Raw genomic sequence first — 288358 nt, forward strand, 5'->3', positions numbered from 1 at the left:
GTCACTGATCAGAGATCAGGGTCAGTGATTGTGGGTCAGAGTCAGTGGTTGTGGGTCAGTGTCAGTGATTGTGGGTCAGGGTCTGTGATTGTGTGTCAGGGTCAGTGATTGTGGGTCAGAGTCAGTAATTGAGGGTCAGGGTCTGTGACTCTGGGTCAAGGTCAGTGTTCAGAAATCAGAGTCGGTGCTTGTGGCTCAGGGTCTGTGATTGTGGGTCAGGGTTTATGACTGTGGTTCAGGGTCAGTGATCAGAGATCAGGGTCAGTGATTGTGCATCAGAGTCAGTGATTGTGGGTCAGGGTCTGTGACTCTGGGTCAGGGTCTGTGATTGTGGGTCAAAATCTGTGATTCTGAGTCAGGGTCTGTGATTGTTGGTCGGGGTCAGTGATCAGAGATCATGGTCAGTGATTGTTGGTCAGAGTCAGTGATTGTGGGTCAAGGTCTGTGACTCTGGGTGTAGGGTCACTGATCAGAGATAAGTGTCAGTGATTGTTGGTCAGGGTCTGTGATTGTGAGTCAGAGTTTGTGACTGTGGGTCAGGGACAATGATTGTGGGTCTGGATCAGTGATTGTGGGTCAGAGTCAGTGATTGTGGGTCAAGGTCTGTGATTGTGGGTCAGGGTCAGTGATCAGAGATCAGGGTCAGTGATTGTGGGTCAGACTCAGTGATTGTGGGTCTGGATCAGTGATTGTGGGTCAGAGTCAGTGATTGTGGGTCAAGGTCTGTGATTGTGGGTCAGGGTCTGTAATTGTTGATCAGAGTCAGTAATTGTGGGTCAGGGTCTGTGACTCTGGATCAGGGTCAGTGATCAGAGATCGGGGTCAGTGATTGTGGTTCAGAGTCAATGATTGTGTTTCAGCGTCTGTGATTGTGGGTCAGGGTCAGTGATTGTGGGTCAGAGCCAGTGATTGTGGGTCAGGATCTGTGATTGTGGGTCAGGGTCAGTGATTGTGGGTCAGAGCCAGTGATTGTGGGTCAGGGTTTGTGATTGTGGGTCAGGGTCAGTAATTGTGGGTCAGGGTCTATGATTGTGGGTCAGTGAGCAGAGATCAGGGTCTGTGTTTGTGGGTCAGAGTCAGGGTGTGTGAGTCTGGGTCAAGGTCAGTGTTCAGAAATCAGGGTCAGTGCTTGTGGGTCACGGTCTGTGATTGTGGGTCAGGGTCAGTGATTGTGGGTCAGTGTTTGTGATTGTGGGTTAGCGTCAGTGATCGGAGGTCAGGGTCTGTTATTGTGGGTCAGGGTCTGAGATTCTGGGTCAGGGTCTGTGATTGTGGGTCAGGGTCAGTGATCAGAGATCAGTGTCAGTGGTTGTGGGTCAGGGTCAGTGATTGGGGGTCAGCGTCAGTGATCAGAGATCAGGGTCAGTGATTGTGGGTCAAGGTCAGTGCTTGTGGTTCAGGGTCAGTGATTGTGGGTCAGACTCAGTGATTGTTGGTCAGGGTCTGTGATTGTGAGTCAGAGTTTGTGTCTGTGGGTCAGAGTCAGTGATTGTTGATCAGGGTCAATGATTGTGGGTCAGGGTCAGTGATTTTGGGTCTGGATCAGTGATTATGGTCAGAGTAAGTGATTGTGGGTCAAGGTCTGTGATTGTGGGTCAGAGTCAGTGATTGTGGGTCAGGGTCCGTAATTGTGGGTCAGAGTCAGTAATTGTGGGTCAGGGTCTGTGACTCTGGGTCAGGGTCAGTGATCAGAAATCAGGGTCAGTGATTGAGGGTCAGAGTCAGTGATTGTGGGTCAGAGTCAGTGATTGTGGGTCAAGGTCTGTGATTGTAGGTCAGGGTCTGTGATTCTGGGTCAGGATCAGTGATAAGAAATCAGGGTCAGGGATTGTTGGTCAGGGTCTGTGATTGTGGGTCAGGGTTTGTGCCTGTGGGTCAGGGTCAGTGATTGTGGGTCAGGGTTTGTGCCTGTGGGTCAGGGTCAGTGATTGTGGGTCAGGGTTTGTGACTGTGGGTCAGTGTCACTGATCGGAGGTCAGGACTGGGGACTGGGTGTCACGGCTGATAAACATGGTGAGGGTCAGAAATCAGGGGCCTATATCAGGGGTGGGGTTTCAAGGCAGTGAATCGAGGGTAGGGGAGTAAAGACTGCATTCCCCAATTTCCAGGCACCATCTTTCTTTGTGACACATGGAGGGCACATGTGGAGTCCTGAGTGATGAGCACCGAGTGCTTTATTCCGAGTGAGTGATGTGGGCGCGAACACATATGGTTCATTTTTCTCATCCATTGCTTTGCTTCTGTCACATTCACCCTTTTCCATATGCTATAAGTTTCTTTGAATAAATTAACTTTAATAAAATGCAGCAAGCTGTCATTCCACAATAATTGCTTTAATATAAATGCTTTAGTATTAAATAGTAGCAGATTCCCACCCCTGTTTTAGCATCATAATTTTTGTGTGTGTCTCTCAACCAATTCCGTTTGAAATCATTTCTCTCCCAATTCTGCACTTTGGTCTCTCCCTTCCTGTTTCCTTGTAAGTTGTTTAGGTGTCAGTCTTCCTCAGGAACATGTCCAACTGATTATTATGATAGCATTTGTGATGTTTTGTAGGGTACTGAACTTCAGAAGGCAACACTAACATCCTGACCATGTCTTCACCCATTGGTCACCAAATGGCGATCAAGCAAATTTACTGCCTATCTTCCCCTTCCCAATGCCGGGGGATAAAAACCAGCTAGGAGATCAAAGTTGCTCACTGCAGACGGGAGATAGTCGGTCCTGGTCCAGCAAAGCTTCAACTTCTAAATTCTCATTGTTGTGTTCAAATATCTCCAGATCTTCACCCTTCCTCAGCTTCATAACTTCCTCCAGCACCACGCACCTCCAAGCTATCTGAGCTCCTCCAATTCTTTGTAAACATTACTGCACCTTTGGTTTCAGTTGCCTCTGTTTAAGCTAAAAATTCAAACCCTAAACCCCTTTGACCCCTTCACTTCTCATTTCCTTGTCCTACATGTTTGATTGGTGATGAACATCTGCCCAGCACAAAGATATCACAAGAACCATAAGTCCAACAGGAAGAAGATCAATGTGTCAATCTAAAGCTGCTCAGACAAAGGGAGGAACTCTAAAAGCAGTAAAGAGAAAACCTGGCAAACCTTCACGCATCCAACTCCATTTCTAAACAGTGGGATCAAATAAAATCAGCTGGGCTAGCCACCTATATCCAGATCACTGGGTTCCAGAATCACCAGTGCTGTACCAACTCATAGTGCATTCTTGAAAGAAGAAGTTGAAAAACATCTCTCATCCAGACTGATGTCTTTTCTCCCATGGTGCTCACAGTCTGAGATAATTCCCAGAAAATTACAATATATTTTGTAGTGCTTTTCTCCCTTTTTAGGTCTGTCTCTTTTCAGCTCCTTTGACATCTCATCAGGTTTGACACTCCAGGCTCTCTCTCCTTCCAGACAGTCACTTGTTTGGCTGTAGCAATTCTCTTTTCAATAAAACGCATGTTGTATTCAAATATTGGATATACCTGTGGGTTATCCAGGATTATGATCCACGGCCATAATATGACAGAGAAGGAAACAAAACGAGAGCTAATTCTACACCTCGGTTCCCAAGCATCCAAAGGTTTGTGCACCTAAAATTGGCTTGTTTGGTCACACAAATTCACTGAAGAAACTTGTAACCCTGAGGTGACTTCATTCTTAAATAGAAGAGCAACTGATAACATATCATCTATCGCCCTAACAAAGTTTTTAGTCAACTTTCCTAATGTCTCCTACTTTCTGGCTTGGCGTCAAATTCTGTGACTGATGATGCTCCTGTGATGCACTTAGGGGCTTTATTCTACATTCAGCCACTAAACAAAGGCAACTTATTTTTACTATTTGATGTTGTGCAGGAATTGCATGACTGACTGACATGCTGCCTTCCCCTCACTGTTCACAAACTCTCTATGATGGCTTGATCAAGACAATTAACTCTCTGCATGAGGAACTATAGGTATGAATTGCAACGTTACCTTCCTGCACACAGCACAATGGAGTTTAAATGCTGTAGAAGAATGTCTGACTATTGTAATTCTAATATTACCACACACAAGTAAACAGAGGGCAGCTTGCTGCATTATAAGCAGATGCGAGAATAAAATGGTGAGAATGGCCTTCATTATTAATCTCAAGATATTGAATATTAAAATGTTATTTTAAAGGTCAATTCTAATTGTCAATTCATCAAAGTGTTCGAAATGAAAAGGCAGGAGCTGTAATTATAAGACACAGCTGGATCCAAACACCATGCAGTGCGGGTATAGTAAGCATTCACAAGTATATGTGGAGTGACTGAATGCCCAAACACTCAGTATCTTTTGATGCCTGTAACATTACTTAGCATTAGGAGAGTGGAACATTTCCTGTGTCGGCTGTTGAGAGGTAACAGCTGTTTCCTACCTCTCTGAGGGGGTCATTGTGTTGGCTGCTATTTGTGAGGAGGCTTTTAGTTCTGTTCCCAAAGCTAATTCACGTTAGAAAAATGAAAAGAAGTAACAAACTATTTTTTTTTAAGTTCAATATTACAGCAATGTCAAAACCCTTCAACTTTATGGGGTGTCTTCTAGAACTTACACGTTAGAAGAATATTCTGAGCCATGCAGTGTTTATGATTGATTTAAACAGTGGTTGAAAAAAATACCATTTCATGAAGGGCTGATGTTGCTAAGAGTTAAATAGTTGTGTTTCTTTTTTTTTCAGAATTCAAAAATAACCCCCCTCTCCACCCATACAAGTTTGCTGAGTAAGTATTGTGACAAATTTTCCTGGAATAGAATTTCTGATATTACTTAGAATCATTCTTACATTTTTACCATTTTAAGTTTTCTGTTTGGCAAGTTGCTGAACATTTGAGCCAGTAATCTGAATCAGTGGCACAAGTAACTGTGTGCATTTTTAATGAGTTTGAAGGATTCAGATATGAAGAATGATTGGACGGAGAACTCAGTGTAAATTTGAGTACATGAATTCAAAAATAAATTAGATAAAGAAAAAGAATAAGGAAGGGGGAAGGACAGTTAGATGAAGAGACAGAGAATAAAGGGAAATAAAATGTAACGTTAGGATCTCCACTAATAATTAAAATCTGAAGGAATGAGATTCTGTAATTTTTTTAATTTTCAGTGCCAGAGCGGATGGTAGGCAGAAATGAAAATCATGGTGTTAAAAGAGTACTTAGGCTGATATAGAACTCAGCTTTCTGAAGTGAATTTGGATGGACACAAGAACAACTTCATGCATTCAATGTACTTCATTGATAAGCCAAACACTGAGATACTATTTGTACAAAGTTTATGCAGAGTGTCACATCTGAGTTAACTGCATAGTTGCTTGAAAGTGTACCATTTGCACATACGCAACAGATGTGAGTACCATTAATCACACCCTTAGCATCTGCCCAACATCTGACTCATTGTTTCGAAAGCAAAAATCTGGATTGTAGGATTTGAATGTTGGTCAGCAGATAGATTGGTCTTTTACTGACATTCAATAAAATCCTAAGTGAAGGTCAATAATATGTAAAGACAATTACCAATGCTGAAATGGGCTGCAAACTTATTGTAACTTAAGTTGCAAATATAGCCAGTTGTATTGAAAGCACTGTGGGCGGCACGGTGGCACAGTGGTTAGCACTGCTGCCTCACAGCGGCAGAGACCCAGGTTCAATTCCTGACTCAGGCGACTGACTGTGTGGAGTTTGCACATTCTCCCCGTGTCTGTGTGGGTTTCCTCCGGGTGCTCCGGTTTCCTCCCACAATCACAAAGATGTGCAGGTCAGGTGAATTGGCCATGCTAAATTGCCCGTAGTGTTAGGTAAAAGGGATAAACATAGGGGAATGGGTGGGTTGCGCTTTGGCTGGTCAGTGTGGACTTGTTGGGCCGAAGGGCCTGTTTCCGCACTGTAAGTAATCTAATCTAAAAAAAATCAAAAGTATTCATCAGTACGTTCTGCATCATGGGGAGATTTTGGAAAAGTGACACAATATTTGAAAACACCTAATAATAGTTAAATAATAAGAATATTTTATTCAAAACCATGTTCACGGCTTATAGGCTGAAATCACATGTCATCTCATGGCACTCCCACTTGCCTTTGCTCTTCACCAGCTCACCCAGCCTACACCATAATCAGACTGAAGGACCCTTGCTAATATTAAGGTAAGTTCCCAATTCCAAAAAAATCTAATTTAATGAAAATTCATTTACTCTATTTCATTTCTTTTATTTCCTTAGAAAACACGCAGAGCTTAGTTGTCCCAGGAGTCTAGAACCACTTGGAGCTGTCAATCAAACCACAAACGGGGAAAAGGTTGTTAAATCACTCATGCAGCACTAACCCTGGAATGGTAGCCCCAGATTTATGTCAACAGGCAAAGTGAAATAGCTGGAATGATTTTTAAAAAAATAATGCTGACTGCTTTGTTTTCATATATTTAGATGCCATGTTCTGTTGACAGTTCCAATGAGTTTGATAGTTCTAATGAGTTTTTTTGCAGTTTTACACACGTTCATGTCTATTTTTAACAATGCCAAAGGACACCTTACCTACCCGAAAGTGCACTTTACTTCTCCAAGTATCCCACAGGATACTTGATTACTCCTGAAGGGCATCTAACCTCCCCTAAAGGGTCCCAGAATCATACCCCTTCATAGAGGGGCTTTGAACTAATTAGAGGGGGGAGGGGGATTCAGGAAGGGAGGTATGTCGCCTTGCAAAACAGAATGACATCATGTGCAATGCAATTATTTTAATAATGATAGTCAGGACAGAGTGTACATACATTTAAAACGCAACAATTAGGGCAATGGGGAAAATATTGTAAACAGGCAAAATTAACGGTCTTTATTTAAATGCTCATAGTATTCAGAATACAATAAACAACTTAACAAGCCAAATAGAGGTTAATGGGTATGATCTTATAGCCATTACAGAGTCAGAAGTCAAATGACACCAAGTTATAGTCCACCAGGTTTATTTAAAATTACAAGCTTTCAGAGTGCTGCACCTTCGAAGGAGCAGAGCCCCAAAGGCTTGTGATTTTAAATAAACCTGTTGGACTAAAACCTGGTGTTGTGTGACTTCTGGCTCTGCCCGCCCCAGTGCAATACCAGTACCTCCACATCATAGTCATTACAGAGACATGGCTATCAGGAGGTCAAAGCTGAGAACTAAGTACTCAGGGATATTTGTATTTTCAAAAGCATAGGGAGGAACAGAAAGGTGGTGGGATAGATTAACTTTGAGGTGGATGGAGTACAATAACAAGAAATGACTTAGAACATTACCGGGGGCGGCATGGTGGCTCAGTAGTTAGCACTGCTGCCTCACAGCACCAGGGACTCGGACTTGATCCTAGCCTCAGGGACTGTCTGTGTGGAGTTTGCACATTCTTCCTGTGTCTGTGTGGGTTTCCTCCCACAATCCAAAGATGTGCAGGTTAGTTGAATTGGCCATGTTGAGATTGCCCATAGTGTTCAGGGATGTGTAGGTTAGGTACATTTGTCTGGGGTAAATGTAGAACAGTAGGGGAATGGGTCTGGGTGGGTTACTCTTGGGAGGGTCAGTGTGGACTTGCTGGGCCGAATGGCCTGTTTCCACACTGTAGGGATTCTATATCTATATCTAACATAGAACTGTGCAGCATAGGAATGGGTCCTTTGGCCCACCATGTTGTACAGTGGAATTCATATGATTGGAGGTAAGGAATAACAGGGGGAATAATCTGAGGGCTCCCTAACTGTGATTGTTTTGAAGGACAGTGAATAAATCAGGTGATAATGAGGACATGTAAAAAAGGTGGTACATTATTCATGGGTGACCTCAATCTTTATGTTGATTTTGAAAGCCAAATTGGAAGAGATATCCATGGTGAAGAATTCATACAGTGTATCTGCGACAGTTTTGTACAACAGTACTTTGTATATCCAACCAGGAGTCAGGGTATTTTGTATTTGGTAATGTGTAATGAGACAGATTTAATAAATGATTTTGGAATAAAAGATCCCCTGGTGAACAGTAACATGCTGGAATTTAGCATTCAGCGTGACAGTGAGAAACTTCAGTCAGCAGCAATTATTCTGAACTTAATTACATAAGGTTAAGGACACAATGGGTGAAGTGGACTAGGAAAGGAGTTCAATAGAAAAAAGGATTGAGGAACAACAACAAATGTTTATGAAAATAGTTAATGACTCACAACAAATATATATGACAGTGAAAGAGAAAGGTAAGTTGCCTATGGTTAACCAGGGCAGTTAAGGATAGCATATCAATTAGATCACCCTTCTCAATTTCAGGGAATACGACTACGGATAATTTAATCACGTTAGTCCCAATAAACAAGCACAAGATCTGTGTGCTGGCTTCCTAATGTGGATAGTTTTCATGAATACAACTAGCCCCTCAGCTCACTTCCCTGCCAGTGGATACACTTGGCACCGTTGTCTAAAACAGCAACTAGCCAATGAAATCATTAGAATCATCTCTTCACATAACTTGTTCACAATACAAATGATGTATTGGTCCTCTTCAATAAACACAGGACCTTGGAGATTTTAATTAACCCCACGCCTGCACTGGCAAAGTTCCACCAGTGTGAACACTTTCATGTTAATGTAATATCGTGTAGTGAAAACCTCACAGTTTCAGAGGTAGCCAGTCAGTATATCATGTCCATGTTGGCTATTTGAAGGATCTCACCAATTTGTCAAACCACACTATTTTTCTATGGTCCTGCAAGTTTTTTTATTCATTTATTCATTCATTCATCACTGGCTAGGCCATCATTTATTGCCCATCCCTAATAGCCCACAGAGCAGTTAACAGTCATCCACATCACTGTTGGTCAGAAGACACATGTAGTCCAGATGAAGTAAGAATGGCAATTTCCTTCCCTAAAGGGCATTAGTGAACCACATGGGATTTTCCAACAATTTGTGGCCATCGTTAGACTCTTAACTAAAGATTTCTTTTATTGAATTCAAATCCCACTATCTGCCATGGCAGGATTTGAATCCAGTTCCCCAGAGCATTAGTTAGGTCTCTGAGTTAACAGTCTGGCGATAATACTTCTAGGCCTTCTCTTTTAAAGTATATCTCCAACTCCTGTCCGTGAATTACTACTAAACCTACTTCCATTACCCTTTCAAGAAGCATGTCCCATATCATAACTACTTCCTTCATTAAAAAAAACTCTGTTCATTTCCTCCTGGCATTATTGCCAATTACCTTATTGTGTGGTATGTTTTGGTGAGTTAGGGAGGGATGGAAGATTGTGCATGGTGGAATGATTTATACATATGGAGCCACACTTCAACTTCCATGCAATGGTTTTTGCATTTCGCTTTGCAGACCCTCATGGCTAAACATTTATGTCGCCATAGTAACCAAATTGAAAATTGATTCCTTTCTGTTAAGAAGTGTTTTGGAGGTGGAATTGGGACTTAAGGTGTTAATGGATTTCTAGGAGAAATCATAGCAAACAGTTTGCAGGTAGTTCTGCTATAACATGATTGATGGATTGGGGACATTGTTTCTAAAGCACAAACTTTTAAAGTGTGCATTGGTTAGAATGCCATTCTGGCCCCATTAGTTTAAATGATGCTGCTGTTACATGATTTTCTTATAACACAGGTTTGCACGAGAAAGGAACTGCAGTTTTATAGCAGAACCGACTATATTTCAAAGCAAGCAAAGTCTAGTTACTGGGCAAACAGGTCTTAAACAATGTGCTGCATCAAACAGTCTGCAGAGTCTGTTCAAACAGCGCCTCTATGAACTACAGCAAAGAAAATACTTGGCTGAAACTATCCAAAAATCATCCAATGAAAGCAAGATTTCTCCAGCAAAATGACTGAACAGAGGAGGGTTACAACAAGAATAATAACAATTTTAATTTACAAAGTATTAACTCCTGCCATTGATTTTGATTTTATTTTGATTTTGATTTTATTGCCATGTATACTCAAGTACAAAAACACAGGAGTACAGTGAAAAGTATATAGTTTTGCCACACAAGGCATCATGTCAGGTACAAATACCTAGGTACAGAATCTTAAAAAGAACAAGATAGAAAGAAAGAACAAAGTTAAACATTGCAGTAGGAGCTTTTTAAAACAAATCATGCCTTGAGCTAAATAAGGAGACAGTGTGTCAGATGATCAAAATCTTAATCAAAATATTGGCCTTAAGGTGTGTCTTAGAGGAGTTAAACTAGGTAGAGGGAGAGGAGGTGCATTCTGTATAACACAGTCGATACCTGTAGGGGGTAACTGACATTGCATGATAAGCTCTGCCCATCGGGACTGATTCTGGGAGAACTAATCAGAGTGTCTAACCAGTGTGTTTCAGGTGCAAGTGCTAAAACCAATGTAGCTAATAGGAGAATGTATCCATCCAACTCCATTTTGATTTAACACCCTCACCGTCACCGTTTGATGGTCTACACTGCCCTTTGCATGTAAGTTATTCAGTTGGATATCAGGGGTGATTTGCTGGTGATGTTAGTTGATGAGAGAAACAATGGCTGATTTGGTGATGGAAGACAAAACATTCAATGTACGTCAGATAACTCCTGGATAAAAGATGCAGAAAAAAAAAACATCAATGAGAAGACTCTAGTAGTGCAGTGTTAGTATCCCTACCTCTGAGTCTGGAAACTAGGGTTTAAGTTCCACCTCACTCCTGTGGTGTGTAGTAACATCTCTGAAAAAATTGATAAGAAAATTTAGAAAGAAAGCCTAATAGTGATGATTAAGGTGGCTCAGTGGCAAGCACTGCTGCCTCATAGTGAAAGGGACCAGGGTTTGATTCCAGCCTTGGGTGAGTCTCTGAGTGGACTTTGCATGTTATCCCCATACCTGTGTGGGTTTCCTGCAAAGATGTGCAGGTTACGCAAATTGGCCATGCTAAATTGCCCACAGTGTTCAGGGATGTGTGGGTTAGATGGATTCGCCACGGGAAAGTGCTACATAATAAACTTACTCCGTTCATCAAAGTTCAGACTATTTTCTGCTGAAGACTTCATTGGTATGTGGTATCGGTAACTTGGACTAATGGTAATAAGAGACATAAGCAGCAAAAGCCAAAAAAAATGAGAATTTAAAAATCAAGGCATTCCTGGGAAATCAGTATACATCACAGTGAGCACAGGGGCAATAGGTGAATAGGACTTGCTGTGAGTTAAGACACAGAGAGCAGAGTTTCAGATGACTTCAAGCTGGAGAATGAAAGGTGGAAGACCAACCAGGAACGCTTTGAAATGGTCACGGTGAGATGTAACAAAGGCATGGCTGAAAGTTTCAGCAGCAGGTGAGCTGAAGATGGGGTGAAGCCAGGCAAAAATAGCCGACCTTAGTGATAGCGTGTATAAGAGGTCAGAACCTCAATGTGTGCTACATTTACAAACCAACTGGCTTAATCTCAGACTCTTGCCAGGAAGAAGAATGGAGGCAGTAGCTCAGGAATGGAGTTATATACAATGTATATATACAAAATCAATCCCATTCACTTCCAGGGGAGAGGACTCTCAGCCTGGCTGTGAGGGGAAATTACTCACTCACCTCATGCAGCCCACAAGAAACACATCTTAACAGAGCGTGAAAGCCAGCCAGAGGCTGCCCTGTCATTAGACAGAGAGAGACACCCGAGTGTCTCCAAACCTTCAGTGAGGTTGAGCCTTCAGATGGGACAGGCATTGAACCCACACTTCACTATAACTTAACATTGTAATCCAGCTATCCAGCCAACTGAACTAACCAACTCCCAGTGTATAAGCAGCTGGCTCAACAGCCCAAACTATTTGGAGTGTTTAATCCAATCTAAGTTCTTTCCAGTGACACTCTGTGTTTCCTTGGTTTTTTTTTCTCCTGCCTGCTCTCCCTTTTTCTCATCTTAAGCCTGTCCATCTCTCATTCTTCAGTGCAGGTGAAGAGTGATCCAATATAACGACTGCTTTTTCTCTCTCGGGAGGCTGACTGGCTCGCTGTGTGTCTGTGTCCTGCTTTCTCTATTTTTGATGTGAATTCTACCTCAGCATTGCATATTGTGTAGAATATTCAAGCGTTTTACAGCATAGATCAGGACACTTTCACCCAACAGGTCTACACCAGTTTTCATGCATATCTATTTCTGAATATCTCCACAACACACCCTTCCTGAGGTATGGGGCCCAAAATTGCTCACAATACTCTAAATGTAGTCTGACCAGAGCCTTACAAAAGCCTTAAAAGTATATCTCCGCTTTTATATTCTCGTCCTCTTGAGATGAATGACAACATTGCGTTTGCCTTCCGAACTACCGACTCAACCTGCAAGTTTAGATTCCCGACAGTGTCGAAACACATCCTTTGGCCCAACAAGTCCATACCGATCCTCTGAAGAATAACCCACCCTACATTTACCTTGAATATTGCACCTAATGCCATGGGCAATTTAGTATGGCCAATTCACTCTGACCTGCACATCTTTGGACTGTGGGAGGAAACCAGAGCACCCGGAGAAAACCCACGCAGACATGGGGAGAATGTGCAAACTCCACACAGACAATCGCCTGAGACAGGAATTAAACCCAAGTCCCTGGCTCTGTGAGGCAGCAGTGCTAACCACTGAACCACCATGCCCGCCCCCCACTTATGGGGTATGACTCCCAAGTACCTTTGCGCTTCAGATTTCTGAATGTTCTCCCCGTTTAGAAAATAATCCATGCCTCTACTCTTCCTACCAAAGTGCCTTCACCTCACTCTATCAATTATCTTTCCAATCCTTTTACTGTGTGCATTTATCTAGTTTCCCCTAAGCGTGTTACTCATCTAAACCCCTCCAAGTGCTAACAAGTGGGTAAACCCACAGCAAATGGACTGCAGTGGTTCAAGAGTCTAAAGGGCAAGCAGGGATGCGCAATAAATGCTGGCCGGCCAGCGATGCCCAGGTCCCACAAATGAATTTTAAAAAATGACTTATATATGACTGACATTTTGTGAGGTTTGCAACTGAATTCAGAATTTTTACGTGGCCAAACTTGTGTTTTCATGAAGCGAATTCCCCCTGAGAGATGTGTGTTGGTTAATGCTGGCCAATCTATCAAGGCCAGTCAGAGTCATTGAGAAGGCGATAAGAAATCGAGAGGGCTCAGTTAACAACGACTGTTTTTCTAGGCATATGTTCAGCCTTGTGCAACCCTATCTACACTTACCTTGCAAAAATGAATATTCTGCATTTATAATTATAGCTGTACTTTAGTGCAATACAATACAACACAGGAACAGATCCTTTCTTACTTAGATTCCCTACTTATGGCCCATAACTTACGTATCCCTCTGTTCACCTCACATTCATGGGTCAAGCTTTGAATGTGAAAATGGAGGATATTTACAGTTCCCTACTTTTCACAGGAGATCCACCAGATAAAATGCACATTTTAGTAGCTTTTCTGGTTCATATGACGCAATGCTATGTGTTCATCATTAGAATTTTAAATTTAACGTTTTGTCCCTTCAATTTAGCAAAAATGAATGCAAACACATTCAGGGCAATGTTGTGTGTGCTTTCATGATCTATTGATGAGGTGAATGGTCCAACAGGTCTTGAGTCATTGAACAAATAACGTATGTTTGCAAAAACACAATATTTTTCACATATCTCAATGATTCATTCACAATTTGAATGAATAATTGAAAATTAATTTAAATAAAGTAGTTTTATAAGATTTATGCACAAATTACATAATCAGCAATGGTTACAATAGTGTGGTCTTGATTAAGTTGTGTTCTTTGATATTATTATAAGGGTTCACAGATTATGAGAATATGAGTTTGCGAAACTATTGCACAAACAGAATAAGGAATATGTTATGAGACGTTGGGAAAGACAGCATTGTGAATACATGTAAATTTGTATGTCAGTAAATGCAAAAGTATGTATTGTGATTTTCATTGCCCCTGCTGAATCCTGTGGTTTAATTCTGTGACTAGTTAATCCAGTTATTTTACTGCTGCTAAATTTTGCACCTTTTTGTCTGGAAAATGCTCATTTTGGAGTGCTGTTCCTGGATACTTATTGACGGTTCATGGAACTTTGCTTTGGATGCAAGCCATGTCTTACGTAGATCTATGGTTAGAGGGCATATCTTGCAGTGATGCTTGGCTTGAGGTTGTAGCCACAGGAGGACAGCCAACTGGAGGGGTCTCAGTGCTGATGGCGAGCTGAATGAGGTGCTTGCTCTCACACTGTCTTCATCTGGCATCCATTTCTGAATGCAAAAGCAGCATCTTGGAGTTGACTGCTGCTGTATCATTATGACTGAGCGAAGTTGACCACAGCCATTGTGAAACTATTTTAAATCAGCAGGGAGAATTTCAGAGATTTTTGCTGGGAATCGCAAAAGAGGCAGGAGATGCAAACTTCCATTAAACAGACCGACTAGTTACCATCCAGATAGAGTCATAGAGATATACAGCCCGGAAACAGACCCTTCAGTCCTTGCTGACTAGATACCCTAACCTAATCTAGTCCCATTTGGCAGCACTTGGATCACATCCCTCTAAACTCTTCCTATTCATGTACCCATCCAAATGCCTTTTAAATGCTGTAATTGTACCAGCCTCCACCACTTCCTCTGGCAGCTCATTCCATACGTGCACCACCTTCTGTATGAAAAAGTTGCCCCTTAGGTTCATTTTATATCTTTCCCCTCTCACCATGGTAAACTAATGGAGAAAGTGAAGTCACATGGTGTGCAGGGTGTTCTAGCTCGGTGGATAACGAACTGGTTGAGCAACAGGAGACAGAGAGTAGTAGTTGAAGGGAGTGTCTCAAAATGGAGAAAGGTGACCAGTGGTGTTCCACAGGGGTCAGGGTTGGGGCCAATGTTGGTTGTAATATACCTAAATGATCTGAAAGAGGGCATTGTTGGTTTGATCAGCAAGTTTGCAGATGACACAAAGATTGGTGGAGTAGCAGAAAGCACAGGGGACTGTCAAAGAATTCAGGAGAATATAGATAGACTGGAGAATTGGGTGGAAAAGTGGTAGGTGGCTTTCAATCCAGACAAATGTGAGGTGATGCATTTTGGGAAGTTTAATTCTGGAGCGAGTTATACAGCAAATGGAAGAGCGTTGGGAAAAGTTGATGAGCAGAGAGATCTGGGAGTTCAGGTCCATTGTACCCTGAAAGTAACTGCACAGGTGGATAGAGTGGTCAAGAAGGCATATAGTATGCTTGCCTTCATCAGACAGGGTATTGAGTATAAGAGATGGCAGGACATGTTAAACTTGTACAAGACATTGGTTCAGCCACATTTAGAGTACTGTGTACAGCTCTGGTTGCCACATTACCAGAAGGATGTGGACACTTTGGAGAGGGTAAAAACAATGACTGCAGATGCTGAAAACCAAATACTGGATTAGTGGTGCTGGAAAAGCACAGCAGTTCAGGCAGCATCCAACGAGCAGCGAAATCGACGTTTCGGGCAAAAGCCCTTCAGAGGGTGCAGAGAGGGTTTACGAGGATGTTGCCTGGTATGGAAGGTGCTAGCTATGAAGAGAGTTTGAGTAGGTTAGGATTGTTTTCATTCGAAAAAAGGAGATTGAGGGGGGACCTGATTGAGGTCTACAAAATCATGAAGGGTATAGACAGGGTAGATAGAGATAAGCTTTTTCCAAGGGTGAAGGATTCAATAATGAGAGGTCATGTTTTCAAAGTAAGAGGTGAAAAGTTTAAGGGGGATACATGCAGCAAGTACTTTACACAGAGGGTGGTAGGTGCCTGGAATGCGTTGCCAGCAGAGGTAGTAGAGGCAAGTATTTTAGATTCATTTAAGATGTGTCTGGACAGATGCACGAGTAGGTGGGGAGCAGAGAGATACAGATGCTTAGGAATTAGGTGATAGTTTAGACAGTGGATTTGGATCGGCTCAAGCTTGGAGGGCTGAAGGGCCTGTTCCTGGGCTGTAAATTTTCTTTGTTCTTTGTTCTTCACCCTAAACCTATGCCCTCTAATTCTGGACTCCCCCACCCCAGGGAAAAGACTTTTGTCTATTTACCCTATCCATGCCCCTCATGATTTTATAAATCTCTACAAAGTCACCCCTTAGCCTCCAACACTCCAGAGAAAACAGCCCAGCTTATTCAGCCTCTCCCTATAACTCAAATCCTCCAACCCTGGCAAAATCCATGTAATTTTTTCTGAACTCTTTCAAGCTTCACAACATCCTTCAGACAGGAGGGAGACCAGAATTGCACGCAGTATTCCCAAAGTAGCCTAACCAATGTCCTGTACAGCCACAACATGACCTCCCAACTCTTATATTCTATGTTCTGACTAATAAAGGGGAGCATACCAGATTCCTTCTTCACTATCCTATCTATCTGCAACTCTACTTTCAAGGAATTATGAACCTGCACTCCAAGGTCTCTTTGTTCAGCAACGCTCCCTAGAACCTCACGATTAAGTGTATAAGTGTGCTCTGATTTGCCTTTACAAAATGCAGCACCTCACGTTTATCTAAATTAAACTCCATCTGCCACTTCTCAGTCCGTTAGGCCATCTGATAAAGATCCTGTTGTAATCTGAGGTGACCCTCTTCGCTGTCCACTACACCTCCAATTTTGGTGTCATCTGCAAACTTACTAACTGTACCTCTTACGTTTATGTCCAAATCATTTATATAAATGATGAAAAGTAGTGGACCCAACACCGATCCTTGTGGCACTCCACTGGTCACAGGCCTACAGTCTGAAAAACAACCCTCCACCACCACCCTCTGTCTTCTTCCTTCAAGTCAGTTCTGTATCCAAATGAATAGTTCTCTCTCTATTCTATGAGATCTAACCTTGTTAACCAGTTTTCCATGAGTAACATTGTCGAATTCCTTACTGAAGTCCATATAGATCATGTCTACCACTCTGCTCTTATTACTCGTCTTTGTTACTTCTTAAAAAACTCAATCAAGTTTGTGAGACATGATTTCCCACGCACAAAGCCATGTTGACTGTCTCTAATCAGTCCTTGCCTTTCGAAATACATGTAAATTCTATCCCTTAGGATTCCCTCCAACAATTTGCCCACCACTGATGTCAGGCTCACTGGTCTATAGTTCCCTGGCTTGTCCTTACCACTTTTCTTAAATACTGGTACCACGTTTGCCAACCTCCAGTCTTCCGGCACCTCACCTGTGACTATCGATGATACAAATATCTCTGCAAGGGCCCAGCAATTACTTCCCTAGCTTCCCACAGAGTTCTCGGGTACACCTGATCAGGTCCTGGGGATTTATCCACTTTTATGTGTTTCAAGGCATTCAGCACTTCCTTCTCCGTAATATGGGTATTTCTCCTAGATTCATCTTCCTGCCTTCACCTTGTCCAGGAACTTTACCTTCGCCTCTCTCCCACTCCTTCTGCTGATGTTTGAAGCCCAGTTTTTGAAGTTAAGGTTACTGCAGCTCAGGTTGTCTGTGAGGAGATGCTATGGGCAGCAAAGGATTGGCCAAATGGGAAAGCAGGAAATTTGGTACAGATTCCTCACTTGCTAATTTATTTCAGTTCATTCAAATTGTTGACTCAGACAGCACACAAGGTGAAAAATGGTTCATCATGGCTGTGATGGCTCCTTGAAGCATTTATCTGAATAATGTCCATCCACCGCTTCTACCTGTTCAAAATACAGGAGACAATGGCAACCTGGATACTGTCCTTCAGAAGCTCATTGCACAAACGCCACTTGAACTGATGTCAACTTGGTATAGACTGAGTTCATGGAATCCCTACAGTTTAGAAAGTTGCCATTTGGCCCATCAAATCTACACCAACCCCTTGAAGAGCATCCCGCCTAGTCTCGTTTTCTCCCCGCCAACTCCACTTACCATAGCTAACCACCTAGCCTGTACTCGCTGGGCACAATGGGTAATTTGGCATGGCCAATCCATCTAAACAATACATCTTTGGACTGTGGAAGGCAACCCTTGCAGAAACGGGGAACATGTTGAAAGTCCATCTTTCAACAATCAAACCTAGGTCCCTGGTGTTGGGAGGCAGCTGTGCTAACCACTGAGCCACCATTCTTAATTTCTTGAAGACCAGGTGTCATTTGTTTTGCCATTATCCTTCCAACATTCTTGGGGGACATGCGCGTGCCATTGTAAACAGTTTCTACTCCTTTGATGTCCTAACAATAACCATTGTCCCACTGCACCAGTCCAGGATGCAATATCCTGCTGTGCCAGTCAGATCAGACTTGTTGTAAAAGAAGGAAGATGGGACGTGGGTCTGAGATTCATCCCTAGTGTGCCAATCCCAATATCACAATGATTTGCATGTGCAGGGATCACAGAGGGGTGCAAGGCGGAACAGCAGGCATGATCTCGGCAGTGTAATTAACAAGTTGCCTCTGAGGGGGGCACTCTCTAACAAGGGCTGGCATGAGAGTCTGAGCACCTGAAATGAATGGTGGGATGTGAGACCCACACTAAATGCTGCTAAATGGTGAATGGAGAAGGACAGGGGACGAGGCACCAGACTGACGCGAGGACCAGCAACCATTCACGTGAGGCCCTACTCAGTCTGATGGCTCTGTCTTCGAATGGAAAGCATTTACCATCATATCTCCTGAAGATTAACAAATTGTTCCTTTAAAGACTAACCCTGTACATAGCAACTCAGAGCTCCCTGACCTCCTGCTGTGTCTCGTGACCTATGAGGAGATGGACTACAGAGACAGCAGTGGAGAGAGGTTTAAACAAGATGGGCACTGGCTAAAATATATATTTTACATGATTGATTTACGTGTTAGACATTGTGGAAAGCAGTGACTTAGCAAGGCATTTCAGTGATGGCCCTAGACCACATAAACTGGTTATTGATTTTCCTAAAGGTTTGAAAGTGTAACTGTTGGATAGATGTTTATAGATGGCTCAGTGGTTGCACTATTGTGAGTTCAAGTGCCACCGCTAAAACTGAATGTCTGCACTGACACTGAAGTTGTGTTTTGGTGATTATATTCAATTGAGGCCTGTTTTCTTAATCCTTTTGACCCTGTCAATGGAGGTGAAAGATCCCATGGCTCTATTTCAAAGACAAACTGAAGTATTATTCCCATGGCCTGGTCAATATATAAAAGGTTAAAGTTGCCATAGTCACAGCAGGCCATAGGACGACTCTGTTATTGGGGAGACGGCTGGTGGCAGTTTAACCTGAGAGTAACCACACCTCAGGCAGGGGGTAGAGAGGTTGAGAAAGATGGTGATAGCATCAGCCAGTGCAGACATTGAACCCTTGTTATTGGCATTACTCTGCACTGCAAACCAGCTGCTCTGACAACTGAGCTACACAATACCCTCTGGCTGATTAGGGATCCCTTGACCAACAGATTAAATGGACATTATCACCTTGCCATTTATGGGCAATTGCTGTACACACATTGGCTGCTGTGTTTTATATGCTGGGACAGCAAATACATTTCATAAGTATTCACTTTATTGCATAGTGCTTTGGAGAATTTTGAAGTCATGGAAAGTGCTGTGTAAACTCAAAATTTCTTTATCACTATTTAGTCATCATTCTGCTGTTTTAATCTCAATTTGTTAATTTGTTTCTGCAGACATCTGCTTCATGTCAAATAAAATTAAGTGATTCAAGATAAGTGACCTACAAGATTCACATTGCAAGGTTGGCTTTGATTTTATACTGAAATGAGGGAATATTTTGTATACAATATTAAACAATAAAACAATCAAGATATCCACACAGTCATAAATGGGAGGTTTGATAGATTTATGAATCCTACCTGTTCCACGGATTTATTATAGAATTTCCATTACTTGCAGCTACAGATTATCACAGATAAGCAAAAAGTTATTACGAAGAAAGTTTCATGCAGTTTTAATAAAGTGTTGATTCACTAGCATCTCCCAATGCCTCAACTGACAACATTGTTAAGAAATAAATAGATCCGGAGAGATTGGTGAAGAGAGTTCGACAATAGGGGGAGGCAAACACAGAAATCCTAAGATCTAGGAGGTGCTGCTGAACATGACTAAAGGATTTCACATCCGAGCTAGCAAAACAGTAGGAAAGTTAGCTACACAAGGCTTCAGCTGTGGGACAGTCCCAAGTAACTGGGTGAGATTCCAGCTTTGTAAGGAGTGAGGAGGGAATGAAAGCGAGGAGGTGGAAGGATCGAGGCTCGAAGGCAGAGAGGGCCGCGTAGAGCAGGTGAGTGCTTGGTACAGGGAGACATGGGGCATCTAGTTGATCAGCTGAGGCAGGGCTGACTGTAGAGAGGTTAGGTGCCAGCGCATTGCTGCAAGCGTGGAGCAGAGGATCTTTAAGGAGAACTGTTGCTGGTGTTTTTGAATCTGTAGATCAGGTTGGATTAGGAGCCTCAACAGCTACATCTTGCTTGAGGGGGTAATGTTTGGCAGGTGTTGTGGAGATGATGTCAGGTTTAACTTGGTGGATATTCGTATTCCTCTTGTCCCACAAGGAGTGCTTTATAAAATGTTTAGCCTGCTAAACCTGGCAGCTCCTTGCTCTATTCACTGCTAAATATGATGAGGATAGAACTGTTCGCTGGGCCAGACGGGATATACTCAAGGTTACTACGGGAAACGAGGGAAGAGATTACTGTGCCTTTGGCGATGATCTTTGCATCTTCACTATCCACTGGAGTAGTACCAGATGATTGGGGGGTGGTAAATGTTATTCCCTTTTACAAGAAAGGGAATAGGGATAATCCTGGGAATTACAGACCAGTCAGACTTATGTCAATGGTGGGGGAATTATTGGACAGGATTCTGAGAGACGGGATCTATGATTATTTGGAAAAACTTAGCTTGATTAGAGGTAGTCAGTCAGTATGGCTTTGTGAGGGGCTGGTCATGGCTCACATGCCTTATTGAATTCTTTGAGGATGTGATAAAACACATTGATGAAGGTAGAGCGGTGGATGTGGTGTATATGGATTTTAGCAAGGCGTTTGATAAGGTTCCCCCTAGTAGGCTCATTCAGAATGTAAGGAGGCATGGGATACAGGGAAATTTGGCTGTCTGGATATGGACTTGGCTGGCAAGGGTGGTAGTAGGTGGAGAGTGTTCAGCCTGGAGCTTGATGGCCAGTGGTGTTCTGCAAGGATCTGTTCTGGGATCTCTGCTTTTAGTGATTTTTACAAATGACTTGGATGAAGAAGTGGAAGGGTGGGTTAGTAATTTTGCTGATGACACGAGGGTTGGTGGAGTTGTGGATAGTGTGGAGGACTGTTGTAGGTTGCAACGGGACATTGACAGGATGTAGAGCTGGGCTAAGAAGTGGCAGATGGAGCTCATCCTGGAAAAGTGTGAAGTGATTCATTTTGGAAGGTTGAATTTGAATGCAGATTACAGGGTTAAAGGCAGGATTCTTGGCAGTGTGGAGAAACAGAGGGATCTTGGGGTCTATGTCCATAGATCCCTCAAAGTTGCCACCCAAGTTGATAGGCTTGTGAAGAAGGCATATGGTGTGTTGGCTCTCACTAGCAAGGGGATTGAGTTTAAGAGCTGCGAGGTTATGCTGCAGCTGTACAAAGCCCTGGTTTGACCAAACTTGGAAAATTGCATTCAGTTCTCGTCGTCTCATTACAGGAAGGATGTGGAAGCTTTAGAGAGGGTGCAGAGGAGATTTACCAGGATGCTGCCTGGACTGGAGGGTGTGTCTTATAAAGAAAGGTTGAGGGAGCTAGGGGTTTTCTCATTGGAGTGAAGAAGGGTGAAAAGTGACTTGATAGACGTGTACAAGATGATGAAAGACATAGAGCAAAAAGCCAGAGACCTTTTCCCAGAGCGGAAATTAGGGGGCATAATGTTAAGGTGATTGCAGGAAGGTTTAGGGGAGATGTCAGAGGTAGATTCTTTACAAAGGGACTGGTGGGTGCATGGAATGCACTGCCAGCAATTGTAGTAGAGTCAGATACATTAGGGACATTTAAGCGACTCTTGGATAGGCACATGGATGATAGTAAACTGAAGGTTATGTAGGTTAGTTTGATCTTAGAGTAGGATAAAAGGTTGGCGTGTCTTCAAGGGCCAAAGGGCCTGTACTGTGCTGTACTGTTCTGCGTTCTATGTTCTATGTTTCTGAAAGACAATTATATGTAAGCCTCATGACACAGTACCCAAAAGATAGCAGCAGTCCCATATTCAGTATGCATTCCTTAATGTTTCTATATTTACTCCTGCTGCTAATTTCCCATCTATGATTGGGCATTAATATTGGCCCCAAACACTGCCAAGTCCAGGGTATGCTTTCCGGAGTATGCTGCCATTTTATGTTATTCTGGGTGGCCACAGAATGACCACAAGTAGCTTTGCCTTCCCAGTCCCTCCTAACCGGGTCACTGATCCCAACCCAGGAATTTTTCTTATTTACTTCGTTCGCCAGGAAGTGAGAATGGGGCCCTGCAACGGTGGAGAGAAACAACTGATACTCTCTGCCCCAACTTCCTCAAGTGGCTACTAACAAGAGAGAAGAGAACTCACTTAATGAGAGGTGCCGTCTTTCTCCTTAGACCAAACTGCCTTCCCAATGGGTTTGATCATCAGCGGTCTTCCTAAGCAGGAAGGCAACGGAATTAGACGAACTCAGTCTGTTATTAAAGTTTGGGATCTGAATGGAAATCTTTGGCAACAAAGAATTCCTGGGTCCCTTAACCATTTAGGAGAAAGTTAGCAACCATTGTTTAAACATATCTTATCTCAGGGTAGGGGTGGGGAAATTAAATGCAGAAGGCAGCTGTTTAGCACACTTTACTGGTTCTTTGGAAGAATTATGTTATTGATAGTTCGTCCCTCATTTTCTACAGCCCTGCATATCAACTCCATTCAGAAATATTTGTCCAATTCCCTTTTAAAAGTTAACACTCAACCTCATTTCACCACCTTTTCAGGCTTTGTAATCCAGATTGCAACTGTTGTGATGTGCATGTACCTTTTGGAGAGCGTGTGTTAAATTGCTAAAACCCCATAAGAACTGTAGATGCTGTAAATCAGAAACAAAAACAGAAATTGCTGGAAAAGCTCAGCGGGTCTGGCGAGTCAACTAAAGAAGGGTCACTCAACCTGAAATTTTAACTCTGATTTCTCTCTCCACCGATGCTGACAGACCTGCTGAACTTTTCCAGCAACTTCTGTTTTTGTTTGTTAAACTGCTGTCCGTCACAAGACAGGAAGTGATGTATAATCACATGACTTTGTAAACTGAACAAAGTTGCAGGTCTATGGGTGAAATGTGCTGGCATAACCTTCCAGTTACCATGTCTACGGTCCTACTTTCAACGAAAGAACCCATTTTATTCTTTACCAATCCTTGTTGTGTGATTGGTAAGTTTGCAAAAAAATAGAACATGATAAAATCCAATGCATGTATTAAAAATATTATTCTTAGATTACTTCTGCTCCTTGCATCAGATGTATTATATCAGTGTTCTCTAGTTACTGACTCTTCAGCTCCAGAAAACGGTTTCTCCTTGTTCACTTCATCAAAATCCTTGATGATTTTGAACACCTCTGTTAATGATACTTGTCCTCAGAGCGTGGGGGAGTGTCTCCCATTGAGACAGAGTGGGAGTGCCTTTGACTGCCACGGAATGAATGCTGACCAGGAGCACGTGGAAGATTCAGGATAAGACCATCGAAAGCAGGGAATCAAAAAGAAATGCCAGGAATGCTTAGCCTGTCAGGGAAAAGATCTTTGAGGAGACAGCAGTGAACTGAGCCTTCCCCGGGGCTGACTCAATGTATAACCGCAGTGAAATGGAAGAATACAGACACATCTTCTGGCAGGAAGGTGTCCTTCATGGTCGAGAGGCTTGGCCCCAGGGATGCCTGACATTCTGACGGCTCCTGATATACTTTTCATCAGCTTAGGAACTGATAGCCTCGACACGACAGGCCTTTCCACTTTGATCAGCTGCCGTTATCCATCTCGGGCTGAGTCTTTCATCAGTCTGGCCCATGGAGCACTGGCGACAGCTGTCACCAGAGACTTGTCAGTCGGGCAGGCTCCTCAAAGAGGTCAGGCCCATCCAACAGGCACACACCAGGTTGCCAAGCCTCTGGGATGACCCTGGAGTCACCAGGAATTAAAGGCACTGCTTTCAGCAATCCAAGAGAGAAAACAGATCACCAAGGGATACACAGGCAGATGTGAGCTTTTCCTTTCCATTTTCTATGTATTTTCATAGAATAGAATCCCTACAGTATGGAAACATGCCATTCGGCCTAACAAGTCACACCGACCCTCCGAAGAGTATCCCACCCAGACCCATTCCTCCTACCATATTACTCTACGTTTACCCCTGACTAATGCATCTAACCTACATATCCCTGAACACTATGGACAACATAGCACGGCTAATCCACCTAACCTTCATATCTTTGGATTGTGGGAGGAAACTAGAGCACTCTGAGCAAACCCACGCAGACATGGGGAGAATATGCAAACTCCACACAGAGAGTCACCCGAGGCAGGAATCGAACCCGGGTTCCTGAGGCTGTGAGGGCCATCTTATTTCTTATGGGAGATTAAGAAACAGGTTAAAAACCGAAAGAACTGTGGATGCCCTAAGTCAGAAACAAAAACAGAAATTGCTGGAAAATCTCAGCAGGTCTAGCAGCATCTGTGGAGAGAAATCAGAGTTAACCTTTCAGTTCGAGTGACCCTTCCGTATAGCAGGTTGTTGGATGATGGTAGTGAGAGGTGAGAGTTCATAGGATAAAATCTCTAAGAATACATCTGACTGGAGTTGGCACCTCGAGATACACGTGACTGAAAAGCCTTGTTGGAAATCTCCATTTTACTATCCAATGATTTCTTCCCACACAACCCATACACAATGCCACTCCTGGCCCATGCAGTCACTAGTACAACACCCCATTCCTGCCAACCATCACCAACACCTCGTTCTACAGTTTATCTACTTGGAATATTAAGGCCCTGTCACTTGGATGTAAAAGTTCTTAATGATGGATTTAGATCCTAAACTGGAATCTCCAAGCAGGAAGCAGAAAACAGATATACAGAGAGGACACAGAAGTCAACAGGAAGTGCTTTTATATATTAGATTACCTCTACAGTGTGGAACTAGGCCCTTCGGCCCAACAAGTCCACACCAACCCTCCGAAGAGTAATCACCCAGACCCACTTTCCCTCTGACTAAAGCACCTAACACTATGGGCAATTTAGCATGGCCAATTCACCCTGACCTGCACATCTTTGGACTGTGGGAGGAAACTAGAGGAAACCCACACAGACATGGGGAGAATGTGCAAACTCCACACAGACAGGCTGGAATCAAACCTGGTGCTGAGAGGCAGCAGTGTTAATCACTGAGTCACCATACAACTTGGATAGTTGTAACATATTAATCTGTAGGTAAATGTGCAAATGCTGTAAAGCAGTCCAGTACCTTGCAGAATACAGCCTTTGTAGTGCTTCCTCAACCAGCTGATAAAGGAACATTTATCATATTTATATTACAAGCATTTGCATAGCACCTTCACTGTTTGAACAGGACTCCGTGTCATGTGCTGTGATTATCAAAATGAGAAATTACTGTGATATTCTGTCAGATGACAGATATGTGGAAATGACAAAAGTGAGGTTTAAACAAGGAATTCTATGCTTTGGGCGAGAGCAGCTGAAAACGTGGCCACCAATAGTGGAGCGATGAGAATTTGAGGAGTTCAATCAGACCTGAGGAAGTTTCAGAGATAGGGAGAGGGAAAAGGAAACAGGCATTAGAATTGTAAAATGGAGGCGTTGCACAGACAGGAGCCAAAACACGTCAACAAACCTCATGGTGCTGGGTTAATGGCAAATGGGAAGGGAACTAGTTCTTGGACAGCAAAGATTTGAACACACTTAATCTTAGGGAGGGTAGCAACTGTGAGGAGCTGACGAGAATAATGATGTCTGGATAGTAGAGGCAAGGATGAGGATTGTAGTACCAGCTGAGGTGAGGCAGAGATGGAGACAGGCAATACAATGGAGGAGATAAAGGGTAGGTTATGGTTGGAAGTTCACCTTGAGGTTAAGTAGGACACTACAGTAGACGATTGTGTGGTCAGGTCCAGACTGTTCCCAGGACGACGCCTTCAGGTCTACGTGAAACCAGAGGTGCCAATCCTAAAACAAGAAGCTGAGAAAACAATCACAGCCGGGTCACTTCTTCCCAGCTGTACTACAGAGGCAGAGGTGAAAATGTCGAGGCCTCACGTCTTTTCCAAGATGGATAGCAATGTGTGTTGGAGGGCGAGGGATTCGATGGAGCAAGGTGAAAAATTGGAGCACAGCCATAAAAGCCATTGGATAGCAGAGTGGGCTCAATGGCCACTGGCTGTGCTATCCACTTCATCTCATTTGTCATCCTGCTATTGAAAATATATCTGCTGTTAGTAACTGGAACTGTGCGGTAGTGAAAAGCTCGAGAGAGAGAGAGAGTAGTAGGAATATACCAGAATACATATCTCTCCAACATCTACAAATATGAGCCCACAGTTCCACAACCATCAGCTTAATATTCCCTGGTTTAGTGCATTTACCTCACATCACTCCATTTTTAAAGCATCCACCAGCTTTATCAAATTAATGCTGGCAATCGCTGTGTGACTATACTCCTGGAATTTTTACCTAATTGCATCAAGTGGAAATTAATTACCTGAGACATGTAGGATCAATTTCTCCCCAGCTTTGCTGCTTAATAAAAGCATTGCAGAATTCAAACTCACACCGATCAAATGTTTTTTTTTAATATTCAGTTTATTGATGAATAAAGTATAAAAATCTGAGTTACTAAAATGCTTCAAAAGGAACATTTTGTAAAACTCTGAAGTATCAATTAAAAAGTTCCACATAAGTGAGTTTTATACACTATCAGTGTTTCCCCTTACACACGCAAGATTAAATGTTTATACACACAGAATCAAAACATGACCCCCTCCCGACCCCCGACAGCTCATTTACAAAATGTTTTGATGCTTTTCTTTTTAAATTTCCAAAATAATTTTTTTAAACCCCTTTTAACTATTGTTTTTTTTTAAAACTGTTTTACACATAACAGAACACACTGACTGTTAATGGAAGTCCATGGAACAAGGTCTCAAGGTGGACCAGCCTCCTGCCCTGCTCTTTGTTTTTCTATTTTCATGGTAATCAAAATTACAAAAAATCTTTAATCTTCCACTAGCAGCTACTTTACAGAATCCAGTCAGTCAACAGTATTGCACTTTTACAACTGAGGAGGTTTTGTTTTTGAAAGGGGATAGCGGTACATTTGTGTAAAATCATATTGTTACAATGCTCCTTTCTTCAAATAAAATCAGTGGCTCGTTACAATATTGGTACAATCCTCCACATTAAAGCAGGAGCTGGTTATAGCATGGATTTAAAGTGTCATTTTAAACGATTTCCTATTCAAATCCATACACAATGCCAGAAATCACTGGTGGTAAGAGGTGACAGTTGCATTTGGATAGCTCATCATGTGTTACCTTGGGAAAAAAAAACTGTGTGCGGACATCACAAGTTTTGCATTCGGCTAAGGTCATTATTTTCCCTTTAATGCCCAGCATGTACCTCTCAGGTTGAAGTGGGCCAGATCCAATGGGGAAACGCCTGCTTATTTTACCCTGCCACAGCACCAGCTCGAAATCATTTAGAAACCCTTATTTTTGCAAAATCCTGGATTTCTCTGGTGGCTTTCACTCACCTCCCAAAGTGCCTGAGAGCCAGTGAAATATCGTGGAAGACGTTGTCACTTGTCTCAGAGAAACTGCTACATGACACCCATCAGCCCAAAACTGTACAGTTATCTTGATCAGTTGAAAGAAACGAGGAAATACAAATCTTTCTGTTTAACCTCAGTGAAATGATCTCAGAACTTGTGATGCCATTGCAAAACAAAATACATAGCTTATTCTTCATTCTTAGCATATTCCTAAAGAATAGTGTTTTTATTTAAACAAGGTGGCAGATTATAAATTGACCCTTTTTTGGGCCATCTGTAGCCAGCTTCCCTAGACATTAATCTGCAGTGTCCTTATTGCAGTAAGAGTCAGTTATGGAACATACACTTGTGACTGAACAGCAGGGCTCTGAAGCAATGTTAGAAACAATGGTGGTTTAAATTGAAATACTCCAGTTGACAAGTGTGGGTAGTGTTTAGAATGAAGTTGTGTTCAACACCAGTGGGTAGTACTGCTGGAATGGTTGCCCGCTCTCGGTTTAGCAGCTGCCTACAGCTGTTAAGGTGCCAGCTTCCTGATGCGTAAGTCTGCCACTCGCATGGAAGCCAAAAGTTCCAACAGTTGTTGGCCCGGTGCCTAAGTGGGACATGTCTCTGCCTGTACTGAGATGAGTCTTGGTGTCAACTTTGTGAAGTAAACTTTGCTGGGTTCTCCCCGATACTTACAGGAAACAACATCTGGGCAAGCGGCCACAAGGAAGCACATATATAAATACAAGAGCTTCAAAATCAAAGATTTACTCATAATGCCTCAATTTTATCAATAGATTGTGGATTCCTTATTCTATTATGAGCTCTATTCTAAGCTTCCATTTATTTTCAACAGGAGCTGTATAAAGAAGTGTGGCAAAGGGTATTGTGCGAAACTTCCACATACTGTGTGATCTGTTGCGACAGACTTGAGGGATACAATGCCAGGAGTGAAGTGATAATATTATCAGAATGGCCAATCCCTTAGCTTTTCGTTATTTGTCATCCTGACGAATTTGGAATGGACAAATTTATGAGTTCGAGTCTATCTTAAGAAGGAAGTGTTGGTTGTCAAAGTAAAAACTCCAGTATGATTGGGTGAAGCAGGCAATAGAGAGATAACAAAAAAAACCAGTAAATGCTGGAGGTTCAGCAACTGATGAAGAGATTACATCCTAAATTATGACCTGTGGTTTTGTTCAGCCACAGTCTGAGTGCAATCTGCATTTTTCCCAGACTTCTGATAACTACAGTTGAACATGCACAAATATTTGGGTCAATTTTTTCCTAATCCATTGGACGGGATTCCTGCAGGATCTAGGGTGACTTGAGTTTTCATTCAATCCAATATCACTTGCTGGTGATATCAGACAGCAGAAATCAAGCAGGCTGGAAACCAGCTGATCTTGTCAGTTTCTCTTAAGGTTAGGCTAAAACTGACTCCTCCCCTGCCCCATCCCAGTCCTCTTAAATATTATTAGACAAGACTGCTCACATGCCCACAACTAATAGTGTGGGGCAAGGGCACTAGACCAGTGTTACACAACACTAGTCAGATACCCAACTATAACATACAAAACAACCCAATTTCATAGACCAGCAACCGTGCGCTTTAAAGTTTAAACAGAGTCATTCCAAAATGACTTTCAGAACATTCAATTCTTCAAAAGCTTGTCTTGCTGGCCACATGACAGATTCAATAATTTTAGCACTCTGCCTTACAACAGATTTATCCTCAGCACTGAGGGACTTCAATTTAAACCTGGTAGTTATCTAACAATGAAGCAGATTACCACAATGGATAACAAATGTATTGTGAACCTTAGTAAGCACTGAGGTAAATTCAAATTGAGAGAGGGAACAAAACAGGCAGTACATAAAGGTTGGGTCCTCCTATCCAATGTTCCATCATTGCCTGTGGCATCGTAGCTCTGGCTAAAATGTACTCCTACCCAGCCCTTCTTGCCTTCCTTTATTTTGGAAATACGCCCGAAAATAATTTCATTAATTATTTCACCAATTCAAAATTCAAAATTCTGAAAAAAGTTTGTTTTATTTCTACTACTTGACACGCTTTTCGTTTACAAAACCCCACTGGAGATGCAAAACACTGATGAATTCAAATTAAAAAAAAGATACACAGGCGATCAGAAGAGCTGCAATAAATTAGCAAACACCAGCCACATAAAACTAGACTGTCTTTCTCAGTGTTAATTAAAATTGTATTTGCAATTCCTTGGGAATCTACAGGTTAATTAAAAGGTGATGAAACAAAATGATAGCTGTACCGTAAGAACTGGTTGCTATAGTGACAAGTGTGCGTTACATTTTAAGAAAGCAGTCTGTCTAATAATGTGACTGAAAACTCATGTTCCGAAAGCTCAGAGAGTTTGGGTTTTTTTGTGTCAGGTGAAAATAAGTTTTGCCTTTTTACAGACCTATCATCAAGCCCACTGCTGTTTCCAACACCTTGTGTATCGTTAAAAAGATCAAATCATTCAGCTTTTGGAGTAAGATAACATGACAATGAAAATCAAAATGTTTCAGGGTGAATCGTTTCAGAGCAGCTTACTGTGGCATGGAGAAGAATGGCAAAATAATTTGATTTCTATTTTCAATTAAGGACTGGTCAAAAGTGACAAGTGTCAAAAATCCTTGCCACATTTTGCTTTTGCTGCTAAAACAATCTTAGCTGTGCATCCCACTGAAAATCAAGGCATTGCCTGAATTTTGCAACTGCAAAAGATTAAATGACTTTGATTAATGATCTGAGGCACCAGTGAGCATCTTATGGTAATATCTGAACGGCTTTAAAAAGACCAACTTGTTCAACAGAGATACCTTCTGATGCATTACAATTTTGTTCATGTTATTCAACATAAGCTCCTGCAATATTTAGTTTTAGACATGTTCTAAATTCCAATCGATTCTGAGCCACAGATAATCCTTTTAGTGGGGGATTTGATGTAGTTTGAATACTTCTGGGCACAAAGGTCAGCTGTCTCCACTGAGGATGCTCAGTGGTGCAGTGCATTGTGAGAACATGTCTAGCGAGATGCTCAAGGAGGACACATTCCCAGAGTGCACTAGGCTCCCAATACATGAAGTATACTGTAGCTCCACTGACGTGGATTCAAGTGCAAGTGGTCGCATATTTTCCCTGCAAAAGAGGCTTTACGTGAATCTCTGCAGTTAATACCAATATGGAGTGAACTGCGAGTGGCATTCAAAGGTTAGTTGTAATTGTCTGTACAACACATATAAGTATCTATGTACACAAATACAATGTGAAAATCTCTCTCTTCACTCTCGATTGTCGGTGATCACCTCTCCTTAGAAGGCATTCGGCAGTGAAATAAGTGCTCTCCATCAACGCTATGGTTTCCTTGCTTAGTCGTCACCTTGGCAAAATACTGTTCGAGTTCACTGTGAATTTACAACTGTCCATCCCTGGAAGAGTTCATTGATCTCACGAGCTATAAATAGAGCTTAACTCTCTCATATTTCTGATAGGTCATATTTCACAGTCATTAGAAAAGACTCCATTCAGCTATTTGATACAGGACATGAGTAGACCGTTTTGACAACTGTACATAAAAGTGCTTCCCTGGCCCCAGTTGAAGCAAGTGAGGCTGAGAAGGAAGTAATCGATCTGTGCTGTAGAAAAATACAATAATATAGTATCTGTTCTAAAACTTCTGTTTCTCTCTTGTCAACAGGCTCGAAAAAACACAGGCGACGTTCTTCAACCTTAAGTGGAACGGAGGCCTTTGACCTTCTTGCATTCAAACGTGACGTCAATTAGCAGGCAGTGGCCACCCACCCTGGGAGCATAGTCCGAGTGACCCAAAAACGGTCCGAGCAGACAGGAAAATGACGTCATCCTATTTGCTCTTATTAAGTGCATAAACCGTTCCAGTCTGTGCCTGCGGGGAGTCTTGCTGGTTATGAACACAGGTCAGCGAACTTTCCCTGCACTGCTGAAGGCCCGCTCTGGCAAGAGAAACAAAACTCTGGACCGGAAGAGGGAAAGCCATGGTCGCCTCTCCTGGGAAGTTCCAATGCTTCGTTCCCTCCTTACTTAATTTTCCCTGGAAGGCCTCGGATTGTTGTTGCCACTCAATCCTTCTTGTGTACTTTAACAGATGATGGGCACACCGTCCGTGTTGAAGATCATACCTGTGGTTGGCTCATAGGTTCCAGCCAAGTGGTACAAGTCCTCGCTGTCCTGGTATTTCTTGGTCTTGGCCATCAACTCATACTGGTCAAGGTTGACCACCTGACACTTGTGGGAGATGGTCTGGACATCGTTTTCGTCTATGTGCGAAGATTGGTACAAAGCACGCTGAGGGGGCAAGAGAAGGAACAATATCACAGACTCATACCGGGCGGATGGCAGCCATTTGACACTCCCCCCATTGTATCCATGTTGGTTATGAATACACTATTCCACAAACGTAGACAACCCATCGGTATTTTGCTTTTACACTAGATATGGACAATGACTGTGTGCAAAGGAGCTTGGTGACTCTTGTATACACTAAAACAACTGAAAAAGAAATCAAAACCTGTCTCGACATCAGGTGCAACCATTTTAAATTGCACCACTTTTATGTGATGCACAGCAGCTTGCACCTGAAGAGGGCAGCACGGTGGCTCAGTGGTTAGCACTGCCGCCTCACAGCGTCAGGGACTCGGGTTCGATTCCAGCCTTAGGCGACTGTCTGTGTGGAGTTTGCACATTCTCCCTGTGCCTGTGTGGGTTTCGTCTGGGTGCTCCAGTTTCCTCTCACAGACCAAGGCGGATTCGCTATGCTAATCTGTCCACAGCGTTCAAGGATATGTAGGTTAGGTACATTAGTCAGGGGTAAATGTAGTGTAATAGAGTAGGGGAATGGATATGGGTGCGTTACTCTTCGGATGTTTGGTGTGGACTTGTTGGGCCGAAGGACCTGTTTCCACATTGTAGGGGTTCTATGATTTTATGAATAATCCATCAAAATGGATCCTACCACATTCCGGACTGTGACATGAAATGGCCCAGGGATTTGGGAATGCCAGTTTTGAGAGGAGAAACGGTCAGTGCCCTGTGAGGCTCATGGGATATGGGGCCTTGGAGCTTAGTTCCCCAGGGGTGGCACTGTGGTCAGCACCGCTGCCTCACAACACCAGCCTCGGGTGACTGTTCGTGTGGCATTTGCACATTCTCCCTCTTTCTGCGTGGGTTTCTTCTGGGTGCTCCGGTTTCCTCCCACAGTCCAAAGATGTGCAGGTGATGTGAATTAGCCATGGGATATGCAGGATTACAGGGATGGGAGGATAGGTGTGGACTCAATGGGATGAATGGCCTGCTCCCACACTATTGGGATTCTGTTCTATGAAATAGCTCAAAGTCAAGATACAGAAAAGGCAAACACATCGAGCTGCCACTCTGCTCTTTGCAAGGTGGTTTTGTCAGTCTCCTTTTGTACACATATAAAGAAGTATTGGAAAGTATCTTATTTGTCTGCCCCCAATATGGCTGTTGGTATATTTCCTGTGTGGCATTTTGGGGCTCTTGTAGAGAACTCTGCTTAGAGTCTGAAAAAGGAGGGTAAACATGAGGCTGTCCCAGTGGCCCAGGAGGTTAACATCCAGTGAACAGGTGAAGTGTGTGTGTGTGTGTGTGTGTGCGCGCGCGCGCGCGTGTGGTATGTGTGAGAGAGAAGCCCAACTGGTGCCAATCCTGAGACAATAAGGACACTAGAGTTGGCATGAGCACTTTCAGGTCAGGTACGGTAAGAATTGCTATGCAGTGTTCTGTGGCGGAGATGGATGTCTGGATGTTGGAGGAAGATCAGATTTATCTTGCTTGTCATGGCTTCTGACACCAAAAGCGAAGAGCAACACTCATTACCATTGATCATTAATGAATAACAAGTAGTGGCCAATTATGCAAGATGCTGGAATACAACTGAGATCAAGTGGTTTCACAAAGAACCGCAGCCTAGTACAGTAGCTGCTATGAGGAGGAGTGACAGGCAGAACCCTGTAAAGCAGGACTAAATAAGTTGGTAGGGAGGAAAAAACATCTTCAGCCTTTTATAACTGGTTAAATGGGAGCTACACAGTTGCTTGATAATAGGTTCCAAAAAGGAATGAGGTTTGACAAGCTAAACCAAAAGATGAGTAAAAATAGTACAAGTAACAGTCAGATAACAACACCTGCCCTGCTAATCTGAACTCTGGAGTCAGAATATAATCAGGAAAAAGAAATGACTTGCTTGTTATTTGTAATATTCATTCCAACTTTGGACTCTGTTCATTAGCTAGGAGAGCACAAGACAATATCTGAGCTACACTCAGATGTATGAATGGGTTAAAGGTCCATGTCTGAAATAGACCAAAGATTGATTTCCAAACTTACCTTGCCATTGTTGAGTTTTTTGGCCAGGTTGGTCTCTTCTGGGTGGTAGAACCATTTGACCCGGACCACCATGTTGTTACCCCAGGACTCCCACATGCTTTGAATCCTGCCAATGTATGGAAGGTTGGGGCGGCCAGCAGAGAGGAAGACGGCGCAGTCCCCCAGGCGAATGATTTCTTTGCCTCTGACAATCGCTTTGTAGAAGAGCTTCTTTGCTTTTCCCTTCATTCCTCTCCTCTGTAGAAAGAATGAAGGATGTTAATCATTGCCCACAAACGGTAGATGGTGCAGCAACAACACATAGTCATCGACCGAAGATGCACAGATATGAAATGTAAGGATACTTAAGTGGGCTAGTTTCTTGAGTTCATTAAGGTGTAGGCGGGGTTACTAGTGAGTTTTGACTGCACTGTACTCAAATTTTGTAAATGCAAATACAACAAAGTCTTTCTTTTCAGACTTTGTTATTAATGGCAACAAATGCTTGTCGCAGAGTGATCTATGAATACTGGACTGGGTGAAAAGATCTCCATTAATAAGTAACTCCATGTATCATCACCAGAACAAAAGCAGGTACTCAACAGACAGTGCAGATAGATAGACTGAGATTCTCTGAGCAGCTGCCAGTCCAATTCAAGTTTTACAAAAATAAACTAGAATCCTTTTTAAAAATAAAGTCAATTTGCTCTGTAAACTAGGGTTGAGTCCTTTTCCCTCCCAAGTTTTTCTGAAGTTGTCTAGAAAAATGCTGCGATGTAGTAAGCAGTTGCTGTTAATCCCCTGAGTGTGACAAACTTGCCGTGAGGCTACAGGCGAATCACAGAAAAAGGAACAGTTAATCTGAACTCAGAATTCGGATGGAGCAAGTCTGATCCTGTCTGTTAAATTCCTTATGTTTGTCACAACGAACTACAACCTGCTGACCCAAAACCAGTGCTTTGTGTATTAAATAAAACTGAAAGAATTGCAGATGCTGTAAACCAGAAACAAGAACAGAAATTGCTGGAAAAGCTCCAGCAGGTCCAGCAGCATCTGTGAAGAGAAATCAAGAGTTGACGTTTCGGGTCCAATGATCTTTCCTCAAAACTTTGGGTCACTCAACCTGTTAACTCTGATTTCTCTCCACAGATGCTGCCAGACCTGCTGAGCTTTTCCAGCAATTTTCTGTTTTTGTTTCGTAGATTATATGTGGCTAATTAACTAAAGTGGAATTTCGCTGAGACCAGAACTGTTCAAGCTGCAGTCCTGTTTAGGAAGATCCAGCCCACAAACTACAACAAAACACTCTCGGAGGATTAAGTAAAGTTCTTTTCAATTTGTGCTTACATTTTGTACTCATGGTTTGATCTGCTTTGCAGTTTGTGGGCCTGGAGATTTGCAAAGGCCAACTTTTAGCACTGTTGCTTTATTGGTGGAACCCTGAAAAGCAGGTCATCTCATACTTCAAAATTTAAATGCACTCAGATTTCACAGGAACATGGATGCCACAACTTTGTGGGCCCCCTCCTCACCCTGTACCACTTGTGGGGGAGGGCACAATCCCAGACCATGGATAAAAGGTGACGGCCAGGAAATCCCATAGCAACACAGAGCGAACAACTTGATCCTGACAGTGAGGAAAGTGTGGATCTCACTTTCACAGAGAGTAGGTGAAACAAACTAGATAACTATATTTAAGTGGAAACTAGAAAAGCCTTTGAAAGAAATAGAGGTAAATGCTGAGAGTTAAACATAGAATACAAACTAGGAACAGGAGGAGGCCATTTGGCCCTTCAAACCTCCTCCAGAGTTCAATATAAACATGGCTGACCATTCAACTCAGTAACCTGCTCTTGTCTTTTCCTCATACTCTTTAATCCCTTTAGCCCTAAGAACTATAATCTATCTCCTTCTCAAAAACATTTCAATGATTTGGCCTCAACTGCTTTCTGTGGCAGAGAATTCCACAGGCTCACCACTCTCTGGGTGAAGCCATTACTCCTCATCTCAGTCCTAAATGACCTTATCTCTTAGACATTGCCCTCTGTCCTGGACTCCCCAGTCATTGGGAACATCCCTGACTATTCCTGTCAGAATCTGAAACAAATGCTGAAACTGCTAGCAAAACTCAGCAGGGCTGGCAGCACCTGTGGGAAGAAAGCAGACTTAACGCTTCCGAGTCCTGTGACTCTTCATCAGAACTGCTGGACTCAGAAGTGTTAACTCTGCTCTCTTCCCACGGATGCTGCCAAACCTGCTGAGTTTCGCCAGCAATTTCTGGTGATAAAGATATAGCACGTCTCACAACCTCAGGATATGTCAAAGTACAACACAGTCAGTACTTCTTACAGTCAATACCTCTTACAGTGCAGTGTAGGGCACAGTGGCCACATTTATGCACAGCAAGCTTCCACAAAAAATAACAGGAACAAGCAGATCAATCATTTTACTGACATTGGTTGAAGGTTAAAAATTGGTTAAATATTGCCCTGAATCATTTTTGAAAAGTAATATGACATCGCCCCATAAGGAGGACCTCAATTTGAAGAGTCATCCAGAGTGTCAGGATTTCAGTGCTTGAGACACTGGGGCCCCTGAGACCTGAACCCATCACCCCCTAGCTCAGAGGTGAGAGTCTACCCATTGTTCCACAACTGATACTTATCAGGTCCTTAACCTTAACCTCACCACAGGCACTAAAATAGCCAGGAGGAAAGAAAAGAGTCAAATGAGATTTTTTTTCAATTCTGAGGATGTGATTCAGTTTAAGATGAATCCACTTTCCTGCAAATAGCTACCCTATTCCAGTCGATCCTCAGTGAGGTAATTGCTTACAAAGCAGCCAAAGTGAGAACCTGAATGGATATTTCTATTGTCTAGCCGGAAGGTTCCGAGGTTATAGTTAACCTGGTGGGAACAGATTATTTAGCTCAAATCTGGAGTTGAAACTGAAGACTTTTCTAGTCAGGGAGAGGCTGTCTGGAACTTGTCAGTTTGCTTATACACTGACCTCCTTCAGCAACAACTGTCGTTGGCTACAAAGTAGGCGGCACAGTGACACAGTGATTAGCACTGCTGCCTCACAGCGCCTGAGACCCGTGTTCAATTCCCGCCTCAGGCGACTGACTGTGTGGAGTTTGCACGTTCTCCCCGTGTCTGCGTGGGTTTCCTCCCACAGTCCAAAGATGTGCAGGTCAGGTGAATTGGCCATGCTAAATTGCCCGTAGTGTTAGGTTAGGGGCATGAGTGGGTTGCGCTTCAGCGGGTCGGTGTGGGCCTGTTGGGCCAAAGGGCCTGTTTCCACGCTGTAATGTAATCTAAATCTAATCTAAAGTGTACAGTGTATCCACATGGATATTCCCATATAGGGACAACTCAACACACATCTCAGAAACCTTGCAGCTTCTGGGCTGTTGGAAGCTAAAAGGACAGCATGAGGCCAATCAGTCTCACCTGTGTGGACTCTTTGAAATATCCAGTTATTTGCCCATGCTCTGTTTGGTTCCCAGAACCATGTCCTCCCTGGATATTTATCAGGTTCCCCTTTCTAATGTTAACAATAAATCTGCTTCCAGTTCACAATAACACACTGTTTATAAAAAAAACATACAAAATTGACTTCTGGTTCTTTTGCCAATTGTTGTAAACCTGTGTTAAATATTAAATTGTTCTGAATTAGTTACATTTTCTGGGATAGATTATAGCCAACGTGAACCCAAAGCTTTAACAATACTGTGAGGAAACCTGGAGTTGTCTGTCCCCTGGGTTTGTACCTGGGTATAATGTATCCTGGGCAGAGGCACCACCATCTTTGGACTGTGCCTGTAAACTGCAGATATGTACAACCTTGTGGCAATTGCTGTACTCACATGATTTTCCTAGACAGGATTCAAGTCTTCCCTGCTGCACCTGTCAACCATGCAGTGGCCAACACATAAGAGTTCTGCCAGGATTGACTACAATGCTGCTTCTGGGATGTGACATTTTCAGTCATTTGCAGTCGGATGAAAGCTATGTGTGATTCCTTCAAATTCTGCATTCGATCTGACTTCTAATTCCTTCAAATCCTCACCACTCCAGCACCCCACCTCCATTCCTATACCGGAGCCTCCCGTGCCTCCTTAAATCCACCAGGATCCCCCAGTCCCTAATCCAGGGGGTTTGTAACCCTCAGCTCCAATACCTCACCAGATTCATTCGTTAACATTGCATTTGCAGCTCTGAGCTCTGCAAAAGCCTTAAGGAAAAGCTAAGACCAAGAAAATTACTATGGCAATTAGTGGCTTTTAGTGTATTAGGTTTTTTAATTCATTCATGGGATGAGGGCGTCACCAGCGAGTCCAGCGTTTATTGCCCATCCCTAATTTGCCCAGAGGGCACTTAACAGTCAACCACATTACTGTGGGTCTGAAGTCCCATATAATCCACACCAGATAAGGATTAAAGTTTCCTTCCTTAAGAGACATTAGTGAACCAGATGGGTCTTTCCCAACAACTGACAATGGATTCATGGTCATCATTTGACTCTTAATTCCAAACTTTTATTGAATTCAAATTTCACCATATGCCTTGGCTGGATTCGAACCTGGGACCCCAGAACACGACCTGGATGTCTGGATTAACCTGTTCAGTGATAATACTACTACTAGGCCATCGCCTTTCCAATATTGCAGTTTCAAATTATGATTTTAACAAAAAAAAAATCACTGATATTTGAATAAATTTGTTTCAATAGTGTAGCTCCACATAGTTGTCGATAAATGCCTTGGTTTGTGGAACAGCTTTAGATGGTTTTGATTTTCATTGTTTCTAATATTGCCGCAATGATAAATTATTCTACACGTGGTATTCAAGGTTATGTTTTTAATTACAAGAATTGAAAGCTGAAAAAAAGCTGTCTTAATTCTATGCAAATTAAAGGCTGTTTTAAAGATGATTGTACTGACAAAAGTCAAGTTTGAAAAAGGAGAAAACATGATTATTCAAAGGCAGTTCTATTTTAGCTTTGATTCGGAGATGCTGGTGTTGGACTGGGATGTACAAAGTTAAAAATCACACAACACCATCTGATGAAGGAGCAGCGCTCCGAAAGCTAGTGCTTCCAATTAAACCTGTTGGACTATAACCTGGTGTTGTGTGATTTTTAACTATTTTAGCTTTGATTTTGTTTTCTGTTCATACATACAAGATTATGCATTAGGAAGAGAATTAGAACTAGTGGCTCCTGTCGCTTGCTCTGCCATTGAGAAAGGTCATGGCCAATTTGTGTTCTCATTTCACATTCCCATCCACTCCGATAATGCGACTTGTTCTTCAAGAATCTATCTCCATCAGCTGTAAGTGTATTCTATGATTGCTGCAACCCCACCACCAAAGATCCACGACCCTCAGCAAAAATTAAATCTTCTTTACCTCCAAATTAAATGGAAAACCTTTAACTGCAGTCGATGATATACATTTATCAGCAAATTATCCATCTGGTTTAAAAATGCAGAATTGTTGTCTTGCTGCTCCTAACATTAGACAATTCTTTTTCTAGAAGGTTCTTCAGCTAAAAAATGGTTGCTGAGTCCTGTCCTAATCCATCCAACTTGGATGCATTCTGAACAACATGGGTCTGCAATCAGTTTATTGATGAATTAAGTTATCTATTATTCTGTTAAGTTTTCCCACAAAGTTAATTATTCCAATTTCTTTTGCTGTCTTTTAACTATTGTGTATGAATAAAGCGTGCTTTAAAATATTAGCACTACCACAGTTAGGCGGTAGTGTGGCGGTAAAAAGAAAAAAAAGCATGCTGTGTTTCAAAAGGACAGCAAGGATAAATTGGGCTGAACGGCCTGTTTTCAGGCTGTAAACCTCTATGAGTCCATGAGTCTAACCTCTTGAACAAAAACTCTGAGGGTACTGAAAAAACTTTGCTTTTTTTTAACTTCTTAGCTTTGAGCTGGAGATGCATAGGTTCTGGTATTTTAACTTCGTTTTCTAATATCTATGGATAGGGTGGAATCTGCTATGGGAAAGATGTTATCAAATTGGAGAGGGTTCAGAAAGGATTTACCAGGATGTTGCCAGGTCTGGAAGGTTTGAGTCAGAGGGAGAGGCTGGATGGGCTGGGACTTCTTTCACTGGAGGTTTTGGGAGGGGGGGGGCACCTTATACAGGTTTATAAAATCTTGAGGGGCATAGATAAGGTGAATAGGAAAGTTCTTTTCTCTCCGGTAGTGGAGCTCAAAACTAGGGGGCATAATTTTAAGGTGAGAGGAGGAAGATTTAAAAGGGTTTTGAGAGGCAACGTTTTCACACAGAAGGTGGTTCGTGTCTGGAATGAACTGCCAGAGGAAGTGGTAGATGCAGGTGCAGTTACAACATTTAAAAGACATTTTGGACAGATATGTGAATAGGAAAGGTTTAGAGGGATATGAGCCAGACACAGGCTGGTTTAGATTGGGACTGGTTTAGATTGGGAAAGCAGGTAAGCATTAACAAGTTGGCCGAAAGGGTCTGTTTCTGTGCTGTATGCCTCTATTTACCTGCGTGGGCTTCCCGAACCATTTCCAAAGTTGTCTGGCAGGAAGGAAGGCGGCGATTTTAGGCCGGTTCTCCACCGATGGCAGCCGCTGCCGTTTGGCTAGCTCCTTGGTGGTCGGTAAGTGGATACCTTCTCTTTTCTTGGGTTTGCTCTTGCTATTGCTGGGCTGCTGCTTCAGCTTCTGCCGTCGGGCCTGCTGCTGGGGCCGGGGCTCAGGGGGTAGGCGCGCCTGTTGCCCTGACGACGGGCCAGGCGGAGCGGCAGACTGGAAGCTGGCCTCCTCGTCGGAGCTGCAGGAAGAGTCTTCATCAGTGGTTGAGGACGAAGAGGAGGAGCTGGACGAGGAAGAGGACGAGGATGAGGAGCTGGAGGACGAAGACTGGGATGACGACGATGACAATGACACGGGCGATGAGGCCCTGGAGCTCGTGGCGCTGCTGTTCCGCGGAGCCTCTCCCTCGTCGTTCTGCTGATCTTCCTCACCCTCAGACTCGGGACTGCTGCTGCTGCTCACGCTACTATTGCCGTCTTCCTTCTCTTTGTTCTTCATCTTGCTTTTGGACTCCGTGTTGCTGCCAAAAGTCCCCCCAGAGTATGCGGCGCCCACATTAGGTTCCTTCTTGGCAGCCTTATTTTTTGACGGTTTCTGCTTCACCTCACAGCTCCCAGCTGCTGCAGGGTAGTTCACACTGAGTATGACCTTGCTGTCGACCTTGCCTGTCAAGCTTTGATCTTCCATCATCATGGCTTTGGTCTTCTTTGTTTTGGGTGACATCACCCCTTCGTGGTCCAACTTGACCAGAATCTCCGCCTCCAGTTGCTTCCTCAGGCCCTTCCCGCCATTCCCAAACTCCTGGGCCTCTTCCTCCGATTTCTTGCCCTTCTTCACTTTTACGCTGGCTCCGGCGCTCTCGGAGATGGCGAACGGGTCCGGCAGCTCACCGTATGTTTCCAGGCCGAGGACGTTCCCGAAGACGGGAGCAGGGAAGGTGGCCGGCTGCTGCGCGCTTTGTTTCGGGAGCAGCTTCACCTTCGCCGCCTTTTTCTTCCTCTCGCCGGTGGCCTTGGCTGGAGCTCCCACCCCACTCCTTTTCTGGAGGCACTTCCTCGTCGTTTTCGCGACTTGCTTCCCCTGGCCCTCCGCGTCTGTCTGACCCTCTGCCGGTCTGGGAATCTCCGCCTGCTCTGAGACCGAGTCCGTTCCTAAATTAACGTGAAAAGGGGGAGGAGAAAGGGACTCTTGATTATTTTACAGTCTCTTCCAATAGTTTCCTCAAGGCCGACTCTCTCAGATAATTCATGGTTCCAAGCAAGTTCCTCGTGACGTGGCCAATATTTATGCTTAGTGGCATCACGCGCAAAAAAACCCCGATAATTATCGCCTCACTATTTGTTGGCTTTTGCTGTGCACAAATTGTGGTTTCCACCTCACAAAAGCAGGTAACCTTTGAACACGCCCCCACCCACCCCCAACCTCCTCCCCCCCCACCAACCCCCCACCACAACCCGGCAGATTTCAGTGGCAGAGTGAGTGCCTGCAATCGGCACAGAGAAGGGTTAGGAACACAGGAATGGGAGTAGGCCATTTGGCCCCTCCAGCCTGCTGCCTGCACTCATTTCAATGGCCGTGGTTCTGTATCACAGACTCATCTTAGCTCCCCTTGGCTCAGTAACCAATGTCACAGAGAGCTATCAAACTCAGCGCTGAAGCTTTTCAGCTGTACCCCTTGCCTCCTGAGAAAACAGAAGATTTTCCACAAATCTCCGTTTGAGGAAGTCCTCCATCGCTCCCTGCACACTGGCCAACTTGCACTGTGAGGGAAGTCTCACTGATGATCGACCTACCAGCTTTCCCTTTGGCGGTGGATGTCTTCCTCCCGCGGCCTTTATTTTTTGCTGCGCTGCTGTCAGTGCTCTGAGCGCCGGCCTCCTTGCTGTCCACAGCATCCTTGCTGGACTTCCTGCTTTGCCGCTTGGTATTGGGCACGAGCAGAGCTGGGGATGGCTCTGCACCTGTTAAGAAGAAGCCAGTCTCTGAATCAGACACTGACAGACATAGGCCACTTTTAACTTTTGTGCTACACGGATCAGCAAAAGACTTTAACGACTGGAGGAAATTTAAAGATGTACACTGGGACGGGGGCTCCTGCCTGGAATGGGCGCCCCAGGGGACTGCGTTCCAGTCTCGGGGATATCTACTGCTCAAACCTAAACAACACGGGCTGCAAACCAGGAGTTCCATTGTCAGCCAAGGTCTCTCCCATTGGCAGTGAGGAACACAGTATGGTCATAAGCAGAAGGGAATAACCTCAGCCATGTATTGGGTTCCTCCACCCTTTCAAAGAGTCTGACTGACCTGAGGAACGGAGGGGAGAAGACGGAGAAGGTCAAAAAAAGGTTCTGGTGAGAGAAAAACAATCCACCAACAAAGCTGTAGATCTGCTTCACAGCCCCAGCAGAGGTCATTTTGATGTTTCAAGTCAAATTGAGCCCACCTACTTGGGGTTTATAATAATGGCCTTTGACTCCAGTTCCTTTTTGTAACTTTACCCAAACCCCACGCTGGTTTACCTCATTGAGAAGTTGGGAAACCACTTCTTAAACCCCCTTCCTGGCCACTTTACAAACGTAGCTGTCAAATGTCTCAATCATCCCTCCAGACTTTGGGTTTACGTACATTGAATCTTATAATCTGGAGGCAGAAGGCGTATGTGTGAAAGAGGAATGCGTCCAGTATCACCGTCATCAAACTCCACTGTGATGAGGTCCTCATCTTCATCAGGGTCCGGGCTCCCTAAAGCCAGGGGAGAAGCAGAAGGGGAAAGAGGGTTAGGAGCAAAGCTAAGGGAAGGACTGGAGATTTGGGATATGGCTGGAGGGGAATACGTGGGCAATTGGATATAATGTGTTAATGTCATTGTAGAAAACAAGCCAGAAAATATACTGTATCAATTGGAGGATAGTTTCACTCAAAATATAACTAGGGTTACTTGAAAGGATGCAACAACATGCTCCCAGTGGCATATCTGACAAACTGACTTGAACACATAACCTTGGACAATGCTGCAGTGCAGTACTAAGGGACTGCTGCACTGCCGATAGTACTGTCTTTTGAACAAGACACAAAATCAAGACATTACATGCTCTCTTAAGTAAGTAAAAGATCCCAAAGCAGTACTTTTTTTTAGAAAAGGGAGCTCTGCTTTTTTAGAGTCCTGGTTGATATTTATTCCTCACCCAACACTGAAAAATACACCCTCTGGTCATTATCGCAGAACAGTTGATGGGAATCTGTTGTCTATAAATTGGCTGCCATTCTCCTTGTGCGCCACAGCAACTGCACTGCAGCAGCAATACATTGTCTGCAAAACACATGGGGACACATTGAAGGGTGCTATGTGAATGCAAGTCTTCCTTTCTGGATCATTAGTTGGCTGATAAATATTTGTTTAAGAAAGATGAAAATAAAATCAAACTTTTGGACACACGTGCACTAGTTGGCTCAATGCAATGAGCATCTGTGGATACTTGGCTAACACCAAGTATCTGGCAACAACATTGGAACAGTCAACCGAATACAACTACAGTGGCATGAGTCTGCAGGATGGAGGTTTGTAAGGGCTGGGAAGCCAGGAGCTGGGTGAGTGAAGGGATCTTAAGGGCTAACTGCTTTCTGAATTAATTTTTTTTTTGTTTACATTTAGCAACTGACCACAAATTACTGTTTAAAAAGGGTTATACAAACTCTCTGGTAGCAGTGGCAGCTAGGTAATAAGTTACCTATCTTAAGTTGCTTTCTCTGCTTTAACAATCCAGGTCTTTTTCAATACATCATTTCAGTTACATCACACTGGAAACATTTGCTGTAAATTCTGTGCCTTGCGATGTTATACTCCACAACCACCTGATGAAGGAGCAGCACTCCGAAAGCTAGTGTTTCCAAATAAACCTGTTGGATTATAACCTGGTGTTGTTCGACTTTTAACTTTGTACACCCCAGTCCAACACTGGATATATATATATAGTTCTGCCATAACATGCGTCTCGTCAGCGTGAATTGGCTATAACGCAATTGACGAATTGTGGACCTTGGTTGGATAACGCAAACTTTCTACTGCATGGATATAATGATTTTCTATTAGGGATCTTCTATTATGTGAGGTTACAGAGGAAAACAACTGTCGCGTTATAGCAGAACGACCGGTATACTCTTTGGAAAACAGGGATTCTCAGTGCTGGTTGAGTAAGGATAGTTAGGCGAGGAGGAGTACTGTGTAAATTAATTGAAAATAAAAACTAATTAATAAAAAAAATGACAGAATAAGTGATGTGTCACGACTGCAGTATGTGGGAGCTCCTGGATTTTTCAGCAGCCCATGGCAAGCACATCTGTTTTTAAGAGTCAGCCACTTGGGGAGTTCCAGCTCAGGCAGTCATGTGCCTTTGGCTGGCTTTGTCCGATTTGTTCGGTGATCAGGGTCAGGAGAGTGTGACTGCGAGTTGAAACAGGTAAGGGAATCGAGAAGGTGGCAGTGGAGGAGCTGCACTTGCCTGTCACTTGCGATTCTCCAAATGGTTAGAGGCTCGCATAGTTTATAAGGACGAGAGTGAGGGCTGTGGTGTGAAGGGGCTGATTGACCGTAACAATATGGTACAGGAAACTGTTGAAGTGGGAGGGTTAACAGAAAAGTATGATTTGGCGGCATAATCAGGGACCCTGACACTGTCCTCTGTAGTCGAGCACAAGTATCTGCATACCAGAGTTTAGGATACCTGCTCAGAACTGGAGAGGAACTTGAGTGGGAGGGGAAGGATATAGTTCTCAGGAGTCCAATTCATTTCCAACAACAAGGGTAAGACGAGGAAAGAGGTTTTGCACAGTCAGCATGCAGAGCTAGGCACTAAAGTAAGAAGCAGAACTTCAAAGATAATAAACTATGGATTCTTATCTTAGGCACATTCAAGTTAGGAGAGAACAAATCAGATCAGAGAGATGGACATGTGGCTCAAAGACTGTGTGGGACAACTGGATTCCATTTTGTAGGGCAATGGCACCAGTCCCTGAAGAAGTGGGGGCTGTACCTTTGTGATGAAGATCACCTAAACTGTCCTGGGGTCAGTGTTCTAGCAAACTCAAGGGGACTTTAAACTGAATAGGAAAAGTAAGGCAATAGGTCAAGGTAACAATAAAGACTCTGATAATGGCAGAAGATGGCAGAGAGGGGCAGTATACAGTGACAGTTGTCTCTGCAACAGGGCTAGAGTTTACAAAAGCATCAAATTCTGCGCTCTGTATCTGAATGCCTGCAGCATTCACAATGAAACAGGTGAATTGGCAGCTCCAATAGAAACTGATATGCATGACCATCGCAGAGACAACTCAAAACTGGGGCCTGAATATCCAAGGGTATGTGATATTTACAAAGGAGAGGCAGCTGAGAAAAAGGAGGTGATATGGCTCGGTTAATTAGAGAGCGTGTTAGTATTGTACTGAGAGATGATCTTAGCTTTAAAGTTCAAGCTGTAGAATCCGCGTGGCTGGAACTAAATAGTAGCAAATGTCAGAAAATTTTGGTGCGGGTTGTTTATCACCAGCATTTGGTTTCCTATGATACAAATCAAAGTTTAAAGCAGGTTCTTGTAAAAAAGGTAACAAAGTCATCATGGAGGATCTCAATCTACAAACAGCTTAATTAGTACTAATGTTATGGAGGATGAATGTATGCAAGATGGATTTCTAGAACATGAGTGTCAAAGGGAGCAATTAGGTAATGCCCTATTTTAGATCTAGTACTGTCCTATAAAAGAGGGCTAACTAGTAATTTTGTTGAGAAATAATGGCAATGATCGCATTTATAATGTAAAGTGATGTAGTTCAGTCAGAAATTAGGCTCTTCAATTTAAACAGAGAAACAATAAAGCTATGAGGGATTAGAAAATATGGCGGATTGGAAAGCTACATTAAAAGTTTTGATGGTAGATAGACAAAGCGAATATTTAAAGAATGAATGCATTGTTTGCAACAAAACGACACTCCTTTAAAGCACAAAATCCCAGTCAGGGAAGAGTTCTGCCTGTGTCTCACAGAAGGAATCAAGAATTTCATTAGTTCAAAGGAAAAGGCTTATAAAGTCACCAAAAGGAAAAATGTTGAGCCTAAAGATTGGGTTGAGCTTAGACTTTTGCAAAATCAGGACCATTAAAAATAGAAAAGTTAAATAGTAAATGAGAATAAATTAGCAAGAAACATGAAAGCAGAGTATAAAAGCTGCTATACATACATAAAAAGGAAAAAAACCCAGCAAAAGCAAATGTGGATCCAATACAAGCAACGGCAGGATATTAAAAATGGGGAAAAAGGAAATGGCACAACTGAAAAGGAAACAAATGCATTGGACTGAATCTTATGTTTTTGTGGCTAAGTGAGAGCATTTTTTTGCTGAAGGTGCAGTGGGATCTTACCATATCTGACCAAACCCACCCCATGAATGACCTACCCCACCCCTATATTGCCCCTCTCATTTCAATCTAGCCCAGTCTTATGATGGGCCATTTACAGACAACTTGCCATTGTCCGGTGTACTTTAGCTGACTGGTACCCCCAGCATTGGTGCCATCTGCACATGCTGTACACCCGCAGATGCTCTGTCATCCCGGAGCTGCCCTCCATGGATCCCAACGTCTGATTTCCTGCTCTGAGGGCGTGGATCCCGAGCTCCAGCTGAACAGGGCTGGTGCAGAGGCAGAACATCCTCTCTCCCCAAGACCACAAGACGAGACCATGCCAGCCTACTCTAAGGTTGCCACCTGGGGCTCTGTGTCTGGAAGAATGCCCAGCAATGCAGGAAGAGGGTCAATGTTCTTCTCCACTCTGCCAGAATGCCCACATCTTCTCTCTGCTACTTCACACTCACTCTACCGCTGCTGCTATGCCCCTCTCCCACAAAGGCTCATGTCCTACCCCTCTCACTATCTCTCACTCCCTGCCCTCTGCCCACTCATTTGCTTGCAACACCTTCCCACCCTTACCAACAATAACAGCTGTGCCACCCACTTCCACCTCCCATAATACATGCCACTCTCTCTCATTTCAGGAATCAAACAACCCCCTAAAAGTGCAGAAAGAGCCAGGAGGGTGGTGTGCAGTCTGACATTCTCATCCCCATCGCTCAGGTGGACAGGATCCTGTCTCTGACCGTGCCAAGGGCTGACTGACCATGTCCAAGGCCCTGGATTGGTATTGGAGGCTGCCCTGGACCTACTGTGCCAGGAGCCCTGGCTGGAGACTGTTACCCTTCGCTCAACTGAAGCCTGCCCCCAGTCACGTCAGGCTTTGCGGCTGTGGTTACTGGTAACACAAGCCAGCAGCGCTGTGAGCCTGGCATTTTGGGCTGAAATGGCAAAGTGCAAAAAGGTCAGACAAGGAGGCTAGAGCGAGTGAGCGTGATGGCAGGAAGTGGACAGCGAGAGATGAAGCCAAGCGTCCAGCCCATGAGCTGGGTGTGTGTTCTTGAACACACAGTGTCCTTGCTGCAGCATCCTGTAAGTGGATCACAGATGTGCCATGAGGGCTCTTGGAGGCTGACACACATCAAATGCCAATGTCTGGTGTGAGAAGCTGGTGCCATGGAGTGTGCACTGGTGCTGAGTATCCAACGTGGTGAGCTGAATCTGCCTGTTCTGATTGCCACGCTGAGAATTCTCAGTGTCTAGTGTGTTGGGCGTGTTTGGTATGATAGGAAGTTGAATATTATTACGGTGGGTTGGGGCGTTATTAAGCCATTTAGCAAGTGATAATCCCCATTGATTGGCAATTCGCCTGGCTGCCCAGCAAATGCACAAAAGATGCAGCGATTTGTTCTTGATGTTGAGATAGGCCTCGCTGGATTTTCTCACGCGATTATTCCACAGATCTTGCCATGTCCCTCAGGCCACGCCCATTGTTTCTACCGTCATGGAGGCAAACCCTAAAATTCCTCCCAAATATAATGGAGAATCCAGGAACTAGTGTAAATGAAGAAGTACAAGATATTAAGATGAATCGAAGAAACTAGTACTACAGGAATTAATGAAACCTAAGGTAGATAAACCCCCTGGGCTCAATGATTTACCTGAAAATGTGTTGCTGGAAAAGTGCAGCAGGTCAGGTAGCATCCAAGGAGCAGGAGAATCGACATTTTGGGTCCGAAACGTCGATTCTCCTGCTCCTTGGATGCTGCCTGACCTGCTGCGCTTTTCCAGCAACACATTTTCAGCTCTGATCTCCAGCATTTGCAGTCCTCACTTTCTCCTCAATGATTTACCTCTCAGGTGCAGAAGGAGGAGCTTTAGAAGGACAGATGGTTCGGTGGCCACCTTTCAAAATTGCTTTGATTCTGCAATGATCCTAGCACATCGGAAGATTGAAAAATGTATGCCTACTGTTTAAGAAAATTGGGATAGAGTAAACAAGGAAGCTACACAGCAGGAGAGGCAATGGCTTAATGGTATTATCACTAGACCATTATTTCAGAAACTCAGCTAATGTTCTGGGAACCTGGGCTTGAATCCTGTCTTGGCAGATGGTAGGATTTGAATTTGATAACAATCTAGAATTGATCTACTGATGACCATGAAAACATTGTTGATTGTTGAAAAACCTATCTGGCTCACTGATATCCTTCAGGGAAGGAAATCTGCCGTCCTCACTTGGTCTGGACTACATGTGACTCCAGGCCCACAGCAACATAGTTGATTCTCAACTGCCCTCTGAAATGGCCTAGCAAGCCAAAGGCAACTAGGGACAGGCAATAAATACTGGCCAGCCATTGACACCCATACCCCATGAGTGAATAAAGGGAAAAAAACATTAGCTTCATATCAGTTGTAGGGAAATTGCCAGAAACTCTAAGGATGGGATAACAGGACACTTTGATCCTGTCCAACGCTTCTATGATTTTCAAAATGGATTTATGACTAGGAATTATTTTTTTAAAATATGTTGGAGCTTTTGCAGACAGAATAACAGAACAAATAACATAGAACTGGTAGATACAATATATTGAGAGTTTTATTTAAGAGGGCTCTCAATCAAAGTCCCCACAAGAGATTAGAGAACATGGGATTACATCCTGGCATGGATTGTAAACTAATGAACAGAGAGGAAACAGGACAGGAACAAACAGGTAATTGTTAGGGTTGCAGGCTAACTAGTGGGTTACCTCAAGGTTCAGTACCTGGTAGGAACAACAGGAAGTGAGGAGTGTTTCTTAAATGGTGAGAGGCTGGCAAGCATTGGACCTGGGTGTCCTTGTCCATCAAATCAGTGAAAGATAATATGCAGTAAGTAACTATAAAGTCATAGAGCTGTACAGCATAGAAACAGACTCTTCTGTCCAATTTCTGGATTGGTACTGGAAGAGCACAGCAGTTCAGGCAGCATCCAAGTAGCTTCGAAATCGACGTTTCGGGCAAAAGCCCTTCATCAGGAATAAAGACAGTGAGCCTGAAGCGTGGAGAGATAAGCTAGAGGAGGGTGGGGACTTCAACAGTTTCCTCATTTCCCCTTCCCCCACCTCACCCTAGTTCTAAACTTCCAGCTCAGTAACTGTCCCCTTGACTTGTCCGGACTTGTCCTACCTGCCTATCTTCTTTTCCACCTATCCACTCCACCCTCTCCTCCTTGACCTATCACCTTCATCCCCTCCCCCACTCACCCATTGTACTCTATGCTACTTTCTCCCCACCCCCACCCTCCTCTAGCTTATCTCTCCACGCTTCAGGCTCACTGCCTTTATTCCTGATGAAGGGCTTTTGCCCGAAACATCGATTTCGAAGCTACTTGGATGCTGCCTAAACTGCTGTGCTCTTCCAGCACCTGGTTTCCAGAACCTGGTTTCCAGCATCTGCAGTCATTGTTTTTACCTCTTCTGTCCAATTTGTCCATACCGACCAGATATCCTAAACTAATCTAGTTCCATTTGCCAGCACTTGGTCCACATCCCTCTAAACCCTTCCTATTCATATACCCATCCAGATGCCTGTTAAATGCTGTAATTGTACCACCCTCTACGTGAACAAGTTACCCCTTAGGCTCCTTTTAGATCTTTCCCCTCTCAGTTTAAGCCCATGTCCTCTAGTTTTAGACTCTCTAAATCTGGGGAAGAGACTTTGTCTATTTACCCTATCTATGCCCCTCATGATTTTATAAACCTCTATAAGGTCATCCCTTAGCCTCCAATGCTCCATGGAAAGCAGCCCCAGCTTATTCAGCCTCTATAGGTCACACCCTCCAATCCTGGCAATCCCTTTGCAAATATTTTCTGAACCCTTTTAAGCTTAATAACATCTTTCATATAGCAAGAAGACCAGAATTGAAAGCCGTATTCCAAAAGTGGCCTAACCGATGTTCTATACAGACGCAACATGACTTCCCAACTCCGACATTCAATGCTCTGATCAATAAAGGCAAGCATACCAAATGCCTTCTTCGCTATCCTGTCTACCTGGGATTCCATTTTCAGGGAAGTATGAACCTGCACTCCAAGGTCCCTTTGTTTGGCAACACTCGCAAGGACCTCACCATTAAGTGTATAAGTCCTGCCCTGATCTGCCCTATCAAAATGTAGTCCCTCACATTTATCCAAATTAAACTCCTCGGCCCATCTGACCAAGATCCCTTTGCACTCTGAGGTAACCTATTTCGCTACCCACTACATATTCCATCCAAATCACTTATAAATGACAAAAAACAGTGGACCCAGCACCGATCCTTGTGGCACACCACTGGTCACAGGCCTCCAGTCCCAAAAGCAACCCTCCACCACCACCACCTCTGTCTCCTACTTTTTGGGGAAGCCAAATGTATGTTTAGCATTATTACAAGAGAATATTAGCACAGAGTAAAAATACCTTCCAACATTTATATAGAGCTTGATGTATGAGACCACATCTGGAGCATTGTGCACAGTCATAGACATTTTAACCTGAGAAAGGATTTACTTCCCTTGAGGGAATATAAATGAAGGTTCATTGGACTAACTCCTTGGTTGGATGGGTTTTCCAGTGAGGAAAGGCTGGGCACATACTCTCTGGAGTTGAGAAGAATGAGGGATTTCTTTAGTCAGAGAGCGGTGAACCTTTGGAATTCAGTGCCCAGAGTGCTGCAGAAGTTCCAGTTGTTGAGTTTGGTCAAGATGGAGATCAACAGATTTCCACAAATTAACCACATCAAGGATAATGCAGATCATGCTGGAAAATGGTGGCAATGTTGAAGGTCAGCCATGACTCAACATGAACGACTAAATAACCTATTTCTATTTCCTATATTCAGAAGCTGGCAAGAGCTGCTGCTATTTTGCACAGTTCATTATAACAATCCTCCACACCTCAAGTCTTGCAAAGTGAGCATCACTGAAAATGAATGGACAGAAAATATAGCAAATACAACAGCACTGACATAGCACCATGCATGTGGTAAAACATTCAAAGCCTCTTCACGAGGAGGGTTATGAAAATACTTTGAGACTGAACCACAAAGGCAGCTATGAGGAGAAGGGACCAAGAGCTTGGCCAAAAAATGTAACTTTTGAATAGAGAAGGTATGAATGAAACAAGGGGAACTGAAGTGATGGTCTCAGGAGTACACTGGCAGTGAGAATGGCCATAGGGTCATGCAGACACAGCCAAAATGCTCAGTTAAGAGCTTCAAGTTGAGGAACAGTTTTAAAAATCAGCAAAAGGAGCAGAAGGGGGAAACAATTAAAGACAAGACAGAGGCTGGGCAGAAAACGTTCAGTGTAATGTGGTATTTATTGATTGTGCAAAATTGAACCATCTCCGGTGGAATTATGTTCAAGCATTAATAAGTTGCACATTCAATTCTGGATCGTTACTGAATTAAAAAAAATCTTCAAAATGAAAATCAGATGGGAGTCAAGATCAGATGCTATGACTAAATAGGGATTTACAGGTCAATTTTTGTTTTTAAGAAACCCAAACGTTCTCCCAGTTAAATCAGGGAAACATGCCATCAACAACGAATCATTCAAAGACAAAGGAAATACATGAAGAAAGCATTAGTTGCCAATTTTTGCTGTCAAGTTCGAGTTTACACCTTGGCTCTCGAAAAGTGAAAAATGCAATTTCTGATTTTGCCTCTGCTCTGGTCATACTAATAGCATTTCACACCGATAAAAACGAAAACCGTTACTACACACAAGTGAAAACGTTAACTATTGGTTGCTTTCTGGAACCACTTAAAACTGCAGCTCAACCCAGTGTTTTACTGAGTTACACAGAATATAAAGGGCATGGCTTGATCCCAGTTGTGGTGTGTTAGTCATTCCCTGTGGGAGGGTTTAGGCACAGTGGCCACCATACAATTGGAATTCAGTATCAATAGTGCGGGAGGAGTTCTGCCTCCTGATTGCTAACCATCATCTTCAGTTTGCATTGGACATGAGGGTGGAAAGTGAAGAACATCTTCAAGCTCATCTGTGTTGGCCTCTGAAGTCAAACAGTGTGTTGACACACTCTGCCTAAGCTTACACCAAAGAATAGCCCATAAGTTCCTGACTTTATTCTCAAAACCTCAGTGCCCCTCTTCCTCTCCTTGCAACACTTCTCAAAACCTATCTCTTTGGACCCCCAACTAATATTCTCTCATGCTTAGTAATGCTCTCAAGAGGTGTACGGGGATGGTTTGCTACTTTGAAGCCCCAAGTTAAATGCAAGTTATCATTCTAGATCTGATGGTGATAGTGGCTGGAAACCAACATCACCAGTGGGAAAGATGGGGATAGGGGGTTGGGTGGGGGAACATCAAGTTGAGCAACTGATGTGTGACAGCAACCCAACTTACTGTCCTGTGAGAAAAATACAAGATCCAAACACCCGAATAACAATGTTGGATTCGCCCTCTGAAGGCCAGATCATTGTCCTGTGTGAAAACTCCCCCTGGGATTGACGTTTTTTTCCCTGCAAGATCTCATGCCACCCCGTGAAATTCTACAGCAGGTTCAATCAGCTGGAATGCTGGAAGCTGCAAGTTATGAGGAATTCTGCAGGACAACAGTGACCTTAACATTCTGCCCTGTACTATCATCCTTGGGGTCACTTGGGAAAGTTGGGAAGACTCCTGGAGGCGGAGAGGCCAGACATTCATTAGTCTTTTGGAAAAGCTGGGCCTCGGCTTGATTGCCAGCACTGGCTCTCTCAGTTCTGCTGTGAAGCTTCTAGAGAAATGTCAAGGTGAATTTAGACAAGGTTCAGGCTTCAAATGCTTTCCATTTCAGCTATTTAAGGGGTCTCGAAGATTGACATTTTATTCTCCAACAGTACAAAGGAGCTCCTTTAACAAATCAGATGAAGCAATGAATTACTTTTAAGACATCTTTTTTTGTTTTACACACCTTACTGTCACTATAGTGGGTGAACTAAAGTAACATAGCCTGGTATCAGGGTGTGACTGGAAGGCATAGCCTGGCATGAGAATGTCAATGTGTTCTGTCAGACAGACCACAGCCCATCACACCCTGAGGTACTGCAACCATATCCCATGAAAAATCACAAAGGACTAGGTCATGACTATCTCCAAAATGGGGTTGACCCGGTGACCACAGGTCACAATCTGTTCCAACCTGCACCCTCAGAAGCGAAATGAGAAACCCAAGGAATAGACCCAGGAATCCTGGGATTAGGACCAACCCACCATTTTTAAAGGGTTCCCAGTCCTGACAAGAATCCAGACCAATACCCATTTCTTCTTGAAGCGGTTGTGGGGATAATCCTCTTTGAAAATCAAAGCTCAGCTGGAGTTTTATTCTTTCTGCCTTGTTAACGGATTAATAATAATAGCATAATTCTGACTGGGGTTTAAATATTTGATGTATTATGTTGCCTTGGATACCACCCACCTCTCTCCAGATGTGATTAGGCCCATCTTGAGAAATCCCCAAGTTGGAATGAAGGATGAGATCTGAGGGTATTTTGTTTACAGCCTAGAAACCTACTTTCATCACATTCCTAATCCCTCCATTGAACAGAGGAAAGTTGCCAAAAATGCTTTTGGCAGCCGTGAGGTTAAACAAAAAAGTGTTTTCACCCCAGTTCCATTCTGTGCTGTGAGCTGCTAATGTTGGTGTTCTCACTATAAAAGGAGCCGAGAGTAGCAGATTTATGGCAATAATTAGAGAATAGCAGTTATCACAATGTCAGCGCACCATGATAAATTTCGGTCTCACATACAAGAGCACGGTGATAAATTTGCCCTGAAAGCAAATACTTGAAAAAGTTACAAGCTTCGAAGACCTTCCTGTCAGTTTTAGAGATCACTTAACGATATTGGTTATTCTACTTAAGAGCAAGTTCCTTAATACTGATTTATTCCAATCAATAGATTGGAGCAAAGGATTATACAGCGACTAAGGGGGAAAAAGAAATGAAGGGTGAACTCCTTAAAAGAGGATCATTTCTGGTGGGATTTGTCATAACCCACATCAAGGATCTGACAGGTTCAGTGAGTGTTGAACACAGTGGGATTAAATTGAATGCTAATTTTTGCAGAATCTCAATGGATCCTTTTTAAAAAAAATAATTCTTGGGACGTGGGCATTGTTGATGAGGCCAGGGTTTATTGTCCATTTCTAATTGCTCTTGAGAAGCTGTTTTACCTTGATGAAGTGTTGCAGCCTATGTATTTAAAGGAAGTAGCTACAGAGATATTGGATACACTGGTCGTAACCTTCTCAAGAGTCTTTTGATTCTGGAAATAGGATCCCAGAGGATTGTAAAAATGCCAGTACAACACCCTTATTCAAAAAGGGAGGTGACGAAAAAGGAAACTATAGGCCATCTAGCATTGGGAAAGTTCCAAAATACATAATAGAATCAACAGAGACAACATGGCTTCATGAAGGGAAATCAGGACTGAGAATGTGATTAGTTATTTGAGGAGGTAACAAGCAGGTGAGATAAAAGGGAATAGGTAGATGGAATATATTTGGATTTCCAGAAGGGATTTGATGAAGTATTACACATCAGCTATTTAATAAGAGGAGAGTGTTGGAGGTGGTATGTTAGCATGGATAGAGGATTGGCTAACTAATAGAAGACAAAGAATTTGCATAAAGGGGGCATTTTCAGGATGGCAACCTGTAACCAGTGGAGTGCCTCAGGGATCAGTGCTGGGGCCATAATTATTTACAATATATATTCCTGACCTTGGCGATGGAAGTCCGTGCATGCCACGTTTGCAGGTGACATAAAGTAAGTAGGAAGGCATGTAGTGACAATGATACAAAGACTTTACATTGGGATACACACAGGTTAAATGAGGGGTAAAAATTTTGAAGGTGGAATATAACACAGGAAAATGTAAGGTTATACACTTTGGCAGGAAGAACAGAAGAATGAAATATAATGTAAAAGGAGAATGACTGCAGAAGGCTGCAGCTCAGAGATTTCAGGACCCTCATGCATGAATAACAGAAAGCTTGCTTTCAAATTCAATAGGTAATAGGGATGGCAAATGGACTATTGCCTTCATTTTAAAGGGAATGGAGTATAAAAAGAGGGAGGTCTTGCTAAACCTATCGAAAGAACTAGACAGACCATAGCTGGAATAGTGTGAACAATTTTGGCCTCTTCACCTAAAGAAAGATGTAAAGGCATTGAAGGAAGTCTACAGAATGTTAACTCGGCTGATCCCAGGTATGGAGGAACTATCTCATGAGGAGCGTTTGAGTTGGTTAAGCCTGTACTTACTGGAGTTCAGAAGGACGACAGGAGACCTTTTTGAAATATACAAGATTCTTACAGGACTTGACAGAGGAGATGGTAGAAAGGCTGCTTCTCCTTGTGGGAGAATCTCAGACTAGAGGACATCATCTCAGAGTAAGGGGCTGCCCATGTAAAACACAGATGAGTCGGAATTTCAGTCTGTGAAATTCTTTGCTGCAAATGGTGATGGATGCTGGGTCATGAGCATATTCAAGGCAGAGTTATACAGATTATTAATCAGTAAGGTGTAAGGGGAAAAGGCAGGAAAGTGAAGTTGAGGACCATGAGATCAGCCATGATCTCACTGAATGGAAAAGCTGACTTGATGGACTGAATAGCCTATTTCTGGTTCTCCATCTTCTGGTCTTCTGGCAGTAGGGCATATGCTCAGTGCTGGTAAGGAGGGAGTTCCAGGATTTTGTCTGAGTGACAGTGAAGGAACAGCCACATCATTCCAAGCCAGGATGGTGGGTGACTCTAGTGTTACCTGTAGATGGTGATGTTCATGTGGGCCTACTGCCCCTGTTTTTCTCGGTGGTAGAGGTCACGGGATGGAAGATGATGTCAAGGGAGCCTTGGTAAACTGTTTCAGGGCATCTTGTACACACTTCTGCTCCTGAGCTTGGGTGGTGAAGGGAGTGGATGTTTGTGGATGTGGTGCCAATCAAGCGGGCCGCTTTATCCTGGATGGTGTCAAGCTTCTTGAGTGCTGTTGGCACTTACCCATCCAGGCAAGTGGGGGGTATTCCATCACACTGCTGACTTGTGCTTTGTAGATGGTGGACAGGCTTTGGGGAGATTGGGGGAGGGTTACTTGCCACAGAAGTCCCAGGTTCTGACCTGCTCTTAGAGCCACAGATTTGTGTGGTCAGTCCAGTAGAGAGTGTCTGGTTAATGGTGACTTCTAAGATGTTGACTGGCAGGGTGGGGAGGTGGTGTGCATGGGGATGGGGCTTGTGTGTGGTCCCAATGACAGATATTGGATGTGTGCAAGCCTGGCTGCTTCATCAAACCAGGTTGATCTGATATCTCACTCAAGTAGCCATTTCTGAATGAAAGCCTGGGCTGTTAGCATTGGTCATTCAGTGATCAAAACAACATATGAGTTGCCTTTCAGATTAAATGTTGAACAGAACCTCAATTGGTCATCTTGCTTGGCCATAAAACCATCTGCTATTTCAACCAGCAAGGAGGTTCTCTCTGTTACCTTTGCCAATACCTAACTCACAAGCAAGATCATGAAGAAATCACGATTTTATTTTCTTCCACCATGATCCCATTGTATTGTGGGATGATGCTGTGTGAAAATTGCCTGCCAATATACAACAGTGACCACACTTCCAAGTCCTGAGGTTGTGCAAGTCACTATATAAATGTAGTTTCTTGCTTCACTAATTGTCACATGCTTATACTTTATAATATCCTGTGATCAAGGCTCAAACTGATCCCCACTTAGCCTGACAGGTCCAGGAGTGCTGACATTGACTGTACTGACTAAATAGATATTAGGGGAACGAGCATAGAAGGGGTCTATATCTGGAACCTAGCCTGGGTCAGATACTCCTGGATAAGCTCACAACTGACCAAACCCAGACCTGTTTACTGGATTGGCCCCAACAGCACAACATTTCCCAATCCAGTCTTTTTCATGTTCCACTGTTGACCTTTTCTCCCTCATACACCCGCTCCCCTCCTCTCCCCTCATTTCCTCTATCCTTCATCTTCCTTCTTCTGCCTCCCCATCCACATTTCCCCCGTATCTCTTCTCTCCTTTACTTCCCCACTCCTCGACCTTCCCACCTTCTACCTCTCCCCTCTGAACCCTCTTTCCAGCTTTTCTCCCCTCCTTCCCTCCTGTCTCCTCCACATCTTATCCCCTTTACCTCCCCTGTCCTCCACCTTCCGTCCCCTCTGGCACACTTCACCCTCAGGTTTCTTCTCGTCTCCCTCCTCACCCTCCACCTCCCCTCCCCTCCTCACCCTCCACCTCCTCCTCCTCACCCTCCACCTCCTCTCCTCTCCTTCCACCTTCATTCCTCGCCCTCCACATCCCCACTTCACCCTCCACCTCGCCTCCTCTCCCACCACCTCCCCTCCTCACCCTCCACCTCGCCTCCTCTCCCACCACCTCCCCTCCTCACCTTCCACCTCCCCTCCTCACCCTCCACCTTCCTTCCTCTCCCACCACCCCTCCTCCTCTCCCTCCTCCTCCCCTCGCTCCACCTCCCCCTCACACTCCTCCTCCCCTCCTCACATTCCACCTCCCCTCCTCTCCCTCCACCTCCCCTCCCCTCCTCTCCCTCCACCTCCCCTCCTCTCCCTCCACCTCCCCTCCTCACCCTCCACCTCCACTCCTCTCCCTCCACCTCCCCTCCTCACCCTCCACCTCCACTCCTCACCCTCCATCTCCCTATCTCACCCTCCATCTCCCCTCCCCTCATCACCCTCCACCTCCTCTCCCTCCACCTCCCCTCCTCTCTCTCCACCTCCCCTCCTCTCCCTCCACCTCCCCTCCTCACCCTCCACCTCGCCTCCTCATTCTCCACCTCCCCTCCTCACCCTCCACCTCCCCTCCACATCCTCCACCTTCCATCCTCCCCCTCCACCTCCCCTCCTCTCCCTCCACCTCCCCTCCTCACCCTCCACCTCGCCTCCTCATTCTCCACCTCCCCTCCTCACCCTCCACCTCCCCTCCCCTCCTCTCCCTCCACCTCCCCTCCCCTCCTCTCCCTCCACCTCCCCTCCTCACCCTCCACCTCCACTCCTCTCCCTCCACCTCCCCTCCTCACCCTCCACCTCCACTCCTCACCCTCCATCTCCCTATCTCACCCTCCATCTCCCCTCCCCTCATCACCCTCCACCTCCTCTCCCTCCACCTCCCCTCCTCTCTCTCCACCTCTCCTCCTCTCCCTCCACCTCCCCTCCTCACCCTCCACCTCGCCTCCTCATTCTCCACCTCGCCTCCTCACCCTCCACCTCCCCTCCACATCCTCCACCTTCCATCCTCCCCCTCCACCTCCCCTCCTCTCCCTCCACCTCCCCTCCTCACCCTCCACCTCGCCTCCTCATTCTCCACCTCCCCTCCTCACCCTCCACCTCCCCTCCACATCCTCCACCTTCCATCCTCCCCCTCCACCTCCCCTCCTCTCCCTCCACCTCCCCTCCTCTCCCTCCACCTCCCCTCCTCTCCCTCCACCTCGCCTCCTCACCCTCCACCTCCCCTCTTCACCCTCCACCCCCTCCTCACCCTCCAGCTCCCTTCCTCCCCCTCCCCCTCCCCTCCTCACCCTCCACCTCCCTTCCTCTCCTCCATCTCCCCTCCCCTCCTTCTCAGAAGATGTCACTTCAAATGCTTGCAAAAATAAAAATCCTTTGGGATTAAAACATTCTGTTCATTATAAATGTAAGAAGTAACTGGAGAGATCTTTGTTTCGTGCTTGAAAGGGATGATCAGTCTGCTTTCTGCGCACAGTTAACACTATGATCAACACATTCCATGGCTAACCCTTTCGAGAGCTAAATCAGCACTAAGCTCTCAATGTCACACTTTCTACTCAGGAAGTCACCGAGTTAGACATTTATAGAATGAGAACTCGTCAAGAAAGGGTTCCTGGATTACAGAATCAGAGAGAGAGTGAGAGAGAGAGAGAGAGACAGACAGACAGACAGATACCTCTGACAACAGTTCCAGGGTACAGGCAGCGATACTGCTGGCTCCAGTAGGCAGCAATTCGGGTTCCTTCAGGCAACAACCTCACACAGGAAGGCTTAACATCAATGATCTGCTTCAAAAGGACATTAGGAGAGAGCGAGATCTAAAATTAAAGCCACGTCTGAATTTCAGATCAAATCAATCCTGACAAACTAAATGCTGAGCTCAACAGGAAGGCAATATCCCTGGGCCATCGCTGGTTTATTTATTGAAAAGGTTGCGCTGGAGAAGAACAGCGACAGAGGCAGTGCCGGGGTGGGGGATGTTGTCAAATTGAGGAGAATCAGATTGACTTGGCTTCACGTCCAACTCCTGCCCTGATCTGAGACATTTATCAACAGCAGGATAGCAATCAAACAGACCCCTCACACCCCCCAGGGGGCAGGCAACCAATTGAAATACATTGGGGCCTTATTAAGAGCTATTTCATCATCGACCAAAAGCAGCAATTTAATCCCCATGTAACCAGGTCCTGAGAGAAACGTCGAGACGGCCACTTGGTGGCTACCCAGGGTTTTAATAGGTGGGTAGGTGGGGGTAGTGTTGGCAGTGGTGGGTCAGTGGTTAGCACTGCTGCCTCACAGTGCCAGGGACCTGGGTTCAATTCCTGCCTCGGGTAACTGTCTGTGTGGAGTTTGCACATTCTCTCCGTGTCTGTGTGGGTTTCCTCCGGGTGCTCCGGTTTCCTCCCACAATCCAAAGATGTGCAGGTCAGGTGGATTGGCCATGCTAAATTGCCCGTAGTGTCCAGGGATGTGTAGGTTAGGTGCATTATTCAGGGGTAAATCTAGAGTAATAGGGGAATGGATTTGGGTGAGATACTCTTCGGAAGGTCGGTGTGGAATTGTTGGGCCGAACGACCTGTTTCCACACTGTAGGGATTCTATAAAAAAAGGGGGGACCACAGCTATGGGCAGCCCTTTCGATACCCTTGGAGGGGGTCTCAGCCCCATTCTCCTTTTGGAAATGTCGTTCTTTTCTGAATTGCTACAGGCCGCAGGGTTCCTGCCTTCACAGCAATGGTGGCTGCTCTTGCTGGGCACATGTTGTTGAGGCTGCTCTCTCTCTGCGCTTAATCCAGCTGATCCTTTTTGGGGTGGGAGTGGGGTTTGGGTTGGGGAGAGGAGTGGGGGTGGAGTTAGCTGGGTCAGTGACATGAACTATGTAAATAAAGGGTGATTTGGTGACAGATACTGGTCTCTGTGCAGTGACCCTCCACAACAGGAAATCACCTGGTAAGATGTCCCTGGCAACAGGAGCTCAGACTCCTTGATGTTGCAAAGCTTCAGCTGGTGAACAGAGTGTCTGAAATAAGACCTAATTTCTGAAATCAAATGTACCACTTTTTTTTACAGATCTGTATCAAAAGGCAGGGTGAGGGGGAAAAGTCATCAACAGATAATATCACAGGAAAAACATTTTCAATGGAAAAATCACGTTCATTTCTTGCAAGACCAAAGTAATTCATGCTTTATTCTCAAGTGCACGGGGAAATAATTTAAAGTTTTGTCTAGGAGATCAGGCATGACGAGGAGTTTAGGGCCATTTTAATCCAGCTGCTTGTCTCCTGCCTACTTTACAATGAGTGCTTTCATTTCACTACCTAAACACCCCAGACTGAAGGAAAGCTCACACGATGTTGTAATAGTGAAAAGTGAACTTTATTGCCAATCTGTAACGATTACTAAGCCTCTCACCGCTTCCTGTAGGAGCTGCTCCAAGGAGTAGATGTGCGGACGGTTTCCTCTCTCTCCCTCCACAACCACACGATATCTGGAAGAGAGATGTTTATACTTGAGGAGGGGTCAGAGTGTTTACACACAGTAACCTTCTCTGTCTTGTTGAATTTGATTTCTTAAAGTCAGTCCATATGCAGCTTTGTCACAGCAATTTGAAAACCTCTTTAACGAGACAAATCATGGTGCATCTAAGAATCACAGAAATCCTACAGTGTAGAAAGAGACCTTCAGTTAGAGTCTACATCAATTCCACCCAGTCCCAGCCCCCTACCTTATCCCTGTAACCATGTATTTCCCCTGGCTAATCCATCTTGCCTGCACATCCCTGGACACGATGGGGAATTTAGCATGGACCATCCATCTAAACTGCACCTCTTTGGACTGTGGGAGGAAACCAGAGAGCCAATAATGAAGAACAAGGAGACTGGCCGAAATCAAACACCAGGACTTGTCACTGTCATCTCATTAGGAAGCTCCTTGTTACTCTCACTGCAAAATAAATGCAATCTTGTATTTCCCTTTTTTTTTAATCCAATGAAGTCACATTTTCTGTGTACAGACAATATGAAAGATATTTTGTACACGGCCCCCCTGACGTGTTATTGTCTGACTCTGTGACTTTACTGCTCTCTTGGTAAATGTCAGGAGCATGGTGAGGATCATGGATAGGGTAAATAAACAAGGGTTTTTCCCCTGGAGGAGATGAAACTCCAAACGAGGGGAGTTTAGGGTGAGAGGGGGAAGATTTAAAAGGGACCTAAATGGCAACTTTTTCACGCAGAGAGTGGTGTGTGTATGGAAGGAGTTTTTTGGGGGGATGGGGGGAGGGGAGGGATGGAAGAGATGGCCCAATTATCCTTCCTTTCCGTGTACAACCTTCCCGCTGCTTCTTGGGAGTTGCAAATTCCACCCTCTAGCTCAAACATTGTAAAGTCCGCATTTATATAGTGCCATTCATAATCTCAGGTTATCCCAAAGCGCTCTGCAGCCAACAGAATGTTTGTTGAAATATTACCACTGTTGCATGTTATATTAAAAAAAATCAATAGGCAGTTTAGACAGAGCAAAGTCCCACAATCTGCAATGTAACGGTGATGTTGGTTGAGAGGTAAATATTGACTGGGGCTCCCCTGCCCATTTACAGAGAGCACTGTGGGATTTTTAATGTCTGTCCAAGATTTCAGCCAGGCTTCGGTTCAGCAGTTAACGTGGGAGAGATCACCTCTGCCAGTGCGGAGAACCTCCGTTCTGAGGAAGGGTCACCAGACCCGAAACATTACCTCTGATTTCTCGGCACACATGCTGCCAGATCTGCTGAGCTTTTCCAGCAACATTCTGTTTTGGTTACTGTAGCATCAGCCTTGGTAGCATAATAAGACATCAGCTTGTGACTCAGAGGAGAAGAGTCCTACCCAGAGGGGCGGCCAACACCTTCATCTGAATAAAGTGCTGCTTTTCTGGCACAGGGTCAGAAGCCACACGACACCAGGTTATAGTCCAACAGGTTTACTTGAAACCACAAACTTTTGCAGCGCTGTCCCTTTGTCAGGTGGCACAGACCAGCTCTGCTCTGAACAGGCCCACACTCCTCAAACCCACTAAAAAAAAACTGTTGAAATTAAGCCATGAGGTTGGAAGTTAATCATTTGAATTGAGAGGAACACGAGCAATATTAATTTGTTTTGGATCTATTACAGAACATGCATTGCCTGTCCTGAGTTCACGCCTAATGCATATCAGGTACATGGTCACAACACAGTTCCACAGTTCGGTATAATGCAGCTATTCAAATTAGAGAGATACAATACACAGCAAATATGTGCCTCCCAACCTCAATAGGGACATAGAATCCCTCCAGTGCGACGAGAGACTATTCAGCTCATCGAGTCTGCACTGACCCTATGAAGAGTATCCCAGCCAGACCCACCCGAACCCCACATTTCCTATGGCCAATCCGCCTAACCTGCACATCTTTGGACTGTGGGTGGAAACCAAAGCACCACTGAGATGTGGCCAATATCTTCACCTTCAAAGTGCTGCTTTTCCTGCCACAGGTTTGAATTTGCACAAGACGTGCAAATTCCACACAGACAGTCACCCCGAGGCTGGAGTCAAACCCAGATTCCTGGCACTGTGAGGCAGCAGTGCTAACCACTGAGCCACATCGCTTAATTTTTTTGCATTGCTCAGCTGTGGCTGTTCAATAGGTGAAAATACAAATAGCTCCTCTCAGTGAAAACAGAGAGAGGATTTACTTGTTAACCTCAGACACCAGGAACTGACACAGCTTGTGAAAGATGTAAGGACCCCCTTCCCTTACTCCCCTGGAGGACCATTTTAGCACAATTCTAGACAGTCGAGGGGTCAAGCTCCGGTCTCTGGAACCTGAGTGTATAATGTGTGATGCTGAGGGAGTGCTACACTGTCATCGTGCCAGCTATTGATGAGATGTCAAACCGAGGTGAGGCTGTTTTCAGCTCACTAACCCACCTCCAGGGGAGGGAACGAATTAAACTGAAGATTTTGATGTGGATACAGGAGCCATTAGTTGGCACAGAATGGGCTTCCTGTCCAACAGTGGATACTCATGCCCTCAAATCTAGAGGATCAACCCCTCCAGCTCCAGAGAACAGCCCAGTTTGCAGCGCACGATGGGACTCAACAAGAAGAATCCCTCCCTAGTCTCCTAAGCATGTTAATGACAAACACAACCAAACAACTACTCCATGTCCCAAGAGGGAAGGGAGAACCATCTTCTCTGGGTAGCTGTCGCCTGGACCCCTAATCCTCACCTACAACTTGGCACCTCTCCCCACATTGTTAATCTTTCCCATCAATGCAGGAAGCCAACTGGGAAACTCCAGGTGCAAAAATCAAATCATGAAAGTAAACTTGAGCGGGGCGGGGTTGGGGGTGGGGTAGGGGGCACAGAGGACTGGACACAGAGGCCTGCAGTGGACACTCCCTCTCTGGGGACGCCCAGTCATTAGAAGTACGTTTTTTGTTTTGAAACATCCCCTCAGCAAATCGCCCACTTCACCAATTAATAACACTGCCCCACCAGGGACACACCAAAACCAATAAACACGAAGAAACAGAGACAGAGAGAAAGAATCTGAATTAAAATTGAATTGAAAGAGGAAATAATGTGCCCTAGCCTGTGTAGTGGCCATCTACCATGTCAGTCCTCATATATATCCCTAATCATTCCCAAAAGTTTTCGGCTCTAAATGATAACTACAGCGTGCACCTATACACACTTAACATTACAGCATTTGTAACATCAACCTTCTGTTTCAGCTGAGTGCTCTCTCAGCCTCTACAGCATTTATTCTGTGCCTGAACTGAATGGATTTGAAACCATAAAGAACATCAGAACATGGGAAACGAATAATTTTCCGACTGGAAGCCAGCACCCTGAAATGCATTCAAGCCACTGTCTTTAATCAGGGGGCTACACATTTGTTTAGCTGGTTGCAAGCATGCCAGAAGCCAGGGAATTTGACAAAATTGTCTCAGGCAGATGTCGGGTGCTGAAGGGGGTGGCTTCAAGGAGGCATTGTGCCACATTACCAACTAAACTCTGACACTTCAAGGTCAGACTCTGACTTCCAGGTGACAATCAGGGGCAGCTGGGAAATTATGCATGATGTTTCAATTAGATTAGATTAGATTGTCTTTAAGTAATGAGCATGTCAATCGTCCCCTCTCACTGACAACTTACATATCCGGAGAGTGAACAGTTTTCACATATCCAGCATACAGTAGCTTGTCATCCATTGGAATCAGCACCCGAAGGCCATCCTTCAGCTCATCTTTGTCAATCACACACGAGCGAAGAGCTGCGGAAAATGATAGTAATCTCTCAGTAATGCCTGAGCAGCAAAGCTCTGCACCCGTCCCCAGTGGAATATAATCCTGTCTCCAACCAAAACCACAAGCTGCAATTACAGAGCAGCATTCCCCAATCGGAACACCCCAAGCAGCTTCACAGGAGCATTATCGAATGCAATTTACACTCAGCAAATGCAAGGAGACATTTAAAAATATGGTCAGGGAGCAAGTTTTAAAGAGCATTGTAAATGAGGAGGGGAATGATGGACAGATGAAGGAGGTCAGGGAGGGAATTTCTGAGCTCGGGGTGTAGATCACTGAAGGAACAATAATGCAGTGATGACAACTGAGCTGGTGCAAGAGCGCAGAATTAAACGAGATAGGGAAGGGTGAGGCTTGCAGTTTGGATCAGATATCTGCAATTTTTTCTTTGATTCATTCACGGAATGCCAGCACTATTGGCACCGTTTGTCCATTTAGGATTGTATTGGAGAAGGTGATACCAAACTGCCCTCATGGACCACTGCAGTCCCTGGGCTGTAGGAACACCCAGGAGTGCTCTTCAGAGCCCGAGGATTTTGACCCATCGACAGTGAAGCGATATAATTCCAAGTCAGGATGGTGTGTGGCTTGGAGGGGAACTTGCAGGTGGTGGTTTCCCCTTGTCCTTCCAGAAGGCAGAGGTTGAGAGTTTAGAAGATTCTGCCAAAGGCGCCCAGGTGAGTTATTCACTGCATCTCACAGATTGTACACACTGCTGACAATGTGTACTGGTGGTGAAGGGGGTCAATGTAAAAGGTTGTGTTGGGGTGCCAAGCAAACAAACTGCTTTGTCCCAGATGGTGTTGATCTTCTGAGTGTTGTGGAGTTAAACTCACCTAGACAAGTGGAGATGATTCCAACATACTCCTGACTTGATGATAGGGAAGGAGAGTGGGAATTCAGTGATGTTTATGCTACTGAAAGTCAAGAGGGGTGATGGTTAGATTCTCTCTTAATGGAGATGGTCATTGCCTGGCAATTGTGTGGTTTGACTGTTTGTTGCTATTTATCTAGGTAAGTCCCAATTGGTGTTTTTCTTTGTGGGAACAATCAGATGGAAGTGCGGAAAACTGATGGGATAATAATTGCTAACAATTTTGCTGACTCAGGCAAAGCTACAGACCCAGTGAATCAGAATAAAGGAAAACACAAACACATTTAAGGGGAAGTTTGAGAAATAAAGGAGGGGGGAATGAACAGAAGGAGTGGATGAGATGAAGGAAGATAGAAGGGTTCCTGTGCGGAACACAAACACTGGCAGAAACCAGTTGGTCCAAATTAGCTATTTCTCTGCTGGGAAATTCGATGGCAACCAATTGAAGAAAACACAGGCTCTTGTTTGAGTCAGTTGTTCTAAGCAAAGGGGATTTTAAGCATCGTCACTTTCCTGTGAGGTCGTTTGCAAATTTAAAAATGAATCTTTTAATGAAGTGGCAATAATTCAGCTTGTCAGGTACCAGGAAAAAAAAGTGAAGAAAAGATCAACGTTATCATTTAATATTCTGAGGACGAATCAGTCCATTATGTAAAGTAGTTTTCAAGCATAAAGGACTTGTTCACAACTGGATGTCACCACCTGTCAAGGTGCAAGCGTACAGGAAGAACTAGGGAGGGACAGCAGATATGGGACAGGCTGAAGCTACATAAAGGGGCAGAGAGCAGACTCACTCAATAGCAGAGAAATCACTTTTCTCGATAGCTGAACAAGGTCACGGAGCGAACAAAATCATTTGTTAATGAGGACGATAATGTGTTAAACTACCCAATTCGTTTGGGCAGTAAAGTTAGACAATGGTAACTGTCTCTACCACCTGGAGTTACGATGCAGTGTAATAACTGGCTGTCATTCATTCCCTGAACGTGAAGTTTGCACAATAAGTCTTAGCTTCAATTTTAAAACAGTGGATCTTCAAAAGCAGTTAGCAGACATCCTGTTAGTAGGACTTGTTCATTTCAACACAGATATCTATCGAATGAATCACTTGATAGATATTTAGATCCGTGTAAGTAATGGAGTATGAACAGCAGCCGATTTTCTCAGCACTGCTTTCTCAGGCTTGTCATCCTTTTGACAAGTCCCAAATCAGACACGGCGCAGGGTTGGCTGATGGTAGGAATTCCATCTTAAATTCCCTATCTTATCTAATCCACCTACAAAATAAGGAAAGTCATCAGATTTTTAAAAAAAAAAGTCAGTCTTCTACCATTTTAACAGCTTCCGCACACTCCTGTCTAACACAACGGTCTGGTGTGAAAGCAGATCCCTGGCAATTCCACCAATGGCTGAACCTCAGCTGGTGCCTCGTGGATATGAGGAGTGGGGAGTGCAGCTGGGATCCGCGATGCTCAGCATTTTATACCGAAGGCGCAACTAACCTGGGGTGGAGGGCCGCTCAATGAGCATGCTCAAAGGGAGGTTCTCATCTTCAGAGAAGCTGCTGTCTTGGTTCTGTTCAAAATCCTCATCGGCCGCCATGCTTTCCATGAGTTTACTGACAGCACCGCCTTTGGAGCGTGCCTGCTGGAGAAACGAGGCAAGTACCGCTGTAAAAATCAAGGGCTTTCTTCACCAGCTAGTTGTGATTTCTTTGAACGGATCTAAATCGACATTTTTCACCATTCTGAAGGCACTGCTAGAGTGATGTTCCAGAATTTCTGGGTAGGGATGGATATCACCTCTAAGCTCTGGCTCCCAACTCTACCTTGGTCCTGAGCCAACTACCCCTCGGTCCAGAGTCCCCTGTCTTTTTTTTATTCATTCATGGGATGAGGCCAGCGCTGGCCAGGCCAGCATTTATTACCCATCCCTAGTTGCCCAGAGGGCAGTTAAGAATCAACCACATTGCGTAGGTCTGGAGTCACATGTAGGCCAGAGCAGGGAGGGCCAGCAACTTCCTTCCTAAAGGGCATCAGTGAACCAGATGGGCTTTTCCAACAAACGACACCAGATTCTTGGTCGTCATTAGACTCTTACTTAAAATATCAGCTGAGTTTCTGGATGAACAGTCCAGTGATGATACCACTAGTCCATTGCTTCCCACAGAGTTTTTGTTTATTTCTGTGTGCGACTGTCTACCTGCAGTTGGGGCGCTCTAGTTTTTCTTTTCGGTTTTATAACGGAATTTCACCGCAGTGTGTGTTTCTGATTACCAAGCAAATATCGACAAGCAGCAATGATATCAAAAATAGCAGAGAATCAGCTTTACTAAGGTGGGATAAACATTGGCCAGGAAAGACTGCCACTGACTGGTTTACGTCCAACTAAGGAGAACAATAGGGTCCCTATTCAATGGTCTCATATAAAAAAAGTGCTCTGTCACTGTACAGCACTCGCTCAAAGCAGCACTGAAGTCAAGGCTCGAGTCTCTGAGTGGAGTTTGAACCTTTGACCTGTGGGCTCAGAGGTAACAATGCTTCCCATAAAGTCCCAGCTAATATTTGAATGTAGGCAATATACACAAATATTTGTTGGTCAGGAACCAGAATAGAGAATATGATATTCCTGCCGCTCGAGTGAGGAGGCAGCCTTCTCTCGCACTGTACCGTTGTTGTAATTTGCATGAATCCTGTAGCTAATCACATTTTGATTATCAGAATTTGTGTTAACATCAGATGCTGACCAGAACAATGGAGATCGAAACTATAGGAGACATATTGGATGACATCCGTGTGAGGTGAGAGCCTCAGGTATTGGTCAGGACAATGGAAATACCTAAGCAGTATGACTGAACCTTTCGATATGGTCTTGGACACTCCTACCTTTTACAATATTAACTAACAGTGAAACCATCAGGGCAGACATTGGGTCAAGTCTGGAGGGTGGGTGAGGAGGAACCTACTTCAGTACACCTTCTGGGTATCACGTGAAGGGACTCACAAACAAAGGGTGGACATTATACCCAGGGCAGGCTTGCCAAAGGACAGATTTTGGTAGGGTAACACAGACAGAGGCCAAGTTTGATCATTTTAACTGTGTACAAAACCATGAATCGATTGTAACCATTATTAAGTCCTTGGAGATTTGAGTAATAATTTTGCATTTGGACAAGAAGTTCATGAGGAATCATTGAACTACCATTTAAAATATTTCTGAACCAAGTTAAAGAACCATCGCTTTGACATAGGGTCAGTTAGACTCGAAACGTCAGCTGGTTTCTCTCCTCACAGATGCTGCCAGACCTGCTGAGATTTCCCAGCATTTTCTCTTTTGGTTAAAGAACTGCTTCGATAAGCAGTTGAATTCTCCCCTGTGTCTTGATCAATATTTATCCCTCAACCAAAACCAAAAACGCCTACTTTCTGGTTGGTGCCACATTGCTGATGGGTGAAATTTAGCTGCTGTGATTCCCCCTTTTCATCTCTACAGTGTGGAAACAGGCCATTCAGCCCACACTGACCCTGCCAAGAGCATCCCACCCAGACCCACCCCTCTGCTCTACCCCTGTAACCCTGCATTTCCCAGGGCTAACCCACCTCACCTACACATCCCTGGACACTATGTGGCAATTTAACATGACCAATCGACCTAACCTGCACATCTTTGGTCTGTGGAAAGAAACCAGAGTGTCTGCAGGAAACCCACGCAGACCCAGGGTGAAGGTGCAAACGCCACACAGACAGTCACACCGAATTGAACTCGGGTCCCTGGCGCTGTGAGGCAGCAGTGCTAACCACTGAGCAACTATACCTTACAGCTACATTAACAAAAAGGAAAAGAATGAACTGGAGTACAAGAAATAAGCCAAGCACTTATTTTGGGTGCTACTTTAAAACTGCAACGGAATCTGTAAGTGTCCTGCTATGATCTGGAGGAAGTCTACTATACAAAAGTGAGCAGGCATGTTGTTAGTGTGGGGAGTGCATTGATTTCCCTGACACGTAGGTGACAGCCAGAACCTTCCACACTCTAAGTTGACATTTGTGAATCCAAGGACTTGAGCACAGTGGTCAGGGGTGAGCACTGAGGGGATATTGCACTATCTTTCGAATTACTACTTCAAGCAAGATTACCCATTTCCCCCTCTCTGATAAGATCCATGGCAGTATGTCAAAAAAGAGCATGTTTGTTCTCCCCATGCCCTGGGCCAATCTTGCTCCCTCAATCAACATCACAAAAAAAAACAGGCTTTTTCATTATAATCATATAACTGTTGGTGGGAGCTTGCTTGCTGTGCATAGTTGCCTGCCACCTGTCCCTATTGCAACTCCAATCTGTAAATTTGCTGTCAAACAGGTTGAGACATCTGGTGGACCTGCAAGTGTTTTATAGATAATAGTCTTTCCTTAAGAAAGCACTTTTTATAAGCTGAATAATTCCACACCATAATTGGAACCGTACAATGCTGCATATTCTCATGGATCAAGTCATTCCTTGCACTTGTTTGATTTTAAACAAACACAGGCCTATCTCTCATTAGCTGAAAATGTGTTGCTGGAAAAGCGCAGCAGGTCAGGCAGCATCCAAGCAGCAGGAGAATCGATGCTGCCTGACCTGCTGCACTTTTCCAGCAACACATTTTCAGCTCTGATCTCCAGCATCTGCAGTCCTCACTTTCCCCAACTCTCATTACACAACATATAGAATACGTTGAATGAAAACCTGCATAAACACATGAGGAAGAAAGGAACAGAATGTTACACAGACTGGGTGAGAGCTGGGAGCAGATAGCATTGGCAAGTTGGGCTGAATAGCCATTACATTCTGTGTATTATCCTACAGCACATAAAAGCATTACATGTTCCTCCATAAAGTTCCAACCATCAGAAAACTCATCCAGATGTTTTTAGCTTCCAGCACTCTCCAATGCTGGCAAGCTAGAAATGTTTTTGGATGAGTCTCCTCATGGTGGGTCTTCATGCAGGAACATACAATGCTAAAAGCTGTGAACGTTCAAATAAAAGTAAAACGCTGCGGATGCTGGAAATCTGAAATTAAAAGAGAAACTGCCGGAGGAGTTCAGCATTTGTGGGGGGGAGGGGAGAGAGAGAGAGACAGAGACACAGAGTCAACGTATCAACATAAGTCCCTAATGCATAGCTGCAGAAATAGGCCATTCAACCCATCAGCTCTGCCATTCAATGAGATCACGGCTGATCTGATGATCCACGACTCCACTTTCCTGTCTTTCCCCAGAACCCTCGATTCCCTTCCTGCACAAAACTCTGTCCATCTCAGTCTTGAATATACTTAACAACCCAGCCTCGGCACCCCTTTGTAGTAAAGAATTCCACAGACTCATTACCCTCAGAGAGGAAATTTCCTCTCATCTCTGTGTCAGATGTGTGAGCCCTTCCTTTCGAGATGATACCCTCCGGTCCTAGACTCTCCCACAAAAGGGGCAACTATCTCTTTCCATTTACACTGACAAGTCGCTTAAAAATCTTGTCTGTTTCAACAAGGTTCAATGTGCCTCATTGTCAGAACCAATAATGCGTGCTTGATACAATCCACCATATCCTTAAGGGCAGCATGGTGGCTCAGTGGTTAGCACTGCTGCCTCACAGCACTAGGGAGCAGGGTTCGATTCCAGCCTCAGTGACTGTCTGTGTGGAGTTTGCACATCCTCCCAGTGTCTGCATGGGTTTCCTCTGACAGTCCAAAGATGTGCAGGTTAGGTGAATTGGCCATGCTAAATTGCCCGTCATGTTCAGGAATGTGTAGATTAAATGCATTTGTTAGGGGTAAATGTAGGGGAGTGGGTTAATCTTTGGAGGGTCGGTGTGGACTTGTTGGGCCAAAGGGCTTGTCTCCACACTGTAGGGATTCTATGATTGTATAACAGTGTTACCTCCTTTTTTCCATCCTTTGCTTTCACTTTCACTTTGTTCTTTTTGCAGGGGCTCGTGCTGCGCAGGAGGCTGGCCCTCGGTTCAGATGGGTTACTCGGCATCGGGGCTGAAGGAAAGCCAGGGGACAGTGGCTCCTTCCCTTTCTTTCTCTGTAAGTTGAAAACACAGCAGTGAATCAATGAGCCCCCCCCACCACCACCACCAGGCTGACTTCAAAATCGCAGCATGTACTGAATCTTACTTTAACTTCTCATCGTCTCAGCACAACTCCATCCAAAGTGGGGAGGGCAACTAAAACCCATATCCAGGTCCTTGTTATTTACAATGTAACAGATCTGTTCTAACTAAGAGGACATCTTATGTGTCGATGTGCCTGAGATGGGTAAAGTGCATGCTGCTCTCTGTCCCTTGTTTCTCCTGGAATGGGTCTTTAGCTTGAGGGGGAGGGGTAACACTCCTGACCAGGCGTCTCTCCCCCTAGCTACCTGCCACAAAGATACCACCTCCCCAGCCGGGAAGTAGAACCCAACCCCAGAGCTTCCAGCTCCGAGGTAGGGTCATTACCCACTGTGCCAAGGAACTTACTAACTTCAGCGTAGCTTGCTGAGGGGGCTGGAAAATCAATGGGAGTTGGTGTGGCACCTCGGCCTCACTGCATCCTGACCTGGGTAGGCCCAATGCCTGCCAGACTCATTACCAAATTCCACAAGGGATTCTTTGAAATATACTTAAGTGCCAAATTTAGAGAACCAGGCAGCCTACGGTCTGTTTGAGGTGTCCGCTCTAGAAAGTAGGTCGATACCTCAGCCGTGGGGACCCTCCCCCAGCCCATCTGCAAATGTTTCCTACGTGAGAGAAGCAGGTCTAATGAAGCAAATGTCTGCCTCGGAATCTTTTTGAAAGCGCTGAGTTATTAAGCTGACCTATGGGCTGCATCTTTACCACACCTGGGCTGTGGATCTTTTGGGGGGGAAGTGGTGGGAAGGCCGATTCCCCACTTCCCATACCAGCCTGAGGCCTTTTCCCTGGGACTTAGGATGAGGAGGGGTCGGGGTGTGTGGCAGGGCTATGTAATCCACAGGAAGCTGGCAGCCAGTTGTTTGAAATGAAGGTGTTGGCCCTGGTTACAACAGCTATTCCTAACTGCAAAAGCTGGAAAGAAGAGAACTAACATTTTGGGGGTCACATCCCTGATATAGGCACCCAACAGCAACCGTTGAACTGAAAGGCCACTGCATAGCCCACCAGTTAGACATCCCATCCCCTCCTTATTGGAGCAGCGGACTGCCATAGAAACATTGAGGTGTAGAGTACGGAAACAGACCCTTTGGTCCAACCCGTCCATGTTGACCAAATATCCCAACCCAATTCAGTCCCATTTGCCAGCACCCGGCCATATCCCTCCAAACCTTTCCTATTTATTTACCCATCCAGATGCCTTTTAAATGTTGCAATTGTACCAGCCCCACCACTTCCTCTGGCAACTCATTCCATACATTCATCACCTTCTGCGTGAAAAAGTTGTCCCTTAGTTCTCTTTTATATCTTTCCCCTCTCACCCTAAACCTATGCTCTCTAGTTCTGCATTTCTCCACCCCAGGGAAAAGACTTTGTCTATTCATCCTACCCTTGCCCCTCATGATTTTATAAACCTCCATAAGGTCACCCCATAGCCTCTAACGCTCCAGGGAAAACAGCCCCAGCATGTTCAGCCTCTCCCAATAGCTCAAATCCTCCAATCCTGGCAACATCCTTGTAAATCTTTTCTGAACTCTTCTAAGTTTCACAACATTCTTTGGATAGGATGGTGACTAGAATTGTTTACAATATTCTAAAAGTGGCCTAACCAAGGTCCTGTTCAGCCACAACATGACCTCCCAACTCCTGTACTCAATACTCTTACCAATAAAGGAAAGCAGACCAAACTTCTTCTTCACTATCTTATCTATCTGTGATTCTACTTTCAAGGAGCTATGAACTTGCACTCTAAGGTCTCTGTTCAGCAACACTTCCTAGTACCTTACCATTATGTGTATAAGTCCTGCTAAGATTTGCTTTCCCAAAATGCAGCACCTCATATTTATCTGAATTAAACTCCATCTGCCACTTCTCAGCCCATTGGCCCATTCGCCCATCTGGTCCAGATTCTGTTGTAATCTGAGGTAACCTTCTTCGCTGTCCACTACACATCCAATTTTGGTGTCATCTGCAAACTTACTAACTGTACCTCTTATGCTCACATCCAAATCATTTATATAAATGATGAAAAGACGTGGACCAAGCACCAATCTTTGTGGCACTCCACTGGTCACATGCCTCCAGTCTTTCGGGTCAGTTCTGTATCCAAATGGCTAGTTCTCCCTGTATTCCATGAGATCTAACCTTGCTAACCATGGGGAATCTTGTCAAATGCCTTACTGAAGTCCATATAGATCACATCTACTGCTCTGTCCTCATCAATCCTCTTTGTTACTTCTTCAAAAAACTCAGTCAAGTTTGTGAGACATGGTTTCCCATGCACAAAGCCATGTTGACTATTCCATATCAGTCCTTGCCTTTCCAAATACATGTACATCCTGTCCCTCAGCATTCCCTCCAACAACTTGCCCACCACCGAGGTCAGGCTCACTGGTCTATAGTTCCCTGGCTTGTCCTTACCACCTTTCTTAAACAGTGGCACCATCTTGTCATCAGCGAGAATCCCTTGAAAAGAACCTTTCCCACCCTGCAAGCTTCCGACTCCCAATTCGCTCAACAACATTACCCAGTGTTCATTTTATTTCTGAACAGCGTGCGGGCTTTCAAAAGGAGAGGTCCTGAACTGCCGATACCAGGCCCTGCACCTTACCACACGCCAAACCACGCTGCCACCCTGTTCACTGCACCTTCTGCGCTCACTAACTTCTGGGAGGGGCGGGGGGAAGAGATGGGGGAGGGGTGGGGGATGCTGGAAGGGGGAAAACCTGAGCTGAGGCATTCCCTGGGAATGGAGAGACCTCAACATACCTTGTCCTTTGCCCTACTCGTCTCTTTCTTCGGGCTGACCGCTCTGGTCTTGAGGCAGCGGCTGGTTTTGGTAGCCGAGGCCGCGGTGGGAGCAGCCGCTGGGGTCAGCGCAGCAGAGGTGCTGGCATCATTGAGGAAAATCCTCTCGCTCCTCCGCCGGTTCCACAGGTCATCGTCGCTGGCTTCGGGGCCAAGGTCGAAGGTGAACTCTCGGGGAGACTTCTCCTTCGGCTTCTTGGCCTTTCTCCCCTTGTCAGCTCCCCTCAGCTTGTCCTGGCTTTGCTGCTCATTAACAAGGCTCGTGCTGCTCCCTGGCTCTGGCAGTGACTTCTTCGGTCGGGGTAATGCAGCTGGTTTCTGCTTGATTTTAACATCACTCTCCGAGTCTGTGTACTCAAATTCCGTGCCTAAGTGTTAATAAAGAAACATGCCAGGATTACAGAATCTGAGTGAATAACAACAGGAAATACTGCAAGCCCTCAAAGGGCCCAGCTGCATCACAGACCCTTCCAAAAATGATTTGACCCATCGAAAAACTTAAAAATTATAAATTGGGGTGTACCACTTTCAAAATCACATTTATGTTAAAGTTTACCTTTCACTCGTTACAGAACGCAAGGTAAACTGTAGCACAGAGAAAGGCCATTCAGCCCATAGTGTCTTTACTCGCTGAGTAAACTAACCGTCCATTCTAATCTTGATTCCCAGCACCTAGACTGGAGCCTTGCAGGTTACAGCATTTCAGCTACAAATCCAGGTAATTGCTTTGATGGTTTCCACCTCATTCAGTAAACTGGGTAGTAACTTCCAAACATCCAGCACCCTCTGGGTGAAAAAGATTTGTTTTCAGTTCCAACAATCACCTTGGAAACTGGCTTCTGTCAGGGCAAACTGGTTTTGCCTGTGCACTCTATCCAAGCACCTCATTATTTTGTACAGCTCAATGAACAAACCCTTCTGTTCAAACGAAATGATGCGACCCTATTCAATCTTTCCTGAGAGTGGCAATTTTCAAGCCTTGGTAATACTCCCATAAATCTTCTCTGAACTGTTTCTAGAACAATTCTGCCCTCCCCGTACTGTAGTCACCATAACTGTACACAAAACTCTCGCTGTGGGTCTGTTCTGTGTCTTATATCCTTCCGGCATTACATCTCTGCTATTGAATTCAGTCCCTCATCCACTAAATGGAAGTATCCCATATACTCTGACAAGATTCCCTTTAGGTTGTCTCGATTAGTGAGTTTCAAGCAGCCTTTGTTATGGGCAGCTTTTACATTCAGCCAGTTAGTCGTTTGACCTGGAAAAGCTTGACATTCTTAATGTGGGAAAGCTGAATATAGCTGCTTCCCAATGTTACCTGTAGAGAGGTGGTGTGCATTTGCTGGGGATTCACTCCTGATCCTATTCATATAGAAGCAGAGTGAGACCTGATCATCTGCAGAGTTGCGGACATTCCAGGGACCTTTATATATGGCAGCTCAGACCAAGCTCCAGATGCCCCACCCACATTTATGACAATAACTCAAGCAGGTTCGATCAAGGGACTTAATCTGCAGTGTGACAGTTACCAGTCTTTAGAGCAGTTGTAAATTCTTTTAAAGAGTGGGTAAGATCTACAGAACTGTCAAAGTTGTAAAATTAGCTCAACACCCAGCCCCTTTAAAATTAAACAAAAATAGGCTGCCTAAGTCAGTTGATTTGAAAACATCTGAATTAGCAGTTAAAATGTCTGCTTGTTGTCTTTGCCTGAGGTCATTATGTTATTATTAATGCTTGGCTGCTTTCCACATTCTCCCATTATCTGAGTAAGGAATCTTCAATTCACACTTTGTTCATAGCTCAAAGAGGTTATTAAAGGATTGGCTGTCTTTGATTTGGGATTATGAGTAGAAGCTTATTTGTTGATATCTGATTAAGAACTGATGGTCTCTCAAAGATTTCAATATGCTTTCATGAATTTTTTTTAATTCTAGTGACAGTTGGAATAGATAGCTAGATGTTAACTTTATTTTGTCAATAGCTCTACTGAGGTCTTCCCATGGTGGACTGGGTGAGTTGGTACAAAGGGTGGAAGGACAATGTATGATGAGTGGGTGGGCATGAGTTGGTATTAAGTTGGCTCAGAGGCTATCGGGAAACACGGGCTGATTATTAGGTTGGCATGGAGGCTATGAGAGGTCATGGGTTGGGGCATGGACTGGCATGGGTGATCATTGCAATGGCTGGGGGAGGGGGTAAGCATACACTAGAGTGGGTGAGGTATGATGAGTGGGTGACGGTGCCAGGGGTAGGGAGTAGAGAAGTGAAGACTGTAGATGCTGGAGACCACAGTCAAACCATGTGTTGCTGGAAAAGCACAGCCAGTCAGGCAGTCTCCGGAGAGCAGGAGAGTCGACATTTTGAGCATGAGCTCTTCATCAGAAAAGGGTGAGGAGGATGTACAGGTTTAGGGTTAGGGTTAGAGGAGAGGGCCTTGTATTTAACAAAACAACAGAGAAAAAACATCTAAGAGAACTGAGGCAGGCTTTTGAATAGCTCAGCCCTCGGCAGTCATTGTGGCTGCCTCCAATTTGCATCCAGATTCAGTGAGCCAATCTCCATCCCTTACGCCCCCCCCCCCCCCACCATGGGACAAGGAGCCCATCTTTTGGTGAAAGGTTTCCCTCAGTGGCTGTGGCGAACTGTGAAATTTTCTTACACTCACTAGGGAACAAAAACCAAGCCTGAAAGTCCAAGTGTTGGAAGTGGATGTTTCCAAAACACGTCTCTGTAAATAAATGCTCATCAATGTGCCAAGGCTCTGTTTCTATCCACCACTAGCTTTCCAGACTAGAAACACCGAACAGCCCTTGGCACATCCACAAATAGGGTCAAAGTTCATTGATTCATCACGCACATAGAACAGACTGCTGCAAAGAAGGAGGCTGCCCTACTATACCACATCTCACATGGAGTACCATGGATAAACTCATGTTCTCTTAACCTTTCATAGAACATAGAACAATACAGCGCAGAGCAGGCCCTTCGGCCCTCAATGTTGTGAACTAATCTAAGCCCATCACCCTAAACTATCCCCACCCTACACTATCGCATCATCATCCATATGCTCATTCAAGGATTGTTTAAATCTCCCTAATGCAGCTGAGTTAGCTACATTGGCAGGTAGGGCATTCCACGTCCTGACCATTCCCTGACTGAGGAACCTGCCTCTTAAATCTATCACCCCTCAATCTGAAGCTATGCCCCCTCGTACAAGCTGACGTTATCATCCTAGGAAAAAGTCTTTCACTGTCTAACCTATCTAATCCTCTGATCATCTTGTATGCCTCTATTAAATCCCGTCTTAGCCTTCTTCTCTCCAATGAGAACAGACCCAAGTCTCTCAGCCATTCCTGATAAGATCGTCCCTCCAGACCAGGTAACATCTTGGTAAATCTCCTCTGTGCCTTTTCCAATGCTTCCACATCCTTCCTGTAATGGGGCGAGCAGAACTGTACACAATATTCGAAGTGTGGCCACACTAGCAGTTTGTATAGTTGCAGCATGATATTACAGCTCCAGAACTCAATCCCTCTACCAATAAAACCTAATACACTGCATGCCTTCTTAACAGCACTATCAACCTGGGTGGCAACTTTCAGGGATCTATGTCCATGCACACCATGATCCCTCTGCACATCCACACTACCAAGAATCTTTCCATTGACTCAATATTCTGCTTTCCTGTTATTCTTCCTAAAGTGAATCACCTCACATTTATCTGCATTAAACTCCATTTGCCACCTCTCAGCCCAATTCTGTAGTTTATCTAAGACCCCCTGCAACATTCTTCCACAGTGTCCACTACCCTACCGACTTTAGTGCCATCTGCAAATGTACTAACTCATCCACCTATGCCTGCATATTAGTCATTTATAAGAATGACAAACAGCAGTCGTCCCAAAACAGATCCTTGTGGCACACCACTAGTAACTGGACTCCAGGCTGAATATTTTTCATCAACCACCACTCGCTGCCTTCCTTCAGAAAGCCAGGTTCTAATCCAAACTGCTAAATCACCCTCAATCCCATGCCTCTGCATTTTCTCCAACAGCCTGTCATATGGAACCTTATCAAAGGCTTTACAGAAGTCCACGTATACCATGTTAACTGCCCTATCCTCATCTACATGCTTGGTCACCTTCTCAAAAAATTCAATGAGGTTTGTGAGACATGACCTGCCCTTGACAAAGCCTTGTTGACTATCTGCAGTCAAATTGTTGCTTGTTAGATGATTATAAATCCTATCTCTTATAATCCTCTCCAAAACTTTTCCTACAACAGACATAAGGTTCACTGGCCTATAATTACCTTGGTCATGTCTACTGCCCTTCTTGAACAAGGGCATAAAAACCCTCCAGTCCTCTGGTACTAAACCTGTAGACAATGACGACTCAAAGATCAAGGCCAAAGGCACCAACATCTCCTCCCTAGCTTCTCAGAGAATCCTCAGATAAATCCCATCTGGCCCAGGGGTCTTGTTTACTTTCACTCCTAGAATTGATAACACCTCCTCCTTACTAATCTTGATCCTTTCTAGTCTAATATCCTGTATCTGGATTAGTGATGCTGGAAGAGCACAGCAGTTCAGGCAGCATCCAAGTAGCTTCGAAATCCAGGCAGCATATCCCATTCTTCTCCTCTGCAATACTCTCCTTTTTCTGAGTGAAACAGATGAGGAATATTCACTGAGCACCTCTCTGATCTCCACAGGGTCCACACTCAACTTCCCACTTCTGCCTTTGACTGGCCCTATTCCTACCCTAGCCATCCTGTTATTCTTCACATACCCATAGAAAGTTTTACGGTTCTCTTTTATTCTACCTGCTAAAGACTACATATGTCCTCTCCTTGGTCTTCTTAACTGTCTCTTTAAATCCTTCCTAGCCAATCTGTAATTCTCTATCACCTCACCTGAACCAGTTTGTCTCATCGTCACATAAGCCTCCTTCTTCCACTTAACAAGAGATGCAATTTCTTTAGTAAACCACGTTCCCTTACCTTATCACTTCCTTCCTGCCTGACAGGGATAGACCTATCAAGGACATGCAATATCCTGGTCCATAAACCAGCTCCACATTTCGATTGTCCCCATCCCCTTCATTTTGCTGCCCCATTCTATGCCTCCTAAGTCTTGCCAAATCGCACTATAATTGCCCTTCCTCCATCTAGAACTCTTGCCCTGCAGCATGTACTTATCCCTTTCCATCGCTAAACTAAACATAACCGAATTAAGGTCATTCTCTCCAAAGTGCTCATCTACCACTAAATCAAACACCTGGCCTGATTCATTACCAAGTACTTCATCCAGTGTGGCCTCCCCTCTTGTTGGCCCTTCGACATACTGTGTCAGGAAACCCTCTTGCACACATTGGACAAAAATTGATCCATCCGACGTACTAGAGTTATAGCATTTCTTTCTCTGAGTTGTTTCAATGTTTTATCTTTCTAAAACAGTCACAGAACTGTTGAAGCAAATCCAGTTGAGTTGAGTTTCTGAACAGTGATTCATATTCCTCACAAACAAACAGAAAGCTTCACTTTGGATTTGATCTGCCATACTGGTTTGTGAGCAAGTTGGCATTATGACCAGAATTCATATCACTTACACTAACCAAAGAAAGTAGAGTTAACTCGTCAGCCTTATTTTACAACACGGCAAAGCTAAATCCAACTCTTGCTCTCAAGTGACTAGATGGTCAGTCAATTTACAACAAATAAGATCCACTCACCCATCAAGTTCTGCCTTTCTTCTTTCTTCTTGGCTTTCTGCTTGGCCTCAAGCTGAACAAGCGATAATAGTGGAGTCATAACCGGACTTGGCAGGGCACTGGCTGCAAACCTGGCTAGTAGGCCGAGACCACTCTCATCCAGGACTGGTGAGGAAAGAGCATCACTGCAATCATTCCTATAATCCTCTTCTTCAGAGGTGTAATCTACATTGAAAAAAGTAGCAAGTTACTGACAATAAAAACAACCTGCGCATTAAGAGTCTGGGTTGAAAACACTGGAGAATGACCCACATTTGTGCTTTGATCTCTGTTCGGTTTTATAATTGGTTATAAATCCTTGAAAGACCAGAGTACAAACTGTTTGGCCCTACAACATTAAGAAAGGGGTGATAAATTTGAAGCTCTTCAGATTATTCAAGAGCAAGAAATTTGAATTTCTGATCCATTTTGCACATTAACAGGTAACTTGATTCACAATTAAAAATGGATGGGGATACTGAGAGCAACGAGATGTTGAGTGTGTGAAAAGATGAACCATTCCTCACTCAGAGATGATTGAAACTGGTGTTCAGAGTGTATGGTAACTTCCTTTCAACCTCAGCACTTTTCATCACTGTGGAGACCTCATAAAACAAATCCATTTGCATATATTAGCCAACATTCTCCACTCCTCCAACCCACATTTCTAACAAACAAGCTGCACAGTTCATCATTACAAATAAATAAATGCTCTAAAATAACTGAGTGTAAAGAAATTTCCATCCTGTATATCATATTTAACCCTTTGACTGTTAGAAGCCAGAAGATGGACTAGAAGTCCAAGGGTTAAATTTACAAATACTTTACATTCAAATGTACTGTCAAGCAGATACACCGATTTTTTTTTTTCTGTTTTTATGCAATAGGTTAAACTATTTGCACCAGTCTCAATCAGAATTTACTTGTTAACTTTTTTTTTGTTTTGATGGCTTTGCGCCAGAATGTTACAAACAGTGTGCACCTCTACTGAACAGTGCAAGATTGGTTAGGGATAAGTAAAGTGAGAAAGCCGATTGTTAGCAGCACCTTTTGTTATTCGAGGAGGCATTGAGCAATGTAAGTATGTTAAAGAAAGATTGCATCTGAGTAATGAGCACTCAGAAAATCAATTCACAGCTTATTTGTAGAAGCAAGCGAGCCTACTGTGTACAAAGCAGGCTGTGTGTAGGCAGACTTCGAACAGTTTTGGGTCCTTTGTTGTCATGGTAACAATTTTACCTATTTTATCACATAACAACATCTTTAATTGCAACAGCATAATGGGATTTTTTTTTCTCCCCAAAACATTTAAATTTAACTACGTCACAGGTACAATTTATTTTAAAAAAAGAAACAACAAATATGGCAAGGACAGTGGTCAAGAGTTCAAAAGTTACATGAAGAAAAGTGGTGTTCCTACCTACATAACAATGCAAGGTTCTGCTGCCATGGAAAGTGACCCCACTGCGTGGTGTCTGCCCTACTCCCAGCCAATCACTTTGCTTCTTAGTGCAGCATGAGAGCAATGCAAGATACCGATAGACATTCAAGCATCATGGATAGGGGTCAAAGGTGAAGGGGTGTCAAGCAGCTGCAAGGAGAAAGCGAGCATTCTAGAAAAGCCAGGTTATTGTTTTAGTACTGGACATTAGGGGACAGCCATAAAGAACCCTATTACCCAAATATCCCTTAAGGCAATTAGTAACAGATCTTGCCCGTTATCAACAATACCAGGGCAAACCTTTGCTGACCTTTTGTAGGCAACATATCAAAAATTCCAAGAAAAAGCAACTTCACTTTCAATATACCATTGCCAATTATATAAGAATCCAGTGGACCTACTCATTTATTTCCTGTGCTCACAAGTTAGCAAACATCCTGTCTTATTCAAACAGAATTCTTTAAATTGATCCACTGACTTGAACCCCCCCATACCTCACCTCCAAGTATAGTGGACTGTTCTCCTAAGACAGAACCACCAGAAACCATCAATTCCTTTGCCACAGCAAGGACACTTTCTAGTAAAGAGCCTATTGATTTTGTTGGCAGATGCAAGATGTAGCAATACAACCAGGTGTTAATGGATTTCGATGTACCCTGGGCTGCAACCGGGAGCAGGGATGAAGTTAAGACCACTGGATTATTTATAATTGGCACTGCTTCCCCCATGAAGATCCATCAATAGTTTATATTCCAAATATTATATCAAAAAGATAACAAAAAGATTCAGGATCTGTCAACCTCACAGAACTGGATGAGCAAAAGATATGACTCGGGCCTTTAAAAAATGTTTTTTTTTAACCTTTTAACATTTCCTGATAACCATAATTTTAAAATAGCCCCACCTTGACCTCAGAGTGATACTCCCAGTATTGTTATGATTATTATTTTGATTACTGAACGATAACCTGTTGCCTTTCACCACGGGAAAGCAACACAATACCGATCCCTAACTTTTGCTCAGCCTTGTTCAGATGTCTAGCCATTACCGCTGACCATTGCCATTTCAAAAAAAAACAGAACTGCTTCTGGCAATGAGAACTACCCTTCTACAGGTTTCATGTGATTGCTTGCTGTTATGTCTCCACCTAGTCCTAATGCAAGTCCAATTCTGCGAAAGTGGGTATTTCCAACAACTGACCTGATACAAAAAGTGTATCTTGTTGAATATCCCATTGTTCACAGTAAATTGGATTTGCCCTGTGACATATAAGGGACTTGTCTCTGAAAACAAAAGAAAATGTTTCAACAATCTCCTTCCTGTATCAAACAGTTGGAATGTCTGTGTTCTGAAACAGACTCGTGATGGGAGGCACAATATGTTGGTACAAAGTGGGCAATAATTATTTTACACCTACCATTTGAGTTTAATTTTAAAAAAAGAGGAATTCCACCCCGAGTTTTTATAGCACAACACTATTAAAAAAAAACATAATAGAACTTTAAGGTATTCATACAGTTTATAGAAGTTCATTTCTTTAAATTGTTTTGTACAAATTTTTTTTGTTGAAAAAAAACAGTACATATAAACTTTCACCCTGTCCAGACGGGATAAGGCAGTCATCAAGCTTTCAAACAATTACATAGTTTTACAACTGGTGAGACAGTTGCACTAAATTTTACCAACGCCCCAAGAATAAATCTGAACCATTAAATTATGAACAACATTTGGAAATTCCAATTTGCTTCTGAATGTTAGTAACAGGCTTGCATTTAAATAGGATTGAACATGCTTAAGGAAGCAGTATTAAGCAGCACATTTTTTGGTATTCAGACACCAGTCTGCTATGTCAGTCGTTTGAAAGTATCTGGGAAACCAGCGTTTGAAAACGTTGGTGTCTCCAGAGGTTCAAGCAGAATGGACGGTGACAATTTGCAACAGGATTTTATTTCAACAATTGGAAAAATTGTACTACACTCACTCTCACATATTCTTAACACATAACCAATATTAAAATGCTCTTTATGCTTCATACTGGCTCTATAAACCTCGATGCCAATTACATTTTGATACTAATTAGATCCTTCACTGGATATCAACCATTGCCAAACCAATGAGTACTCCTGCATATGATTCCCTTCCCACTATCACATATTATTCTGCGTCTCATTTTAAGTTTGCTGAGTGCTTCAGTCAATGAAGTAGAAAATGCCAATCAACTCCTGAGGACAATATTCAAGCTGTGATTATTCCACACATTTCTTTTGTGGGTTTGGAAACAGTTTGAACTCGAAAACAGAAAATCTAGAAACGAACACAAAAAAAGGATGGTGAAATTATTGGACATTCAAGGACATATTAGAGACTAGAGGAGGCAATACCAGCAAGCTTCTAAGAAATAAAGACAGATAACCAACATCACTGCACTTCCTATAAACATGAAAGGGATATCTGAATAATAGAGAGTTCTATTGCAAGTGGGGATGAAGTGAAATGCCCTTTCATCTATTAGAAGAAGACTATATATTTAAAAAAAAATTAAAAGCAAATGCAAAGCAAGAGAGACAAAGCACGCTCATTTAGTTAAAAAAGAAATGAACATGTTTAATTAAGCTTCGGCAGCACATTGCAATACAAACATTGGGAAAACACACACACACACACATAGTATTCAATTTACAATTCCAGTGGTTCATTGAAGCCTCTCAAGAGGCCAATCCCAAGGGGTGGGGGAATGGGGGGGTAGGAAGGAAGGACTTAGGAATTAGCCAATTAGACACAGGCTCCAAAAGAGCCAATATTTAATACAACAGTTAGAAAAGGGCAGCCTACACCTGCCAAATCCTAGATGGTCACTACTTTGCACCATCATTTGCTCTCAACACCCTGAGGTTTACTCCTATTAACCTTGATTGAATGAGTCCTCCGAACTGTCACTGAAGGAAGATCCACCCTCGGCTTCCTCCAAGAGCAAGGCAAAGTGCTTCAGATTTTTCTTGTCGGTTGCTCGTTGTGATCTGATAGTCCCAGTGGCAGACGCTAGTCTTTTGGCCTGCTTTGTGCCCAGTGAAGCCTTGCTTTTCTTTGATATTATGCCATAGAGAGCAGGTGCCTTCAGTTTGGAGCCTAGTCGCTCGGACATACTTGAGGTGGACTGCAACGGCCATTCATCCTTTACCAGTTCCTCCTCATCCTCTGTGTCAGTATCTGCAGTGGTAAAAGGTAGCACTCAGTGTCACTCCTCAAAGAGTCTGCACACCACAGTACCGTGTAAAGAAACATAAAAATCAAGCAACCAGGCTTCCTCAATTTGCCAAATACTCAAAAAAGGAATTGCAGATAGTCAGGTGACTGATACCCTCCAAGTGACAATACATTATTGTCTACAATCTCTATTTGAAAATTCTCATTCATTTTCAAATCACCCCGATGTCTTACTCACCCCCCATCTCTGTGATCTCCTCGAGAACCTCAGAGCTGCTTACACTCCTCTCATTATGGTCTTTCATGCATCACCAATTTTCAATAATCACTTCTTAACAGCTGTGCCTTCTCAGCTCAGTGTTTTAGAGCTCCCTCAGAAAATCTATTTGTTTCTTGAACTCTCTCTGCCCCCAGCAAGCTCTCCTCTGAAACTCACCCGACTGACCAAGCTTTTGACCACTTCTCTTGATATTTCCTTATGCAGGTGAGTGCCAAATTCCATTTGATAGTGCTTCCGTGAGGCATCTTGGGAAATTTCACTACATTCAAGATACGATCTAAATGTAAGTTGTTGTAGTGTGATGGGCAGAAGCTGACTGAATCAGTAAATCTAATGTTATCATCATTTTTTAAAATATGAAATCTACGCCTTTTTGTCTGCTAACCTGTTGTGTAAAAACTAGGAATTACAAATAACAATTGTATGTCCATAACTAAAGGTAAAGTTGCCAACCTCAGGCAAGGGGAGACGTTGAGAAGGAGAGCCCTTCATATTAATCTCAGTCAGAATGAAAATTGAACCCAGGCTGCTGGCTTCACTTGCATTGCAAACCAGCTGTCAGTCAAATAAGCAAAACCGATTCCCAAACTGCTTACTACAGGCTAAATTTACCAGCTCAGCACAGGCAACTTGCTCCTTTTGTCTCACTCTGTGTTCTCTCCTTCCCAGTGCGGGCAGGGTCATGTTTCGATAATACCTGACACCACCCCACGCCTCCCCAAAATCTTCAACAAACTCGGAACACACAACTATTCCACTGTGAGGTGCATGTTACCTGTGACCCGTCCACTCTGCGCGTCTACATGTGCACGACCCTAGGTGGGCCTCACCAGGGAACCATTGGGACCTGAGTTCGGTTAACCTGCCCTCCTCTCCAACACTGGGAAACTGAAGCCAAATGTTAAGCCACGCTCCTGTGACCCCACTGCGATCAACATAAGCCAAACAGGAGTGATCACAGCAACCAGCCTGTCTGGTCCACATCCACACTGAACAATGCATTCACTCACTAAAGGCAATCAAACTTTCCCAACCTGGACAACAATGCACTATATCGTGAGAACTTACTCTAACCAGTTTCGTCAAGCTAAAATCCCACACTGAGCCCTTCTCAAGTAATACAGACGAGGCAATAAGAGATGGTTCAAAATTCATGACATATTAGACTGCAGCAGATTTACCGTTCTGATAATGTCCGTGGGATTTACGTAAGTTACTTTTTCGCGATTTAAATTTAAACTTTGGATCATTCGATTGTAACGTTCAAGAGAAAAGCTCCAGCAAATGTTCCAAAAGAGCGAAGCAGGAAACGGGCTCCCATCTTGTCAGTACTAAGACAAAGGAATAATGTAACGGGCTGTTGAGATGCCCCGGGAGTGTTGGGTGGATTTCTAACCTGTTCTTCAGCAATAATGGAAAGCACCCAGTTTTCCCAACCTGATTTTCGAGGAAATGGAACTGAGACAGTGCCCTTAACAGATGGTTGATCTGCAATAGTAGCTTCACTGCCTGAGTGAGTTGCTTCAGACTGGCCCCATTGCTGTGCCAAGGTTGGGATGAGGGGAAATCTTTAACTGTATCTGGACCCACAAGTCAGATGGAACCTTGAGATGCCAGCACTGGGTGCCAGAAGTGGAGAACATTTCATCTTCCAGCATCAACAGTTATCAGCTTGAAAAAACATACACAAGGTGAGTCCCCGAAACCATTAATCAACTAAATAAACTGCTTTAAGTATTGACTAAAGGCGGTGGCCATTCCATCCTATCGCAAGTTATATTTTAACCAAACGTTCTCACCATCTCACTTCACCTGAGACCCAGCAAACATGGTCTAGTGGGAAACGTGATTGCGGACTTCAGCTGAACACACAGGCTACCTTCCTCACAATTAGTGAGACTTTGAATGTTCCGACTGTGTGTCATCTAATCCATCCCAGATAATAACAGACCTCATTTTGAATCGTTTTTACTTGCTTCGCTGAAGTTGAAAAAGTGCAACTTACTGTAGGAGTAACTGCTGACCTCTGATCTTGCCGGAGAATGGGACGTCTTCAGCCTACCCTTCAACTTTGAACTTGACTCCAACTTCCTGCCCTTGGCTGCCACTTTGCTTTTGCTTTCTTTGGAAGGGAGCATGCTCGGTGAGCTGCCGATGACTTTGTGCAGCGCCTTCCTTCCGTCTTTCCCCAGAAAGTCCTTATGGGAGCCCAGGTGCCTGCAGTTGTCCATGACACCACATTTCCGCTTCCCTGTTGAACCATCTGCAAACTTAAAGGGTGACTTTAATTTAGTTAGCGAGAGGGTTTGGTGCAGCTTGGTTGCCAGCTGGTCCTGTTCACTGACCTTCCTCCTCTTCTTGAACTTAATCTGGCCGTGGCTCTGTTGGGTTCAAAGTAACAGGAGATCTGAAGTTAGTGTCACTCCAGCACAAAATGGCATCCTCAGCATCACTGGGAGAGGAGATGTACTTGCAAAAGAAGCAGAGCTTCAGTGAATTGATCCCTTAGTCACTGAGGAACTTGGAACGGCAACGAGTGGCTTTCTAGAGGGGTGGGGGGGCTTGGAGCTTTGTGCTCATAAAGCTGGGTTTTCACTACTAAGGAGCGTAGCTTGAATCAACAAATTTCCCAAATTGGCATATCCCACCTTCATAAGGTGAGGAGGTAGGGACTGGGATAGAGTCATGCTCATCAAACTGAAAGGAAGTGATCATGGGAACAGTAATTGCCAAGGTGGACTATTTAAAAGGGACAACCTGCGTTTTCTAGGGACTTGCATATAGTTCAGGCCTCCTAGCCCTGAACTCTTATATTCCCCCACCCACCCCCCCCCCCCATGCCAACTCATCCTCCAAGATTCCAGCAACTCTTCATCCCTTTTATAACAATTCATTGCAGTCCTGCCTGTACATCCAGTGCAGAACCAACAAATACAACTATAAAAACAGCATATGTAGAACTGCTTAAAAGAAAACCCATTTTTTAAAATTGACTGCATCAGAAGCAAAGGTTGTAGCGACATTCCTTTGGAAAGCTGAATATATTACATCTACTGCTCCATCTGCAATACAAGTTACAGTCTAAGAAATCTTCATTAATTAATCAGATGGGTTTTCCGTTTAGGTTCTGAGATTCGTTTGTTTGCTTTTAGTCCCCTGAGTTTCTCTGTTACATTTTCTCTGTTAATGTAAATTACCCTAATTTAATCCATTTTAGTAGCCCCTCGATTTCTGGTGCCTATCTTTCGTGCGTAGGGTCTGTGTATTTTTATTTTTATGTTTATAAAAGTTGTGGACTGAAGTGAGTTGGGACTGCTTTAAACAAGTATGTTTAATGAGTGGGTGCATGTTTTCAAAGGAAAGTTACCAAAGCATCTTGCACAAGCAGTAACTCAGTTCGCTTCAGATGAACTGCAGCTGTATATTTGTGTACTGATATACCTGGATGGTGAAAAGAATTGATTGGTCTATGCACTGGTGATTAGTTGAAAAGGGCTTTTTGCCAACCAGTAGGTGTGATTGGCTGTCAGGAAACTGGGAACAAGATACAGAGAAGGGTTTGAGTCTGCACCAGATACTCAGAAGTGAGCCAAACCCACTTTAAACCTGAGGCAAACCAATTAATCTTTCCTTCAGCAGTTACTGTGAACTATGACATTTAATCAATTAATCAGAGACATTTTCCAAGGGAACCAGTCACCCTGTGCCTTTTGCAAACCAGTGGAAGCATTTGGGAAAGGGAAGCCAGAAAGAAACTTATAGATTAGTAAGAACCAACTCAACATAATCCATGGGCAAATACAACTGAACAGTCTGTCCATATTATTTACCTTTGTCCTTGTACATTTTCTGTGTGTGTGTGCATGTGTGTGTGAGAGAGAGAGAGAGCATAGTGTGTGTGTGTGTGTGTGTGTGAGAGAGAGAGAGAGAGAGAAAATGGTCTGTGTGTGTGTATGTGTGTGTGAAAGAGAGAGCGTGGTGTGTGTGTGAAAGAGAGAGAGTAAGAAGTCTGTGTGTGTGTATGTGCGTGTGAGAGAGAGAGAGTGGTGTGTGTGTGTGTGTGAGAGAGAGAGAGAGTGGTCTGTGTGTGTGTGGTGTATGTGTATGAGGTTGGTGCGGGTGAGAGAAAGTGAGTGGTGCTCGTGCGCAAAGAGGAGTTTGTAAGGAGACTAAAGTTTTAACTTGTGGAGTGATATGCTGACAATTTTAACTGTTTATCTGCAGCTAAAGTCTATTAATTTTAATAAATAGTAATTTTAATTAATTCTCGAAACCTGGTCTGCAGTTTCCATCGACCTGGGTCTGCAAATCGGGTAAACCAAGGAATTTTGTGTACTTATATAAAAACATTACCTTTTGTGGTGAACGAGATGTAGCAGGGCTTGATTTCTAGCTTGATTTCACACTGGAGTGTGACATTTGTCATTTTGAATTGTCTGCTGTGAAAATGTCCACTTTGTCTTATAAATGGATCCAATCAGAATAATGGCAAGTATTCTGTACCTTTTTTTTTCTGCACCAGCCCACTGACCGTCTATAATTGCACATTCTGAAAGACAACCACTACTCTTAAACCTTTTCACTTAGAAGGAGCTGTGGTTATGAATGTTTAATTTAGTAAATGGAAGAACTGACTAAAACAAGGCAAGACCACTACATTGCTCCTGTGAACCAAAGCATAAATGTACTCTTTTTACTAGCACTCACTATTTTACAAACAGTAATCATTGGAAATGCGTTAAAGAGTATTTTCAGATTGGAGGAGCTCTCGTGTTGCAGTGGTAGTGTCCCTACCTCTGACACAGGAGGCCTGGGTTCAACTCCAAGCTGCTTCAGAGGTGTGTAATAACATCTCTGCACAGGTTGATTACAAAAACATCTATTTGCATACATAGAAGTCACTTGATTTCAAATGGTATGGCAAACAACAACAGGAAAATGGGAACGTTCAAGCAATATTCAAACAGTTCCATTAACATGACCTCCATCACATGGCCCTCCAATTTCAGAAAGTCATATAGGCGAGAAGATGCACAAAGCACCGATAATCCTAAATGTGATTACATAAATTGTCTGATCAATTATTTTGCTCTTGGTTTTATTTGGGGGAACTGCTGGCTCGGGATAATCTGAGGGCAGACATTTTGAGGGCCGTTTTACCACTGAGTAATGGCAAAAGATGGCCGCTATCGAATTAGCTGCTCATTAGGACAGTTGCCCGGTGAATGACTACTTTGATGGTGTCTATTCTTCCAGTTACCACATGTTATGTTGACTCCCACCTATTTTGAGGGGAAATGTATCTTTTGAGTTGAAGGAGTTAAGGTCACTGAATACACTTGATGCATAATGGTGGGGTTGGTAATGTAGGTGGGGGACAGCTTCAGACAACAATGTCAGTTTGAGTCCAAGGTTATGTTTTGGGTAGATTCTTGATCTGATGTTCTTAAAAATATTTATTTCTGAAAATAAATGATTGATAAGATTTCTTGTCTGGGTGCCAATTCCATTTCATACTCCCACCTAGTTCCTATGAGTGTGGTACAGATAATTTAGTCATTTTAATAGCTTATTAATTTATTCGTAATTTTAGCTCAGCCATTAGAAGAGTTTTAGTATTGAGTTATGATCATGATAGATGGTTGACAAGATGGAGAAACATCCTAACAATGAAGGGCACGTAGAAGAGCCCTTCTGAAGGAGCTTTGTTGCAACTGGCTCACCTCGTGCGAAAAGCTCGAAGACGCATCTTGCTCCCACATGCGACTCCGCCCTTTTGCTTTCACGCCCACGCTTTCCGCCTCATCGTCATCATCCTGGGCTGCCGACCTCACCTTCTTCCTGGAGCCGTCGGCCGTCTCCATCTCGTCGGAGAGCGAGAAGCCTTTCCCATGCCTGGAGATTGAAACGCAGGGGTCAAAGCCGAGCCCAGCGCACGCCACAAGGGTGCGGGAGCGAGAGAGAGAGAGAGAGAGAGAGAGAGAGAGAGAGAGAGAGAGAAAGAGAGAGAGAGAGAGAGAGAGAGAGAGAGAGAGCCCTCTTGCAGCTGGCACGTTAGTCCATTGAAATGAAACAAACCTGTGCGGAGAGGCGGGACCCTTTCACAGACTGCTCCTGAAGTCCCTAAGACTCAATCATTTGAATGTTTGGCCTCCAACCTGCTTCCCTACCTTGTGTGGCCTCTCCCCCTACACCAGGCTGATCATTCCTTTGATTTTTACAGAGATAGCTAGGAGTGACCGGCTGCCAGGAAATGGAAGTTAGGTGCTCATGTATATCTGGGCCGGGGTGGGGGGGGATTAATGGAAATACTGAACCCCACCCCCCCAGCCTGTAGAGGTTGCCTGGCGCTCGTTCAGATAACACTGGCCAAGTCACAGCTAACCAACGATGAACCATGTCTCTCCACGCATTAACTTACTTCCCACTCTTGCTGTCACTTCGCCCTCTATCAACATGCGGTGACGGAGCACTTGAGCCATGCTTTCTCTTTCTCGGCCTTCCAGGTCCTCTCCGCGACAAACTCCTACTTTTCTCATCCCGTTTTTCTCTACGGAGATACAATACGGATTATTTTAAATGTGATTGAGCAACTAAACTTGTTAGTAGTAGAGAACGTTTGAGCAGCCTGGCCTTGATTAAGTGAGTCAACGTGAATCCCTATCCCCATCTATGGAACGTAAAGTAACTTGCCTAATGATGTCCCTGTTGGGATGTTCGCCTGGAGCAGTAGACTGGGCCAACTACTGGTGATTTTTGAGAGTGTTAAACTGCATAGTCTTTCAGAAATGATGGCTCAAGTTTGGGGTATGGCCTGCCCTGCTAGACTTTTGCCGATATGCAGCTGTTTTTGTTATGACTGAAGTGTAGTAGCTAACGTCCAGAATTATCTAAAAGCTGTGAAGATTTGAGTCACTGAGCAGTATGGCTGCACCAGCTTGCCTTTGATTTGCAGACCATTCAACGGGCTGCCTTTGAAGCTAAATCACTTACTCCGAGTCTCTCCTCTTCTGGAGCTTGGCCAGTTCCCTTTGTTTCTCCTTGTATCTCCTCTGTAGTTCTGCCAGCTTCATCCTGTAATCCAACTCCATGGCATCCATCCCCTCAATGGCAGATTTAGTGGAGAACATCTAAGTTTGAAAGCACAGAGCTTCAGAGACAGTCTTGAAAGCAGCCAGCAGGGTACAACTGTTTGATGTGGAATTCATTTTCATTGCCTCCATCGATTTAAAACGACACGGTCCTGAAGGACACCTTTAACCTTCTCTCTCCATTCAATAACTTTATGGTGTAATTAGGTCAGTGATTCACATTCACGTTTGCAATGCATACATTGCAATATAAAAATATTTAGCTAGTTGCTTAAATTAAAGGAGGACTCCTTGGTCTACCTCCTGCAATTACTGTTAACATCAAGTAAATGTTACAAATGCTACTAATATATCATTCAATCCTTTTTCAAAAATAGGGAAGTAAGTTCTTTGCTTATGCACACTTTTTGCTGTTCCATCTGATTTAACAAATATAAACCCACTTTTGATTTACCAGTACAGACATAAATATGGAATAAATGAACTAGCCATTTTCCATTATTAAACTGGAGTATTTAAATAGAATGGGAGGCCGGTTAGCTGAGGTGGTTAGATGGTAAACATATGGCCAAGCGTATGGGTTCATTTCCTGTTCTGTCTGACAAAGACTTGGGACCTGCCTCTTTCTCCTGGCCTAGGTACTGGGAAGTAACAGCAAACTAGCACTGACAAAAACTCTGGGGTCACAGCTCAGTAAGTGCATCAGCAGACAGTGAGCCAAGGACTCGCTTTCAGGTGGAGTGCACATGGAATGGGACATGATTTCAATCAGACATTTTAATGGTTCTAGGCTCTGTGCTCTTGTCTATAACTAGAGAAGGCAGCTGTGGCTCAGTGGCAGCATTTTCATCTTGAAGTAAGAAGTCTGTAGGTTCAAGCCCCACTTTGGGTACTTGACCACAAAATCCAGACTGGCGCTGTCACAAGTGCCACCTTTCAGGTAACATGTAGATAATACCTACCTGCTCCAACTGAAGAACTCACATTTCTATTTCTAAGAGAATTTGTGCTGGTAAGTACCGATCACTTGACCAATAAACAAAATGGATCATCTAATCATGATCACAATGCTATTTATGGGAGCAAACTGGTTCCAAGTTAGAAGCCTTTACTACGATACAAGTCTATCATTGGCTGTATTACGATAAGTGGTACATAAACGCATAAATCTTTCCATGACCTAGGTTGGGCAGTATTGATGTTTCTCTTAATGATAAGTAACCCAAGGCAACTCTTCTTTTTAATTCAAATATACTCACAGGCTCGTCCTTCTTCTGCATCCAGCTGTACCTCTTGTTGGGATTGAGCTCACGAGGAAGCCTTATCATCACCGGGCCATTCTTTGTATCTTCAAACATTTCAGTGCTCATCGAAGGCATGGAGTCCATCATGAGAGCCTGGGTGCTAGCAACAAGGAGGCTTTCCAAATCCAAGTGACTCCCTCCACCTTCCAGCCCTTCAAACAAAATATAAGTTTAAAAAGTCACTTCTTCCCTGGCTAGGGATACTGTCATCAAAAATTGACACAGAATACATGATTCTCTCCTAGGTCTTTCCCGGTCAGTATGGTTGTGTTACAAACGTGGATGATCGATAGGCTTGGGCCGACCAAGACTGAGAGTTGAAGTTCTGCCAGGGCACTTTGTGAATTTGGATCAAGGTTTAATTTTTTTTATTCATTCACAGGATGAGGGTGTCGTTGGCTATGCCAGCATTTATTGCCTGTCCCTAATTTCCCAGAGGCCAGTTTTGTCTTGCTGTAGGTCTGGAGTCATACATAGGCCAGACCAGGTAAAGATGGCAGGTTCCTTCTCTGAAGGACATCAGTGAACCAGATGGGTTTTCCAAACAATCGACAATAGTTTCATGGTCATCATCAGGTGATGGCCTTAAGAGTCATCAGGCTTCTAATTCCATATTTTTATTGAATTCAAATTCCATCATCTGCCATGGTGGGATTTGAACCTGGATTCCCAGAACATTACCTACGTCTCTGGATTGACAGTCCAGTGATATCACCACTAAGCCATTGCCGCTTCCCCCCGCCCATTAAATTAACAGCTGGATCACAGAAACTAAAAGAAAAGCTGATTCATTGATGAACTTTAGGGTAGAAAATTTGCGCTCCCTTCCTTGTTGGACCTCTGTGGACTCCACAGTAATGTGGTTGCCTCTTAACTTACTCCCTCCCCCCCCCACCCCCCCCGGCCAACTGAAGTGTAATAGCTAGCTCCTAAAGTTCAGGGCAATCTATGACTGGCAATGGTAATAAATATCAACCACACCCAGTGAAGCCTACAGGCCAAAAATAAGTTAAATAAACTTTAAGTTAACGGGAAATAGTACCATAATGAACTTACTGTAAGGATCTAAAACAGGACATAGTTTATATCAAGTTTATAACTCAGCATGTTTTTCAGAGTAACAGCGAGTTTCTTTTTGGCTTCAATGCTCCAATCAAATCTTTCTCCATGAACTGGTCACTAAAGTGTAACTTCAGACTGTCTGAACTCTGTTAAAGCTAAATTCTGTCAACAGATGATGATACTCGAATGTTCATACCTTCATTGTCATTCAAATGTTTGGCGACATCACACAGTTGAAATGCAGCCAACTTTTCTGAACTCTCCCTGGCTGTTCTAAAGAAATGTCAACTGCACACTTGACAAAAACAAACAGGCCTATGACCCACCAGGCACCATTTTACTAATGGGTCACTGTATGTCAACTGTCAAGAGATTTATGTGAAAGAGCTTCTAATTTATTCAAAATCCGGTCTCCTGTCACCATCTGAGAAATCCAACCAGTGCAAAAGGACACTTCGAGAGATGACAAAAATGTTCACTTGGAGTAAGTTTTTTTCATTCACTAATGGTCTCCTCATAAGGGGTTGGTTAGCTCCTATCAACCAACAATGGTTGACCTCAAATGGAATCCTTTGTGTTCTTATTGCAACCAGCTAGATAACTGGTTGGCAATACAGACTGATGCCAACAACGCAGCTTCAACTGTTCTATTCCAACCATCACCATGAAGGTCCTGCTTCTCAGTCTCACCCCAGACCTTAAGTGTAGTGGCCTTCACTCTCTAATGAGAGGGCAGCCCCATGGTCCTCTGGGATTACGGTGACTATATTAGTCTCCTCGTGATGGTATTTACAAAGGGGATATGGGGGAAAAAATTACAGAAATGGGAGAGGACAAAATAAATTATCCTTTCCTGCTCATCAAGATATGATTTTTAAAAGCACGTGTTGACTTCTTGACAAGACCTTTGAATATCTCACAGGCATGGCTATAAGCTTCATAGAGTCATAGTCATTGTCATAGAATCACATAGCACCGAAACAAATCCTCCAGTCCAACCAGTCCATGCCGAACATAATCCCAAACTAAACTAGTCGCACTGGCCTGCTCCTGACCCATATCCCTCCAAACCTTTCCTTTTCACATACATACTCAAATGCCTGCTAAACGTTGTAATTGTGCCTGCATCCCCCATTTCCTCTGGAATGTCATTCCACACATGAACCTCTGTTTAAAAAATTTGCCCCTCATGTCTTTTTTAATCTCTCTCCTCTCACCTTCAAAATGTGACCCCTAGTCTTGAAATCGCTCCCCCCCCCCCAACTAGGGAAAACACAACTATCATTAACTCTATGTATACTCCTTATTATTTTATAAACTTCTAACAGATCCCCTCTCAATCTGCTATGCTCCAGTGAAAAAAGTCTCAGCCTGTCCAGCCTTTCTTTATAACTCAAACCTTCCGGCAACAGGCTGGTACATCTCTTCTGAACCCCCTTTAGCTTCATAATGCCCTTCTGAGTAGCGGTTCAGGATGGTGGGTTATTTTCCAAAATACAATTCACACGCAAGGTAAGGTTAATGCATCATTGAGCCTGAGCAAAGCAATGAGAAAAGGCTGCTGTGTACATTAGGCAGTAAGAATCCATTCACAGGAAGCCACACAGTCCTCAAATCATTTATTTCCTTTGTAAAAATGTCACAAAAAATTTCCATGAAAGAACATATGGTTTAGGAGGTTTCATTTTGAAGATCCCCAGAAGGGCCATAATTGGCTTCAAATTTTGCAACAACAACTTGGTGGCCAAACTAGTGTGGATTTGGATGGATGCATGGAAAAGAAGAAGGTTCTATTTATATTTCTCTTGGCATATCTTCATGCTAATTAATTCTGGCTGCGGATACTTTTTCCGACTCCTGGCACTCTGTGACCGAGTCAAGGAGCCCTTGGATCAGGCAGAACATTAGCCAGATGCAAAGCTACACTCCCTGGTTGGGAATACTGGGCTTTCATCTCCAACCCAATGGCGCCTCTCCTCAGTGTAACTGTTTTGAGTTCCCAGTTTGGCCAACCTTGTGGTTTCTCTCCCAGTGCCAATCAAAGCAGGGGGACACAGCAATTGGTTTTGTTCAGGAGTTGAAGACTGACCTCTCTCATTTTCCCTCACCAGTTTCTAGTCAGCAGAAAGAGCAGAAGCCTTCCAATCTCGAATGCAATCATTCTAACTAGATTTTCATTCTCTATCATTCCATTCCATTGAAATCTGATCAAATGTAAACATTTCTATCAGAATTAATTATATCACATATCAGAACGGATTCTTGTGTGCAGAGTATTTATGATTGCAGGATCTTTTGATCCATACAATGGTTGACCTCAAATGGCACCCTTTGTGTTCTTATTGCAAGATTCTGTACTGTTTCCTTAATCTTATTTTCAGTTGGAATTCCATCAAAAAGGATTTTTAAAGCTTTTTGACAGTTTGCTGCAGGTTTACAGTGTAAATCTGTACACAAGTGATTTTTAAGAATCTTGCCGCTATGGTGACTGTAGTGGACTGAGTGGAAAGCAAGCAGTTCCCAAAGTTTGCATTATGCTGCCTATCACACTTAGAGAAAGATTCAGCAGGGCTGGCATGAGGGATGAGAATGGTCACAATACTGCAGAAGTGGGGGGTGGGAAAGGAGGGGTATCTACTGAGATCAGAGCTAAGATGCAAATGAGGCTGGGGGGGAGGATCTCAAAGTAATCTATAAAGTTCTTACAGAAGTTATAAGATAAATGCCGGAAGGATGTTCCTGATGGAGTCTAGAACCAGGATCACAATCTAATGTCATGGGATAGACCACTCAGGAGGAGAAATGTCTTCACCAGAGAGTGGAGTGAGCCTGTTGGATGCTCTACCACAGAAAGAGGCTGAGACAAAACATTGAATGTTTTCAAGACAGAGTTAAGATCTAGTTCTTTAGGCAAAAGGAAGCAAATTAGGGAGAAAGCGGGAACAGGGGACTGAGTTGGATTGTCAGCCATGGTCGTACTGAATGGCAGAGCATGCTCGAAGGGCCGAATGGCCTGCTGCTACTCCTAGTTTTTATGTTGTTGAGACAGAGTAGAGAGATACTTAAACTCTACTTAGTTGGTCTGGACCTGACCTGAGCGTTCTCACTTCATTTTCTGTTACTCTGCATTGGCATTCCTGGACAAGCAGAAATTCCCTGGAGTCAGGGACGGAAGAAGCAGGAAAGGAAAGGTCACTTACGTTTATTGACGCCACTTGACCTGCGGCGTTCGAGTTCGAGTTCAGCAATCTCGCTCAGCAGCGCAATGCCAATGAGGGAGGAGCTGTCCGCTGTGCTGAAGTCCGAAGGCATGGCTGTCTCAACAGGTAAGGAGCAGGTTTGGGGAAGCTCGACAGCAGCTACCAGAGCATTCATGCCAGCCATTGGATCATCCAGCTTTATCTCCGGTGTGTGCTCCTCAGGTATCTGGAAATGCAGCTCAAACTGCTCCGTCATATTCAAAGGTGAGGTGTGTAATGTCTCTTCAATGTTGCTCTCAGTGTCCACTTGCTCAGTTTTAAAATAGTGATCATTGTGCTCTGGCAATTCCTCTGGTTTTGAACTGTCCACCTCCGAATGTGTCATCGCAGTTTGATAGTCACCGAGAGGAGAGCTGGCCTGCACTTGTTGCAGTTCCCCTTTGGCCTCCTCCTCAGGAGTGCAAGCTACTGTCTGGTAAGGTGACTGACAGTTCTGATGGTCTTCCTGGCTCTCTATGGTTGGTGAAGCCTTGTGTTCTGTGGTCAGGTCAGTTGGCTCGTCAGTCATTTCTCCACCAAATGGCCCGGGTTTACTCTGCCCCTCGAGGTGTCGGTCGCAAAGGCCCTTGCTGCCCTCCAGCTCAATCAGATCTTCACACTGCACCTTGATCTCCATTGGCTCCGCAGCCATGTCCTCTTGCACTGCTGGGGGGTGCAAGTGTATCGGCTTGACATCGGGCGAGGATGGGGCGATAGAGCAGGGCCTGGGCTCGGAGGCCTCTGGCAGTGGTACGTCAGGTGCCAAGTCATCAGCATCAGATGCAGCAGTAGGCTGCAGGAGGTAGGGGTAATGGCTGCCAAAAGAAGTTGGGAGGGAGCGGTAAGAATATCCTTGAGGAATCTCTGTCAAATACGGAAAGAAACAACAGTTAGCTCACAAGTGAAACTAATTGCCAAATCAGATAAATCCTGGCTTCTCTGATAGAAGCTGTTAGACCACATCCTATACATGAAGCACACTTTATACGTGAATACCAAGATGTCAGTGGTCTTAGAAATGAAGTCATGTGCTAAAATTCTGCAAACAACACAGAGATCCCCAGAACGACCTTAAAAGCACTTTCCCCCCGTTTTGTAACTTATATCATTTATCATGTCAAACAGGACCAAGTGTTAGCTGTGATCACATCTGGCTTTCATGATGACTGATCAGGGGACCTAATGTAGCAATACAAATCAAAATCCTTAACAAATAAGAAACGGAACAACCATTTATTCAAACAGACACCCACCCGCCCCGGCTCCTCTGAACTGAAGAACATAGACTGAGACACGCACTGGTCAATGTCAACTGAACCAGAGAATTTCAGAAACAATGTTCACATTTACTTGGCTCGGGGCTGCTTCAGGCTATCCAGGTATTCCATCACCAGCTTATGATGGCAACCCATCGGAACAAAGAGTCGGGGACTTGACACTCGAGAGAAGGAGGTAGGCTCAACGTGAGGGAGAGAAAGGCCTCAAGCAGAAACAAGACTAGGTCTCGTCCAGATCACTGGGAACCTTAGAAATTTGTAGAAAGCATGCAATACTTATTGCAGCGGGCGGCCTAACTGATATCATGTCTGCAGTAACCCGGTTCAGTCTCTCATTTCCTCACTGCCATTTTGAACTGCAGTGATTTCACTGCCATTGTCTGCGACTGTAAATCTCACTGCTGCAGTGCAACTCCTTACCAGGAAACAGGGCTTGAAAAGGAGCAGAAGCATCTTTCTCCAAGCTTTTCTTCTCAGACTCTTCGGATGCTTCCACTTTCTGGGGTAGGGCTGGGGCTGGAGGTGGAGAGCCATGTGGAGGGCTTGGTGGATGGGAGGCTGGAGATGGCGAGTGATAAGGCTGGGGGGGTGATGGATCCTCCATCTCCACTCTCACATCAGATTTCAGCTTCAGTCTGGGCGACGCGGTATGTGCTGAGGGAGGGGGCGTGCTCGTCTTGTGGTAGGAGGTGGACGGCACTGGCGAATGCGATGAGTGCCGTTTCTGTAATATCCCCGTCGAGGAGGTCACCAGGCCGTGCTTGCCTCCCTCAGAGCTTCTCTTACACACTTTATCTTCCATCTCGTTTCTCTGCTCGTTCGCTTTCAGTCTTTCCTGTTAGAAACATAAAGGGGCAGCACATGGTGAACACATTCCCTCCCCATTTGCATTCGGCCATTTTTACTCAGAATGAAACAGCGTTGGGGATTGTACAAGTGTTCTGGTCACCAGTGTCAGCCATTTTGGATCAGGGCCGGCAACAGGCACCAGATTATCAAACTAAGTTCTACAAAAACATCTTTTACAAAAGTACAGCAATATCTGTACTCTACATGGCAAACTCTACAGGGGAGACTTTCCTGGCTAGTAGAGCTTATAAACGTATGTGCAAATATTTCAGGTTTGTACCAGAAAATGGTGTCCGACCATACTACCCACCCCCTGTATGTATAGCATTTATCACATCCAGATAATCTACCGTGTCCCCTTTTGAAGAGAAAAGGAGTTGGGAGGTCACATTGCAGCTGTACAGAACATTGGTTAGGCCATTATTGGAGTACGACATGCAATTCTGGTCACCTTCCTATTGGAAGGATGTTGTGAAACTTGAAAGGATTCAGAAAAGATTTATAAGGATGTTGCCAGGGTTGGAGGGTTTAAGCTACAGGGAGAGGCTGAACAGGCTGGGGCTATATTCCCTGGAGTGTCAGAGGCTGAGGGGTGACCTCATAGAGGTTTATAAAATCATGAGGGGCAAGGGTAGGGTAAAGAGACAAGGTCTTTTCCCTCAGGTAGGAGAGGCCAAAACTAGAGAGCTTAGGTTTAAGATTTAAAAGGGACCTAAGGAGTACCTTTTTCATGCAAAGGGTGGTGAGTGTATGGAATGAGCTGCCAGAGGAAATGGTGGAGGCTGGGACAATTACAACATTTAAAAGGCATCTGGATGGGTATATGAATAGGAAGCGTTTAGAGGGATATGGGCTAAGTGCTGGCAAATGGGACTAGGTTTTAGAATATTTGGTCAGCATGGATGAGTTGAACCAAAGGGTCTGTTTCCGCGCTGTTTGTCTCTATGACTCTAAGTGCAGCATATCAACACCTGCAATTAGCAATATATGCCAGTTGGCAGGGCATTAGCACCAACATTCTCAGCAAATTCCAATCAGCATTACTTTAATCCAACCGCTCAAATGGCACAGGGGAAATGGAACAGTCCAAAATTATTAATAGCGAAAGCTGCACCAATATATGTTAACTATATCCTAATGATCTTTTGGCGCTGTCAATTTTGCAGCGAAGGCTGAGGAGGATGACATAAAGACGTGTGTGTGTGTGTACAGCCGCTGGAGGTGACAGCTTTAGCTCACTCAACATGTAGCACGTTCGCCTCACAAACTGAAAGTCAGGGGTTCACTTTGTAACCCAGGAACTTCAGTACAAATTCCGGTGTGAAATTGAGGGAGTGTTTCCACAACGTTACTCCAGGGACAACCCGGATGTCTTGCTGTTATCATGGTCCCTAGTGATCATTCAATTCAAACAGATGAAGTGATTATTATCACATTCCTATTTGGGAGACTCTGCTGGGCTTGAATGATCTCATACCTTTCCACAAAAACACTTTAAAAAATGAGTTATAAAGTGTTTGAAACATCCGGAGGTTGTGAAATATGAAGCGCATGCATTTGTTTAATAAACCTTTGGTGTTAGTGCAGCAATTTTGTCGACATAGATGAATTTTCAATCAGGAAGGGAATCGAGAAGATAACATTACAGTGTGGAAACAGGCACTTCGGCCCAACAAGTCCACACCAACCCGTCAAAGCGCAACCCACCCATACCCCTACATTTACCCCTTACCTAACACTACGGGCAATTTAGCACGGCCAATTCACCTGACCTGCACATCTTTGGACTATGGGAGGAAACCAGAGCACCCGGAGGAAACTCACGCAGACACGTGGGGAACATGCAAACTCCACACAGTCAGTCGCCTGAGGCAGGAATTGAACCCGGGTCTCAGGCGCTGTGAGGCAGCAGTGCTAATTGCTGTGCCACCATGCCGCCCACAATCGAGGGCGAATGTGAAAAGGCAGGAAAATGGGTTTGAGGATCGTCAGATCAGTCGTGATCTCACTGAATGACAGAACAGTCTCAGTGGGCTGAATGGCCAACTTCTGCACCCCTGTCTTATTCCCTTCAGAATTTCGGATGCTGTGTGCAACGATTTCAAACTCGAGTCAGGGCCTGAATTTCACAAATATGAGTGGATGGATCGATCAGAAGATAAACCAGTTTTCCCACAAGCCCCCTCCATCACTGTTGCCCTCTTTCACCTTCTGTTGGTCTTGATGCCTCACTTTCATAAAGCAATGAACCGAGGAGGGCCTGCCATCATAAATCCAACAACTTTCCCATTCCCATTCCTTCGCCAGATAATGGCATTGGTCTGTGCCAGCTGCTTCTGCCACCTTCCTGACAGGCAACCAGCAGAACCCCCGCAGGGCTAACACAGCCCAGGCCACAACCAAGTAGAAATAATCGCCAGGAATGGGTTCTTCTGGTAGCATGCTGGATACTATATCAGTGGCTCAGTCTGAATTTCAACAAGAACAACGTACAGTTTAAAGCATCTTTCACGCAGTTAGAAATATGCTCTTCACCAGTATTTGGCACTGAAGGTGATGACAAAGAAGGTAGACAGAGATGTGGAGAGGTTTAGGGGGGGATGGATTTCAGGTGCTTCGGCACTCAGATTCCAACTGCCTGCCTTGGGTCACTCTTACAACTCCTGGAGCTGAAAACAGCTTCTTAAATCAGCTCACAAGATTGACCAGCTGACTCCCCAGCTCTGCTAACCTTGTTCGTTATTAGGGAGCTTTTGGAGGGAACTCTGAATCCGACAACCTCTCCGATTTCTCATCATTTCAATGTGGACTGAGAATCATGTGACCTATGTGTGGGTTGTGTGTGCCTGTGTGCTTGTGCCTCTGTATGTATCTGTGTGCCTGTGTGTTGTCTGTCTGTCTGTGTGCATTTGTGTATGCACTCGTGTTTATGTGTATGTCTACCTGTATGTGTGTTTGTATATATGTGTGTATATATTTGTCTATATGTATTTGTGTATGCACTCGTGTTTATGTGTATGTCTACCTGTATGTGTGTTTGTATAGATTTGTCTGTATGTGCGTGTGAGCATCTGTTTATACGTGTGCATGTCTATGTGTATATATATATATATATATATATATATCTGTCTGTATTTATGTCTGTGTGTGCGTGTGTTTCTGTGTCTGTATGTATGCCTGTGCTTGTGTGTGTGTGCGCGTTTAGGACACAGGTAGCAGCGATAAATGCTCAGATGCTCCTGCAATTGAAGAAACTGTGAACCAGGGCTCAGTGGCTGAGTGGGTCAGTGAAGGAGTGAGGAAGTGGAGGGGTTCGAGGTTACTGAGTGAACTCACCACAAGCTGTGCATTGCGTTGGATCTCCATGGCATGGGCTGCCTGTTGCTGCAGCATGTAGAGCTCATGCTGCCGTAGGAGTTGCTGCTGAGACAGTAACTGGAGTTGGTGAGCGTGTTGGAGGGAGCTCCCTGTCGGCGGGTACATCGAAGGCCACAGTGGTCGCTCCATTAACTCTGCTGCAGAAATACACACAGCCATCACCATCAGCAGCAGAACTAAACACTGTACACACTCTGTACACAGAGACAGCTTCTTCAATGAAAGATAGTCATGTTATTGGGGGGGGGGAACACACACAGTTTATCTTCTCAAACGCATACAGCAGAGGGGAGCAATTAAATACTCAAACAGTCAGCAGAGTGCTGGCGTACTCTGAAAATCTGCTCCCAGACTCAGGACCAGACATCAGCCCAACATCTCACTGATACGTTTTCTAGTTCAGAACACAGTGCCTACAGAGCCCTGTGGGAAAAGCCCCGATCCCACAGGCACATCAGAACGCTCCAGGTCTCAATGGTGAGCCAAGCTGTGGTCTCTCTGGGATTCCGACCGACCTGGCCAGCTGCAGGATTTTCCTGTTTGGCGGCAGAGAGTTTGCTTTTGTTCTGAATCTCCAAACCCAGCCACGCCATTTCAAACCAAAATCAGAAACCTCGGGAGAAACTTGGCAGGTCTTGCAGGATCTGATGGGGGGAAAAAGCAGAGACAACATTCCCAGAGTCTCCTTCCTCACAATGCTGAACACAGTTCTGAAGAAGGGTCACCCGACTCGAACGGTTAACCCTGCTTTCTCTCCACAGGTGCTGCCAGACCTGCTGAGCTTCTCCAGCAATTTTATATTATTGTCTCAAATTTCCAGCATTTGCAGTTCTTTGTTATGTTTTAGAACCGACTCAATCCCAAAGATACCATTCTAACAGTCAGTCCCCACTCTCCTCCCAAGCTGGATAGTGGCTAGTTGGCCTATCGATAACGGAGACAGACAAAGCCCCCACCCCCACAATGTTGACAAATCACCTTAAGCTCTTACATAGGCAAAGGGATTGCCATATGGATTCATCATCACCATCCTCCACTGAATAGCACTCTCACTGCTCGGCTCTCTCCAACCCAACAGTAGTGGACACTGAGCTAATGTGTGTCCTTAACCCTGGCCTTCAGATAGCACAGTCCAACAGCTACACTCCAATACTCAGTGCTTCCCTAGCAACTGCAGCAAGGCCATAAGACCATAAGACATAGGAGTGGAAGTAAGGCCATTCGGCCCATTGAGTCCACTCCACCATTCAATCATGGCTGATGGGCATTTCAACTCCACTTACCCGCATTCTCCCCGTAGCCCTTAATTTCTGCTTTGAGCTAGATTTGTACCTTCATACCCAAGCTGCCCATTTCAGATGCTGCATACCCATCTGAGTCCTGCAGTAAGTCGTCACTGTCTGAACTGGCCAATATCAACAGTTACTGCATCAATCAGCCATCACTTCAGATCATTTCTGACCTTGTCCAACAACAGGGAGCTAGAGCATCGTAGGTTGATATACACACAATGTCTGGCCCTTTCCCTTCTCACATACCAAAGTGTGGTAAATGTTCTGTCGGGATCACCACCAGCTGGCCAGACTGCGGATCTCTTGCAAACTGGTACGTTGAGGGGATTGAGCCGGGAATACTGGGGTGAAAGCCAGGAGGCATTCCTTGGTGTAAAGATGGATGAGTCAGACCTGCAGGAAGCAAAAGAACAGCACGGCCGTGAAGACGGTCTGAAATAATCATATCTCATTCCATTTACTAAAGTGTCACTAATGATGAAGTAATGCTTATTAAAGTGCAATCAAATGGAATAACAGTGAGAAAGACAACGCTCCCGTTCACTGAGCTGAAAACAGGCTCAACAGGAATGAGGCCAGGGATCATTGTGAGATAGGATTGGCTGGGGAAGGTAGGATTGGCTGGGGAGGGTGTCATGTATTCGCATTGGAGTTGTACACAGCTCCTCTTACCAATGAACATCAGCAAGTTCAGTTCAACTGTCAGTGGAAAACTAGCCCCCTATGAAAGGTGATGTTTTTACGGCCATTCGACCGAACAGCTCAGGTGTGGTAAGTTTTAATTCCTTCATTCATGGGATGCGGCTGTCAATGTGGGCATGTGGCTGAGCCAGTATTTCTAATCCATCCCTACTTACCTTTACTGGTCTGTGGTTTTACCTGGGACAGCTTTATGTGGGTGAACATTGCAGCTTTAACCTTCAGATCCAGCCGGATGGATATTTTCTAATCAACCAGCTTGGAAATGTTAATAAACACCTTTGGAGCAGGATGGACGTGAACCTAGACCTCGTGGCTTAGAGGTAAGGACATTATCACATCAGATAACTGCCATTTTCAGCAAACTGAGCCCAAAACAGCACATAGCCATGGGACTTGAACCCTGGGCCCTCAGCTTAGAAGTCTGAATTACTACTGACTGAGCTACTCAGGCTCCAAGGGTCTAGGCTATTAGCTCCAGCAGTGCCCAGACCATGAATCAACCACATGTGAGTGAGTGAGGGAAGTCAAGAAGCATCATCATAGTGACTGAGAGTTAAAACTTCTGCTTGAGGTCTCACTGGCAACATCTGGAGAGTTTATGAGTTTCAGTTGTTTTAGGTCTGTACGTAAAAATGGGACTCTTGTGCAGCAGTGGTAGTGTCCCTGCCTCTGAGCCAGGAGGCTCAGGTTCAAATCCTACCTGCTTAGAATTGTGTAGTGGCTTCTTTGAACAGGTTGGTTGGAACGTTTGGGAAAGGGGGTGATCGGTGTGTATGCTTGTGCGATTGTTCTACTATACGCTTTTTTCATATTCAAGTGCCGTTTCCAACCTGCACATTCGCAGCAAGTTACTGATCGTGGATACAATATTTGGAGGTCAATCTTAACTTTGTAGGATAATATAAAATGGGTGATTCTAGCCAGATCGCTTCCACTGAAAAGAAAGATGGGATATGGAGCTTCCAACTTGCTGTCCGCCATTTCACACTGTTCACACAGAGTGACTAAAGACAGAACAGACTGGAACCCTCTCATCGACAAAGCAGCCTTTCACATTACGAATGGCTTCAAGGGAATAGGCATTGAGGTGTTTCTGCTTGTGGGTGACTGACAATGAGGGGGGTCATGAATATCTGATCATCACAAATATATCCTCTAACAAATGGAGGAGGAACATCTTTACCCAGGGAGTGATGGGAAAGTGAACGTTGGACAATCTGAGGCACCTATCAGAGACGCCTTCAACGAGAAGCAATTAAAGGACTGAAAGTGTTGTGGATAGCTTTAGATAATGAACGATGCCCTTGCAGAGTGTAAGTGCTGACACATGGACCAGTTGGGCTGAATGGCCTGTTCCTGTGCTGCACATTCTAGGTTAAGTCCTATTCCAATTTCTCAACCAGCAACAAAATTCATGAGACAGTTCCATTTCCACAGCTGTACTGACCGTACGGATGACCTGTTAGCCACATGGAGGGACTCCCAGTCCGAGGAAGCCACGGATGAGATGCTAAGTGTGAGGTGGGGTCAGTAGACCAGCGACCAGCTCCAGCCAGAGCTGGCCCTCCCATAACCATCAGGTTCGAGTTCAGACTACCAGCGCTGCAGCCTGGAGGATGTAACCGGGCAAAATCCGCCAACTCCTTACTCTCTCTGCGTTTGGAGAAGAAAATAGCCAATTTAGGATTAAACAGGTTGACTCAAAGAAATAAGCTGCTGCATTCCGTTAGAACACCTACGTACGTGTAAAAGTCCCCGTAAAAACAAGATGCACAGAGGTTGTAAAATGGCAATGCTTTGTATCGTGCCTTTAATTACCGAGAGAGGCTGATAGCATAAATTTACAGCTGACAAGGCGAAGGATGAGTTATGATCAAAAATCCCAGAGGAAATTTAGTGAAATCCATCCGTCGCAAAACAATCGTGACGTATTCTGCTTATAATCCTTGCGCTTTCATTTGGAAAATGCATATACGTTTTACTGCTGAGGTGGTTTTCTGTAGCCAAGGGGAAAGAAAGCAGAGGGAGCTGCTTATGGACATTAATGTCATCCAGGAGATCTGTGAACCTGTCATGGCTATTGCAAAGCTGACTGCAGGGCATGTCAGATATTAGTGCAACATTGACTTGTTGCTCTGGTATATATTAGAGGAATTTGAATACCTTTCATTCAAGCACAACCAGAATAAAAGCTATAATTGAGTCATATCTCAAGGAGAATATTTTCTCAGTGGTCTGGGAGGAGAGGAAGGGAGATAGGTAAAGAACCTGAAGCACTGTATACTGCAACACGTAGATCGGAATGGATAGGTAAGACCTTCTGATTTTCTTTATCTTTCTGAGGCTCTTTAAAGACAACCATTGGCAGCTCAAGGAGGGGTGAGGCATGTTGCTTCCTCACTGTGTGTCCACTTGCCTCATTTGAAATGAAGACTAAAAACGCAAAGATTACATTTGGAGGCAGCAAGGCATGTCAGGGAAGCTCCCATAACCAAATACGCCCGAGTGCCTTCGCTGTTCAGTACAAGAAATAGCGGGAGAGTAAACAGGATGCCGAGGGACAGATTTCGAAAATGTCCTGACCTTTGCGGCAACTCACACACTTGTCCGGTTTAAAATGGAAACACTCAGGTTCACAGGCCTTGCCATGTTATCTTTTCAGTACATGCATCGGAGTTTTTATTTTCTAAAGTATTGTAAGGGAGCTGGGAGAGTGGAATTTGAAAGCACTTTGTAGAACAAACATCTTTAGCTTTCATCTGCAACTTATCTGTGGAAGCAGAAAAGCATAAATCACTTAACAGTGTAACAGTCCTGCACCTCAGTGGAAAGCAGTGAATAGGCCCTGTCTCCCTGCACATACACACTCTGGGCTACACACTAACAAAAGGCAAACAAATAACTTCACAGGAGATCAGCCAATACCAGGGTCTTTAGTTAGCTGTTTCAGAAACCTTTCAACACAGACAAATGAAAAGAAGGCCATAAAAAGATATCTTCTTTTCAAAAAAAAGATTCTTTCCTCTCTAAAGGCAAATCCCCCGACATACCCACTGCCATTGTTCTGTGTTTCTAAGTGAAAGCTAAAAGCTTTTTTTTTCCAAAAGATGGAACAGGCACAACAGAGTGAACCAGAGCTGCAGGATTCAGTTTCCATCAGCTACAAGGTCAAGTTTGGAATGTTATCAATTAACCAGCAGAATGGAGCACAGCCAGTTGCCAGTGCTGGTACCGTCTCTATCCCCCTTGACTTTAAGCTACATAGATGCATGCTGGGGAGGGGCAGCAAGCAGAAGCTAAATATCGGAAACAGAGGTACACTGAAGTCACGAGGGAGGAACAGAAAGACTCTTCCACCCCAAGCAGTCCTCCATTGGTGTACCTGATGCCTGAGCTTGCTGATTGCAATTGGGAACACGTTTCTTGAGAGCTTGGTTGCTCTAGTAGATGTGCAAACACAAACACACACACACAGAGACACACCACACACCCACAACCACACACGTGTGCAGACACACACACACACGCAGAGACACACTACACACACACACAACCACACACGCAGACACACCCACACACGCGCGCAGACACACACACACGCAGACACACTACACACACAACCACACACACGCGCAGAGACACACATACGCAGAGACACACACATATGGGTGGCACGGTGGCACAGTGGTTAGCACTGCTGCCTCACCGCGCCAAAGACCCGGGTTCAATTCCCGCCTCAGGCGACTCTCTGTGTGGAGTTTGCACATTCTCCCCGTGTCTGCGTGGGTTTCCTCCGGGTGCTCTGGTTTCTTCCCACAATCCAAAAATGTGCAGGTTAGGTGAATTGGCCATGCTAAATTGCCTGTAGTGTTAGGTGAAGGGGTAAATGTAAGAGTCTGAGTGGTAAGCGGGTCGTTGTGGACTTGTTGGGCCAAAGGGCCTGTTTCCACACTGTAAGTAATCTAAACATACACATCACGCACACACCATACACCCACACACACGCGGAGACACACCCATACACACCCACACACATGCAGACATGCACGCAGAGACACACACACACATGCAGAGATGCACACACACACACACACACACACACACACACACACACACACACATGCAGAGATGGACACAAACACACATTCAATGAAATGCACACAGATATGTGTGTGGAGACCCATGCACATGTACAGAGATGCAAACAGAAAGGCACAGTCAGGGACGCACACACAGGCACAGACGCATGCACACAAACACACATGCACATCTGCATGTACACACAGACTCAGACACTATTAGGGAGCTGCCTTCTCTATTGCAAGGGATAGTGATTTCCACTTGATCCAAATCCTGAAGTGGCATTGCCTGCAAACTCATGTGGTAGGAGAGCTTTCACTAGCATCGCAAAGCAGTCTCTCTACAATTTGTCACTTCAAAAGGAGTTGGCAAAATTTCCAAAATATAGAAGCAATTTTCGCTTGTGTACTCGATGCCACGGAACGCAATTGCTGCTCATATTTAATATAAACATTCATCAGTCGTTGGTTCAAAAACTTCCAAATAAACAATTCCAATAATTGCACAGGGTGGGAAGTTGCTGACAGATTAATGGTCACTGTGGAGTGGATTCAATGTTCAAAACTTTTTTGAATGCTTGCCATTGTTCAATGTCACAGAGAGAGAGATAATCTGTATCCTATCAGCATTCCTCATTCATCCTATTCATACTCTCCAGCTGCTGGGCTGCAACAGATAACGTAATCCAACACGCCTGTTCTGACAAGACTTCCACAATGCACGGTGCCCAGTTGTGATTGCCCTGGTGTGCAATGTCATGAATTCACTGACAGCAGGAGAGCACCATCAAGTGCCCATTCCCAAGCGGGCTCCAGTCAACCATGCCATGACCCAAGACTGGGTGACAACACGTGACCAATTCAAAAACATTCATAATATGCAGGTTTACCCGTTTAAAGTGCCAGGTTTGGCCCAAGTTTGGACTGTAGTCTCACCTCTGATTGAGAAAGATTTGGGTTCAAGTCCCACCCCAGTAACTTGTGTACAAAAGCTGACATTTCAGTGCAGTACTGATGGAGTGCTACTCTGCCTGTCTTGAAAGTGAGGCATTGAAACTGACATTTTCTCTGCCCCCTCAGAAAGATCTGAAGGATTCAAGGAAGAACTGTGTTCACCAATCCAAATCTACTCCTCAACCAACATCAGGAGCACAGGAATACCTGATTACTATCACACCTGATCACTGTTGGTGAGAGTCTGTTGGGAGCAAATTGGCTGTCATTCTTCCTTTGTTACACCAATCACTGCACTTCAAACGTTACTTCATTGGAATGCCCTAAGGTTTGGAAAGATGCTATATAAATGCAAGTCCTTACCTCATACGCTTAAACATTAAACTGGAAAGGAATAATTGGAACAGAAGGACAGCAATAGAACTGAGCAATTCAGCACCAGACTATTGACCTGGCTATACTTATAAGCAAGCCCTACCCTTTTTATATTGGAAAATACTAGAGGATTCTGCAACTTTTCATACCATATCAGACAATGCTTTTAATAAAGGCAACTTAAAAGGGGAAGTTAATGTAAAAGGATATCTAAAAACATAAGTTCCAAACTGTAATTCAGCTGACAGACCGGGGGAGAAGAAATAACAACTACGCTAAGTCAGGATTAAATAAAGAAAATCCGATAAAGGGACCCTTTGTGTTCCTGCAGCAGCTCTGCCATCTTGAACCTGTGCCAGCTTCAGATAGTGCAGCTGTATCCTTGCCATTCTGCTCAACCCCAGCCTGTCTCATGGACTGCGGCTGGTGCAGAGCAAGACATTGTTGTGTCTCGTCCCTGTCCCCGGAGTCTTTAAGGGAGCAGACTCATGCAGGACGGACAACAGGCAGAAAAATGACCAAGGCGAAACATTCCCTCCAGGGAGCCAGTGGGAAGTGTAATAAGAATAATCCCTCCAGTGTACATATCGTTGCTTTTTCAAACTGTTTGTCTTGGATCATTTAAACATAATAACACTTGTAGAACTTCGGGTAACAGAATTAATGAGAGCACTTTTCGTTTAGCACAACATTTTTCCAAGGCAGTGAAAGGGCCTGATTGTTACTTGAAAGGAAAAAAAGAACTTGTTACTTTAGACTGAGGTCATTATTGTGCTGGTCACTCTATAATCCCTACAAGACATTACATCAACTCAACCAATTTGTGACATTTACTTTTCTGAAGTCACTTCCTTTTATGTAAAGTGTGATGAGCTGATACTCCATGACATTAACTGGAGATGAACGAGAGACAGTGCTCACACTAACACAGCGTTTAAACACGGTGCTTCCCAATCAATGAGGCTTTTCTAAAGCAAACTCAATCTTCTGGACAGAAAGATCCCACAAGGGAAAGGAAGATAAGTGATTTGGTGACGCTGGTCGAGAATGAACCCTTGGCCAGGGCACCTTCTGCTGCTCAGCAGGACCACCCAGGCAGACATTAAGCCCTGGGTTTAATGTCTCATCTGAAAAATAACCTCCCCCAACAGTGCACGGCTCCCTCAGCACAAGATTACTACTGGATTATGTGCCTAAGTCTTGATGAAGGGACTTTTCGCCATGAACGTCTGATTCAGGCTGACAGTAATGCCACAGAACCGAACAGAGTTGGAGGCTACATAATAGGGGCATTGTCAACTAAATGAGATGGGATATGTGTAATGGAGAGGTATCACATTTTAGATGAACTACATGCTATAAAAGAACCTGTACTCTGTTCATGTCACAATATGAGCCAACAAATACATGGGGAACATTATTCCCTTGAGACGTTTGTGGTGAATCTTCTATTTGGCAATGGCCTGGTTCCCCCCCCCACTCCCCATCCCCTGACTCTGTTATGTCTATGTTGTACTCAAACATGTAGGGTCCCATTTCAAGGGAAAGTGCTGGCACTGGGAATGCCTGCCATATTTCTGGCCAACTCACCTCAGAAGCTTCTCCTGCTCGCGGGCGATGAGACGCTCCTCGCGATGGCGGTGGCGATCATCACTTCGCTCTTCGTCAGTGCGCCCAGGTCCTGAAAGCAAGAACAGACGCCAAACATTGGACCTCAAAAGAATGCCATAATCTCAGTGACGTGCCACAGACATTTTCAAACATCTTCCAAGAGTGTTGAAAAAGAACTTTCCTCCAATTAAATCGATGATAGGCATATTTTATCCTCACACTAACCTCTTAGAGTCATAGAGTGATAGAGATGTGCAGCATGGAAACAGACCCTTCGGTCCAACCCAATGCCGACCAGATATCCCAACCCAATCTAGTCCCACCTGCCAGCACCCGGTCCATATCCCTCCAAACTCTTCCTATTCATATACCCAACCAATTGCCTCTAAAGTTCAACCAAAATCACAGCTACCACAGAACACTCTTGATACATAATTCCTGTCAAAGGGCAATGCCAGTCCTGAACTGTGTGCCCAGTCCACCACGTGTAAAAGATGGCAGTGAAAATAAGCAGATTCCAGTCAAAGATCCAGTTACCCAACTGATCAACACCACATTACTGCTAAGTCTCAGTAACACACCAGAACACCATCAAAAGCAAGCCCATCCAAGAATCTCTGATGTTTCCTCATTAAACCAATTTTAATTAAGTAAATGTGAGGTGAAGCATGTGCACAATGTGTTAAATGTCTTAAGCCACAATGCAGAATCCTGGAACATTACAACCCTGTAACAGGCTCATTGTGAGCTACCTGCACTGCCCCATTCAATTCTTCACTCTCTCACTACAAACTGATTCCTTTTAAATCCCACAACCACAGAATGATTAGAGCACAAAACAGAGCTCATTCAGCCCCCATTGTGACCAGGCCAATTCACCACAAGGGCATGTGTTGGGGCAGCACAGTGGCTCAGTGGTTAGAACTGCTGCTCACAGTGGCAGGGTTCGATTCCAGCCTCGGGCGATTATCTGTGTAAAGTTTGCACATTCTCTTCGTAGCTGCGTAGGGGTGCCCCAGAGATGTGCAGGTTAGGTCAATTGGTCATGTTAAATTGCCTGCAGCATCCAAGGATGTGTGGGTTAGGTGGATTAGCCATGGGAAATGCAGGGTTACAGAGATAGGATAGGGGGTGAGTCACTCTTCAGAGAGGCAGTGTGGACTTGTTGGGCCAAATGGCCTGTTTCCAGGGATTCAATGGATCATGATTTAAGCTCAACCTCATGCCTTTACCCCATTGTCCTGCAAATTTATTCTCTTCACACAATGATACAATTTGATTGAGAGAAGTTTTCCAACTGATGAGAAATCTGGACAGTGTAGATAGGGAGAAACTGTTCCCATGGGTGGAAGGATAAAGAACTACAGGACGCAGATTTAAGGCAATTGGTAAAAGATAGCAACATCAATGCACAGGGGAGCATTTTCACATGTGCAGTGGTTGGCAGCTGGAATGTAGTGCATGAGACTGCAGTGAAGCAAGTTCAATCAAGACTTTAGAGAAGGAATTGGATTACAGGGATTACAGAGAGAATGTGGATAATGGCATTCAGTGAACTGAGCCCTCAGAGGGTTAGCACAATAACAGTGAGTGAATGGTCTTCTTCAGTGCTGTGACCATTCTACAGTCATGGTTTCCTGCTATGGGCATTGTGTAGGGGCAGGTGACTAACTGACCACCTTTACCAGCAACAGAGTTCACCCAATCAAGCATCAATTCAATGCTTAAGGAACGTCCTGAAAGCTTTTCATCCAATAAGGAGTCTCAGCACTGAAGCTCCGCTCTGCTGGCCAATCCAAGGTTGCCAGTCCCAGGGAGATTGAGGGGCATCGATGAAGGTTCACTCTGAGGAGCCGTGAAGACCTGTGCTATTGAGCCACTTTGGATGTTTTGGGTGGGGTAGGCCACGAGTTGGGAAGAGGGGCACCTTGGGTGTTGCCGATGCAAATATAGATTAGATTATCTACTGTGTGGAAACAGGCCATTCGGCCCAACAAGTCCACACCAACACTCTGAAAAGTAACCCACCCAAACCCATTTCCCTCTGACTAATACACCTAACACTATGGGCAATGTGGCATTACCAATTCACCTAACCTGCACATCTTTGGACTGTGGGAGGAAACCGGAGCACTCGGAGGAAGCCCATGTAGACACGGGGAGAATGCACAAGCTCCACACAGACAGTCACTCGGGGCGGGAATTGAATCCATGTCCCTGGCACTGTGAGGCAGCAGTGCTAATCCACTGAGCCACCATGCCGCCCCCATAGTGGGGATGGCTTTCAGTGGCCACCCCATTACCCCCTCAGTGTCCCCAAATTGGGGCAAATGGAGACCCCCACCCTTCCTCCTTTCCCTCGACTCACCAACCCAGCAGGCAGGCTAGCACAATGCTCAGGTTTGGGAAAAGTCACGGTTCCCACTGTCTGAGGCAGCCATTGTTGGATTGAGGCCTTTAACTGGTCGTTAATTTAGGATCTTCATTGGCAGCAGGTTGAGGAGGTCTCTGAACTCAATCACTGAAGTGATGTGGCACCACTACCCCTCTACAGAAAACCTGCTCAATTATTAGCCTTCTCACCACGTTCAGGGACAGAAAAAAGTCATACCCCTTGATTCGGTGAAGTCCCTTTTTGAAAACTATGGTTAAAAACAGTTTTGCTCAAAATACCTTTGAGGAGCATTTGCAGACTCTGCCTGAACAATAGCATTCCAAGTGTAAGGCCTGTTTCCCTTAAATTCGCCAACGTCTCTTTTGTTACTGTCTTACACTTATGCCCGAGTGTCACACATTCAGTGCCTGGTGGAAACAATCTTGTGGCAGATTATTTTCTTCCCAAACTCTTAGACTTGAGAAACCTCTGGAATAGCTCCACAGAGGGCTACAGGTCTCTCGTCAGGTGCTCCCTTATTGAGCGATACATTTTCTTGTGTTTCAGCCTTTTGGCAAGTTACACAACAGGAGTCTCTTGACCTCAATGCCCACTGGTAATTGCCCTTTGAAAACTATCTTTCTTCCATTATTTTCATGCACTCACTCAGTATCGGTCAGCTTTCTAACAAAACCATTGAGAGATTTCTCACTACACCCTAAGTGTACTTTATCATTTAGCGTTCAATTTAATCTGAATTTGAATCATAAAGGCCCATTGCCCATCCCTGCAGATATTCAGACAAGTTGTTATGTCTTACACTTATGCCCGAGTGCTGCATATTCAGCCTCAGACAAGGTGGGTTAAGAAGGCTCTTTTTTCGGTGGGGTGGGGGTACCTTTTACATAAGCTGCTCTGCTCACCTCCCTATGTCAGCTATGTCCTCCCCGCAGGCTGGCAGAGGGTTACACTGGCTGAGGCTGGGATTATTGCTACTCAATAAGAGCAAGTCCTGCCCTCAAGAGCAACGGGCAAAAATATAATTTGATTAGTGGGGGGGGGGACAGGTGCTGCTGATTTCCAAATAAGGGGGTGGGCTGGGCTATTCTACACAACCGTGCTGAAAATGTGCCAAGCCGCTCTACGTGTGTACGATGGAGCCCAGTGATTCTGATATGGCCACCCCTTATACTGGGACTGCCCTGTCCACTACAGCCTTACTGCTTCAGTCAAAAAACATGGAACAGTCTTTGTTGATGAAGTTATTTCAAGTGACCAAAACATCCCCATTGCCCTTCTTATTAGGATGCACTTGGGTCTGCTCTGCTATCCTGCCAACCAGCTCTTCGCCTTGACAAGGTGAAAGAAAATGAGGGGGATTTTGCGCGTGGTCAGGGTGCAGTGACAGAGCCGAACGTCATCCTGTCCTCAGTCAGTGTCGGATAACCGACAGGCCTCACTGATTCCAGCCAGGATAGAAATACCTGACCCACCCTCACTGCCTCACCCATGGCTGCATTGTGACTGACTGTAGGTTCAGTGCAAACCCCATGCCTCCAGTCAGCTCACTCACCAGCAAGATCACAGGCTGAACGGAAGGCGTTTCTGCTCTGACTGGCTCAGTGTTGCCTTTGGTCCATAATCTCTGTGCAGATGGACCAAGATCATTAAAAAGCTTTTCCTTCAAACCACTGTTCAGAGGCTAACTCTCCACTGCACTGGCTCTGCTCCTCTGTCTAATCGACTGCCTGCTTCCTCGGGATCATTACATCCACTGAATATAAAAATCATATATCACAGCACAGGAGAATAATCATTCCTAACTAATTCTGAAGCATCCCTATTTCTCACCATCTCCTAACCTTACAGCTTTCTCTTTACCTAGTTGTCCTCAGTTTCACTCCCTCTATGGCCATAGGGATCGTACCCGAGATCTGCAAACTGCTTCAGTCTTACCGCATTGCGGGCGGTACAGTGAGGGTTCACTGCAGGAGTCCCTGTCTGGTGATGTGAGACTGGGTAAACGATATTCCCTACAGGTTGAAAGGCAATCTCATTGAGATGCACATGTTACTGAAAGTGCTTGACAGATACTGAGAGATTGTCTCTGCTGGTCAGGAAGTTTAAAACACAGGGATGCAGTTTCAGGATAAGGGGACAATCGCTTTGGATGGAGATGAGGGGAAATTGCCTCGCTCAAAGGGCTGTGAATCTTTGGAATCCTCCCCCTGTGAAGCTTGTAAGCACTCCTCCGTTGACTATTTTAGAATGAGTCAGACAGATTTTTGGTCTCTCAGAGAAGCAAGGGATAGAGGAAGCGAGAAAGTGGAGTTGTGACTGAAGACCAAATGTTGGAACAGGCTTGGCAAGTTATATGTCGACTCCAATTTACTGTGTTCACCCTACTCACTCCCTCTGTGCTGCCAAAGAACCTGCCCAGTGCACACAATCTCCTTCATTGTTAGTGGACAACCTCCCATGGTCACAAAAAAAAACGCCAAAAATCACAGCAGGTCAGGAAGCATCTGTGGAGGGAGAGAGCAGACAAACGTTTCTGATGAAGATGAAACTCTGATGAAGAGTCACCTAGATGCGAAACATTAGCTTGCTTGCTCTCTCTCTCTTCATAGATGCTGAGTGACCCGCTGTGATTTCCAACTTGGTTGCTGGCAGGACAGATTCCAGCATCTGCAGTAAATCGCTCCTAATCTTCCCTAGTCATCCTTATACCCGGCTAATCTCCATTCTACGCGAGATTCCTCTTCCTCTTCAAAAGGTTCCTTAAAACCTACTGCTCTGATTGTACGTGAATGATTCACTGCATTAAAGTAGCCACATAAATGCAAGGTGTTGGTATCGTTAAAAGGTGAGTGCACTTGCCTGTTACAGTAACAATCTCTTTGATGCTTGGCCCCATAATATTTAAAATCATTAACTCAACTCCTGGAAGAGTCTTTCTTGACGATGCTAAATTAGGTTTTGATGGATAGGTTGGCACTTGGAGGGAATTAATGTTGAGAATTACTTCAGGGTTAATCAGTTGGCTACTGCAGCATTGTTTCAGTGGGTCAGAGGTAACACAAGGTGCAGAAAAGACATAGAAGTATTCCATATAAAATAAAGACTTGAGACCAGCCAAGTGAAAGAAAAATATTTCTGCTGCTTAAGCACAACAGCAGTTCAAATAAACTCCAAAGTTAACGTTGCAGAGAGCCTGAAAAATAATTAAGGTGCCTTACAGTCTCTGCTGCTTTTTTTAAAAAGATGGCTGATTTCCATAGTCTATGTGTGATTTAACTGAGCCAAGCCTCTGTGTGGAGCTCTGCACCATAACAGTTGTGTTTATCTATACGTGTGCAATGGATAGGAAAACACAGAAAAAGAAAATTAGGAGGATTTTCACCTGCCTTTGTTGTGAACCCCACTATTAGGGTGAAACGTGGGTCTGCACCATGGGGGAAACGGTCAACTCGTTGCTTTCATCCCCCTGCCCCACCCACTACCACCACTGTCAGGACTAAAGGAGAGCCAATTAAGGAGGTGGGCGAGCTCTCAAAGCTGGGGGCCATACCTTTGCAAAAATGGCCTGGGGCAGGCTGGAGCCAGGGAATTGGTGCCCAGGTGGAGCTGCGTTATTTTTAGTGCCTGCCCACCTCAGCCTCCCAGCCCGGGAGTAGCCTAAACATTAAACCCTAGACATTTGCAAGACTGTCCAAATCCACACCAAATGGCACTAGTATTTGATTACCTGAGGAGGTCGGACAGGAATTTACCAGAATGTTACTGGCCTCAGGACTGGTCCTCCATTTTTTAGCCTCTCTCCTGAGCGATTCCACACATTGCAGGGACCAGGAAATGTTTCTCTCTCGCCATCATGAACATGATCAACCAAGATGATCTCTTCCAACCTCTCATTTTCGATGATTGCATACAGTGTGCTCATTGTACCTTCTGTCCCTTGCTTTGTGACTACAGGAGCGGGGAGGGGTGGACCATATTTCACTTGATATTAGTCATTGCCCATTCCAATACAATTAATGGCACCCCTTTTTACACTAAGGACCAACCCTCGAAGTGCTGCACTTGAAAGTTCAATTTGTGCATATAACTCAGTCAAAGTGAATGGTCACCGAGCTCCAGAACATCATCAGCAAAAGTGCGTGTTTATTCAATTTAACTTAATTTAGTGAACAATATTCTGTGGTTGTGGGCGAATTAACTGACGTTGCACAACTAACAGCAGCCGCAATTCATCAGCCTCAGAATTTCGCCTTCTTATAATGGAATAATAAGAATGTTAATAGCGCAGATATTAAAGCAGTCATAGCATCTATTAAAATAATCCATTTTAATTTCCCTCTTCCCTCCCCATTTATAGGTGGGTACAGAATGAGATAGTTCTATAATGTAGTGAAAGCTGCTGTTGTTATCCATGAATAGAAGTATTGTCTTAAAGGAAAATAGGGAAAGGGGAGTATGTAGAGGCTATGTACCTACCACGCTCAGTGGAAAGGCTTAGGTCTGTGTCTAGGCAACCAAGTCTTTAATATCAGCATTTTACTCGTACAATACTGCAGATTTGTCATCTAAACTGTGCTTTTACCTTCCTTTAAAGCTCACTAAGTCCAGAACCTTCTCTTATCACTAACAGGCTAAGATTATTACCAGGCTCTCCATTGCGCAGGATAAAAAAAATTAATACTTTTCCTCCTAAGGTTTGTCTTGTCGCCTGGCAACAGCCTGGAAGGCCGATTAGAATTCAGTTCTTGTTTGCGGCTTTTAGTTCTGCTCAGTAAATTACATTTAATGTTAGCTGCCTGTATCCTCATCATTGAAATTCTTTACAAACAGCTCCCTGTGTTGCCATTGCCTACTGTGGACTGTTGGGCCTTGGCAACAGCCAGGGCAACTACTTCACAGACAAAGATTTCAACGGCAGACCACATGATGTCTAGCCTAAAGAATTTTTATACAACGACACGCAAAAGAGAGGGAAGTGTTCTCCTTTATTCTCCCCCACTGTGTCACCAATCAATTTGTACATTAAAAACACATCATATTGTTGATGATAGACAGGAGCGGGTCATGTGACCGGCGCACAGACACACTGGGTTGAATGGCGTAGTGTTGTTTTATTCTTTTTCTCTCAGCCCGTAAATGAAAGAGAAAGAGGACTCCTATAGCTCAACACAAATGGAAAGCTACATTCCGGCCGGCTAATGAGTTCAAGGTAAACATCAAAAACACATTTTACTACAACTGAACAAGCAGCCATTTCAGAGTACAATGTACTTGGGCTTTTTGAGTTTTATATGTACCATTATACAGAGTGTTGTGATTTTATTAAACAAGCTTCGATAAGTAGACCATTTTAAAGGCGATCCTGTTCCTTCTGCCTCCGGTTCTCAGTCCTAAAGCAGCGTCATCTTGCAGCTCGACATCTTACTTTATATTTTCTGCAAGATTGAGGTGACAATGCCATTCCTGCTCACAAACACATCACACACCCGGCTGCTCTCGGCTGGGCTGCTGGAACAATTACAAACTGAAAACGGAGGTCCACGTTTAGCATTAGTTTGGTAACCAATTCTGTCAGCTCCAATGTCACATTATCATCCATCTGCTCCAAGAAGAGCACACCTAGCTTCTCCGACCTAACCTGATAGTCAAACGTCCCCCATCCCTGCTGGATATCAACTTCACAGTTTGGTATCACTGGTACATTCTGAAACTTTACCCTGCTTTCCAATATATGGATCATATTTCATTCACAAAGGCACTGATCCCTGGGAGATTCCAGTGCTCCCAACTTCGAGTTGGAGAAGCGCCCATTTACCACAGCTTGCTGCTTCCTGCCAATGTTTTATCCAAGGTGACACTGATCTTCTGATTCCATCAGCCTGAATTTCGTTAACCAGCCTTTTGTGTGGCAGCCTGTTAAAAAAATCACTCAGTGATATATAAAAATATCACTTGGTCCTCAAGTAGTTCACTGGCCTCACTTTATTGATGCCCTGCCTAACCTTCATCATTGTTATCTCATCACATTATCTTTGAGTTTGATTCTGAACCCCTTCCATTTTACTATCAGGTTTTTATGTATCAGAATGCTTATGTAACCTGTAATTTGAGCTTTCCTCCATTCCCTTCCTGGATGGGTTCTGACTACCATGGGGTGGTACAGTGGCTCAGTGGTTAGCACTGCTGCCTCACACCACCAGATTCAATTCCAGCCTTGGGAGACTGTCTGTGTGGAGTTTGTACATTCTCCCTTTGTCTGCGTGGGTTTCCTCCCACAGTCCAAAGATGTGCAGTTAAGGTGGATTGGCCATGCTAAGTTGCCTGTAGTGTTCAGGGATGTGTAGGTTAGGGGCATGAGTCTGAGTGGGTTACTCTTCGGAGGTCAATGTGGACTTGTTGGGCCGAAGGGCCTGTTTCCACACTGTAGGGATTCTCTGGTTTGGGATCTGAGCCCACCCCAATCTACTTTCATGTTAATCTTCGTCTCCCCTGGGCTACTGCAATGCTTCCTTCCACTTCTCCGGGTTCAGTTACTCTGCCTTTCCATCATGTGACTCCAACCGTTCAGGACTCGATCCTGCTCTTCCGCTGCTACGCTAGGCTAAACATCACTAGGTAAGCCCACAGCCTCCTCTGAAGGGCTCAATGGGGCATTTGCTGTGAGTTCATTACTAGCAGCAATCCCAGTTGTCTCATCCCATTGACCTGTCCATCTGGCTGCAGGCTAATCGTGCCAGTCTTCTTCCTCTCCAACTCACCTTCGCTGACCCTGCGGACTCTGCCTCCTCTCACTCCTCTCTCTGTTCACTTCCGAGCAAGGTGCTTGCCCCTGGGGATAGGCCGAATCAACATCAAGACCTGAACAGAAGCCTGGCTGCGGGGTCTCGACAACTCCGTCTTTTAATGAGACCACCCGCCCAACTGCATCATCTTTCCATCGCTGGTCAGCAAAGATCATCACGGTGACACGGACCACCTCATCACCTCTCTTTCAAATCGTCAGCCTATGTTGGTCTCCAATTAGATTAGATTAGATTACTTACAGTGTGGAAACAGGCCCTTCGGCCCAACAAGTCCACACCGCACCCGCCGAAGCGCAACCCACCCATACCCCTACATCTACCCCTTACCTAACACTACGGGCAATTTAGCATGGCCAATTCACCTGACCTGCACATCTTTGGAGTGTGGGAGGAAACCGGAGCACCCAGAGGAAACCCACGCAGACACGGGGAGAATGTGCAAACTCCACACAGTCAGTCGCCTGAGGCGGGAATTGAACCCGGGTCTCTGGCGCTGTGAGGCAGCAGTGCTAACCACTGTGCCACCGTGCCGCCCTTAAATGTACAATAAAAAATGTTATCGCTGAGATTTCTTCACTGCTTCCCTCCTTCAATCACCCCCAGTGATTGCAACCTCCATCTCATCATGTTCTCTGTCCTCTTGAGTTCACTGCCCTCCTCGCCTCCTTAAATCTGTCCTTCCACATACACACCCCAACCCATATTCACAGGTCACAACCTTGTCTCACAAGGTCTTACCAGTCCCTCTGTATCAATGTCAGACCAGGCCAGTTCCAATCACTATTCCTCCACCGACAATTCTTGCCACTGTCAGTCCTTTGTCCATCCCTGAACAACGCTATTTCTCAAATTCACTTACAACTGCACTTCAACATCCCAACTACTCAGCATTTGGCCCCTTATTTGTCAACAATATTTCTGCAGCTACTGCTTGACTCAACTGCACCCTCCTCTCCAATTCACGGCCCAGTCCCCAAGAAACCATTCCTTCTTCCTCACACTGCTCACTCCTCCAGGTCTGACACTCGACTTCCTTCCCTCAAGTTCAAAGGTCATGGACAATAAAGGGAATGGCGGACAACTGAGTTTCACCATCACTGGATCACTTAATGTGCTACTGGATTCTATCCTCATCCGCTCCAGGATTCCAGGATCACCCTGGATTGCAAAAATTACTCTGCTTAAACCCCTCCCCCTTCCATCAATTCACATGAGGAGCTTGTGAATTTATTAGTCACCAAGACCACCTGATCCATGGCCTTTGCCTTGATCTTCCTGCTTTTCCCCATCCCCCAAATCACCCCAAACCAATTAGACCCAACTTCCTTTAAAGCCCTCCTCTAAACTCATACCTTCCACTAGTCTCCCTCCTTCCCCTAGTCTGCCTCATTCCTTCCCCTGGTCTCCCTCATTCCTTCCCCTAGTCTCCCTCATTCCTTCCCCTAGTCTCCCTCATTCCTTCCCCTGGTCTCCATCATTCCTTCCCCTAGTCTCCCTCATTCCTTCCCCTAGTCTCCCTCATTCCTTCCCCTGGTCTCCCTCATTCCTTCCCCTGGTCTCCCTCCTTCCCCTGGTCTCCCTCATTCCTTCCCCTAGTCTCCCTCATTCCTTCCCCTGGTCTCCCTCATTCCTTCCCCTGGTCTGCCTCATTCCTTCCCCTATCTCCCTCATTCCTTCCCCTGGTCTCCCTCATTCCTTCCCCTTGTCTCCCACATATTTTTCAATAGTCTCCCTCATGCCTCCCCTAATGCCAACTTCAAACTCAATACCCAGTTGTTGCTGCCTTAACTGGATCCGCACTAATCTACTGGGCACTGCCCACCCACCTCCACATCAGCCGAAACTGGAAACTGCTCCCTTTCTTCAGGTGCTGTGCCTTTCACCTTTAAACATGCCACCATCAGCTCTCGCTTTGATAAGAGCAACCTTTGACCCCATTGCCCATGCAAAACATCAACCTTCCTTTCATCTCCAGATCCCTTGTTTCATTCCAAATCCAAGTCCATCATTCCCAGGACTCTGTGTTTGGATCTCTTCAGCCTACCCCCACCCCTGTCACAGCAGGGCTCTTCTCAAAATCACAAATGGCATCCCATGTAACTATGACAAAGGTAACCTTTCCTTCCTCATCCTTCTCAAGCTGCCTGCACTGATTCCAGCCTTCTCTGAAGGCCTCTCCACTGGGAAGCAGGTCATGACTGCTCTCACCTGCTCCCATTCCTATTATTCCCAACAGAATCACTTGCAATGGCTTCCCTTCATGTGCACCATTACCTCTGGTGTCCCCCAGTGATCTACCCCCTTACTGGGTCCTATCCACACCCTGGCCTCATGCTCCAGAAAGACTGTTCATATTGACATGGGTGCTGACGCCACCCAGCTCAACCTGAGCACCATCTCTCTTCGAGTCCTCTGTTGCAAAATTCTCTAACTGCTTCTCTGACGTCCAGTCCTGGACAAGATGAAATATCCTCCAATTAAGTCTCGGGGAGAATGAAGGCCTTGTTTAGGGTGCCTGCTACAAACTTTGTTTCCTTGTCACTGAGTCCATCCCTCTCCCTGGCAACGTTTGGAAGTCAACCAGTCTGTTCACAATCGTGGTGTCAATATTTGACTCCGGGATGGGTTTCTGTCCACCTATCCCATGCCGGCAGTAAGATCATTAGTTCGGTCTTTGTGATACTGCCCGACTTCACTCCTCCCTCAGCTCATCTGCTGTTGACATCTTCCTTGAATTCATTACCTCTGGTCTTGACTATTCCAAGGCATTCCTGGCTGGTTTCACACCCTTACATCCTCCAACCTCAGGTCATTCAAAACTCTGTTGCCCTCATCTTAACTCATCCTGAAACCTCTGCACCTCTGCGCTGGTTGGCTTAGGTTGACTAGGACCCAATGGATCTCTTGATTTCAAAACTGAGCATACTTCTTTCCAAATCCCTCCATGCCCTGACTCCTCCCTATTTCCAGAGTCTCATCCAAACCCAAAACCCTCTGAGATATCTGTAGTCATAGAGATGCACAGTAAAAGCCACCCTTCACTGCCACCCTCTGTCTTCTACCTTCAAGCCAACTTTGTATCCAAATGACTAGTTCTCCCGGTATTCCATGAGGATTCCAGATTCCTGAAGAAGGGCTTATGCCCGAAACGTCGATTCGCCTGTTCCTTGGATGCTGCCTGACCTGCTGCGCTTTTCCAGCAACACATTTTCAGCTTCCATGCGATCTAACCTTGCTAACCAGTCTCCCATGAGGAACAGCATCGAACACCTTACCGAAGTCCATATAGATCACGTTCACCACTCTGCCGTCATCAATCCTCTTTGTTACTTCTTCAAATAACTCAATCAAGTTTGTGATTTCCCATGCACAAAGCCATGTCCCTATCAGTCTATCCCTAATCAGTCCTTGCCTTTGCGAATATGTGTAAATCCTGTCCCTCAGGATTCCCTCCAACAACTTGCCCACCATCAATGTCAGACCCAACAGTCTATAGTTCCCTGGCTTTTCCTAACCACCTATCCTCCTCTAATGCCTACTTCTTTAATATCCCCTGTTTAATTATCCAACATTGGTGGCTGCAGCTTCCAAGTCTCTTGCCTCTTTAATACATTATCCATACTTCACCACCTCTTTGTTTCATCTTCCTCCTTTCAGTCACCCCCTAATTTCGACTCCTTGGGCAAAGCTTTCAAGCATCTACCCTGATGTCTCCTGACAAAGTTTGGTTTGTTCTGAATTGCCTTACTCTGTTAAAGGTGATACACCAAGTTGTTTGTGGTTGAATGTAAAAGATTTTCAGGAAAAAGAAATAGCAAAGTTAAGTGCTAGTGGTGTTTACTTGCATTTCTCCTACAATTACCATGAGGCAAAAAGCAAGCACTGTGCACAAGACGGGGCACCATTTATCGAAACGTGATGGAGAAATAGGAGAAGAACCTTATAAACATAAACAATATCATCCACAGTGCCATCTACACCCTCCAGTCCCTGTGGGGCCCAGTGAATGGGGATCATCTCAAATATATTAACGGATCAGGCTTTCCTTCTCTGCGCCTGGACAAGATGCTTGGAAGGGATATAGGCAATCACAAGAATTCTCATTCCCTAAGGGCCACCTCCAACTGGGACCACAAATAGTCACTTGGCCTCAATGAGACCCATGAAGAGGATTCCTCAATATGCAAGTTCTGCCCCTCCACAGCCACCGGGGTGACCCTGTAGCTCAAAAGCACTAAGGCTTTCCACAAGTTAGCACAGGATCAGACAGGCCGCCTGACTGAGTGACTATCAAAGGAAGGGTGCTCATCATCTTACCTTTCATGCTGTTCATAGAGAGCGAGCGATCCCTGTCAATCACACCAGTGCCCGGTTTGCTGCTATTGTCTTTCTGCCTGGCCACTGCCACCGCGATGCCCACAGGTGGGTGCCGGACCTCCACCTCGCCCTGCGTCGATTTGGCGCTCTCCGGCCGCTCTGGGTCTTTTTTCAGCTGCTTGCTGAGTTGTGGGAGCGGGAGGTGCTGCACCTTCAACACGCCGTGTTGCCCAGAGTCGGTCTTGACGTTGCCGAGTCCGCCGAATGGGCTCTTCTTGCCGCTGCCGGACCTGCCCGCCGCCTCCTTGGCGAAGCTGCCGCTGTACTTGATGAGGCTCTGCATGGCCGAGACCTCACTGGGCGTACCCACCCCTGCTGACCTCTGCAGGGCCACCGGCTCCAGGAAGCTCTTCTTCGGCTCTTCGTCCGCCCTGCTGCTGTGACCGTGCTGGGCCGCCAGCGCTGCCATCTGGCTGGTGGCGTAGGTGGCCATCTCGAACGGCTTCCACTTTGGCTCCGGGGTGCCCGAGCGTTTCAGCTGGGACTGCTCCGAGTGCAGCCTCGTGACATCCACCCCGTTGAATACCTTCAGGGAATCCTTCACCCCTGATCGCTGGGCCCTCTCCTGACTTCGGTGGTCGACCTCAAAGCTCGATCGCGCCGGGTCTTTCAGTGTGGCGCTGCTCGAATGCACGTCCCTCGTTTCGGATGGGCTGAGGCCCGGTTTGCTCAGGAACAGCTCAGAGGTCGTGGGCCTCTTTATTGCTAGAGAGTTGGATCTAATAACCGACCCTTCCTCCCTCACATTATCCACCCTTTTAGTATCTGCGTGCACAGGCAGGTCCTGTGTCACCATTAACCGAGAGGATTCTGCCAGCGTCCTCTCCGAGGGGCACAGCAAACTGCCTGTCCTGTCACCAGCCACTCTGCTCATATCCTTGTCTTTGCACTTGTCACTCTTATTGTCTCTGGCCTGAGAGGCGATCTGAATGGGGCCGTTCCTGTTCTCGTAAAACCCGACCGAAGGCACAAAGGTAGGTGCAATAACTTTATGTTCCTTTCCTGGCTCCCTGGCGGTGGGGTAGATGGTGTAGATGCTGGAATGGACAGGAAGAGGAGGGAATGTGCTGGAAGGTGGCATCCGCGCTGTTTGAGAGGAGTGGGGTGACGGACAGCCGCAGGAAACATGCAGAGTGCCAACCGAGGTCACCACGGTGTCACACTTGCGCGTCCGTTCTGCGTGAGCGTGCAGCAGAGGCCGCATGTTCTCGTCGTGCTTAGCAGAGTCTTTGGAGCATCTGTCCTGTTCGCTGCCGGGGAGTCTCAGTGAGGAACTGGAGCCACTGTTACAGTTGCTAAGAGACAGGGTCTGCAGAGGGTTTTTGGATTTTGGCTCTCCGTTCCCAGTTCCCCGGTTCGGAGAGTGACTGGTAAGAACTGTAGAGTGATGCTCGCTAGTCTTGGCAGCTTTGTCAAGAAGGTGGATCCTCCTGTCGTTATCTGTCCGGCCTTCTTGTGTAAGGTCCACCACACTCCTAGGCCTGGATTCTTCCCTGGACTTCTCCTTCTTAGCCACGTTTACGTTGGTTTCAGTCCTGTACACTTTCTCTTTCGAGTCTTTCGCTGGATACCTCTCAGACTCTTTCCCACTTTTCTGCGGATGACACATTTCCTTTTCGCGCAGGATTGAGCCCGACGCATGATTGGACGTCGTCCTGGAGATGGTGGTTTGCGGGTGCGCAGCACCGTGAAGGGCTGATTGTCCTGTATGGCTGTGTAGGTAATATCCTTCTGGAATGAAAACAAACAGAGACACGCATGTCAACACATCGTCAAATGGCAGCAGTGTTCCTCAGCCTTCTCTAGGTGCACAAGGAAGACTGGACAGATCAGGGGCTTTTAGCTTTCACATTGCACTTCTGACTAAACGGTCATCAATTGGAAATGTCGGGCGGATTTACCGGAACTTGCTGGTTGCTCATGATATAGGAAGGATATAGATGTTTTAGAGAGGGTGCAGAGGAGATTTACCAGGATGCTGCCTGGTTTGGAGGGCTTGTCTTATGAAGAGAGGTTGAGTGAGCTAAGGCTCTCTAGAGAAAAGAAGGAAGAGAGGTGACTTGATAGAGCTGTACAAGGTACTGAGAGACATAGGTAGAGTGGACAGCCAGAGATTTTTCCCGAGGGCAGAAATGGCTGTCATGAGGGGACGTAATTTTAAGGTGATTGGAGGAAGGTTTAGGGAAGGTCAGAGGTCAGTTCTTTGCACAGAGTGGTGGGTGCGTGGAATGTGCTGCCAGCAGTGGTAGTAGAGTCAGAGACATTGGGGACATTTAAGTGACGGCAGGACAAGCACATGGACAGCAGTAAATTGAGGGGTGTGTAGGTTAGGTTGATCTTAGATTAAGATAAATGCTCGGCACAACATTGTGGACCGAAGGGCCAGTACTGTACTGTACTGTTCTATGTTATATGGCTTTTGGGGGAAGGGTGACTAAAGTCTTGCAGGAATGACTGTGTCCAATTCCTGAGTCGGAAAACTGTACCGATTTAGCAGGAGTGACAGGGACCTGGCGAAGGTGTCAAGTGGGCGCATCAACGAGCACTATTGGTAACTCGGCAACAGGAGGAGATCATTAAAAGCGGATTTGTAAACTTGCTGCATCTGGTAACATAGGTGAGATGTAGAGGCTCCTGCCCTGAGATGGCGGGGAATGACTTGCTCCCCATTCCTGCTGCTCCCATGGATACCGCAATCATCAGTAGGGGCCTAGGGATAGGTGGCAACAGCATCTGCCTGAGTCATCCCTGTGAATATGCAAACCAGGGCCCTGTGTCATCTTAGGTCAGTCCCATTCAGCAACCCGTCCAGCTGAAAGCCCTCCTCTGGGCTTCCCCACAAAACCAACATGGCTGCTAAAAACCGGAACTCCTCATTGACATTCTGCCAGCCTGGGGAGGTTGTCGGTCAGTCTTGAGGGATATTTTTGGTATCCCACAGGATGGTAGCTGAACCCAAACTCATACTTCCTACCTGCTACCTGCTGGCTAAATGCCAATCTGACTTGACCATCGAAGCCGATCAGATCACTCAGGGAGGGGAACATGTCCAGAACAGGGATAGTGGCTCTGAGCAAAATACCACAAAGTGATGAAACATCAACTCCTGATAATGTGCACAGTGTAGCATCGATCAATATTCATTCTTTAAACACTGTTGAGTTCCAATACAGACAAAAAAGCCAGAGCAGAGACAACCTAATGGAGTCATGCACCCACAGCTAGCAATTTAAATACCTCACTCACCGAATATTCGCTCAGGGCTGTACTAATTGGGAGGAATTCTATTCATATTCAGCTGAGCTACTCAATATGATGGAGGCAATTCCATTTTGCAAATTTCACTTCTTATCACGGCTTGGCATTGACCAATGGCCATGGATCAGTCTTATAGCTCCAAATGAGTCCAGCCTCCGAGCTAAAGCATAATGAAAATACGGGATGCAGCTATCTCAGGCTGAATGTGGATCTCCTGTTAAACCCAGCTCCTGTGTTTCAGTACTGTGGCATGCAAATAGCTGGGTAGCCATTTCCCAGCTTGTCGGATTTACTGGGAAGGCTCCGATTTAGTGCAGTCCTTTATCCTGAGATAAACTGTAACAAATGACTAGCCACAGATATCTTGTGTCCTCAAGCTGCATCACCAACACTAAGTCAGTGATGGATCCAGTAGATTTGCTTTCATACTATCGGTTAGGTTTCTAATAAATCTCTTGTCAATTTTGAGGCTTTGGAAAGAGAAGTACAGTCAATTATAGAAAAGCACCAACTTTGATTGATGTCTGCAGATGTATTCCAATGTCTTGTGTTGAGATCCCAATCACTCTTCCTGCTGTTTATAGAAATTGTGATCAAGATGTAAATGATAGAAACTGATCCGCGTGCCGTGCTTGTTTATTGGGCAGAAAACTGGTTGGCAATCATTGCCAATTTGGATTAGTGTGGTCTGTTTAGGACTTAATCTCACTTAAATACATGGGGGTCCATTTATTTTCAGCACCTTAATAGATACCTAAAATGTGTCTGTTGGGCTCCTTGCATCTATAAATTAAGGTCCTAGCATTATTAAACAATCCCTTTCCTGGATTTGTTAGTAAGTTAAGATGGAGGGTCTTCCATCCATGAATGAAAAGTCAAGCTGTCTTTTTTTCAAATTCCTGAGGAGCCAAGAAGGGTATTACTAAAATCTATAGACATCACAATCCAGTTGCTCCTATTAGGCCTTATCCAAGGCCAGCTGTCAGCCTTGTAATGGCCCAGAACTGGTTACAGCTTTGCTGCCAAACTGCTTGGGGATGCACAGTAGTAATCCTCTGCCTGTTGGTCTCAGTATATTGAGGGCCAATTTTGGTCAGGCCTTAGGCCTACCCATTCCAGCACAGTGATTGCTACGTGTGCTTAGTTCCTGCTGCCAGGCATGTTCTCAACTTTGAAAGATTCATGTCTTAAATAACACAAAAAAAACCTTTTGGAATGCTTCAAATATCCATTCCTTCAATATTTGGGGAGTATAAATGATATAATTTTAAAAAACGACACCAAAGGAGAGCTGCACAGCAAACATTAACTTGGAGTGGAAACCAAAAGTGCTGGAAATCCACAGCAGATTTTATGAGGAAGATAAATTAATCTCAAGGGGGCCAGTCAAAATATTAACCAATCATTCTCTCTCTGCAACTGACCCATCTGCTTTGTCTTTAACATTTAATTATTTTTGCATGTTCATCCAATTTGTTTTTCTTGCTCCTCAGTATTATTGTTTGCAAAATGTGCATTTTGGCTAGTAACAAAATGTGAAAAGAAAACATGCTTGGTGAACGCAAACAAATTTTGGGTGCATTGGTGTTTTAAGTTGGAAAACAAAATGTAGATGAGAGGATATCTCAACGCAAGCATTTCACAGCAAAGAGAATGATACGTTTCTAGATAGATTTGCACACCATTTGTGGCCGTGTCTGCTATGAAGTCAGGTTTTATAAAGGCAAATTGAAACATTCCAGAGCAAGATCCCTTAACGGATCATGGCATATGCTCCGACTGAGAAACAATCAGAGGTCTGGTTTCCAAAACATCAAAGCTCTGTTCAATTTCTCTGACTCTTATTTCCCAAGATCAGCAAGGAAGCTCCCCAGGATATCAATCTAACATTGCAAGCCATATCATTTGACTGGTTGCTTAAATTGATAAGATTCCAAAGGTACCAAAAAAAACTGGAACATTGCAATCCATTTGATAATGTGTAAAGCTTTCAACTTCCACCTTTATGTCCTTTACTTACATTCTAAGCATACAGTTAAATAATTCCTTGTTAAAGGAATTCAATTGGCTTGATATGAATCTTCGTATATTTAGTATCTCTAAATGGAAAAGATCTTTGGGTTTACAAGTCTGGTCTTGCTGATTATAACTTGCCAGTAATTTCCTTGTCTCTTCCATTTAAATCTACAATTACAAAGATCTGCCCAACAGCAATAATCCATGATATGCAGCTTTTCAATATTAAGATTGTAGCCTCTTTCAGTCTGTCACCATAAATAAGCATTCCAGATGTCCACCATTTTATTAATCTACTGCAGTTAGTCCATTGGTAACTGCACAAAGGCTTCTTAAAATCTTGACATCGTTATAAAGGTTTACAGAATCATGAGGGGCATAGATAGGGTCAGTTAAAAAGGTCTTTTCCCTGGGGTGGAGGAATCGAAAACTCGAGGGCATAGGTTTAGGGTGAGAAGAGAAAGATATAAAAGGGATCACAGGGGCAACTTTTTCACGCAGAAGGTGGTATGTTTATGGAATGAGCTGCCAGAGGAGGCAAAGGAGGCTGGTAAAATTGCAACATTTAAAAGGCATCTGGATGGGTATATGAATAGGAAGGGTTTAGAGGGATATGTACCAAGTGCTGACACTGGATTAATTTAGGATATCTGGCCGGCATGGACAAGGTGGGCTGAAGGGTCTGTTTCTGCACTGTACATCTCGATGACTTTATTTCCCTGAGAAAGTGAGGACTGCAGATCAGAGTCGAGGGTGTGGTGCTGGAAAAGCACAGCAGGTCGGGCACCATCGAGAAGCAGGAGAGTCGACGTTTCCGGTATAAGCCCTTCATCAGGAATTCACAGCAAAGAGAATGGTACGTTTCTAGATAGATTTGCACACCATTTGTGGCAGTGTCTGCTATGAAGTCAGATTTTATAAAGGCAAATTGGAACATTCATTTCCCTGACAGTCTGCTCAACTAGATTCATCAACCAGTCTTGAAAGATACTGTTTATCCAGTGACGTAGCCAGAATGGGGCTGGTTACACATGACATTGAGTAAATGGTCGGACTCTGTTATTCTGCCATTCCTGAGCTTTAAAACGCCAAGGCTTTAGTTTCCCTATATGACAACATCTCGAAGGATGAAAGAGGGAAAAAAATGGAGTGAACAGGCTAACAGAAACAGGCACTGACCTTTCTGAGACTCGAACAGACTGTGCTGGCTGAGCTGAGCTAAAATCGGACTGCCGCTGCTTGGGTGCTCCAAGTGGCCGAGTGGAATATAAGGAGGGTAAAGACCGCTGGACAGGTGCGAGTAACCTGCAAAAGTGAAGAACAACATTTTACACTCACATCGGATGGCACACTTCCACATTATACCAGATACCTTCACAATCAGGTACAATTCCCGGTCAGAGCCTCTTTTTAATAGTAAAGGGAAGAAACTGAATTCAACTTCGGTTGTGCGTTTTCCAGTCTCAGGATATTCCAAAGTGCTTTGTAGCCTTTGAAGTGCTTGGGAAGTCCAGTGACATAGTGTGGCAGCTATTCTGCAAACACCAAACCTCCCACATACAGCGATCTGATAAATGATATCGTCATCACATTTCAAGATGTTGGGTGCAGGATAAATATTGGCTCGAACTCCCTCGGTTTACCCTTTGAACCACTGCCGAGGAGCTTCAACATCCATCCCAACAGGGTATACAGAGCCTTGATTTCACGTCTTCTTGAAAAGACAACACCTCTGGCACCGCGGCACTCCCTCAGTACTGCACCACTGGAATATGCTTACAAAGTATTTCAACTGGGGATGTTCAGAGGGGTCTTGAGGAGTGAAATATTTTCACCATCAAAATGGGTATGTGCGTCACAACAAAAGCTTTTGCTCATTAATTCAATACAAAACAATAAAATAATGTTTTTTGGGGGTGGTCACTTCTTTTTAAAACTGGGAAGTGATGAAAAGCCATGCCTGGATAAAGCAATCCGAAGCAAGAATTATAGAATCCCTACAGTATGGAGGCAGGCCATTCGGCCCATACTGACTCTCTGAAGAGCATCCCATCCAGACGCACACCCTCTAAACCCACAACCATACATTTCTCATGGCTAATCCATCTAGCCTGCACAAGCCTAGACACTGCAGGCAATTTCTTATGGTCTGTCTACCTCACCTGCACATCTTTGGACTGTGGAAGGAAACTGGAGCACCCGGAGACACAGGGAGAATATGTAGCAAGGATGGAATCGAACCCGGGTCCCTGGCGGTAGGAGGCAGCAGCACTAACCACTGAGCCACCTCTCTCAAGCTATAATTCTTCAGAATGTTCACTGTCATAGAATAATTGGATACAGTGGCTTGCAAAAGGTGCTTAACTGGAGTGGGGGGGGGTTGGAGGAAGGGGGAGACACTTGAATCAATGAAGCAGATAATTTACAAATTGTTCTCTCCATGTGCACATGGCAATCAAATTAACATGGATGCTGTTCGGTAATACAAATTAAGTGCTTTGTCAAACCTGCCAATAGACTGTGCTATCTTCAGTGGAGGCCAGATGAAGAAGGGTGGGTGGGGTACAAGCAGGTTAAAAGTTCAAAGGTCATGTCACCGGGACTAAACAAGTATTAGCAAAGGTCAGAGCAGATGTTTGACATCAACCCATTTCCAAAGCTAGGTGCCAAGGAAGACAGACTGGATAAAGATAAACTATTTCCACTGGTTGGGTATTCTAGAACTAGGTGGGGGCATAGTCTGAGAATTAGGACCAGACCGTTCCAGAGAGGTAATAGATAATATGCTACACTGCCAGAGTGGTAGATGTTTGGAACTCTCTTCCACAAATTGTTTATTTTAAATCTGAGAATAGATATATTTTTGTTAAGCAAAGGCCAGAGTATGGAGTTAGACCACATCTCAGCGAATGGTGGTACAGGTTCTGAGGGGCTGAATAGCCTACTCCTGTTCCTATGCTCAACAGAGACCCATCAGTGCATTGAAAAATCTACCTTGTCAGTTCACCAAGGTCCACCACTTACTCATAAACAAGAACTGAAGTGAGTTGGGTTTTCGCTGACCTTCTTTTGCATTTCAAGGATGAAGTCTTTCGAGTGACAGGTTAAGCAACAGCCAGCTTCACCACGCTCATTAATAACTCCACACTCGACAGGAGCTTGCCAGTGCTCACTCGAAGGCTTCCACGTGCCAAACTCGACTGACAGCCGAATCAAGCCAACTTGGAGCGGGAAGATGTAGGGAGCCTCAGGGGTTTTGGTTCGGAGAAACAGATGTTTCTGAAGAGTTTTCAGAACTTTGTAAACCTTAATGGTTAGGTCTCAACTAAAAGTACTGCATCTGATTCTGGGCATCACACCTTAGGAATGATGTCTAGAGCTTGGAGAGGGAAGGGGGAGGTTTACAAGGGCAGCACCAGACCTGAAGGGCCATGTGGGTGAGAAGGTGAAGAAGCCATTTTTCTCTGAGCTTTTTTTCTTCCTTTAGGACAGAGACAATTCAATGAAGATTTTTGGAGGGGTTCAAAATTACAAGGGGCTTTGGTCAGGGTAAATAGGAAGAAATGTCTTATACTGACAGAAGGATGGGTCCTCAGAGGTTCATCGGTTTAAAAGAACTGGCAAAAGGGGCAGAGGAAGATGAGGAGGCAATTTTGTTTTTAAACAAACCAGAAGGTGCTAGAAGCAACCTCCCACAGAACTTGCAAAGAGGTATCGGACGTGTATTTGGAAATGAGAAATGTGTGGCTCGATGTTCCGAGAGTATGGACAGCTCTTTCAAGTCACCGACACTATGGGCCAATGGCCTCCTTTGCTGCACTGTTCTTTGACTGAGCTTTAAATATCTTCGTTCAAGATTCAGAACAAATGAAACAGCAGTTGAGTTTACAGGGAGTAGGATGTCATGATCTGTATCACTTAAACACATTTTCCGATCAACAAATAAGTGAACAATCAATCCATGGACAAATGAAAGTCCAGCAGGAGTAAAGTTACGCAAATGTGAGGACTGCAGATGCTGGAGATTAGAATCGAGTGTGGTGCTGGAAAAGCACAGCAGGTCAGGCAGCATCAGAGAAGCAGGAGAATTGACAATCCGGGCAAAAGCCCTTCATCAGGAATGGGGTATAGTCAGCTATCCCACTCCTAAAAGGATGGTGCACTTTCCAGCGAACGTGACAGGATTGTATACGTTGTGCACTAGTTAAGTCCTGCACCCTGCTACCCCCTTAAAGCTCTCCTCTGTCAGCTACACACTCAAAACCACAATATCCTTCCACACACTGCACTTTCCATCCCCCGAGCTGCAACAGAACTCCGACAAGCTGAGGCTCCAAGATGAGCGCAGGCTTTTCCTTTAAGTACAAAAACAAATGTGGAAACATACAGCAAGTTTGACTTGAGGTTCCTTCGGGACCGTGTGGGTTTAACATCATGCACATACACCCAATTAAAAGCACCCCCCCCCCACTTCTTCCTATAAGTGCTCTGCTCTGTGAGGGTCTTTTCCGCTTGTGTAACTGCAACCCAGCCCCCTAGGCAAATGCGAGGCTCTCTGTATGGCAAAGTTGTAACAGGCATCAGACATGTCACATCTGCTTACTGAGATATCCCTCACAACCACTCAGGATAGTCTTATTCACTCTTCTGTTAATAAAGGAAATCTCCTTACAAATTAGCATGTGCCTGAATATTCTGCGAAAGGAGATGATGTAGCAGCCAGTGGTCACATAAAACTTCCCCGGAAAAGAAAATCCATTTCTCTCTCGACATTAGCTTGATTCCCCAAGTGCAGATTGTAAATCATAGCGTGCCAGATGTTTCACATTGTGCTATACCCTGTCACACAAATCAGCAGCACAGGAAGGCAACTACAGGGTCTGCAGTTCTACTAATGATTTTAAAGCTCCCCCGATTAAATACTAATTTACAGAGGCCTGATCATCTGGGAGAGTGCTTCGCAAATACAGGCGTTGACCAGTGTGTCATCTGTTCCTACCAATTTCTTTCTGCTCATGTATCAAATGAGGCTGCACTCATCTCCTGCTGCACAATCTCACCAGCCGTTGTTTCTTTTTGGGGTGGAACACAGCCGTCTCTTAGAAACACAGGGCGCAGCAAGAGACCATTCAGCCTATCTTGCCTGTGCCTGAGCTTCACAAATTAATCCCATTGCCCATACACTTTCTCCATCTCCCTGGCTTCTCAGTGCATGTGCTAGCACAGGGAGTGGTTGAAGCGAATAGCATTAAAGGAGAAGATGAATAAGTCAGTCAGGGAGAAAGGTATGCGATGGCATGCTGAGGGTGTTGATGAGAGGTGAGCCAGCACAAAGCAAATGGACTGAATGGTCTTTTTTTCTGTTGCAAACTCCAGGCAGCTGTACACAAGCAATCAGTCATTCAATTCACTTTTGAATCGGCCAGCATCAGGCAATACGTTACAGATCGGAATGACTTGCTGAGAAAATATAAAGAAATTCTCATCTTTCTCTGGTGCTTTTACCCAGTATTTAACTCCGCAGGTTACCAACACCAGTGGAACGAGCCGTTCTCCTTACTTGTGTTAACAAAGCCACGGCTCATCTTGCCCACCCGAATCTCCCTTTCCCTGCCCTGAGCAGTACAATTCCATCTTCTCTTGTCTTGCTGCCTAACTGGTGTTCCTCAACCCTGGTAACCATTCTGGTCTGAAGGCACAACACCAGGATGGAGACTGAGTCAGTCCACAGACTGCTATTTCACCAGTCCCACTGCATGGAACTTCAAAGTCGCCCTTCAGCTCTCTCGTGAACTCAAGGGAGACTCAATGGGAAAAAAAATAAGGGCAGGGAATCCGCAGCAGAGAAACTGCGATAAAAACCTTGTCAAAACAGTACTTGCTTTACAAAAAAAAAATCCAGAACTGAGAGTCTAATAAAAGCTGCCCCTATTATTTCATACTATAATGAACTGCTTCCTTTACTAAAAAAAATTGCCAATCACATGATCAGAATAATTGGTTATTTTTAGTTTCACACAATCGCCTGGGCTGTTTGAACAAGATACTATAACGCAATGGAGACCACAAGAGAATCTGTGACATTTTAATCCGATTGAGTTGGAGAAAAATCTAAAGAAAATAAATTACGTTCGCTCTGTCTAATTGGATTCAGTGTTCGGTTCTAACAATGAATAAAAGTTCTCTGTGGGAGAAACGTGTTCCCTCCTCTCAGGCTTATACCCTGTCACCTGTGGGTTTGCAAATGGAGCAAGAGGTAACGATGGGAGCCACATATGGCCCTAATAATGATCCTTTCCAGCAGGAATGGCTGGGTAAACTAATAGTAGATGATTTCCCACTCCACAATCTAGAGGTGACAGGGTCACATGTCACATACCAATGGTTATCCAGTCGGGAATCCGATAACGTGCACAGCTCTCAACCAAACCTGAAGTATATAGCTGTAATTTTATCCCCCTGTCCTTTCAATATTTGCATGATCACACTTTTCAAAAGTAACTCCAATTTTTTTCAAGAAACACAGTTATGTTTATACTGTCAGTAATGGTATTAGTATAAAATGTAAAACAATTGTTAAAACTCTTGTTCAGTTACTTGCTGGGAATTTCATTTCAGTAGAAACAAATCATAAAAATAGGAAGCACCTGCAATTCTTTTGTTGAAAACTGGATTTACTTTCTCACCCATTTGTTTCAATCGGAAATAGATGCTTGAATTTTATTGAAACCCTGCTGTATTTGTGCAGGGCGACTGTTTCCAGTTTTGGCTGCCATTGGTGGGAAAGGGTCAAGGGTCATAGACAACAATGTTCCGCTGGGAAGGGGTTAAAGCAGGGTTCCAACTTGCCTGATTTCCCAAAGAATCAAAGACGGCACTGATTATAAATTCAGCTCGCCTCAGATTCGTCCTCCGGTTATCTGCTTTGCTGAGCTGGAGAACAATCATTTTGGTCCCAAAGGGGTGATTTTAAACTCAGGATTAAAACCCAATTTCCTTCTCCCAGTGTTTACCTTAGGAGGAAGTGCATTTATGTCAACCTTTGTGTTTAGCGTGCCATCCGTGAAACAACCTCTCCCCAACTCAGAGTGGATTAAAGGTTCAATTGAAACTTTAATGCGGGTAGCGAAGCCTTGAAACGTCCAAGGAGGGCAGGCTATGTGTTCCTTGTAAACACCCTCTCCTTTTCTGCCCTCAGGCTGTCTCAACCTGGAGGCCAGACAGTATGGGGGGGGAAGGGAATTAAGAACTACTGCCTCTCAACACAAACCTGAAATCACTCCCCATGAGGAGGGCACTTCCTTGTTTATGGCAATGGTACCATGCTTTAACCTCACGCACATTTCAAGTTTGTCAACCATCGTTAAGACAGCCTCCTGGTTGTTGCAAGCAATTTTCAGCAATGGACTGTCAGGCTGGGGGCCTTGAGGATGAAGCAGCTGCCATTTATTGATTGCAAACAGCAGTGCTGCTATCTCAGCAATAGGGGGCACTCTTTCAGAGGTTGATGCTCTGAGAAAATTGTGACTCTGAAGTCAACATATTTATTCTGGAATCCACCTCTCATTGAAAATACCATGTTCAAAAGGTGAAAACAGTGATTTTGTTTTACCTCAGACACTGACTAGGTACAAACCCATGTTGCTGAATGTCATTAGCTTAAACAAATCCATTGGAAAGAGGCAAGTGCAGGAGCCACTGATAATTACAATTTCAATCAGCAGCTTCATTGGAATTCTTTTTCAGGGTCACACTGGGGAATCAAATTAAAAGGATTTTTTGGGGTAGACGAAGGAAATTATTCGTGAAGGTACAGAGAAAAAGGGAACATGCTTTTAAAATGGGAATTAGGCCATTCAACATTTGATGGCAGAAAACACTTCTCTACAAAAGAAAATCACAAAACTTGGAATTCTCTTCCCCAACTTCCGGGGGGGGAGGGGGGCGGACTTAACTGAGTATTTCAAAGCTGGGATTTTTCAATTGCTGTATATGAGTGTTCGGGAATATGGAATCAATGTGGAAATCAGGATCAGTCTCAGAGTTGTACAACACAGAAACAGATCCTTTGGTACAACTCATCCATACTAACTAGATATCCTAAATAAATCGAGTCCCATTTGCCAGCACGTGACCCATATCCCTCTAAACACTTCTGATTCATGTACCCACTCAGATGCCTTTTAAATGTTGTAACTGTACCAGCCTCCACCACTTCCTTTCGTAGCTCGTTCCATACATAAACCACTCTTTGCATGCAAACGTTGCCCCTCAGACCCATTTTAAATCATCACCCTCTCCTCTTAAAGCTATGCCCTCTCATTTTGGACTCCCTTACCTTGTCTATTTATCCTATCCATGCCCTTTATGCTTTTACAAATGTCAACCTCTGATGTTCCAGGGAAAAAAGCCCCAGTCTATTCAGCCTCTCCCTATTGGTCAAACCCTCCAATCCTGGTAACATCTTTGTAAGTCTTTTCCAAAACCTTTCAAGTTTAACAGCATCTTTCCTACAGCAGGGAGACCTGAACTGAATGCAGTATTCTAAACATAGCCTCGCCAGTGTCCTGTACAGCCCCAACATGACATCTCAACTCCTACAATCAATGCACTGACCAATGAAGGCAAGTGTGTCGAATGCCTTCTTCACTAGCCTATCTATCTGTGACTCCACTTACAAGGAACTATGCACCTGCACCCCTAGGTCTCTTTGTTCAGCAACACGGCCCAGAGCCGTACCATTAAGTGGATTAGACCTGCACCAATTTGCCTGACCAAAGTGCAACGGCTCACGTTTATCTAAATTAAACTCCATTTGCCACTCCACACCCCAGTGGCCCATCTGATCACGGTCCTGTTATACTCTGAGATGACCTTCCTCACAATCCACTACAATTTTGGCATCATCTGCAAACTTATCAACTGGACCTCCTACATTCACCATCCAGACCATTTGTATAAATGATGAAAAGCAGTGGACCCAGTACTGATCCCTGTGGAACATCACTGGTCACAGGCCTTCTGTCTGAAAAACAACCCTCCATCACCACCCTCTGTCTCCTACCATCAAACCAATTTTGTATTCCTCTGGATTCCATGTGACCTAACATTACTAACCAGTCAACCATGTGGAACCTTGTCGAGCACCTTGCTGAAGTCCATATAGACAATATCCACTTCTCTGCCTTCATCAATCTTCTTTGTCACCTCTTCATAAAAACTCTGTAAAGTTAGTGTGACATTTTGACTGAGGGTGGGGAGGGGGTGGGTGTTGAGGGAAGAGGCTTGAGAGATTGAATGTCACTTCTGCAACATGAGAGACCCTTTTGAAGATTCTTGGCTGTCAAGATAAAAGGCTGAAATATTGGTGCAGTGTTACAGGGAGGGGTAGGGCAGGAGAAGGTGGAATTTGCCTCAGTCCTGTGTTGTTGATATAAGGTGGTTGTGATTTGATGTGGGAGGGAGATGCCCACTGTTTTCACCATGACTGGCACTCACCAATATAAAATGAACCCATTCAGCAGCAGCAGGTTCACCTTCCCCTGGGGTTCTGCCTTGTCTTGCAAGCTAAACAAGACCTGCAGCTTGTTATGCCCTCATCGCACTCTGTCCTGCTTATAACACAAAAGTGCTGATTTTCCACTCCCCATACTGTCCCCATTACCACACTTCATTGGCAACTGAGTATGGAACATTTAAAGGGAGGCAGCAAAAAGTGTAGATAAAAGGCTGCTTCGATGTTGTTATACGTCAGTGCACTAACTGAAGGCACTGGATCAGCAGAGGAGTCAACTTACAATGAACGTCATCAGCAACTTTCTCAAAAAAGCATAGCTGGCTTTCTGCAGCCCCCTCAGCCTTGATATGTCGTGGGTCATTAACACCAGCATTCCCAGTGCACAATGGTAAAAACAATGACTGCAGATGCTGGAAACCAGAGTCCAGACTAGTGTGGTGCTGGAAAAGCACAGCAGGTCAGGCAGCATCCGAGGAGCAGGAAAATCGACATTTCGGACAAAAGCCCTTCATCAGGAATGCTCTCATTTATCTCCCCACTCTGCAGGCACCCTGCCTCTCTTCCTGATGAAGGGCTTTTGCCCGAAACGTCAATTTTCCTGCTCCTCGGATGCTGCCTGACCTGCTGTGCTTTTTCAGCACCACTCTAATCTAGACCCCCACCTCCCAATGCACAATACCCACTGTGAACCAGAACAAACCCCTCTTGGGAATATTCTCTGTGTTGGAGTCTGTCTCTCCTCCGCCTCATGTTGCTTCACAGAGCTGTAAATGAAAGGAGGTAAGAGAAACAGCAACAAATCAAGCTCCTGCTAAATGGGAAACAGAAGCCATTGACCAATCAGCCATCGGCCATGGATCAGCAACTCAATTCTGAGGCACAAGCTTATGCATTTTAAGTCCAGTATAGAGAGACACACGCAAACTGGGTTGACACACAGTTGGAAGGTAAGGCACCATTGGAGGCACCATTTTCTGATGAGCCTTCAAATCAAGTTTCTGTTGGGTTGGTATAAAGCATCCTGTTACATTCTGTGAAGAAAAGTAGAAGAATTCTCCCAGACATTGACAGTAATATTTACCTCTCCACCAACATCCCTGAAAAGAGATGATGTTGCAATTATTTCATGGCTACCTGTAGATCTTCACTGTGCTCAATCTGGTCGCTGCACATCCTACAGCTTTGCTTTTATTTGTTCATGGGCAGTGGGCATCACTCGCCAGTATTTATTGCCGATCCCTAATTGTCCTAGAAGAGGTGGTGAGAAGTGTCTTCACGAACCTCCACAGTCCTTTGGGTCCAGGTACACCCACATCGCTGTGTAGGGGAGACTTCCAATAGGATGATCAAGAAGAAGTGAAGGGATGGTGCTTTAGTTCCAAAACCCTGGGTGGCAAAGAACATGCACTTGGTGACATTCCCATGTATCCTCTGCCCTTGTCCTTCTAGGGAGTAGAGGTTTCAGGTTTGGAAGATCATGTCATTGGCTGTGAAGTATTTTGGGACATCCTGGGGTAGCAAAAGATGTTGAATGGATGCAGAGAGAGCAATGGGTGGGGTACCAGAATCTGGAGCTCTCAGAGGTTTGTGTGGCCACTGGTGAGAGAGAAAGGCTGTGGAGGGATTGGAACCCGTGCCTCTGTAAGTGTTCAAGTTGTTGCTGTGGGCTAAGAGCCAATGTAAAGAGCATTGAGCATGATGGGTGATGGGGATTTTGTGAAATATTATTAAGTGAGGAGCAGACATTTGGATGAATTGAACTTTATGAATGAAAGGCCAGCTGATGCAAGGTTGGAATGGTTGAGCATGGAATTTGTGAAGACATGGAAGAGAAGGGCGGGTCCAAGTGAGGGAAGTCCCGTGCAATTTTGAGAGGTGACATGATGCGGGCAACGTGGTCGAGATGACGCTGGAAAAGGAGGATGCGTGTCTCACAGAGGATGTGGTTTCTTGATAACTGCCCATTGATTCCTTTTGCAACAACACTCTGAAGGTCAGGCAATGATCGAATCAGGCATAGCTGGACTGTTACCACAGGTACACAGCTGAGGTCTCTGTTGCCAACGTGAAAGAGCTATTGGATAAGGGAAGCTCTTGATGAAAACATACTCCAGGATGAGTCAGCATCTCTGGGAAATGAGCTGTGCAATGGAAAAGAAGCTAGTATCCTTATAGCTTTGCATCATAGTTTTGCACTAAGTCATTAAATAAAATTCAGGTCTACTGCCAGAGCACTACTGCGTTCCTCAGATAGTTTCCACTATAAAATGCAACAGGCAGTCTTTAATATGTTCTCAGGAATATATTAGTATCAGATTGAGTGAGCCCCACTTGGTGTGCTTAGCTGAGTTTCAGCCAATGTAAAGGGAGACTGCCAAGCTAATGAAAAGCACATATGCAAGCTCTGTTTTTAGGTTTGTTCATTTGGCACCATTCTGCCTCTGGTGCCCTATAAAACAGACCCCAGGTAGCCAAAAGGCAAGTGTACGCACCGCGGTAACTGGGCTCATGGTGACTCACCGGAAACTAGTCAAAGAGCTCTGTTTTGCGAATATACGACATCATCTGATTGTATAATCGAGTACAACCCCAGAAATTCTGAGTTACAGCCCGACACCAGTCCCTCAGCAGACCTGCTCAGGTCAGTAACCCTGTTCCTTTCAAATACTCTCTCTTCAGAAGTCAGAATCCGAGTTTCAGAATCAATGGAGGTCTAATTATCCAAAAGTATAATTAAGCAACCACCTACTAAAGTTAAAATCACTGGTATAAACCATAATTTGTTTTATAGTGTTATTAATAGTAATCCACCAAAAATCAGCATGTGTTGTGGTAACACTAACAAGATCATAAACCATGAGGATTCAGCATTCCTGCTCAGTACTTAAATGCAACAAGATTGGTGGAACCATGAACACAGCAATTCAAGTGGAATCCTGTACTCAGCAGTGCACGCTGGAAGGGGTTAATTCACAGATGGATGGCTTGTATTTGAACAGAGAAATGGGATTCGTTACAATAAGTGCATGAGTCACTGCTGAACAACAGAAAGTTTGGCCTGAGTTAAGTCTGATTCACTGTCTGCCAACCACACCTAGGTTTTATGGTAAAGTAAACTCAACAAACAAGGAAAGACCGGGCTTGGCTTGAGGACATGGATCTAATGCTGTAAAAACAAGACCTTTGCAGTTATTAAAAATGGCTTAATTAACCCTTCAGTGACTCAGCTCACCTCTTTCCTGCCCTGTCCCGTCCCTGATTGGATTGGCTGACACACTGGACTCACTTTCATACATTTTTTGGTAAAGATAAGTGATCCAATGGCACTTAAACTCAGCCTTGGCCACAAAGGGAGAGCTGACTCCCAAAGCTATGCAGATTCAGTCTGTGCACTATGAGGTATGGAAAGGTAGAAACGCTGCTTTATTGAGGGTGTTCAATGGTGGTGGTGGGAGGGTGGGGTGGGTGGAGGGGGGGGGGGGGTTGAAGGTGCGTGGGGGTGGCAGTGAGTTACCTTTTGTACCTGTGCAGTGATTTAAACAACTTTCACAAAAACAGGAAAGTTAGCCCAATAGGTCAATGCTGGCGTTTGTGAACTTCCTCTCATCTCTCTTGTCTCACTGTATCGGCATGTTCTTTGGCCTTAGTGAAATTATCTAGCTTCCTCTGAAGTGCACTATGCTATTTCCCTCAGTTACTCCATGTACTGCAAATTCCACTCTCCAGATGAAGACGTTTCTGCTGAATGCCCTAGTGGATTTATTAGTGATTAGAATCCCGAGGATTCCATTCCCAACCAGTGGAGGAATCATTTTGCCTGTGCCTATTATTTGGCAAGATCAGAAGTTGGAATTTCCACACAGTGAAAATCTCCTGACTCCCCAGTCTCTACGCCTCTGACTGACAAATCTCGAGTGTGATGGGTTTGCTTTGTCTTTCTAGACAGGTCTAGATCCAATGACCCTCAACACCATTCAGTCATTGCGTCTGGAGCAGATCGATTGCAATGAAACTCAACCCCAGAAGCAAAGTGAAGCTTTTTCCCTCAGGTCAGTTCCTTCAGTTTGCTGCTGAATCATTTAGGCCTTCAGTCTGACTGAGCGTTTGATTGGTACCCCATCCACTTGGTCAAACACCTACTCCCTCCACCACTAAGGTACCTTTGGCACTGTTGTGTGCAAAGATTTCTATGGCAATATGTTCCAAATTCAAGGCATTTGCCAACGAGAAGGATATCAAAAGGTGGGCTTTTAAGACTGAAGGCAAGAGCCACTGGACTTGAATGTGAATACAGTCTCAAATTCAAAAGCTTTGTTCCTGATCTTTAATCATCTGGTAGCAGGTGGAGAGGAGGGTGAGCTTTCTGATGGGCCTTCTCTCTTCAGTGACGTTGTCCACTGGCATCGAAGAGGTGGCAGTAATCTGAGCTCAATAGATACTTGAGCCTTCTGTGAGTGTCAGGATATATGGTGAACAATAACAGTACGGTTTTGATTTACTGTTTTTCCTTTTATTTAAACTGAACTGTGAATCTGATTTATTATACTGGATGTGCATCCACATAGATCTGTTCTCCTGCTGACACTTACCTCAGTGCTGGGCCAATCGCTGGAACTGAAGTAGGCATTAAAAAGCAGAAAAAACGGACTTCAAGCAGGGAAAGTCTGACATTTTTTGGGAGCATTCAGTCGGACTGAAAGTCTAAATGATTCAGCAGCAAACTAAAGGATTCTGGATTAGTGGTGCTGGAAGAGCACAGCAGTTCAGGCAGCATCCAAGTAGCTTCGAAATCTGCAGTGGGAGAGGGACTCCCTGAGATTCTTGTAGAGAGAGGAGGAAAACTTCTTCAAGGCAAGCATCCTTGCAAGAGGATTCGCAGTAGGGTTTTTACCGAGCAAACTAAAGGAACTGACCTGAGGGAAAAAGCTTCACTTTGCTACTGGGGTTGAGTTTTGTTGCTACTGATCTGCTCCAGACGGAATGTCCAAATTGGGTTGACCAGCCGAATACTTGGATGAGCTGACTTGTCATTTCTGAACATCCCTCTTTCTCTCTCAACCAAAATTCCTGTTACTACAACAAGTTGCATTTCTGCATGTGCCCTGACATACAAAAATGTCGCGGGTCTCTTCACTTGGGATAAAGGAAATCCATGCCGAACCCAAGGAGAAGGTGATGTTGGCACAGGCTGGCTAACAGCTTGGTCAAGGAGATAGATAAAAAACCAGATGCCTGGGTAGTGCACTGGCACAATGCAACATTGAAATTATGGAAGTATGTTGTGCCAATTACTGCAACAGGATTTTATATAGATCACAGCCAGAAGACTTTCCAGAGACTTTTACCAATCACTGCATGTACACCATATTAAAAAGTGTTCCAAAAAATGTGGTAATTTTTAGAAAATATGCATGCAGTGATGCGCATAGGTTACATCATGCAGAGCAAATCACTACTTAAATTAGCAGCTTCCTCCTCGACATTACAATGGTAGGGTTGGCTTACAGGTGTAATTGCATATTTATAACAATCCTGCCTGGGAAGTGGGATCAGGGCAAATTGGTGGATCTTTGCTAAGTCATCGACAGTAATAACAAGTTCACCAGGTCTGGCCGGAAGCATCCCTGGAGGTGTGCTCACCTGATGTCTCCCCTCCAATCACCCCACCCAGTCAGAATCATCGCCAATATTTGAACTGATAAACCACTGTGTCCAAAGGAAATTATTAAATTAAACCTCTTTCTTTTAAATGTCCCTATGTTTTTTTTCTCCTGTGTTACTCATAGCTGTGACCAGATTAATCTTGAATTCCAAGAGACTTTAGGAAAAACCTCAAGTGGCTGCAAATGCTCGATAATGGGAAAGGCAACATGAGATGACAAGTCATTGCTCTGATGTACTGTCGGCTAGCTGGGGAACAAGTCCCTTAAAAATGGCAATGATAGTAATATTGAGAAAAACGGCCAAACTGAGGTAAAGATGATGCTGACTTAGTGCCATTCTCAACCAGTCTCCATTTCTATGGATGTCCAGAATGGTAGAACTATGCACACAATTCAGATTTCAGGATGGTGAAGTATTTCCCTAGTTTGGTTTGGAAAAAAACTATTACTTCTCCTTTTAACAAGGTTTGGATTCTAATCCTGATCAGGTTATCAGATGCAGCCTCTTCCTACTGCTCTGTCTTCTCAGGCAATTGCACATTGCTGAATAAAACCATTGTGCCCAGCCCACTTTTGTTGACTCTTTGAAGGCACCATCTAATTTGTTCCACACCCTTCGCCTTACTCCACAGCTCTCCATTACCCATCCCCACCCTTCCACCCCCCCCAAACCGTTTCTGGTCTTCATCCAATTCATTTTTGAAACGGACCACTCAATCTTCTTTGCCAACCTTCTTCGTTCAGGATTGAGGGTGAACCCCAGTTCATTGGGTTCAGAGACTAGGCCACCTCAGGTCAAAACAAAAGTTGCCACAATATAATCAAATCATCTCTTCCCCCCACACTCTAACATTTTCCCCAAAGGCATTAAATTCAACTCCCAAAACCTTCCATACTTTTGAACGCTTCGGTTAAGTCACCCCTTAACATTCTCTGCTCGAAGGAGACGGATCCTCACGTCTATGGTCTCTCCTTTTAACAGCAATAGAAAGAAGGTCAGGATATAATCACAGAGATTGAACACAGTTACACTTGAGAGAAGTAGAAACATCACAATTCACTCTGGATTAGTGGTGCTGGAAGAGCACAGCAGTTCAGGCAGCATCCAAGGAGCAATAAAATCGACGTTTCGGGCAAAAGCCCTTCATTTGGAATAAAGGCAGAGATCCTGAAGGATGGAGAAGTAAATGAGAGGAGTCGGGGGTGGGGAGAAAGTAGCATAGAGTACAATAGGTGACTGGGGGAGGGGATGAAGGTGATAGGTCGGGTGGGGAGGGGGAGGGCGGAGTGGATAAAACCCTCTATGTACTCTATGCTACTTTCTCCCCACCCCCACCCTCCTCTAGCTTAACTCTCCACCCCTCAGGCTCTCTGCCTTTATTCCTGATGAAGGGCTTTTGCCCGAAGCGTCGATTGCGCTGCTCCTCGGATGCTGCCTGAACTGCTGTGCTCTTCCAGCACCACTAATCCAGAATCTGGTTTCCAGCGTCTGCAGTCATTGTTTTTACCTATCACAATTCACTGTGCAGGACCGCAGAGGAAGTGAACACACACACACACACACACACCCCTCCCTGTCCCCACCAGGATTGCTAAACCAACAACGTCACTTTATTTGCCAAGCGATGGGATAACAGTAGACAATTGTGAGCGACTGAGTAAACGGAGTTACAAACAGCCGCGGCTTGTCAGGCAACAACTGCTTCCAGATGAACTGAGTGGGAGAATTTACATCCAAGTTTCTGTGATATTACTGCTTTCCTACTTCATTCCAACAAAAAAGAAAACCTTGCAACACATGTAACGGCTGGTCCCTGAGCCTGTTGCTGATCGGAGCTGCCAGCAGACTCAGTCTTGCCCTGTAAAAACCCAAGCGGCGAGCGTGTGGAGAATGATTGGTTTGTTTGATTACCTTCAGGAGGGTGCGTGACCCAGAGCTGTGCCATCTGGATATTTGTGGGGTTGGGTCCACGGAAGGAAGGGTCAGAGGGCAAAGGAGCAGGGGTTCCATGAGGTGCAGTCGAGGTCCCTAGGCCACTGGCGACGAAACCCCCAAGAAAAGGAGTTGAGCCACCGGGGTAGGCATCACCTGATGTGGGGAGAGGGAGGGGAAGGGGGTGAGAGACAGTACAGTCAGGATCTGCTATTTTATTGTCCACAGTATTATCCACTCTACAATAAATTTAAAAAAAACAAAATCGCCCTGCTTACACTCAATTCAATTCAAAAACACAACAAAAGCAAGCAGCATAACATTTACTCTTACCATACATTATTGCAGCATTAAACCTGCCACCTTTACAATGTCTTTTCAAAACCACCGTCTGAGCTAATGGATTGAAATGAGGCTGGACTTAAAAACAGTGCCAGTTCCCATCACTGTCCTTAAATCCAACACCGACTTCACAGTGTGTGCTAGACTGTGACTTGAAAGTGTTCATGACAAGGATATGTCTGGGGGTGATGACACAGTTACAATGCCAGAGAGATCAAGGTCTGTCCCAAATATTCTAATCACCAGTGCAAGTTCTGAGAAACCCGTCACATCAGATGCTGTATTCATGGATTATGCATATATTTAAAGATCAAGGGGGACTGCAATCCATTTTAATGGGGAAATGGCAAACAACCTGCAAAAAGCTGTATTTTTAAATCTTTAAATTTTTCTTCCCCTTCATTAATGGGTGCAAATGAAGTGTCTTCTTCCTCAGCTAATTGTGATTACACAGAATTTAGAAGCACTGCCTTTTGAGTAATGGGAGTGAGTCACAAATTGACATCCTTATTCGGTTGGATTCTGGGATCTTTAAAGGAGCCTCTGCAATTCCGTCCTTTTTCCAGTGAAAACTGCAACCCTCTTGCAATGGACAAATTAGAGCCCACAACTGTCAACAGCAAAACTACATGGTGAAGCACAATGTAGTCAGAATCTAAACTTCTCCCATCATAGAACGTTACTGTAACATACAGAATACACTGATATATGGAAAGCATCAACCAGCTAAGTCCTTGCTGATCAGCTGAAAAATAAAATGTAGAACAAGCTATCTGATATAGATAGGCCACACACAAGTAGAGGCCTTGAGTCAGTGGTCGTGCCCTAGCTTTGGAGTCAGAAGTTGGTTAGAGCTCTGCTCAAGGACTTGTGTACAAAAACTAAGCAGTACAGGGAGTACTCTGCTGTGCGAGACACTATCTTCCAAATGGGATTGTAAACCATCAGCCTACAGCATTATTAGAACAGGGGGGGGGGTTTCTCTTGATGTACAGATTGGTATTTTTCATTCAACCAATATCATGTCACAAACACAGAAATTGCTGGAGAAACTCAGCAGGTCCAGCAACATCTGTGGAAAGCAGAGTTAACATTTCAGGTCCAGTGACCTTCATCGGAACTATTATAATGTTGGCGTTTGTAGGACTTTCCATCTCTTGTACAAATTGACTGCTTTTTCTCTTTTATATTACATCAGTTACAAAATTTCAAAAGTACTTTTCGGTTATGAAATTGTTGAGGATGTCCTGAGGTGTTATATAAATGGTTTTCTGATTTCTGAACCTTTACTGAACAGGTTTCCCTGCAGTAGGCAATTTACCCTGGGCGACAAATATCGGATTATGGATGACAGGTCAGTGTCAATGACTGAGATGAGCAAGCTCTTACAAAGTCAGTAATGTAGGGAAACAGGCTTTCCCCCTCAAAAGTAAAAAAAATTGCTATGCACACAACGTTCTGGAAAAGTCGAAGGTCATTGCTTCACTGCAAGAACTCAGATACAAAAAACAATGTTAAAGTCGACAGTACAAAATGTTTCACTCACAGACTGGCCGTCTCCTAAAACATTGTCGCTCTCAAACCCAGGTTCAATGTTTAATGGGAAGCTAACTTGGAAACCCCTATCACAGCACAGGGTGCATTCCAGTGTCAGTGCATTGGGACAACTTGCAGCTCTTCTTCATATGACCCTAGGTACAGGCAATCACACACCTTCCCCCCAAATATTAAACACCCTTTGAATTGTTAGGAATGCTGTATTGTCCCATAAAAAACACGGCCTTAAACTGGACCCATTTGGTACTTGACAGAATTTACACTATGATGGTCATATCCTATTGAAGTGACCAAGTATTTGTTCAAGTATTTTAAATTTTCTCCTATCTCCTCCACTGCCGTAACAACAATTTGCATTTATGTGGCGCCATAAATGGAATAAAACTTTCAAAGACTGCTTTACGGGTGTGATGTAAAGCACAACCTGACACGAAGCTGTAATAAGCCTTTATGGCAGACACACAAAAGCTTGGTTAAAGAGATCAGTTTGATGGTGATATTAAAGAAGGAAAATGAGAGATGAGGAGAGATTTAGGGAGGGATTCTAGCGCTTAAAGCCTTGGCAACTAATGGAACAGCTACCAACAGTGGAACAATTAAATCCGAAAATGCTGAAGAGGCCATAATTAGAGGAGTACAGATATCTCGGAGGATTGTGGGGCTGAAGGAGATTGCGGAGATTGGGAGGGGCAAGGTTACAGGGCAACAATGCTTAGAATGTTAACATCAAGATGTTGCTCAACTGCAGCACTGGGGAACAGGACTGGACATATCAATAACCAGCAACAAAAATGTGATTAACAATTTCAAGGAGAGTGAAACGTGGGAGGTCAACCAGGAATGCATTTGTCCAGAGATAATGAAGGAACGGATGAGGATTTCAGCAACAGATGAGTCGAGGCCAGGGACAGTCACGCAATTATCGAGTTGGAAACTGTTTCTTCAACATGAACAGCACTACGCTCCAACTAATGGGTGATTTCTATACCCACTCCCTTCCCTTTTGGAAGGGACAGTGAAGTCCCTGGTCTACCACATGAACATTGCAACCCTCAGACTGACAATTCTGCTTGTTTTACATTTAACAATTTTCAAAACAGCGATTGCAGCTTCCCCAAGCGGCTCAGTTAATAAATTCTACAAATGAGGTGTGCAAAACTGATCGATATAAACCGGGACATTTCAAGCCCTGTCTGCAGTATGAGGAGACTCCAGTCAGGAATGAGGACCTTTTCCCACAGCGTGCAGATAGTGACATCACTACTTGCAGGCAAACTTGAGATGTTTGACTAACTCTTGTCAATTACACTCAGAGATGGTGCTGCAGTCACTAGGATTGATTTTATTTACATCATATGAACTGTATAATTATCAATGTTGTTTTTTTTACTATGTGCAGCCTGTTCAATTAAATGCACAGTATCGTTTTCATTTTTTTTTGCACATGCCAGATTTACCTCCTAGATTACTACCGTGATGCACGCATGCTCATTGTAAAGGATCAGTGGTAACCATCCTCCAATTACTGTTGTGACTATGCTGTTTCTCTAAAAGGTTATTTTGTCCCTTTTTTTGAAAGAGGTTTTAAGGCAGAGGTAATGAACAGTCTGCAAGAAGATAAATAACTTGTGAAGTCTTAATCCTTTTTTTAAAAGTTGGAACAAGAGAAGCAGCCTGAAAGAGGGATTTTTAGTTTCTTAGATTTTCAGTAGCAGAAGCCGCTGGGGTTGTGTAAAGATGCCACATATCTGTTGGCTACAGCTCTCTTTCTGTTTTCGCTCTCTTTCTCGGAGCGGTCTTTTGAGTTCCTTCCTCCCGGTTTGGAGAACTGCATGCAAGACAATCTGCTTTATTGCTTTTGTTTTTGCAAAGTGTGTGCTTATGGGATATTATTATATTGGAACAGTTAATTAGTAACAGTCACTATATCTATTATTCTGTTAAGTTTTCCAGTAGAGTTAGGTTATTCCAAGTTCTTCTTTCTTTTGTTGTATTTTAACTATAATGTTTGAATAAATTGTGTTTTGCATAATGTCGAGTAGTTTGACTAATCGAATTACATCTGGAACTTCACATTTACTTTTAAAATTAGAAAAGGTTTGGGTCTACGCTACCTTCTTAATATATTCTGAAGGGGATCTTGTCTGGTCCATAATACTGTGCTTTGCTGGGCAAATCACTGTTTTCATCAGCCATGATCTCGATTTTACTAATTAGACTGTTTGCTGGCTAAATACATACTTTCTGCAAAATAGCTATGCGTGTTCAGTCATACACCCAGTTCTGCAGAAAAACTACAAATTCCTTTCTAATGACTGCAGATTAGACAATAAAGGGACAAAACAGAAAGTATCCCGGTTACCCCATTAAGTTTGAATGGGGATGCATTCACATGATGGTTGCCTACCATATCTGCTACATGACAACATGACTGCATCTCAAAAGTATTTTACTGGTTGTGAAACACCTTGGGAAATTCTGAAGTTGGGAGAGGTGCTACATAAATGCAATGTTTTTCTTTCTTTGATGTTAATAGGCAGCCATAATACACACAAAAGGCCTTCCTTTCAGCAAGGAGAATTCACAGCATTGTTATGCAGGGCTGAAAGCTAAGACATACCACTGTTTATGTAAAGACTGCAATTGTCTAGCGTTGTTTAATTAGGCCCGGTTATCACAGTTAAATATTAGGCCCGGATGGCCCTGGCTGTTTACTAAAGGACCGTGTTAGGTGATGCACAAACATAAGAAGAAAAGCTCAGAATTCATTTTATGTTAATTAGACAGGAGTTTAGAAGCAATCTGTTCTAACTATTAGAGCTGCTTAAAAACAAAGTGGGCTGTGTTTAAAAAGTACTGACGACAGCAGCAAGAAATGCGAACTCCACACGAGGAGAAGTGCCAAATAAAAACCTCATGTTTCTTTCCCCAACTGCTGCCTTCTATTAAAAAGCCATACCTTCGTATTAAGTGGCATAATCTCTTCAATCTTTACCTGAATTCCTCCTAAACAATGTGAATTCCACCGTGACCATTTTCTGACTCACTCCAAACTTAGCAGGATCTTTGAGGTTGAAATATATAAGCACGATTCTCAATATCAACATTGCCTGGTAGCAATGGAAGTGACCTTTCACTGATGATTTCTGTGTGAGGAGCCCCCAATCGGTTTGCTAATGCCCTTGAGGGAAGAAAACCCTACAGCCAGTGGGCAGGATTTACCCTACCCTCGAAGTGGTGGGAAAGGCAAACAATTGGGTGACTGGCACTCAGAAGACTAATCTTTCCTGCCACAACAGAAATTATGTTGCAGACTGGCACATTCCAAGAACCAGGACGACGTGCTGAGGGATGTACTAAAGCTCGGGCAGTTGATGCCAAGGCGCAGTAGGGAAAGACCACTGTCTGAGGTCTTTCTGCTGGGGATCTGTGCAGTTCAATATGGGACCCTCCTTGTGCCTCAAACATATGGTTCAAGTAAGAGATGCCTTTGATTTATTTGGATACAGTCAAACTCCCATGTTTTGTTTGTCTCCTTGATACACCACTGTACAGAACCAAAGTGCGTTTGTGGCTATGTATATATCTAAAGAGATATTTTATGAATATAGTTTGAAATTAAGAAAAGGAATTATATGTCCCAGGTAACCCACAGTAGAACTTTCCAACCCCCCAACAGTTACCTTAAACGAAAGGCATCAATTTGCCAGCAGCCTGATTGACGGGTGTTCCCAGGAAGAGAGAAAAGTGACAGCTCTCCCAAATGGGAAATCCTGGATCACTAAATGTCCTTTTTGAAAGGCAGCTGTTAGCTCTTTACCTGATCTGGTCAAGATGTGACTCCACACCCACAACAGCTGACTGGCCTGTAGTGGCCGGACAAATCAAACCTCAGACGAGAGATGGGTGACCAGTGCTGTTGCTGTCAGCAATACAGAGGAACCTCGATTATCCGAAGGACACAGGCAGGGAGTATTTCTGTCGGTGAATCGAATTCTGGATAATCAAATGCCAGATAACGTAGCTTAGCCAAGCATCAGGGCCTTGCGGTCTTGCCAGATGATCCGAGATTCCTCTGGATAATCAAGGTTCCTCTGTATTCACTTTCCCCAGGAACACATCTTGAAATGAAAATTGTGGTGCTGGAGATTTGTGGTACTGTCTCCAGGGACAGTATGGAGGTGAAGTCAGCTATCAATGCCACACCTAAACCCAGACAGAGTATGAATGTGTGTGTGTGTGTGTGCACGCGCGCATACGCGTGTGCGTCTGTGTTTATGTATTATCTGTATGTGTGCGTGTGTGTGTGCATCTGTACGTAGGAGGCAAAATCAAATTACATTTTCATTTGTTTGAAGTCATGATGCTTTCTTTGAGAGTTGGCTTATTCCGGGTTGAACCCGGATTAAAGAATAGAGCTGCAGGCAGAAAGCTTTCTATTTTATATAGAATGTTATAGGCATTTGCCAGAGTTGAAAGGACCAAAAATGCAAGAGTCATCCAGATTAAAAAGACGTTTCTTACATGCCTGGTTTAACTCAAACCTTGAAACATTTTAATTTTCCACCAAAAACGGGCCAATCGCAAACCCAGAGACTTTCCCAGGCCTCATGCACAAACAATATCACATAATTCACCAGCTGCCTCTGACATGTAGAGACTAACAGTGCCAACTCCTCGAGTAAAAATAGCAACCTTTCAAAATTAAATGCTTTAGTGCAGATGTTTCTCTGAGGAGAAAAGGTTTTGGAGAGACCGAGAGTTGTCTGTTTGCAGACATCTCACATATGTCTCTAAGCACGACAGGATTTCATTGGCTGATGGGGATGGAACTTGTTAATATGTTGAAATAGCAGACAGTTAGTCCTGGGTTAGAAAGTGAGAAAAGGGACACAATAACAGCTAGCTTAAAAAAAACGCACCCTTCACTTCGACTAACAGCCTTGCTGTTTATACATTGACCTCAACAGGAAGTGATTTGGGATCCAGCTGGAGCAGATCATATCTTCTGAAAGTCAATTGGCAGGACACGGCCATGCAAGATTAATGCAGGTTCTTGGGCTGCTTTGATCACTTCAGAAGGTCAGTAAGACATTTTCCAGATTGCCCACCATACCTTCTAGCCCCTCGTTTCTGGCTATGCATTTAATTTTCTGTTTATCAGCTTAACCACAAAGCTACATGGGCTTATGGCAGGAATTGGAAATAGGGTGTGTGTATGGGAAAATGAGGCTTATCAGATCTCACCGAATGGTGCAGGAGACTCGATGGGCGGCATGGTCTACCTCTATTCCTCTATCTTATGGGAGTTGAAACTGTCTGGTGGTCATGACACTCCAGGCATCATGAGTGTGGGGCAAGCTCAATGGACCGGGTTGTGATTTCCAGCTCATCATCTGAATATGTTCCTCTCTGAACATCTATGCAGCGACCCCTCTCCCATGTGTCTTACTGGCTTCTTCTTGGAGATGCTATATCACGCTGTGGTTACTGGCTGCCTCTCTTGCACAGGTAACCATTCTCCACCTCAGACATGACAAACACATTACAGATGTGGCCTTCGGCAGAGGGTCCGTGGACAGCAGGATCCCCATCATTGCATTTCCCTTTCCTGCCCAAGGTGCTGCTGGGAAGTGTAATGCACTAACTGAGACCTATGAAGGAAGCCAGGAATTAAACCTTGACTCACTCATTTGGCTAAAGGGCCCTGTGTTAACTCTTTGAAAGTGCTATCCACCTCACCCCACTCCCTACTATCCTGCAAATATTCCCTTTTCTGATTAATTCTCTTCTGTAAGTTCCTGTTAAAACTGCCTGCAGCATCCTTTTAGCAGTGAATTCAGTTCGTAACAACTCACCATATAAGACAGACCTTCTTCCCACCTTCTCCCTGTCATTTTCTTTGGTAATTGTCTGAAATTTCGGTCCTCCATTAAATGACCCACTTGTCAGGAGAAACAGTTTCTTCTTATTGTCTCTATCGAAATGCCTCAGCATTTCTGAACACCTCTAATCTTAGCTAACTTTGTTCTCAGAACAATCCCAATGTCACTAGTCTTTCGGCAGCACCAGATCCCTCAGTACTACTTGGTTAATCTCCTTTGTGGTCCTTCCTAGGCTCTGAGTCACTCCCTAAACTGTGGTGCACAGATGTGTTCACAATACTCTAGCTCAGGGCTAAGCAGGGAGCTGTAGTGGCTTAAGATAACTCCTCTGTGTTTGAATTCCTTGCCTCTATTTATTAAGCCCCCCCCCCCCCCCCCCAAGTATGTGTAAATTTCTTAGCAATTAAATCACATATTTGGCTTCATGCAAAGGAGAGCTGTTTCTATTTTGCAACAGACTGGACAGGAGAGAAAGTATTTGAGGATAGAGTTCACACGCAGATACACCAAACATTACCACACAGCAGGACTGCTCACAGTAAGAGCTCAGTGTTTTGTATATAATAACAAGGCGTTCACCTCTTTTAATGAATCCGCAAAACATGGTTTTATTAAGAGGAGCAGTTAAGGCTGTGTTAGCTTAGTTACCCTAATGCAGCCTTTTGCCTGAGGAAACATATGGGTGTTAGGGGAGGAAGTCAAGAAATATTTCCTAATTGCCAATTTTTGCTCAACTTCCCCTGCAGAAGCTGAGTAATGTCCCTTTCTTCGACTTCCTCTGCCCTACTAAACAACAGGCAGAAAGAAGTGTAATTATGTGCAGAAGACCAGTTTGACCAGTGGATATTATATGACGTCTCTTAGCTTCAATGTTGTAATTCTAAATAAACTCAGCCAGTCTTTCCCAAAGACACAGGGCAGAGAGGCATACAAATCACTCGGCAGGATTTACACGTCTGCAGTTCAGGAGCCCCAGTGCCCTGTTTGTGCATACAAAATTGTTTATTCTTGTGCTTTAATGCTTAGAATGAGCCAGGCACTGGAGCACTTATTAGAATCCTGCTCATTGGCTGGAAAGGGAAGTTTCATCCGGATATCCCTGTTCCTGACTGCTATCCTGTGTCAAAGTGCAAACGGGTTCAGAGCTCATCTGCAAAGCTCTCTCCCATCCCAAGAGCAATCAGCCTTCAGTGTGTAGTCCTAGCACCCGCCCACCTCATTTAAAACCCTCTTCACCCACCTAAACCTGATGATGAAATTCCATCCATTATGTTAAAGTCGTGACTGCCTGTTCAGATGGGTGCAGTTGAGTCTATGGGGCAGTTTGGAGATGGGAACGGAGTCCTCTTGGTGCAGCACCCCTCCCCTCCAAAAACCAGAGGAATCGGGCGGCGGGTGTGACAGCCGAATATGCTCAACTTGGCTGCTCTGTTTCCCCAAGGGACAACTCTAAAAGCAGGAAAGAGCCAAGGGAATAAATACAAGTGCGCTTTTGTTTCTTCAAATCGTTTCCCTGGTGCCGTTGCATTCAAGATAACTCCAGCTTTTGACAGGCCACATTTCTGGGTGTCACAGTGGCTCAGTGGTTAGCACTGCTGTCTCACAGCGCCTGGGTTATGGGTTCCATTCCACACTTGAGCGACTGTCTGTGCAGTTTGAAAAATCTCCCTGTGTCTGTGTGGGAAGTCCAAACCTGTGCAGGTTAGGTGTGGCCATGCTAAATTGTCCCCTAGTGTCCAGGGATGTGTAGGCTAGGTAGATTAACCAAGGGAAATGCAGGGTTACAGGTATAAGGTGGGTTTGAGTTGGATGTGTTTCGGAGGGTCAGTGTGGACTTAATGGGCCGAAAGGCCTGTTTCCACACTCTAGGGATTCTATGATACCCAGTGCTACACAACCTGGCTCCTTGATCATAAAACAAAGGCCATTCTTCAGTAATCTATGCTCATCAACCAAAAGCATATCAGAATGTTTGATACTTGAGAGATTTTCTTTCCTCTGATTGAAACAATTCAGTCGCTGCTGTTGTCATCATAATAAGAACCAAAGAATCTAGAGCTGTTTGCTGGAGGAGGACATTTTTCGATCAGCTAACCTTAGCCATGGATAGGGTAAGGTAAACCAGGGTTTGTGGTGTGGGGAAGGGTGTATGGAAGTTGATGTGGCCACCTTTGGAAAGCAAGAGAGATGATATTTGCCCAGCAGAACCTAATCACCAGCAAGCTGAGGTTCTTGGATTTTGTAAAGAATATTCTATGCATCAATTTTCGAAGTAACATTGTGCTTGACGGTTATTATGAGCCAAGTGCCCATAGTGGCAGAATCCATCCACAAACCACTTCTCATCAATTCCCAACACCTCACTACATAAAAAATATATTGAGAAGCAATACTGCGTGCCTATAAATATAGAGAATGGCCTTAAGTCTTGTGGTTATATATTAAAAATTAGGAGCATTCAGTCAGAAGTCACTTTCACTCATTGCTGCCAGTACGTAATATTCTGCAGCTGTGATTGAAACAAGTCCCACTGCAGATGCTGGATACTCAGTGCTAATCTCATATTAATATGGTTTATAACATCCTGCTTAATATCCAAACATTAAAAACTAAAAATGTCCCAATCCTTGTACATTTTCTCAATCCTAATTCTTCTATGTTATCACTGGCTTATGGTTTGAATTAGTATCGCAAACTATGCTTTAAAAGAGGCCAGATTGAAATTGCTTTAATTAGTTTGGAATGAGGAACATTGAGAAACAGATGGCTGCTTTTTGTTCTTTCCACTCCTTGCCAACATCGCCAAGGCAGTGGCATTGGGAGGGATTGTAGAAAGGAACTGGTACCCACGACATGTCTAATACTGGTCTATGTAGTGCCAGGGATGAAAAGAAAGAACCTGCATTTAACGCAGAACCTTTCACACCCTCGAGATATGCCAAGGCATTGCAAGGCATTAAAACTGTTTCTACAAATCTGATTCAAATAATTTCTTTCAAACCCAGCACTGCACTTACTTGTGGCTTGTACTTAAACCGCAATGTCACTTGGTGGCACTTCCGAGGACAATTATGAAGCAGCAGATATTCAGAACATGTCACTTTTTGTTCTGCTCTTTGCTCCCTTCACCCTTGTCAATTCAGTTTTCTGGCTGTGTTAGTCATGTTCTAGGGTTATGGTTGAAAGTATCACTGGGTATCGTTTTCGTTAAAAAATGCACTTGCTCCAGTATCATCGAGAGTCAATTCTGCAGAATGCTTACTCAATCCAAAACATTAACTCTGATTTCTCTCCACAGGTGCTGCCAGACCTGCCGAGCTTTTCCAGCAATTTCTGGGTGCATATGAATGGATAAGATTGCCTACATTTGTTGACTTACTAATGAAAATGTGGTGCCTTTATAAAGTACTTTATTGTGCTCTTCAGGAACATCCTAAAGTCTTTCATTTACAACAAGGTGATGTTTGTTCTGTGAGTAAATATAGAACCCATTTGTGGACAACAGCATCCACAATGCAGCAGTTAACAGAATGATGGATTAAATAGAGTCATAGAGATGTACAGCACAGAAACAGACCCTTCGGTCCAACTCGTCCATGCCAACCAGATATCCCAACCTAATCTAGTTCCATTTGCCAGCACTTGGCCTATGTCCTTCTAAACCTTTCCTATTCATATACCCATCCAAATGCCTTTTAAACGTTGTAATTGTACCAGCCTCCACCACTTCCTCTGGCAGCTCATTCCATACATGCACCACCCTCTGCGTGAAAATACTGCCCCTCAGGTCCTTCTTAAACTTTTCCCCTCTCACCCTAAATCTATGCCCTCTAGTTATCAGCTGTGAAGCAAATTAGGGCCAGAAAGTGCTGTAAGTACTCAGCAGGTCAGGCAGCATCTGTAGAGGAAAAACAGAGTTAATATTTCAGGTCACTGAATGATCACAGACCTGAAATATTTACTCTGTTTGCCTCCACAGATGCTGCCCAACTTGAATATTTCCAGCAGCTTCAGATGTTAATTTGAGTTTATAGTTTCTGTAGTATTTTGCTTTTGTGACTATGAATCAAAGCGTAGATTTAATAAAGAGCAGAATAGAGCAATGTAATATTTAATTTAATGCAGACAGCAATAATAGGGTTGCCTCTCAGTGCCACAAAAACCACGTGTAGACCCTGTCAGAGCTCAACTGGGCTCTGCCTACAATAACAAAGCAGGAACTCCTCGACATATTCCCAGTGGCTCCCTCTTAATTAAAAACAAACTCTATTCTCTCTTGGGGTCTCCCAGACTCTGGTGCCAGTCTCATGCCCCCCTGGGTGCAGCACATGCTCAGTAGCACACTGGAGGATCAGCTTTGGCTCTCTGCTCAAGTCTCCTGAGTGTGGCTTCGACCCAAGGGCTTACAGCTCAGAGACATGAGTGCTAGCCAAGGAGCAGGCCATTTTTGCATAAAAGAGGCTGAAGGGAACCTGGTGAAGTTAAGGCTTTTTGCATTGTTCATGAGTCTCGCTGCCCTCTGGGTTTGGAAGTGAAACGGCTGCATCACTCCCATGACATTTGCAGCTAAGTCAGGGCTAGGTTGAAGCAGACACACTGCTGTTCAGTCATTTTCTTTAACAGTTAGGACATTTCTCCAACTAGGCCATGTGACAATCACAGGAATTTCTTGGCCTCCAGGTTTGAAAAAGATGTGGGTTTTTTTTTACCCTTTACTCCCTCCCCCCCCCCCCCCCCCCCCCCAAAAAAAAAGGAAGTCCAGATGTTCCTTGTCGGTCGAGTATTGTGCAAGATTGCTAGAGGGAGGGCTGGTCTGTGTCAGGCACAGTCCGGAAACATAGCAACAAAAGTGGAAAATGCAACATCACATTATTGCCACACTAACGCCTATCACGGGGCTCTTTGTTTTATTAAAAGGCTTATTTTTTTTTATGAAGCACTACCAAGGCCCTGAAATCTTGGAAGTCGCTCTGAAATTCTATTATAAAATCAATGCCTTCACCCTTATTCGTCAGTCAAGTTAACACCTCTGAGAATCAAAAGGGGGCTCTGCCTGATTAATGAAAACCATACTTGTTCTGGGGTCACTTTTTCCCTCTCTCCCTCATTGACTGAAATTATGGTTTGCAGTGACAAGCATTATAAAGCAGAAGGCTGTTAATCTATTTGTACTAAACAGAAAGCTACACAGAGCACTACCAGTCTGACTTCCACATATTTACTCTGGTTGTATTGACACTACAGTGCTGCGACTTGACATGCAAATAGGATAGTTCAGAAGCCTGACCATTGCATACAAATTAGGAGACCTATTCAGCCCCTCAATCCCGCTGCACATTCAATATTACTGTGGCTGATTAGATCGTGCCCTCAACACTTCCCTGCCTCTTCCTGATAACCTTTGAGCCCCTTGCTAGTCAGGCATTCCATGCCTTTCATTCACGCTATATTATTGAAGTGTCGCTGATCATGCCTGTGTGGTTCCATCTCTCCTTAGACTCACTGCACGGATCTGAGCAACTTGGGAATAACTGGTGTCGAACACTGCCATTGAAAAGATTTAGCATTTGCAAAGTTGGGCTGGTCTGCACGTGGGCACTCTCAGCTGAAGTCCCATGTCCAGGTTAAAACAACCCACATACAGGAGACTTTCGCCACGACTTGAAACACCACAAAATGAGGCCTTGCAGATATCAGCCCGCTGAATCCAGCTGCTGTAGACGGAAGGTGATGGGGGCAAGGGGTTAGAGTTTGGGAAAGATTAGATCAATTGGCTTAAAGGGGCTTCTTGGTTGGAATTTATCTGGTGATGATCTTGTCATGAAGGATTCAAGGCCTGAGGGTTAACAGAGGCCTGGCTCGATCAAGATAATGGCGGAGCAATGATCTGCTGTAATAATGCCGTGTCTGGAAGGTTTTGTGATGTTTAAATGTCTATTGTGTCGGCCAATTTGCCTCCAAACAGATGTTTATGGCTTACAAGCCTGTAATAACATCGCCACTTAAGAGAGGCGTGTTTTCAGAGTGGTGCAAAGTACTAGCTCACACCTTAGATAATTTCTCTTGCTTCTTCAGCTTTACCTCATTTACATTGTGTTTTTTCACCAGTTCAAAGTGAGCAGGTGATGATTACCTGTCAAAGTCACTCTGGGATGGGAAGCAGAGGAACTGCATACATATCAGAGTCACAGTTTCCCACACTGATTTCAATGCAGAGCTGCACTGTGGTAGCAACACCGCTCCACTTTAAAAGAATGTATCTATTTTCAAAGGATTCTTCAGAAATTCTGGCTGATTTTCCTGCCATTCCCACCGCAAACCGCAAAAGACCAAAGCAAAAGGCAAAATACTGTGGCTCAGTTTCCCTTTGCAATTCGAATAAAGTGGTCAGGTCTGGGCAAAGAAACCTCCCGCTAGCAGAACCACAGCTAATGGGAATCGGGGGAGACTTGCCCTGGTTGGGGGGGGTCATACCCAGCACTAAGGAAGATGGTTGTAGCTGTTGCGGGTCAATCTTCTCAGCTCCAGAACATCACTGTGAGGAGTTTCCCAGGGTAGTGCCCTCGACTCAACCATCTTCATCAATAACTTTCCTTCCATCATAAAGTCAGAAAGGGGAACGTTTGCTGGTGATTGCAGCACTCCCAACTCCTCAGGTGCTGAAGCAGCCCATGTTCACTGACAGCAAGAGCTGGACAATATCCAGGCTTGGATTGATAAATGGCAAGTAACATACATGCCACACAAGTAGCAGGCAATAATCACCTCCAATAAGAGAGAATCTAACCATATCCCTTGACAATCAATGGTTCCATCACTGAACACCCTTTCCACCAACCCTGCAATATCCTGGAGGTTACCTTAAACCAAAGTTGAACTGGGCTAGCCTTATAAATACAGTGGCTGCGAAAGCAGGTCAGAGGCTAGGTGACTCACCTCCTGACTCCTCAAAACCTGTGCACACGGCACAAGTCAGGAGTGTGATGGGATAGTCCCCAATTGCCTGGATGGTACAACACCAACAACAGGCAGAAAGGCTCAACAGCGTCCAGGACACAGCAGCACACCTGACTAGCATCCCTGCGCTACCTTCGACAATCACTCCCTTTACCACGGACATACAAAGGCAGGCATGTACATCCTCCACAAGATGCACTGCAGGAACTCACCCATGCTCTCAACAGCATCTTCCAAACCCACAACCACTTCCACCTAGAAGGACAAGAGCAGCAGACACATGGGAACATCACCACATGCAAGTTCCCCTCCAAGCCACTTACCATCCTGACTTGAAAACATATCGCCATTCCTTCACTGTTGCTGGGTCAACATCCTGAAACATTCTCCCTGTCTGCACATCTGCACCGTGTGGGAGCCCCTCCACCTCACAGCTTACTACCACTTTCCACAGGACAATGCAGGATGGGTGGTACATTCTAGCCCAGCCAGTGAGATTCACAGTCCAGAAGTTAGAAAACAAAACATGAAGAAAGAGTATGGAGAGGTGGTCCTCCCCTTCCCTCGCCAGGACTCACCCCGCCCCTGGCTCTCCCCAGCAACGACACACCTCTCTACATGCTACTCCCGAACACAGGGGCTGGTTTGCAGCTTTGCATGGCTGTTTCCCTGGGTCTCAGGCTTGCAGACATTACGCAGGGGAAGATGGGCCTGCATTTCTGCAAAAAAGAAGATCACCTGGAGACTTGGGTGGAGGTGGTGAGAGGTCAATAGTAAAGCAGTGCACCTCCAGGCAAAGGAGATTGAAAAGGGAGGCAAGGGCTGGGTCGAGTGTTCCGGGTGACTGTTACATGTAACAGGCCTTGAGTGGGGAGTCTGTACTAGGTACCATCCTTTTTTATTTGACAGGTTCTTGTCCCGCAGTCAGAGGTGGCCACCTGCCTTCTCTGTGGGATGATTCCACTCGGCTGGACAATTGCAAAAGACCTGATGTGACAGGCAAATTGCTCTGTGAAGGTGACATCATTCGAATTCACCAGAACCCTCCCTGGGCATTAGTATTCCAGGCAGGGAGGCAGACTGCTGAAGGACAGTGTGTAATCAAATATAATTTTGTAACGCGTCCGACAAAACTGCCACACATTCAATTTCAAACTCACAAGAGATTAATCTGACCTGCTGGAGACAATAAAGTTGAGAGGGAAAACTAAGGCAGCCAATGATGGAGTCAGTAAATATAATTTTAAAAAATGAACAATGGTCTGTAAGTACAAAATTGCTGCAGCCGTGTTTATATGTTGTTCGCATGTTTATGGTGCTTGACAGGCTATGCTTAAGTAGCACTAAATGGTCCACAGGCCATGAGGAAAGGAGCAGCGTTTTCTACTCCAGGATTATAATTAAGCGACTGTACCTAATGATTTGTGAGAACATCTGCTAAAGCAAATATCAGACAGACATTTACGATATTAAATATCACAGGATACAGCAACTACTAATACCTATCGGTGCAAAATCAAGTGCAGTCTTCTCATGACATTTCGAGAACAGTAAGGAATGAGGAACAAAACTGTGGGCTTTGATTTGGTATGGGACAGTCAATGAGAACTGCTATAACCACAGTCTGAAGTTGACAAGAAAACAGCATCAAAGCAACCAACCAGCCAGTTGAAATCTACACATGTTTAAATGACTTTTTAGAGGTGGACGCTCACAGTTGTGGGAAGTTTCCACCAGCACCAACAACTCTCTGGAAATTTTTTTCAAAGTTTCCCACCATCGATTCTCAATGGGTTAATGGAGATGTTTTGCTCTTGGGCTATGCCCCTGACATGCAATGCATGTTGTAAATATGAGGAATATTGCAATTGCATTGAGGCACCAATGAGTGGAATGTGCTGTATAGAGACAAATTGAATTCAAACGCACTTTCTGTAATTACAAATCAAAAACTATCGTGAACTAATTTGAAGTTTTTTTTTTGAGGGGGAGGCTGGAATGTTAGTGGGCTTATTAATCAGGAGTGGCATCACAGCCAAGCCTGGTCTTGTCCGCAGCTGACAGCCCGAGGTTCACAGAGCAATAGTTATGACTGGGTTTGCTCCTCCCAGCTTCCTGATGTTGATAGCCAGGTCTGATGTAGTGCTAGTTCAGCACTGACCCAACTGGACCTTTCCTGATCTTTGGTATCAGTTCCGCAGTTCCTCTGCTGACTATGCGACTTGCATCTTGTGCAAACAGAGCGAGGAGCCTTAAAGAGGGGAAGTGTTCTCTCCAAGTTTGACTCTTGAAAAATATCTTTCGCGGTGACGCTCTTATGTTTATAAAAAAAAAGCTTGTGAGCATAATTGTAAAATCATCGTGTTTCACCTCAGCACTGTCTCTATTGGTTGCTTCTTATAGATTCTGTTTGGAAAATTGAGATTATTCCCTAACCAGATTTAAGAATCAACTATAAATCTCATAACTCTACACTTATCCAATTTATGACTAAAAATAATTACGTTTTAAAACATATTGCTTTCAGAATACAGAAAGCTCCCTTTCAAGTTTTAAGGAAAAAGCTGCTAAACCTTTTTTGTTTTTCTGTTGTCCACCTTTGACTTAACTTAACATGACCAAATACAGACATGTTGATGCTTAGTGTTCCTGTGTAACCAGGATGAACAGTGACAGCAAGAAAATTATTTCCCCATAACTGGCTCGGTGCATCTTACTGCATGGGTTTTATGAGAATTTTAAACTGCTGCATGATATTTTCAGTCTAATTCAGTCCAAAAAAGGCTGTTGATCTGGATTAAAGAAAACATATTTTCTTTAGGGAAATTCCTACGAGTCATCGGAGCAATGACATATATTTTGTGAGGCCTTTACTGTTCCTGCAGATTTTCTTATGCCTTGAGACCTGTGTTTATTTAATATGAATTACTTCATGGTCTAAATTTAAATTCGGTTGTTTCGCAAGAATATAATGTGAAATGTGGCTGTTGCAGCAACAGTCCTGACTCTGGGAAATCAGTGGAAATGTGATAAATCTATTGCATTTAACTGCCAAGCCATTCTGGGTCATTCCTTTTAAGTGGCGCCAAAGAGAGGAGGGAGAAATGTTTCAAACCAAACAAAAAAAACTCTTTGAGGATTTGGGTGTGCTGCACTGTCTTTGGCACAAGAATTTAAACCCAGGCCCTTCTGAGGTGGATGTCCCACATCTTTGGAACTGTGACAAGTGTCCTGGTCAGTATTAAGCCCTTGACCAGCTTGACTAAATCTGGCCAAGATCATATTGGCATTTGTAGGAGCTTGCTGTGCACAAATTGGCTGCCTCATTTCCTGCATCAGAACACAACAGTGACACCTTCAAAAGCACTTGATCAGCTGTAAAGTACTTTGAGACATCCTGAGTTTGTGAAAGGTACTATATCATAGAATCCCTACGGTGTACAGGTAGGCCATTCAGCCTAGCGAATCCATACTGACTCTCTGACAAGCATCCCACCCAGACTCACATCACCCCAGCCCTATCCCTGTAACCCTGCATTTCCCATGGCTAACCTATGTAGCCTGCATGCTCTGGGCAATTTAGCACAGCCAAATCCACCTAACCTGCACATCTCTGGACTGTGGGAGCAAACCTACGCAGACACAGGGAGAATGTGCAAAATCCACACAGATAGTCACTCGAGACTGGAATCGAAGCAGAGTCGCTAGCACTGTGAGGCAGCAGTGCTAACCACTAAGCCATTGCTTATATGAGCACGTCTTTCTTACTAATGTGACCAATGTTATACTGAGGACGCAATGGTGCTGTACCTTCAGAAAAACAGAAATTACAGGTACTGCCTCCTGCCCTGTCCAAATATAGGTTTCAATGTTAAAGGGATGCAAATAAGAAGCCAACATGTAGTAAATCTATACCATAACGTTCTGTTGAACAGTCACTGGACTTAAACATTAACTCTGCTCTTCTCTCACAGATGCTGCTAGACCTGCTAAGTTTCTCCAGGAATTTCTGCTTTGGTTTCAGATCTCCAGTATCCACAGTGCTTTGTTTTGTTTTAAAGCAGTAATCTAACCTGGAGAACAAGCCGCTAGATGCTTTGTGGAGTGCATACACAGTCAGTTGCCTTATAGCACGCATTTACATTTCAGCATTTTCTAAATAATAAGGAATTCAGAGAAGCAATAATTCTGTAAATATGAAGAAGAAACCTTAATGTAAAACTGCATTGAGCAGAGAGAGCTTTTTGCAATACGGGAGTTGAAATGCCTTGAGAAAATATGGACTGTACATGTTGACTGATTGAAATAATATCATCCATCAGCTTTGAATCTTAATTATCAAAACCGAAACATAACAGTTCATTTCAGAATTAAACCTGTGACACGGGAATAGAGGGGGGACCCTTTGAAATGGAAGTGAAATGAAAAGCTGTAATAATCTATGAAAATGCTCCTCAGTGATAACTGATAATATTGGTTCAGATCATTTTACAGAGTGTGATAGTAGGGGGGCACACATAGGCCATATACCCAGCTTTGCTGATCTCATGCAAACTGGCAGAAAAGGAAGCTCACACAGGTGTAGGGCACACACACGTGCCATATCTGGGACAATATATTTGCACCAGGCTACGATAGCACGTTATGCTACCGCATGTTGAATTACACAGCTGTGTCCCTCACTGCCACCACTCATCACAAACAATTTAAAAAGCTGCCAGCTCCACAGGGTGGGCATCATGTAAGGTAGAGTCACCATAGTCTTCCCAGACCATAGGACTGCTCCCTCATTAGACAAAGGTGACTGGTGGTAGTTTAACCTGAGGGTCACCATGCCTCAGACAAGGGGGAAGTTGAGAAGGAGAGCTCTTCATGGTAACCTCAGCCAGAGCAGGAATTGACCCCACACTGTTGGTGTACACACTGCATTGCAGACCAGCTGACTGAGCTAAACCAAACCCACATACTTGTGCTGCAGAATTAGTTGGAAATGTGCTGAATCTAGTGATTTGCATTTGGACTTTTTAAAAAAAACCAGCTTGTATTTGCATAGCACCTTTCATAACCACTGACCATTCCAGAGTACTTTGCAACCAGAAGTGAGCAACTAATCACAGTGATAACTTCACAAATCAATCTTGGTACATTCTCCAATAAAACCTTTGGACCATTTGCTGAGGTAACTGCTGCCGCTACATAGGTAGAGTTTCCATAAGTGTGTGTGTGTGTGTGTGTGTGTGTGTGTGTGTGTGTGTGTGTGTGTGTGTGTGTGTGTGTGTGTGTGTGTGTGTGTGTGTGATGCTCGCTGGTTTTTCACTCTCTTCTTTCTCCTGCTGTCCCCTACTTGTTTGCACAGTTCAGCAAGAAAAGACACTAACTGTATCATTACTGCCAGTACACTTCCAGAATGGTGAGTGTGTTCACACCCTCAGCAATAAGGGACATTGGAAGAAAGAAAAAGTCTAAATTGCAAAAAAAAATTCCGTTCACGAGTATTCACATCTTATTGCCAGGGAATCGAAACATACAGATTAAGAAACAAAATAAACAGAAATAAACATTTCTGTTGCTGATGACTAAAAAAAAACTAAAATAGGTCCTGAGCATCTACACTACACACAGCTAGTAACAGCTCCTATTTCCACCCTCAAACATTTACCTCCTTTTATTCTACGTGCCCAATTCCTCCTTGCCAAATACACTTCAATGCACTTCAGAAACGTGAAACTTACCAATCATGTCTAACAGCTACAAGGCTGGAAAATAACTGTATAGTTAAAGCCAGTCATCACCATGTGAGTGAAACAAATGGGTGGGACCACAGGTGACCAGACATCTATTGAAGATACCCCGTGTTGGCTTTGGTGCCTTCAGCACTGTAACTGAGAAAGTACTATACAACATAAAACTTGGCAATTCAGCATATGAGTGTTTACCCTCCTCAAAGTTAACAGCCCAAATTCTACAGGCTTGTTTGGTTCCAGTTCCTCTTTAAATTCCTTTCTTTCCATCATCTATCGCAACTATTCTTAACGATTGATTTGGTCTCTGATCCAATAATCTTCTGGTGCTACATTTTTCAACCTCATAAGCCTATATAGTACAAAGTTTCTCCTCTCCTCAAACACTCATAGTGAATCATAGCCATTTTGCCTTGTTTTAGATCCCTCAACTCGTCCTTATATCTACAATGTCCCAGTCCTTCATTCTTTTATCAAATAATCCCATAATATCAAGTTTCATCCAATGTTGGCAAAGTCACCACTTATTGCCCATCCTGGTTCCTCATGTTAGTGGTGATGGACTTCCTTCCAGTGCAGTTAGGGAGGGAGATCCAGGAATAACCACACGAATGAACGGCAATCCATTCCTAAACCGGGATGGCATGTGCCAGGAAGCAGCACCTGAAAGGGTTGGGAGTCCATCTGTGCCTACTGTCCTATCATTTTCAGTATTATAGATCACAGACATGGGATGTGTTGGCGAAGTCTTGATGGGTTTCTGCAGTGGATCTCTGAATATCGTACGTACCGCAGTCATGTGTTGGAGGAGGTGAGTTTTTAAGTTACTGGGTGAGGTGCTGATGACATGCAAGGCTTTGACTTGGAAAGTGCTGAGCTTCTTGAGTGATATTGGAGCTGCACCCATGCAGACAAATGGGGAGTATTCTGTCAAACTCCTGACTTATGCATCATAGAGAGTGGAACAGGCTTTGAGGAGACAGGAGATGGGGTACTTATTGCAAGATTTCTAGCCTCCAACTGGGGTGGCACAATGTCTCAGTGGTTAGCACTGCTGCCTCACAGCTGCAGGGACCTGGGTTCGATTCCAGCCTCTCTGTGTGTGGAGTTTACATGTTCTCCCTGTATCTGTGCAGGTTTCAATTGGAAGCTCCAGTTTCCTTCCACAGTGCAAAGATGTGTAGGTTTATTTGATTGGCCAATGCTAGGTTGATCATAGTGTTCAGGGATGTGTAGGCTAGGTGCGTTAGCCATGGGAAATGCAGGGTTACAGGGGTAGGTGGTCGGTCTGTGTGGGATGCTGTTTGGAGGGTCGGTGTGGACCTAAGGGGCTTCCACACTGTACGGAATCTATGACCCTGCTCTTCTCACCCCTGTCATTATATGCTGATCCCATTCATTTTCTGGTCATCGGTCCTCCATTTTCACAAAACCTGAGGGGCAACTTTTCCATGCAGAGGGTGGTACGTGTATGGAATGAGCTGCCAGAGGAAGTGGTTGACGCTGCTACAATTACAGCATTTAAAAGGCATCTGGATGATACCTGAACAGGAAGGGTTTAGAGGGATATGGGCCAAATGCTGGCAAATGGGACTATGGCGGATTGGGATGGCTGATAAGTGGGATGAGTTGGGTCGAAGGGTCTGTTTTCGTGCTGCAGGACTCTGCATCCCCGTTCATCAACTTGATGTCCAGAACTCAGGATCACAAAGGTGAGATAGTCCTCCATGAATCCATTTGGGAGTGCCGGAGAAACACCTTCATACAGAGAGTGATTAGAGTGTGAAACCACCATGGTGTAGAGTTGAAGCGAATAGTATAGATGCAGTTAAGAGAAACAAGATAAACACACAAGGGAGAAATGACTAGATGGATATATTGAGAGGGTGAGGGCATGTCGACTGTGTGGAGACTTGCATGTAACATTAACACCGGCACAGATGAATCACACTAAATAGCCTCACTCTGCACTATAAATACTTTGCATTTCTTGTTTTACATTTTACATGGCACCATCAGAAGACAGATTGGGGTTGTTGTCCTGGGCTCATGTAGTAGCCTTTTGATTAACACAATCTAATCCTGCAGATTCATTTCTGGACCAAAGAAAACGAGAATCACATTTTGTAGAATGCTATTTCCCATTCCCGTGCTCACAGAAAACAAATTAACAGATGAGTTCACTTCAGTAACTGCAGGTACACGTACATGTACACACAAGCACAAACACATATCCAAATACATGATGCTATTAAAAAACCTAGTCTCCAAGTCTCACATTCGCCTTCACTCACAGATTATCCAGCAATGTGCTGACATTGTGCATCTTGCACCTAGGCAAGTGTTGCCAGGGCTAAATTACAGCTCAAAAACAACCTTGAAAGCAAGGACATGAGGTTGTTTATAGCCACAGTTCAGAGGGAATCTAGAGAGGCTGCAGTTTGAAATATATCTGTGGTCACTTTCATCGTGATTACTCACTGCAGACACCACCTTTGCTTTCAAAATTAGATGGACTCAAATGCGTTTCGTTCCCCAATGTGCTCCACCATCTAACAACCTGCCTGAGGTAAGGCTTTGCCAAGATTCTTCCTTATTTGAAGAAAGTGCCAACATTCAAATCCAATGCTGCAGTCAGGAACATAACGTAATGCATGAGCGAGTGTGGACTTGCTTACACATTATTAAATTGTACCATATTTTAATGCACTTTGTTAATCAGAGTTATGGATGTACGTGATAGTTGAAAGAGAGATTGGTTACCTTTCAGTACAGCAGCCTGGGCTAGGCTCCCTTCTAGAACAATCTCAAAGGCAAGACTACACAATGATTCTCTTTTACTTCTTTCTTACAAGAATCAGATTAGGAATGAGTTCAATTGTTCAAGTCATTTAATTTGTTTCACGTCAATTCATCATTTAAACAACTCTACAAAAAATAGCTTCTCTTATGTTCGTTCCCATTGTTAAAAGGAGATGAAGGAACTTGCATTTATATGACACCTTTCTCAGCCTCGGAATATTACAAAGCATCTTTCAGCCAGTGAATTGCTTTTACAGTGGAAGCACAGAAGCCAATTTGTACACAGCAAGCTTCCATAAGCAGCAATGTGATAATGATCATAGGAACATGTCAAACAATTCTGGTTGAAGAGTAAATATCGGCCTGGAGTGGGGTTTGAACCCACATCCGCCTGTACTCCATAAGAAGGTGCTATTGACAGACCCACAGCAGAAGGATCAGTCTCAAGTGTGACAAAACAGCCACCTAGAACTCACTCAGTCAGATCTCACACTTTAAGACTGGCCGCTTTGTTATCAAAGAGCCAAGGATGCTCTCAGCTTCAATCAGTGATCAAGGACGGAGTTAGGTTATGTGAGCCAGAACGGACACCATCAGATATTGATGGCCCACACCCAGGACAAACTGGAGCAGAGAACATTTAAAGAGAGGAAAGCACTGCGTTGATAACCAAAAGCTGTTACTGATTAAAATAATTCACTGATTAAATTATTTTAGGTGCACTTTAAGTTCCGTGATTCTACCTGAGTGAAATGCACTTTCAATAAACATCCTGACTGATGTTATACTTTTAAGATTTCATACTGTCAACATGACTGAATTTGCCTTAAACAGTAGCTATATTGTAACCTATTACAACAACAAAGCAGCATCCAAACCTGTGCCATATATGCATATTATAGCATGGGGCCAGGGTCTATGCAAAAGCCAAACGTGAAACAGCCATTAAATCCCATTCATTAGCAGGGTCTGGGTTTTTTTTTTGTGCACCAGCATTTTTTTTGGTCCTGGTCAGTTGTTGTTTTGGAAAACACACACACATAAATCTGACTTAATTGGTGCAGCAGCGATTCCTGCAAAATCCCCTTCATAGTTCACTTCCTTGTAGTGCCCTTGCTCATTGTGCTGCACACTCGTGATTAATCAGTTTCAGAGCTGCAAATATTGCAATCGCCCGGCCTTGAACAGAACCCCTGTGTGTTACATGGTGGAGACTGCAAGCCAGTCGGTGGGTAATTCACTGACACTGGAATCCCATCCAATGCCCTCTGAGAAAGGAGGTAAGCCTCAGACGTTTATTAAAACTAAAATCTGTACAAGTGTACAGGGGTGAGGAGAGAATTGATACCCAGCTCCACCTCACTCTCATCAAGCCCCATGGATGAAATTACATCAATTGGATGCACTGACTCCTATTGATTCCCTTCTTTCCCTTTAAAATGCTCCTGAAGAACTATCTCTTTGACCAACTTAATTTCATCTGCCTTAAAAAATCCTTTTATAGCGTCAAATGTTGTTAAACTATAAAATTCCTTGGTATGTTCGGCCTGTGTTAGGGGTGGTATGTAAATGCAGGTTATTGTTGAATCGACGATTTTGTTTGCATTGTTTTATAGCCAGGGAGGGTTTAAAAAACTGCAGCCACTCTCACCCAGAAATATTTTCTGTAAACGATCCTTTACAATCTTCCTCTTGAATATACAATAAAGAGTCATCATGCAGTGCACACCTGATCATTTTTTTTAAACTATATAATTTCTTGGTCGGATTTTAACCACAAGGTTCGTTAATGTAAAAGTACATAAGCCTTTTAAAGGGAAAATAGGAGATATGTAATTTTCTGTCTTGAACTCCACAGTTCGTAGATGGCATAGTCTACACTCGTGGGAACAAGGCATCTGCGCAGAAAAGGTAAAATTTGCCAACAAAGCGACTCTCATTGTGCTTTATTCCAAATGGGTTAAAAGTGCTGAGAACACTTATTATCATAAATGAGAGCAAAAACCATCCTTTCTGCGTCAGTCCAACTCTCATTTGTTACTGTAAGCAAGATAGCTCAACTTAGTAACACTATCGCTACTCCCATACAGTGCAGACTATCAGAATAGAGGTGGACAAAAAAGAAATCAAGAACTATACATAATAAAAATGAAGAAAAAGTATTAGCTGCTGTAACATCTTCAAATATGTGTCAACGGGTGTAGAGAGACATATTTATACTGTATATGAAAGATAAAAAAAGGGCCTGATTTTAAAGACAGATGATTTGGCTCCATTCTGTCCCTAGGGTTCTGCAGGAAACAATGAGGACTATATGACTGGAATGGAAACAGATTCTGGAAAAACAACCTTTAGTCAAAACTGTATAGATCTCAAATTCCCTCGCGTGCCAGACAACAACATCAGCTGAATTTCTTTCTGGCCTCTTCCTCACCTATCCTTATTTCAATTTATGCGGTTTGTCTCAAGTTTCGTTCAACATTCACCAATTTTCAGAAACCAGGCAAGTCTCAAAAGATTGATAACCCAAAATAAAACTTGGTCTTCACAGCAAAAAAAAAAGACTTGCTTGAGGACACGAGAAAAATTCAAATTCATTCCCAAACACTCCAAATATCCATCAGTTAATCTGGGCATCATAGGGCTCATTAAGAGTATATTTCATCCATTACTGTTACTGTATTAATATTCACACTGAATTCATGCAGTACAGTGGAACTAAATGAATATATTCTAATGCATTAAACATCTGGGTGCCAAATTGCACAACATAATAAAGGTTGGTGTCTGCTTTATACGTAATTTTGTTTTCGAAAGTTTTGTTCTAATGATTCACAAATTCCTGCTGGGCATCATTAAGCCTGGAAAAAAAATGGTTAAAAGATTCCTTCAAGACCCTAATGTATTCCTGCTATTTCAATTTTAATAATAGGGTGGCTTTGGAAAAAAAACAGAATTTTAAATAAAATTTTAATATCCACATTAGGCAAGGTCACCAAACTTCCACCAATAGAAACCACAATCAATGCTGCTGAAGGGCCAGACATCATTCTTTAAATGTTGCTCTCCTTTCCCACCTCCCCAGCTTCCCACTTCTCTACCCTGTGCTCTCCACACCACCTTGGAGGTACAGCTGTCTTCTAAAGGATCTGCCATCTAGTGGCTTGGAGGAATATTGACCAGACTCAAGGCATATTAAAGTCTCAGGTGGCCCCTGGGGCTCAAGCCCATGCCCATCTGTTTCTCAAGCTGAACATGTTAATGCTAGTCTGCTCCGCAGTCAACAGGAAATGGATTCAGACACCATAAATAAGCTTTCTTTTCCTTTCACGTATTTTTTTTTGGTGGTTAAGGTGAGAGAAGATGAACATTTAAAAAGCTGTTCCGCAATATCATGATTAGCAAGTTACAGTGACACCTTTAATAAACAGTTATAATTGTAGCATGATAGGCTGTAATTACAGAGACATCCTTAGCCTTTACCATGCATCTGCATTTAACCTTTTGACTTTAATAAACAACAGATCTGCCATTTGTTGTCCAATTAACAAACTCCAACCTGTACTTTACATGCGTCTAGAGAAATGAAAAGAAGTTATGGGTTGTTCAAGAAACATTGCAATTTGTTGCGCTCTTCAGTGAAGCAATCTCAAGTCTACAGAAATCTGCGAGCTCATTTTTTCCAGCTGCTGTGTTCTGGAATGTTCTGGGGAAACAGCTCATACATTTTTCACATGCAGATCAAATAACTGCTCCAGATACCATGTAATTACATGTACAAATCATACTAGTCACTTCAGGTATAAATGCTATGTGCCTACCCTTACTGTTAGAGGGGTGTGGGCAGCCCAGTCCTGCATTTAAACTGTGAATTTGTGTGATGTGTCACATGTATATAAGCAGAAGTACTGTCCTGGGATTTGATGAATCATAATAAGACATTAACCAACATTTAGCTGGACCAATGTCTTTCTTCTTGCAGTTCTGGAATCCCAGGCAGGCATACATATTTAATAATAGGTCTTGCAGTGACAAGGAGATTCAGTCAGTTTTCAGTTTGAAGAAATTATATAAAATGAAAAACCATATCACTTTGTTCCTTCATTGGGAATGGCCCCCAGTCCCCTCGTCACTCAAGGATTTCACACATATACCTTTTGATGTTAAACTAAACTCTGTTACTGTAAGAAGCATCTGAACAGCAGAACCAATGTAAGAAATGGAAGAAGACACTGAATATGGCTAAACGTAACAGGCAGACAGAAAAAGAGTAGGTAGCCACAGCTAAACTATGGCTTTATATTTACACACTATTGATGGAGAGACAATCACATAACGCAGGCCGAGATTTTGCTGATGTGATAGGGGATGATGCTGTTATTTAGTATTCACCCTTGCATCTACTCTATATTTTCTTAATTAACGTTTTTTAAAGATTGTTCGAATGCCACCACAGAGGCCTGGTGCAACCACTAGGCAAACTATACGGTCGCCTCAAGTGGGAACATTTCACAGGGGTGGGCAGTGGCAAATGGAAACTGAATGAGCTCTTCATGAAACTGCATAAGCAAACAGCAGGCCTCAGCAGTGGGAAAGAAGGATAAAGATCCACTAGTATACATTGCCGTATACTGATATTTACATGTCGAATTAATTACATTGCAGTCCTTCCCAATATTTCACATTATATCTTCCTTATTCTGTCTATGTGACTGTTTCACAAATTTGTATATCTTCAGGTCTTTTCTAAAACTGCTAAATAGTAAATAACATCAAAGTATGCAACCTAATCCGGCCCACACTATTGTAATGATTATTGATTGTGTAAACTGCACACAAACCATCCAGTCCCTGTTGTAAGAAAAAGTAGTATTACATCATGTGAGCCATATGACACATTATGATATGCATTTCTTCCTGTTTATATTCTGCAGAACAATGAGAATTTATAATCAGTGTTACAATATTTTCCTTTTTAATGTAGAGTGAATTTGTAATTAAAATTCAGAATTTTTATTCATACTAAAGCACAATATTCGTCTATGAAAGCCAGTTTTGGAGGGGGGTCTGGAGTGGGATCTAAGGCTGAAGCTTTGTCAAGCAAGCCTCCCGTTTTTGTACAAGCCCTTGTCAGCTCGCAGTTCTTCACATCACACAACTACCCTGACATAATTGGAATGTCAATCACCTGACCAGATAGTAGATTTTGTTTGGTCGTCTTTCCTGCATTAAAACATTTCTTATATCCGCACTGTCTTGTGTCAGATTCCATAGACTGGTGAATCAGCTTGCAATGTTCCACAACTATGTCCATCTCTCTTTACCTGCCAGGTAACTGTGGGAGACTGCACCAGGTTGGCGGAGTTGGAATAGCAACATTAACTCTCAGGAGTTGATTCATGGAAATTTCCAGAATCCCCGAACTAAGCTTCCAGCCCTTATTTCCAAACAGGCTCCCAAGAGGTCTATTTTCACTCTCGCCTCTGAAAAGCTAACTAAAATCTCTACGGCTAAACTCATACATTTACTTCCAATGCTCCATTTCAACTCACACAGCATACTGCTGCCTGTATTCTACATCACACGAGGCCTACTTGTCCATACCTCCTGTCTGCACTGCCTAACACTGGCTCTCTGTCGACTAGTTTATCATATTTTAAATTTTCTTTCAATCCATTTGTATTTAATACATTTAAATCCATATGTAGTAGCATGTCTTGTCACCTCTGTAACCGTAAACTTTATCATCACCCGATATAACTTCCTCTCCCTCTAAATCTAAATTCAGCTGACTTGGTACATTACTCTCTCACTTTCCAGCATCATTGGTGGTGAGGCCTTCAACCACTGAGACCTATGCTGTGGGATTCATTCTATAGCATTTAAAGCACTGAAACAGGCCATTCGGCCCAAACGATTTGTGCGAGTGATGACACTCCTTCCCCCATTTTACTTCCTGCAACCCTATCAACATTACCTACTTCTTTCTCCTCATTCAGTTATCCAGCTTCTCTTTAATAATGTCAGTACAATTCAACCTGACAGGCTCGTTTCCCAACATCAATCCATTCCTGTGGCCTCAGTTTTCCAAATGTTAATAATTGTGTCCTTCAACCATTTCATGTAACCTCTTCAGGGAATTTCATACTCACAATGCCATCGAGTCAAAATTACACCCCTCACACCTTCCCCCACTGCTCCAAGAAATCTCTTCCATGATTAATTTGCTTTGGTGTGCCCAGCCTCAGATGCCAAGGATGCATTTGGCTCAAATGGATTCTCCAATGATCGCCTTTAGGAACATACTCCAAAACTACAATCAAAACCCCAGGGTCCACCTATAACTCATCACACATTGGTTCCAATTTTAATGTTGGGGAGTCAAGCCACCAAACCACAAGATACAATTTGGAAAAAAAATATACTTGATCATGTTAAAAGCTAGGGATTTTGACCAGACTTGGATCTCAGACAACAACGTTCCCTTACAAAAACAAAAGTATTTGGCAGAAACTGTTCAATGAGCGTGTGCCATTAGGTAACGATCCTTTCCAAGTGTGACACGCTCTGTCGTGTCTATTGTGTTAGCACACCCCCTCACTCGGATTCCTCCCCAGTGCTTAGAATATTGCGAGAGGTTAGACTATAATTCCCGGCCCACCAACCCCAATCCTGCACAGGTTTCTGCAGGAAGCTGAACAGATTGATTTGGGGGCTGTCCCTGTCCGTGGTGGCTGAGTGGTTAGCACTGCTGCCTCACAGAGCCAGGGATTTGGGTTTGATTCCAGCCTCGGGCGACTGTCTGTGTGGAGTTTGCACATTCTCCCTGTGTCTGTGTGGGTTTCCTCCCACTGTCCAAAGATGTGCAGGTTAGGTGAATTGGCCATGCTAAATTACCCATAGTGTTCAGGGATGCATTAGTCACAGGTAAATGTAGTGGAATGGGTCTGGGTAGTATACTCTTTAGAGGGTCAGTGTGGACTTGTTGGGCTGAAATGCCTGCTTCCACACTGTAGAGATTCTATGAATCTCAAAAAGCCAGCATCTAGGTTCAGCAGGTAATAGAAAAGGCAAATGGTATATTGGCCTTTATTTCAAAGGGAATGGGATATAGCATTAAAGACTGTACAAGGCACTAGTCAGACCACAGATGGTGTTCTGTTTTGGGAGTTATCTAAGGAAAAATACACTGACATTGGAGGCAGTCCAAAGAAGGTTCACTAGGCATAGTACCAGATATGGAGGGACTATCTTATGAAGAGTGGTTGTGTAGGTTGAGCGTATACTCATTGGAATATTGCAGAATCCGAGATGGCCTTATAGATTCGTATAAGATTCTTAGTAGACTAAACAGGGTAGATGAGGAAAGATTATTCCCCCTTTTGACACAATCTAGGGCTAGAGTCTCAGAATAAGAAGTTGCACATTTATGAGCAAGATAAAGAAGTATTTATTCTCTCAGAGTGCTGTGAATCTATGGAATTCTTTATTGCAGAGGCCTATAGAGACTGGGTCATTGATTATATTCAAAGCTGAGACAGACAATTTTTTTAATCAAGGGAGTCAAGGGCTTTGGGGAAAAGGCAGGAAAGTGGAGTTGAGGATGATTGGATTAGCCGTGATCTCATTGAATGTGAAGCAAACTCTATGGGGTGAATGGGCTACCTCTGCTTCCATATATTATGGTCTGATGGTCTATAGAGGAAATGAAGCCCTCTGCCTCAGAAGATGCACCAAAAAGACTAATAAGGCAGGGAGTTCCAAAATGTTGATGAAGTGACAGTGAAGGAATGGTAATATATTTCCACAAGAGAATGGCCAATGACTTGGGGAATAACTTGCGGATGGTGTCATTCCCATGGAACTGCTGCTCTTGTCCTTCATTGGAAATGAAAGAATCAGAATTCCAATTGTGCATGCTCAGGAATTGCTCAAAGTAGAAGTGTGTTCCTGGGTCATCTGGACCAAAGTGGTTTTATGGTGGAAGGTTTGCTTTGGGCTTAGGGCTCCTACTCCTGATTACCATGCAATAACTCTCAGGTTCACTGATACTCCAGACACTCATGTATAATGGGTTTGAGGCTGCTGGCTGCTGGGGCCATGTATCCAAGTACAAGTCACTGCTTTCTGGAAAAAAGGCAAATCAACTTGGAGTGGAGGGAATCTTTTCAAACCATTTGACACATACGTTTTTTAAAAACAAAATCTCTACCCTTCACCACTACCATAAAGGATATGGGGGAAAGCAGGGAACAGGTTATTGAGTTGGATAATCAGCCATGATCTTAATGAATGGCAGAAGAGGCTAGAAGGGCCGAATGGCCTGCTACTACTCTTAGTTTCTATGCTGTTGTGATGTTTAATTTTCACATGTTTTGTTAATTTCCGCAGTCCTTCTCACACAGGCTCATAATCTGAATAACAGTCAGTTGCAATAGTATTGAGGGACAGTTTATTCAGAGGTGTGTTAAACTGACACACAATTCTCTTTGACATTGCCAATGCGTTTACCTGTTTTTCATACACTACTATATGAGGAAGCCATGTCAGTGATAATTTTATTGAGATCAAATTTCCATTTACATTAACTCCTACTCACTTTGTATCATGAAGAAAAATACAGTTGAAATGTAAAACAATATAGCGTGACATGGAATGCTGCAATCTGTTTCCAGTTGACCACTATCATAGTGAATCTGCAAGTTTACAGATGGCATTTGGTTCCTTATAACTTGCTTCTATTGGTTTTAGTGCCAGAATCTGGGACAGTCCCGAAAACATGTTTCTTCAATTATGGATCAGCTATATTGTCCATGTGGCAATGAAAACATTTGCTCTGTGCAGGACATGATGTCAACACAGTGGTATGTTTCAGAATACATCAAATCAGGGAACAATATGGAACAAGATATGGCCCCTGTACCATTTCAAAGACAGAAAACGTGGACACGGTGTTTATTCTGTGCATTGGAAAACTCATTTCAAAGGTATTTTGTCATGATGTCTACAGTAACCAGTCTACACAGGGTAGTACTGATGACATTGATTATCGGATGTATATTATCCTGAGACATTTAATAAAACATTAAATTGAGCTCGTGGTCTCCTATTCACTTACAGATTAAAAAATCCCACTCAAAGAAATGCACCGTGGTCTCCATGTGTCCTCATCAATACTAACAACACCAAAGCAGATTAACTGATCTTTTAGCTCACTTACTCAAATTGGCTGAGACATTTGCTTACATGACAACAGTGACTTCAATTCAAAGCAATTCATTGGCTGTAAATCTCTTTCAGCTGTTTTGAGGATATGAAAGGTACTCTTAAACTGTATGTTCTTTCTTCCCCTCCATGTAACCAAGCTTTAGCAGTGAAGCCCTACAAGGTGACCAGTTAAGTACTTTACACCACCATCACCATCATCAGCATACATACAGCAGACATGTGGAGTCCCACAGGGATCTGCGATGCTCCTTCAAGTTTTTTACAATTTATCACTGTAGGAATTGAAATGAGAACCAGATGGATCTCATTGGATTGTCAATTGGAGTTATTAACCTGGGCCAATCAGAGAGCCCTGGCTGACAGACATGATCAGGAGATACAGAGAGGCTCCTCATTCTAGGCACTGGCTCTGAGCTGGCTGGTCAGAGCCCATGTACTGGGCATTTGTAAATAAAGGGAGACTTGGTGAGGGGATACCAACCTCTGTGCAGTTATTTCAATAACAATGACTTAAATGAGGGAACAGCAGCATGGTGGTTAACTTTGCAAACGACAGAAAGATACGTAGGAATGAAGACTGTGAAGGTAACGCAGCGAGGATGCAGAATAATACAGATAGGTTAAGTGAGTGGGCAAAATCTGACAAATGGGTTATAATATGGGCAAAGTGTTCACCGTGGCAGAAAGAATAAAAAAAGTGGTGTGCTACTTAAATTAAGACGACTGCAGAATTCCGCGATGCTGAGGGATTTAGATTTTATTTTGTGTATACGTAACAAAGGTTAGTAAATGAGAATAGTAAATAATCAGGAAGGTTAATGGGATACCAGCCTTTATAATAAGAGATATCGAAGTAAGGATACCTCAGTTGTGCAAGGTAGTGGTGAGACCACATCTCAAATACTGCACAGCTTTGGACTCTTTACTTAAGGGTCGAAGCGAATGTGTTGGAGGCAATTCAGAGGCGCTTACTAGATTGATACAGTAGTTGTTCTGTAATGTGATGGTTGTGTTCTTGTGCAATCCTGTTTTATAGAAAATTCATGCTTTAGAAACAGCGCTTAAGGTTGATGGCAATGTAATTGTGTTACAGCCAACACACTATTTGAAAGGCTCACACTGTAGAAACAGTGTCCCATATTTGTCAATCGCGTTAGTGAATTTGCGTTAACAGAATGCATGTTATAGCAGAACGACCTGTACCTGGAATGAGCAGGTCAGCCTATGACGAACGGTTGATCAGATTGGGCTTACTTTCACCAGTGTTCAGAAGGGCTTGTTTTCACCAATGTTCAGAACAGCAAGGTGTGATTTGACTGAAGATTACAAGATCCTGAATGATCTTAGTTAAAAAAAATCACACAACGCCTTGTAAGGGTAAACATGTGAAGAAGGATGTTTACTCTTGTGAGTGTGTCCAGAACAGGGGGAAATACTTTTAAAATTGGAGGTCATCCTTTTAGGACTGAAATGAGGGAATTTTCTTTTTCCTCTCGGAGGGTTGTGCAACTTTGGAAGGCAATGACGGCAATGAATTCAATGAAGTATCATTGAATTTTCTTATGGCAGGAATAGATAGATTCATGTTAGGCAAGGGAATGGATGGGAACGTGGAATTTGGAACACAAGCAGATCCACCATTCAAAGCAGGGTTAAAGGCTCAGGGCCTTAATTCTCCCCCTAATTTGTATGTTCATATGTTCACGTGTTCCTATGTTCATACTACAGCCTATCACATGCTGTGAGAGGTTAGTGGACATCCTTAATTTTTATTGCCTAAGCTTTACACCTGATGCTAAGCTCTGTAATTCTCTATCTAAATCACTCTGCCTCACTCTCTCCTCTACTCAGACACCCCTTTAAAGCTGTCTTCTGATCACCAGTCCTAGGGTGTCCTCAGAGTCGAACTTAGTTCGCTAACCCTCCTTTGAAGTCCCTGGGAATGTTTTGTGATGTTAAAGGGCACAACATAAATGCAAGTTGTTGTTGACTCAAGATTCAAACCAGGCACAGTACAATTGTCACACTTCTCTCTCTCTCTTCTCGGCATGTTTCAGCGAAGGTTCTGGTATATATTTTACATGGAAGAACATGGAGAAAATTATTGGTTCCCTTAACCTGATATATCTGCAAACACTTCTGAAGTCAGATGGGTTTTAGGCTGTCTCACTTATCTGCGATAAGCATTAATTGAAAATATTTGGCCTCATATTCAAAAAGACGAGAGAGGATAAGGGATTTAGGATCGGCAATAATTAATTCCAGGGATGATTGTAAGAATTGATATTACAACTTTGTGGAGACTCAGCAAGTTTATGATGTAAGGCAGGCGAACACAATTTAAGCCCCAGTCTGTGCTGAGCTGGCTAGTCTCAGTGAGATTGTGGAAGGTGTGTTACAATTAGCTTCAGCAGGTTTGGAACTGAGATGGTTGGTGAGGGGAGATAATATACAAGAATGCCCACTCAAGTGGGCATGCTTCCTGTGGAAATATAAGCAGCTACTTTAAGGAAAATTCATGAGGTAAATGTCAAAAGAGAAATTGACATTAAAATGAAAAAAAAAGTACTTTATATTTGATAATGGGACACAGACTTCATTGGTAGTGCCAGCATTTATTACCCACCCCTAACTTCCCGAAGTGTTGGCTGCTTTCTTTAATGCTGCAGACCATGGGAGACAGGTACAACGTAGGAAGGGAATCACACATTTTAAACCCGGTTACAAAACGGTTGAACTAATTAATATTTAATGCTCAAATTTATCTTTTGAATTGCATAGTTCTTGATATATCTTGACATATCACTAGCTCGATCATTTAAGATGTTGAAATACATGGTATTATTCACAAGCTCTTTGACCTCCTCCGTATCGGTGTCTGGAATTTGTAACCTAAATCTCTAGCCCTTCTTTCTTTTGCAGGTTGGTGTCATTTTTTCTCTTGTAATGCTCTGTGAGGCACCTTGGGACATCTTACGACACCAAAAGGTGATGTATAAATGCAAGCTGTCGTTATGTATCAAGGTAATGAGGTTGGAAACACATGAATGATCTATCGCTGAAGTGTAAACTGCAGGTAACGGTTGTAACTTCAGTTTATCTGGAGAATTGGCGGATAATGAAGAGCCGTGCCAATGCTTCACTTTACCAGAATGCAGTTACTCCTTATTTTCGACACGTTCATTGAAATTGTACAGTGTCGCTACATTTCAATGCACAGCTGAAAGGGAAATGTTTAGAACTTACAGCCTGACATGAAGAGGGGTCCACTCTGCACTTCACCTTCTACAGTGAAACTCTGCTGGAGAGAAGCTGTCCAGAACACAGTAGCTGACCAATTCAGCTGAAGACCAGCATCTTTCGCAGGTTGATCCACCCAATCACAGGTGGCCAAATCCATCAATTTGCGAACCCGATGCCCAGCCTTTTGTTTCCATTTAAACTTCACAGTTGATTCGACCGTGGAGTGGACAAATCAGCACAAAGAAAACTATGGTGAATAATATTAAATAAAACCCAACACTACATTTCAAAGAGAATGACTCAGTAAAGATGCAGTTCAGAATCTTCACTGGCCAACTTCTTACTGGACTACATAGTAGATTCCCTGATTGAATCCGGTGGAGATATTGACCAGATAAATTTGGGATGTTTAGGCACAGGGACAGAAATGAAGGGTTTCAGGGACTCTTCTTGTCCGAATCCCCTATCCCACTCACCGAACCCCCTATCCCACTCACCGAACCCCCTATCCCACTCACTGATCCCAGCACAGCACTTCCACAGTAACACTCCACCTCCCCAATCCAAGTACTTCTAGCTCCCTAGTGTCCTGGGTGCCAGATATTGGGGCCTCTTGCCAAGCCCTGAAGTGGGCGAATGCTGAGGGCTGGAACCATCCTCCGCTTTGCCACTCTCTGTGCTCAGCCGCCCTGTCAACATCCAATATCAAGGGTGAAAGTCATCTTGGACCTCGTGATAGAAAGACAAATTGAGCCAGCGGAGGTGAGCGAACAAGACTTGGTGCAAGTCAAGACATGGACAGCAGGTTTATGGCCTGAGCTGAAGTAACGGAGTGTGTAAGAGGATGCGAGTACTGGAATAGTTGAAGTAAGGAGGGAACACGAATGAGGGTTTCAGCAGTAGATCAGCCAAAGTCATTCTTAACATCAAAAATCATACTCTTTCTGACTCATGGAGTTTTACATAGGTTTGTTAGTTGTTAAAACATACTAAAAGCAGGAAAAAGCTAACACTAGCCTGAGTCGCTCATGGAATAGATGATCTGCCATTGTTATTAAATGTACTTGAGGTCATTGGTGACCTTGAAAGAAATTCCAAAAACACTTACATTTTTTAAAAATTGTAGTGAAGCTGTTGTAATATTAAGAGTCAAATTAATGAACTCCAATGGAGCACAGGACATTTCATTTGTAACTTTTCTTTTGAATAAATGGTAATTAGAAATAGCGAAGGAGGATACATGCACAAAGGGTGGAAGGACAGGCATCTTGTAAAGTCTAACATTGCCCCAGTTACTAAAACAGTCACCATTTTGCATTCTGAAAATTCCAGCTGAAATATAATTTGGTAATTGATGCCATGTTAAAAAAGTTAAAGAATCCTTCACCAAGGGGATAAAGGTCACAGCTTTCATTAGAATAACAGATACAGATTTATTGGCCTCTGCTGAACTGTGCAATAAATCATTGTTGCCTCCTGTTAGGCCACCAACACCTTTATTCTTTCGGGGTACCCTATAAATCTCTATTACAGCCATGGCAGCCAATTATTTTTGTAATCGAATACCAATCCATTTCTGATGAAACCAAGAATTTTTGCTATACTGAACCCATTGACATAAGTACAAATGCCAACAAGGCTCAGAATTTGGGAGTGTGTGAGTGTGTGTGTATGTGTGTGAATGTGAGTGTCCGTGTGTCTGTCTGCATGTGTGTGTGTGTGTGTGCATGTGCCTGTGTATGTGAGGCTGTGTCTGTATGTATGTGAGAGGATGTGTGTATTGAGCTGCATATCTGTGTGTGTGTGAGAGAGAGAGAGTGTGAAATTAAGAGTGTGTGTATGTGAGAGTGTGATGTCTGCGTGTGTATGTGCCTGTGCATGTGAGACTGTGTCTGTATGTATGTGAGTGTATCTGTTTGTCTGTGTGTGTGTGTGTGTGTGTGTGTAAGAGAGAGAGAGAGAGAGAGAGAGAGAGAGAGAGATAGAAATAAACGTCACTGTTTGCTCTGTTATTGCCATATAGCTCTCTGGCCTCCATCTGACAACTTTACCATTGGGTAAAGTTCACAGCAATATAGTATCATGTCCAGACCACCTCAAGGACAAACTCATTAGATGAGTATCCATTTCTATAATAATACAGTTCCACAGTTGCCAGTATTCTATGTGGCACATTCCAGTTGACCAGAGCCCTAACAAGAAGTTCCAACTTAGTAAATATCCATTGTAACTCACAAAATATCAAGATCCAGATTCTCTTCAAAGCCTCTAGTATTTATTGTGCAAGAGTCTGCTTGTTAGAAACATAGGGCTTTGAAGCTGTTGAATGCATACAGTAACCACTTAAATTCCATACTTATACCATTTCAAAATGATCAAACTCATGAAATATCACGGATTTTAAATAGTAGACTGTACAAAGCAGAATTTGAGCACAGCACACTTACAGTGAACAGATTTTTTTGTGCATTTAAGTATACTGGAAAATATCAAAATATCTTATTATTGTTGAAATAAGACACCAGTCCTCAAATGACTAAAATCCAACCAAACATTAAGAAATAGATTTCCTTCCCTCGAATCTAGCCTATCATTTGGTGTTCTTTCTAAGTAAATGGATGCAAATTTACTCTCACACACACAGGCTCTCACAGTGATATACCCACTCACACAGTCACACACAGATTCAAATAGATACAGACACTCAGTGACATTTACACATACAAACAGACATACACATAGAGACTTGGCATAAACATACAAACAAACAAAAACACACATTTCTATTCTGCAGTATTATGTTTAGCAATAAGGCTGACTTGCACAATCTTGTGTACATTTGGTGATGAGAAACAGACTCAGACTCTGTGAAATGTAAGGAACCATTCAGTGGAGTTAGCACAGCCATTAAAAACATTTTGTATCTAGTGCTGCTGTGTATTGTGCAATCTCCCAGGGGTTACAGAAAACTCAAGATGAGGCAATTAAACCTTTGCCAAGAAAGAGATTGCCTTTTAAAGCTATAACATCAGGCAAACACTGCAAGGAATCGAGCCCATGGCTGGGCTAATAAGGGACAGGAATCCCAGTTTAGCACGCAAGCAGATCATTCTGAAAAGATGTTAATATGCAAGCTGGGCCCCATCATGGACCAAAGCAATTAATACTTTTACCAGTTCTCTCAAACACCTTCCTGTCAAAACATGTCCAGGCAGTCTTCATAGACAAACAAATAAAAATTCTTGTGGACAAAAGTCTTGGTTTTCGATTTGGAGATTTTTTTCAACTCACTTAAATACAAACAAATTGGAGGATAGTCCCTACATATGTATGTACAATGTAGTACATCATGGCCTTTTGCTTGATTGAAAGAATATCTAGGACGCACTTCTATTGCTCAGGGACAGCAGATCCTATAATGTGCACAGCCTCCACTGAAGCAATAATTCCACCTTTTAAGCTACTTCTGGGACCATCAAAGTGTCATTTCGCATATGTGAGTCATCATTCCGGATTGTACACATGTTGAATATTAATCCTGTGAGAAAACGAGATTATCACACCCCACAAATATCAAACTGCATAGGGCTAACCAAAAAAAAAAATAAAATTTTGAGGTTTAAACAATTTGGAAAAAACAGTCTCACTGCCTGGATGATTCAGATGTAAAAAGAAAGTCTTTTATTGTGGCATTGTGCGGAGATATTATGTACAAACGCAGCAGTAAGTTGAAAGATGAACTACCTCGGTACTGAATCTCATATTATCCCTAGGGAATTCTGCGCTGAAGGAGTTTATGCCTTCTGTTCCACAGAATTAGTATTATACAGGCATTCGCACCTAGAAGGGATGGGGCTTTTATCAGTATTCTCCTTCTGGAACATTTGCGCACAGCTTACAGCACAGAAAATCTTATTGCTCAGAGATATAATCAAACCAATTTCAAGGAAACTTTTTGTACTTCATGGTGAGGGTAGGAATAGTTTACTTTAGTTATCAAAGGTTAGAAAATACAAATCTTAACAGGAGGAGGGATTAGTTACAATTAATGTTAGCAAAAACTATGGAAAATCTGAATTTTCAATATTGGCTTTCCAGCAACTAACATCCATGAAGACAGTCAGATTTAATTAGATAATTTCGAAAATGATTTGGAAAATTTCAGGTTGATATGTTTATCTCTCATAATTTGTGCATAATTTCGAATATGATGGAACTTTTCACGATATGCTGGTCTGAAGCAGTTATGTTTCACACAGACCAGCCTCCACATTCCCAGTAATGTTACTATTTTTCCTACACCATTGCCACATTTTATCTCATATTTAGAGATTTATTACCATTTCTGCTTTGTATCAGATAGAGATCTAATTTGTCTACTTGCAAAATATCATGACAGACAAAGTTAGAAAGAAAATCATAGTAATGAATTTCATTGTCACCTGAGACAGAAGAGGGCTTTTTTTTGGAAATTTCTCTGATTGCTTTTATGTCATGGGGTGTTAGAGTCATAGAGTGTTAGAGAGATGTCACAGATACTTTGCTGTTGACAGACACACCCCACGAACTGCTAATAAAACACGTCAGTCTTCACTTTCAAATTACCACTTTCCAAAAAAGGATGCCCTAAGACTAAAAGCTTTTGCAGGGTCTTTTCCCTCGATGGCCATTGCTCCATTCTCTACTCCCATAACCATGGCGAACTTAGGTTGAGACAGAAGTGTTTCATCTCTTAGTGCTGGTGCTTGTATTTCATTTAAAGTATATTGTGATCCTAAAATAGAACATATCTTCAAAAACAACACTCCTAAATTTCCACTAAGCTTCTGCAACACTGCCGAAACCACCACCTAAATGTACAAGGGCAACCGTGGCCTCTAAGTCACATGTCATCCTGGTTTAGCTATTTATCGCCACTTATTAACATGGGGTTAAAATCCTTCAGCTCTCCTCCTTACAGCATTGTGAGTGCACAATCACCATAAGGATGGCAATAGCACAACAGGAAAGCTCATCTTCACTTTCTCAAAAGCAAGAGGCATGGGTTCATTAATGCTGGTCTTGTTTGAGAATAGATAGAGCTTAAAAATGTGTTGCTGGAAAAGCGCAGCAGGTCAGGCAGCATCAAAGGAACAGGAGAATCGACGTTTCGGGCATAAGCCCTTCTTCAGGAAAGAATATATACTCTTGTTTAAAGCCAGTTATAATCTGTGCTAATTCAGAGATCCAAGAGTAATGCAATTTTTGGTTTAAACACAAAACTTGAATCCTCAACAATGCTAATCAATCTCTTACACTTTGCATTTCATACAAGCTTCAGGGAGAATGCACTTTAGCTGTCACTTATCTCACTATCAAGCAGTTTAGGATGAAAGTGACAGCAATGGTCATGAGGTCTGGTCTCAGCTTACCCGCACCCAACATCTAACTCTAAGTTGTATCCGCATTACTGTACAAATTCGCTCATACACCAAGTGCCACCATTTGCCATTTGTGAATTTGCAAATCTGCGCAAAACATCATGTGCACCATTTTGCCCATTGTGCGTTCAAAGTTTTCTTATCCACAATCTTCTGAAAAAGACAGAAGCAAACTTATGAGTTAATGTCAAAAGCTGGAAAAAAGTCCTGAATGAAAGTAAAAGAACTAAAATACAGAAGGTGCCCATGACATACTGCATAGTGCTTCCTGAAAGATAAAGTGTGTACTGTATGGGTGCGTCATCTGCCTTTTGGCTTACTGGAGTGTTTACATGTTGGTTTTCACTGTTGTTACAATCATCACATCCTGCTGGAGAGCTTTAGAATAAAGGTGAGTGTGGCCATTTTTATACATTTATGTTATTAAATAATTTAACCAGTGGGATGTCTTTATACATGTCATAAACTTGATTTTTGTCATCTTTTATCTTCTAATACATGTTGTGCACATCAATGTTTTGGCTGGTTGGAATTTATCCAACTGACTCACATTGGAAAATAAGTCCATTGCTTGTGAATTCATTGCTTGTGAGGTTCATTAAGAACATTACCTCTGCAAATGGTGAGCCTTTACTATGCTACTTTGAGTTCACATCAGATGGAGTTTAACTTCAGGTCAATGTGGATTGGCATGATAGAAGTACCTCTCGGGCAATTTTAAGCTTCATCATGGTATAACACTAGTATTATAACGGAGCCAGATGAGGACCACAGAGTTCGATTTATAAGCACCTACGTAGAACTGCAGTTCGCAGTGTAACGCCGGTCATACCTTCAGAGAATTACAGCTCCCACTAGAATTGAATTGAAACTAATTACACAGCTGGATATTTTTTTGCCTAGACTTTACCTGCATAAATGAACCAATGAAACATTATCTTTTTTGCCAAGTATACTAAGGTAAAATTAAGGAGCATTCCAAGTTATTAACATTTAGTTTGACATCAGCAATATCTCCGCAACATGAAAAACCCTGGAGATGGAAACATGAAGACAAGCTGTGGATTTTAGGTCGAGCTGGTGTAAATGGTGCACTAAAGAAAAAAGCACTTGCAATGTGTCTTCTATTGATCGACCCTGTGACTTATTTCTAAATGTAACGTGAGTTTGAGAGGTAGGGTATTACCATGGTTTTCATTTCATTTGATCTGAAATGGGTTAAAAATACACCGCAATGCTACACTAGGCTGAGGTGGACAGATAGTGCATTGATTCCTACTTAATCTGTGTCGACAGTTAAAATGTGAATCTATGGCAGTGGACTTAGAGGCATTGGAACTACAAACACCTCTCCCCATACCGTACCCTCTGATTAAAAAAAAAAGAGCCCCTCATCCACTTAAATGGACCAACCATTTTCAAAGTGAGCACACAGACGGGTCCCTCTCCCCTCTCCAAAGCAATGCACCAAAGAGATAAGACAATCTGCTGACTCTGAGCTAATAAAAGGCCCAGGAAAGAAGAACCCTCAGCGTTTTCGCCTTTCCAAGTTATGGATTGGCACGCATTTCAAACAGATTTATACATTATTCATTGTTTTCTCCTCTCTCTATAACTCCGGTCAAAGGATTTGAAGAGGGGGTGGGGATGGTAGTGGTGCTGGGTTGGAGGCGAGGCGTTGGTGGTGGTGGGGGGGGGGTGAGGGTTGGTGGAACAGAGAGGCTTAAAGAAATTGCAACGAGGGATTTGAGCGCAGGGGGCTGTGGACTGTAATGAAGTGACGGGGCTGTCAGGCTGGAATCTGCCTTGTGTCTCTCTAAAAGCGAGTCTGGACCGAGGGGAGAGCCACCAGCAGTCAGCCTGACTCAATCATTTGAACTGATAACATAAAAGCTCCAAGAGCCAGCTGTGGAAGTGTGCACCCTGTACAGAATCGAAAGACTTGTTTTATTCCCCCTTGACATTATTATTACATGTACATAAAATTATAAAATTCTACTGTTGCCAAAATGCTCTTAAATGTACATCTAGACTTCATCACATATACAGTCCCAGAGAGAAAAGCTTCCATCTCCCCATCAGTGTTAGCCTATCATTCACTTTCTATTAATACTGCACTGTTAGCATGGGTTCAGCACATCGTTCTTTTTGGCTTGAGCATAAGGAAAAGAGTTTTTTTTTGTATTCCACACAAGGATGGTTTCAGCAGTGGGTTAAGACAGGAGGTATGAAGTGCACAACAGATCGTGTTTCCTATGGAGCTCTCGGTTTCTCGGAGTTTACACAGTTATAACGTGCTTTCTTACTATCTTAGAAACATTGACTTATCCCAAAGCTGGTGAATGGGAGTGGGCTGGGGAGCAAACTTATCATTGAAATCTCACCTTGAACACCCCTTCCCAGAAAAAGAAAACTAAAACAGGATGTATCAGAGTGAGGTTTGGCAGAGTGTATTTCCCCAGGGTTGGAGGGAAATTGCAGCCAGATTCTGCTCCCCGGGCCCCGCTCTGAAGGAAGGCAGGGACATCAGGCTGTTCTGTCGCTTCTCCTTCGCCTGCAGTGAGCTAACCACAAGAAGCGCTTTACAGCTGCAAGCTGCTACTCCGTTACTTAAACCCCACCACCCAACACACAGATACACCTGCCCTGGATTTATTAAAACAATTCCGAGCACTCAGAAACGGTGTGTCGGAGTTGCTCCAGACTGCTAAAAACTCACAAGTGTGTTTCCCACACAGAAACCTCGTACACCAGCCGTTACTCACAGCAACAAGACTCCTTCATTTATAATCGGCGAAACACAATAAAAAAGCAGAGTGATTCGGCCACTGACAAAGCTGCGGGAGCTTTGCAATTTGCTCAAGATATGGTGTTTCTCGTGAATTATAGATTTTTTTTTTCTAAAATTATAACATCTGCAGCTTACAGCGTTGACAGGTGCGAGAAGTGCTCAGGCATATTCCGCCCCCATTCCCACATCCACAAGCCAGTAGGAAAAAAAGGGAGATGGAATGATAGTGAAGCGCACTGCTCTGCTTAAAGCACAAATTTCAGTCATTCCGTCAAAAGACCTGGCTGAGGGCAGCCAGGGAGTTTAAATGGTTGATTACAACATCAATGTCAGACTTAAAATGGGAGAAAGGGGTGGATATGGTCCCAGGATGAAAAGTCAACTTTCAAACGGGTGGGATTTATTTTGTTAAAAGTAAAGTTGGAACCTTACTTAAAAAAAGACTATTCAAAGTCATTTGCACGCCTGTGAAGGCGATCAGGGTTTGATAGTTCAGAGAATGCGGTGTATTGCTTTAATTGATGTTGTGGGTAGCTTGTGTAAAAGGCCCCCAGAAACCACGAGAACGCTGACAAACACATCTTTCATATAATTCACTGTCCACAATTGACGCGGCCACTGTTCACCTACACACACATACATTCTTACCACTGCCAAAGTCAGTCCCCTTTTCACTCCTGCACACACCCACCACCTCCCTAAGACTGGGAGAGGGCTGGTCAGATCTGGTGAAACACAGGTGACCCCTTAAGTTTGGATCTTAAAGATACAGAACTCGCCCACCACACACACACACACATACACACATCCACAGACATACACACCCATAGACGTACACATACAGACACACCCACAAACACATCCACAGACATACGCACACACACACAAGTACGGACATAGACGCACACAAACACAGACACACACTCCTTCAGTCAGTTGTGATGATGACTTTATACCTTCCATGTATTTGAAGAAATTCCTGTCTGGGGCCTATGCTGAAAGCTGAATGAAAAACATTGGCATTGACTGGATAGTAAGATGGGCTGTGGACCGGGTGGTGGCAGAAAGCCCCCTTTAACCAGCAACACCTCAGAAAATAACCAAGGGAGCGTGAGTAAAGCCTGATCATAATTACGGGGTTAGCAGCAACTCACTAACAGCAAAAAAGAGATCGCCTTTGGGAAATAGGGAGTGTGACTCGCTTTTAAAAAATACAATCAAGTGATCCTTACAGATCAGAACATATAAAAATGTCTCAATTCCATTCCATCATGTTTCAAATAGTGGAGAACATGAGTCAACGTTCCTATCAATGTAAAACCTTATAGAAACCATGCTCACTGCAATGTCCACATGTATTTTTTCTTTAATATGATCTAGACGCTGGGTCATCCCATCCAAGGTTAATCTCTCTGGTTTACAGAGATGGGGCCAACAGAACCCCACCTTTCTCCACTATTAGTGATCTCTCCACGTCCTCGGTTACTCTCCCAGTGCCCACCCCTCTCCCTTACCAATGAGAATGTTACACAGTCTTATGGTACTGTACACGATAATGGGTCTCCATAGAAACACCGCTGTTAAAGGAGATGAATATTTAACAAGACCTGACATACAATTTCTCTCCCACTGGCACTTTGTCAGAGCGTGTAAAGGGTCACCAAACCCCTCCAGTGCTAATCCCCATCCAGCTCAGTCTGGAACCACAGCATGCCCACCACTTCCAAACCCCACACAGGGGCAAATCCTGGCACTGCCATTGTTCCAAACCAACTGAAAAAAATCAACAGGGCAACCACCAACCTTGACTTTAGTGTCTTTTAATGAGGCTCTGACCAGCTTGTGATCGATTTGGTTCAAAATCCTTTGCTCTCCCTCTGTAACTGTAACCCAAGGACTGAAGTAGTTCAAGAAGGCAGCTCACCACCACTTTCACCAGGGCAACTAGGGAAGGGCCAGAACTATGTGCTGAGGGATTCACTGAAGTTTGGGACAGCTGTCGCCAAGGTGCAGTGGGGAAAGGCCACTGTCTATGGTCTTCCTGCTAAAGTTAAGTGAGGGTCCATATAGTTATGGGACCCTCCTTGTACCTCAAATGCATGCAAACATAATCTGGTTCAAGTAACAGATGCGTTCAGATGTTTGGATATAGTCAAACCGAAATGTGTTTGTGACTATGTATATACACAAAGTTCTATTTTTGTAAATAAAGCATATTTTTAAAATTAAAATACATCTAAGGACAGACGGTAAATGCTAGCCCAGCCAGAATACCCACATCTCATTCAGGAATTTTTTAAAAAAGACAACTTTGGACTTACAGGCTATGTTCTTATTCCTAAGCCTCTTTAAGAGGGTGAGAAGTGTCGGGAGAGTTTTGGCAGAGTTTGGGATTTTTGTTCAAGGTGGATGAGGTCTAACGCAAAGATTTTCTCAATGGCTGTAAATCCGCCTGCCTCCCCACCCCGTGTTTTGCGAGTCACCTGGCCGCCCTTGTGAATGGAAGTCCAGCACAGAGAGCAATGGGTGAAGCTAGTTAGTGTATGACAAGGACTCCTGAGTCTATGCGAAAGAGGGGGGATTCCTGTAACCTTTTGGACAAAGCACTCTTGGAATGTATGCCTTGGTTTCCAGACACAGGCGGAGATTTGCTCGGTTGTTCTCAGTAACAAAACCCAAGTGTTGCCGGGAACCACCCAGAGGTGATAACATAATCGAAATATAAGAAAATATCGGGGGAGGGGGCGAACAAAGTTCTCTGTCACCTCTTATCATTTCTAGTTAATTATTCACGCAACGCGGACAACAAGCTGGTCAGAGGACTGACTGGAGATAAAATCTCCCCGAAAAAACAACGGGAATTTCATTAATGTTTGTGAACCACAGTAAATCTAACACAAATTCCCCACCCACTCTGCACAGTGAAGCTTTTATTCCTCACCGGGACAAGGTTCCTTCTTGTGTTGGAGGGAACAGGGTTGGTTGGAGCAAATATGCTCTTTAGCTGTTCATTCGAAGGTGTTTACCAGGTCACCTCTCCACCACACCACCACTCCCCCAACGCCCAGGGAGAGACCCTGAAATGTCACAAAGGGACTGCTGCTGGGATTAAACAGCACAGGCCACTCGGCCCGTCAGCTCCATGGCGGCTCTTTGCAAAGGAGAGTGAGTAACCCGCTGCCTCGCAGCCACAGGGGTTTCAGGGAAGTTACCAACTAATTGTGGTTTGTAAAATGCCCAAGAGAGCTCCGTCTGGTGAAAAGGATTTCAAGAAGAGAATGCAAACGTTTTAAGTGCAGCTCTGAGTGAGCCAAAGATTGAAAATTGTTGTGTTTCTTTTTCCTCTTTCTTCCGTGCCCCCCTGCATCTTAAACCAAGTCAGTGTTCCCCCCCCCCCCCCCCCCCCCAGGATTACAACCATCCGTCTTTATCCCCCTCCCAAACATGCGGAGCCAGTCAGAGAAGGCAAAGGTTACATCCACTCAATCTTTCAGAAGGAATCCAAAGGAAATTAAATCTTACTTAGGTTTTAGTAATTTTTTTTGGTTGGGGGAGGGGGGGGAAGCGTGGGTTTTGCTATTGTAATTGACACGAAATCCACCCAAAGTGAAACAGCATTAAGCTACAGCATCTAGAAATGAGCTCGGTTCACTGGCCAAATTGACTGGAGTGAAATTGACAAATTCCCGGTTGTTTTGAATGGGCTGTGGACGGTTTCATATATTTTCTTTTAAACTTCACGGCCAAATGAAACTTTCCTGGTGCAAATGTAAAAATACATTTAACCCCGTGACAAGTGAGCAAACTTAAAATGGGCATTTTACAAGGGACCACAGAATAATCTGGATTATTCAGGATCAACCAACAGTTTACACTCCACGACCCCCCCCCCCCCCCCCCCACAAGAAACAAATTTGCAGTAAGGCACAAGGAAGTGTTTTACGGATTATTTGGCGGAGGGCAAGGAATTGATGCTCAGTTATAATCAGTCCTGGGTAACTTTGAAAGAAGGTCACGTAACACAGGCCAGTGCCAGGCTCCCTTTAGGTTCGAGCTCATTCTCGGGAGAGGAGACTCGCTAACGGGATGGGGTGCTGTTACAAGGGAATTGCATCTACTTATTGACCGGCTGAGTGAAAGTCCAGACTGAATCTCCAGGCGAACGAAGGAAAATAAGTGCAAACATAGATTTAAAAAAAAAACAACTTGATGTTGGTGTGTTGCCACTGACACGGAAAGCACATACATTCAGCTTGTTGTGAATGGGATATTAGGGCACAGGAGAGAGACTGGCGTCCAGTTCGGAGAGAGAGCCCAGCCTCCTGTTTAATGTCTGGGTTTCCAGCTCGCTGTCGAGTCCGTAACTGCTTTCAGGTTTGTGGGTGTGTGTGTGTGTGTGTGTGTGAGAGAGAGAGAGAGAGAGGAGGAGGATTCCCCTTGCTATCCACCACAAGGCTGCTCAGAGTCCGGCTCTAGCCCTTCTCAGAGGGCCTCCTATTTCCCTCCTTATGGGCCTTTACACCCCCCCCTCCCCCCCCACCCCGCTCCCCCCAAAGTTAGGAGGCCAAGCGGCTCTCTGCTCGGGTTACACACAAAGCACCGCTCTAAGGGCAGTGTTCACCCTGAGGCAAGTGCCTGGCATTACCCGAAACCATCGCCAAAGCCCCGTCTGAGCCCTTCAGCCTCATGAACTTGCCGAATAGGATCTTCGGGGGAATCGGCACCGTCTCCTGGATTCACACCGCCTGCAATTCGCTTGCTCGATAGAAACTTTGAAGTTTAGAGCCCAGGAGGCAGTGGGACATCTGCCTATCCATTTATTTCTATCGCCTTATCTATTTCTCTATCCATCTATCTAGCTAGCGCTCCCAATCTATCCATCTATCAATCAATCTATATGTTTATCTTTAATTTTAATTATTTTTTTTTTCAGTGTGATGACTCGCATCGGGTTAAACCTGCGGCAGATGAATATTTTTGAAAGCGCTCAAACTATAATCTGCAGCCATTCGGACCTATTTCTCTGATCTTGTCTTGGGCGAATTACCACCCCCAATCCTCCCTCGGTCTTTCTCTTTCAGGGTACTGCTCAGTCAGCGTTCAGTTTGGGGACGGTATGATCGAAGGGGGGAGGGGGGGGGGCACGCTGTCGGCACCCCGAAAAATCACAAACAAACCGGGGGCCACCGCTCTTTGGCAAGCAAGGGGAGAGGAAGGAGCAGCCATCGGGCAGAGCTGAGCGATGACTAGGGGCTGGCTCTGTGTCAGCTTGTGTGTATGTGTATGTGTGTGTGTATATGTGTATGTGTATGTGTGTGTACGAGTATGTGTGTGTGTGTGTGAGTATGTGTATGTGTGTGTCTGTGTGTATTTGTGGATGTGTATGTGTGTGTGTATGAGTATGTGTGTGTCTGTGTGTATGTATGTGTGTATATGTGGATGTGTGTGTGTACGAGTATGTGTGTGTGTATGTGTGTGTATAGGAGTGTATGTGTGTGTATAGGAGTGCCTGTGTGTGCGTAAGAGTGTTTCTATGTGTCTGTCTGCGTGCGAATGTGTCTGTCTCTGTGTTTGGTTATATCTGTGTGTGTGTGTATTTCTCTGTGTTTGTGTGTGTGTGTTGGGGGGTGGGGGCCGCTCCATTTACAACACCCCACCCCCCTTAACATGCCCCTGAGCAGATACAAAATGAAACTGGATTAAAGGGTGCCCTGGTCCGGGCAAAAGCAGCAGCCGCCCCGGACTCAGTCAGTCAGCACCCCCCCCCCCCCCCACACACATCCCCGGCAGACCGGAGGCTGCAGCATGGAATAGCGGCTACGGCCGAACACTTCACCCCGAAACGCCGGCGCCAGAGCCTGGACACACTCCCCTGCTACACCCCCACCCCAAGTCAAACATACAACAGACTCTCTGTAATGTACCAGGCAGAGGTTTCAAACACGGGGGTAGTCGGATTATATATAGTCTCGCTGGTCACGCGGAGAAGTGGAACTGGTCTTGGGGGCACAGGTTAAACTTTTAACAGCGTTGGACCCAAATAAAACACGGAAGGCAACGTTGGCCCTGAGCAACCGGCTTGGAAACCAACTCCCTTTCCTCGTCAAGGCCGTGTTGGCTCAAATAGCACTGAATGTTTGCCTGAAGGCTATGTGTTGGGAATACTGGGGGGGAGATTCAAGGCCGCTGGCAGGGGTATGGGACTGTGAGCGACATTTCCACTGAGTTAGCCTCTCTTCAACGTTAAGATGCCTCTCTCAAAGCAGAAAAATGACTTGACATTCTCTTCCAAATCGACAGCAGCCGAACTTAAGTTTCCCAACACCCTAGAACACTGTCAAAGGACCCACCAAAGTGCAGATGAGACCCGCACATTTCCCGCAATCTCGGAAATAGGGTCGGGGACCCTTTCTGTTTTGTTGTACACAGCGGGTCACGTCCACAAGTCTTCGGAAAGACCCATTTATTTCGCATATCACGCCCGCGTATATTTGGAGCGAATCAATCACTGTTGTGAGCTGGGAGTTCGCGCTACAAATCGGTCCTCCCTTAGCTAGTGCTATTGACCAGAAATACCAGGTTTTTTCTCTCTCTCTCCTTTAATTTTAACGCCCAACCACCTTCCCACGGCAAATCGGCCAGTGTCTTTAATTGTAACTTAAAACCGTTGCCCATAATTTAATATTTAAAAAGCCATTAAGGTAATGCGATGGAGCATATGGACCAGGAAAGCTGTTCACAGTAACTAACGAAGCTCGAAAATCAAACTCTATGAGTTTCTTTTAAAAGCCCAGTATACACTGGCCTCCCTTACAACCCTGTAAGGCAGGCATACTCAAAATTGCACACTTAATGCTAACACTTCAGTTAGCAATTGCTGCTTTCCAGTAAGCTTTACTGAGCAACTCATTCCGTTTCATATTTGGTGTTAATCTAAGCAAGAGTACAATCAAGGCTTTAGCCCCGAGTACGAACAACGCAGGGTTCGAAGTTTCAACTCTCCCTCTCTTATCTCTCGCACACATCAGTCAATCTCAGCATGGCTCTAACTAAACAGCTGAGAGAAAAAAAAACTAAACGTCCCCCGTTAAACGGCAGTTTTCCAACAAGACTTGCTAACCTTGCTTTTTTACACGAGCTTGGGACCGGGTGGAGAGCACTTGGGGGAATGTGGTCCGTCAGGGACGCGGGTGCGCGCGTTTCAACTTGAGGCTTGCAGGAGGTTTGATGGTTGGCTTGTGGGGTTTGGAAGCGAAAGCCACAAACACACACAGAGACACGTACACCTACACACACAGACACATACACACACACACACACACACACACAGACACATACACACAGACACACACACATTGCAGACGGGTAACTCCAACTGGGTCACAGCGAAACGCAGCGAAGCGAGGCCCGCCAGCTAAACTCAACCCTTTTGTGTTCCTTTTTTAACCCAATGCTCCAGAAAGAGCTGTAAATGGCTGACAATCTGATCGAACAGATCCCGGGCAGGGGGAATGGACGGGAAGACTGCAACTTTGAACACAGCTCTGGAGAGCTGGTGGTTACTTGTGTCTTTTTTTTAAAAAAAATGTGATGGTATCAGCTCAGGAAAATGGGTCCAAGTGAACCAAGGGCCTGATTCTAAAACCCACGAGCAAGCGTTCACTTTGAAGGCGTGTATGGTCTCTGCTGTTGTGAATGTGGAGATTTGCCGACCAGGCGTGTTTCTCTACGTTGAGACGCTGGGGTCATTGTTTTTTTTCACGGATGCTCCTACAAAGGTGAATCTGCATAATCGTAATTAAAACTAACAAGCGTGAATATCTGACAATTTACATTCTTGGGATGGGGGGATTGGGGAGTCAACTAGGCCCAGTTTCTCCAAGAAGGATTTGCAATTCATTTCAGCAACTAGAGTGCACCTTAATCTCTACCACCAACACCCAGCCCCAGTTATACCCCCACAAGCGAACAGCTTTGACTGTACTCGGCTTTGCAATGTCAGAGGTTTCTGTCTGGCGTTCACTGGCATTGCACTCTCTTGAGCACAGTCGCCCCGGGCCGAGAACACGGCTCCTCAAACCCACGGCGCCCACACTAACCCTGACACGCACTAACACCAGCCCAAACTCAGGACGATTTCCCGCTTGCGTTTGTCTGCCGCGAGTAGATTTACTACCAATAGGAACGGCATTGTTAAGGGACAACTCATCCAAGGGCAGAACCGGCGGGGTGTTTACTCGAATTTACTGCGTTCAAATTGCTTCCCTATTTTTAACTACTGAACCTCACTGACACTATCCCTGTCAGATCAGCTGGTAAAGATTTTAACCATGTTGTTCTCTCTCTCTCTCTTCCCCCTGTTGTTGACTTTCTCTCTGCGCTTTTAAAATGCATTTTATCGACAATGTTTTTTTGCGTGCCTCTTAGAAAAAGGAACCAACGGGCCCACACGCTTTGAAGGGAGTGAGGGGGAACTGGTCTCAACGACAGGAATAAAACGTTCAGTACCACTTCCCAACCAAACAGCACGTTAGATGCAGTTACAGGGGAACACTCCTCGCCTGCTACACGTTAAGAGAGAGGATTTTTTAAAACAAAAAGTCCCAACTGTTCCCAAAACCTGTCCACAGCTCGCGCCGTGTGTCAGAACATCTTCTCCCGAGATGGAGCTAAACTTCACCGCAGAGCGCTGCTTTAACCTGATACCTTCCCACTAGCGACAACCTCAAAGCTATCTGAAAAGCTCTTGGCTCCTACCAACAGAGGAAAAAAAGAGCGAGGGAGCGGGGTGTTGCTTCTACATAACCATCAGAAACTCCCAGTCTTTGCTGGCAGGGGAATGGGGGGGTAATTCAACTTGGAATGTCCTTAACATTTGAGACAGAGAGAATCAGAAACAGCGGATTACACCCGACAAGATAATGGATCTTTGACCGACTCTGAGTTTGCCTGTTCACGATTATTTGGTTTCAGTGTTAGCACAGTCTACACACCTAGCTGGGCTCATTGTGTGTAAAAACGTGTCGTTTGCTAAACTTTTAAGACCCGCACAATCCCCGACCCTAACCAGTGCCCCCGGTTAAGATAGACCATCTCGTGCACTTCGCAAACTCTCGTGGTTTTGAAAAATCATTGGTTTAAAAACAGACTTCCAACAGCGCTAACACAAGACAGGGAAAGAAATAAAGACAAATAAAGTCGAACAGAATGACGAGAGAGAATCGAAAAGGGCTGACTCACCCGAATGGCCGTGCACCGACACCGGGGACGAGAGGTACTTGGCCGGCGGCAGGTGAGTGCCGAGCGCCGAGCTCATGTGGCCGCCGGACGGGGCGATTCTGCTGGCCTGAGCGGCTACCCTGTGCGCCTCCATGCCCAGGCTGGTCAGCAAGGGCGACGGGACATGGACTGCCCGGTGGTGGCCGAAGTCTCTGCCATCCATAATCGGAATCCTCCCCAACTTGGTTCCGGAACAAACCGTCCCAACCCACCCTTCCCCAAAACGTTCAAATTCAGGCTACAGCGCCTGGCTTTCCAAAGGTATGGTCAGGATTCCTCCGAGACATTTTGAACGGCATCTGTACAGAAAGAGAGCCGAAATATTACTTTAAAAAATAATATTAACTCTTCATCGCGAACGGCTACCCAACCATGCGGACTCTGGTTCATAAGAAAACATTATGAGTCTAAGGACATAAATTAACTCAAAACATCGCCCCTCTGTTGATCTTCTTTCTTAAGAAGAAATTTCAATTCAGCCTAACGCTACTGTTGCCCGGTCTTTCAAAAAACCTCCTCTTTATTTATACAAACGTTTACTTAATTCTCGAAATTAAACCCTGCCTCACCTTTCATTGAATAACCCCAACATGAATTGCTTTTAAAACGCTTCAATGGGGAATGTATCCCCCAGCATTAAAACAAAACTGAGAAAGGGGATTTCTTTTAGCTGCAACTAATCCTCCCGCCTTTATTTAAATTTATAGCCCCCCGACTAAATGCTCGGAGTGTTGGTACATCTGCCTGCTATTGATGATCGTGTTAAAAAAAACAGCCAAGAGTAAATACCAGTCCCTTTCCACACACAAAAAAACAAAAGTAATTACATTCAGCAGCTAAAGGCAATCATTCAAAATTATAATTTTCCACGTGCTTTTAAAACATTTTAAACCAATTTAGCCTTCACATGTTCAATTTCAAAAATGTCACCAAGAGGTAAATGCAGACACAGAGTAACTCTATGTATCTGCTCACTGCAGTTGTTGGTAAGAAAGCTTATTTTAAAAATAAATAACGTTTATCCCCTCGTCATTTAGCTCAACAACTCCAATTCCCACATCTCGTCCCCGGTTGACTGTGTTTCCTTCTGAAAGCGCGTATTACTGCGTTTCCAATGCGAGTTTCCAAAAAAAAATCCCAAGTTCATTTACAAATGACTGATGTAGCCCGATACACGGTGCAGAAACACGAAGGTATCCGACCGAGGCACTAAAATTCTCGTCGGTTCACCGCGAAAGTTATTCCTCTCCCTACCCCGCGGAAAAATAAACTAGAAGCAGAGACATTAACTAAAACCATCCTTGGATATGAATTTTCAAAAAAAAAATTATCGAGTTAGGCTCGGCCAACTGAATCCTTGAATTTCCTAGCTTCGGTCAGTATTTTGTGGCATGGTTTAAATCCTGATTTTAATTAAAAACAGTCAGTTGATCAAAGTCTAACATTGACTGCAACCACCCCCCCCCCTTTACGTTTGATAAAATGGAACTTATTTTACTTTCAGATAACTCCAAACCTTGCTACGCCTCCACATTTGGCTATTTTTCACTTGCCTTCAGCGAAAAAGTCAGACTTATTTCTAAAAGAGTCGCCCATTTGCTCCGAGAGTCTCACTCGGCGTTACTTAAGCGGAGTGGAATACAGCACGAGTTTAACGCCAGACATCAAACAAACAATCCAACCTCTGTTCCAGGGATGTCTAGTGTCCAAGTGAATCTGACTTCCCAATCAAAACTTGAGCGAATGCGCCCGGAATAATGGTTTGCAAGCCTTCCCATTACTTCACATCGTTACAAACACGCTTGACTGTGCAATAGTTTAGAGAAAGGAGGGGAAGCGGAGACGCAAAACTTTACTCACGTCTTTGGACGATGCAGACTGCTAAAGCAGAACTCCCCCACCCCACCCCACCCCACCCTCCCCCCCCCCCCAGTTTTGTTTTAAGTCCAAGTTTTAGGTGAAAGGAGATTGTGGGATCGCCATGCAGAAAACAAAATACACAACATAACACAAAAAAAACCTCTTTCAGTTCCTGCCAGTCTCCCAAACTCTCTTTTTGCAATGAAATCCACATTGTTTGCCCCGCGCCTGCCCCCTTGTCAATCACTCCGTGTCAATACGCCGGCCATTGGCTGACACGCCTGTCCATCAACTCATGTAAACACGCCTCTGATTGGCTTGAGGCCAGCATTCAGCCCCCCCCCCATCCCCCGACGCGACGTCCCTGAAAAACCAATTAGAAAGTGCGGGAGGTTTCAAGGCGATCCTTTGTCCGCCAGTGAACGGTTACAATAGGGCTCCGAGTGGCACCGTTTCCAGGCTCCCCGCACTCCTCTGGTGAATGATCAAAATAGTAATCAGAAGCTGGCGAGAGGTTTCAAGCTCCCCCCCATCCACAATGCCTGGGCCGTGTGTGTTGTTCCATGCTCACCACCAGCCCCACCCCCCCACCCCGCCTTCCTCGAGCGGTTTCAAGTTGCCCCCGTTCCCCAACACTAGGAGAGGGACTAAAATAGTAATGAGCTCCCCCAGCGCCAGGGGAATCGCCGTCTGAATGTGTGTGTGTGTGTGTAAGGAGCTTATCTGAATATCTCCCAGGCACGATCGCGCCTCGCCAGAGAGAGAGAGAGAAAAACAACTTCTGGACGCCTTGTCAACATTGTGTTTGTCTCAAATTGGCGACAGGACCGAGATAGAAGCGAGAGGGGGAACAAAATAGGGGGAGAGGAGAGAGATTAGGGGGTAGGGAGGGATAATAAATGCGGGGTGACTGGCGGCAGCAGAAGATTGTGAATGATCAATGCAACAGGATTGAGTGACAGCTTCTTTCCAAATTATTTCCCCCGCCCTTCCCCTCTCCTAATAGGGAGAGAAAAGTTGCTATTGTTTGTTTTAAATACTAGAAAACTGCTTGTAATTAAATGCAGTTTCTGTGTGTGTGTCTGTGTGCGTGTACCAAGGATACTAAAAGCAATTGGTTACGTTTAGCACGCCGTGTGATTTCTCTCTCTTCCCCCACCACCACCCCACCCTCTTTTTCCTGTTTTTTTTCACAGTCTGTGTGACTCATTGTTTTAAACACTCGGATGCAACCGAAGCTGTAATCTGATTAGGTATGTACAATCATAAATCGCCTGGTTAGTAACGTGCATGTGTCTTTGAGGACAGCGATTGCTTTCAGTCGACGAGAAATTCGGTTGGGAATGTATTATTTGGAAACTTCAGTGTGTCCTGTGTGCAGCTAGCAAGGAATACTGGAGCCGTCTGATTTAATACAGTGCGATTGTTTGGTCATTGATCTGGGAGCCATGTTGAGGAATGAAGGGCAAACTGCAAGGTTACTTCAGTATATTTATTGTCCCGTGTGTTTATCAGGCAGCCATTTAGTTTGGAGTTCGCCCTTGAGTTAAAGGCTATTTTCGTTTTTAAAAATATACTATTTGCAAAACGCCGTGTCCGTGTAGCATTTACCAGCGAGTTACAGTTCGCCGCCAAATGCATTCCCTGACTGATATTAACCACACGTGGCAGGGAGCTGGAGTTTACAATCGCCTCACATCTTTGTGTGTGTGGGGTGGGGGTGGGGAATGGATTTGGAAAAATCCCAACTCGTGGACTTTTTCCCCCACCCCCCCCCTAGTTTACACAATACATTCCTTTTCCCTACGTGTCGCATACCACAAATAGCTTTCACTTTTATATATAGACTTTTTGTGTGTGTGTGCCCCCCCCAGAAAAAAAAACACGCCCAGCATGTAAATTCAAATCGTTGCTTGGTAATGATTCCGCACAACTTAAAGTTGAGAGGATAGAAAGTGCTGGAAAACAGGCTGCGCCCAAAGTCAAAATTTGATGATTTACTCGGGGGGGGGGGGGAAGACTTTTTTTAGGAGGTTAACGCCGTTCGATAAACGTTTGAGGGGATTTTGTATATTTTCAGATTCTTATTTGAAGCGTCAGATGAGGGGAAAAGACAGAGGAGGCGAGTGAAGGGGTCAGCAGTTACATAGGAAAGGGGCTCTCTTCCCCCTTCACCCCCCCCCCCCCCCCCCCCACAAAGTGCGGTTCCAAATGTGTGTCAGCTCCAGGGCGAGGGAAGCGACTAGACCCAGCCGGCTTCCTCCTTCCTGAAGGCCTTAACTGGGTCTCCCTGGACGGCACGGTCTGCTTCCCACTATGAAAAGCTGAAGCCTCCATTGTTCCTGTGGGGGGGGAGGGGGTGATTTTACCCTGTCACTCGAAGCCCTGACTATTTGTGTGTAACTGCCAGTCGGCTTACTATCATCGTAAGATTCTTACGGCCAAAGTGGGAATTAAAAGCAGCAGTGTTGACTGGGGGTCGCTTTGAGTTGGCAGTGTGGCAGTTTCCCCGGTGTAGCCCCTGAATAATTGGACTGATTCACCCCCCAATTCACATCAAAACGTCGATGTAAAACCAGCATTGCAGCCGGCCACAAGGTAGATAACACTTGAATCACGGCGCGAAAAACTACTGTCCCACTCCCTCCCCTCCCCCACCCCGTTAAAAAGAAAAGTGATTTTTAAACTTTACTGGAGTCCTTGCCAGTGAGACAGGGCAAATGTTCAGAAGAGGTAATATGGACTTGCAATCTAATGTGAAGGGCTTATGGGCGTGTGATTTGGGGGTGAAATGAAAGCCAAGCGCAAATAACGGATAACTCTCAATATATTGTCCAAAGGGAATGGCTACAAGGTGAATGAGGACGTGAAGAATCATGGATAACATTTCATTGGAGTCAGTCTGTTTATTATCTTGTCCCATGTTTTAATGGGCGGGGGGGGGGGAGCGGATGATAGGAATGTCGAGTTGATTTTTTGCAGCAGTTTGTGGGGGGGGGGGGGGACCTGCCTTGTTGTTTTCTTGCACCGAACACACTTTGGTTTGTTCAGAAAGATTGCCTCACGAAACCTCCCTCGTGGTTGTTTTCTTTCGCTGCTCAAAACGCCAATAACTCGCAGAAAATGCGGTGGTTCTGAAGGACAAGTTCACAACTGCAGTGCAGTTTTTTTGTCCAGTCATTTCATTCAATCGTCACCCTAGAAATCTGAATCGGAGTCATTCATTTAATCAGCTCCTGAAAAAGTAAGCCGTGTCACCCGGGGGAGAACGACGGGGGTGGGGGTTGATACAGTGAGTGCAATCTGTTCCTGCAACACACTCCGTATTTCAGCCTGAAAATGGATGTGCTTAGATTTTCAAAGATCAAAGGGTATTTCAAAGAAGCTCACCGTCCTTAGTGTTCAACAAAAGGTCCCCCATGTGTCAATCAGCATAGCGTTTGCTAATGTCTCTCATTGTAATCTTCAGCGACTACAGAGTTGGCCAGGTCTGTCAAAGGAACGGGTTAGAATAGGGATCTGCAGTAGGCACACACTGCCAGTGTAGTACCCCAGTATTGCTTGCAAAATGCAGCCGTTTGCTTTTATTGTTGGGATGGTGGTCGTTCAGAAGCAGAATCCATATGAACTTTGCACCAAGATGCACTGCAATTGTGTGTGTCTGTGTATGTGAGAGTGTGTCTGTCTGCATGTGTGCCTGTGTATGTGACAGTGTGTGTGTGAGTCAGTGTGTGTGAATATGTGTCCGTGTGTATGTAAGAGTGTATCTGCACGTGTGTGTGTGTATGTGAGAGTGTGTGTGTCTGTCTACCTATCTGTATGTGTGTGTGTGTGAGAGAGAGAGAGAGCTGGGCAAGAGGGTAGAATCTCTGTGGATATGCATTCAGGAACCTTGGGATGCAGTTGATAATGACTGCTCTGCACCGTTTATATTGGCTGAGGTAAACGTAATGTTTTCTCTTTGTGTGCGCCCGCTCATTGATTTCCATCAGTTAATTTTCCCGGATATTTGCAATGCAAACAGTTCATCACAAAGCCCGCGATCGGAGCTGCGCCTGTGACAATAAATCTCACTGGGCTGACCACAGTAAATTATATCAGGGCGTTGCTGTTTCTTTTTAAGTCATCTGTTTATCACCGTCTGGGTCCTATACAATCGATCTGAATTAACACATTGACCGCCTCCTTGCGTCTTTCAGCATTTCTTGGAGGGGGGTGGGGGGGAGAGAAACGCGGGCGACTAAATTTTTTTTCAAAAAGACACGAATTATAAATAGAACGTGCGTGTTTGGTTGCGAAGATCAATCTAACCCGACGCGAATTAATGTCGTGGCCCATTCACCACCAAACTCCGTATTACTTGCAATGTGGTAGCCAGGGACTGGCAGAACAGTCCAGTCTGTTTTTGCACTTTTGCCAAACTTGCTAAGGGAGCTTGTAAATATGCTTATGCCCAGCCGGGGAGATCCTCCCCCCCCCCCCCCCCCCCCCAAAATCTCCTATGCCTGCTCAGCAACCGGAGAGAACTGGTTTTGGTATCTGCAAATATGGATGCTATTGTGTACTGTATACCTTTTCACATTTAACTACTCGGGGAGGGGATTGACAAAACGAGGCGTGTTTTCCGCCGTCCTGGTTTGTTTTAAATCAGTAACCTCGGGGTTAATGAAATGAACCAGTGGTCAACAATCAGCTGTTGACACAATTCTCTCGGTGTAGGCATTTACCTGTAACCTCGGAAGAGGTCCAGTATTTGGTTTTCAGCATCTGCAGTCATTGTTTTTTACCTTGTTGATTTTAACCCTACTGCGAATCCTCAGCAAACTTTCCCCGACTCAAGCCGATTACAGCTCTGGGCTACATACCAGGTGCAGACGACTAGACCTTTACCCGCTTCTCCGTTCACAGAAATCTGTGCTAACATTCCCCACCAAGTTTTCCGGGACTCGGCTCTTTGAAACTGCACAAGACACACGAGGCTGTGTCCCCCTGCCGTATTCTGTCTGTTCTGATTCAGCAATTAGCCAAGACATGGGCAACAAGGCAGCGTCTCCCCTGATCGCAGTCAAAGTGGCAAACTTCCCCATCTAACAAGTTGTCCTGGTCAGATCCCCTCTTCTCCCGAAAGAGGCTCTGAACAGAACACTTTTTTTTCTGTAACGAAGCTACAGAGAATCAAACACAAAACTCTGCGCATTGCTGAAAATCTGAAATAAGCACAGCGAATGCTGGAGAAACTCAGCAGATCTGGCAGCATCTGCGGAGAGAGAGAGTTAATGTTTCCAGTCTGATATAAGTGTTTCAGAACCAGAACTGAAGAGGTCGAACCGGACTCCAAACATTTACTCTGTTTCTCTCTCTCTCTCCACAGATGCTGCCAGACCTGCTGAGTTTCTCTAGTATGCTCTGTGTTGTTTATTTCAAACAAAAATTGCGCTTGGCAAGTCAGAAGCACGTAATAGGGAGAACTTTGCTGACATATGCTCTCCTTATCTCATAGTACCTTTAAAATAAAACAGAATTGCATTAAGGATCTACCTTGCAAGGTTGGTCATGCAATGAGAATTTATTTTCCATTTTCAACCGTTTAATAAAAAGATGGTGAACTATATTGGAAGGGAAATGTCAACATGGGGAACATTCCTCTCTGGTTACAATGACATAATGCATTCATTATAAAGACAGGTAGACCTCAAAAAAGGTCCGCGGTTGTCATGGTGTCTCCACGGAATTTCTGACCAAATTTGGTTTAGTTTTGTAAAGGGGGCGCAGGCATCAACAATGGGATTACAGTAGCATTGATTTTTAGTCAATAGCACCACAATTCTGGGAGTAAAGAGCAGTGTCTCCTCTACCTTGTGGCAGCACTGGGGAAACCGAATTCATCAGTCATTTCCAAAAAAAAGTATCGAGTCAAGGCTGCTAATGTGCTTTGGTGGATTACCTTTGTGTTTTGAGCCGTGCTAGTGCAGTCAGATAAACAATAAGCCAGAAAAATGCATGCTGCTTTATATCCCTGTGTTGCCTGAGAACCACTGACGTGAAAGTCAGGGGCGAGCGAATGTTTAGCCAGTCCTTCTGTTTAAAAAATGCCTTGTTGATAGCTACATGTAGGCCACTTTCTATGTTCGTGCAACGAGTTGTCTTTGGCATAAAACAGACAATTATTTGCATAATTCCACTTTAAATCCGGATTTGCAGAACCTTTCTCTTGTGCGAAAAAGGGCGGGGGGAAGAAATCAGGAGAATAAAGCTAAACGAGGATTTGGGAGCAGGCATTTCGGAGTGAAACGTTCATTTCCGCCGTGAGATTAAACTGGCCTTTGCAGGAACAGGGCAACAGCCCGGGATCAGTATGTGATTCACTGCAAGTCCGCACTCATGTTTTGAAGAGTTACTGGCCATGGTAAGAAACTAGCCATGGGTTTTCCGAGCCAGCAATGTGACAAAAAAAACCTAATTTCTTAAACTGACTGTCGAAACACATTGCCCCTGTGTTTTCACAACCGCGTTTATACAAGTCTGAGTTTATACAAAGTTTCTTAAAACACCCTCAGCACAAATTATACCAACTGTCCCATTTGCTGTACAGCACGTTACCAGAGCTGTCGGACTGTGGTTGCCATTTGAACTGTGTGTCCCATTTAACCCCAAACAGTGCCAATATATCACTCGTTTCTCCGCGTGGGACAGCTATCACGAAATTTTCCCTTCTCCTCCAACTTTGAATGACATTTCCCTAGACTGACTTGAAGCCCTTTACGGAATTCAATGTCCACAGAAACACGGGAACGGTTTAGCGTCCACATTTCATTTCGGAAGAAAGACAAGCTGAGAGCGAATGGAGATCAAGGCGAAATTCCACCCCAGCGTCCCCCTCACCCCCCACCCCCCCCCCTCAACCTCAATCTCTCCGAGGGGGTTGGGGGTGGAGAGGGAAGGAGGGTTAAATATTTGAATGCCTCAGTAACACATTCGAACGCAAAGAAGTTGTAATAAAAAGAACCGGGCTGCGGAGTAGTCAGAGAGCAAGTCTGGAGATATATAAGCAACAGGCTCCTCCAGACTCACCCTCATGGCTCCCAGGGCCCGCCAATGCATTATTGCTAGACTGGTTGCAGCAATTCTGGCCGTCTATCGCGGACACAGTTCAACCCAAACCCCCCCCCCCCCCCCCCCGTGAGATAAGTAAGTCAATTCCATCATATGCCCCACCATACAATGTACAATGAAACACAGCCCCAACACATTCTGTAATGACAGTCTAAAAGAGTGAGATCAGGATGTTGTTAAGTTACCGGTGCTGGGGTCCGAAGCCTCCACCTCTCGCCTACACGTTTACTTTTCTTCCTCTGCATTCACTGAGTTGAAATAGCGACGAAGCAGCTGTCGTATACCGAGCGCACCTTTCCCCCCACCTCCCCACCCCCCCCTCTCTCTACTCCAGGATCATAAATCAACTTGGACTCAGAGCAGCATCACTCTCCGACTGCCGGGGAACGACTGATTCAGAAACAATCTCTTTTTAAATAAAACAAAAAAAGTTGAGGCGATTCGGGAAGGGGACCTGGGGGAGGGGTGGGGTGGGCTCTCTAATGTTGAACACAAGCGCCCAGGGGTCTGCAGTGTGTACCCTCATCAAGGCGACCAGGGGATCTGGCTAAAAGCAGATTTCGCGCCACATGCTCCGCTCCATCATGGGAAACGCGAGCCTGCCTCTGAAATGGAAAAGCCAGCAAGCTCCCTCCGAGTCCCCCGGCTTCCTATCATTGTTAATTGACAGCGAGTGCTGGACAACACCAGCTTTTTACAGTGCCTGCCCCGAGTGCAAATCCTGACTTGAGTTCTAGGGCTTGTTAGAACATGTAGGGGAAATCCTCATTCTCCCACTGTAAGCATTTTGCATTTAGAGCCACAGGATCTCTGCGATGCCTCCCTTTAGATTTGAAAAAAAAACCTCTTTGTGTCCTTGTTACTGTAAAACTCCCCAGAGTTCCACCTCGAAATATAACAAACAGCAGATTGACCCTATGTGGATTCGAGTCCCTGTAATCATTTTATCCAAACTTAGTGTTTGTGTGTTTTTGTGCACCTTACCGCACCAGCTATGGGGCTGACAGAACATTGCTCCGTTTCTTTTTGTGGGGGGGGGGGGGGGGGGGGGGGGCGGTTGCTACCTACCGGTTCCCTGAGAGAAGCTGCTGAAACCGACTGGAAATTAACAGGAGTCCCTCGTTGGCGGCAAATGGGCGCAACTCAGCCTCGTTTGGCAATGACAGCTGCCACAAAGTACTCCCCAAGGCGTCAGGGTTACCTTGCTTAAACTCCAGACTCACCCACAGACTTGAAGACAAGCAGAGGAAGGAATGGCCTCATAGAATAAAGAAAAGAACTGACTCAGGCAGTTTACATTAAACAGCTAATGACAGACCGCTGAAGAACAACTTTAGCACAAAATCTTTGCTTAAAATCAATGCACCCCCCCCCCCAAAAAAAACCTTAAACAGAATTGTAATCCAAGGCCAATGATAGGAGTTTGAAACGGAGTGGTAAAGTTTCAAGGTGACAAGAAAAAAGGCAAACCCATTTTCTAGAGTATTTATTTTCTCCACGCTGTCTGTCTCCAAGCCTATGATTTATTATCGGGAATAAAGGGAACTTTGCATGCTGGTAAAAAACTGTGCCTCATCTGTTTTGTAATGACTGCCCGATATCAGCTGTCCCTGAGAATGAATCATGCCGTGTTAGTCAAAACGGTGTGAGGAAAGAATGGAAGGAGGGAGGGAGCGAGCCAGAGAGAGAGAGAGAGAAATGACGAGACAGGGGACAGCTTCAAGCAGCTCTGGGGATTTCACCGAGTGGGAGAATTAAAAGGGAGCGGGAAGACAGAGATTAATTGAACGGCATGGTAAATGTTTTTAAAAAATGAGAATAAGGCAAGAGAGCACGTTCGATCATACGGCACAGAAGCAGGAGAGGCGGTTTTAACCACCATTATCTGTTTTATTTGCTCGCTTTATTCGTATGAGGAGTCGCTTCGTCCAGCTTCCAAATCACCAGCTGGCGCCTCTTTTTATATCTAGTTTTTCAAAAAAATCGCGACTTTCCGGGAGAACCAGTTCAGCATTTTGGTTCTAAACCGAGTAGCGTTTCCTGAAGTACATCTATGTCTGGTATGTCTACCCCCGCCCCCTTCCCCCACCCCATTCCTGCTGGATGTCTGCAGAAGGACACTCGAACATGCAGTATGCCATTCTTTGATGTATACAATATATAAATGGGGAGAGTGTGATTTTTAATATATAGCCCACAACTCACTTTGCAGACAAATGTGGCCAGTATTTACGACACGATGACATTGGCTCAAGCAAACATTACAATGCTGTACTTATTCCTCGGCCCCTCCAGCGCCACTACAATTTACCTACATTAAGCCCGGTTACCTGGTGATCCATTTAATTGTACTTAATATCCACACATAGTCAAGGCCAGTGTGGCACTGACATCAATGACCCGAGGTGATCCTAGCTCTTTTGATGTCACGGAAATCGATCTATATTTAAATTAATCCCATAAAAGGAAAATTGAATGTGTAGAGAATTCAAGTCACCACGCAAGTATGTGGAACGCGTATATTTTTGTTTCTTGTGGGTTTGAGTAATTAACTCTTCTTTTGATTTTGTTTTAAATGGTTGCATATTTTCCCCTCGATTTAAAGAAAAGGATACCACGTAGTTCCAGTAAATATAGATTCCTGATTTATTTTACTGAGCATGTGTAATTACTATTTGAACTGGTTTGCAGCTGAACAAATATTCAGGGCAAGAAAAAAAATACACACTCGGGAGTCAATATATCTTTTTTTTAATATTAGAGAAGGTCTGCACATTCAGCTCCAGATATTCCGCAAAAAGAGGCCAGCATTGCTGCCTGTCATTGTTAGATTAGCTCTACATATTGTCGCCCAGTCGCTGTTTTCCCATTATTCCATTTATTAAATCTCCTCTAAGTAACACGTTGCAATTTTGACCATAATATCTTCTATTTTCTACATTCAGTTTTTTTTTTGTCAAGTCGATAACTAATTTATTTAGACAGCAAAAGCAATCAGACGGAGGGAGGCGGAAGGCAAAATAAACATTTTCTGTGGAAGATGCTGATACATTTAGCCTCCACCCTAAATTGAAGGGCATAAAGTCTACAGCACTCCTAGTAAAATAAGAATTGAGTTGACAGTTGCTATGTAAATAATAGAAATTGATGCCGTTAATGCTTATATGAAACATCTAATCTGATTTCGACGCATAAGTTCGAAGGTAAATCGGCTTAATATTTCAGTACACTACTTTCATCTGAATAACTTAATGCAAAAATATGCACAAAAAAAGGGATTAGTCTTGACCTGCAACCTGGTGACTTCAGATTTCAGGACAATCCGTTCAATACCACTGTGCATCGTTTGCAAAGATTTTTGTTTTGGAAAATCAATCCTACAGTGTCGTCATAAAACTCTCTCTGCTCATCAACAGAAAGTGGGAATAAACAGAATTTTCTTACTCTAACACCGACGCTAGAATTGCGGCTTTCCATAATTAGTCGAGACTGGGGACCTTATTAGAACTACCTCTGATATAATAGGATTTAAAGATGTCTGATGATCAGAGTCTGACTGTATAGTATGAAAATGCTAATACTGATCATACAACAAGTACAGACTAATACTGATTAGACGGTAGCAGTGTTCCACTATAATGGAAAAGCTGACAGGAGTTAGGACGCAATTTGATATTGGACAGAATGAATGCAGAGTTTCTGCTTAATGCTTTAATCATGCCAAATGTTGGTGAGAAAAAAAAAGGTGCATTTTGAATAATTTAATGATTATGAAGTCGTCAGACAGATAGAAAATTGATTTTTAAAGCGTTCTGGGACTTGGTAAAGATCTAGATCGCCTGCGTCTCCTTCAACTCCGCGTTCAGAACATTTCTTTTAGACTGTCCCACAGCGCGAATCAAACCCAGTGACCCATATTACAGAAGGACAGAGGCAAAGGACGCAAGTGGTCGAGTTTTCCATTTGAATCTCCTTGGAGAATATTTGACAAGAGTTGAATGGGAAGGAGGGCTGTGTGAGTGATCAGAAAATGAGGACGTGCGTACATCAATTGTTTCCCTGAGCTCTGAGGGGACGGGTAGAAACGTCTAACACAAACTTCCAGTAAGTTTCGTCAACTTGATTCTTTAACTTAATTTTTAAAAAGTCAACTGGTAGAATTCCAGACCGATTTCCAGTAGTTTAGACCTGAACAATTAAGCATTGAGTATATTGATGCTGTTCTACGCGAATGTGCTTTCTATTCATTACAACTATCTTTGATAGGTTAATGCCGAACTCTTAATAAGCACATTGTGCCCGGCTCCGCTTTGTTCCAAGTGACCTGACCAATGCCTTTAACTTTTCTGCTGTTTTAACTTGAGTCCTCAGCATTCTAATAGCAGAGGGACCGACCATGAAGATTGGCCGATTTAAATTTGTCAAACTGACCTGAAATTTGACAGCCTACAGTTGGGAAACAAATCTTTCCTTCCCTGTAAATGCAGATAAAGAGCAGACACACATAGCGTGGCGATTGTGCATTCGCAAATCCCTGGTCATAGAGGATAGTGACTGCAAAAGCATTTGAAGGAAATAAAGCTTCATTATTCACTTTACTGTATTTTGAAAATCAACTAAGCTTTTGCCTCGCTAGTTTCTGCTCCCTGCATTCAGACTTCATCGTGCCTAGAATGTTCCGCCGTGGGGAGAGGGTTAAACCCCGAGATTCACATCGCTGTTGGCGGGGGGGGGCGGGTGAATTTTAATCTGAAAGTCTTCCCCCGCGCTAGTCGGAGGGAGGATGGGTCTGCTCCTGTCTTATTATTGAAGTTTTTGAATTAAGGAGTGAAAGCTAAGCTTCTTCAGGTTGTGACGAGTTCTTTTAATAAGAGGAAGTTATGGGGGAGCGGGGGGGGGGGGGGATAAGGCTGGGCAGAGACACTGTAAGGCGCAGATACACTACTTTTCTGAGGGAGCACTACCCAAGATTATATCTCACCCTCAACTCGGCCGTGTCAATCTTTATTACAGATCGCGGGGATCTAGGTCAGCATCGACCTGCAAAATACATGCTTCACCCCCCCCCCCCCCCCCGCACCCATCCGTCTCAAAACTGTCCGGCTTTCCCAACGCTCAGCCAAGCTTCAGTGATCATTGGCTCAGCTCCAAACGCAGCAAAAGCTAGCCAGGGGGAGGGGAGGGCGAAGCATAACTGTTAGAAACAGGCAGACCAACTCTCACGTCTAAGAAAGCGATCAGTGCCAAGAGTTTTCTTTTTTTTTAAAAAAAAGGGACTTGCAATGGACTGGGAACGCTTGCACAACGCGTGTCGGTTTCGCGTGAGGGAGTTTTACACGCAATATTTTCGACAGGCACAAATAACGCTTTCTTGTTTTTTTCTCTCTCTCTCTCCCTCTTTAAGAGACGCCTCTTTGTTTCCCGTGAACTGGAAAGTCTTGAGCCGAGTTTATAAAGGGCTGCCGCAATGATCAGCCGAGCCGAGTGGAGTCTGTACACGATCAGCTTATCTGGTTGCAATTCTCTGCAGGCTTCCGAAACATAGCAAATACCACCGTAAAACACACAGCGAATTACTTACGGGGACGCGAGCGCTGTAAATTCGAGGCACACATAAACAGATAAGAGGGGAAGTCTAACAGCAAAACGCAACCGGGGTTTAAAAGGAATAACTCGGTGAGGGCCTTTTTTTTTTGTTTGAAAAATTCCCCTCTCCCTTTTTTTGGTTTGGCTTTCCCTACGCGAAGCTCTGGATCTCAGAGCAGTGGGATCTGCGGTAGCAATGGAGCTGGGTGAGGGTCTGCTGCCCCTCTCTCTCTCTCTCTCCCTCCCCCCGGGAGCCTTCAGTGTCACTCCCAGCCGGCTCTGGAGTACCGCTACACCCCAATCAATGGTGTCTACTCTCCCCAACTCCACCCCTCCCCCCCCCCCCCCCCCCAACTCCTGGGGGCAGGGCGGCTTCGCAAATCCACTAACAAAACAACAAGCAGTGTCTGTGTATTCTTACACACACACAGACACACACACTCCCTCTCTTTCAATCTTCAAACTCTTTTGCAATTTGACTTCTAGCCCAGTCCCGTTTAATATGAATCTAAAAAAAACAAAATGATCTGCTTCCTGGTGACTTATTAAACCTCTGACTAGACTCTGCCTTAATATGACTTGGAGGTGACAAACTGGGGTGTACGAAGTTAAAAATCACACACCAAGTAATAGTCCAGCAGGTTTAATTGGAAGCACTAGCTTTCAGAGCGTATGTAAATAAGGCCTAATATTGTCAAGCGAGGGCTGGTGTTGCCAAAGAAGTGAATGGATGATACATGGGTCAGGATTTCTATCTGACGGGGATATAGATGTATATTATTTAAAAGCAGTTACTTTGTAACTGTGGTAGTTTGGATTTTTAAAAAATGGAATCAAGCGGTCCATTCGTCCCGCGCTTCGTCCAAACGAGTTTTTATTTCGTCTGCAATGTGGAATGATATCTGCCTTTGACGAGTGTCCTTGCTTCCATCAAACCGACACTACAAAACCGAAAAGCAAACACGAATAGAGACGGCAATCTGTCAAGAGGCTGGTAACTCGGCAGATCCTCCATTGTCCGCCTCCCCGCTACAAGGCTGAAAAATGACATGATTTGCAAACACAGGTCCCTACCCCTCAGCGTGGCTGGAGGCCCCCAGCTGCATAGTAATGTAGAATTATGATGATCATCGTTTCTATCAAGGCTGTTTGGAATCATTGGCGGACGGGTTTGTTGCTAAATCAACATAACTGAGTAAGCGTGGGGAGGAAGGTCCCGAGTGGAGCAACCTTCCTTTGTTCTTGGTTTATTAAAGCTGTCCTGTCAACCCCCGCGTTACTGAGAGGAACCAGTAAGACCTAAATTCTTCTTCAGCCTTTTAATCGTCAAACATGGTGAGTGATCCCTTCTCGGAGTGTCTCCTTACATTTTACCCGGCCCCTGGGCACTGCACGTCTCTATGGTTTTTACTGGGGCTGGTCACACATCAATTACTCCATGGGACCGGCCTCTTCGGGCAATTGCGATCCTCACAACGCTTCTCTCCTGATCCACGTTCAGTCCCGGAGGGTTCAATTGCTTAAAGTCCCACTGCCACTCCACCCACCCCATTGTGCGGGAATAACGCCGCCGACAACTTGCCGTTAAAATAGCTCAAGAAGTAAAGATTTATTCTCAAGAGCGCCCGGTGGGGAAAATCCCACCCCCCCCCCTCCCCTCACCACCCCCCACCGCCTGCCGTGCCAGAAACCAGCATGAGTTTATTTTCGGTTGCACAACATTTATTTCTGAACGGGGGAAGATGGCAGCCCAACATCAAATCTGATAGCGAATGGACACATCATCAACCTACGCAAGGAGTTGGTGTGTGTGTGTGTGGGGTGGGGGAGGGGTTGGAATCATAAGTGTAGCGGAGTGGCCTCCCCGATTGAGTTGTGCGTCCCCGCTTTAAGAGTGGGAGGCGATTGCCTGAGACTCTGTGTTATTGTGTGAATGTTTCTGAGTGCTGTTCAGCTGTCTCCATATCCTCCCTCCCAAAAGCAGGGATCAGGAGGGTCGAGGGCATGATTTGCACCGTCATATATTTCTATCCTTTTTTTTAGATTAACCGATTCGACGAGTTTAGATTTCCCGGATTCCTACTTATCAAAATGAGAGATTTTTCTTTAATATATATATACATATAAATACATCTGGGAAATCTTATTTGTCTCAACAAAGATATCGTGGTCTTTTGTTTATTGGCAGTGAAAGATAGGGAGGGGGAAGGGCGGAGAGAGAAGGAAAATGTTGTGGGGAGGGGGGCTTTGCTGCTATTGTCTGTAGCCATCAAACGTGTTCTGGTCAGATGAAATATGACCTCTCCTTTCAATAGGCCGGCCACGCAGTACTGTATAAGCAAATTCCTTCAATGTTACTAGCTTGTTGTTTTTCAGCTTGAGCGAATCGTTGCAATGGAGAATTTGCTGAGACGTTTCTCAAGGGCATCGTGGAGATTTATTTTTCAATCTCAACATGAACACACGAGCAAGACAGATCAAGCTAATTTCCTCCCAGCCCCTCTCGCTCCCCGCTCCTTTTTTTTTGGTGGGGAGAAAAGGTAAGTACCGATTTTCTTCATAACTGGAAAGGAAAAAGGTTTTTTTTTCTGACTTTTTCGTCTAAAGCGGGGGATGTCGAAGCAAATTAAACAACTTTAATATGCTATGAGCAGACAGTCTACGCGTTCTTTTATAATCCCCGTCATCAAATCGATCGCCTGTCTGTATATCCTGTCTATATACATACGGGACTAGTTTGATGTTTTATACTGTCTCCGTGCTGAGCTACTTTCTGGTTCAGACACATTGATAGATATCTTTAGATTGCCTTTAGCCCAATGCAACTTGAGAGAATGTCACCAGGACATTTTTTCTGTTTCTCAAACCACGAGTTCTCTGTTCTCTTCCCCCTCCCCCGCGGATTTACTGGAGGCAGAGGTCGACCGCAGCGGTATATATATATATATAATATGTATTGTATATGTAAAATATATGTCTCAAAGCTGATTTGACACCGACGTCTGGGGAATTAAGAATAGGGTTGCAGTTCGGGCGTTTTGTTAATCAACTGAAGGGTGCGGGCAGATCTGGGAGGACGCCGAGGCAGAGTTGATTCTGCTTTTCAGGGAGGCTGTGTGAGGAAAGGTGGGGAAGCGGGGATTCAGGATCCGGCGTATACACCCCCACCCTCACAGCACAGATTGAGAGTCCCTTAAACCAGCAGTGGTTGGGAATTCAATACTAAATGGAAAGCAAAGGCCGCTCTAGGACCCGCGCTTATTTCGCACATGTTCATCTCGCCAAATAAAACAGTTCGGGAGAGGAATTTCACGATGACACAAGCGCCCAAAATCAGAATCGGATTTCAGTAAATCATTGTAGCGTTTGTAAGAATTAACGTGGCAATTTTCCATAAATATCACAGGCAGGTCTACTGGAGCAAGGGAGCCTTGAGATCGCTGCAGATTTCCTTCAGATCATTCAGAAATCAGGATCATTTGCAGAATATGTGATTAAAAGCATTTTTTTGTGGCCAACTGTCAGGGAATGAGCTGAATGAACTATATTGACGCCGTCATTCCTATCCAGTAATGATCACGAAATGTGGCTGTTACTGTTTGAACGTACTTAAAGTGAGGCGACCGCAATCGCACAGTTAAAAGCATCTCTCTTTCACTTACTGTAGGCAACACCACCGCCGGCGGCGGCGGCACCTTCAGCGTCGGCCGAAATAAAATGGTGAATTTTAGGTTTCCGACTGGGAGCTGAAGAGGCGGTTTGAGCGCGGAAGTGGTTTCCTCAGGAGTGCAGTTAATGGGGATTCGTCTCAGCAAAAGGTAGGCGCTATAAACGAGCATTAGAGAATACAAGCACTGTCTGTATTGACTGGTGTGTTTGTGTAAGGGGACGACGTCAATAAACCGAAAGTAAAAATGAAAAGAGTCAAGGGGGTGACCAGCTGAGATCTAGATCTATAACTTTAGATCGTAAGAAATAGGCATGAAGCGAGTTTGCAAGGTAGACTTGCAATATGATATTTAGATTCAAATCCCTTTCGAAATACTTAAAGGAATGACCCTTTACCACCCGACTGAAACACAAATGATTAGTGACGACAGAATCGATGCTGTGGATATTCCCTGCTTATCAAACCAGATTTAAAACAAGATATATTCGGCACTACAGTTGCAAAGCAGGAGGGGACACAGTTCGCTGGGATGTTGGTGCCTTGGGAGGAGGACAGGGACGGTCGCCCTGTGTCAGCAATAATGTTTCAGGCATATGGAGTAATGCAATAAGTACGGAGTGGATTATCCCGGGTGTGGGAAGCACTGACGGTAGCAATAACCCTCAGTCATTGCTTCCCTTCAGAGAGCAAAAAAAAACTTCTACCTCGTCCATTTACATTGACTTCCTTCTCCCCACCCAACCCCCGCGACAAACTTCTTGCTACATGTCCCATTACCTATCTTCACTTATTAGACATTACCAAACATTGGCTGCAACTAGCAGACTTCCATTTATTAACATCTACCTCCTGAAGTGCATGAGAAAAGCACATCAAATCTAGTTTTAAATCAGATCTGATTGTTATTAATTTGAAGAGTATCCCATGGACAAAATGAGCGCCTTGAGACCGTATGTATTTTGTAGGGCTTTATCTACCACCAAATGTAAAGGCAGAGACAGTCCCGTTTCTATGTTGCAGGAAATGTACATTTTCTGTGGGAATACCCATGTATTGGGTCATCTGGAAACCTTTGCACCCATTTCGGTTTTATTACCGTGTGGTAATCTATGCTTGTCACTGTTAGTGTCTCATTCTTTCTGTTCCGCTGTAATTCCAGCCTTTCCCGATCCACACCCAAGAAAGACCAATTGGTGACATAGTGTTTCACCAGACAGCTGATGCTAAACTCCGCTGACCCGTCATGTTTCCACTCAGCGTTTTGCAACAAGAAGGAAAACGCTAGCTTGCAATATCGTTAGGGATACTAGCAGTCCATTTCTCAGAGCTCCAGACAAAACAAAAAAATATGGCTTTCACTTGTATCAGCTTCAAAAAAAATACAGAACCGGGAAATTGTGAGAGTTGCCGTGGTAGAAGCGGAGCACTCTTGACCAACTCCAATTAAACACACACATACTGGCGGCTGCGCTATTTGTACTGAAACAGAAAACTTATGGTTGGCATCGTGGAGTGTCCCACAGCAAATGTACATTAAGACCCCAAATAACCGAGCTCACGTTATAGGAACTGACAAAATATATACGTGGTTTCGATTGAGACAATGAATACGAATGCTTAGAATTAGATTTTATTGTCATTTAATTGAATGCTTGGATTTATGTGTTAATGTGAAAGGACAGAGGGAAACGCTAGCACTGGTAGAAAGGTGATATTGCGATATCTAGATTTAAAATCTTCGACGCATTAATGTTTGACACACAGATATCAAATTTATACAGCGCAGATTGTGAAACTGGAAATGGGGCCCTTCACAAATGTCAACTGTGGCAAAGGTAAAATATGGTATAGTGTGTATAGGGACCGATCATATATACCTTGTTATATACGGTAGTGTACTCATATAGAGATATGAATATTCCCGGTAACAGATACAAGTGGGATGACAAAACGACCTAAACTTGGAGTTAAGAAATGAATGCATTGTGTATGTGACAGGGTGAGTTGCAGAAAGCGCGGATGAAGCAGAATGGTAGAAACAGTATTAACATAGCTGGGGGATTTCATCTCCCTGGTGGCTCCTCAAGCGTGCGGGGAGGAAGTTCAAGGCAAACCCAAGCCCATTGTTATCAGAGACAGTGCTTCAGCTCACACAGTCGGCCCAGGAGCTGATGCTGAACTCTAGCGTTCCTGTCCGGACTCCGCCGAACAGACCCGCGCCCTTTAATGAATGCAGCCTTGTATAATTAAATAATTGACTGTTTCCCGGAGGAGCTATTCTCTGCATCTGTTCGCTGGCTCCACAGGGGATCCTAGGCAATATAGGACAGGCAGAAGCTGGAGGAGGAATCCCAGCACAGAACTGGTTGTTTCATCACTGACTGGGCAAATGCCACCCGCTTTTCAAATAAACGAGACAAAAAAAAACAGGAAATATTGAACAAAATACATTTTGACATTTAAAATGATGTAGTATTTCAAAACCATTAATTCATTTGTCTAGCAGATGTCTTTAGTATGATCACAGATCGTTCTACTTACAAACCTAGCATTATCCATTAAAATTATTTACACATTGTAACAATTCTGCTTTTACTAAGCTAGGTGTCATTCGGCCTAGACAGCCCAGGGACCAGTTGGCTGATTCTGAATGAAAACCGGTTTGGCGGGCAGAAGGACAGGACTGAATGTTTTGTCTCCAAATATAAAAGAACTGCAAGTATGGACCCAAAGGTTTTGTGCGAATTGTGTGTTGATAGTTTGCTCTGGACTGTGGAAAGTGATGGAAGGTTGCAGCTTTTTGTTTAGCGAATCCCACGCAAAATCACAAATGAGCGATTTTGCAATGAAGATCTTGTTATAAAAAGCAGCAACCAGGGAGGGAGAACAGCGGACATCACGGCTGACTGTGATACAATGGCGGTAGATTAATCTGTGTATTTATGTAATCTCAGATGTCATCCCCCTCCCCACAACATGAATAAAAAGTGAATCAACATTTATTTTGTTTCTGTATTTGTGTTTTTGTTTCCATTTTTGCAAGAAATAAACCAGAGCGGTGAGTGCCTCAGTCTGTTACAGGAAACTCACTACAATGGCAGCTGTATAAACATCTATAAACTCTCAGTGCCCTGTCCGCGTGCACCGCCTCCGTGCCACATTGCAAAAACCGGATCAAGCAAATTCTTCTGTAAGACAAGCAGAAAGGTTCTAGATGCAAATCTGCCCTGAATTTTAAAGACACCTCTAATCGTTCATCGATTTTATCAGCAGCATCTAGGGTTACCCTACACCGGCCAAATGGCCCCGGGGAAAACGGCAATATTTTGAGCACGAAATATATGGGCATGGTAGAGGGATTGGCGCCTGCAAAACAGCTTTCAGCCATCTCATGTGTCTCACTGCGATGTTCAAAGGTAGTTTGATAACCAAAAAGGGTCAGTACTGAGGGTGTGCTGCACTGTCGGAGGGTCAGTGCTGAGGGAGTGCCGCACTGTTGGAGGGTCAGTGCTGAGGGAGCGCTGCACTATCGGAGGGTCAATACTGAGGGAGTGCCGCACTATCGGAGGGTCAGTACTGACGTTGTGCTGCACTGTCAGAGGGTCAGTGCTGAGGGAGCACCGCATTGTCGGAGGGTCAGTGCTGAGGGAGCGCTGCACTATCGGAGGGTCAATACTGAGGGAGCTCCGCAGAGGGTCAATACTGAGGGAGTGCCGCACTATCGGAGGGTCAGTACTGACGTTGTGCTGCACTCTCAGAGGCTCAGTGCTGAGGAAGTGCTGCACTCTCAGAGGGTCAGTGCTGAGGGAGCGCTGCACTTTTGCATCAATGCTATTGACTGTCAGTTTTAAGCAGCTAAACTACACTATGACAGTGAGTACACCTCGCGAGTACTTCATTAACTGTAAAGAGCTTAGACACGTCGGGTGAAAAGCAAATTGAGCCTTTAAAAATAGGAATTGTTAAAGGTTTCTGAAGAATAATCAGTGAATTTGTCTTTTATTGGGGAGTTTAGCCTGAAATGTTCCACTCCCCTACTTTCCCATTCAGTCTGGAAAGAACAAAGCCAAATGCAACAAAATGATAGAAATTCTGGCTCCCCCCCTCATGATCACTTCGACGGCTGAAGCCGGACCCTTGTTTGTAACCAATCCTCGCTACAAAACGGCTGGTTCTGACAGTCACTTTAAAAGACAGCTTTACAGATCATCACCAGTTAGAAACTAAATGTTTTCGTACACCGCCTCAGACACTCAGAAACGCCAAGAGCTTTTTCTTAATATAAAATATCCTAATCGTCCAACAAGACACTTGCAAAATAAAGCCTTGTTCTTCAGTCCCGCAGAGATCTGGTTTAAGCGAATTTCTGCCCTCCCCATCGCCACCTATAAAATCCTCGATCAAACCCTAAAAAAGGAAAAATCCCCGAAATTATTTAGGAGCAAATTGCTGCAGATGCTGGAATCTGTACTGAAAAACAACCCACGCTAGAGTTCGCACCGGATCAGGCAGCATCCATGGAGAGAGTGGGATGAAGAGTCGTCTGGGCTCGAAATGTTAGCTTGCTCTCTGTCCGTGGATACTGCCCGACCCGCGGTGATCTCCGAAATCACCCCCCCCCCCCCTCCACCCGACACGGGCGGGGCTGTTGCTGCCAGTTTTCTGGGTGGGGGGGGGGTAGGGTGGATTGTGAAGAGCGGCAGGAGTTGGAAACTGCAATTACTGGTACCCCGACATAACTAAATCATTTGAACTGAAAGCAAAATAACTGCAGATGCAGGGAATCTGAAATTTTAAAAAAAAAACAGAGCAATTCAGCAGGTCTGTGGAAGGAAATTGAGTTAGTGTTAGTCTCTGTTTCTCTCCTCCCGGTGCTGCCAGACCTACTGGGTTTCTCCAGCACTCAGTTTTGCATTTCCTTGTAACGCAAAGACATTTCGTGGGCTTATTTGGGCTGCATTGGTTTGTAAAAACTACGAATGGTAATATAAATAAACTCAGTTAGAGGTGCACATCTGACCAGAGCAGTAACCAGTTCTGACCTAAGGTCAGCTACCTAGTGAAAGGGGGGGCAAAAATAGCAATTTCTCTCTTCGTAACTATCGGATCTGTTTAGTATGCTTTCATTTTTCTCTCCCCCCCCCAAAAAAAAAAGCTTCTATTCTACATTTCCAGCATCAGCAGTGTTTGCAGTTCTGGAATCGCTGCAGTTTTGCCCTTTTTTTAACGAATTGCTCGCTTAAACGAGGAGGGTCTATTTGCTGCTTGCTAAAGTCTGTCCAGGAATCCCTAAGCTGAACACAGTTATTATTGTGGGCTGAATGTGGAATAGCTGGGAAGAAGTGTGTGGACTCTGGGTTGGGGGGAGTGTTGGGGAGGAAGTCGCACATGTTTATTGTTACCAACAGAAAAGGGACGAGGAAGAAAATGCCGCACAATACACTCTGCAACAAGGCATTGAAACAAAACACGTCGGTTCCGTGGAAATGTGCCTCGTTAAGATTACTAACTGCAGCCCAATTTCAGGGCAAGAAAAGCGGAGTGAAGTGTGTGTGTGTGCGTGTCATTACACGGAGCTCCCTGGGATCCAAGTCGGTGCTTGCCTACAAGCAATTCACTGAAGAGTCCTCTTAAAGTGAAGACAGGGGGCCCTCACTGTTGTCTGAGTGTCTCCCTCTGAAACGTCCGTTAACTTCTTCGTTAATTTTGAAACTTGGCATAAAAGTAGACAAAACAATCCCCATGTGTTTTGTTCGACTGCTCCCTGAAATAGAATCTGGGTGCACATCAATTTTCGAAGCGATTTTGATTGTGATTCAGCCGCAGAGGACGGATTGGATAAATGCCTTGCAGGCGCGAGCCCTGGGACTTTCTCAGCTCCTTCAAGCAAGACCTAAAACATCCAGCGGCGACATCTGTCTGTAAAGGTCTCCGGAGACCCTGGTCCAGTAGCGCAGCTGGCACAGAGCCCGGTTCAAGGTGAGCGGTCAGTATCTGCCTTGGTTAGTGCCACTGGGTGACGGGGTTACTGCACTGACACTGGGGGGGGGGTTCTCTCAGGAGCCCGAATGAGCACTTGGGACATTTCCCCCTTGTGTATTTTCAACTTCAGGCACTATCGCAAGGCCCCAGCCTATAATGTATTTAACTTCTGTAAGAAATACACACACCAGGTAAACAACTACAGCACAGGCGTAAAATATAATGGATACAAGTCGAAATAATGGTACACACTATTGATTGTCCGGCTTGTATATCATCCCAATCATTTGACTTCTGGTTGTAAGTCTCACTCCACTGCCCAGGTATCGATGTCCTTTTGCTTTTTACCTGACCTCCGAGCTCTATCGATTTTAGATTTGAATGAACAAAACTGGCCTTAACACGAGAGGCAACGGGAGGAGAGTTGAGGTTAGAGAGAGAACCCGACAGAACTTCAGCAAAGAACAAAATTACGAGAGGAGGTGATGGGGATATCTGGGTCCCCAAAATTGGTGGCTTCACTTAAGTAACTCCGAGATCACCTGAGTAAGTGTGCACACAGACTCAGATAGACTCCCAATCACACACAGATTCACAGACTCCCCCCATACCCCCACACACAGATATACACATACACACCCATAGCCACAAGCGCAACCACACACACTCACAGATAGTCCCAATCACACACAGACGCACACCCATACCCACACACTCACAGATATACACACAGACACACACTCCCAACCACACACAGACTCACAGATACATACCCACCCACCCATCACACACAGACTCACAGATACATACCCACCCACACGCAGAGACACACACATCCAAATCCACACACTCTCAAGCACACACACAGACTCACAGACACATACCCACCCAGACACGCATACCCACACACACACCCATACCCACTCATATACATATCCACCCACTATACACAGACCCCCACACACAGATAGACAGACACATACATACCCATTCACCCCCACACACATATCTATCCACACACGCACACGGTCTCAACACAGATTCACAAACACACACAAGCACAGACTCACTGACACATACACACATAAACTCAGATACCCATAGATAGCAGCCGGATCAGAAAAGTCACGAACAGTTAAAAGATAATCGAGTTCTCGACCTCCTCTCAGCCAAAGTGATTGAAGCCCAAGTTAAGTCGCCAGTATGACACTGTCGGTGTGAACACAACTTAACCCACGACACCCTCTCTAACCTCCTTTGGTAATAACCGTCACCACAGTAAGGTTAATGCTAATCACAGAAGCTGCCGCTCCAGCCTAAATGAGTTTTCTAAAGCACATCAAATGCACGTTAAAAGCTTGGTTTGTTTTTTTTCCCTTACTTTCACGTTTCAATAAATGCTGCATTCTGCTCAGAAAGGGGACAGTGGAAATGATTTAATTGCATTTATGCAAATAAGCGAAGCAGTCAATAAAAGGAGAGGGGGAAAAAAGCTCCATTCAGCATTTTTTATGCAAGGGCAGTCATGTATAAACAAAATGGTTGTGTTGAACAGGCTGGGGGGAGGTGATTGAAGGGGTCCCCCGAGGGATGTGAATGTCATAGGATCTTGCAATATCACTTACGTGAAATTTAATATGAGCAAATACTTCAGCATCCAAATGGGATTTAGCTTATGAAAGCGGGGTCTGTGTACAATACCAGCCAACCCTGCTATGTGCGTGGATGGTTTGATTGTAGTTCTGTCTTAGCTCGAAGGAGGTTTTGCACGCACTGAGGGTTATTTAGACCAAATTAACCCATACTGCATAGAAAGTCATTTGCAGTTAACAGCAAAAAAAAATCGCGTTTGCAATCATACTACATCAGCCAAATTGATTTTCTATAAAGTTCTCACACTGATTATTAGGAAGTTAAATTACGAAACTAAGAGGCAAACTTTGATATAAAGAAAATATTATACGGGGTTACACACGCTATTTGAATAATTTAATCATCAAACGCCTATTAGACAAAGGTGAGGACAACAGAAACTTTGCAAATGCTTCTTCACAGGTAAAGAAAAGCAACAAAGGAAAATGGGCTCGGAATTAAATGCAACAAGAAGGTAAAATTAGAGTGAATTGTTTGAACGTTTTAAAAATAAAAAGCAATTATGCAATCACACCCCTTTTTCCTGTCAGTATTTATTTACTGCAGTTCTAAAACTGTTGGGTAATGAGAAAAAATGTTGCTTATTTTATGTGATGGCTATTGATACTTCATGCTACATAGAGACCGTATGTTTAATGGAATTCATTCCTGACTAATCATTGCTTCCCAGCAGCAATTGTTGCCGTCGATTTTTAAAAGTCCCTATGTTTTGCCCCTTGGTTTGATTCAATTGACACCCCCCTCCAACCTGCCCCACATTGGAATCCACATGAAGCATGGCAAACACTTAAAGAAGTTTTGGGTGCACAGAACATAGAATGCCCTGAGACTATGTGTCATGCCTGCACCAGAGTTGCAGGAGCAGCAGGGCAGTTGAGCCACACAGAGCAGAGGCTTATGTCAGAGTTGACCCAAAGGCTGGTAAGTTGCACAAGTAAATATGATGGGGTAAGATGTCATCGTTCTCTTGCAATCTTGCAGTGTACAGAGGTTTCTGCTTCATTGTTATAATTCCATGTTTAAGACAAAAACTGACACAGCTTTAATCCACCTGAGGCCACCACCTTGTGGAAAATTTAATCCTGCCAGCACAAGTGAAGACCAAAGCTGATGGATCTACATTCAAAGTTTGGAGTCGTAGTAGCCGTCACTAAGAAAATAAGTTTAACAACAGCACAATAAAAATTCAGTTAAGTATACTTGGCATTCTTTGACCTCATAAACTGTAAGATTATGCTTTAAAACTGAAAAATGTGACATAAAAATTGCAGTACCTTTCAGCACTCAGATTTCTTTAAGTGCAGTTAATACCAGCGCAGTGTAGAAAAGGTGGCAACCAATTTACACATAGCAAGCTCACCCAAGCAGCAATATGACAAATGACACAATTATCTACTGTCGGTAATGTGGTTTAGGGATAAGTATTGGCCAGGACACAAATACAACTCATCTGCTGGAATAGTGCCATTGGAATCTTCGGATTTAAATTTTAAAAAAATCATTGTCAGAATGCGGGTATCCCTGAGCAATCTTATTCATGAGCTGTCAGTTTAATCAAGTAAAGAGTTATATTGTGTGGGACTGTTGTCTCATTCAAGCCAGACTGGGTCAGGACAATAGTAAAGCAGTTTGGTTTTGATGATAATCCATCACCTTTGTGACCATTTCTAATAAAACCAGTTTCTTTTGCTTTCCAGATTTTTTTTTAAAAACCCCATTTAAATTCCAAACTTTCCCTGGTGGAATTTGAGCTCTGGATTATAAATCAAAACCTGTGGATTACCAGAACAGTAACATAACCATTCCAGTACCTTCATTGAGTGAGAGAGGCCTTGATTTGATGTCTTGTCCAAAAGGCAGAACTTTTGGTAGAGCAACATTCTTCCATTATTGAACTGAAGTCTCAGTCTAAATTACATGGTTAAGTCTCTGGAGTGTGGGTTAAATCCATGACCTTCTGACTCAGTGGCAAGAACATTGCCACTGAGCTAAGGTTGATACCTGATAAGACACATTTTTGTTGAATCAATGAGTAGGAAATAGACTGGGGTTTTCAAATCCTGTGATGTCAAGCCAATTGTCATATAAAATTGCAGGGTAATATATACAGTAATTGATATTGTTGCATGATTCGGATGATGTCATGAAGTTTGAGAGGAAAACTTGAGCAGTTTGTCAATGTTGGAAAACAAGTCTGATTACAGACCCAAAATCAATTGATTATTTATCAAGCAGGATGGCTAATTTTATACATTTGTAACATAAAATATACCAGCTTTCCAGCTCTACTGTTTTCAGTCAGAGTCCGTTATTAGTGAGGTTGCATGTGGCAAATAATCTCTGGGCATGCTTTGTATAGGTACTTGTTGTGTTAATGTATGATTTCTAGTGTGGGTGGATAAACATTACTGTCTCTCCCTCAATAATTGTGGGAAAAATGATGAAGTGTCATTGTTAAAAATCCTACTCTTTTTTGCCAGTCTTAGTTCCTTTATTGATCGTCATTGTCAAAGATGCTGTTATTTTCTGGATTGAGATCCCGTCCTGCACTGCCTGAGTAATACCAGTATGAACTCAAACTGTGACTTTGGTAGAATATTTAACTGTGGGTCTTATCAGTCCTGGGTGAGTGGGTTAGAGGGATGGGAAGGGAATGTTACCTCTGAGTCATAATAAAAACCTGAAGAACTGCGGATGCTGGAAATCAGAAATTGCTGGAAAAGCTCAGCAGGTCCAGCAGCAACTGTGTGCAGAGAAATCAGAGTTAATGTATTGGGTCCAGTGACCCTTCCTCAGAACCGTGTCACAAGCCTGGGGATTCCTATCATATTCAAAGATAAATGAAAGCACACCTTCCGATATGGAGGTGAGTGCTGAATTATCAGAAGGGCTGTCTTTCAGATGAGAGATTAACCTGAGACTCAATCTGCCCTATCAGGTGGATATGACAACACCTTGTGGCATAGTTTTGATGAGGAGCAGTGGTGAGGGCTCTGCCAATATCTACCACTCAGTCAGCACCTGAAAACACATTATCTGGCCATTGTCAGATGCTGTTTGCTGGACATTGATGTCTATAAATTGACTGTTAGATTTTCTGTGTAACAACAGTCACTACACTTCACTCTTATTTTATTAGCTGTAAAATGCTTTGCTATGTGCTAAGCCTATGAATGGCGTGGGGTAAATGTAAATCTGTCCATAGGCATCCACCTTCCAGGAAAGAACACTCGGTAATGGAGAAACTCTGGCCTCTAGTCCCCTTTCTACACTCTGAGGAAATAAAGGAAAGATTTACATATCATTGTCCATATTTCAAGACTAGTGGATACGCAAAATGCTTTATTGAAATGCTTCTGAACTGCACTCACTGATGTAATGCAGCAAGCAATCTGTATACAGTGAGCTCCCACAATCAACAATGTGATAATGGCTAGGTCATCTGTTTTTACGATGTTAATTAAAGGATAAATATTGGACATACATAGTGCACCTACTTGAGAATGTGAACAGGTCTTGCTTTGAAACTGGCATCTGAAAGACTGCACCCTTAACAGCGCAGCACCCCCGCAGTACTGCACTGGAGTAGTCCTGTCCACACGGAGTGGTACTTGAACCTTATGCTATAAACTGACTGATAGCTGACAGTGAAAAAAAAACAAGAGAGATGTAAAACGGCCATTTTCCTCACTACCAGTTTTTGGCACTGTCAGGCTAAGTCAAGTTGGGATGTGATAATCCGACGACTTTTTGAGAGTTTGGTTCTGTTTAGTCAAGCTAGCAGATGGCTGTCTTGCCGTATGACGGCCACAGAAGGATATTAAAGGTGTTTGTGACATATTTACGGCAGCTTTGCAGAGAAATAATCTACAGTTGATTACAAGGAGATTCCATGTCTGTGTTTTATTACAGGCAGCTTTGCACTCTGGTACGTGCACTAATGGGCAAATGGGCATTACACTCGATCGGTTCATTTCTAGTTTCCTGGCCTTCAAAGAAAAACACTCAGTGGGGACCATGACCAGAGCACATTCTTTAAAAATTATCCTCTTTAAAAATTACAGCCTTTGAATTGTCCGCGCAATCATAAAATATATTGCTGGTAACCTTCTCATCTCTACTCCCCAAACCCACGACGTTAGCACTAAAGGGAAGAAATTAAATCTGAATCACATTATGTTCGGGAAGGAGTCATCTCCCTGTTCTTAGTTTTGAAAATTCAATGATTTGTGGTGGAAGCTTTTAGACAGGACCAGGGGGTCCACACTGTTTTAACAAAACAATCATTTAAAAAAAAAGAAATACATTCTGTTGATATTTAAATACAGCAGGATCTCTTAAAGTAAATTGGTTGTTGTGAAATTCTGCCAGAAATATTTCTGCAACTGGAAAGACAGGGTAATCAAGACAGAAATATATATTAAAAAATGTTTGCTTAATACCACTCGAGTAGTTTTTAATAGACCATTATCAGATGTATTTTAAAACTATATCCTGTTACCAACACTCAAGTTCAACAAATATCAAGATGGTAGTACAACTAATTACCTCTGCAAGGTTATGAATTCCAAGTATTTTATTTAACACAGAGTTGATCACCATGGTACAACACTTGGCAGCTACCACAAAGGGATGTGCTTTTGAATAAGGAAAAGCAATAACTGTACTTAGGTATTCACTTGCATTACCATAGCCTTCAGGGCAATGGGCCAAGAGCTGGAAAATGGGATTAGTGCAGTCAAATCAACGTTGACTGGTGTGGATGCGATGGGCTGAGTGGTTTGCTTCTGAGCTATAAGCATCGACATGTTGGTGGGAATTCAGGATTGACTACTTAATCACTTTGTGCTGTGCCCAAGATAAAAATTGGGAAAGAAAATCCACACACACAAACACAGAGATAAAACCAATGTAAAGAAAGTGTTACAAAGGGGAAAGTGGGGAGAATTCAACACCCATTGCTTAAGAGCACTGGGGGAAGCACACACTTCTGTTTAAAGCACTGAGGGCAGAATTCTCTCAAGATGTGTTGACTCCTCACCTTGAATCTGCTTCAGTTTTTTGCTGACTTAGCAGAAGGTTGAAGACTCCGTGGCAGTGAGTCAAAACATCCTGAAGGGCTTTTCACATACAGCACTTAAGACAGGAATAAGGTGGAACCCAAATTCATAATGTTTATATTTACATTTTTATCTCTCTCTTTGTTTTCTTTATGGCCTGTCACTGTACTATGTGTCTGTCATCAGTCTTGGATGATGGTACAGCAGGTCATGCTACTCAGGCTCCATTCATTGTTGAACAAAAGACCAGGCAAATGTGGTGGGGTAGGTGAAGGGGCCACTGGTATTCCTTCTATCAATTCCTGAAGTGCAAAGTAGGTCCCTTGATTGTTGAAGATTAAGACAACTCCTTGTAAGCACGTTGGATGGAATCCTACAATTGGCAGTAACAGGGGCAAAGCAATCAGTTGCAGAATCATATCAAATTTATCTTGAATTAATTCCTGAGCACATTAAGATGAGATATGTGAGGTGAATGCTAACGAATGGTATATTTTGAAATTTTTTGGACACACTGTTGTCAAATACATGCAATGCAGAAATTGCATGGCTTTTATAGAGCATAAAGCTCCCCTATACCAACCACTTTTCAAATGCATTTCAGAACAGCACAAATGTGATATTTGCCATATCAGGCAATTTGTGGTATATTAAAATGGCTTCTTGTGATCAAACTGGGGATATCCCATACTGGGGGTAGATAGTTCAAAGTCACAATGATTAAGGAATTGGAGAATGAGTTATATCACTAAAGTAATTTTATGTGTGTGTTCCTGATAACACTCTTGTACCTGGGCCAATTGCTTGTGTGTTAAAGTTCCACTCCAATGGTTTGAGCAAGTAATTGAGTTTGACACTTTAGTGCAGTGCTGAGGGGGTGCTGTAGTGTTGGTAGCAAGGTGCTGACTTTCGGATGAGATAGTAAACTAACTCACAGTTATGTAATAAAGGATTCCTGGCACATAGCGTAAACTTCACTTGGTGCCTTGACTAATGTTTTCCCATCAACCACTGTCACTAAAACAGATTATCCGGTTGTACTGTGTTGAAATTGGCTGCCATTTTTCCCACATTATTACAGTGACTGCACTTCCCTCGTATTAAATGGGTTTTAAAGCATTTTCAAACATTCTGTGACATCTGATACATAAATGTGAGGGTTTCTACCTTTATTTCTTTACAGTGTGTGAATGAAGTGGCATTACAACTATCTTCTCATTTAAGCCTGGTGGTTTCCATTTACCTCCAGTTCCAGTAACCTCTGACACCCAAGGCACCTCCACACTATATGCAGGCACACCTGAGTATGCAGAGTGACACTGGAACTCTCAATCCATGTAGTTCACTTCATCCAGGCATTGAAGTTGCAACCAAGCGACTATTCCGACAGCGGTCAGACATGGACCAATAGTTGGATTGACAGGAATATCAGGTTAGGTCAAAGTTTTATTTTCCTTATATTTCGTCCTCCTCAGTAGCCCAGTGCTGGAATATGATACAGTGGGTAATAATCACCACCAGTACCTCGATCAAGTCAGTGTTATTTTAAGACAGGTTGTGACGAAGCATGTTGGCAATCTGTTTTGGATGATAGAAGTTGTCACAGGTACGTCTGCCTCTGACTGTCACTCAGTGTCAATGCACCATCACCTTTAGCAGGCGCTGCTGAATAATGAGCAGGAATAGGAATCTCAGAAAGTGTCCTCTTTCTGCACTGTGACCCGACGAGGTCAAATAGCAGCCAAAAACCACTGGAGTCGACTTGGCTCTTAGCCGGTTCCTATATGAAGCAATTCTGATGGTGTCAGAGCATCTGCAAGGAATTTAGGAAAGCAAAAACATAGGGAGATAGCCATTCAGTCCCTTGAGTCTATTCTGTCATTCGGTTCGATGGTAGCTGGGTAATATTTTCACTCGATTTGCCCACACTGGATTCAAATTCCGATTCACCCTTAACTCAACCAAAATCTATCAATCTTAGTTTTGAAGTTTTCCATCAGCCTCCAGCCTCATCGGTGTTTGGAGCAAGACAGTTCCCGATTTCCCCTGTTTTACAAAGAAGTGCTCCTTGCCATCCCCCCATGAAAGGGCTAATTTTAAGGTTGCAGCCGTTTGTTCTGAACCGCCCTCTCCAGAGGAAATATCAAACCTATCAACCCCTTTAATCATCTTAAATAGCTCAAATCATCCTTTAATCTTCAGGACTCGAAGGAATACAAACCTAGTCATGGCCAATTTAATGGCCAGTGCCTTCATCTCAAAGTAATTGAGGAAGAATGTTCATGGCTTGCTCCTATCATAAAGTTGACATATTATTGATGCATGGCAGCACTCAGATCTTCCTAGCCCTTGTTTTGGAAAGTCCAATAATCGAGAGGACAGTGCTGATTTCAGATTGTATAAATCTTGGTGCTGTGGAGCCACTTTTATTTCAGATTTACAGCAGCTTGGAAATGGGACGACATCAGTCGTATTGAAGTGACTTTTCGACAAGATGTTAAACAAAGAAGACATGTGCCTTAATAATGAAACAGAAAATGCTGGACATAATTCAGCAGATCTGACAGCATCTGTTGGAGACAGAGACAAAGAGAGAGAGAGAGAGAGAGAGAGAATGAGAGGACTGGACTTAATGGAGGTGAAGGGGGCAGCTGAATTGAGCCCAGCCCTTTAAGGGAAACCGCTCCCAAGTTAAGTGCCCCTCAGGCATGATGGGGTGGGGGGTGAGTGTACATAATCCCCACCCATTGACAGCTGCTGGTAAATCAGTGTTTGGCAGCTCCATTGGCTCTCAGGGGGTTTTGTTGTGGTGTTCCCACAGGATGAAGCCACTTGCATATCACTGTGTTAATCCACAGGGGCATGAAGCCCTTAATGTGCCATTTATGGTCTTTAGTTGATGCTAGGGTGTGAAGGCCATTCATAGGGCCCTCTGTTGTACAGTGGAAGTGTCCCTATCCCCGGACCGAGAGACCCAGGTTCAAGTAGGGTGGTACAAATGTGGAATTAGCTGTCAGAGGAAGTGGTGGAGGCTAGTACAGTTGCAACATGTAAAAGGCATCTGGATGGGTAAATGAATAGGAAGGGTTTGGAGGGATATGGACCGGGTGCTGGCAGGTGGGACTAGATTGGGTTGGGATATCTGGTAGGCAAGGATGGGTTGGACTGAAGGGTCTGTTTCCAGGCTGTACATCTCTATGACTCTATGACTATGATTCCCACCTGCTCCAGAGGTATGTAATAACATCTCTGAACAGGATAATTAGAAAATCAGGCAAATAAAAAAAAGGCTATCCACTCTTCTTCATAACCCAGCCTTAATCAGTGTAGATGTGGGTAGGTGATGGGACCTTCATCTGCTATCTTCCACCCCCACCTCTCCTCCGCTACACCACAAACCTGGAGAGGCTGCTAAATTCTGCCTGTTAGTCTGGCAAGTCTGCCAGACGTTCAATATTTTCTGTTTTTATTTTAGTTTTACAGGATGCATGCTTGTCTACCTTCTGAGGTGAGGTGATCTTAAAGAGTCCCACGGTACATTATGAAAAGAAAGCGAGGGAGTTCCCTCCGTTGCCCTGGCCGTTATTTATCTCTCCAGCAATATCACTGGAACAGATTCTGTGGTCATTTCCACATTGCTGTGGAACCTTGCTGAGTGAACATTGTTTGCAGAATTTCCTCTGGACCTCCTGACTGGACTTCAAAACAATATTGCCTTGGCTGAGGCTGCAAAGTCCACAATATGGAATATCTTGAAGTTGGGAAAGTCGCTATATAAGTGCAAACATTGTTTTTCCTTGTTGGATTGAAAGCCAGGTTCAAGAACTAAAAGAATTATATGATAACTTGCTAATCCATCCCTACTTTGAAGGGAAGAATTCAACTACGATGTGCTGATTTCCATTTTTAAGCCAAAAGGGCAATATTAGTTTCTCTAACTTTGCTTTTACACCAGGTCACGTCTACCTTGAATAGTTACAGCACACACAGTGGCCATACAGCTTGTCATGTCAACCCTAACCCTAATACCAGGTCTTTGCCTGAGCAACTCAGTTGGGCCCATTGCTGTCACACCATTCCCATAGCTCTCCAAATGTTTTCTCTACAATTGCTCATCCAATTCCATTTTGAAATCATCAACTGCAGCACACCTTCTAGCACTGCATGCCAGATTGCAACCATGTGTTTCGTAACTAAATCTTTCCTCATTTGTTCATTTATCATTCAACTGAGATCAAAATTCTTGGTTCTTAACCCTTGCACTAATAGGAACAGCAGTATTTTTTCATCTAATCTGTCTAGATCCCTTACAATTTTAAACACCTCGGTAAAATCTTCTCTCCTTTTCTCTGAGCGCAGTCCCACAATCTCCAAATGTTCCACATAACTGAAGCCACTCATCCCTGGAACCATTCTCATTTGTTTTACCTGTATGCCCTGTTGACCCTACCTAACGTGCAGTGCCCAGAATTGGAGACAATACTGAATTCTAGTTTTATAATGATTCATCATCATTTCTTATACATTTATATCTCTTCCTAAAACCTAGGATCACTTATGTCCCATTAACCACTTTCTCAACCCTGCCTACTGCCTTTTCCAACAGTCTGTCTATGTCCTTTTGAAATCTAACATTGTCCTCACAGTTCGCAATATTTCAATGTTTTGTGCCAACTGCCGACTTTGAAATTAAATCCTATATACGCAAGTCTATGTTCTTAATATAGATCATGAAAAGTCATGGTCCTAGTACCAACCTCTGTCTACCTCTCTATGTTTTGCAGATAAATCAGTTAAGACTGGTTCCAGGGATGAGCGACTTCAGTTATGTGGAGGGATTAGAGATTGTGGGACTGTTCTCAGAGAAAAGGAGAGAAGATTTGACAGAGATGTTCAAAATTGTGAGGGATCTGGACAGTTTAGACAGAAAACTATTGCTGTTCCTCTTGGTGCAAGGGTTAAGAGCCAAGAATTCTGATCTCAATTGAATGATAAATGAACACCTGATGAAGAGGCAGTGGCTCAAAAGCTCGGGCTTCCAAATAAACCTGTTGGACTATAACCTGGTGTTGTGTGATTTTTAACTTAGTCTACCCCAGTCCGACACTGGCTCCTCCACATTAATCTCTCTGGTTTTGACTGGACAGGGGTGGACAAGGTCAGAAGTCAGACAACACCAGGTTATAGTAGTCCAACGGGTTTATTTGAAACCACAAGCTTTCAGAGCATCGCTCCTTCGTCAGTGCCTTGAAGGCGAGTGCTTCCAAATAAACCTGTTGGACGATAACCTGGTGTCATGTGACTTCTGGCCTTGTACCACTGTTTTGAAAGACAACGATGCATCACTACAACAGTTCCTGCCACCCAGCCAACTTTGTAACTATGATGCTACTTTCCCTTTTATCTTATTTGCTTCACGTTTGGTTGTAAGTCTATTATGTGCACTTTATCAAACATCTTTGGAAGTCCACATTCACCACATCAACCTCATAAACCTCTCTCTCTTACCTCATTAAAAAAAATTCAATGAAGTTAATTTGCCTTCCATTCATGAATTCACGCTTGTTCAAGTGACCATTAATATCATAGTTTCTTAAGGTTTTCCTAACAACAGGATTAAACTGACTGGCCTGAGGTTTTTTTATTCAGTCCAGGGAATGTGGATGGCACTGGTCAGGCCAGCTTTGGTTGCCCATCCCTTATTATCCAGAGGACAGTTGGAAGCCAGCCACAATGCTTTGGGTCTGGAGTCACATCTCGGCCAAGTCGGGTAAGGACAGTTCTGAGGAAGGGTCACTTGATGCGAAATGTTAGCTCTGATCTCTCTCTCCATAAATGCTGCTGGACCTGCTGAGCTTTTCCAGCAATTTCTGTTTTTGTCTCAGGTAAGGACAGCAGTTTCCTTCCCTAAAGGACATTAATACGCCAGATGGGTTTTTCCTAACAATTGGCAATGGTTTCATGACCACCATTAGACTCTCAAATCCAGATTTTCTATTGAAGTCAAGTTCCACCAACGGCTATGGTGGGATTTGAACCTGGCTTCCCAGGGCATTACCCTGAGTCTCTGAATTAGTAGTCTAGCAATGACATGACTAGGCCATCATCTCCCTGATGTTTTCAACATTGACACCATCATTCTTACACCATTTTTTTGAACAAACGTATAATACTCACAACTCTCCAATCCTGTATACTACCTAGTACTGTCTAACTTTTTCACTTTTCTGTAACTTCTTTGCAAATACCTTCCTCTACAATTTTCCTGCTGGCTGATGGCCAAAAGAATGTACTCGGTATTGTAATGATGGCATTACTATTGTGTCTTCGTACTAACCAAGTATATTCTTTCCTTTATCTCTCAAGGATGTCCTCTCTCTCCAGCACTGTAATATTCTTTTTTTTAATCAACACCGATAACCTTCCTTTTTATTTTCCTTCCCAATCTTTCCTGTACACCTTGTCAATCTGTCTTTTCTTCTGTTCTGATTTCCAAGGGTTGGACTAAGGACTTCCAATGCATTGGTCCATAGTTATTGGCAAAGTACCGCAGTGGCTTGCATTTGCTTTTTGCAAGATTGCTGACCAGGAAGCTTTCCCACTGTTACTGCCTGCTGTCAGGCACATTGGAAGGATTTACAGGCTTAACAACATTACATATGCACTTTCTGTGGCCAACCAACCTTGTCATGGGACTCAATCCCAGAGCTTTTGATCCAAAGTTAGGAGTATTATGATTGCCCACAACATCTGGAGAACACCTTCGATCCGGGAATATTTAATACTCAGTCTAACCCCTTTGCAAGCCAGGTCTCTTAATACCACCACTTCATATTCCCATGTGGCTATGTATCAGCAACCTTACTTAGCACACTTCATGCATTCACATTACAAACATAATTTCGACCTTACTGCAACATTTTAGCATGGCACCCAGTTAACCCTTTTGATTTCTTACTTCAGTTTTATCTGGCTCTCCCAATCTTTTAAGAAAAGCAAAGTTCTGTGGATGTTCGGAAGTCTGAAATAAAAACAGTAAGTGCTGGAGAAACCCAGCAGATCTGGCAACATCAGTGGGGGAGAGAAACGGATTAGGCACTTCGGATCCGGTATGGCATTTGTTCAGAACTGAACTGCAAGCGCTAACTTTGTTTCTGTCTCTCCTCAGATATTGGCAGACCTGTTGAGTTTGTCCAGCATTTTCTGATTTCATCTTCCAATCCGTATTTGCCTTGTTTTTCCTTTCCTGGTTCTGAAGCCAATGTCAAATTAGTGTAAACTCTTTCCAACAGCAGTAGCTAGGCAAAGGCATTTTAGATTCGATTAGACTTCCCAATAAGTCCACACCAACCCTTCGAAGAGTCACCCACCCAGACTCATTTCCCTCTGACTAATGCATCTAACACGACAGGCAATTTAGCATGGCAAATCCACCCTAACCTGCACATCTTTAGACCATGGGAGGAAACTGGAGCACCCAGAAGAAACCCATGCAGACATGGGGAGAACGTGCAAACTCCACACAGACAGTCACCCAAGGTAGGAATCAAGCCCGGGTCCCTGGTGCCGTGAGGCAGCAGTGCTATCCACTGAGCCACCGTGCTGCACTGCTCTGACTCTTTTGTGGTCCCACCTATTTCGAGCTGTCCAGGTCCCACCTTGTCCAGAATTAGTCCTGATCTCTGAGAAATCTAAAACCCTCCCTCCTGCAACCTCTCTCCATCCATCTGCTCTTCCTACTATTTCAACACTCAGTAAACATGATGTCCAGACTAATCCTAGCTTGAGGCCTTATCTGTTAGTCTCCTTCTTAACTTGTTAAGCCCTGTCTTCAGGACCTTTCTATCAACATCATTGGTACCAATATGGATCAAAATTTCTAATTGTTCATGTTCCCTCTCAAAGCGGGTCTGAATCAAAAGTTTTCATGGGTGGTGCTCTCTTCATTCTGCCGGGTTGTTGAGGAGGGATTTGGAGATGGCAGGCATTTGCCTTTTCCAAAGGTCTTTAATAGGATTTACATTGAATGTAAAACCAGGCTGAAATGTTGCAAGGAACAATAATGGCTTAGTGCACCATGTAACCACATCCAGTGGACTCACAGTGTCTCCTTTTTGCTGCAACTTGCTCAGTAACAACAGCAAGCTGCAGCGATATATCATGTTAGTAATGTCCATGGCGCTGCACAGGGGCATAACTGAGCAGAACTTTACACAATGTCATTAGGAGAGTCAACTGAAAGCTTAACCAGAGAGAGCAATTGGAAGGAGAGACTTGAAAGAGAGGTGAGAGGAAGGCAGGTTAAGGAATCAAATCCCAGAAATGAGGGTTAGAATCAGCTGAACGGCTGCTGACAGTTTGGTTATACAATCATAGACAGTGTGGAAGCAAGGCATTCTGCCTATCAAGCCACACTGATCCTCCGAAGAGAATCGGAAATCAGGAGCATGTAGGAGGCAGAACTGGAGGAAGGCAGAGATCTCTGTATTTTATAGGACTGGAGGAGGCGACACAGCTAGGTAAAGAGAAGACCTTGGAGGGATTTGGAAATAAAAGATGAACCTTTTTCAAAATTGTGTTGTTGTTAGATTCTGGTGGGTGTCCACAGGTTTTGCTGAAGTAATTTGCATTCACCCCACTGGCAACCATGTGTATGTGAGGCATCGGGTCTTTAACTTTGATGCCTGCCTGCAATTTCTTTTCTTAAATGCAGGCCAGCAAATCACAGAATTGTTATGGTGCAGAATATCTGCAATAGCTCTCTGAGCATGTTAATTTAATGCCAATCTCCTGCCTTTTCCATGTAAGCCTGCACCTTCATGAACACCTCAATTGAAGCTGTCTCCATCATACTTTCAAACAATGCATTCCAGATCCTAACTCGACTGTGCATGAAAAAAAGATTTTTTCTCACTCTACACATTTACAAACACTTTAAAAGTATCCCCTCTGATTCTTGATTCCTTCACAGTGAGGAACAATTTCTCCTTATCCACTCTATCCAGACCTCTCACAATTTTGAGGATTTCTGTCGAATCTCTTCTCCAAGAGTAGAATCCCAACCTCTCCAATCTTCCTTTATAACCGAAGTGCCTCATTCCTGGAACCATTCTTGTAAAACACTGTCAATGACAAGGGCTGTTCCACCAGCCCAACTAAGATTAAAGAACTCGATGCCGACCAGGAATTGGACACGAAACCTTGCCAATAAGCCCTTGCTGGCTCACTCCAAACTCACTGTGCAACTGAGAGAAGCATATGCTTACAGGAAAATGTGTTGTGATTGAAGGAGATAAGGAAAATTCCTGCTACACAGTTAGTAAGTACAATTTGTAACGCACTGCCTGAAAGTGTGGCAGAAGCCAATCCAATGGTAGATCCTTCATGTATGTCTGGACTCTCTGCGCCACCGCACCATTCCCCACAAAGTGCCTGCAGGAGGGTAAAGACTTTCACAAAGCTCCTTCTGGAAGGTGCTATTGCAAATCAAGTCTGGAGAGAGATGCAGTGGTTTTCGTCATGGTTTGTTCCAAGTCGCTTCATGTTGCAGGACTCTGCTCTGACTCCCGGGATACACACCATGGCAAACATCGATTGAAAACTCAGAGGGCCTTCAACTTGGTGAAAGATGCTTTTTGATTTGCCCAAAACTTGTTGGTCTTCCAGAGCAAGCAGTTGACCTCCACCAGGTATTGTAGACTGGGACATTCCAAGGTCTAGGACTACGTGCAGAGAGAGACGCACTAAAGGGGCAGCTGCTGCCAAGGCTCAGTGGGGAAGGACCAGTGTCTGAGGCCTTTATGCTGAAGGTCAATGGAGGTCAGTTCAGTTATTAGACCCTCCCAGTTCCTCAAATGTATGTAAATAGAATCTTGTACAAGTAACAAATGCCTTCGGTTTGTTTGCTGCATAGAGTCAATCTCCAATGTTTGTTTGTTTATTCATATGTTATTGTACAGAACTGAACTGCTTCAGTGACAATGTATATAAAGATATTTTTATGAATAAGGTATATTTTTGAAATAAATGTCACCTTCAAAAGAAAACTGGACAAGTACTTGTAAAAGGTAATTATTGTCAGGCTCTGGGTTGAACAAAGGGAGATGGGATAAGGAGCTGCTTCAAAGAGCCAGTACAGGAACAGTGGGTAGAATGGCCCCTTCTCTGCTACATGATTCTCCATGTCAGTGCTGAGGTGCAAATTCAGTTAAGTCAGTTCATGGTAATGTCGGACAGTTAAACATTATTGGGCACGGTTATTGCCTAGCATTGCTGATTTAGCATAACCTTCACTGACAGTAGCTTTGCAGCCTGAATATTTGGAACAAACAACGTTAGTGAAAAATATCGTGTTTATTCTGACTGGATTGAATTTGCAATTCTTACACACAGGAACCTGAATGATCTGATTTATTCTGTGTTTCCGATCAGATTTGCATTTTCAAACAAGGTACAGTACAGTGAACATGGCTGCAATATTTAATTCATATTAATAATTTTCATTTCATCTACTCAGAAGGAATAACAATTCAAAGTGAATTCCTTCCCCTAGTTGAGAGCAGCTGTTGATTGCTGTGGCTAGATCATTAGCAATCTTTTTAATGTCCCACTGCTTGCTGCTGGCTACTCCACACAGCATCCTTCCAGAATCTGGTTCCCAGACCTAGTTTCCTTTTCATCATTTCTTGTACTGAGCATTAGTCATCACCATTGGAATATTCATCCACATTGCAAATTAATCCTGAGCAACCTAATGGTGTGAGATCACTAAATGTTAACAAAGAGCTGCTTGGAGTCAACCCTCAGTGCGGTTTGATAGTTAGTCTCAATACATATAAAGATAGACTTTCATTGCAGATGCGGTTTTCAAACTGAATTACTTCTGACAATTCGATACTGAAGGAATCTCCTGTGCATCAGTCAGCAGAGATTTCATTAGTATAGTTTTACTTATTTTCCGTTCTCTTCCCTTTAATTTATATCCCCTTAAAAGTAACTTTTAAAGGAGATAGATTTGTGTTAATGCTGTGCTTTTAACACTGTAACATGTGCCGCTTTCTCAATGAGTGAGTTACCAGTGGTTGGAGGAGACATCCACAGCTGTTGTGTGCTGCTTGCCAACCAGCATAGCTGCCAAAGGGACAGAGTTGTGGGTCAATGGAAGATCAAACTGAACACATGAATATTATCTAGGTTTATAGGCATGAACTTGAAGTATAAGGTCAGACCTCTGCTGACTGCCTTGCCTTTCCACTAACGATGGATCAATGATATGGTGGGCTTGCTGGGGTGACACAGTAGCTCAGTGGTTAGCACTGCTGCTTCACAGCACCAGAGACCAGGGTTCAATTCCACCTGAATGTGTGAAGTTTTCACATTCCCCTCATGTCTGTCGTGGAGTTCCTCTGGTTCCCTGACACAAAGGGTGGATTGGCTATGCTAAGTTACCCACAGTGTGCAGGTTAGGTGGATTGGCCATGCTAAGTTACTCACAGTGTGCAGGTTAGGGTGGATTGGCCATGCTAAGTTACCCACAGTGTGCAGGTTAGGGTGGATTGGCCATGCTGTTACCCACAGTGTGCAGGTTAGGGTGGATTGGCCATGCTAAGTTACCCACAGTGTGCAGGTTAGGGTGGATTGGCCATGCTGTTACCCACAGTGTGCAGGTTAGGTGGATTGGCCATGCTAAGTTACCCACAGTGTGCAGGTTAGGGTGGATTGGCCATGCTGTTACCCACAGTGTGCAGGTTAGGTGGATTGGCCATGCTAAGTTACCCACAGTGTGCAGGTTAGGTGGATTGGCCATGTTAAATTGCCCACAGTGTGCAGGTTAGGGTGGATTGGCCATGCTAAGTTACCCACAGTGTGCAGGTTAGGTGGATTGGCCATGCTAAGTTACCCACAGTGTGCAGGTTAGGTGGATTGGCCATGCTAAGTTACCCACAGTGTGCAGGTTAGGGTGGATTGGCCATGCTAAGTTACCCACAGTGTGCAGGTTAGGATGGATTGGCCATGTTAAATTGCCCACAGTGTGCAGGTTAGGGTGGATTGGCCATGCTAAGTTACCCACAGTGTGCAGGTTAGGTGGATTGGCCATGCTAATTTACCCACAGTGTGCAGGTTAGGATGGATTGGCCATGTTAAATTGCCCACAGTGTGCAGGCTCGGTGGATTAAACATGGGAAATACAAGGTAGGGGATAGGGTTTGGGTGGGATGCTCTTCAGAGATTTGGTGAGGACTCGTTGGCTGAATGGCCTGCCTCCACATTGTAAGGATTCTATGAGTTTTTGATGATTGGAATAGATGTAACTGGGCAAAATAGTTGAAGGTCCAAGAGCAATATCATGGGACACAACCAAGGTTGAGTAAAGTAATGGGTTGAAGGGTTATAGGGAAAAGGCAGGAAAATGGGGGTGAGGAGCATATCAGCCACGGTCAAATGGCAGAGCCGACTCAATGGGCTGAATGGCCTAATTCTGCTCCTATATCTTATGAACTTATGAACAAAGTATGAGTGAAGGTAGAATAAAGGAAGAGGAAAAAGAGGAAAGGTGCATTTATGTAGCACCTTTCATGACTTTGGGGTGTGTCAAGTGATTTGCAGCCAATTAAGTAATTTTGCAGTGTGGCCACTGTTATAATATGTAATCACGTTACACAGCAAGCTCTGAGGAGCAGCAGTGTGATGGCCAGATGGTTTTCTTTTCGTTACTGGGGTTATAGAGCTATAGTGTTATACAGCACGGAAACATACCCTTCGAACCAATCAGTCCATGCCAACCGTAATTCCAAACTACAGTATCCCATCTGCCTGTATTGGTTGAGGGAGATATGCACACACACACATATATAGGCCACGACATAATAGAAAATGAAAAGGAAGACGGAACCGCAATTCAAAGTCTCCTCACTCCAATTAGTGCAGCACTCCCTCAGCTTATGCTGAGATAGTGACCTTAAACTGACTACTGCACTGACTGTCAGAATAGGATTTGTGCTTAAGTCATTGGTCTTTCCAGTGTAATTCACCTGAAATTGGCCAAACCAGAATTTCAAATGCAAATTATGACCAATGAAAATTGAGTCTCATGGATTTATGACATTAGTTTCAAAAGCATTACGGTGTATGGATTATGCATTAGGAAACAGGTTCCTCCCACAACACTGACTGTGCTCTATCATTCATCATTATGCTTTTGCTAATTGTCTCTTTGAGGAAGTTTTCAAAATCATATTTTTTTTCCAGGTGGCAGTCCTAATAGGCCCCTTAAAAGGCATTTTTAAAAAAAAAACTTATGAAGAAACTGACTCTTGTACTGTTTACTGATACAACTAATTAATGGTTCCACGTCACTTGTAAAGTAATTTTCAATCATTTGGAATTGGATTACTCACAGATGGAGGACGAGATACTCTGACTAAAATATGTTGTGGTGATTTGCCATTGCATGATTAAAACTGCACCAGATAACCAGATTTAAGTGCATCAAGGAATATTTCTATTATGTTAGTGCACAACTTTAAGCTTAACTTATATCTTTCTTTTGTGTGTTAAGAAGGGTGGTGGTCATTTCAATCTTTTTTTTATTAGAGTTGATTTCTGTGGGCTTGGTACTGGGGAATTGAGAGGCACGTTTGTTCAAATGTGTTTTTAATGATGTTTTTCGACCGTGCAGTGAAGAAGTTGGGGGTTAGCAGTTCAGTGAATTTAAAGATAAGAGATTAAAAAGCTACACTGTTGTCCGGCAACAGTCATCTGGGGGCATATAAAGAGGCAGAAAAATGTAAAGGTTGCCCAGTCAACAGATCTGTGCCAGAGTAGACTGGTTGAACCCGGGTTTAGGAAACTCGTGTTTGCGGTGGAGTAATGGAGTTCAGTTTGCAACATGTTTCAGGTGTCTCAGGGAAGGGATACCAGCTGAAAGAAAAGTGAATTTGCAGCAATTTCCAGAAAGGAAACTGGATATGGCTGTGCCAACCAATGGACAAAATGTCGGTGTAAAGATAAAGGCAGTTCTTCAAGAGGGTTTTGGTGTTGCTGAGATAAAAGAAATAGGGCGGTTTGAATTCCTTTCTAATCTCTGGGCTAAAATATTTCAAACCCTCGTTCAATATAATTCAGTTTTATTCTTATTTGCTCCTGGGACATGGGTATCATTGGCTGGGCCAGCCATTATTCCCTGACCCTACTTGTCCTTGTGAAGTTGGCGGTGAGCTGCCTCATGCTGGCGGTTGACCCACAATGCTGTTGGAAGGGGGTGTGTTCCATGATTTTGATCCAGTGACACTGAAGGAACAGCGATATATCTCCAAAGCAGGGTGGTGAGTAGCTGAGGTGGGAACTTGGGTTGGGGGGGGAGGGGGTGGGGGTGGTCAGGGTGGTGTTCCCATATATCTGCTGTGTTTGCCCCTTCTAGATGGAAGTGGTCATGGGCTTGGAAGATGTTGTCTGAGGATCTTTGGTGAATTTCTGAAGTGCATCATTTAGATAGTACACCTTGCTCCTATTGAGTGTCGGTGGTGGAGGGAGTGGATGCTTGTGGATGTAGTTCCACTCAAGCTGGATGGTGTCAAGCTTGCTGAGTGTTGTTGGAGCTGCATCTAACCAGGCAAGTGGAGAGTATTCCAAAGCAATCTTGACTTGCGCCTTGTAGATGGTGGACAGACTTTGGGGAGTCAGGAGGTGAATTACTCACCACAATATTCCTAGCATCTGACCTGCTCTTGTAACCAGTGTGTTTATGTGGTGAGTCCAGATAAGTTTCTGGTCAATAGCAACCTCCAAAGATGTTGACAGTTGGGGATTCAGTGAATGTCAAGGGATGGTGATTAGATTGTCTCTCATTGGAGATGGCCATTGCCTGGCATTGGTATTGTGCCAATGTTACTTGTCACTTGTAAACCCAAGCCTAGATATTGTCTAGATCTTGTTACATTCGAACAGGGACTGCTGCAGTATCAGAAGAGTTGTGAATGGTGCTGAACATTATTCAATCATCAGTGAGCATACCACTTCTGACCTTAAGATGGAGAGAACATCATGTTGAAGCAGCTGAAGATGGTTTTTGCTTGTTTAATAATGTTTTGTTATTTGTGCTAAAAGTACATGGGCAGACTGTGTTCAGTAATCGACCTCACATTTTAAAAAAGAACAAAATCAGCATCTCCTAAACCAGATTTCAGTCTGAGGTGTGACTTGTTAGATATTAGCATCGGCTTGGATCTTAACGATGCTGACTGACGAATGAAAGTTTGTGCTCTAAAACAAAAGAGTTATTTCCTGGATTTATGTATTTAGTGATATACAAATGAATTTGAGTCAAACCTTGGGCAGAACACTCATTGAAATAAATTCCGATTTCAGTTCAATTGTTTCTTGGATCAGCGAATGTACGCAAAGTGGAAAAACTTAGCCCAAAGAGCTCCACAGTTTTAAGTTGTTGCAGAAAATAGAGTTGAAATATGAAGTCTGAACATTGAAGACATTGAAGAAGAGTACATGATTCAATATGCTGAGATCTCAAGGCCATAAGGCAGGGGAGCTCAGGCAGTCAATGAACATTACAGCATCAAAAACAGAGAAGTGGGAAGCCAGTTTAGTAGTTTTTACTGAGGTGAAACTTTAGATTTTTAATCTTGAAGCTTATGACATGACAGTGTGCCTCAGCTGAGGTTACTGTGCACATCCCCTGGCAATGGACTGCCAGTGACCATTGCTGGCATTGTGGTGCCACAGGTACCACAAGGATAAGTAGAGTTACACAGCATGTGGAGTGTTGGGACAGTTCAAAGGTACATTTCCCTCTAATGTTAGGCCTGTATTATGATTCCAAATCTCTAGCCCAGAAAGCCCTAATTAATACTTGCTTGATGAATATTTCTGCTGAAGCCTCATTTTTATACTAGAGTCATAGAGATGTACAGCATGGAAACAGATCCTTCGGTCCAACCCTTCCATGCCAACCAGATATTCCAACCCAATCTAGTCCTACCTGCCAGCACCCGGCCCATATCCCTCCAAACCCACGGAGTGGTGGCACAGTGGTTAGCACTGCTGCCTCACAGTGCCTGAGACCCGGGTTCAATTCCCACCTCAGGTGACTGTGTGAAGTTTGCACATCTTCCCTGTGTCTGCGTGGGTTTCCTCTGGGTGCTCCGGTTTCCTCCCACAGCCCAAAGATGAGCAGGTCAGGTGAATTGGCCGTGCTAAATTGCCTGTAGTGTTAGGTAAATGTAGGGGTATGGGTGGGTTGCGGGTCAATGTGGACTTGTTGGGCTGAAGGGCCTGTTTCCACACTGTAAGAAAGTAATCTATTCATTATAATCTTTTTAATGTTGCAATTGTACTTTGCTCCATCCATGAAACTTCACAGCTTTCTTGCAGACTGTTTGGCCCATCTGGTTCATGCTGGTGTAAATACACCGTCTGATCCTTCATCTTGTCTTCCTAAACTTAGTCCTATCTACATTAATAACTATTTTATTTGATCTTAGAATGATGGTGTGTCTGACAAGTTAATGAACTTCATAATATCATGAATGAGTGCCATTTTAAAAATTCTCATGGGAGAGCAATCTTTAAAACATTTTTAAAAATATTTCAATAAACACATTAACATGACCAATTGGGAGGTTCTGTGCAGCAACTGTAATATAAGAAGTCTGGCAGCGTTCTGAAGAAAACCTGCATGGGAACATCTTACCACCTATTAATAGCTTAGCAAAAGATGAATTAAGATCATTTAGACACTGTGTGTTCACAAATGGAAGCTTGTAATTGAAAGGGGTGGATCTGCTATTAGCTAAGCAAATGATAAGATGGTTGCTCTGTCATTAAATAGACATCAGAAAGTGAATTCTGCTTGACTTATTTAAGAAGGAAATTGTTCTAATAACCTTTTGAAATTGTGTTTTCCAATGTTCTCTTTTTGCCTGCCTTCAAAAAAAAACTTGGCTGCAAACTTCTTTGAATATCCCGAGGTTGTGAAAGGTGTGATATACATTTCTTCTCTCTTGCCTGAAGGCACTGACTGATGCTCAGCTATTTCCATGTGTGCTGACAGTGCACTCCAATAAGATGACTTGTTTGGCCTTCATCATGTGTGAAATGAGATAATAATTGACAGCCAGATAGAGCACTGATGGGGAAATCACAGCACAAAATGACCTGTCCACACCTAACATCCACATGTAGGTGCACTCCAAAATGAGTTGCTGGACTGTGATGAGAAGCGCAAATCCTGGGCCACTTTCCCCCCTCTCTCATCCAGAGGTCATGGGCCAGTTGTGCTGCCCTAACTGAGGCCAATAAATTCAGCATGGATTGGGAAGCAAATTATTGTGCGTGCAGTTCAGTTCCTCACAGACCAACGTATTAACTCAATGAAACACTAGAGGACAAGGATATGTCTTTATGAGAAAATAAATTGAGGGCCTGGTTTGAAATGTCTCCCAGCATGAAATGGGAGGATATATATCGAAATTCACAACTGCTAGCACTCTAATCAAATGAATCTCAGTTGTGCTTCCCTGAGCATAGAGGCAATCATTTTCCAGGATGAGGGATAGCTCATCCTGCCAGTTCAGTTTTCACAACAGGTTTTCAGAGTTACCTCCAAGTCAAAAAGGTGAACGTGAATATGTGGTGACTCGCTTACTTCTGTGCCAGAAGATTATGGATTTAAACCCTGCTCCAGAGCACAAAAATCTAGACTGACATTCTCAATGGGAGGACTGCACTGTTGGAGGTATTATCTGTCAGAAGGTAATTAATTAGTGATTATGTTCCAGAGCCCTCCCTGCCCTTCTTTCATGGCATTATCTCAAATGGCAGGTGGAATCTCAGTTTAAAGTTGCATCAGCAGTATTGTCTGGCAATCTTACAACACTGTTAGCTCACACTCAATGTGGTGCATAAAAAAGCAATGTTTTTACCGAAGGATAAGCATGCAGTCAGCCAGCAAAGCTAACGTGGGTAACCAGTGGACTAGCTGTTCTTGGTAACAGGAAGGATCAAGCCAAGTGAAGATGAGGCAAACTCTTTTGAAAGGTCGTGGCTCATAAAAGTGATTGGATGCAGTTCAGATTTTCATAAATGCTCTGGAGGGTGTCGCGGTTTGGGTGAATTGACTCATGCCAACTTTGATAGGAAAAGAGCAATTGCAAATGGCCTCTGTGCCACTGGGTAGGGGGATAAATTAACCAGGTTCACAATCCGATCTCAATCTTATTATAGTTGTGCGGAAGTTGAGTGAGGCCATTGGATTCTCTGGAGTTGTTTTTTTTGCAATCATGTAACCCATTCCAATGATTGGGAAGAAAGACCCTGGGGATGAGGTACTAGGTTGCTTGGGGTTGCTCGGATACAGTAATCTTATCTCAGCCATTGATACTCTATAAGGTGCAGGTTATTCCATATCATCTTTGAGAGAACACAGAGGTGAATGACAAGTACAGTTCTGGGTAACAGAAATCTAATTAATGGAAAATAATCCTTTTTTAAAAAATTCACTCATGGGAAGTGGGGTCACTGGCTGGGCCTTTTCCTAGGTGCCCATGAGAAGGTAGCCATTTCTCTTTGTGAATTAAGATATTTTTAAAGACCTAATGAAAGATTTCCAGATTGCTGGACTGGCAGGACTTAATTTTTAAATCCATTGATTGGATGTGGGCATCACTGGCTGAATCCAGCCCTAATTGCCCTTAAACTGGTTGGTTTGCTCGGCCAGTTCAGAGGGTAGTTAAAGCTCAGCCGCATTGGTGTAGATCTGGAGTCACGTGTGGAACCGGACCAGGTAATGACAGCAGTTTCCTTCCTGAAAGGACATAAGTGAACCAGGTGGGTTTTTTTACAACAATGGATAGTGATGGTCACTACTTGGTGAATTTTCATTTCCATAGTTTCATTAATTTAAATTTTACCACCTGCCATGGTAGGGTTCAAACCTGTATCCCCAGAGCATTAGCCTGGGATTCTAGTCCAGTGACAATGCCACAATGCAATATCAAATAGCACTAGGCACCAGCTGAAAAGTAGATTTGTAGCAAGAAAAGTCAAAATGTGTATTTCTGCACAGCACAGAAAGTAAACTGGGTGGAACTGGGCCATTAAATCAGACAGTAAAAGGGAAATGTTGATGGAAGCTGAGTGGAAGCACCCCAAATACAATGGTTTGACTTGTTGTTCTGATCCACCAATGGTTGTAGGTGACACCGTGGACCTGATTAACACTTGGAGATAAATCCAAATGAGGGATCGAAAAAGGGGCTCTGTACCCTCAGTAGCCCATTGCTCACTGCCTCACTGTCACTATGAAAGAGGTGTACACTTTGGTGTAGACCTAAACAAGCCATAGGTCTATTTTGAAATAAAAATTGGATGCTCCTGTGAGTTATATTGACCTGGGATTCTCCTGTGGTATCAGACTGATATTAGACTGCTGAATGGACCTCTCAAATTTCAAATGAATGTTGACCTTGATCTTTGTGCTCCTTCTCTATGGCCGTAACATTGTATTCCCCACTCTGTTCTATTACCCAATGCACTTTGTATTGTCCGATCTGCCTGTACTGCACACAAAACAAAACTTTGCACTGTACCGAGGTGACAATAATCAATCAAATCAAAAATTATCCTCAACCTTAATAATAAACTAACAAAGACCTCACTATCAATGCGATTCCCAGGCTCAAAGGTCACATTTTGTGTCTCCACATGGTCCCCTGAGTGTTACTGAGGCCCCATTCTGAAATTGGACAGGATCTGAAATAGCCAGTGAGTCATTCGTTTGGAAAGGTTCTTGATAGATAAGGGGGTCAGGGTTATGGGGAGAAGGCAGGAGAATGGGGTTGAGAAATACATTAGTCAGGATTGAATGGTGGAGCAGACTTGATGGGCCAATGGCCTAATTCTGCTCCTATACATCATAGCCTTACGGAGCAGGGTGGGTCATGGAGAAATCTTTTGTAAAGGATTCAAGAGGTTCTTATGTGCATCTGCAGGAAAGGAAGTGATTGAAGGGTTAGGGTAAAAGGCCAGTTTGTGTGTTGAAGATCATTGAAAGAGAAGTGTCCTATTGCATTTAAAAGTCTTTGTGCTCCAAAAGGTGCTCCTACTGTACATGAAAGATAGCAACATGCTCTGAGAAATTATAACATTGTTGTAATCATTCAGAAGGACTCAGCTGCTGACTCTGAGACTTGCAGTCTTTTCACTGAGCGCCATTCAGGTTCAGTGACTTTAAATCTCCATTGGATGCATATCCACTGTGATTGGCCAGAAGGTGATTTTAAAAAAGGGAGAGGTAAGGAAGTAGGAAAAGACTGTGTAAATATTTTTGTACTCATAGTTGAAGGGTATATGGAATCCTTTGTGTATTCCTGCTTCTGGGTCAGAAACATGAGCCCTGAATCTGGAATGGTGTGGTCACTCGAATGGAGATTGAACTCATTCAGATGGATGGCAAAGATCCCATGGCATGTTTGTGGAGTAGAGTGTGGAATTCTCTCAATTCCTGGCCAAAATTTCTCCCTTAACCAATACAATCAATTAAAAAAAGCAACTTGCTCTTCTTCTGGTGGCCATTTAACTGTGTGTAAAATACGCAAAACAAAGCAGTTTGTGTAACTCATTGGCTGTACAGCACTTTCTAGTGCTGGAAAGGGTACTATATAAATGCATGTTCTTTCATCCTTAATGTAAACTGCATTTCAGTGGTTTGGGCTCACAAGGAAAGAGTGCATTTGGTATCAAGTACAAAAAGACTACATGTATGAGGCTTTTTTGAGCAGTTTGGTTAAGAGGTTTTTAATTATAGTGATGGGTTTCTGCACTCATCAGACTGAAGAGGGACACACTTACCTACAGTGCAGAATGTACCTTCCAGATGGATAAGCACATTCTGCGACAGCTTGCAATGGATTAGTTATCAGAAACCTTAGATATAAAAATGCAGATAGAAAATAAAGGATGTGCAATTGCTTCCGGTGACACATCAAAGATAGAAGCATGTTTGCAGTTTTATTTTTGCTTATTACCATGAATATAATCCAGTCCAAGAAACAGATCAGTTTAACCATTCATGGCTGTGGTTTGAAGCATAAAGCCATACCATAGTGCAACAATCATCCCCATGAATATTAAAACTCACCAGCGCATTAAAGCTGCATTAGCTGCACAATCCGTTATAGCAATGGAGCTCATTTGCAATAGTATTTCCACAGTTGTTGGAAACATTTTCCACGAGAGGGGAGAAACTAACTGTTCAGCCGCCTATGGCAGTATGAGGGTGTTTGTGTAGTTACTGATTATCCAGATCGGTATTTGAGCATCTCCTGTGAATGACAGAATGCGATAGATCAGCACCAAACCCAGTCAGAGTCACCTTTAACCTTAGCGCTGGCAACAGTTGTCGAAAATAAGCACCGCCATCTAATTCTTTTAAATACAACAGCAGTCAGTGTGCTTTTGGATAGGGACTCGAGGTTTTAATCAGTACAACGCTGTTTATTGTCTCGCACATCCTCGACAAAAACAGAAGTTATCGCTTAATGAACCATCGCACAATTACTCATCTCTTCTGGGAACATGACATCACAACAGCATGTGTGGGAGCATAGCAAATACTCTGTTGCAGAATGTGTGAGTGCTGCATTTTTAATAAGGGACAGGCATGCCTGAGGATTGAGTCTCCGCTGTAATGTCACAGGTTTTTAAAAGGGTCAAGTAAGGATGAAACGGTTGACTGAACTTGGAGCCCTCTCCTTCCGTGAGTTTTAATCAGGCATGTAACCAAAATCTATCTAGAGACATGTCCGTTGCAAAAAAAAAGAATACTTTCTTTGTGACATATGCTGGCAGCGTAATGATCATCTTTTAGCCAAATGGGGAATTGTGTTCAGCACCAAGCGACTGGATGACATCTGCCCTCCCACAACACACTGGCATCATCACCTCCTTGACCTATATTCCATCTCTAACTGAGCTCGGGATGAATGGGCATTGGAAGGAGGATGTTAAACTTCTAACCTGTGACCCTCAGTCGGATTATTGTAGCTTTTATTTTTTGCTGTAGGCTTGCTTGGTTCTCCTGTGGACAGGGACAATGAAATTAATCGCAAGTAATTTTATCGTTTTCGTCAAGTTTCACTGAAGGTTTCTGTCTTGCAGAGGCTGGCGAGGTTCCCCCTAAACTCACCTCATTAACTACCTTCTGCACTCCTGCAGCACCCCAATGCTGGCCTGATTCTCCCACCGTCTGGAGTCAGCTGTATTCCCCGATGCCAGGAGATCCCAATACATCTGGCACCGGTGCCATCTTTAAAAGGCTGGGTGCACTCAGTTGAGATCTGGTAGGCCGGAGCTGCCTTCTACAGTTAGGGATATTCGCCATGGGCATGGCAGAGAGGGGAAATTGTAGTGCTCTGCTTTTCAGACAGGGACCGAGAGATCCTGGTGGACGGAATGCTGCTCAGGCAGGACTCCCTCTTTCCCTCGGACTGGCCCTTGCCAGTCTGGTCCGAGGTGTCAGAGCAGCGTTGATGATCTGGAGGAACACTCGGCAGTACAGGAAGAAGGTCAGTAACCCTCTCTTCTGTGCCAGGGTAAGTGCTACCATCTTCGCCCTGCCCACCTCACACTCACTCCACCTCCACTACTGCACCCACCTCCCACCAAGGCTTATACTTTATCACCCTGATTATTGCTGACAACACCTTCCCTCACTCACTCTTCCCCTCTACAACCCCTACCCCCCCAAACCCCCAGCACTCTCCCCCCCCCCCCCCCCCCCCCCCCACCATTAACCCTCCATGCCCTCTGTTTAGCCTTCTCATTCACTGGGGACACCTCACTGCCTTTCACCAGCCATGCCATCCACTTCCATCTCATTCAATCACTCCCATTCTCTCATTCTGGAAAACAGGGCTGAAAGAGTCTCCCCATCCCCAATGAGGAGGAGATGCTAGCCCTTGCTGGCAAAGGCCAGGGTTTCTCCTTTGGGGGGGTGTGGATACTGATAATTCCCAGCAACTGGCTAAGAATCATTGCCATTGCTGTGCTGCTCCCCCATTACCCCCACTGTGACTGTATTCATCATAGAATCCTTACAGTGCAGAAGCAGGCCCTTCAGCCCAGCAAATCCACACCGACCCTCTGAAGAGTATCCCACTCTGAACCATTCCCCTATTACTCAACATTTACCCCTGAATAGTGCACATAACCTACACATGCCTGAACAGTGCGGGCAATTTAGCATGGCCAATCCACCTGACCTGCACATCTTTGGTTTGTGGGAGGAAACTGGAGCACCTGGAATAAACCCACGCAGACACGGGGAGAATGTGCAAGCTCCACACAGACAGAGGTGGGAATTGAACCTGGATCCCTGGCACTGTGAGGCAGCAGTGCTAACCACTGAGCCACAGTGTCAACAACTTTAACCCTTTGATTGCAATACTCTCTCTTCATTATGTCTTGGAGGCACCAATGAAATGTTCATGGTATCTGCCATCAACAGACCTGACCTGCAAGATGTACTGTCCCCCGCCGCAGAACACAGATGCATCAGAGGAAACCCTGGCAAGGCTGCCCCTGTACCCTTTCCCAGCTCAAATACCTATACCTCGATCAGAGCAAGGTAAGCCTGCTGGTGAACCCATCATCACCACCTCTATCGAACTCGGTGAGGGAGACCGCACCAGGCAGCTGGCACTCAGAGGGCTGTTGGAGACCGGGCACCTGCTCAGCCCCAGGCAGGACAGCACTTTGTCTGGTGTTAGTTGTCCGTCAGCATTTTGGGGTGTGAGTAATCGCTTACCCTTGGGCATTGGTGCTGGATGTCTAAAAGAAGTTCAAGAAGAGGAAGCTGTGAGCTGGTATCCACCTCTCCGGTTCTCACATTGGGAATTCTTGGTACCTATCCAGTGGATGGTGGACTAGGAGAATGTATATTCATGAAGCAAGATTAAGAAATAATGAGGGTGATAATGGGCATTTATCCCCATTTAAAGGCCTTTCTCTGTTCACTGGCATGCATTTAACCTTGACATCCGGAATTTAGTTGGAAAGTATGACATGTCGCTCTGGGAGTTGAGAAAGATTCTCATGTAATTTTCCCAAATTTCGCCATAACCCACACCATTCAGGGCCTGGGAAGATTCTGCCCAACATCATGTACTCTGTCCCTGAAATCAGATTAATGTTGCAAGTGAAGCTGCAATTTATTGCTCATCACTAGTTGCCTTTGAGAAGCCAGTTTTGAATCTTCTTCTTGAACTGTCGAATCTTGTGTGGACACTGTTGTCCCAGCATGCTGTTCGGTTGGGAGTTGTGACTCCGTGACAATGAAGAAATTGAAGGGCAATGAAGGAATGACTCAAGCTGGTATGATGTGTAGGATTTAGAAGGGAACACAAAGGTGATGCTATCTTGCAACTGTTCTTGTCCTTTGAGGTACTGCAGGTTCTGAGTGTCAGAGATGCTGCCAAAGAAAACTTGCTGCAGTGGAATCTGGACATCAGAGAAAAAAATGCAAATACTTTGCCAAATATTTATTGAGAAAGTAGTGCGGATAAGTAGCCCTGTGGATAATTCATAACAATATAGAGGCCAGCATTATTGAGAGCAAGATGAGGGAAATGTCCATTTTTGTACTTACTCACTGGGACCAGGTCAATAGAAAAAGCATGAACATATTCAAACTTCGAAAGCACACGCAGTTCTCCAACTTACTAACTTTGGACCAGATTGAGAGTCTGATACATTTAATGAGGTATTTCAAACCCATGAAGAACTTATTTGTAAATAGCTGCATGCAATATAATACCGCTCCATATTTCAATGTCCAGTGTCTTTGAAACAATTTGGGAAAGATCAATTAAAAAATACTGAACATCTCATGCATGCAGTTAAAAAAAAACACAAATGGAACGTTGCTGTTACTAAATTAACATTTCTCAGGAAATACCAATCAACAGTGCTTCTCAAAGACAAAACATCTTGAGGCTTTAGCCAAATCTTTCAAAGAGAGATGACCATGAAAACAAAAGAATGGCAAAGAATGGCTCGACTTATTTGCTTTGGGGTCTTGTCAATGAATTCCTTTGATAAGCTCCTGTCTGATAAACCACTTTACCCCTCCCCCCCACCCCCCCACCCACCCCCGCCTCCACAAATTAAAAGCGCAAAAACCTCTTTGACACAGAAGTTGAGCTGGTGAAAATTAGCATAAGCACTGCGTTTTGAGGATCTACCATACAGAATGCTCGCCACATAATGGAAACACAAGTATAGTGACTTGATCATTACTGAGGGAAAACAAGACTCAAATCCAAGGTTTTAGGAAGTTCTTTATTTCCACCTCAGAAGACGCAGTGTCTGACAAAGATGCACTATCCTCTTTCAATGGCTTAAATCTCTCCAAAGTCTTGTTGGAACAGAAGATTCTGTTGAAAAACAACAGAGGTTAAAGAAATAATTACCACCATTCATTCATCTCATCCTTAAAAGCCCCAGCCTTGATGCAGAGAGTTCTATAGAAAATACTCGAATCCTGACCCCCATTGTTGCTTCACATATACGTAACAGTGCTCTGGAAACTTGATTTCAATTGGGAGCGAGGAAAGCTAGCCAATATTGTTGTTAAATCCAAGGCTGACAATTCATTCTGACACATTGTTCATAATGCCAGATCAAATTGCCTTCACATGGAAGAGTTTAAAACATCCTTGCTTTGTGAAATCTGTTGATAGGCTACATCCATCAAATTAATGTGGTACATATGAAGGACATTTAATCCATTGTGTCCACACTAGCCTTCCTAAGGAGAAATCCACCTACTGTACCCCTCGCATTCACCCACCACTCAAAGAACAAACAGTATAGCACAGGAACCAGCCCACCAAAACTGTACTCACGCATGATACCTTTCTAAACTAAAAGTCTTTTGCCTTCACACGATCCATACCCTCTATTCCTGCCTATTCACTGATATGTCAAAATTGTATCTACTTCTTCCATTTCCTCTGGTAGCAGATTCCAGGCCCATACCACACTCTGTGCAAAAAGACTAATTTCTCTCATCTCCTTTTACCTTAATCCTGCATGTGTCATTTCTAGATCCCCTGGGAAAAAGGGGATCTATCTGTCTTTTCTATCCATGCCCCTCATAACTTTGTAAACTATCAGGTTGCCCCTCAGTCTCTGATGTTCAAGCGAAAAAACATCAAGTTTGTTCAATCTCTCCTTCTAGCTAATAGCCTCTAAACCATGCAACATTCTGGTAAGCCTTTCTTGTACTCTCTCCAAAGCTTACACATTCTCCTGGTAGTATGGAGACCAGAACTGTATGCAATATTCCAAATATGGCCTAACTAAAGTTCTACACAGCTGCAACATGACTTATCAATTATCATACTCTATGCCTTGACCAATGAAAGCAAGGACACCATAACATAGAACATAGAATGTTACCGCACAATACAGACCCTTCGGCCCTCGATGTTGCACTGACCTGTGAAATTAATCTGATGCCCATCTAACCTACACCATTCCATTATCATCCATATGTATGTCCAATGCCCATTAAATGCCCTTAACATCGGTGAATCTACTACGGTTGCAGACACACTGTTCCACGCCCCTACTACTCTCTGAGTGAAGAAACTCCCCTAATATCTGTCCTAAATCTATCATCCCTCAATTTAAAGCTATGTCCCCTCATGTTAGCCTTCACCATCCAAGGAAAAAGGCTTTCACTGTCCACCCTATCTAACGCTCTGATAATCTTATACATCTTGATTAAGTCACCTCTCAACCTTCTTCAATGAAAACAGCCTCAGTTCCCTCAGTCTTTCCTCGTAACACCTTCCTTCCATACCAGGCAACATCCTTGTAAATCTCCTCTGAAGCCTTCCAAAGCTTCCCCATCCTTCCTATAGTGCGGTGACCAGAACTGCAAACAATACTCCAGCTGCGGCTTTACCAGTGTTTTGTACAGCTGAAGCATGACCTCGTGGCTCCAAAACTCAATCCCCCTACCAATAAACACCAACACACCATATGATGTCTTAACAATCCTATCAACCTGGGTGGCAACTTTCAGGGATTTATGTACCTCGACACTGAGATCCCTCTATTTATCTACACTGCCAAGAATTTAACCATTAGCCCAGTATTTTGCATTCCTGTTATATCTTTGGAAGTGAACTACCTTATACTTTTCTGCATTAAACTACATTTGTTACTTTTCCACCCAGTGCTGCATCTTATCTATGTTCCTTTGTAACCCACAACATCCTTCAGCACTATCCACAACTCTGCCTACCTTAGTTTCATCTGCAAATGGATTCATGGTCATTGTAGGTCTGTCATTTCCAGACTTCTTTTATTGATTTCACGTTCTATCATCTGCCACAACAGGATTCGAACCCAGGTCCCCAGAACATGACCTGGCTCTCTGAGTTAACAGTCTAGCAATAATACCATGAGGCCATCACCTCTCCTTAAGCCTTCTTGACCACCTTATCCACTTGTGTTGCCACTTTCAGGAATCTGTGCTCTTTCAATATGTTAATGCACCTCCCTACATATTCTCCCTCTTCAGATATTTAGAGAATGCAGAAGGAGACCACTCTGCCCATCATGCTTGCGCTGGCTGAGAAATGAGCCATGCTGCCTTATCCCAATCTCCAGTGCTTGTTCCATATAATTGGGGATTAGGGGACTTCAGTTGCACATTCAGATATCTTTTGAGGGGTTCAGTCTTCATAAGACCATAAGGTGCATGGGCAGAAGTAGGCCATTCGGCCCATTGAGTTAGCTCTGCCATTCAATGGGATCATGATTTGATGTGGTATTCCTTAATGCCGTGTTCCTGTCTTATTCTCACAACTCTTCATTCTTATTGATTAAATATCTATCTCGGCCTTGAATATAATAGTTACCTAACCTCCACAGTCCTTTGAAGCAAAGAATTCCACAGATTCACTACCCTCAGAGAGAACCAAAATCCTCCTCATTTTTGTTGGAAATGGTTGCCCCTTTCCTCTGAGATTTTGCCTTCTGGTCCTAGACTCCCACTGGGGAAACAGCCTCTCTGCGTATACCCCAGGAAGATAAATATATTTCAATCAAGTTTAATTATTCTGAACTCCGCTGAGTACAGGCCCAAGCTACTCATTTTGTTTTGTATAAGAAAATCCCTCCATGCCCAGAATCAACCTGGTTCTCCTTTTCTGTGCTGTCTGCATGTACAGGTCATTCTGCTATAACATATGTTTTGTTAATGTAAATTCGCTGTAATTTGATTGACAAATTGGGGACACTGTTTCTAAAGTGTGAACTTTTAAAGTGTGTATTGGTAATAACAAGTTTCTGCCTGATTAGCTTAAATGGTGCTACTATTACGTGACTTTGTTATAACATGGGATTGCATGAGAAAAGAACTACTGCATTATAGAGAATTGACTGTATATCATACCTTAGGTAAAGGGACCAAAACTGCTCACAGTATGGGAGAAAGTAAGGACTGCCGATGCTGGAGATCAGAGTCAAGACATGTGCTGGAATAGCACATCCAGTCAGGCAGCATCCGAGGAACAGGAGAGTCGATGTTTCGAGCATAAGCCCATCATCAGGATTGTTCACAGTGTCCGAGGAGTGGTCTGTCTATAGTTTTAGCAAGCCCTCCCTATTTTTGTGCTCCATCCTTTTTGAAATAAAGGTCAACAGTTCATTTGCCTTCTCTATTCCCAATGAATTTGGATGCTAGTTTTTTGGTGATCCATGCAAGAGGGCCCCAAATCTCTCTGTGCTGCAGCTTTCTGCAGTCTTTCACCATTTAAATAATATTCTGCTCTCTTTCTTCTTCCTACCAGAGCACATCAGCTCACATTGTCTCACATTATATTCCATTTGCCAAGTGTTTACCCACTACTTAAGTTGTCAACATCTGACTGTAGAATCTTTGCGTTACCTTCACCATTTGCCTTCAACTACCTTTTCTGGCAGTGAATTCCAGATCCTGAATGAAAAGGAAATTGAGATTAAAAGCAGGAAGTACCCGCAGGTCAGACAGCAGCAATAAGGAGGAAGGACAAGTTATGAGGTTTTGAGTGTGAACTTCTTGAGCATTTGGAAGAATGCTAAGTCTTCCCTCTTATACATTCTGTCATTCTAGCATTTTCTGCTTTTGGTTCCTTACCTGTCTATTCATGGACTGTCCAAAGCTTGACTTATGTGTGTTTTTTTCTTGAACAGATAATTTCCCAACACCAATGCTCACGAACCTAACTTGTTGCATTCTGGATGATGCTTGCTTTGCGCCGATACTGAATGACGAACACCAGTCTGTTCCCACAATGCCAATTTGATTGTCAAAATTCTTTATTCCCAAACTGATGCAACTCAGTTCAGTTTTACGAAGAAAGTGAGGGAATGATACAACTGTAATTCCTTGAATATCCACATTTAAAGGTGTTTATTGGAGCAATTACATTAATAGGTTGACACCAAAGCATTTGTTCTTCATTTATCAAATGGTTCATGTTATAAATATGTTAATGCCTCCCTCTAAATGCATTCAGAATTTAATGGGAGGCAACAGAGTTAAATTGGCTATTACCCAATATCTGTAATACAGTCCCACCCAGATATGCCAATATTGTAGATCCATTCTAATTTTCCACAGAAGCGGCTTTCTGAAATATGGAGACACAATATTCAAATAAAATAATTCGAATTTTTGAATGTTGGAGGAAGCCATATAAGAACATGAGGGAGAAAAAAAGAGAGCACATGCTAATAGGATAACATGGACTAAGATGGGAAGTGCTCATGTAAACAGGACATTGACCAGTTGGGCCAAGTGCCTATTTTATGTGCCAATTTGATGCCAATTCACTTCCCTCAACTTTCCTTAAGCCAAAAGTCATTTTAAATGTGATGCTTGTTCTTTTTGGATTCATGTTAGTAATTTACCAGCATACTCAGCTGTTTCTTCCATATCTTTTGAATGTCCCCACTGAGAAATAAATGTTTGCAATCCTTCACACAAAATAAACACCTCTCCGCACGTCATGAAGATGAACCGTCATCTGACTCTTCAATATTGTGTCCAAGTTCCTCGGCTTCCTGACTCCTGTCTTGACCCTTCTCTACTGAAATAATAACGTCTACATCTATCACGCACCGATCATTTGTCGGCATTAACCGCAAAGGTTATGAACTCTTTGCAAGTCTGAAGGGTCGTACAGAATCCAAATTGTGGCTTGCTTAACAAATTACACCATACGTCTAAGGCAACCAACATTTCAGGAGTGACGTGTAAGATTTTAAATCGCCCCTTGATCCACTGGTGGGATTAAGGCCATGGTAATCGGAAGAAGAGAAAGCTAATTAAAGACTGGGTACAGCAGTTATTGATGGCTAACTCTATTCTTAGACTCAGCTTTGTCATTATACCATTGAGTCTCCGATAAAGAAAATCAGATGTTATGCAAGCTTTGCCGTTCTCTTCATAATTTAAGGCAATTAGCAAAGGGTTAAGAGGTGACATGAGGCAAAGTATTTTTGTGTAACGAGTTATGATCTGCTGCAAGGGCAGTGGAAGCAATTTTAATAGTAACTTCTAAAGGAGAATTGCATCAACACTTCAAGGTGATGAAGAAAGAAGAGAGGACTAAGGGTAATTGGGCAATCTTTCAAATTGGTTTAGACACTATCAGCCAAATGCCTTTCAATTATATAAGTTGGGCAGATGTGTAACCATCTTAAAAATGAATAGTTGTTATTTTATCTGCTTCATTCATCAACTATCCCTTCAAATCAATCAGTATCCTTTCTTGGAGGTGACCTTCATTTCTTCATCTTCACTGAGTCAAAATCCTACAGCTCCCTCTATAACAGCAATGTCTGTATATCTTCACCATATGGACTGCAACAGCTCAAGACGACAGCTCCCTCTCCCGATTTATGAAAGGTGGAAACAAATGCCAGTTAAGGTATTGATCTTGCTAGAGCAAGTTTCTAGGTGGAACTAAGAAATAAGAAAGGGATGATCACCTTATTGGGATTGTATTATAGACCCCTAATAGTCAGAGGGAAATTGAGAAACAAACTTGTAAGGTGATCTCAGCTATCTGTAAGAATATGGCGGCACGGTGGCACAGTGGTTAGCACTGCTACCTCACAGTGCTAGAGACCCAGCGACTGTCTGTGTGGAGTTTGCATGTTCTCCCTGTGTCTGCGTGGGTTTCCTCCGGGTGCTCCGGTTTCCTCCCACAGTCCAAAAAAAATGTGCAGGTTAGGTGAATTGGCCATGCTAAATTGCCCGTAGTGTTAGGTGATGGGGTAAATGTAGGGGAATGGGTTTGGGTGGGTTGCGCTTCGGCGGGACAGTGTGAACTTGTTGGGCTGAAGGGCCTGTTTCCATGCTGTAAGTAATCTAATTATAGGGTGGTTATGGTGGGGGATTTTAACTTTCCAAATATAGACTGGGACTGCCATAGTATTAAGGGTTTAAATGGAGAGGAATTTGTTAAGTGTGTACAAGACAATATTCTGATTCAGTATGTGGATGTACCTACTAGAAAAGGTGCAAAACCTGACCTACTCTTGGGAAATAAGGAAGGGCAGGTGACTAAGGTGTCAGTGGGGGAGCACTTTGGGGCCAGCGACCATAATTCTATTAGATTTAAAATAGTGATGGAAAAGGAGAGACCAGATCTAAAAGTTGAAGTCCTAAATTGGAGAAAGGCCAATTTTGACGGTATTAGGCAAGAACTTTCAAAAGCTGATTGGGGACAGATGTTCACAGGTAAAGGGACGGCTGGAAAATGGGAAGCCTTCAGAAATGGGATAATGAGAATCCAGAGAAAGTATATTCCTGTCAGGGTGAAAGGGAAGGCTGGTAGGTATAGGGAATGCTGGATGACTAAAGAAATTGAGGATTTGGTTAAGGAAAAAAAAGGAAGCATTTGTCAGGTATAGACAGGATAGATTGAGCGAATCCTCAAAAGAGTATAAAGGCAGTAGGAGTATACTTATGAGGGAAATCAGGAGGGCAAAACGGGGACATGAGATAGCTTTGGAAAACAAGGTTAAGGAGAATTCAAAGGGTTTTTACAAATATATTAAAGACAAAAGGGCAACTAGGGAGAGAACAGGGCCCCTCAAAGATCAAAGGCCTTCGTGTGGAGCCGCAGAAAATGGGGGAGATATTAAATGAGTATTTAGCATCAGTATTTACTGTGGAAAAGGATATGGAAGATACAGAATGTAGGGTAAAGATGTTGACATCTTGAAAAATGTCCTTTTAAAGAGGAGGAAGTGCTGGATGTCTTGAAACGCAGAAAGGTGGATAAATCCCCAGGACCTGATCAGGTGTACCCTAGAACACTGTGGGAAGCTAGGGAAGTGATTACTGGGCCTCTTGCTGAGATATTTGTATCATCGATAGTCACAGGTGAGGTGCCGGAAGACTGGAGGTTGGCTAACGTGGTGCCACTGTTTAAGAAAGGTGGTAAAGACAAGCCAGGGAACTATAGAGCAGTGAGCCTGTCCTCAGTGGTGGGCAAGTTGTTGGAGGGCATCCTGAGGGACAGGATGTACATGTATTTGGAAAAGCAAGGACTGATTAGGGATAGTCAACATGGCTTTATGCGTGGGAAATCATGTCTCACAAACTGGATTGAGGTTTTTGAAGAAGTAACAAAGAAGATTGATGAGGACAGAGCAGCAGATGTGATCTATATGGACTTCAGTAAGGCGTTCGACAAGGTTCCCCATGGGAGACTGATTAGCAATATTAGATCTCACGGAATACAGGGAGAACTAGCCATTTGGATACAGCACTGTCTCAAAAATAGAAGACAGAGGGTGGTGGTGGAGGGTTGTTTTTCAGACTGGAGGCCTGTGACCAGTGGAGTGCCACAAGGATCAGTGCTGGATCCTCTACTTTTTGCCATTTTATATAAATGACTTAGATGCGAGCATAAGAGGTATGGTTAGTAAATTTGCAGATCACACCAAAATTGAAGGTTTAGTGGACAGCGAAGAAGGTTACCTCAGATTACAACAGGATCTTGATCAGATTGGCCAATGGGCTGAGAAGTGGCAGATGGAGTTTAATTCAGATAAATGCGAGGTGCTGCATTTTGGGAAAGCAAATCTTAGCAGGACTTATACACTAAATGGTAAGGTCCTAGGGAGTGTTGCTAAACAAAGAGACCTTGGACTGCAGGTTCATAGCTCCTTGAAAGTGGAGTCTCAGGTGGTTAGGATAGTGAAGAAGGAGTTTAATATACTTTCTTTCATTGGTCAGGATATTGAGAATAGGAGTTGGGAGGTCATGTTGCGGCTGTACAGGACATTGGTTAGGCCACTGTTGGAATATTGCCTGCAATTCTGGTCTCCTTCCTATCGGAAAGATGTTGTGAAACTTGAAAGGATTCAGAAAAGATTTACAAGGATGTTGCCAGGGTTGGAGGATTTGAGCTATAGGGAGAGGCTGAACAAGCTGGGGCTGTTTTCCCTGGAGCGTCGGAGGCTGAGGGGTGACCTTATAGAGGTTTACAAAATTATGAGGGGCATGAATAGGATAAATGGACAAAGTCTTTTCCGTGGGGTCGGGGAGTCCAGAACTAGAGGGCATAGGTTTAGGATGAGAGGGGAAGGATTTAAAAGGGACCTAAGGGGCAACATTTTCATACAGAGGGTGGTACGTGTATGGAATGAGCTGCCAGAGGAAGTGGTGAAGGCTGGTGCAATTGCAACATTTAAGAGGCATTTGGATGGGTATATGAATAGGAAGGGTTTGGAGGGATATGGGCCGGGTGCTGGCAAGTAGGACTAGATTGGGTTGGGATATCAGGTCGGTTGGACCGAAGGGTCTGTTTCCATGCTGTACGTCTCTATGATTCTATGACTCTATGTTTATGTTCTAGACCTTTACTCAGATTCATTGAAAGTGAGAGCATTTTCGAGGCTAGTTTATGTTTCATTCCATTTACCGTAACCAGTTATGGACACTTACAACATTGCTAATTTAAAAGGATTCCTGATGAAGGGCTCATGACTGAGATGTCGACTCTCCTGTTCCTCAGACGCTGCCTGACCTGCTGTGCTTTTCCAGCACCACACTCTCGACTCTGATCTCCAGCATCTGCAGTCCTCACTTTCCCAATGGCTAATTTAAAAGCCTGATAAGCAGTGTCACCCCCCTTCTCAAATGTGTCAAGTGAAGATGAAGATTTGTTAAAATATAGGTTCATTAAAAATAACACCATTAAGAAATCGCAAATGTTGCCAGCTCACGTATGTGAGTGTTTCTATTGTCAGTGACATACACAGCAGGTATTTGGTATTAAAGCGTGAAATAATGGACTTGGACTTCACCTTTTTGTCACTACATTGATGTGAACATGGTCGGATGAATGCATACAGCAGAATATCTTCAATATTTTAACACCATTTTCAGGGCTTGACTACTATTCGGCAATCCAACTAACGGTGGGAAAGAAACAGTTATTTCCATGTATTTACAGTTTGGGAGGGATGCGGACTGGATTGTAAATGCCTGGTGACTGTGAAAGTCTTGGCTGAAAGACGAAGATTGGCTGTTTAAGTAAAGTCCAGAATGGTTCTCCTCATTCATGGTCCCTTGACTCTTGTGGGAATTCTTGTCTCCAGCTCTGCAGGTCACAGTTTCACTGAGCGAGACAAGTAGATATACCCCAATGTTCTGTCCAATAATCATCCATCAATCAATATCACCAAAACAGATTATCTGGCTATTGTCACATAGCCATGAAGGCAGCTTGCTGTGTGCAAACTAGCTGTCCTGCAACTGAACATTGACTACACTTCAAAAATACTCCACTGGCTGCAAAAAGGCAAAGATAAAGTCACTACAGTTGTACCAGGGCTGCTGTCTCGTTCGATAGAGAGATGACTGGTGGTGGTTTAACCCGAGGGGCACACCAGCTCAGGCAAGGGGAGACATTGAGAAGGAGAATCCATCCTGGAAACATCAGCTAGTACAGGAACTGCACCCACTATGCTGCTGTTACTCTACATCTCAAACCAGTTGGGAGAAAGTGTGGACCGCAGATGTTGGAGATCAGAGTTGAAGAATGTGGTGCTGGAAAAGCACAGCCAGTCAGGCAGCATCCGAGGAGCAGGAGAATCGACGTTTCTGATGAAGGGCTTATGTTCGAAACGTCGATTCTCCTGCTCCTCGGATGCTGCCTGACTGGCTGTGCTTGTCCATTTCAAACCTGTTGTCCAGCTTTCCGTACACTTTTGAAATACTGTGGAAGATGCAGTGATTGTGAACTGTGCTGTACACATTTTGAAGCAAAGGGGTGTAACCTTTCACCTGAAGTCCTAAAGTGCCTCGAACAAAGTGGCACTCCCTTGGTATTGCAGTGGAGGATTTGCATACAGATAAAAACATGTTTGTGAAAGTAGGAGGGCAATGGAGTTGGAATCTAATTTAGTGAATCATCCAAATGCATACTCACCAATTGAACCACTTCCGCCAAACCTTTTATCAGCATGGTTCCCTGTGCTGTGCATGCTATTGCTTGCAAATGCAGTGGTTGACTCGATGCTATTAAAATTAAACATGCCCTTGAGGGCCAATTTATTTAGCACCACAAAGCTATAAAAATGCCTTAAATCTGCACTACCTGCAGCTGCAGAATTGAGATCAAATGAAGACTCTATGGATGAGATCATCATTTTTTGAGGAGCAAGTTGGTGTTTGACAAGGGAACAAAGCAAAATAAAAATCTCATTATAAAGGACCAAGGAACAGATACACTTACTTCCAGGTAGTGGAAGAAGACCTGAGAAGGAAAAAGAGGTTGCAGAGCTGGCAGAGTACAATTTTGTCCTAATTTTCATTCATTCTGGCAACTAACAAAGCAATCTATTGTGCAATAGGATTTACATTTGAAATTTTATTTTATTATCTAATTGCCTCCTCACATTTCCTGTAGACCAATCTTTACTTTGCACACTATTGAGTCACTGAACTTGATGGAAGCAAAAATTGTGACAGATGTAACACAGGCCCCCAATTTGTTATTCCCCAGTTTACACAATTGCTCAACAATAAGGTCTACCCGGCGATTGTTTCACAGACATTGGCAATCTTGTAATACCAAACAGAGGAGACCATTCTCTTTAATGGGAGTCTAGACAGGTAGTGCAGGAGGCTCCTGAGAGAGCAGTGCCTGTTCCTCCCTTTACCCAACTTCTGCATGCAGTCGGCGGGGAGTAATCAGCCCATGGAAACTAGCTGGGAAAATTTCATAGATTTGCTTCAGCTCTGTTGCTGTAATTTAGTGACCAGTTACACTGAGACATGCAGTCATGTGCTGAAGTCCTTTTGAGTTGATTCCACAATCATAGAATTCTTCTGTATGACCTGAGTTCAGTATGATATCCTTTCTGGTCATCTCTCAGGTATCACACCTCACTGAAATATCACACCGGAAATCAAGCACCACTACTACAAGTTAAACATTTGAAAAAGTACGCAACAATTTCACAATTTACATGACTTTCAGATCCAGGTTATTAGAAAACATGGTCCAGGTTTCGTACTTAACAAAAATAACTTTATTACAAGTAATTAGATTCTAGTAAACAATTATGAATATAACTCTTCAAGTTTAAATTCTAATCCCCTTATAAACTCCCCTACCATACTCATGCAGAATTGGAACAAAGTGTTATGGATGGGGAAAACCTGGGAAAGCTGTCCAGTGGTCCCTGCTGAGATGATGGTTGTGCTGATTGGAACGCTGAGCTTCCTTCTTTGGACACTTTGCAGGAGGCAGAGGGACTGTTTCACACTTACAACAGGTCTCTGATTTATTAATTAAAAGTCATGGTTTACAGCAACTGATGCATAAAGAATAAACCAGTTTTCTTCAAAATTTAAATAGCTTTGATTGCTGAAGACAGTGGGAGCTCCTGAACTGGTGGAGCTCTTTGGTTCCAGCTCGTCTGCAAACATTTCGACCACCTCTGGAAGCAGCAGCTGTGTAAACAGTGCTTACAACAAGTGTCAGACTATTCGCTTTCAAAATATGCAGCAATCCTTGGTTTTTAAAACAGTTCTTTTCTCATTTCAGCACCCAGTTAAAAATGCAGAAGAATAAGACTCAATCTTGACACCTAGCATTGCTGCTGAAAATGTGCTGCTGGAAAAGCGCAGCAGGTCAGGCAGCATCCAAGGAGCAGGAGAATTGACGTTTCGGGCATAAGCCCTTCTTCAGATTCCTGAAGAAGGGCTTATGCCCGAAACATCGATTCTCCTGCTCCTCGGATGCTGCCTGACCTGCTGCGCTTTTCCAGCAACAAGAAGGGCTTATGCCCGAAACGTCGATTCTCCTGCTCCTTGGATGCTGCCTGACCTGCTGCGCTTTTCCAGCAACACATTTTCAGCTCTGATCTCCAGCATCTGCAGTCCTCACTTTCTCCACCTTGCATTGCTGGCCTAGAAAAGTAGACTCTTTCAAGGTACAGAGATTATTGAATGGGTTAATGTTGGAGACTACATTAAGGCCCATCTAATCTGATTTTGCATAGCCCTGACTAAGGAACCAGGAGTCTAGCTCAAGTTTCTATTAGAGACAGATCTGTCATACGTTTTTCCTGATAGTCTTAGGTTTTACACACACCTTACACCCTCTGTTATCAAGCAATTAACTGCATCTTGTTAAGAAACCAGTCTTTTCTTCTTCAGACTCCCTGGCTCATCCCTACTGCTGTTAACCCAGTTAGGCCCCTAGGCTGAGGATAGAAAACAGGATTATTGCAGTAGTCCCGTCCCAACCATTTGTAAGTAGTGGTTGGTTCCACAATGAACAAGGCCCATTGTTCATTGTTAGAATGAAGTTATAGAGCCTTTGGATGGTATTTGTTATTTAGGCCTAGGCCTTACCTCAGGGCGTGGCTAGGCCTTGCTGCCTGCATCGGTGGTTCCAAACATCTTTATGGAGGTAAAACTTAGACTTTAAGATCTGGAAGTTTTTCTTCCCTTTTGGCTTTCTTTTATTTCTGTGTTTTTAAAAAATATTTGGTTTTGTAACCAAGATGGTGCTGGAGAATGGTGACTTGTACACTTTCCACTGTACTTGTGTATTCTCGTACTTGAGTACATGTGGCAATAAAATCTAATTCTATTTTTAAATTCACCTGCTAATATTACTATTCCAAAGCACCTAATAATCTCTGATGTTCTTCTATAAAACATGCTATCAGAGCTGCAGTGCGATGCCACATATCAAAATATCATCACTAGATAGAGAGTTCAATTTACCAGCTCTATTCTAACATCGTCATAGCAGTGCTACATCTAAGACAGAGACTAAATATATTGTCACATAAATAGCAGTGACCTTTGAATGAATTGTCAACCTTCTCACCTGTTTTCAACAGTTCAGTAGCTGTTTTGCACCTTTTTATTGGATCTTCTTACGTAAAATAATCACTCACTCTCATCAAAACTTTTTTGGTCTCTCCAGATTGTACTTCTGTTCCTGGATCTTATATGATTTCTTTTCATTTCCTTTTATCTTGTGTCAATTTATTTGAACATCTGCTTTTGAAGTTGTTGATTCATTGATGAATTGCAGTTCCCTGGGTACTCCCCACTCTCTGCTGCCTCATTCACTTGTAGGCCTCAGTGAATGTCAGCAGGTCATCTCGTTTCAAGGGCGTGTCTCAACTGAAGCTCCTGTCCTTGCCAGTCACCTTTTGGCATCCTTCCCGAAAGAGATTATCAGATTGTGATTAATGGGAATCTTGCTCAATCCTCCCACATTAGGACTGAGTTTAATGGCAGTGATTGTTCACCGCAACAGAGGCTTGGAGCTTAATTTTCTCTTTCAGGTTGGGGTGGTATGGTCGCTCAGTGGTTAGACTGCTGCCCCACAGTTCCAGGGACTGGGGTTTGATTCCAACCTCAGGCGAATATCTGGGTGGAGTTTGCATAAACGTGTCTGCGTGGGTTTCCTTCGGGTGCTCTGGTTTCTTCCCACAGTCCAAACCTACGCAGGTTAGGTGAATTGGCCAAGTGAAATTGCCTGTAGTGTTCAGGGATGTGTAGGCTAGGTTCATTAATCAGAGGTAAATATAGTGTAGGGGAATTGGTCTGGGTGGGTTATTCTTTGAAGGGTTGGTGTTGGGCTGAAGGGTTAGTTTCCATACTGTAGGGATTCTATGATTCAGACAATGTCTTTTTAGTTCCAAAGTGCACCCCACTGTGGGGTAACTCTCACTTTTTGGGGATTTTTACAGCATTGGCTGTCAGTTCACATGGAGACAATTTTTCCATCCAGTTTGAGGGTCTGGAAGCTGAAGGATCAATCAAAGTCTTTCCAGCATAGGGTCATTGTATCACACAGCATGGAAAGAGACCCTTTGGGTTGATGGAAGGTTTGAGTTCTGAGGAATGGCTAGGAAGCCTGGGACCTTTTTCCCTGGAGTGTCAGAAGCTGAGGGGCAACCTTATAAGGTTCGGAATATCATGAGGGGCATGGTTAGGGTGATTAGCCAAGCTCTTTTCCATGGGGTTGGTGAGTCCAAAACTAGAGGGCATAGGTTTGAGGTGAGAGGGAAAAGATTTAAAAGGCACCCGAGGAGCAACATTTTCACACAGAGGGTAGTGTGTGTATGGAACGAGCTGCCAGAAAGGAATGGTGGAGGATGGTACAATTAAAACATTTAAAAGATATTTGGACAGGTACGTGAGTAGGAAAGCTTTGGAGGGATATGGGCCAAATGCAGGCCAATGGGACCAGTTCGGTTTAGGAAATGTGGTCCATGTAGTAATAAAGTATAAATAATGGTCAGGGGACTTTAATATGGAGGTGCTCTCCTGCTACCATTTTTCCACTTTACACAGAATTAGAAAAAGCAGCTAGGGTCAGCACTACTTGAATTGAATTAGCTTTATTGTCACATCCTACTCAGATGAGTACAGTGAAAAGTTTACACTCACTGTATCACAGCGTGATCTTAAGTACAAAGGTACAGACACTTAAGATCAAATTCCATGGGGTCTGGGGAGGATCCCTGAACAGCACGGCCTTCAGCTGTCCCTGCACCCAGAAAGGTAGTTAGAGCCTGGAGACCGACCTGCAGCACTGGCTTCCAAGTCTGCAGCTGGAAGCATGGCGTGAGGCACTTAAACCGTTCACTGTCACAATGCGAAACTGGTTTCTGAAAATCTCAGTTTGCTTCCTTCCCCTCCCTCAGATCGTCTGACAAATAACTCGACTCTCAATTGAAGTTTAGAGAAGCTGCCCATGTATCCAGCATTTGGGGATAGTCCGTGATCTATCACATCAGTGTAATGGGACCATTTGGGTCTCTGGGTTCACAGTTCTATGACGGGGTGTTGAACACAGTACTGAGGGAGTGCCGCACCACCAGAGGTGCAGCCTTTGGGATGGGGCTTTGAACTCAGGTGGATACAAGATGCACTTCAACACTATCTTGAAGCAGAGGTGGAGCAGTTCATCGCTGCACCACTGTCGGACACAGGAAAAACCCAGCAGATTGGCTGATCGCTATCATATTACGCTCTGTGGGATCTTACTGTGCTCAAAGTGACGGCTACATTACTACAGGAATGGCTTTTCAAACTGGTTTGAACAATCTTCGGGATATCCTGAGTTTGTGAAAGGTATTATACGATCGAGCACTTATAGTCCTTATTTTCTGAAATTTAAATCCATTACCAATATCGTTTGAAAAAAAAAGCTTTGATTTAGCAGTACAATTCTGCTTGTTTGGCACTCCACAATTACCCACGGTCAGCAGAAAAGATATGCAAATGGCTCGACGAAGTATCTTGAAGATTGCAGGTGCAATATATATGCCTTATGCTAATAAAGGTGCATCTGAATTGATCTCTGTCGCTCTTTGCGTCTTGTAATTCAAACACAATAAGCTTCCAGATCTTTGCAGAGCTAAGCATACTGCGAGGTCTCATAGTACCTCAGAGAGTAATTACTGGAAGCAACTTGCTGTTTTAAATGAATTAGTCGCTCCCCATTTTCTACCACAAACATTGCTTTTATCCAGCAACAAATATTACCTCATTTCAGAGCAGACAGTTTATATTAAGTTCTGGATTTTGAGGTTCTTCATAAATGATATGTTTAAACACATATTTCTTACAAACATTTTAGAGGTGGGATTGGATTTCAATTGTGTATGAGATAAAACTCGATGAGGCTATGGTCTACGTTACTTGAGTGCCCCTGTAGCAACCATGAACAACCGGGAAGCTGTTTGATAGTCTATTGAAGGGCTCATTGCCTCTTTTGAAAGACCCTGGTCTGAGATTGGGTGGAGAGTGTAAGAGGAGCGTGCTCAGTTTGATGTGAGTTTTGTAGCTGCCCCAGTGGTCTGCCATTCACGTCCCTACTCCCCTTAGCCTCCAGCTGACCAGGATGACCATCAGAGCAGCTGGCGTCAGCTGGACACACCTGAGAGGGGAGAGTTGCTGAGGGAGGCCTGAGAGTTGAGCTGAATGACCCAAATGGTGCCCAATTCTGAGTGAGCCAGAGTTCTGCTAGTTGCTGACTTTAGCCCAAAATTGAGCCTGGACGGATATATCACAGTTTCGCTGTAATACTTTCGCTGTGGTCTCCCGTGTGCAATAATATTTTGTCATTTGTCCACTTATGTGATCTGCCTTTTCCAATCCAACAGACGCTATACATCCGCCTTGTAAAATGCTGGGGATCTGCAAAGCTGTAATGAAGCTGTACTAAGTCTTCATTTTAATCCATTTTCCTCCTACTCTCCGGGCTTCCAGTAAAAGAGCATTGGTCATCCTAACCACCTGATCAAATTAAAGCTCTTATTACCGCTCTCAATCTGTTTCATCTCGGCTGATGGTTATGCTAATTATGTTTGACTCCCAGTGTGAATGAACTTATGCAGTTCGGCCCACTCCGCCAATAGCCTCCTAAAGATTAGCAATTCTCATCAGCAAAATTATTACTATTATAGGAATATGAAATCTGCTTCTTTTGTAATCAGGCATGTTTGTGGTGGCGTTTTTAGGGCTGAAAGCTTCATATGTATACCAGGAGGCTCAATCACGCATGATGCAATGTTGAAAAGGGCAGTGCTGGGGAGAGCATTGGAGGTCTGCAGAGCAGAAATACCATGACACCAATCATTGGGTGCCATTGATTTGATAGTCATACTGCCTGTTTGGAGCCTATCCCTCTAGCTAAGGCCCTCTCTTAACCTTACATAGCTAAACATGTGATCAGCAGCAGGCGAGATCCTCATCTGTGCTTTTAAAGTGACCATCAACCACTCACATGTAAATTGCTGAATAATTTCTTCCGACTATTCTTTCCATAGTTGTTTCAAGTTTACAAGGCCCACAGGGGGTGGACTGGCAGGTCATAGAGTCATAGAGATGTACAGCACGGAAATAGACCCTTCAGTCCAACTCATCCATGCCAACCAGATATCCGAACCTAATCTAGTCCCATTTGCCAGCACTTGGCCCCTATCCCTCCAAACCCTTCCTATTCATATACCCATTCAAATGCCTTTTAAATGCTGTAATTGTACCAGCCCCACCACTTCCTCTGGCAGCTCATCCCATACACACACCATCCTCTGCGTGAAAAAATTGGCCCTTAGGTCCCTTTTATATCTTTTCCCTCTCACCCTAAACCTATGCCCTCTAGTTCTGGACTTGCCCCAGCCCAGGGGAAAGACCTTATCTATTTATCCTATCCATGCCCCTCATGATTTTGTAAACCTCTATAACGTCACCCCTCAGCCTCCAATGCTCTAGGGAAAGTAGCGCCAGCCTGTTCAGCCTCTCCCTATAGCTCAAACCCTCCACCCCTGGCAACATCCTTGTAAATCTTATCTGAACCCTTTCAAGTTTCACAACATCCTTCCGATAGGTGCTGAAGGACTTATAGTTCATCTCAAGGCTTATGTATGAAATCTTCTTCCCAGACATGGTAGATCAGTAGGCATTGCTTTTGGAATACTGGATAACATGACATTCAATAACTTTACCATCCACAGAATTGCCAACCAATGACAGTCTAGGGGTTCTCATTCGATAAGAAGCAGAAGTGAAAAAACCATATTAGTGTTGCGGCTGCAGGAGCATATCAGAGACTGGGAATTCTGTGGTAATTAATTCAAATTCTGTCTCCCCAAAGCCTGTTCACCATCTATGAGGCACAAGTCATATTCTCCACTTGCCTAGTTGGGTGCAGCTCCAACAACACTCAAGAGGTTCAGCACCCTTCAAGACAAAACAGAGGGATGTCTTTACTAACTCGGTCATCGAGGTTGAGCAGGTGCTTTGAATGAACATGGCACATCCTTACTTTGTTCTTCAGTGTGATTTGTAAGGTTTCAATGTAAAATGTGGCTATTTTGATAAAGTGTACTGTTGTTTGATTTTTTCTTTAGCCACCACAAGAATGTAGCCATTTTGGATTGGCGATAGTAATGGATAATGTTGACACGGTCTATTCAAGATCACGCCATCAGGCATTGGGTGGATAACGGGGTTATCACAATCTATCTATCTTCAAGTATTATATTTCATTATGTATAAATATTGTGCCATTTTTCAAAGAACAAAATAATCACAGAACGACTATCGCTTCCTGACCTTGGGACACAATAGATGATATACAGGAGGGGCCAAGCTGCAAAGAAAGTTTCAGGCAAAAGTGATTAGCCACCAAGTTAACTTACAGATGAATCTAATTGCAGCAATTACACCATTACAGCCTTACCAGTTACAGCAATTACTCCACCACAACCTTACCGATTACAGCAATTACACCACCACAGCCTTACTGATAACAACAATTACCCCACCACAGCCTTACTGATAACAACAATTACACCACCACAGCCTTACCGATTACAGCAATTACCCCACCATAGCCTTACCGATTACAGCAATTACCCCACCACAACCTTACCGATTACAGCAATTACCCCACCATAGCCTTACCGATTACAGCAATTACACCACCACAGCCTTACCGATTACAGCAATTACCCCACCATAGCCTTACCAATTGCAGCAATTACCCCACCACAACCTTACCGATTACAGCAATTACCCCACCACAGGCTTACCGATTAAAGCAATTACACCACCACAGCCTTAACGATTACAGCAATTACACCGCCACATCCTTACCGATTACAGCAATTACCCCACCACAGCCTTACCGATTACAGCAATTACCCCACCACAGCCTTACCAATTACAGCAATTACCCCACCACAGCCTTACCAATTACAGCAGTTACACCATTACAGCATTACCGATTACAACAATTACACCACCAAGGCCTTACTGATTATAATTACACCACCACAGCCTTACCAATTACTACAATTACACCACCACAGCCTTACCGATTACAGCAATTACACGACCACAGCCTTACCAGTTACAACAATTACACCACCACAACCTTACCAATTACCGCAATTACACCACCACAGCCTTACCAATTACAGCAATTACACGACCACAGCCTTACCGATTATGGCAATTACCCCACAACATCCTTACCAATTTCAACAATTACACCACCACAGTCTTACCGATTACAGCAATTACTCCACCACAACCTTACCGATTACAGCAATTATCCCACCACAGCCTTATCAACTACAGCAATTACACCAACACAGCCTTACCGATTTCAACAATTACACCACCACAGCCTTACCGATTAAAACAATTACACGACCCAGCCTTACCGATTGCAGCAATTACACCACCACAGCTTTACCAATTACAATTACACCACAACAGCCTTACCGATTGTAGCAATTACCCCACCACAGCCTTACCGATTGTAGCAATTACCCCACCACAGCATTACCGATTACAGCAATTACACCGCCACATCCTTACCAATTGCAGCAATTACCCTACCACAGCCTTACCGATTACAATAATTATACCACCACAGCCTTACCGATTACAGCAATTATCCCACCACAGCCTTATCAATTACAGCAATTACACCAACACAGCCTTACCGATTAAAACAATTACACGACCCAGCCTTACCGATTACAATTACACCACCACATCCTTACCGATTGCAGCAATTACACCACAACAGCCTTACCAGTTACAACAATTACATTACCACAGCCTTACCGATTAGAGCAATTACACCACCACAGCCTTACCAATTACACCAATTATACCACCACAGCCTTACCAATTACACCAATAACCCCACCACAGCCTTACCACTTACAGCAATTACACACCACAACCTTACCAATTACCGCAATTACACCACCACAGCCTTGCCAATTACAACAATTACACCACCACAGCCGTACCGATTACAGCAATTACACCACCACAACCTTGCCAATTATCGCAATTACACCACCACAGCCTTACTGATTACAGCAATTACACACCACAACCTTACCAATTACCGCAATTACGCCACCACAGCCTTGCCAATTACAACAATTACACCACCACAGCCGTACCGATTAAAGCAATTACACCACCACAACCTTACCAATTATCGCAATTACACCACCACAGCCTTACTGATTACAGCAATTACCCCACAATATCCTTACCAATTACAGCAATTACGTCACTACAACCTTACCAATTACCGCAATTACACCACCACAACCTTACCAATTACCGCAATTACGCCACCACAGCCTTGCCAATTACAACAATTACACCACCACAACCTTACCAATTATCGCAATTACACCACCACAGCCTTACTGATTACAGCAATTACCCCACAACATCCTTACCAATTACAGCAATTACACACCACAACCTTACCAATTACCGCAATTACACCACCACAGCCTTACCAATTACAACAATTATACCACCACAGCCTTACCAATTACAATTATACCACCACAACTTTACCGATTACAGCAATTACCCCACCACAGCCTTACCAATTACAGCAATTACACCACCGGAGCCTTACCGATTACAGCAATTACATCACCACAGCCTTACCAATTACAGCAATTACACCACCGGAGCCTTACCGATTACAGCAATTACATGACCACAGCCTTACCAATTACAACAATTACACCACCACAGCCTTACAGATTACAACAATTACACCACCACAGCCTTACAGATTACAACAATTACACCACCACAGACTTGCCGATTAGAGGAATTACACCATGACAGCCTTACCAATTACAGCAATTACTCCACAAAAGCTTTACTGATAACAACAATTACCCCACCACAGCCTTACCGACTACAGCAATTACACCGCCACATCCTTACCAATTGCAGCAATTACCCCACCACAGCCTTACCGATTACAGCTATTGCACCACCACAACCTTACCAATTACTGCAATTACACCACCACAGCCTTGCCAATTACAACAATTACACCACCACAGCCTTACTGATTACAGCAATTACCCCACAATATCCTTACCAATTACAGCAATTACACCGCAGCTTTACCAATTACAGCAACTACACAACCACAACCTTACCAATTACCACAATTACACCACCACAGCCTTACTGATTACAGCAATTACCCCACAATATCCTTACCAATTACAGCAATTACACCACAGCTTTACCAATTACAGCAATTACACCACCACAACCTTACCAATTACCACAATTACACCACCACAGCTTTACCAATTACAGCAATTACACCACTATAGCCTTACCAATTACAACAATTACACCACCACATCCTTACCAATTACCGCAATTACACCACCACAACCTTATCGATTGCAGCAATTACCCCACCACAGCCTTACCAATTACAGCAATTACACCACCATGGCCTTACCAATTACAGCAGTTACACCACTACAGCATTACCGATTACACAGCCTTACCGATTACAGCAGTTACACCACCACAGCCATCCCAATTACAGCAATTACTCCACAAAAGCTTTACTGATAACAACAATTACACCGCCACATCCTTACCAATTGCAGCAATTACACCACCACAGCCTTACCGATTACAGCAATTGCCCCACCACAGCCTTACCGATTACAGCAATTACACCACCACAGCCTGACCAATTATAGCAATTACACCACCACAACCTTACCAATTACACCAATAACCCCACCACAGCCTTACCGATTACAGCAATTACACCACCATGGCCTTACCAATTACAGCAGTTACACCACTACAGCATTACCGATTACACAGCCTTACCGATTACAGCAGTTACACCACCACAGCCTTACCGATTGCAGCAATTACTCCACAAAAGCTTTACTGATAACAACAATTACCCCACCACAGCATTACCGACTACAGCAATTACACCGCCACATCCTTACCAATTGCAGCAATTACACCACCACAGCCTTACCGATTACAGCAATTACACCACCACAGCCTGACCAATTATAGCAATTACACCACCACAACCTTACCAATTACACCAATAACCCCACCACAGCCTTACCGATTACAGCAATTACACCATCACAGCCTTACCAATTACAGCAATTACACGACCACAACCTTACCGATTACACCAATTACACCACCACAGCATTACCGATTACAGCAATTACCCTAGCACAGCCTTACCGATTACAGCAATTACACCACCACAGCCTTACTGATTACAGCAATTGCCCCACAACATCCTTACCAATTACAGCAATTACACACCACAACCTTACCAATTACCGCAATTACACCAACAGCCTTGCCAATTACAGCAATTACACCACCACAGCCTTCCCAATTACAATTACACCACCACAGCCTTACTGATTACAGCAATTACCCCACCACAGCCTTACCAGTTACAATTACATAACTACAGTCTTACCAATTACAACAATTACACCACCACAGCCTTACCAATTACCGCAATTACCCCACCACAGCCTTACCAATTACAATTACATAACTACAGTCTTACCAATTACAACAATTACACCACCACAGCCTTACCAATTATCGCAGTTACACCACCACAGCCTTACTGATTACAGCAATTTCCCCACAACATCCTTACCAATTAAAGCAATTACACCACAGACTTACCAATTACAGCAATTACCCCACCACAGCCTTACTGATTACAGCAATTACCCCACAACATCCTTACCAATTACAGCAATTACACCACAGCCTTACCAATTAAAGTAATTACCCCACCACAGCCTTACCGATTACAGCAATTACACCACCACAACCTTACCAATTACCGCAATTACGCCACCACAGCCTTACCAATTACCGCAATTACACCACCACAGCCTTACCAATTACCGCAATTACGCCACCACAGCCTTACCAATTACCGCAATTACACCACTACAGCCTTACTGATTACAGCAATTACCCCACATCCTTACCAATTACAGCAATTACACCACAGACTTACCAATTACAGCAATTACACACCACAGCCTTACTGATTACAGCAATTACCCCACAACATCCTTACCAATTACAGCAATTACACACCACAACCTTACCAATTACCGCAATTACACCACCACAGCCTTACCAATTACAGCAATTACACCACCACAGCCTTACCAATTACAGCAATTACACCACCATGGCCTTACCAATTACAGCAGTTACACCACTACAGCATTACCGATTACACAGCCTTACCAATTACAGCAGTTACACCACTACAGCATTACCGATTACACAGCCTTACCGATTACAGCAGTTACACCACCACAGCCATCCCAATTACAGCAATTACTCCACAAAAGCTTTACTGATAACAACAATTACACCACCACAGCCTTACCAATTACAACAATTACACCACCACAGCCTTACAGATTACAACAATTACACCACCACAACCTTACCAATTGTAGCCATTACACCACCACAACCTTACCAATCACTTCTTTCTTCTGTCATAATTAGTTCGTGAGAGGGGCATTTATTACACTATGAAAGACAATCCTGTATCTAATGGCTGCTCCCAAGCAATGGTAAGCACTATTGCTGTTTGCGTGGTTATTGAAAAGTTGCCCCAATTGTATCCCATACTTTGGGTTGTCTACATGCTATTGAATTTCTATCCATGATTGGCTTTTAATTGATCAGACATGTGGTGGTTTTTTTGGTTGAACTTCCTTTCTGATTGTTTCTTTTTACTTAGTAATTAAAGCAGTGTGAGGTCTGTAATGTAGCATTACTGTGACATTGAGCCAATCAGACTCCGACAGAGAGAACCATATGAGTCCGAGTTGGGGGGGGGGGGCGTTGTGGCACTACAGGTGGACCCAAGGAGCTACTTTAACTTTCCAGAACACATGGGAGGTAGGGAATGTGGCCAAAGTGCAGTACAAATCAGGAAGTTACAAGCTGGACCTGGATAATTTTCCCGTCCTGCACTGATGGCGGGAAGGTTCCTCCATTGCCTGAGAATTTCTGCCCACCCGCTCTTTAACTCAGGAATATCGGGGTGATTGTAGCTTCCCTTCGGAAAGATATTCCTGGTCTTGGAGAAGGTACTGCGCTAATTTAACAAAACAAAAGGAGTAGCTTTTGAGAATAGTTTACAGAAATGAGGTGAGTTTTACCTTGTGTATTAAATACTACCCAGCCGTTTCGATTTAGGGGTTTAAGATGAGCAAGGTTGGATGGAGGCAGAAGGAGCAGAGAAAGGAAAGGTATCCTTTGATACTGGAGACCTGAACAAAGGGGCACAGTGTCAAAATGAGGGCCAGCCAGTTCAGGGACATGTCAACAAGCATCTTTTCAAAAACAAAGGGAAAGGGCAAATCTGAAAACCTCTCCCATGACAAGCTGCTGCAGCTGAGGACAATTGAAAATTTTGAAACTGACAGATTTAGTTTGTCAGGTAAGTATTTTGAGGGTTTACAGATAGATGGAGTGAAGGCACAGAGTTGGGATGTTTGAACAGAATGATGGAACGGGCTAAATTGGCGGAATGACCTACAGCTGTTTTTGATATGTCCCAATTTTAAAAACAGGGTGCTTGAGTATATTTATCTGTCGACAGTGAATGCCGATTATCGGGTCATTCATCTGCAGTTTGTGGAAGCTTATTGTTGAGTCTAAGCTGCCTGACGAGGGTGGCATGGAAAACCACAGTGACTGCATTTCGACATCAATCCTTTATTGTAAAGTGCTTAGGAATGACCTGAGGACCTGTCGTAGCAATGCAAGCTCTTTCTTCCCTGTTTTCCTTAAATAAGAGAGGTTTTTAACTGGCGGGCTTTTTCCCCTCATGCAATGTGAATAAAAGCAGTTCAAGAATGTGAGGTCTCTAATGCTACCTTTTGCCTGTGGGCGGTAGTTAAAGGATAAACACATTTAAGCTCGGGAATGTGATCCACTTGGACCACCTAGCAGTCAGAGTGTGAAATTTCAAACAATCTGACTGAGATTTCATTTTCAGCCACTCCTGAGGTGTGAATAGATTTTTGTTTTCTTATTCACTTGTGAGTGTTGCTGGCTGGGCATGCTGGTATTGAAATTCCCTCATCGTCCTGGAGAAGGTGGCGCTGAGCTGTCTTCCTGCCACATGACAGTCCTTGTGAGGTAGGTGCACCCACGATACTGTCAAAGAGGCAGTCACAGGATCTTGACCCAGTGACATTGCAGGAGCGCTGATATATCATTTCCAAGTCAGGATGGTGAGCAGCTAGGACAGGAATTTGCAGGTGGTGTTGGATCGGTTGCCTTTGTGGTTTCAGCCGGTTGAGGATGTGGTTTTGAAAGGTGCTGAGGAAGGGGGTGGGTTGAGTAACTCCAGTGCATCTCGGAGATGGTACGGTGAGGAAGGGAGTGAATGCTCAAAGTGGTGGAGGGAGTGCCAAATCAGGCTGGCTGCTTGAAACTGGATGCTGTTTTGATTGCAGGACATCCGAGATGTCAGAGAAACACTCTGACCATGAGGGGCAATGAAATCAGAGAGGGTGAGATCACAGAGGCTCGCTCTCCAGTTCGAGACAGGCAGCTGCGTAGAGGGAACAGTAGAGGGATACGATCCCCACGTGCAGGACAGTGGGCTGGACACCTTCCTCATCAGCCTGCATCAGGAGAAAGCCTTTGACAGGATATCACACAGGTATATGAGAGATGTTCTCTTCAAAATGGGCTTTGGGGAGGGAATCTGCAATTGGATCAGACTGTTCTACACCAACATTGTCAGTGCAGTCTCAATCAATGGGTGGGAGTCAGATAGCTTCCCAGTCAGATCTGGAGTCAGGCAGGGCTGCCCTCTCTCTCCTGCCTTGTTTGTGTGCTGCATAGAGTCATTTGCCGAGTCCATCAGGAAGAATGCGAGCCTGAGAGGGGTGACTATTCCTGGCAACGGGGGCCTGAAGGTTAAGGCCTCCCTGTACATGGATGATGTCGCTGTTTTCTGCTCGGATCCGCTGTCCGTGCGCAGACTCATGTGCATATGTGACCAGTTTGAACAGGCCTTGGGGGCCAAGGTTAACTGAGACAAGAGCGAGGCCATGCTCTTCGGGAACTGGGCCGACCAATCCTCAATCCCCTTCACCGTCTGGACTGACCACCTGAAGGGTGCTGGGTATTTGGTACGGGGGGGTGGGGCATGTGCCAAGTCTTGGGGGGTGGGGGTATCAAGAAAGTGAGGCAGAAAGTGGGCAGATGGAAGCTACGGTCACTCTCCATCGCGGGAAAAAACCTGGTCATCAGGTGTGAGGCACTGTCATTGCTATTATACGTGGCACAGGTCTGGCCTATTCCCAGAACCTGTGCTGCCGCAGTCACCCGGGCCATCTTCCATTTTGTATTGAGGTCAAAGATGGCCAGGGTCCGAAGGGACTCGATGTACAAAGATTTGGACAACGGGGGAAAAAACACACCCAATGCCACCCTCACCCTGATGGCCACCTTTGTGTGTGGTTGCATCAAGCTGTGCGAGGATCCCCTGTACGCAAACACCAAGTGTCACTACGTACTGAGGTTCTACCTATCCCCGATGTTGCGAAAGATAGGCCTGGCCTCGCTGCCACGGAACGCTCCGAGTAGTTGGACCGTTCCGTATCACTTGTCCTTCGTGGAAAAATTTATGAAGAAAAATACCTTTGACCACAAGTCCAATTGGAAGTGGTCAGCACGTAGTGTCCTTGAGACTCTTTGGGAAAAGGAGAGGGCGGATCCTATGGAGCAGTTCCCCGGGCAGTCTGTTAAAGCCATTTGGCAGAATGCCTCATCGCCAGAACTTTCCAACAAGCACCAAGACATGGCTCGGCTGGTGGTGAGAAGGGCTCTGCCTGTGAGATCCTTTATGTACACCCGGATTCTGTGCTGCACTGCACCACACGCTGCCCTCGAAGCGGCTGCGGGGAGGACGAGACTGTCACACACCTCCTTCTGGAATGTGTCTACGCAGAAGAAGTCTGGAGAGGAATGCAGTGGTGTTTGTCGAGGTTCGTCCCAAGCGGCGCCGTGACGCGGGACTCCGTGCTCTACGGCCTGTTCCCCAGGGCGCACACCGAGACGAACATCAACTGTGTCTGGAGGATCATCAACTCAGTGAAGGACGCTCTCTGGGCGGTCCGAAACCTGTTGATCTTCCAGCTGAAGGAGTTGACCCCGACTGAGTGTTGCGGACTGGCGCATTCCAAGGTCCAGGACTGTGTTGAGGGACGCGCTGAAGCTTGGGGCAGCTGCTGCCAAGGCGTGGTGGGGAAAGACCACCGTGTAACATCTAGGAGAAAGTGAAGACTGCAGATGCTGGAGATCAGAGCTGAAAATGTGTTGCTGGAAAAGCGCAGCAGGTCGTTCCTGAAGAAGGGCTCATGTCCGAAATGTCGATTCTCCTGCTCCTTGGATGCTGCTTGACCTGCTGCAACACATTTTCAACCGTGTAACATCTACCTGCCTAAGAACAGGGGGCCCACGCAGTAAGGGGGCTCCCGCTGATGCCCAAGCCAAATATATGGATAGTCAATGTACAGGCCTGTATGCAAAGAAATGGAATGTTGATGTATGCATGGTATGACCAATTGTACAGATCATTAAAATATTTTATGAATAAAGTATATTTTTGAAATAAAAATAGACAGTGCCCACATCCCTGTCAGGCTGAACCTGCTGGAAGGGTGACTGTGGGCAAAAGGAGACCCAGGCAGCAAAGGTAACGTTTTTACTTAAGATTGGTCAAGGGCCACATAAGGAAATCTTGGACACCCCATGCTCCAAATCTGGGGTTCCCCCCACCCCCATCCCTCTCTTTCACCCCTGACCCCTGAACTGACCTATGTTACACCCCCTTGAGCAAGGGGAGAGGTGCCCTAACTCAGCAACTAGTCAGTTCAGGGAGAGACTGTGCTGAGTGTGCAGAGGCCCAGCCTGTCATTCCGGTCAGATTAGGTAAGGGAGTGGCAGAGTGCTTGTGTCACTAGACTAGCCATCCAGCACCACACGTTTTAACTCTGATCTCCAGTCCCCACTTTCTTCTAGTCATACAGAACGCTGGGCTAATATGCTGGAAATATTAGATTAGATTACCGATAGTGTGGAAATAGGCTGTTCGGCCTAACAGGTCCACATCCGGCCCTCCGAAGAGTAACCCACCAAGACCCATTTCCCTCCGAATGACACCAGGGGCAATTTAGCGTGGCCAATTCACCTGACCTGCACATCTTTGGATTGTGAGTGGAAACAGGAGCACCTGGAGGAAACCCACACAGGCACAGGGAGAATGTGCAAACTCCACACGGACAGTCGCCCGAGGCTGGAATCGAACCGGGGTCTCTGGTACTGTGAGGCAATAGTGCTAACCACTGAGCCACCATGCCACACTAAAAGGTTTAAATCCCACTGTGATGGATGGTGAAATTTGAATTTAATTTAAAGAAAACTGGAATAAAAAGCTAACCTAATGGTGACCACTGTCAATTCTTGTAAAAACCACGAATCTCCTTTAGTAACAGAAATCTGCCACCCTTATCTGGTTTGCCCCACGACTGTGGCTATCTCTTAACTGCCCTCTGGGCAATTAGGAATGGGCAGTGCCAGCAACACCTACACCGTGTGAGTGAATTAAAACAAAAGATTTCCAACTCTGCCCTCTCAAGGCAACATGAAAGGAGTGGCAGCTGTGACCTTATCAAGTGACACATGAATGGTCCATACCTGCTGCTAATTCCGAGGCCTACATTTGTATGTACTCACTTCAGGCCTGGCGTTCATTGTAAGCCACCACGACACCACTCTCCCTCCACTGCCTTTGACAAAAGTAGGGAGTCCCAATGAGAAATAGCCAGTGTTTTTTGAGCTAGTGGAGTTTAAAGTTCCTCTTTAAGGCCAGAGGGGAAACGAAAGAGAAATCAGTTTGTTTGGAGACTGAACGTCTGGTATAGTGAAGGTCAGACTCAATACGATGAGTGCTTTCTTTAAAGACTAAAAAATCACACAACACCAGGTTATATACCAACAGGAAGATAGAGCTTTCGGAGTGCTGCTCCTTCATCAGGTGGTTGTGATAAAGAGCTGTCCTAATGGCGACCACTGTCAATTCTTGTAAAGCCACTAATCCCCTTTCGGGAAGGAAATCTGCCACCCTAATCTGATCTGCCCACGAACGTGGCTGACATCAGGAACAGTGCTCCGAAAGCTAGTGCTTCCAGATAAACCTGTTGGACTATATCCTGGTGTTGTGTGACTTTTAAAAACTTTGTCC

The 288358-nt window shown here is 44.0% G+C and overlaps 1 protein-coding gene and 3 long non-coding RNA genes across 18 annotated transcripts; 3 read left to right on the forward strand and 1 right to left on the reverse strand.

Annotated features, from left to right (window-relative positions):
• Positions 1 to 29778: 29778 nt before the first annotated feature.
• tnrc18 (trinucleotide repeat containing 18) lies at positions 29779 to 211953 on the reverse strand. Of its 13 annotated transcripts, none has more exons than XM_072559331.1 (29): positions 211838 to 211953; positions 202641 to 202978; positions 149414 to 149590; positions 133501 to 133626; positions 126988 to 128778; positions 113452 to 113542; positions 107901 to 108106; positions 105998 to 106144; positions 104418 to 104596; positions 100653 to 101067; positions 98917 to 99819; positions 94610 to 94806; positions 93253 to 93389; positions 92681 to 92809; positions 91983 to 92154; positions 88265 to 88640; positions 85683 to 85982; positions 81317 to 81520; positions 75543 to 75949; positions 72536 to 72685; positions 68124 to 68268; positions 65596 to 65713; positions 61830 to 61905; positions 60094 to 60205; positions 43339 to 43533; positions 42507 to 42707; positions 40663 to 41864; positions 34151 to 34387; positions 29779 to 32089 (listed from the first exon to the last, which is right to left on the reverse strand). In XM_072559331.1, exons 2-29 carry the CDS (start codon positions 202840 to 202842, stop codon positions 31883 to 31885), a joined length of 8802 nt encoding a protein of 2933 aa, XP_072415432.1. In that variant the 5' UTR covers positions 202843 to 202978; positions 211838 to 211953; the 3' UTR covers positions 29779 to 31882. The 13 variants fall into 13 exon arrangements, with proteins under 13 accessions (XP_072415432.1, XP_072415433.1, XP_072415435.1 ...); XM_072559332.1 differs by lacking the exon at positions 211838 to 211953 and adding an exon at positions 204540 to 204558; XM_072559334.1 differs by lacking the exon at positions 211838 to 211953 and adding an exon at positions 204362 to 204526 and having other exon boundaries at positions 68124 to 68265.
• On the forward strand, positions 172453 to 181727 carry LOC140464369 (uncharacterized). Its single transcript, XR_011954914.1, has 3 exons — positions 172453 to 172485; positions 174577 to 174629; positions 181470 to 181727. It is a non-coding gene; the product is annotated as an uncharacterized lncRNA (long non-coding RNA).
• Positions 211954 to 212139: 186 nt separating the features above from the next.
• On the forward strand, positions 212140 to 223910 carry LOC140464368 (uncharacterized). 3 transcript variants are annotated; one of them, XR_011954913.1, is made up of 4 exons: positions 212140 to 217328; positions 219615 to 219778; positions 220906 to 221056; positions 223509 to 223910. It is a non-coding gene; the product is annotated as an uncharacterized lncRNA (long non-coding RNA). The 3 variants fall into 3 exon arrangements; XR_011954912.1 differs by lacking the exon at positions 212140 to 217328 and having other exon boundaries at positions 217339 to 220170; XR_011954911.1 differs by lacking the exon at positions 212140 to 217328 and having other exon boundaries at positions 218906 to 219778.
• A 2359-nt stretch (positions 223911 to 226269) lies between these two features.
• LOC140464370 (uncharacterized) lies at positions 226270 to 238982 on the forward strand. The gene is made up of 3 exons (XR_011954915.1): positions 226270 to 226887; positions 228946 to 228997; positions 238388 to 238982. It is a non-coding gene; the product is annotated as an uncharacterized lncRNA (long non-coding RNA).
• The last annotated feature ends 49376 nt before the right edge of the window (positions 238983 to 288358 follow it).

The sequence above is a fragment of the Chiloscyllium punctatum genome, chromosome 40 (assembly GCF_047496795.1).
Source record: "Chiloscyllium punctatum isolate Juve2018m chromosome 40, sChiPun1.3, whole genome shotgun sequence".
Taxonomy (NCBI): domain Eukaryota; kingdom Metazoa; phylum Chordata; class Chondrichthyes; order Orectolobiformes; family Hemiscylliidae; genus Chiloscyllium; species Chiloscyllium punctatum.

Excerpts from the sequence above, each read along its gene's own strand:
- tnrc18 (XM_072559331.1), bottom strand. The coding sequence starts at position 202,842 with ATGGATGGCAGAGACTTCGGCCACCACCGGGCAGTCCATGTCCCGTCG. Across the intron at positions 101,068-104,417 it reads AACGCAATGCACAGCTTGTG|GAAAGACTGAAAGCGAACGA; the intron begins GTGAGTTCACTC and ends TGTTTCTAACAG. Across the intron at positions 99,820-100,652 it reads TTTTCAAGCCCTGTTTCCTG|AGATTCCTCAAGGATATTCT; the intron begins GTAAGGAGTTGC and ends CGTATTTGACAG.